General features: G+C 44.1%; 9 protein-coding genes and 2 long non-coding RNA genes across 31 annotated transcripts; 7 read left to right on the plus strand and 4 right to left on the minus strand.

Moving 5' to 3' along the window:
* Nucleotides 1-1,187: 1,187 nt before the first annotated feature.
* Nucleotides 1,188-91,804, minus strand: ATXN2 (ataxin 2). Of its 11 annotated transcripts, none has more exons than XM_050924349.1 (26): nucleotides 91,561-91,802; nucleotides 81,120-81,156; nucleotides 78,880-78,939; nucleotides 78,028-78,099; nucleotides 77,579-77,729; nucleotides 70,268-70,282; nucleotides 67,879-68,003; nucleotides 66,443-66,534; nucleotides 47,384-47,581; nucleotides 46,673-46,851; nucleotides 44,759-44,968; nucleotides 43,253-43,312; nucleotides 41,297-41,494; nucleotides 40,050-40,157; nucleotides 38,089-38,159; nucleotides 36,040-36,347; nucleotides 35,404-35,467; nucleotides 33,955-34,107; nucleotides 23,996-24,062; nucleotides 22,126-22,310; nucleotides 21,327-21,459; nucleotides 16,834-16,887; nucleotides 7,201-7,346; nucleotides 6,158-6,385; nucleotides 2,628-2,796; nucleotides 1,188-1,821 (listed from the first exon to the last, which is right to left on the minus strand). In XM_050924349.1, the coding sequence occupies exons 1-26, from the start codon at nucleotides 91,704-91,706 to the stop codon at nucleotides 1,793-1,795; spliced, it is 3,258 nt and encodes a 1,085-aa protein (XP_050780306.1). In that variant the 5' UTR covers nucleotides 91,707-91,802; the 3' UTR covers nucleotides 1,188-1,792. The 11 variants fall into 11 exon arrangements, with proteins under 11 accessions (XP_050780306.1, XP_050780301.1, XP_050780300.1 ...); XM_050924344.1 differs by having other exon boundaries at nucleotides 24,002-24,062; nucleotides 43,130-43,312; nucleotides 91,561-91,801; XM_050924343.1 differs by having other exon boundaries at nucleotides 43,130-43,312; nucleotides 91,561-91,801.
* A 42-nt stretch (nucleotides 91,805-91,846) lies between these two features.
* LOC127034933 (uncharacterized) lies at nucleotides 91,847-94,636 on the plus strand. The gene is made up of 2 exons (XR_007769532.1): nucleotides 91,847-92,090; nucleotides 94,310-94,636. It is a non-coding gene; the product is annotated as an uncharacterized LOC127034933 (long non-coding RNA).
* Nucleotides 94,637-94,717: 81 nt separating this feature from the next.
* Nucleotides 94,718-115,904, plus strand: LOC127035069 (uncharacterized). Its single transcript, XR_007769553.1, has 5 exons — nucleotides 94,718-95,025; nucleotides 108,894-109,026; nucleotides 112,782-112,945; nucleotides 114,361-114,423; nucleotides 115,704-115,904. It is a non-coding gene; the product is annotated as an uncharacterized LOC127035069 (long non-coding RNA).
* On the minus strand, nucleotides 107,755-127,269 carry BRAP (BRCA1 associated protein). Its single transcript, XM_050924567.1, has 12 exons — nucleotides 127,091-127,269; nucleotides 125,808-125,969; nucleotides 124,758-124,962; nucleotides 123,649-123,838; nucleotides 121,869-121,982; nucleotides 120,841-120,989; nucleotides 117,995-118,070; nucleotides 117,297-117,435; nucleotides 116,674-116,783; nucleotides 115,192-115,281; nucleotides 113,143-113,246; nucleotides 107,755-111,152 (listed from the first exon to the last, which is right to left on the minus strand). The coding sequence occupies exons 1-12, from the start codon at nucleotides 127,170-127,172 to the stop codon at nucleotides 110,792-110,794; spliced, it is 1,782 nt and encodes a 593-aa protein (XP_050780524.1). The 5' UTR covers nucleotides 127,173-127,269; the 3' UTR covers nucleotides 107,755-110,791.
* A 42-nt stretch (nucleotides 127,270-127,311) lies between these two features.
* Nucleotides 127,312-157,497, plus strand: ACAD10 (acyl-CoA dehydrogenase family member 10). Of its 5 annotated transcripts, none has more exons than XM_050924569.1 (21): nucleotides 127,312-127,408; nucleotides 128,387-128,584; nucleotides 129,677-129,825; nucleotides 130,879-131,073; nucleotides 133,638-133,796; nucleotides 134,575-134,734; nucleotides 137,561-137,702; nucleotides 138,965-139,033; nucleotides 140,441-140,622; nucleotides 141,522-141,672; nucleotides 143,542-143,687; nucleotides 145,719-145,892; nucleotides 147,606-147,997; nucleotides 149,204-149,344; nucleotides 150,726-150,863; nucleotides 151,537-151,627; nucleotides 152,699-152,857; nucleotides 154,080-154,252; nucleotides 156,081-156,224; nucleotides 156,600-156,677; nucleotides 157,140-157,497. In XM_050924569.1, exons 2-21 carry the CDS (start codon nucleotides 128,398-128,400, stop codon nucleotides 157,272-157,274), a joined length of 3,165 nt encoding a protein of 1,054 aa, XP_050780526.1. In that variant the 5' UTR covers nucleotides 127,312-127,408; nucleotides 128,387-128,397; the 3' UTR covers nucleotides 157,275-157,497. The 5 variants fall into 5 exon arrangements, with proteins under 5 accessions (XP_050780526.1, XP_050780528.1, XP_050780525.1 ...); XM_050924571.1 differs by lacking the exon at nucleotides 127,312-127,408 and adding an exon at nucleotides 127,895-128,104 and having other exon boundaries at nucleotides 156,081-156,267; nucleotides 157,140-157,238; XM_050924568.1 differs by lacking the exon at nucleotides 127,312-127,408 and adding an exon at nucleotides 127,897-128,104.
* Nucleotides 157,498-160,973: 3,476 nt separating this feature from the next.
* On the plus strand, nucleotides 160,974-180,620 carry ALDH2 (aldehyde dehydrogenase 2 family member). Its single transcript, XM_050924434.1, has 13 exons — nucleotides 160,974-161,120; nucleotides 166,948-167,052; nucleotides 169,319-169,459; nucleotides 170,546-170,625; nucleotides 171,963-172,074; nucleotides 173,555-173,683; nucleotides 174,264-174,377; nucleotides 175,582-175,684; nucleotides 176,496-176,680; nucleotides 177,076-177,240; nucleotides 177,762-177,919; nucleotides 178,861-178,975; nucleotides 179,936-180,620. Exons 1-13 carry the CDS (start codon nucleotides 160,989-160,991, stop codon nucleotides 179,966-179,968), a joined length of 1,572 nt encoding a protein of 523 aa, XP_050780391.1. The 5' UTR covers nucleotides 160,974-160,988; the 3' UTR covers nucleotides 179,969-180,620.
* Nucleotides 180,621-182,363: 1,743 nt separating this feature from the next.
* MAPKAPK5 (MAPK activated protein kinase 5) lies at nucleotides 182,364-214,859 on the plus strand. Of its 5 annotated transcripts, none has more exons than XM_050924260.1 (14): nucleotides 182,364-182,961; nucleotides 187,611-187,684; nucleotides 189,739-189,814; nucleotides 191,323-191,420; nucleotides 192,677-192,789; nucleotides 195,928-196,013; nucleotides 197,474-197,569; nucleotides 198,132-198,212; nucleotides 201,800-201,987; nucleotides 204,650-204,770; nucleotides 205,483-205,613; nucleotides 209,408-209,529; nucleotides 210,392-210,496; nucleotides 210,884-214,859. In XM_050924260.1, the coding sequence occupies exons 1-14, from the start codon at nucleotides 182,926-182,928 to the stop codon at nucleotides 210,976-210,978; spliced, it is 1,422 nt and encodes a 473-aa protein (XP_050780217.1). In that variant the 5' UTR covers nucleotides 182,364-182,925; the 3' UTR covers nucleotides 210,979-214,859. The 5 variants fall into 5 exon arrangements, with proteins under 5 accessions (XP_050780217.1, XP_050780220.1, XP_050780219.1 ...); XM_050924262.1 differs by having other exon boundaries at nucleotides 182,365-182,961; nucleotides 209,408-209,523; XM_050924263.1 differs by lacking the exons at nucleotides 191,323-191,420; nucleotides 192,677-192,789 and having other exon boundaries at nucleotides 195,924-196,013.
* A 2,517-nt stretch (nucleotides 214,860-217,376) lies between these two features.
* On the plus strand, nucleotides 217,377-219,655 carry LOC127034895 (disintegrin and metalloproteinase domain-containing protein 9-like). The gene has a single exon (XM_050924257.1). The coding sequence runs from the start codon at nucleotides 217,433-217,435 to the stop codon at nucleotides 219,653-219,655; it is 2,223 nt and encodes a 740-aa protein (XP_050780214.1). The 5' UTR covers nucleotides 217,377-217,432.
* Nucleotides 219,656-222,178: 2,523 nt separating this feature from the next.
* Nucleotides 222,179-224,558, plus strand: LOC127034893 (disintegrin and metalloproteinase domain-containing protein 20-like). The gene has a single exon (XM_050924256.1). It carries the CDS (start codon nucleotides 222,197-222,199, stop codon nucleotides 224,459-224,461), a length of 2,265 nt encoding a protein of 754 aa, XP_050780213.1. The 5' UTR covers nucleotides 222,179-222,196; the 3' UTR covers nucleotides 224,462-224,558.
* A 7,438-nt stretch (nucleotides 224,559-231,996) lies between these two features.
* TMEM116 (transmembrane protein 116) lies at nucleotides 231,997-263,928 on the minus strand. Of its 3 annotated transcripts, none has more exons than XM_050924267.1 (11): nucleotides 263,685-263,928; nucleotides 258,171-258,217; nucleotides 257,862-257,925; nucleotides 254,052-254,183; nucleotides 246,671-246,775; nucleotides 237,310-237,359; nucleotides 236,416-236,499; nucleotides 236,178-236,316; nucleotides 234,774-234,918; nucleotides 234,571-234,644; nucleotides 231,997-232,828 (listed from the first exon to the last, which is right to left on the minus strand). In XM_050924267.1, exons 2-11 carry the CDS (start codon nucleotides 258,182-258,184, stop codon nucleotides 232,628-232,630), a joined length of 1,008 nt encoding a protein of 335 aa, XP_050780224.1. In that variant the 5' UTR covers nucleotides 258,185-258,217; nucleotides 263,685-263,928; the 3' UTR covers nucleotides 231,997-232,627. The 3 variants fall into 3 exon arrangements, with proteins under 3 accessions (XP_050780224.1, XP_050780223.1, XP_050780225.1); XM_050924266.1 differs by lacking the exon at nucleotides 263,685-263,928 and adding an exon at nucleotides 258,819-258,919; XM_050924268.1 differs by lacking the exons at nucleotides 254,052-254,183; nucleotides 257,862-257,925; nucleotides 258,171-258,217; nucleotides 263,685-263,928 and adding an exon at nucleotides 250,554-250,943.
* Nucleotides 263,929-265,211: 1,283 nt separating this feature from the next.
* Nucleotides 265,212-270,554, minus strand: ERP29 (endoplasmic reticulum protein 29). Its single transcript, XM_050924269.1, has 3 exons — nucleotides 270,279-270,554; nucleotides 267,473-267,611; nucleotides 265,212-266,258 (listed from the first exon to the last, which is right to left on the minus strand). The coding sequence occupies exons 1-3, from the start codon at nucleotides 270,405-270,407 to the stop codon at nucleotides 265,756-265,758; spliced, it is 771 nt and encodes a 256-aa protein (XP_050780226.1). The 5' UTR covers nucleotides 270,408-270,554; the 3' UTR covers nucleotides 265,212-265,755.
* Nucleotides 270,555-270,878: the final 324 nt, after the last annotated feature.

The following is a 270,878-nucleotide window of genomic DNA, read 5'->3' on the forward strand; positions in this document are numbered from 1 at the left end:
AAGCTTGTCTCTCTTGCCAACAGAAGTTGGGCCAACAAAAGATATCATCTCCCCCGCCTTGTCTCCCAGTTACATGAATGTTTGATAACCTACTTCAACAAGCTATGCTGTGTTCTTTATTAAGAGTATTTGATGAACAGAAGTATAAGGCATATTTACTCATTTGGTTGGTTAAGATACACCATTAGTATTTAATGGTTTTATGCCCCCTACTGCCTGTCAGAATTACTTCTGTAGAGCAGTGACATTTTCATTGTACAGTGTCCATATAGTGGATTGACTTACAAGACTGGCTATACTATTTAGCCTCATCTTGCACTGAGCCATGGTATACTTTGCCAGCTATATTTAATATGTACATATTTACACAAACACATTATTAACCCACCTTTGAAATGCAACAACTGGTTTGTACCTTAATAGGTCACTGTTTTTCTTCTCCTGTCCATTAACTTTGGTTAGCAGATGTAAGTATGCTCCATAAGGAACAGCGGTGAAGACCACAGTACATTTTATGGACGTGGACTGAGGTAGCTCACGTTCACATGAAGTACTAAACACATGAAATTCATGCACTTTTCTTCTTGTCTTTTTCTATAATTCTGTCTCACATTTTGCCCATCACTACTGCAGCTTTTTCTTGCTCAGCCTGGCAAGTAGCTTCCCCAAACACCAACAAACACGACTGACCTTTGCATTGTCTCTTCTGCCTCAAGCATCAAGACTTCCCATTCTGCTTCTTTCAGAAGATGCTACATTGTGGACCGAAGCTACCGCAATTGAATCTAGAGAGCTAAGAACATAAGAACAGCCATACTGGGTCAGACCAAAGGTCCATCTAGCCCGGTATCCTGTCTTTCGACAGTGGCCAATGCCAGGTGCCCCAGAGGGAATGAACAGAACAGGGAATCATCAAGTGATCCATCCCCTGTTGCCCAGTCCCAGCTTCTGGAAAACAGAGGCATTTAAAGTAGGATACTTTGACTGAAATAATACGTATGGTAAATTGATAGTTATACCAAACCTCATGTCTTGCATAGAAAAACATGTCAAAGGTTTGACGTCAAAGACTATTTAAATTTCATAATGCCAAATCAATTTTACCTGACATTAAATTGGACAGAATCTTAAAGCTAGAGAAGCAAGTACGGCAAGAGTAACATACACACACACACACACCAGATTGATCAGTTTTTAAAACTTTTTTTATTTTTTAATTTTTTTTTTAAGTTTTTATTTTATATTATCTACAAAGTAAAAGTTTTCTTAACTTAAAAGTTACATCACTGTCTTGCAATAGTGATCACTTCATCAAACGTGATTTATAAATAATAATCCATCAGTTTGACGATTAGAATTTTTTTTTACTGAACCTGTTTCAAGTTTATTAGACGTAAAAGGGATCTCCGAGTCTTGATTTTTAGTGATAATAGCAGCAAGAATCACTTGTGTTACTTCTTTTGCTAGCTGATGAGTTCATAACTTTGAAGGGTCATTAAAAAATAAATAACTTCCAGTTTTCAGCAAGCAGAGTTTGGGCACCTGCAGGACTCTGATACAGTGTATGGAATTATGGAATAACCCACAAGTTCCCACATGCCTCTACTCAGTCCGAATCTCTCCCACTGCAAGATGAACTGTTAGCATTCCTATTGGATGTTACAAGAAATCAATTTTTTTTTAAACAAAATAAATGAAATTCTAGTTTTCTGTGCTTCCAGTTGGCAGAAGCAGTGGAAGGAAGGTATTTGGCCTACAAAAGGTATCCAGCCTTTGTTACTCCAGATCAGCCTTACAACTGCTGTTGGTGGTGGGCTTGTACTGCAAAAAAAAGAGTGCAGGTGTAAATAGCAGATTGAGAAGCCACACAACAATGTGCTAGTTAATCAAATCACAGGATAACTATTTGGCTCAAGTCTGTAAAAAAACCTGCATTGAGATGTCCTTTGGCTGTTTTTCTACCTAAACCCTACGAAAGCAACATTTATTTTCCCCACCTATTCCACACCACACAAAACCAGATATTAGTTCACGGTACAAATTCACACCCTGCTTTGGGGAAAAACAGTATTTGAGACACCTAGGTAAGAGTTACTTTTAAAGAGCAACAAAACAAGTAGGGCCTGGTTTTCCCAAGCAACAATACTGCAAAATGTCGCTCTTTGGATAAAATGTCAACTTCTGACTGCCATCAGCCATTAGTTACCAGGAATACTCGTATCCCTGGAACAATCTTTTTACAACTATCCTCAAGACACTTTATATATTTTACATGTATAAAACTTGGATCATTACACCATAAGCCACCTAGATATTCTATCCCCCAAGACAAGGGCAGGCGGATATTGTCCTACACACACTGAAGTCTGCATAATATGTTTCAGCCATACAGAAATAAGGTCTTTGCTAACTGAGTTCATCTTGTATGCATACCAAGTTCACATTTGGAGCACCAAAATATAAATATTAACTGCAGAAATACTGTCTGCCGCCTTCAGCAGTTTGCCTCTGTAAAAGGACATCTTACGGTTTTTTGTTTCTAACCCAAACCTGGCTCATAACTGTTTTGTTCACTAATTTGACCTGGCTCAGTTAAGGTGCAGGTCTCACACGCACACACTCCTCACCTGAAGGGTGCGTCATATAGGGGAAATGTGTTGTTGTCGAGACTGGAATGGGCTGTAGTGCACTTTGAGCGATGGCGGCTTGGGGACCACCAGGTGGCTGTGTCGTCATTAGCATCATTGGAGCATGGGCAGTTGGGTGAGAAGGAACCATTCCTGACTGTACATGAGCCTGAAACAAAGAGCTCTTTAGTATAATGGTCACAAGGAGGCAACACTCCTGGCCACATGCCTAGCAAAGATTCCTCCAACTGTAACAGTAAATCCTGAGATTTACTCCATTTTAAGTCGATTGGCTAGAATGTGCACATAGGCAGTAAGTTTGAGATTTTAAAACACAAGGTGTCAAATCCTTATTCTTGGCTTTGCTGACAACATCTCCTCAGTTTGGGCAGGAGCTCATTGCTGACTAAGAGCACTGGTAAAGGATACTTTTGGAATATTATTTTTAAAAACCTGTAGATGTTTTGTTAAGAATTGAGAAGCATTTCCTACGCACAGAATGAACTGCACACTGCACACAAATAATAGGCCCTTATATAGGCCTTTACATACATGAGAAGAGCCGCCATCCCCTTCTCAGTACCTCATATGAACGCATGGTTACAAAGAGGAAGGAAAAGCATGAAGCAAAGGCAAAGATTTCTACATTTTCCCCCAGCAAAAGTCTCCAACGTAAACGTCACACCTCAAGAACTGAACTTGGTTTCTCACCTGTCTACAATTCCCAATTTCATCACGTTCACCTGTCCTAGATGCCCATTGTCTCTCCAATGTCCAGTCTCTCTCTCTCTAGCTATATTTGCTCCCACATAAACAGCTGAAAATTAGTAATATCCCCTTTCATTCCACTATGTAATGCTGCTAGCTCAGATCTGTTCTATTTTCAGTTAAGCTCACAATATCACAGTTCTTGTGTACTGAAAGCATTCATAATTAATCCCCAAGGCAAAAGTGAGATGCATCTGTCTCACTGCTTATCTCCTCAGTTGGTGGGGAAATTCCTTTCACTTGTTAGTAATGCTTCCTGACAGGAGGCAGGCAGAGAGACTATCTGTATTTCCTAGGTGAAAGCCTGATCAATCTCAATCAGTAATTTCTCAAATTACAAGATGACCCTCAAAAACCAGACAGCATTTAACACTGTCCATGTTTAGATTCAAACAAGTTTTCAAAAGAAAATTGGTTTTGCCCATTTTAGTTGTGGATGTGTTTTAAGAGAACTGGCAGAGGAAACTCAGATGCCAGACACCACTCCAGACAGTAGCAGGCACTGGCTGACTTCAGACTCATTCAAGTTAGATGTGCAGAAAGGGCAAAGTTCCCATGGGGCTAAACCCTACAACTCTTTCCATAGGCACTACTTTTGCTGTATCACTGTCAGCCTTAAACAGACTGGCATTTGATTAATGGAACTCCTCAAGTTGTAATATAGCTTCCAAGAAGCCCCTGAAGGCATGAGAACTAACTCCCAAATCATACTAAGGACCCTGGTTGTGCTCAACAGCCATGCCTTCCAAACCTCATGCATTACATTCCTCATGAACACCACCATTGTTGCTTTGACCAAGCAACGCTATTATAACCATAGCAGCCATGCTCAATACAGACATGCATATATGATTTTTTTGCCATGGTAATGAAGCTTTGCAAAACATGATGCGTAGGTGCTGACTTTTGTAACATGCTCAGAGTTTCGTGAGTCAAGGATTCAATTAGCATCGAGTTACTGATTGTCTTTAAAATGAAATTAATTTAATCCCTTGGTGTGAGCACGTCTGGAATTCCCACCATAAAGTGATAATGAATTTCATGATAAAATTTAGCATTAGGAAATCCCTATCTCTGGTGCTTCGGGATTATTATTTGTTTTTCCTGTAAGCAGCTGAGGTAGCCATTTCATAAGAGATTTTTCGATAAATGAAGCTATCATTCCTTCACTAGAGGCTTACAGGGCACTGCCCCAGCCTGAGAAGCCATCTGGGACTTTGTCAATCTTTTGAGATGTCCATGCCTGTTGTTTTTATGTCTGTGAAACCAACAGCACAGATCAGAAATATAGAAGACTGATTGTGCTCATTAAAAATAGAGACTTTAACAGTCATTTAGTTAATTCTGCACTACAATAAGCTTCTTATTTACTCTAGTAGTTTTTTGTGAAGCCCACAAAGCAAAAAAGGAGCCAGTAAGAGTAGAGAATTAACTTCCATTTACCGAAAGTGTGCTGGCACACAGGTATGCAATTGTCAGTTACACTTCAGGACAGTTCACCTAGTCCTTTCCATCGTGGAAGTGAAATGATTACCTCTGCTTTTGAGGTTTGGTGCTCTATAGCAGTCACTTGCAATTAGGCACATCTGAGGGTCCAAATGCAGAACTTTACAAAGACCCCAAAGGAACTACAAAATCTAGTCAGATACAGAACTACCAAGCTAAAACAGATCAATATCCCACCTACACCAATATCCTGTTTGAGGCAATGGCCAGATGCTTTGGAGGAAGATAAAAGGTCTATAACAAGTTGGCTAAAAGTAAGTCAGTTGGGGGTTCCTTAACAAAACAAGAGCAAGGCAATGGGAGACTCTGAAATTAAAAAGTTATACATTTAGAATGGGTAAAAGGAAATTTGGTAGAAACTTTTTTTCCACATCTCCTAATTAACTTGAACAGAGATTGCGTGAAAGATTTTAGCAGAATTCAGAAAAGAATTTGTCTCCTTTTGGATTAACAAGATCTTGAGTTACGCTAGCCAGGGAAACATGCAAAGGGAGTATCAACCCATCTGATTTAAGGCATAAACCAACCACTAACTGCCTGGGGTTAGGAAGAAATATCCTCCACAGGAATGATCCTGCTTAACTGTCCATTCTTTGATGTACCCTTATGTTTCCACTAATCTCTGTTTTCTAAATTACATAGTGCCAATCTCTGTTGTAGTGCCTCCTGCAGTGGTCTCTCCACACCTCTAATCACATTCACTGCCCTTCCTGGACCTTTTTCTATTTTTTCCATACAGATTTTGAAGTGGGGTGATCAGAACTGAAAACAGTATTCAAGATCAGCCCACTGCAGACCACTGAGATGTCCCCCATATCCTCAATGGCAGTTTAACTGACAACCCATCAATGTACATGGTTACTCTCTTTCCTTCCCACCTCATTTTAACCTCTTCTGATGTTCTTCATAATCCTCTCAGGAGTTTCCAAGCACCCCTGAGTATTTCTCATTGAATAGACTTTTTATAAAGATTTGGCTTTGCATTCAAATGTGTTTTAACAAAATACCTTTTCCAAAGCTCTAAGTGGAGCCCCACAGTAGCTATTTTAGACAAAATGGATGTAGCAAGATTCTTGAGCACCTGTGGCGCCTCCAGACTGCTAAATTAACGGCACTGTGCAAACAGAAACCTAAGCAACACAGAAAATAGTTGGCCAAGAGAAATGATGTAGAAAGAGGCCACTACCCTATGCAAAGGCGAGATCTTTGAGGCAATAGGACATTCACTCTTTGGAAGGTTGTTAAAGTTTGTTTACCTGGGGTACATGGGCCATGTGTGGCGGATTGGTATATGCAGGCTGAACATGGGAAGGATGAATAGTGAAGACTGTTTGTTGTGCTGTGGGAAAACTATTTTGTGGAGACTGCGTATTGGAGCCTGGTGTCATGGAAGGTGGGGTTGGAGCAAGACCCGCATGGTACATTGCTGACTGCTGCTGTGGGTTTGCCAGGTGGAGTGCCTGAGCAGCCTGGTGCTGGTGATGCTGCAAAGCAAACAGAAGGAAGAATTAGTGAGTTTCAGGTTTTGGTTCCAGGGAAGAAATGATAGATGTTTATTCCATGGAACTAATAATGAATTATTAAAATTCCACTTAATATCAAAAATTTTAAAAGCATCTTCCTATATACACTGCACAAATAACACAAAATAAAGTGCCACATTCTGATCCCGTAGGTCTTATTATCCAAGTCTGTTGCACAGGGGGGGAAAAAGTCACTGGACCCTGCAGACCTGATGTGTTCTCCAGAATTGAGGTTATCATGTAAAAACCAAACGCCATCTTTCAGCACTTCTGTCTGTGACTAACTTCCATGCCATAAATCCACACATACTGAACCTGCAGCCAGATGCACCAGGGGAGTGACATTCCTTAATGAATTACAAATCATTCCTTATCAAAAAGGGTCAAATGAGTAACTCCCAAATACTGGACTTGTGTGTGCACAAAGGTGGGGGAAGAACCACCCCCTGCTGTTTACACAAAAGTTTTTTAAGTCATTGTTCACTATCCTTTACCCTTATTACTATCATCACATTCTGGTATAAAGGCAGGCCGACTGCACTTCACTTTGGATTCGCATGCAAATCATAAGGAAATGATATTTCCAAGCCACATTATTTCTGGAAGAAGGGAGTATGAACATGGCCACTATAAAAGATTATTTGTCGAGAAGAATACATCTGGAGCTGCATGAAGAGCAAACCGATGCCGAAGTAATAGATTGGTGCCGTGCCTTCTAAAACAATGAGCTACATGACATGTTCCAAAATGTTTGCTCTCTAGAGTTTTGCTGTTACCTGCACTGGACTGGGAGCAGGGTGGCTTCCAGCATGTTGACTTTGCTGCTGTCCTGTTGGCGTAGCAGAAGGCTGCGGATGAGGAGGGTGTGGATGCAGGGTAGCATTCGGATGGGCATATTGCTGAGCAAGTGAGCCAGTAGAAACTAGAAGGAAAAGGAAGAAATTGACAAGTGACAAAGCATATACATCTCACCAAATTCACACTGCATACGAGGATTTTACAGCACATCAGTGATACTGTGAATTGGTCTTTTTTTCCCCTACAAATAATTTATCTTGCAGTTACCTGCACATCTTACCTTGGATCTAAAAATCTATATTTGCTTTCATGTAGTTTACATGGTTTTGCAGGAAAGTCAATGAATAACCATAATAAAATAGTTCAGCTTTCCTAGCTTGATTTAATAAAAGACACCGTATAGATCAAAACACAAAAGCAGTATTTAATCTGCAATTTTAGTCAAACAGATAAGTCTACAAGTGATTTGTAATCAGTTTCTTAAATTTTATAGTTCTGGGAAAAGTAAATTCTCTATTGTACAGAGTTAAATAATTTACAAACATGAATATTTATTCTAATTCCACCATCCACAAAGTCTTTGGCCTTTTACCTGGCTAACCTCACCATGCTACTCTTCTGGAGATTATTCGCAGTACAGTCAGCACACGTATATACAGTGTTCTTGCATGTAAGTTAGTTACACAAAAACAGCATACAGAAGAGCTGGGAAACTGGCTCTCTGAGAGTCAACCAGCTTTTACTGAAGTTGGAGCCTTGCATACAGCACCCACTTCAAGATGCCCTCTTGTATTACCACCATTCCCACTGACTTTTTGATGTTGCTCTACAACCCTTCATTTCTGGAAATCATGGACTCTGAATTCCACAACAAGGAAACTGAACACACATGTCAAACAGCAGCATTCACTAACTGCAGCAACACAGGCTTAGGGAAATCCTTCTACAGCAAAGTGAAATGTAAGAAGTCGTCCCTGCTTGGTCATTCCTATCATATTGGGCTACAAAATGGGCCATGCAGAGTTTGCTCACTCCCTTTTGTGAACGGAACAGTAATTTTTAAAAGTAGGCAGCCTGAGAAGCCACACTAAATTGCTTCTAAAAGGTTTTTACTAGAGCACTAAGCCATGTGTTAAATGAAGCAATAGTCTCCAAAAAATAACATGCTTCCTCTATACTTGTAGCTTTTAGATCTTACATGTTTAAAATCATGCACAACCTATCAATCGCTTGTGTATGTGGCTTGCAAAGTCATTACTAATTCAAGCTCACATTCATCTTGGTCCAATACCACATTGCACTGAAGTGGAGACTAGCTTTGCTTCCCACAGTGCTAGAAATGGAATGTCTGAAGCAACCTATCACTTGGGTCCTGAACCCAGCTCCTGCCTGTATCCTAATTTAACAAGCAATTGTTCTGAGGAACAAACAGGACTGTAATTACCTGCTAAATCAGAGAGCTACACATGTAAAGTTCTGTACTTGAAGTGCTAAGAAAGCCAACATTAGGAGAATCTCAGGGCCACGTTACATGGACCACTGCTGCACCCTTCTAGATTTACAAAGCAGTTCATTGGGAAAAAAAAAAGGAGCTCCATCTGGGATATAATTTTAAGGTTAGTTACATTACAGTTAAGGCTACAACCACCCACATATTGATTGCCAGCAATTCTTTTTATACTAGGAAATTCCAGCTCCAAGCGCAAATAGATTTAATTGCTCTAACTTCTATATCTCAATATGTCAAAACTCGTTACCGTTTCTGAAAGGTAGAACTTCTCTGCACAACACACATAAAAGAATGGCCTTTGATCTATTCATCCTAAAAAGTAGGGGATTGAAGGAGAGAATGTACCAAACATACAGCCATTTGATAAAGTGCAGCACTGTCTGCCATAAGGCCTGCACAGAAACTTAACACTCCATCAAGTGCCTCAGACATACTCCAATTATTTCTGAGCAAACACCCACTGTCCCAATCTTTCCCAGTCCAATTTGCTATTACTTCTGTTGCTTTACATTTGGTCAATACTTTACAAAATCCTAAACACTGATTTTATTCAGGTAGCGGTGAGCTCACTTCAGTATAAATAATCCACCTACTGAAGCCCACTCAACCCTTCAAGAACTCCCCTCACATCCAATTGTCATTAACTCTTCATGGACCCTGTGTTTCCAGCACACACTACAACAGCATTTGCTGATCTCAATGGACAGATGAATTTTGTGAACTACACTGTAAGGCTTTCAATTTGCAAAGTACTCCAAAGGCTACTTTGACCATGACATACTTGTTACAATATTAAGTCTTTACATACCATTCATGTTTTTAGTTAGGAGTTGGGTTTTTGGAAGTTCTAAAGTTTCTATGCACCTAAACAGCAGTTAGTCTCCAGTGCCACAGTATCCTGTTATGCTTTCAAGCAGAAAAACAGTGACTCATTTGTAATGTTACCACTTAAATTCCATTTACAGCAGCAGCAAATTTCCGTCTAATTTTTTTTTTCACTGCCTGCAAGCTTGTACAAAAATTTACCTATTCACACATTAGAATTAAAACTCAACTTACTGTTACAATTTCAAGTTTCTCCATTTCATCTCCTTATGAAATTAGTCTTGAGCCAATATTTATATGGCCTATCTCTAGTCTGAGTAATCCCTACAAAAAAGGTACACAGTATCTCTACTTTAACAATAGGGGACTGAGGCACAGATGGATTAAATGGCTTCCAAATCTAACCTACCTCTCCCAAGTCTGATTCTAGTGCCTCAGCCCCAAGAACTTCTTTCCTCCCTCCTCATTCCATTCTTGAGGAGATTTGTTATAAGCATGTACTAGAAGTTAAAGGGTATTCAAGGTTTCCATCTATTCTTTATTCATTGGAGGCCCTGAAATAATATAATTATTATTCCCTAAAACGATTACTGTGCTTCATCTTTTATTTTTTTCATAGCTTGAGAGAAGACCCAAATACGAGGTATTCTGAAGCAGGTATCTATATTATGCAAATAAGGCTTCATGTTGAAAAGAACTTGTTATGCAAGTCCAGAACTTACTAAAACATTTTTACATGCAGAAGGAAGTGGGAGAAGAGCAAAACACCAGTTTTCAGTAACTTCTCCTAAAGCAATATGTCCACAGCTTGGCAGAGAATTGTGAGAGTTTTGTTTGTTTAAAATCTAGCATTTACATTTTCCCAGCTGTGTATTTGTTTTCAGAACCTATTCTAGTCAGTTTATACACAGTAAACTCCCCACTTAATAAGAACAGGAGTACTTGTGGCACCTTAGAGAGACTAACAAATTTATTTCAGCGTAGGCTTTCGTGGGCTACAGCTCACTTCTTCAGATGCACTTAATGTCCTCTCACTTAACATTGTTTCGATCTTACGTCCCTCCTCAATTACAGAACATGCTCCATTTAAAGTTGTGAAATGCTTTGCTCTAACATCATTTGGCTGCCTGCTTTGTCCACAGCTGGCAGCCCTCCCACACCCCCAGCGCCTCCCACCTGCCGGCAGACCCTGCGGATTAGCGCCTTCCCCTTCTCCCCCCGCCTCCTGCCCATGCCAATCAGCTGCCTCCTGAACACTGCAAATCAGCTGACTGCCACAGGCAGGAGGCAGGGGAGAGCCTGCGCACAGAGTCCTCACTCCTCCCCCTTGAATGTTGCAAACCAGATGACTGCTGCTGGCAGGAGGGAGGAGGAAGGAGCGACAACACAGCGCACCTCCTTCCTCCCTCCCCTGCCTCCTGCCCATGGCAATCAGCTGGCTTGTGGTGTTCAGGAGGCAGGAGGAGCCTGTGCGCCATGTCCTCACTCCTTCCCCCTGCCTCCTGAATGCTGCAAGCCAGCTGATTATGGTGGCAGGAGGCAGGGGAGGAGCGAGGACGTGGCATGCAGAGTAGACGGGGAGGGAAGAGGCGGGTTAAGGGTGGGGGACTGGGGGAAGGGATTGCATGGACAGGCCAAGGGTTCAGACCCCCCCCCCCCGGGCTTACAGAGTAGGGGAATCTGTAGCGGCTGCTGCGCAACGTGCTTCTCCTAGCCTACAAGACCTTCAGCCTCCTTGCCTGCCTCACTGTCTCCAATGCCAGTGGGTTGTGCCTGTGTGGGGTAAGACAGGGAAACCTCCCAACTATAGTACCGTACTGTATGGCAAGAAAAAATTTCCCTGGAACCTAACCTCCCCATTTACATTCATTCTTTTGGGGAAACTGGATTCACTTAACACTGTTGTATATTTCAGAAGCATAGCTACAACCTTAAGTGAAGAGTTACTGTACTATTGTGTACTAAAATGCTCATTCAACTGCTGCAAATATTTTAATAGTAACATTTAAGAAAAACACTCACCTTTGTTATTTTTCTTGAGGCTTTACCAGATTCCATAAACATCTTACTCAAGAAGGCTTCAGGAATAATGGAGCAGATCATTTAAAAACAAGTGTATCCACCTTTTCCAATTTATAGCCGAAGTTCAACTTGACCTCAGGAAAATTAACTTTAGGAGTTTTTTTCCCCCACTTATTTCTACAGAATCTCAGTTTCTACAGAGCTGCTGATACCTCATCACTTCACGAGAGATTCTGATACAGTGTTTCACTTTCAAAAGGCCTTTCCTTCCCTTTATTACTAGGGATGTGAGAGAGGAAAAGTCTGAGTTTTATGTGCTGTAACTGTGTGCTCTCACCTAAAGTCAGGTCTTTAACATCACAATCAGATTCCACAGAGATTTAAATTGTGGTGTCACAGGATTAATTCAGATGAGTAAGACCCATGAACCCATTAAAGAAGCCTTGCAAAAATAGGCATGAAAATTTACCAACCTGGATACAATCTATTCACCTTCATTACGATAACTTATTATAAACAATGTTTTACATGCTCATCTACAGAGTTAATCACCCTAGGTGACTATTTCCATGCTAAATTTCTATAATAAACATGGAAAGAAAAAAAATCATTGATAAGAGTAATCAGAAATAATATTACATTGTCCTTGACATGTCGTCAGTGCTATGGTTTTCCAGTTGTTGTACTAATACAGAATACAGTGATGAAAAAGCTCTATGGAAGCACATAACTAACGAAGTGTTGCAACCTCTGCTCATCTGAGGACGGCTGATAATTATGGTTTGCCTCCAGCAGAAGTCTACGGCTATGTCTACACTACCACAGTAAGTCGATCTACACTACGCAACTCCAGCTATGTGAATAACGTTGCTGGAGTCGACATACCTTAGGTCAAGTTACCGTGGGGTCTACAGGAGAAACTCTCCCATTGACCTACCTTACTCTTCTTGTTCAGAGTAGAGTACAGGGGTCAACTGGAGAACAATCTGCTGTTGATTTGCTGGGTCTTCACTAGACCCGCTAAATCAACCACCGGTGGATCGATCTTAGAGCCTCAATCCTAGCTGTAGTATAGACATAGCCTAAGAGCTCTGCAGTGCAAAAGCTTTCCTCTTTCACCACCAGAAGTTGGTACAATTAAAAAAAAAAAAAAATTACCTCACACACCTTGTCTCTCTTCTTTCCTAGGAGCACTTCACTTACATCACTTTTTAAACAGGTGGATTCTTGATATGGGCTACATTATTTATAACTAACCATTATTTTTATATTGATTCACAGTTAGGACAAGCAATTCCATATTGGATTGGACAAAGATACTATACCAGACAGGGTTTTAATTACTGAATTGAATTCCAACTAAAACAAGAAGGAAAGAGTAACAGTCAAGGTTGCTGACAAGAGCAAAGCAAGGAAGGCGAAAGGCAGCTATTGTAAACCCACAGAAATGGCCAACACTAAAAATCAAAGCAGCACAGATCAGAGAGAGCATTACCAACCACTAGCCTAGACTGAAGTCAATCCCTGAACTTCTGACGTTCAAATTTCCCTTGTGGGAAAACGGAATGCTGACAATGGACAGACTGGGAACTGTTAGAGGAGTAATGCACTGATACTCAGAACCTACGAGGTAGCTTCTAGGTGCTGACCAGTGAAGTGATTCCAGACTATTGCCAGACCCAGTAAGATGGTGAGGATAACTACATTTAAAGACCTCAGTTTGAATGGTAGGAAGCAGAGATATAGCATGTCTTTTTCATGTTATAAACACATACAAAATCATTTTACACATTTACAGTGGACTCCACTTAAAAGAGTATCTATTAAAGGAAGAAACTTGTTAAAGGATTTCAGTGCACCAAACCAAGATATGTAAACACCCTTAAGTGCTCAAAGTAAATTTTCAGTATACAGTCATAGGAAGTCATTCTATAAAACACATTTTCTGCATGCCAAAATGAAATCTACAAAGTCTTTTAAAACCAAAATTTGTTAGGGAATACAAATTACATGATTTATATTGTTCTTCATACCCTCTTGACTGAACTGATTCACAGGACAGAGGGTGTATGAAACAGATCACTACTATGAACAGGTATAGAGACACTAACAAGCTTGCTGCAATACAGGAGCAAGTTGAGAGGCCTAGCAATTGCACCTCACCTATCTGTGGAGGGCTAGAGTCTCTGGTGGGATTCATAGACTCTAGGACTGGAAGGGACCTGGAGAGGTCATCGAGTCCAGCCCCCTGCCCTCATGGCAGGACCAAATATGGTCTAAACATTTATCTAACCTACTTTTAAATATCTCCAAAGATGGAGATTCCACAACCCCCCTAGGCAATTTATTCCAGTGTTTAACCACCCTGACAGTTAGGAACTTTTTTCTAATGTAAACCTAAACCTCCCTGGCTGCAGTTTAAGCCCATTGCTTCTTGTTCTAGCCTTAGAGGCTAAGATGAACACGTTTTCTCCCTCCTCCTCATGACACCCTTTTAGATACCTGAAAACTGCTATCATGTCCCCTCTCAGTCTTCTCTTTTCCAAACTAAACAAACCCAATTCTTTCAGCCTTCCTTCATAGGTCATGTTCTCTAGACCTTTAATCATTCTTGTTGCTCTTCTCTGGACGCTCTCCAATTTCTCCACATCTTTCTTGAAATGCGGTGCCCAGAACTGGACACAATACTCCAGTTGAGGCCTAACCAGCACAGACTAGAGCAGAAGAATTACTTCTCGTGTCTTGCTCACAACACACCTGTTAATGCAGCCCAGAATCATGTTTGCTTTTTTTGCAACAGCATCACATTGACGACTCATATTTAGCTTGTGGTCCACTATAACCCCTAGATCCCTTTCAGCCGTACTCCTTCCTAGACAGTCTCTTCCCATTCAGTATGTGTGAAACTGATTGTTCCTTCCTAAGTGGAGCACATTGCATTTGTCTTTATTAAACTTCATTCTGTTTACCTCAGACCATTTCTCCAATTTGTCCAGATCATTTTGAATTATGACCCTATCCTCCAAAGCAGTTGCAATCCTTCCCAGTTTGGTATCATCTGAAAACTTAAGTGTACTTTCTATGCCAACATCTAAGTTGCTGATGAAGATATTGAACAGAGCCGGTCCCAGAACAGACCCCTGCGGAACCCCACTTGTTACACCTTTCCAGCAGAATTGGGAACCATTAATAACTACTCTCTGAGTACAGTTATCCAGCCAGTTACGCACCCACCTTATAGTAGCCCCATCTAAGTTGTATATGCCTAGTTTATTGATAAGAATATCATGCGAGACTGTATCAAATGCCTTACTATAGTCTAGGTATACCACATCCACTGCTTCTCCCTTATCCACAAGACTCGTTATCCTATCAAAGAAAGCTATCAGATTGGTTTGACATGATTTGTTCTTTACAAATCCATGCTGGTTGTTCCCTGTTACCTTACCACCTTGCAAGTGTTTGCAGATAATTTCCTTAATTACTTGCTCCATTATCTTCCCTGGCACAGAAGTTAAACTAACTGCTCTGTAATTTTCTGGGTTGTTTTTCCTTCCCTTTTTGTGGATGGGCACTATATTTGCCCTTTTCCAGTCTCCCGGAATCTCTCCTGTCTCCCATGATTTTCCAAAGACAACAGCTAGAGGCTCAGATACCTCCTCTGTTAGCTCCTCGAGTATTCCAGGATGCATTTCATCAGGCCCTGGTGACTTGCAGGCATCTAACTTTTCTAAGAGATTTTTAACTTGTTCTTTTTTTATTTTCTCTTCTAAACCTACCCCCTTCCCATTAGCATTCACTATGTTAGACGTTCCTTCAGATTTCTTGGTGAAGACCGAAACAAAGAAGTCATTAAGCATCTCCGCCATTTCCAAGTTTCCTGTTACTGTTTCTCCCTCCTCACTGAGCAGTGGGCCTACCCTGTCCTTGGTCTTCCTCTTGCTTCTAATGTATTGATAAAAAGTCTTCTTGTTTCCCTTTATTCCTGTAGCTAGTTTGAGCTCATTTTGTGCCTTTGACCAGAGATTATTCTATGGCCATTACACTAGGGACCCTACCCGAGCACACTAGGGGTTTCTTTCTGAAGCTTCTTCTTCAAGTTTTGTAAAGCCTTCAAATAGAAATGTAACCTCACTCAGCAGATTGTAATTTATTTCTAAGAGAATATAACACTCCATTTTGGAATGTGCTGTGTATGGTTACTAGGATCTATTATCAGGAGAGAAACACAGAGGCTATCTGACATATAATTAAGTTGTGAGTCCAATATTCTCCTCTTCAACTCGCTCTGCTTAAGCTCTGATGTCTTTGTTCAGTACCTGGACAATCTGGCACCTTTATTTGGCAGTTAGAGACTGCTGATGCAGCTTATCAGTTAATCACAATGACTGCTAGCCCTTTCCACTAAGTATACAGAACCAGGTTGTATCTGGCCATGCTCACACACACTGGAGAAAGAGGGTGCAGAGAAACTCCCCCACTCAGCACATTGCTGCAGGACCTTGTGGATGGCAGCACGCTGAAGCACAAGGACCAGTTAATGTAACTGGTAGTGCTTACCTGGCCAGTGGGAACCCATCCCCACCATATCCCATGAAAGGACACAGGGCTAAGACTAGGCTACACCATTACAGGAATGACAAGATGTGCTGCTTGCCATGCTCCTTCAGAGACCCCAGAATAAGAATTCTTGAGTGATCTCTCCAACGACTACTGCAGGGATGCAGAAGGTGCTCTCCCCCCAACAGGACTCAAAATAGAGTTTTATTGCTAGTAAAGTGCTGGGGTTTTTTCCCTTCAGGAATTTGACCAACCTTGAGAAAATTGGAAATGTCATTTTGGGCAGGAATGGGGAAGGAGTGGAGTTCCCGGAAATCCTAAGGAGGGTGATGCCTATTTTTTGGTGGTAGACGAGGAAGAAGCAGCTTTAAGTCTTCATCAGTTCAAGATACAGTAGAGGCTAGTTAGATGCAAGACTTCATTACACAAAATGGAACACAACTTGTCACACAGAAATGTATTTACACAAATCTATTCTATAGACAAGTCACACATACATTGTACTTTAGCTTTTGGTGCTCTGTAAGTTCATTCATTCAACAACTTTGTTGCTTGAAAAGAGTTCTCTTACATTTTCTATATTTTGACCTGGTGCAAAGAAAAAATGTTCCCTCAGCATGTCTATTCCTTTAACATCTACTCTTTAAAAATTATTTTCTGTACAATCAAAATTAGTACAAAAAACCCAACTCACTGGCAAAGTAGAAAGAAGGACCTGTCTCCTTGCTGTATGGTATTTTGGGACATGCTGAATTTGGGAAATAGAAAGATAAATTAGCCTCTTGCCATGTGTATACTTCCAATCTTCTGGAAAGGTCGACACTCATTTATTTCTGAAGATTGTACGTTCATGCAGATATCATTTTTATTTCTTTAGTTAATAGGGCTGGATATTTTTACTTAATTTTACAACTGAGTGAAGTTGAAATAAAATATGCCCCAATAAGCTCTCCTTCTGAACTGTAACACTGGGGGCTCCACTTCTTACTTTAATACAAAAATAAAGATGAACACATATTGAGCCTCTGTTACACTCCAACAATAACCTCAGAGGTAGAGTTAAAAGAGTTACAATAAAGTAAACAAATAATTAGGCTTTTGTTTTTTCAGCTGTATCACTGAGGTCTTAACAGTTCCAAAAGACACCTTTGGAGATGGTTCACTCTTAATCCCTGGAGACTCGTTGAAATTTATAACATACCCATCATTGAACTATTTAGGATATTAGAACTTATTGCTAGGACAGAAAAACAGATAAAGGTTAGAGAGAACACCAGACCAATAAAACATGTGCAGAAGAGAGAGGGAAAGGTCCAAGAACCAGCAAAAGAATAAATAATGTATCTGTGTAAAACAAAATTTTGATTTTACACAAGTCTTTCACACACACAAGGGAAGTTTTACAGAGGACACAATTACCTAAAACATATACAATTTATCCAAACAATAAACTAGTGGGAGTCAGTTGTTACAGGAATATATTTGTCCTCACAGCTTGAATTGTCAATAGAAAATCTGATAACTCATGATTACCTATCTCTGGATTCTGGAGATAACAAACAGCCAATACCTACCAGAAAACCATTATTCTTTAGAACCAATAAATGAATTAGTTCTGTAGGCGTGCCAATCATACATATATTGTTGCTTTGTTTTAGTGCTAAGTGCCTGTTTCAAACTTTTCATACTAAGAATTTATATACGATTTAAAGGAGCCAACATTTCAAACCTAGAGCCAGATCAAGTGAATATCAGAGTCTTTGTGTTAATGATGTCCAGTTTTAGTGTTTATTTGTAGGAGCAAGAGCAAGGAAAATTGCTTAACATTCTCTGAATGTTTTAAGAAAAAACATGGATTTGGGTGTTGCTCCATCATATGTTTAGAAGTAACATTAATTTATGGTGCCCATATAGTTTAGCTACTTTCCATCTGTTGAAGAACATTCAACTTCAGGAACTGAAGTGATGACAAAATTGTGGCACTCAAGAGCAGTGACAAAGACACCTACCGAATCTCCTGAATTGCCTGTTATTGTAGACATCTAGCAGAAACATTCAATTACACAGCATTAACTAAAAGGGATCTTGAAAACTGCATCATCCTAGCCTTCACTATTCAAAAGATTTAACAGGTATAGAATGTTACATTCATTTCAGGATTCAGATTCCTCTGCCATGAAGGAAGAAAAGTAACTTTCAGCAAATCTAATTCTCTTCACTGAACACTGCCTACTGTTTGCCATGATTTTTACTTGCCTCAAACTAATCAGGAAGGTGAAGTTTTCAGAGATTTTACTCACTGATTTAAAAAAAATGTTAGGAGAATGTTTTAAAAGCAATTAACCCCCTCCCCCCCAATGCTGTTACCTTTTCAGACTTCTTCATTTTGCAACACAAGTGCTCAGATAGAACAACAGTCTGATATTAAAAGGGAGTGATTCGTGCAGGGAGGCACTTGATATCACAAAGAAAGCACTCATTAGCTTCAAGGACACGGGGACCTTAACACAGTTCATCTTAATAGCAATGGGAAATCCAACGGTGTAAATGAAAGTAAATCTGGGAACTCACTTGGGCAAATTTATTCTAGAAATTATTTCTAAGTGAGAATGGCATAATCATATGGAAGTTATTCATCACTAAATATTCCTGAAGAATTAAGTAACATAGCCAAATCAAAAGTTTATTTCCAGGATATGTTGGTGTATTCACTATATGGATGCTATGCATACACTTGAGATTAATAAAATGTGGAGGAAAAAAACTGTACTCTAACGCAAGTGGTTCTAGCTACCTGCTTACAGTATAGTCCAAAGTGACTGGGGGAAGCTTCAAATATCTAGCATCTCCTAATGTAAGTGACTGTTAACCCATCCAGCAAGTTGCCCAATAGCAATTTACTCCACATGCCACACATCTATTAAATGCTACAAATAGATACTCAAGCAAACAGTCACATATTGATAAATGGAAGCAGAAGTTTTATTATCCAGAAACAAGGTTGTTATTTGTGGGAAAAGTAACTAAACTAAATGCCACATTCGATTTGAGAATATCCTATATTTGAGCTACAGCATTAAGAGTCATCTACTAAATATCTGATGGCAAGCCCAGAAGGCTAAAAGATACAGGTTAGCTGATTTATGTTAAGGCAGGCAAAAGATGACATGCCTGAAGATGGTAAGAACATGCTATCATCCAACAAGCCACCTATGATGTAGCACTGGCATCAGACTGGGCTGAGGCAGATTTCTGTGGCAAAAATTTCAAGCATTCAGATATAAAAAGAAGAGAGGGTCAGCAGTTCAGAAAAGCAAACCGATAACCACCCAGAAGAGTTCAGAAGAACATCTAGCTTCTGGTAAGACCAACTTCTGTAAGAGAAATGCTGCTTGGATTTAGGTAGAAGGACACACCACCACAAAAATCTAGCGTTTTCAGGTTTCTTGTCACACCACCAAAACAAGTGTCATTAGATTGTCTGAAATATATACCGACGATGGATTGAAGCTGAAAAACCAACAATATAAAAACTAGAGTTCTACGGTATGTTGGAACATCAGAGAAAAATAATTTGATATATCTGTTTTGCTCCTGTACCATGATTTCAAAGACCTGCCAAATTGTGACAGATAAGAATGATGTACAACGTAAAGTTGCTGGGGAAAGTTGCGATCAACAACCAAATTCCAGATACTATTTCATATCTAGTTTTATTTAAGATAGGATTTTTTGAGGACTGCCTTTTCACCAAGAAGTCTAAAAGCCTTCAAACAGTCACTCGATCAAGACAGTAATCCTATAAAAATCACAATAAAAGCTCCATTTACAGGAACGTCTCAGAAAACTAAAGATGGACATGAAAGAGCAGAATACTTTAACAAATGTCAACATGGGCCAGTGAGCACAAAAAGACCTATTACTTAAACTTTACAAGTTACTTTCTTTTCAATTCAGCTATATCACATGAAATTTCAGCTGAAATATACTTTTCCTCCAAATCCAGCATCAGAACTTTTTACTGTGATGTTGTCTGTATCTGCATCATTTTTTCCTGAATTAACACACACGAGCAAAGATCAGACTTCAGTATGATACTTCAAGACAGACATGATAGATTCTATTAGCAGAATCTTAACTTTGCATTAAGCTTTAGATTTTTGGGCTTGCAAGTTTTCATAACAGACCATATTCATCCATAAGGAGAAAAATGCAAAAAGCTTTGTCACAAAAAAAACGTACAAAGATGTCTAAAGTTACATGACATCCTTTAGCAGACCCTAGGTCAACATTATTTGATGAAGAAACTTTGTTAGGTCAATCATACTCCGCCAAAAACCGTCAAATAATCATATTTTCAAGAGATCCTTCTGATCTGATATCTGTGTCAAATCCTAAGCCCCCTTTAAGATCATGGACAGAGTCTTCAGTGGCAAGTTCTTGCAGCCATTTTTTCCTTTGGACGACATATTATTTTAGTGCAGGTTTATGTGGCTTTAGAGATTCTTTGCACTGTATTTTTCACTTCATGTTTTAACTTAAATATTTCAGTGAGGTTAGTGCTAGTGAAAAACGCCAGACTGACAACTCTGGAGACTTCTATTTGTCACTGAAATCATATAGCAAGCACTTATACATGAAATGTTCAGAACAGGATTTATATTCTTGGGTTTGCCAAGAAAAGGAGGATCGCCCACACAGAAATTATATTTTCCTCAGATGACAAATCTTTTTATACTGTTAATGTACATTACTAGCATTATTAAAGCAGTGGTTTTATCATGCTAATGTTGTGAGAACTAGAAGTCAAGTTTTGAAATGGAAGTCAGTTTTGTGACAACACTACAGTCCTTGTTATAATGAAGAAACAGTCAAGGATGTAGTGTTAGCAGCATCAAGAAAAGCCTGTGACAGACTTGCTTAAGATAGTATCCTTAGCAGCCTCTCATGCTGGCACATCATCTCCAACACTTGTGCCTTATTAAAAGTAGCATACTTGGATCTATTTTCACTCTAATCAAATAACTCAGGTTTGCAATACCTTGCTTATTAGTTTTATGAACCATATTCTGTGTTTACGGTTACAGCTTTCGCTGTGATGCCAATGGCTGAAGCTTGAGATAGTAAATACATCCCTGCACAATGTAACAACGTAAAAAATTACAAATAACACAAAACGTTTCCTACCATACATAGCATGCGTCTGCTCATGCGCACCATACTGTGTTGCTGAAGAAGATACTAAACCAGGCTGTGCATGTGTTGGTGGTGCCATCATTCTAGTGTTACCCTGTATTACAGGACTATAAACATGAGGATGCTGTGTCCAATAAAAATAAAAGACAAATCAATTAGTTAAAAAACATGTCTGTACAAAAGTTAAATACACCCTTTAATCAAGCTCGTACAGTGCATGCTTAAAGGCACTTAATGATAATTTGAAATGCTACAGCTTGCTTTGCACTAGCTACAAGAATTTTTTCAAAATATACCTGTCACCATTATCCAGATAATTCCTGCAAATTTAAAATGAGAAATACTTTCCACAAAAGGAAACTAACAAAAGGAACTACTCTGCTGATCGTACGTTGACAAAGGGTCTCTTTAAATTGAACAAAATAAGTTTTAAACTATACCATAGCCCATCCATCTTATCACACCAATTATTTTAGCAACTGCATCTTTTAAATCTACATCCAATTAATCATTTGAAAGAGATGTTCCACCAGGGGATGTAGTTAATGATGAGGTACGGATATTTTGTATTTAAGATTTGTATTTACTATTAAGTGGAGATTAATGTTTGTGGAGGGCTATGATGTGAAGTGCAAAGTATCAATATTTCTGCAGTATTTGAATACTAATTATAGCAATTACATGATGTAACAGAAGATACAGTACACAGAATTCCAGAATTAAGTCTTAATTATACATCTGTTCCAATATGAATGCAGCAAGAGGCAACCACACACTAAAGGAGTCTTACCTGAGACTGATAATGTGGCACGTGCTGCACAAGAGGCTGATTAGGGAACTGTTGAGGACTATAGGTAACATACTGTGTTGAATAGGCTGGTGGTGTAGCTACAATAGGGGGGCCTGCGGCTGAGGCAGGGTGCATCATGGTGCTCTGATGATGCTGGTCTTGGCGTTGTTGTGGCATATTTGGTACTACAAAGCAAGGAATATTTCACATTAGGAAGGAGGATCTAAAGTAGCCAGGTCTTTCCTGAAAGTTTTAAATTAAAATTACTGTGCCTAACTAGAATATCCTCGCTATCAACTTTAACCATGGTCTGTAGAAGTACATTACACAGGTATGATTCTGAAGAGGAAAGATGATAAGCTGAGTTTGTAAATTAATTTAATTATCTTTCTAAATGCAAAAAGGTAGCTTCATCAGCACAAAATGGAGCTTTCTGTACAGGGGATTTAAATACAAGCAGCTCTATATGAACCTGGTTGCTGAAGAGAAATGTGAACGCCTCCATGTTCACAAAACTGAAATTGCTACCAAAGGGATTCCAAAGGAAGCTGTTCAGAACAGAAGAACTGTTTTATAGAGGAAAGTAACACATACAAGCAAACACTTGCATATTATCAAGCGACCACCTCATCTGTCAACCAAGAGCAGGAAAGAAAATGGCTACACTAGTGGCCACTGAACCTTAGTGAAGGCATGTGCACAATTTTTCCTTAGTGGAGCTAAACTCTTACCTAGCACTGCAAAGAAGTCTTGACTGCGGCAAGCAGAGACTGCATCTAGTCTAAATATGCACTTTAAGAGCTTGAACATTAACACATTCTACATAGCCTTGGATCTCTTAGAAATAGGAGCATGGCTGACTAAAAAACTCTTAAATATACATTTGGTAAAATCAGTATTACCAACCCCAAGTGGTCAGAAATCATACTTAATAAACAAAACACATTTTGGGTTTTGATTAGCTTCTGGGGTTTTTTTTTTGTTTGTTTGTTTCATTTTCAGGCTTTTTTCCACAATCATTAGGGCAATAAAGTTGATTTTTTTAATTAAAGCAGAGATGCTCACGTGATCAACTGCCTCCAGGAGCTGGGACTTTAAGAGCACCACCAAATTTCCAAGAGTTGTCAACATTGTAGAATTAGAGTATTATCTAAAACATAGCTATAACAAGAAAGACAGTTCCTGCCTTCCGTTCATTTTATGTGCATTAAAAAATGCAGATAATGCACTTAGCCATACATGCACACCAGTTTCCAGTTTATCTAGCAACAGCTTTCACTCATTGGAGAACAGTATCTAGCCATAAAAGTATTATGTTAAACCACCTCCGTTATTTTGGTGTAAGAGGGATGAAAAGAGACAGTGAGATACAAGGACTAGCAGCAAACCATTCTAAATAGTTTTCCAGTAGAATAAGGAGGGAAGAAAATAAACCCTTTCCACTGGAGCAGTGTAGAACTTAGTGGAAAGAGTACCATATACAGAAAATATTCTACTAAGGTGTAGCTCAATGCTCTGCAGCAAATTGCTAGAAAGAATCCCTCTTTAACAACGTCAACTAACAACATTTAGGAAAACATTAGTGATTGAAACAGTCAGCTATTAAAGAATTCAAAATATTTGTAAACATTTTTAAATTTGATTTTCGTGTACTGAATTCAAAGACAAGCAATTCTCCAGTAATCAATCTTACAGCATTTTCTTTTTTACAAAGACAAAAGCAATGTATTTATCTTTTGCATTGTGATTTTCAAGTATTTGTACCAATTTAAAATACATAAATTAACATGAACTGGATAAAAATGTGCATGTCTGTTACTCTATTCATGCTACATGCAGTCTAAAACCAAACAGGCAGTATTATTCTCACCTTTACCTGCTCTATAGGTCTTGGCTTGGTTCACTGGCATGGGAGTCATGGGAATAGGATACAAAGGCTGAAACAAAAGAGAACTCAGTGAAGTTATGGTATGTTTTTGGACATGTTTTTAAATATATGAGCTTTAGAATTTTCACTCCTGAATCTAACAAAACTGTTCATAACCACCCTGAAATTAGAAATGTTCTTAGTTTTTTCCTAAGAGCAACTGTACAGTTTTTATTCCCATAATGGGATAAGACAAATGATTACATTAACAGCCTGGGAAGGACAGTGCTTCCCTACTATGTATGTCCCCGCTGCGATATTAACCCTGAAATAAAAGCTAGCGTACCCTAGTTTTCCAGCTCTATTTATAAACTTGTTAAGAGACTACTAGGTGATCACTGTTACCTATACTACACTCACCTACCCAACACAGAAGAGTATGAAGATGCCAAGGATGACTTATAAATAGCACCTTCTTACTCAGAACTAGTCCCTGCATGTAGCCAGGGTAACATCTGCTGATTTTAGTACATGCTTATTTTTCTCACTGTCTTTTACTTATTACTACAGCAGAGCCAACACAGGTGCTGAAGAGTGAGCTGGATCCTGTTCGGTCTCATTGATGACTCAAGTTGTAACAATTTCATATACAGAATCAGATTCTGCACTGTTACATGTCTGAGGTGGTTTAGCAATGGTGATGAGGCATGAGCCAGAATGGAAATGAAGCTGGATTCTTATTCCAGGTTGAGTTTGCAGGACAGACAATTGGAAAAATATCTTTATACTTGTGGACCAAGCACATTTCCTCTTGAGTCAAGGACACACAATATAGGCCCAAGTTTTGAAGTCTAGGAACCTAACTTTAGGCACCTAAGGGTTGCTTGATTTTTCAGAACTTCTTTTAGTGTAAGTGGGTGGTATTTTACACCTTTGAAAACCAATTGTTTTACTAGCTGCTTAAATGTATAAATTTTAAGGACAGAAGAGACCATTAGATCATCTAGTCTAATCTTCTATGTAACAAAGGCCAGAGAATTTCACATAGCCACCCTCTGCATTAAGCCCACTAATCTGCATGTAGCTAACGGATCTCTTCCAGAAAGGCATCTACCACTTTTGATTTGGAAATATCAAAGAGATGGAGAATCCACCACTTTGTTGGTAGTTTGTTCCAATGAATAAAAATGTCTGCCTTATTTTTAATTTGAATTTGTCTGGCTTTAGCTTCCAACCATTAGCTCTTGTTCTGCCTTTCTCTGATAGACTGAAGAGCCATTTAGTACCTGTTATTGTCTCCTTATGGAGATTCTTATACATTATAATCAAATCACTTCTCAATTATTTTTTTTAAAAAAGTTTAACAGATTGTGCTCTAAGTTTCTCACTGTAAAAGCATTTTCTCCATCACTCAAAAAGTTTGTGTGGCTCTTTTCTGCACCCTTGCTAATTTTTCAACATATTAAGGACCATATTAGCCCTTTTTGCCACATCACAACACTAGGAGCTCATGTTCAGTTGCTTGTCCATTATGACCTCTAAGTCCTTTTCAGAGTCACAGCTTTCCAGGATACAGTCCCCTATTCTGCAAGTAGGGCCTGCATTCTTTGTTCCTAGATGTATGACCATGCATTTGGCTGTATTAAAATGTGTTGTCTACATGGGCCCATCTTATCAATCAGTCCAAATTGCATCATATATGCCCTGGACTCATTCCTCACTTACCACTCTGCCAATCTGTGTTGTATGCAAGTTTTATCATCAGCACAGATTTTATATTTACTCCAATATTTTTATTAATGATCTGGAATAGCACCAGGCCCAGGCCTAGTACCGATCCCTGCAGAATCTCACTTGAATGCCTACATGTGATTTAAAGACAGAAAAGTTGGGTGAGGTAGTATCTTTTATTGGACCAACTTCTGTTGGTAAGAGACAAGATTTCCAGCTCCACAGAACTTCTCATCCACTCTGTCTCTCTCATATCCTGGGATCAACATTGCTACAACAACACTGCAAACAATACATGATTTGTAATGCAGCAGAGACCATATTCCCCAATCAGGCACGTGTTTCCAGACACATGGGAAACAATACACTATCCCTGCCCACAGTGGTTTACAATAGGTACCTAACTTTCAGCACTCAAGTTAGAAAGCTTTGTCCACGAAACCTCTCATTGCCCTTTCCTCGGTCACTGCAGACTACAACTGCAATTTTAGCTTATGCAGAATGAATATTAAAGAAGCTACTAGACTGAACTATGAAGTTATTAGATTTAGAGAGGCTTCCAATGACTATTTGGAGCCTTTTTTAAACTGTGCAAGTAAAAGACGGTTACTCACCTTTGTAACTGTTGTTCTTCGAGATGTGTTGCTCATATCCATTCCAGTAAGTGTGCGCGCGCAGCGTGCACGTTCGGAGACTTTTACCCTAGCAACACTCGGTGGGTCGGCTGGGCGCCCCCTGGAGTGGCGCCGCCATGGCGCCGGTTATATACCCCTGCCAGCCCACCGCTCCTCAGTTCCTTCTTGCCGGCTACTCCGACAGTGGGGAAGGAGGGCGGGTGTGGAATGGATATGAGCAACACATCTCGAAGAACAACAGTTACAAAGGTGAGTAACCGTCTTTTCTTCTTCAAAGTGCTTGCTCATATCCATTCCAGTAGGTGATTCCCAAGCCTTACCTAGGCGGTGGGGTCAGAGAAAGACGCTGCAGAGTGCAGAACCGCTGAGCCAAAGGCGGCATTGTCTCTTGATTGGGCCACGAGCGCATAGTGAGAAGTGAACGTATGCACTGACGACCAGGTAGCTGCGCGGCATATCTCCTGGATGGGAATGTGCGCCAGGAAGGCGGTTGACGAGGCTTGAGCCCGAGTAGAGTGGGCGGGACGTGGGCCAAGTCGTAGCACGTCCAGATACAGGACATTACCCATGATGAGAGCCTCTGAGCAGATATAGGCATACCTTTCATACGCTCCGCCACCGCTATAAATAACTGGCGCGAGCGCCTGAAGGGCTTTGTCCTCTGGATGTAAAAGGCGAGGGCTCGGCGGACATCCAGGGTGTGAAGCTGTTGGTCCCTGCTTGATGCATGCGGCTTAGGGAAGAAGACCATTAGGAAGATATCCTGATTAATGTGGAAGGCCGAGACCACCTTGGGGAGGAAAGCCGGGTGCGGGCGTAGCTGCACCTTATCTTTGTGGAAGACCGTGTACGGAGGGTCTGCCATTAAAGCACGGAGCTCCGAAACCCGCCTGGCCGATGTGATAGCTACCAGGAAGGCCGTCTTCCAGGACAGGTACAGCAACGAGCAAGTGGCTAAGGGCTCAAAGGGTGGGGCTGTGAGCCGAGTTAGAACAAGGTTGAGATCCCAAGTAGGGGAAGGAGGCTTAACCGGTAGGTAGAGGCGCTCCAAGCCCTTAAGGAATCTCAAAACCATCGGGTGAGAGAAGGTGGAACTGTTCGCCTCCCTTTGATGGAAGGTGGAGATGGCGGCTAAATGCACCCTTATTGACGAGAGTGCCAAACCTTGTTCCTTGAGGTACCACAAGTAGTCCAGGATAATAGGGATCGAAACGGCCTCTGGAACTAGGGAACGTTGTGTACACGAAAGAGAAAACCGCTTCCACTTGGCGAGGTATGTCGTCCTCATGGAGGGTTTCCTGCTTCCCAAAAGGACCTGCTGAACCTGGGCAGAGCAGCGGAGCTTGGATTGGTTCAACCAGACAGTAGCCACGATGTCAGGTGCAAGGACTGCAGGTCTGGATGGTGAAGCCTGCCGAAGTCCTGCGTTATAAGATTCGGGCAGAGTGGCAGTGGTATCGGGGTCGTTAGGGATAGGTCAAGCAGCATGGGATACCAGTGTTGCCTTGACCATGCCGGAGCTATCAGTATCAGTCTGGCCCTGTCCCTGCAGAGCTTGAGCAGGACTCTGTGCACTAGGGGAAAGGGTGGAAAGGCATAGAGAAGATGTCCCTTCCAGGGGATCAGGAACGCGTCCGAGAGAGAGCCCCAGGCCTGGCCCTGAAGGGAGAAGAACGCCTGGCATTTCCTGTTGTCCCTGGAGGCAAATAGGTCTATCTGGGGAAAGCCCCACTTCCGGAATACAGAAAGCAGGATGTCTGGACGGATGGACCATTCGTGGGACAGGAAGGATCTGCTCAGGCAATCTGCGAGAGAGTTCTGGACTCCCGGAAGGAAGGAGGCTACGAGGTCTATCGAGCGGGCTACACAGAAGTCCCACAGTTGCATCGCCTCTTGGCAAAGGGGGGAAGACCGTGTGCCCCCGTTTGTTTATATAATACATGGCCGTTGTGTTGTCCGTGAAAATCGCAACACAACGGCCCTGTAGACGGTGTTGGAAGGCCTGGTATGCCAAGCGGACCGCCCTCAGTTCGCGAACATTGATATGCAAAGCCAGCTCTTGCAAGGACCAAAGGCCCTGGGTGTGAGGGTGCCCTAAGTGTGCACCCCAGCCCAGGGATGAAGCGTCCGTGGTTAGCGACACCGAAGGCTGTGGTGGGTGGAACGAGCGACCGGCACACACCAGGGAAGGTGTCAGCCACCAGTTGAGAGAGTCCAGGGTTTTTGTTGAGACTGTGCCTACCATGTCCAGGGCATCCCTGCGTGGACGATAAACCGAGGCAAGCCAAGTCTGGAGACGGCGCATGCGTAGTCTTGCGTGCTTTGTCACGAAAGTGCACGCTGCCATGTGGCCGAGAAGGGTGAGGGTGGTACGGACAGAGGTCGTTGGGAAGGCTTGTAGCCTCTGGATGAGAGGGACTATAGCCTGGAACCTCTGTGGAGGTAGCTGGCCGTTGCAAGATTCGAGTCCAGCATGGCCCCGATGAATTCTATTCTCAGCGTAGGAAGCAGAATGGACTTGTCTAGGTTGAGGATCAGACCTAGATGGGAAAACAGGTCCTTGATGACGCTTATGTGTGCGGTAACCTGAGCCTCGGAGGTCCCTCGAATAAGCCAGTCGTCGAGATACGGGAAAACGTGAACTCGATGGCGGTGGAGGTAGGCGGCGACTACTGCCATACACTTTGTGAATACTCGAGGGGCCGAGGAGAGTCCAAAGGGAAGGACCGTAAATTGGTAGTGATGGCGGTTTACCACGAAGTGAAGGAACCTTCTGTGTGGGGGGTAAATCGCAATATGAAAATATGCATCCCTCATGTCGAGAGCAGCGTACCAATCTCCGGGATCCAAGGAGGGTATAACGTTTCCCAGGGATACCATGCGGAACTTGAACTTCGTGATGAACTTGTTCAGAGCTCGCAGGTCCAGGATGGGCCGGAGGCCCCCTTTCGCCTTGGGAATTAGGATGTATCTGGAATAGAACCCTCTTCCCCTTAGGTCCTCTGGAACCTCCTCTATAGCTCCCAACGCAAGGAGCTTCAAAACTTCCTGCAGAAGGAGTTGCTCGTGAGAGGGGTCCCTGAAGAGGGATGGGGAGGGAGGGTGGGAAGGAGGGGACGAAATAAACTGAAGACGGTAGCCACACTCCACCGTGCTGAGAACCCATCGGTCCGATGTTATCTGGGACCATGCAGGGAAGAATGCGGCAAGGCGGTTGGTGAACTGAAAAGGATCCTGGGAGGTAATTGGTACAGTGCTCCCGAGCGCACCCTCAAAAGTTTGGCTTCGGTCCCGCCAGTGGTTTGGCGGGGCCGGAGTTATTACCCCCTTGCGGGCCAGATTGGCGTCTGCAGGAGTTACGGCCTCTCCTCCTGGAGAAGTCCTGTCTTGGCCGAGGCGGGGGATAGTGGCGTTGAGGTTGAGGGCAGAAAGGTCGCTTCTGGGTCTGCGGCGTATGCATGCCGAGGGACCTCATGATCACGCGGTTGTCCTTCAAACTTTGGAGGCGCGGATCTGTCTTTTGGGAGAACAGGCTCTGACCATCAAATGGTAGGTCCTGTATAGTATATTGCAGCTCGGGTGGTAGACCGGACGCTTGCAACCATGATATGCGCCTCATAGCGATCCCTGAGGCGACCGTTCAAGCTGCCGAATCAGCGGCATCTAACGAGGCCTGGAGGAAGGTTCGTGCCACGTTTTTCCCCTCCTCCAGGAGAGCCGAGAACTCCTGGCGGGAATCCTGCGGGACTAGTTCGACAAACTTCCCAACCGACTCCCATGTGTTATAATTGTATCTACTCAGGAGGGCTTGCTGATTCGCCACTCTGAGCTGGAGGCCCCCCGCGGAATAGATCTTCCTTCCCAACAAGTCCATGCGTCTGGCTTCCCTCGATTTAGGCGCAGGGGCTTGTTGGCCATGGCGCTCTCGTTCGTTAACGGATTCGACCACTAACGAACAAGGGGGAGGGTGTACGTACAGATACTCGTACCCCTTGGATGGAACCATGTATTTGCGCTCTACCCCTTTGGCTATAGGTGGAACAGAAGCCGAGTTTGCCAGATTGTATCTGCTCGAGCCTGTATGGTACGAATAAGGGGGAGGGCCACCCTTGTCAGAGCCTCCACTGACAGGATGGTGACCACTGGGTCTTCCACCTCAGGAACTTCCTCCACGGGTAGATTTATATTAAGAGCGACCCGGCGGAGGAGGTCCTGGTACGACCGAAGGTCAATTGGTGGCGGTCCAGATGTGGACGTTCCCGCTACTGCCTCGTCTGGTGACGAAGAGGAAGAGACCCCGGGGACCACTGGGCCTTGGAGTGAGTCGTGGTCCTGTGGGACTTCCTGGAGTGGGTCTTGCACATCCGAGCCCAGCGCCGGGAGATGTTCCATATCTGCTGGAGGAGGTCTACTCACTGTGGCCTCTGGCGCCCTATGTTCGGAGGGCCTCGAGCGCGGCGGTAGATGTGGGGCACCTTGGCTCTGATGGTAGGCCCAAGGAGTCCAAAAGGATCACTGCTGAGGGTCCTGCTGGTTGTCCGAGTCCCCATACGATGCCGATCCGGCATGGGAGGAGACTGATGGTGGACGAGATGGCCAGGGAGGGGTGGAGACCGTGAAGTGATGGTCCCTGCGTCCACTGGAACCGTCCCTACACGGTGCCGGGGAGCGGTGCCGCGAGCCTCGACGGTGCCGAGATTGCAACCGGGACCTGCGACCAGCGCGGTGCCGGGAGGTCGACCAGTGCCGGGAGCCGTAGTGTCGAGATCGGCTGCGGGAAGCCCGGTGCCGTGAATGATGACGGGACCTGGAACAGTGCCGTTAGTGTCCGGACGGCGACCGGGACCTCAAGCAGTACCGCGAGTACGACCGGTACCGCGACAGGGAGCGGTACCAGGACTGCGAGCGGCCGCGGGATCGAGAACGATGGCGGGACCGAGAGTGGCGAAGTCCCATGGTACCGGGCGAGGAAGGTCTTACAAGGGCTGGCTTGCCTGTGGATTGGGGGACCCACACCGGCGGTGCCGGGGGTCAAGGCAGCTCAGGCTCCGTTAATGTGATCAGGTCCCGTGCCACGGAGAACGCCTCCGGAGTGGAGGGCACGACAAGCTCAACTGTGGCCTGCGCCGGGGAGCTGGTAGGCACCGGACTCGACGGCTTGTCCGAGGCCGGAGTCAATGGTGCGGCGGAAGTCGACGCCGCAGCAGACGGCGGTGCCGGGCGGTCCAGCCTGGCTAAGCGCTCTGACTGCGGTGCGGGCACGGCAGCCGCAGGAGGTTTGCGCTTCTTGCTCGGAGGTGACGTCGAGCGGTGCCGGGTAGAAGCCGGTGCCGGAGAAGGCCGGTGACTCGGAGTCTTCGCTGAGGTATGCTCCGATGCCGATGCCGCGGTTGATCTCAGTGCCGATGCCGGTGCCGAGGAGTGAGGAGTTAGTGCTGCCTCCATCAGCAACTGCTTGAGGCGAACGTCCCGCTCTTTTTTCGTTCGGGGCTTAAAGGCCTTACAAATCCGGCACTTATCTGTCATATGGGCCTTGCCCAAGCACTTAAGGCAGGCTTCGTGCGGGTCACCAGTGGGCATCGGCCGACGACAGACCGCGCACAGCTTGAAGCCCGGTGAGCCGGGCATGGGCCCGGTACCGGGGAAGGGGCTAACCCCCAATCCCGTTGAACTATCTACACTACACAAACTCAACTATTAAATACACTAACTACAATTAATCGAACTATATACAATAAGAGAAAGATGAGTGAATCACTAGGGAGGTGGAGAACAGCACGCTGCGCTCCACAGTTCCAACGACCGACACGGGTGGTAAGAAGGAACTGAGGAGCGGCGGGCCGGCAGGGGTATATAACCGGCGCCATGGCGGCGCCACTCCAGGGGGCGCCCTGCCAGCCCACTGAGTGTTGCTAGGGTAAAAGTCTCCGACGAACGTGCACGCGGCGCGCGCACACCTACTGGAATGGATATGAGCAAGCACTCGAAGAACTATTTTTCCTGAGATTAACTATTTAGGATTTGTCTGAGACCCTATTAATTTATTACTTGTGAATTTTAGGTTTTATATTTGCATACTTAACCAATAAATCACTGCAGACACTATGTAGGCAACTGATATAAAAAAGAAAAAAGACACAGAAAAGGAGGAGTGAAGTACATTTAATTTTAAGATGACACAGTAGAACACTGTTTTAGTGATTAGAATGTTGTACCTCACTTGAGTCTCAGTGAAAGAGATCTTAAAGACTGGTTGAAAAGCTATTGCATAATTAATTTGAATTTAAAACTTTATGCTGCTATATTTGCATTTTAATTTTCTTTTATGTGACATCACTGAAAAGCTATTACCATTCAAAGGGTAACAGTGTATATTATTTAGTAGTTACCAAAAATAACCCTATCACATTCTAGTTACATGAGGATGAGCAGCTATGCTAAGAGAAAATGTGCTACAGCAATTTGCATGTTTGATGGCTTTTTGTCCTAGACTAGAGTTTCATGGTATCAATATTTGAAAAGTTCAGTCGTAGCTACTACAGGCTATTTGTCAGCCAGGAATTTGTGCAGATTCAAAACAGTGGGATCTAACTTGCATTTGGGAAGCTACCAGATACGGTATAGGCACCTTCGTTTAACATTTCAGAAGGATCGCTTCAACATTACTGCAGTAATCCTTTTTTCTCTCTCATTCTCCCCAAAAAATATTTTATTGGAAAGACTATTAGTTGAGTCTTTACATTGTGACTAAAACCACTAAATTTTGGCAAGGGACCAGAAGATTAATAAATGTTCTAGGCTTGTAAGCACAGCTCAAGTTCCCAATTACTCAATACATAGCATTCTAGCATAGCTACTATTATTACGTTTGCACGTCCAAACATCTACAGACCACACGGTAGAAATCACAGAATTGCAGGACTGGAAGGGACCTCGAGAGGTCATCTAGTCCAGTCCCCTGCACTCATGCCAGGACTAAATATTATCTAGACCACCCATGACAGGTGTTGTCTAACCTGCTCTTACAAATTTCCAATAATCCACTCTTGAGGCTAATAGTGATTGCATGTGCTACTCTGAACAACATCTACAATAGAAAGTTCATGGATCGGATTTACGGCCAAATGCTGCACTTCAAGCTTTCTATCATATAGAATGTAGCCTCTACAATGACAGAGGCTGGAATTTAGAGTGCTAGACCACTATGTATTTGGTAGCCTGAGGCACAAAACTCAGTGCTATCTTCACTGGTATTTGGGCAAATGACAGCATGAGGGGAGGCCTGTATATATGAACTGAAGTCCCTTCAAAACCCACTTCTGCAATAACACCTATAAGAAATCAAGCGATGTATCAGTTACGCTGAGAGGCAATTGGGGAAGTTTTCTATTTTTTAGTTGCTTACATAAATATTAAACATACATCTGAATAATGGTGTAAATATTGATCACAGAGCACATCTATCCCTGTACAGCACTGGCACAACAGGGCACTAACAGCTTACTTCTGATTTTAAGTCCCACCTCCTATTAATCATCATCTTAAATGTGCCAAGATTATTATATTTAATTAAGCTGTTAGACAAATCTATTTTACCTGCACGCCTGGGCTCACTGGAACCGGGTACATCATATTTGGTGCAAAACAAACAGGCTGAGTATACACAGGAGTTGGCTGTTGATGACCCACCATAGAAGGGCTAGGCTGAGCTTGTGGACGAGGTGAGGTTGGTGTAGTAGAAGGCTTGGGCTACAAATAAATGAAACAGTTCACTCTGTGTCAGTGCACAGTTCACTCATGTATACCATGTATGGCAGTTTTACCTATGCTCAGAGTTTGCTCATGGCAGTCAGATAGGAATGGAACAGGTTGTACTTTAAAGACAGGCATTTAAAACATGTAAATTCTTTTCACCTGATTGCATGGTGAAGTTCAAAGACAAAAGAAAAGTTTATCAAGATTTTAAGACTCTGAAGGCTAGTCCTAGAGTTAGTATTTTCTCACTCCAAGTACTTCAAAGCAGAAAGGCTTGCTCCTTGAACAGAGGAGAGTACTACAGAAATGGCACACTGCCTGGGGGTGGAAGGGGGAGGGAAAGGCCAGGGCTAAGAGCACCTCATGCCTCCACATTTCCTAGCAGCATCAGTTTTCAAAGATGCCGCAGATCCTCCTTGTGATAGGCTGGATGTAACATTCACAGATGCTGTTTCCTCACTAGGAGGAGGAAACTTCTCAAGGGAAAGGTGGACTGGTTCTGGACCACCTGGCAACAGCTCCAGGTAGAATATTGTTGTCAGTCAAGACCATCGAAAGTCTTCCTAGAGGGCTTGTGACCATCTGTGAATAAGTTCCATTAAGTTAAATACGGTCATTAGATTTCAGAAGAATGTAATTAAGAACCAGTTTCGACAATGGGTGAGGGAGGGGATGACAGGATATGTGGTGAAGATCTGAAGGAAATAAATATAATCTGGCCTCCCAAATGGTCACTCAGATGTACTATTTTATTTAATAAAAAAGGTTACCACATCTGGTGTAGTCTGTTGTTTACTGAAATATAGTGAATCCCTTTCAAAATGTGTTATGGTTTGATGTACCAAACTGCTGCTCTTAAAAACCTTGAGAATTAATCTGGTACACCGTTAAATTATGAAGGAGAATTGGTCAGACACACAAAGGGCATGTCTACACTTCAAATGCTAGAGCAGCACTGCTTTAGCATTTCAGTGTAGACACTACTTACACCATTGGGAGGGGCTCTCCCATCGGCGTTGGTAATGCACCTCCCTGAGAGTCAGTAGCACTCTCTTCTGCACCAGGGGTTGGGTTAGCACAGCTACATCTCTCAGGTGTGTGGATTTTTTACAGCCCTGAAAAACGCAGCTATGACAATGTAAATTCAGAGTGTAGACCATCCCTCAGACTCAACTAGCAGAATACAGAGTACTTGACCCAAATGTACAAAGCAAAACAGTATTACTGTGCAATTACTTGAGAGGTTGTATGCACCGCATGCAGTATCGCTTAGTACAACTATCAACTTACTTGAGCAAAAGATCGAGGGTTGAACTCCTTTGCATTGGGATTAAGTGTTGATTTCCTAACTTGCCTATACACAAAAACACACAAAGGATTTAAAGTTCAGAAATATTCTTTCACAAACATTTCCCCTGAAGTCTTTCATAGTTCAACTGTTAGAGTTATTAAAATCCCATCACAACATAAAAATATTGTTGGATTAGGTTTATGACTGAGAAGATTTACAAGAAACTAAGGGGCACACGGTTAATCACACTGTGTGGAAAGAAAAAGGAAAAAGTAATCTACTACATTTATTTCTACAAAGCCCATTTTTGATGGTGCTTAGTCTGATTGACAAAGGGACAGCGTTTAGACAAATGAGTGCAGGATCAGGTATCAGGAGGATCAGAGTTCTAGCTTGGCCACCAACCTGCAGCATGGCTTTGGGCAAGTCATTTAACTCCTGCCTCAGTTTCTCCATTTGTAAAACACAGATATTTATCCACCTAACTCAGAGGCATTGTGAAGATTAATTCATTAATGTAAAGTCCTATATAAATACTAAGAATTAATTTTTTTCAGAACAGCAGCTCTCCCCTTTGCAGGGGATTCTAAACACAGAAGACACTCGATTTGCTTATTAAGAACACCATTACTTACTCAGAGGTATCTTTCTTCTCTTCTTTATCCTCTTTATCTTGTTTACTTCCAGGTCCAGATGTCTGTACACCCTGAGAGGTTACCTCTGGCCCTCGCTTCTGCTCAGAGCTACTACTAGTTGACGGAGAAATACTGGGACTATTTGATTTGCTACTGCCACTGTTAGAGTTCGCATTACTACTGGTTTCAACAACAGATTCTTTAGAGTTTGATTCTGTTTTCTCTTTAATCACATCTCTGGATTTTTCACCTTCTCGATTTTTGTTTAGCAGTTGATCCACAGTCTCTGGGGTGGAACTTGGCTGTAACTGAAAAGCACCAACAGTTAACATTTTCGATAAATATCATCCTTATGCAGGGATGCAGAAAACACATGAACTACTACTAACAATACTTATGCAATCAAAAAGGAAAATTTCCATAAACTGTTCAGCTGCAGGAGCCTGAAATTATTTTAATGGAAAATGCAGGTTTCATCACTAAAAACAGAAATAAGCGCACACGTGATGAGTCTATAAACTTAAGGAGGCTTAGATGAAAGAACGAATTTGATGGGATTGAAGAGGCTTCCTTTTCATTTTCTAATGAAGGTACAAATCACAACACCACCTAAGAAGTACTAGACACTATTCAATACAATGTAACAGTAACACTTAATGATGAGAGAGCAATTTAAGAAGCCATATTTGCCCCTAGATAGCTAAAAGGTTCAATTAAATATTCTAAGTTAGGTAAACTATTAGATATATTATGGCATAGCTGCTTTTGGGATTTAGAGGTTCTCTGGGAGGGAAGATGTGCAACATAGCTACATCACAGTTAATTATATGTGCCCCAAGTGCTCTAGCTATTTACATGAGACACAAAAGGGTTCCAACTAGTGTTCCAATAGACAGTATCTAAATTACCGCATATACTCATTCACAAGCTGAATTTTTTTAGTAAAAAAGGGAAGCACCAGAGACAGGGGTCGGCTTATGAACGGGTATAGAGAAGGAGAGGTAGGACACAGCCCCACCCCCTAAGAGAGGGAGCAAGAAGCAGCAGCACAGCCAGCAGAGACAGAAGGAAAGAGGCAGGGCCAGAGTCTCTCCACTTCTGGCCATGTTGCTCTCCCACCAGCCTCCAAAGCAGCTACCACTCCAGGGCTGGCAGGCTGCAGCCGTGCCGCTCAGCCCCGGCCCCCAGAGCATGCTGCGGCCACACTGCGCAGCCCAGCCCGCTGGAAGATGCTGCAGCCGCGCCACCTGGCCTGGCCCGTAGAGCAGGCTGTGGCCACGCCGCCTGGTCTGCCGGAGCAGCTCCAGTCAGGTCAGAGACATCCTCCCCTGGCCCCTCCCCAGATAAGGTGGGAAGGGATGGGATGGAGAGAATGTGGGGGTCCTGGGCTAGGGGTGGGGTCATTTGAGGGTGGTCACAGGAGTTATTCCCCTGACTCCCAGCTTCTACCCCCAAAAACAATTCCCCACCAGCTGCTGTCCCAGCCCATCAGGGTAAGCAGCTGGCACGCCGGGACACTTTGTTTATTTAGGTTTACCTCTGTGCCAGCAGACACTCAAGGTAAATAAACCATCTCAGACCTGATGGCTTATCCTGATGGCCTGGGAGCCAAAAAGTTTGCTGACCTCCGAATTATGGGGTCGGCTTATGAACGAGTTGTACAAATTTTTCCATTTCTAGTTATCCATCTTGAGGGACGGGGGGGGAGGGGGCTGAGTGCGTGTCAGGGGTCGGCTTATAAACTAAACAGTTTATGATCGAATATATACAGTATAATCTGCATTTTACATATGCTCAATAGCCTGAGACACCTAAGTACCACATACAGATTAAGCAGAGTCAGCACTGACTTTGTTTATATTGGCTTGTGTCACAATCTTATATGAATATGTTTGTTTGAATGACATTCTAATATGTACTCATTAATTTAAGGGCCTATTTTCCTATTGATAAATATGCTCAACTCCTTAACTGAAAATATAGATGCACATCAATGGAAAAGGCCGGTATAAAACTCTTTTAGTCAACACCCACATGAAAGACACTTACCCTAAAGTCGTTCTTAAATTTCTTTAAATCATCAATCTGTTTTCTGTGTTCTGAAACAACTGAAGATACACCTGCCAAACATAATATACACATGAAAAATCCAAACTCCTACTCCACATAAAACAAAACTTGTAATTAACTGGAGTTATGTCAGTAATACAAATATCATGTTTCCAAGAATGAAAGAAAGATAATGCCTTTGATTTGGAAAGTTGTTACTCCAACAGGAGAAAACGTTCAGTGGCAATTCTAATCCAAATCACTGCATAAGAGAAAATGAAAAGCCCCAAGGGCTGAACTGATTGACCAGTTATCTATGTGCTCCCTTAAATACATTACACTTTGGGGATTTTAAGTTAAATTTTGAGAGTTATCTGCAGAAATACTTAAATTTAGTTACAATGCAGCCTCCAAAATCTTGAGCTGTACTAAAGAGGAAAGATCCAGTAATATATCAACCTCCTACCCACGTTTCTAAACAAAGCAGAGAGAGAAATAGAAGCAGCTCTGTATCTCAAGAAATTGCAGCCACTCATTCTTGTTTCCCCAAACTGAAGCAGTCTTGTTCGATTCTGCTTTTCCCACTCTCAAATTAGTTGTGTGAGCACCATGGCTTTTAAACCATTTGAAGTACAGGGCTGTTGATATTTTTATGGAGACCATACCAAAAAAAACACCAGTTCTGTGCTTTATATTACTAGAACCCTACAACAGAATGACAGCAGGCCATAATTCACAATAAGGAACACACACACGTTAATACGTCAAGTTACAAATTTAAAATAAACAAGGAAATGCAAGTGTTAAAACTTTAATACAAAATAATTTGACCTAATTAGTAATTCAAAGTACAACCTGTGTGCAAATTAACTACAAAAACGAGAGCTGACTGAATAATTAACTAGGTCAATGCATTTTTCTGAATAACCATTAGTTGTTAATTTTTCCACTTACGATATTCTGCCATTTCTAAGAAACATAACTTCTGCATTTCATATTTTAAATTTGCAACGTTAATGTAGATCTTTGTGCTTATTTTCTTCTTAAAAAAAACAAAACACTCAGCTACTTCATTATAGCTCTACAGTTTTACACAACTCCACAAACTGCATTCTTAAACACACAAAAATCCTTACCACTGAAACCATGGTTATTTTTTGGCAGATCCATAGGTTTTTGCTACACCACATTCTAGATACAGGAAAACCTAGATGTAGAGCTAAGAAACTCTGCAGTGCACTCTGTTAGACGCCAATGCAATAATATAACCTTAAAGTTTACATTGCATATGGCCAGAAATGTTAAAATGTTAAACTGAAAAAATTTAATAATCATAGAATATCGTGGTTGGAAGGGACTTCAGGAGGTCATCTAGTCCAACCCCCTGCTCAAAGCAGGACTAATGCCCAGATAGATTTTTGCCCCAGATCCCTAAATGGGCTCCTCAAGGATTGAACTCACTACCCTAGGTTTAGCAGGCCAATGCTCGAACCACTGAGCTATCCCTCCCCACATAGAAGATTTTTTGAGACCTATGAGCAACTATGGAGCAGGTTATAAAGAAAGTTGAATCAAAACCATACATTTACTTTTTGTTACTATGAGAACTATAATATCCTAGAAGCAAAAATCTTATGTATCATGAACATAATACTTAAAAGGGAAACTCTGGTCCATTTAAGCTTGGTTAAAAACTAGTCTTTACAAAACTAGTCAATAGAAGTGTTCCCATATTTTATTTTAATGTTGATGGAATGGTTAAGGAATAATCCCTCTGCAAAGTTTGCAATGCTGTTCACTTTCACAGCTGCATGAACAAAAATTCTTACTTGTAGAAAGCTGAAGGAACTGCCTAAAAGTCACTCTAATAAGATGTTAACTTCACTAATTGATACTGAGATTTGTGCTTACAATTCCTTAAATTACGCTAAAAATATTTAAGAGAACTTTTAGATACAAACCTTTGTTTTCAGGTTTAGTAAAGCTAGGAGAAATCTCACTTGGCTTAGCATTTTCCTTGTTTCCAGTTGCAGAATTCTGCCTCTGGTCCTGAAGCCTGGAATCTTTAGCTAGAAATATAATTTCAATTCAAAGTTACTTTCAAATATATATATATTATAATAGAAACATACCTCAAAAGAAGATGGTAAGAACTGCAGGGGAAGAAATATTTGAGGGAAAACTTTAGGCCAAAAGAGAACTTAAGAGGAAGAAGAGGAAGCTAAGAACCATTTTACATTTACGAAAATTCTGTTAAAGGGGAGCTGCAAAGGAAAAAAATAGGCTTAATTTTTTAAAATGCTTTATGATGTCTAATGAGAAACGGGGGGGAAAAATTGCACTTTGTTCTACATTAGAAATTCAGGGTCTGCCTGGGTTGAAGGACTATGGTGACTTGAGAACTAGTGAAAAGAACTCACAACAATCAAGTAAAGATTTAAACAGTTTGGATAAAGAAAGCCACTGTTAGAAAAATGAACCACCTGGGCTCTTCAATTAAGGTTTTACAGGTGTTTGGGAGTTCTGAGACCTTCAAGCATTCTGCTAACAAAAATTAGATTTTATATTGCTAATATTTTGGACACAAGACAAGGCTGCAAATTCAGTTTAAAAAAAAAATCTTTTCAGGTCACCTTTAAGTATGACAATAACTGTATGCTACACATTCTGTTAAGAGAAGTACAGAGGAATGGGGAGAAGTTTATTAGGCTTTGTCTACATTTAAAATATGCATTAGCATAGCTATATCAGTCAGAGGCATGAAAAAAAAAACCCACAACTGTGACTGACGTAGCTATGCCAACAAACCCCCCCAGCACAGATGCAGACAGAAGAGTGCTTCTGCTGGCATAGCGAATGTTATCCAGATGTGATGTTCCTACACCAGCAGGAAAAATTCCTTCTGGCGGTGTATGCTGCATCTACAGTAGGGGCTATGCCACCATAGCTATGCGAACACAGGCTCTGTACTGTATACACAGCCTTAGCCTATCAATGTTTTTCAGCAGCGCTGCTGTGTAAGATACTCACCCCCACACTCGAATATCATGAAACTGGCTATATACAGTGGAACACAATGCAATAAAATGCACAAAACAGAAGAAAAATGTTGTTTCTAATAGGAAAGAAGTGTAGTGTTTGGGTCAGTATATCCTTTCCCTTCACTTAAGACTAAAACTGCAGAATTTGAAGTATCAGGACAGTTTACCTTCACTGGATGGGGTAACTGCTCTATTGGATGCAGGACTGGCAGGTGTGGGAGATGCAGCTGGGACAGGCATGGCAACTGATTCAGTGGGAATAGTACCAGCTTGCGGAGAGGACAGAGCTGGCCCAGCTGGAGTACTTCCAACATTGCTCTGTCTTGGCGACCTAGGCCTGTGTGTTTTAGGGGATAATCTTGGAACTAGAACAAACAGAAACAATAGTTATAGGATAGCTGAGCCCCTATAGCTGTTAAGTGCTTAAAAAAAATGAAGCCTAAGAACATGCTTTAAAAATAAGTTAGTGCAACATAATACAATTATTGAAAAACTGTTTACCTTTCAGGTACATTGCTTAGTTCTTTTTAATGCAGCATTTCAGATTACATGTAGGATTTGTCTGCAGAAAGATTCCCTCAATACACAATCACTGCCCTGCAGTCTACAACAAAGCTGCAATTCCAAATCGGTCCAACCACAACAGCTCAGATTAACACACAGTTTCAGGCACAGTAAAAGAGGTGGCCCGCTATACAACAAATGTAAAACACTTTTTAAAAAGTGACTGAAGGATAGGAGTATCTTACACATGACTTGCTTTACATGCTCCTCTTTAGAGACTGATGTCTACTGGAAAACTGAAGTATTCCACTGAGACAGATACTTACATATGAAATTTGCTGCCATGCCATAACCAAGAAGAAATATATGCATACAGAATAAATATTCTTTAGGAGATCATCTGCTCCTCCTGCCTACTCCTCGCCATATATTATAATCTGCTTTGACACTGATTATCTTGAAAGCAACTAGCTGCGATGCCAGAAGATGACTTCAAGTGAGACCAAAAAAAAAAAAAAAGGACTAAAAAAGATCCTGTTTTCATGTTAATAGCCCTATTGTATGTTGTTAAAAGAAAGAAGAAAAATTACCAAGGAGAGTGACAGAATTGCACTGAAATAGAAAGTTTAAGGCAGCAGGTCTAAGAAATAACCTTAGTCTATCAAAATGTGGCTATGCATTACAAAATGACAATCTATTCACATATTCTTTCTTTAAAACCGTGTCTCCATTGCACGGTCTTCTGGAGGTCTAGCAGTGCTAAGCTTCAAGCTCCAGACTGCATCTCACTTGTTGGGGGCTGACTGTTGCTAACCCACTAAGATACTCCACACTATAAAAGAGTTTAAAAGCCTCTAGAGTAGACATTCAGTGTTATAAAAATAAGCTTTAAATACTATGCCTTCAATTAAGAGGCTGTTAACTGAAAATTCTGATTGAAAGACTTCAGAGCTATAACAGAACGAGATAGACCTATTTGTACTGACTGTACACAGTAATCCTGATTTGTAAGATTGGAAAGGAAGCAAATTAAAACCTAGGACAGTTTTAAGAGAAACATGTAATTTTGAATTCCCTTATAACAGCTTCACCTTAAGCAGAATTCCAACTTTTCTTGGCCTATCACTCTTACTTTCCTCGCTACCCAAGGTTCTTGTTCATATACAACTGCACATGAATTTAGTCACACAGCAGTTACTAAGGTATAGTTGTGGGAGTGTGGCCTATACCCTGTTAGTCGCCTCTTCGAATAGCTTTCTTAGGACTACACTTCCTTTCAGCTAACTCCTAAGTATTTTCCTTTCTTTCAATTATGTTTAAATGCAGTAAATAGTTGACGGAACAACCCCTTTGAAGTTAAGGCAATACTCCAATCATTTAGCAGATCTGATGTTTATTCAAAGGCTGAACTGCCTGGAAGTTTAAGATTCTGCTTAACATTAATATTCTAAAAGCATCTCTGGAAAACCATCTGCAATAAGCCAAGCTATACCTACCCCCACTGACAACTGATGACCACGTCCCACCTGATGGGCTGCCTCGTGCCACTGCAGAAGTAGATGCTTCCCCTGGTGCATTATGAGATACAAATTCTAAGCCACTTGAAATTGTACCCCTACCAGTAGAGACTCTGTGACCTCGAGGGTGCCGTTGTGCCTTAGGAGACATCCGCGGTGGCCCTGGGAAGAAGAACACATCCCCACACTATGAATACCTAAAATCTTTCTTACTGTAAGTGTAGTTAAGTGTACTATCCATTTTTACAACTGGATCTAAGCTCCAATTCCCGTAAGCTCTAGGAGGACAATAAAGTCAAGCAAGTTAAATAGGTGTTGACCATAACCGGCGTGCCTTGGGTTCAGGGCAATTGGACACATGGGTGAATATTACCGGTCCAATCAATCTAGGAATCCTAACTTGCCAATCATCTTGATATCTGGGCATGAATTCACTAGCAGTTACAAGCTTCATTAGTGTTTAACAAAAAAATTTGCAGCACCAATTTACTTCTTGAGAAATTTTAAATTCAAGAATTATGTGCATTTTAATATTGCTTACTGTGACCTGAGCCAAACAAACTAGTCTACTAGCTTCCTCTGGAGGAGTGTTGAAACCTGAACCATGCTTCATTCCACACTTGTTGAACCAGAGCAGCTAAAAAACAGTGGAACTTGCAAGCTGGATTCTCAAGATTTTATTTAGTCAATAAGGCTAGCAATGATAGCCAAAAGCAATGAAGGAAACTGCTGCGGGTACATCTATTACCATCTTCTTTGAAAGAGATGATCTTGAGATTCTAGCAGGCAAGTCACGACATATTAGTAATTGATTCAGCTGATCGAAGATTGCTGTGTCCCTGACTGAAGTTTCTGTTGAAATATCTATTTTGAGGGGCCATCAACTTTCCAGTTAGTGCACTGGTACGCAATATTGTCTATTTCTTTACATGATTTGATTATGAATGACACATTCATGAGGTGTCCATCACCATAACACTGAAGTGCACCATATATAAATTTAGTTCAAACACTTCTCCACGTATAACTATGAGATTGAAGAATGTGATCCTTCATATGTACTGTTAGCCACCAAAGGTATACCATGTTGCTGCCCCACTGATGTAAGCATCAATTATGACAATATTTTCTATAGGTTCATTTTTAAAGTAACTCATTCTAATCTCTTTTCACGGTGCACTTTTATTAAAAACAGGATTTTGGGATCTGTGAGTAAGCAGTTGGAATGAGTCTGGTTTATTTAACTGTTGTATGTGGTACAACATGACAAAATGCTTGAAATTTTTACAGCGATCCTAAAAATAACATTCCTAAGAAAGCCTTCTAAAATAACTGCCAGGCCCTGTGTGTTGCCATTTGCTAGGTTAAGACACTGAGCAGCGTTACAAAGCTGAGTTTATTTCATACCAACTCGAGAAATTTCACAGCTTTATATTTTGTTTTTGTAAAGTTTCTTTAAATAAAAAGGTTAATAGAAATAGTCTGATAAACTAAAGTTAAACACAAATTATAGGTTAAGTAATGAAGAGGAAAAACAATTTTGTAATTAAACTCACAAAGGAGTTAAACAAAGACAAACAAAAACATGAACAAATTGTGGTATTGTACCTTCTGCAGACATGCGTTTAGGCATAGTAGAGACAGGAGCTGGAGAACCATGAGCAGAGGGGTGAGACGGGGGCCTGGACGGCCGCGAGGGGGGCCTGGAGGGCGGCCTTGTAGGGGTGGCTGCCCGAGGTGGAAGAGAGTTGGGACCTGACTGGTAGCGAGAAGGTGGGCGAGAGGAAGGAGATGGGCAAGGCGATGGCCAGGGAACACCTGACAGAACAAATGATATGAAGGAAAGTATAAAAACTAAAGAAAAATTATGGGGGGAAAAAAGATAAACAGAAAAAAAAAAGTAAAATATGACAAAAATGATTTTTCATATGATTAACCCTTTGGGGACAAATGCATTCATTTCTACAAGTGGTAGAATAATCCCTGTTAGGTTGTTTTCCCCTCTTCGAGACTGGTCAAATTTAACGTCTGAATGTCTCATGAGCTCTCCAAAGGGTTAATTTAGAATCTACAAATACTACTGAGGAATAGATAGTTAAAGCTTAATCTGTTAGCCTGTTTATATACATGTTTCTCAGTACACATTTCTCTAGATAAGATGCATAAATAGCTACTAAAGGATCTCATACAGTGATTCACATACAGTACTGACTATGCAAGCTATTACTTTTCAAACTTAATGACAATGAGCGATATCAACTATAGAAAGTATTTCTTTACAAAAAACAGCGGTGTTCAGTGTCTGAAGTCTGACATTTGTGCCCCTACCACTTCTGTGGAGGGCTTATTTAAAATTTGTTTTTGTAACAAAGCAACCAACTTCACAATTTAAGAACATAATGCATACACTTCTGACTGATGTGCATTCAATAAACTAATAAACTAACAGGCACGAAATGTAGATTTTAAACAAAATTTATATTGTTTGGGCAGAAGTTGAGCGCTGCAGATCAGAACGTTTAAAGGAAAAATATTTAAGTAGTAAACATCACTTACCTTTATCTAGGTATTGCCCAGGTCTCCTCCCCAGAGCGCCACACTTGAGTATTATGTGCTGTTTTATTTCTCCACATCTTTAAATGTTAGGGTTTTTTTAAAAAAATAAAAGTAATCCAACGAGGCTGGCGTATTATTGAACTCAATAAGCAACACATGCCAACAACTGAATGTCCAGTTCGCAGCATATAGGACTCAATTAGCTCTGTTAAAGGAAATAGTGCTGCACTTTGCTCAGTTACAGATATATATATAAGTACACAAACGTACACACAGCCGAAGATACTCAAGAGTATTTATCTGGAGAGAAAACTTCTGGAGAACTTCCCTCTCTATCCAGTTGTTTTTCCTTCCTATTGCATATCTTAATCACGCCACACTAAGTCACACTGAAATCAATGGGAGCCTTTACATTGCTTTCAGAGGAAGCTGGATTGGGTCCTCATACAAGTGCGCCAAGTGATATTTCTTCTTACACTGCTGCCTCTTTCCCAAGTTGCACCAGAGACTAGTCTGACATCTGGCGATCAGTACTTCAACTCCTCTCACACCCACCCACAACACAAAGCTGATCGTTACTAATTTAATATGTACAAGACTTCACATAACACTACAGAAACGTGTATCAGTCATCTAAAGATTCATCTTCCCCTTCAAGTTTAAGGTGTTTTAGCAAAAGGTAAACAAATGAAGTTCTCAGGTGCATGAAACTACTCACAATGTAGTTGAGTAAATATTTAAGTGTTCATTATCAGATAGCAATAAAAGGTTAAACCAAAGTGAAAACCATGAACTCTATATACTAGTCTGCCTTATCCTTGGAAAAAGGAACATCAGTTTTTGCTATTTTAGTTGCACAATTGTTTTGTTTTGTGATCAGTATTCCACATAACTTCATTAGTTGCCACATTTTTAGAAACAAGAAGTCACTCAATTAAGACTCATTGATTCAACTGAGATACTTGCCTCCATTAACTACTCTTTGGTCTGCTCCAGAATTAGGACTAAAGTCTGAAGTATGGGATCCAGATCTCGAAATTGAGGGGCCCGATCCAGATTGGCCCATCCTTGGTGAATTTTGTCTGCCTCCTCCCCAGGATAGAACATCTCTATTTCGTTGTCCAGTTGGAACATACTTGCTTTCCCTGGAACAGAAAATTCCTTTCAGTGTTATAGCCAGAGATGGAAAATAAGAGATTATCTGACCATTCAAAGAATGAATAAACTTTACTTGTATGAACCTTCCCCACTCCAATCAAAATGAAGGTAAATCCTACACTTCCAAGTTCATATTTTGTACTCTTTTAATGGTTCAATTTCAGAACAAAAAGAATACTTGCATGCAGTACATAGTTGATACTATTTGTAAGCCCTCACAGTTTGGTTTCTATAATCCTGCAGGACGCTGGATAATTTAATGCTGAATTTTCAAGGTTTTCTGGGGCATTTTAGATGCTTTGATATGTGACATGCAGAGCCTACATTGCTATTTCCTGAAGCCTGTGTGATTTCAATACACTGATTACACTGTTTCTTCCCCACCCTACAACAATTCGTCTTTTCTTTTTAAAAACAGCCATAAAAACTGGCAAAGACAAATAAGTCTCAATGCGCAAATTACTACTGTACTACGTTTATCTTTAACAAACCATGAGTAGTAGTTTTCCCTTTAAATACCTAGTGTTCACACCATGTCCTTCTCGTTCACTTGCATTTCTCTGAACAGCAGTATATTTTTCTTCTTCTGTCCGGTCATCGTTTTCCAAGGCAACCCGAGCTTTGTATTGGGCACTTGATTCAATTTCTTCTGCTAATTGAGCTGCTCTTGCTTCCCGTTTTAAAAATTCTTCTGAATTATCCCTCTCTAAGGGCACCCTAAAAGACACAATGGGAAGGCAGAGAAAAATATATTTGACGTTTATAAGTGTACAGATAATCCACAAAAAATACATTTACATAAAGCTTAGTTTAACAAACCCACAAGAACAAGAAAGCAGTTCAAGATGAAATGAAAGGATATTTTTTAACTTACACATTACTTCTAATTTTAGAAATTGACCAAATTCTAAGTTATTTCCTTGCCGACCAAAGTCCGAGCTCAAGGTGCAGCATTCCCCCCACGACTAAAGATGCCCATCATCACTAATGCCAAGTGAGACTCCAGTTTTCAACACTGTTAAAGGTATGAGAATTAGCTATCAAGATCTGAAGCGAAGGCTGTTTCTCCTTTCAGTTTAACTCTAAAGCTGAAGCTCTATAACTGGAATTTCTAGAGGAGCCCAAGGAAATAAGGTGTCCAAGTCCTTTTGAAATTCAGTGAAAGTAATCATCAGTAAGTAAGGATTGATCAGAAGCTTCCAAAAAGGGCGAGATATGATCAGTAGGGATATCAGACCCTTCTTAGCCACATTGGTGCAATCAGTGAGACTCTGGCTCAATCTTGTTTGATCTTGTTGAGAATCTTTAACGGTAGCAGTGTTAGCAGATATGCATATAGAAGTGCTTTCACCCATGAGATGAGGAACATGTCTCTAATGGATTGGGGATCAAGCCTCCCTCCAGAGCAATACCTGATGCATTTTGCACTGGCTGCCATAGCAAACAGATCAACCTCCAGGAACTCCTAGGCTATGAATATCATGTGGAGGACTCGTCATTTAGGAAGAAACATCTGGTGAGATTGTCTGCCATGGTGTTCTGAATACTTGGCCTGTATGAAGCTCAGATGATTATGTGGTTGGCTATGCACCAATTTCAGAGTTTTATCACTTTGGCACAGAGAGATGGGGGAACATGTGCCTCCCTGATGGTTGATATAATACATGCATACTACGGTTTCTGGCATTATCTTTACTGATTTCAATTTGATTAGTAGTAGACAGTGTAGACAAGCATTTTTGATGGTTCTCAATTCCAAAAGATGGATATGGAGAAGCTATTCTTGTCATGACCACTTTCCCTGTACCTTGTGAGGTCCTAGATGTGCCCCTCCAACCCAAAAGTGAAGCATCTGATGTTATCGCTATGGTAGGGGGAATCTGCAAGAATGGAACACCTGTGCAGGTTTTGGTCCTTACACCAGTGGAGTGATGGTAGAACCTACAGTGGAACAGACAGTGAGATGTCTAGACTGTGTTCACTTGGTTTGAAAATCATTCAAAGCCATGCCTGTAGATCTCAGGTGGTGTAGTCTGGCATGCTGCACTACAAAGATGCATAGCGACATGTCTCAGCACCTGAATACACTCTCTTACTGTTACCTAGCACTGCCCTGAATCTTTGAGATGAGATTGACAGGGAGAAAAATCTCCTGGATAGTAGGTAAGCTGAGAGCCGGCGCTAGACATAAGCAGACTAAGCAATTGCTGAGGGCCTCAAGCCACTCAAGGGAGCCCCTATTAATTATTAATATGTGTTTAGGAGGGCCCAAAAATATTCCTGTTTAGGGCCCTGTCATAAACAGATAGCTAAGGGTTAATGTCTCTTTCAGCTGAAGCACCTGACCAGAGGACCAATCAGGAAACCGGATTTTTTTTCAACTTTGGGTGGAGGGAATTGAGTGTCTAAGGTCTTTGTTTTCCTGGCTGCCTGCCTTCTCTGAGTTTTGGAGAAGTAGCTCTACTTTCTAGTCTTCTGTTTCTAAGTGTAAGGACAAAGAGATCAGATAGTAAGTTCTATGGTTTTCTTTTCTTTGGTATTTGCATGAATATAAGTGCTGGAGTGCTTTGATTTGTATTCTTTTGGAATAAGGCTGTTTATTCAATATTCTTTTAAGCAATTGCCCTGTGTTGTATCATCTTTATACAGAGAGAACATTTGTACTTATTTTTCTTTCTTTTTATATAAAGCTTTCTTTTAAGACCTGTTGGAGTTTTTCTTTACTTCAGGGAAATTGAGTCTGTACTCACCAGGGAATTGGTGGGAGGAAGGAATCGGGGAGATCTGTGTGTTGGATTGCTAGCCTGACCTTGCATTCCCTCTGGGGGAATAGGAAAGTACTTTTTGTTTCCAGGATTGGGAACAGAGAGGGAGATTCACTCTGTTTGGGTTCACAGAGCTTGTGTCTGTGTATCTCTCCAGGAGCACCTGGAGGGGGGAAGGGAAAAAGGATTATTTCCCTTTGTTGTGAGACTCAAGGGATTTGGGTCTTGGGGTCCCCAGGGAAGGTTTTTCAGGGGGACCAGAGTGCCCCAAAACACTCTAATTTTTTGGGTGGTGGCAGCAGGTACCAGGTCCAAGCTGGTAACTAAGCTTGGAGGTTTTCATGCTAACCCCCATATTTTGGACGCTAAGGTCCAAATCTGGGACTAAGGTTATTACATGGTGTGCAGCTGGTGGGACTAGAATCCAGAAGCCAGTAGAAATATTATATTTTTCTTTTCTCTGCTAAGGGCTTTTTAGCAGAGAGAAGCAGTTGGTTTTTTAAGGGAACCAGAGAGAATTTTTTTTTCTGCTCTCTCTGGCAGTTTGTGGCTTGCATGTTAAGGGTCTTTTGTCATGCAATAGCCCTCCCATTAGGAGTCAAGTACCAGCACTTATAGGCATGCAAATAAAGTGGTTTTTCTGGTTTCCCTTCATTGAACATTAGCTAGAGAGAGAAAGGGAAAAAAGCACTGTTGCTAGGCAGACTTCAGGAGGCAACAGAGAACCTGCAGTTCAGAAGATAAACACCGGAGGGCACCCCAACACAAGAAAACAGGAATCATGACTTCTAAGGCAAAAATTGAGGCCCAAGAGCAAGTCAGAGAAGCTGAACACAGGCGACAACTGGAAATAAAACAAACAGAGATGGAAATAAGAGAAAGAGAAAGAGAAAGAGAGGCGGCCCACCGCCGAGAAATGGAAAAGCACCAAAAAGAAATGGAAAAACAACAAAAAAAGAATGAAGAGAAGGAAAAACAGAGAAAACATGAACTGGAGTTGGCAAAAGCTGGGCTGCATGTGCCAGCCAACCCTAACAACCCGGCGCCAATTATTGCTCCACAGCACAGAAAATTTCCCACCTACAAGGCAGGTGATGACACCGAGGCCTTCTTGGAAAATTTTGAAAGAGCCTGTCTTGGGTACAGCATTCCCGAAGACCAGTACATGGTAGAATTGAGGTCACAGCTCAGTGGACCTTTAGCACAGGTGGCAGCTGAAATGCCTAAGCACCAAATGAATGACTATAAACTTTTTCTAACCAAGGCCAGATACAGGATGGGGATAACCCCAGATCATGCCCGTCGGCGTTTCAGAAACCAAAAGTGGAAACCAGAGGAGTCATTTCCCAAACACGCCTACTACATTGCAAAAAACTATGAGGCCTGGCTAACAGGAAACAACATTCAAACCTTGGAAGAACTGAACCTCCTCATACAAATGGAGCAGTTCTTGGATGGTGTTCCTGAAGACATCACACGGTACATACAAGATGGACACCCCAAGAATATCGCTGAGGCGGGGGAGATTGGAGCCAAATGGATGGAACTGGCAGAAAGCAAAAAAGCTACTGTCAAGGGGAACGATTACCCCAGGGGGCACACAGACCATAAACCCTACCACCGAGGACAGCCAAAGACCCCACATACCACCCAAGTAAAGCCACAGATACCCTACCCTTCAACCTCACCAGTCTCCAGTAACTCACCTCGGCCCAGTGACCCATCAGATGGAAGATGCTTTAAGTGTAATGAACTGGGACATATCAAGGCCAACTGTCCCAAGAACACCATGCGAGTGCAATTCATTACACCACCATCACACCAAAGATCCCCAGGCCCGGATGCCTCTCAAATACCCTTGGAGCGAAGGGAAAATTTGAGAGTGGGCGGAAAGAAGGTTACTGCGTGGAGAGACACGGGGGCACAAGTGTCAGCTATCCACCAATCCTTCGTTGACCCCAAATTCATCAACCCAAAGGCCAAAGTTACAATTTACCCCTTCATGTCACAAGCTGTAGACTTGCCTACAGCTCAACTGCCTGTCCAGTACAAAGGCTGGTCAGGAATGTGGACTTTTGCAGTCTATGACAATTATCCTATCCCCATGCTACTGGGGGAAGACTTGGCCAACCAGGTGAGGCGGGCCAAGAGAGTGGGAATGGTTACACGTAGCCAAACCAGGCAAGCTTCCAGACCCATTCCTGTTCCTGAACCGTCCACAGAGGCCCCGTCTGTGTTACCAGAGACCCAGACAGAGGTAGTGGACCCGGATTCCATGCCTACCACTGAAACAGCCACAGCATCTCCAGTCCCAGGCCCGGAACTGGAACAGCAACCAGCACCAGCAAGTGCAACTACATCTTCAAACTCAACGCCAGAGGGCGCCAGCGAGCCAAAACTGGCAGAAGCAACAGACAGCCATACCCAAAAGGCTCAGCCAGAGCCTGAAATACCCTCAGGTGCACCAGCGGAGAGCGGTTCACCAGCAGCGGAAACAACCCCATCACCTACATCGCTTCCAGAGGGACCAAGCCCAAGTCCACAGTCTGAGGAAGAACTGGTGACCCCAGCCTCAAGGGAACAGTTCCAGACTGAGCAGGAAGCAGATGACAGCCTTCAGAAAGCTTGGGCGGCGGCACGGAGCACCCCACCGCCTCTCAGCTCTTCTAATCGATCCCGGTTTGTTATAGACCAAGGACTTTTATACAAGGAAATTCTTTCTGGTGGACACCGGGAAGAATGGCAGCCGCAAAAACAGTTGGTGGTTCCAACTAAGTACCGGGGGAAGCTCTTAAGCTTAGCCCATGATCATCCCAGTGGCCATGCTGGGGTGAACAGAACCAAGGACCGGTTGGGGAAGTCCTTCCACTGGGAGGGGATGGGCAAGGACGTTGCCAAGTATGTCCGGTCTTGTGAGGTATGCCAAAGAGTGGGAAAGCCTCAAGACCAGGTCAAGGCCCCTCTCCAGCCACTCCCCATAATTGAGGTCCCATTTCAGCGAGTAGCTGTGGATATTCTGGGCCCTTTCCCAAAAAAGACGCCCAGAGGAAAGCAGTACGTACTGACTTTAGTGGACTTTGCTACCCGATGGCCAGAAGCAGTCGCTCTAGGCAACACCAGGGCTAACACTGTGTGCCTGGCCCTAACAGACATCTTTGCCAGGGTAGGTTGGCCCTCTGACATCCTTACAGATTCAGGGTCTAATTTCCTGGCAGGGACCATGGAAAAACTGTGGAAAACTCATGGGGTGAATCACTTGGTTGCCACCCCGTACCACCATCAAACCAATGGCCTGGTGGAAAGGTTCAATGGAACTTTGGGGGCCATGATACGAAAATTCATCAACGAATTCTCCAATAATTGGGACCTAGTGTTGCAGCAGTTGCTGTTTGCCTACAGGGCTGTACCACATCCCAGTTTAGGGTTTTCACCATTTGAACTTGTGTATGGTCACGAGGTTAAGGGGCCATTACAGTTGGTGAAGCAGCAATGGGAGGGGTTTACGCCTTCTCCAGGAACTAACATTCTGGACTTTGTAAGCAACCTACAAAGCACCCTCCGACACTCTTTAGCCCTTGCTAGAGAGAACCTAAAGGATGCTCAAGAAGAGCAAAAGGCCTGGTATGACAGACATGCCAGAGATCGGTCCTTCAAGGTAGGAGACCAGGTTATGGTCTTGAAGGCGCAACAGGCCCATAAGATGGAAGCATCATGGGAAGGGCCCTTCACGGTCCAAGAGCGCCTGGGAGCTGTAAACTACCTCATAGCATTTCCCAATTCCTCACTAAAGCCTAAAGTGTACCATGTTAATTCTCTCAAGCCTTTCTATTCCAGAGACTTACAGGTTTGTCAGTTTACAGTCCAGGGAGATGATGCTGAGTGGCCTGACGGTGTCTACTACGACGGGAAAAAAAGACGGTGGCGTGGAAGAGGTGAACCTCTCAACCACCCTGGAACGTCTGCAGCGGCAACAAATCAAGGAGCTGTGCACTAGCTTCGCCCCATTGTTCTCAGCCACCCCAGGACGGACTGAACGGGCATACCACTCCATTGATACAGGTAATGCTCACCCAATCAGAACCCCACCCTACCGAGTGTCTCCTCATGCCCAAGCTGCTATAGAACGGGAGATCCAGAACATGCTACAGATGGGTATAATCCGCTCATCTACCAGTGCATGGGCATCTCCAGTGGTTCTGGTACCCAAACCAGATGGGGAAATACGCTTTTGCGTGGACTACCGTAAGCTAAATGCTGTAACTCATCCGGACAACTATCCAATGCCACGTACCGATGAGCTATTGGAAAAGTTGGGACGTGCCCAGTTCATCTCTACAATAGACTTAACCAAGGGGTACTGGCAAGTACCGCTAGATGAACCTGCCAAGGAGAGGTCAGCATTCGTCACCCATGCGGGGGTGTATGAATTCAATGTCCTTCCTTTCGGCCTTCGAAATGCACCCGCCACCTTCCAGAGGCTGGTAGATGGTCTACTAGCGGGACTGGGAGAATTTGCAGTTGCCTACCTCGATGATGTGGCCATTTTTTCAGACTCCTGGCCCGAACACCTACTACACCTGGAAAAGGTCTTTGAGCGCATCAGGCAGGCCGGACTAACTGTTAAGGCCAAAAAGTGTCAAATAGGCCAAAACAGAGTGACTTACCTGGGGCACCAGGTGGGTCGAGGAACCATAAACCCCCTACAGGCCAAGGTGGATGCTATCCAAAAGTGGCCTGTCCCAAAGTCAAAGAAGCAGGTCCAATCCTTCTTAGGCTTGGCCGGATACTACAGGCGATTTGTACCACACTACAGCCAAATCGCTGCCCCATTGACCGACCTGACCAAAAAGACCCAGCCAAATGCCGTTAAGTGGACTGATGAGTGTCAAAAGGCCTTTACCCAACTTAAGGCAACGCTCATGTCTGACCCTGTGCTCAGGGCCCCGGACTTTGACAAGCCATTCCTAGTAACCACAGATGCATCTGAGCGTGGTATAGGAGCAGTGCTCATGCAGGAAGCAACAGATCACAACTTCCATCCTGTCGTGTTTCTCAGCAAGAAACTGTCTGAGAGGGAAAGTCACTGGTCAGTCAGTGAAAAGGAATGCTATGCCATTGTGTACGCCCTGGAAAAGCTACGCCCATATGTTTGGGGACGGCGGTTCCAACTACAAACTGACCATGCTGCACTAAAGTGGCTTCATACTGCCAAGGGGAACAACAAGAAACTTCTTCGTTGGAGTTTAGCTCTCCAAGATTTTGATTTTGAAATTCAACACATCACAGGAGCTTCTAACAAAGTAGCTGATGCACTCTCCCGTGAGAGTTTCCCAGGATTCAGTCGTTAAAAAGTGTTCTTAAAATGTAGAAGTCTGTTAGTTATATACTTAGGAGTATATGTAAAGGTGTATGTGTTGTATTAATCTGTTTATTTTCAAGTTCTAGAAGGAAATCGCCGCCAGTGAGCTTCCCCACTGTCTGCAATTTGGGGGGCATGTCATAAACAGATAGCTAAGGGTTAATGTCTCTTTCAGCTGAAGCACCTGACCAGAGGACCAATCAGGAAACCGGATTTTTTTTCAACTTTGGGTGGAGGGAATTGAGTGTCTAAGGTCTTTGTTTTCCTGGCTGCCTGCCTTCTCTGAGCTTTGGAGAAGTAGCTCTACTTTCTAGTCTTCTGTTTCTAAGTGTAAGGACAAAGAGATCAGATAGTAAGTTCTATGGTTTTCTTTTCTTTGGTATTTGCATGAATATAAGTGCTGGAGTGCTTTGATTTGTATTCTTTTGGAATAAGGCTGTTTATTCAATATTCTTTTAAGCAATTGCCCTGTGTTGTATCATCTTTATACAGAGAGAACATTTGTACTTATTTTTCTTTCTTTTTATATAAAGCTCTCTTTTAAGACCTGTTGGAGTTTTTCTTTACTTCAGGGAAATTGAGTCTGTACTCACCAGGGAATTGGTGGGAGGAAGGAATCGGGGAGATCTGTGTGTTGGATTGCTAGCCTGACCTTGCATTCCCTCTGGGGGAATAGGAAAGTACTTTTTGTTTCCAGGATTGGGAACAGAGAGGGAGATTCACTCTGTTTGGGTTCACAGAGCTTGTGTCTGTGTATCTCTCCAGGAGCACCTGGAGGGGGGAAGGGAAAAAGGATTATTTCCCTTTGTTGTGAGACTCAAGGGATTTGGGTCTTGGGGTCCCCAGGGAAGGTTTTTCAGGGGGACCAGAGTGCCCCAAAACACTCTAATTTTTTGGGTGGTGGCAGCAGGTACCAGGTCCAAGCTGGTAACTAAGCTTGGAGGTTTTCATGCTAACCCCCATATTTTGGACGCTAAGGTCCAAATCTGGGACTAAGGTTATTACAGGCCCCCAATGGGCTATTACTGGCAGTGGGTAAGCACTGCTTCTCACTGCATCCAGAGACGCTCCTACGAAATCTATACTCTGTAGTAGAGTCAAAACTGACTTTTCTAGGTTGATTTGAAGGTGCAGGCTGGGAACACATGATCTTTACTGATGCCAACACTTTCCAACACAATCTGCCCTGATCAACCAACCACCCATATATGGGAAAACAATTATACTCAAACAATGTAGGTGACTGGCAATCACTGCCAGAATGTTTGAAAATACCCTCAGTGCTGAAGATAGGCCCAAAGGGCGCATCATGTATTCACAGTTCTTGTTTTTTGGAAAACAAATCACTTGTGTGAAGGGTGATTAGTGACATGAAATATGCATCTTGTAGGTCCAGAGTTGCAAACCAATCTCCTACTTCTAAAGAAGGAATTATTGTTGCAATTTCTGTTGCTTTACATATTTGTTTAGAGACCTGAGGTCTACAGTTGGCCTCCACCCTCCATTCTCTTTTGGAATCAGGAAGTACTCTGAATTGAATACTCTTCCCGTGTTGCACAGGAACTGGTTATATGCGCTCCTAAATGTAGAAGAGAGGTTACCTGCGGCTCTAGCAATTGATCATGAGAGAAGTCCCTGAAGAGGGGAGAGAGAGATTTGAAACAGTTAGTGTAACCATATGTTATAAACTTCCAGGGCCCATTTGTCCAACATTATAGGCTCCCATGCACCCTGAAAAGGAGAAAAGAGGCATCTGAAAGGAGGGAGGGAGGCAAGATGCTGCAGCTATAAGAACTTATCAGTTGAATGGTTGAGATTTTCTACCACCCCACCAAAACTGTCGCTTGGAGGACACAGAAGGCTGAGAAGATGTAGCTGAAGGAGGTTTCTTGAGTATCTTAGCTTCTTTGCTGGGGGTTCAGAGGGTCTACAATACATTGAATTTGGGTCTGGGCATGTTCTTTGGGCTACCTGAGACCTACTAAATCTCTTCATTTACAGGAATGTAAATCCCTAGGGATCGCAGCATGGCTCTTGAGTCCTTTAAAGTGTGAAGAGATGTATTAGTCAAGTCCACAAAGAGCTTGCAAGCATCAAAGGGTAAGTCTTCAACAATACTTTGAACCTCTCTTGTAAAGCCTGGCAGCTGTACCCAAGACACTCTTCTCATGACCCCTGCAGTGGAGAGGGACCATGCTGCAGTATCTGCCGCATCCAAGGAGGCCTGGAGTGATATCTTTGCAGGAACTGACCTTGTATAATGGATTTAAACTGGTCCCGATTTTCTGGTAGATGCTAACTCATAACACATTCAATTATATTAGTGAAACAGTTCTATTTTTCCATGAGTGCCTGACGGTTTGCTATCCTGAAGTGTGGCTGAAGCATAAGATTTACATCGAAAAAGATCAAGCCTGTGGTGGGTCCCTACTGTACAGAGTGGGCTTCAAGTTATGCTGCCTGCCTTGTTCATTAACAGCCTCCACTACTACAGAATTCAGAGCTGGGTGAAAAAAACAAAGTCCAATTCTTTAGCCAGAACATATTTTTATCCTCCCTCTTGAAGATATGCAGTGTGTTAGCAGGGCTTTGCCAAACCATCTGAGCGGGCTCCACAAGAATGTCATTGACTGGAATGGCAATCTTCATAGATGTGGAAGTGTGTAAAATATCTAGGAGTTTATGGTGGGACTCCTGAATCTCCTCCAAGAGAGTCTGCATGTCAGCAATCCACATCATCAGGGTCTGAAACTGACTGAAGTTATCTGCCATAGGAGATGGGGGAGGCATGACAGCTTCATCAGAACAGCCTCAGGACAGGAGAGGCACCTTTTAAATCACAGGGAGCACAGCATTCCTGAGCAAAACTGGCAAAAATTTAACCCCTAAAAGGGGAAATCTCTTAACTATACAACTACTTCTATGAATAAAAAGGGGGTGGGGCACTATAAGGTAAGTAACTATCTGAGAAAAAGCTAACTATTACAGAACAGGCACACAGTAGACTCCATCTCAGACCAATGGTGGTTACGAAGGAACTGAGGGTGGTTGCCTGCACAGCCCCATATAGCCTTTGCACCTTCACAGGCCAGACAGGAACAGCAAACAAAAATTTCCATCAGAGGTGCAGGTGCCCCTGAAGTGGAGCACCCACAGGGACACTGCTCTAAGAAGAACTTGACACTTTTGCAGCAGACACTAAAAAAGACGGTTACTTACCTTTGTAACTGTTGTTCTTCGAGATGTGTTGCTCATATCCATTCCAGTTAGGTGTGCGCGCGCCGCGTGCACGTTCGGAGAAACTTTTTACCCTAGCAACCCAGGCGGGTCGGCTGGGCGCCCCCTGGAGTGGCGCCGCCATGGCGCCCAATATATATCCCAGCCGACCCAGCCACCCTTCAGTTCCTTCTTGCCGGCCACTCCGACAGTGGGGAAGGAGGGCGGGTTTGGAATGGATACGAGCAACACATCTCGAAGAACAACAGTTACAAAGGTAAGTAACCGTCTTTTCTTCTTCGAGTGATCGCTCATATGCATTCCAGTTAGGTGATTCCCAAGCCTTACCTAGGCGATGGGGTCGGAGCGAGATGTGACGGTATTTAAAACTGCTACGCCAAAGGCCACATCATCTCTAGATTGTCTGACTAACGCATAGTGATCGGTGAAAGTGTGTACCGATGACCAGGTTGCTGCACGACATATCTCCTGTATAGGCACGTGCGCCAGGAAGGCCGCCGATGTCGCCTGAGCTCTCGTGGAATGTGCTATGAGGTGGCCAGAGGGGACACGAGCTAAGTCGTAGCATGCGCGAATGCAAGCAGTTACCCAGGAGGAGATCCTCTGAGAGGATATAGGCTGCCCTCTCATGCGTTCTGCGATCGCCAGAAACAGCTGAGGGGACTTCCGAAACCCCTTTGTTCTCTCAATGTAGAAAGCAAGCGCTCTACGTACATCCAAGGAGTGTAGCTGTTGCTCCCGCCGAGAAGAGTGTGGTTTCGGGAAGAAGACGGGGAGGAAGATGTCCTGGTTGGTATGGAAGGTGGAAACCACCTTAGAGAGGAACGCCGGGTGGGGTCGCAGGTGCACTTTGTCTTTACGGAAGATGGTGTAGGGTGGGTCCACTGTGAGAGCTTTCAGCTCTGAGACCCGTCTGGCCGATGTAATGGCCACCAGAAAAGCCGTCTTCCATGACAGGTGCGTGAGCGAGCACGTCGCCAGTGGCTCGAATGGTGGGAGCGTGAGCCTGTTCAGGACTAAGTTAAGGTCCCAAGTAGGGGCAGGGCGGCGTACGGGGGGGGTATAGACGCTCCAGGCCTTTAAGAAATCTGGCGACTAAGGGATGAGAGAATATGGAGCGGCCACCTTCCCCCGGCTGGAAGGCGGAAATGGCCGCCAAGTGTACCTTTAAGGAGGAAGTTGCCAGGTCCTGCTGCTTAAGGTACCAGAGGTAGTCGAGGACTGTGGAAACTGGGGACTGCGTAGGGTTCACCCCTTGAGAAGCGCACCAGCAAGAGAAACGCTTCCACTTGGCCCTGTACGTAGAGCGAGTGGAGGGCTTCCTGCTGTTAAGGAGGATATGTTGGACCGGTGCGGAGCAGCTGAGCTCCGCCGTGCTCAGTCATGCAGGAGCCACGCCGTGAGGTGTAAGGCTCGCAGGTCCGGGTGGCGAAGCGTGCCATGATTCTGGGTAATCAGGTCTGGGTGGAGAGGAAGGTGAATTGGGGGGTCCACAGATAGGTCCAGCAAGGCGGTGAACCAGTGCTGTCTGGGCCACGCATGTGCGATCAGGATCAGATGCGCCTTGTCCCTGAGCAGCTTCAACAGGACCTTGTGTACCAGGGGGAATGGAGGGAAGGCATACAGGAGATGGCGGGTCCACGGCAGGAGAAATGCGTCCGTGATCGACCCCGGGGAGAGACCTTGAAAGGAGCAAAACTCCTGGCACTTCCTGTTGGACCTGGTTGCGAAGAGGTCTACACGGGGAAAACCCCACCTCTGGAAGATGGAATGGATGACGTCCAGTCTCATCGATCATTCGTGGCAGAGGAAGGATCGGCTGAGGTTGTCCGCCAGCGTGTTCTCGATCCCTGGGAGGAAGGATGCCACCAAGTCTATCGACTGGGCTATACACAAGTCCCAGAGTCGAATGGCCTCTTGACATAGGGGAGACGAACGGGTTCCCCCGTTTGTTGATATAATACATGGCCGTTGTGTTGTCCGTGAGTACGGAAACGCAACGGTCTTGCAGGTGTTGGTGAAACGCCTGGCAGGCAAGGCGGACTGCCCTTAGCTCCCGGACATTTATGTGGAGTGACAGCTCGTGGGACGACCATAGGCCCTGGGTGCGCAGGTCCCCTAAGTGAGCTCCCCACCCCAGGGATGACGCATCGGTTGTCAGAGTTACCGATGGCTGTTGCGGATGGAACGGCATCCCCGCGCATACAAGCGATGGGGTCAGCCACCAGTCGAGGAAGCGGAGAGGATCGGGGGGGACCGTCACCAACACATCCGGGTGGTCCCTGCTCGGTCGGTATACTGAATGAAGCCATGTTTGGAGGGGCCTCATTCTGAGTCTGGCATGCTTTGTCACGTAAGTGCAAGCGGCCATATGACCGAGGAGTGTGAGGCATGTTCGAGCCGAGGTGAGTGGGGATGCTTGCAAGCTCCGGATGATCACACCGATTGTCTGGAAGCGAGGTTGAGGTAAGAAGACCCTGGCCTGAATCGAGTCCAGGGTCGCGCCTATGAAGTCCAACCTCTGTGCTGGAACCAGGCTGGACTTCTCGGCATTGACGAGCAGGCCCAGCCGGGAAAAGAGGTCCGTGACGGCCTCTACATGCCGTCGCACCTGCGACTGGGAGGATCCTTTCAGGAGCCAGTCGTCTAGGTACGGGAAGACGTGGATTTTACGCCGACGGAGGTGGGCAGCCACGACGGCCATGCACTTGGTGAACACCCTCGGGGCTGTCGAGAGACCGAAGGGTAGAACTGCGAACTGGAAGTGCTGATGTGTGACCGTGAAGCGGAGGTACTTCCTGTGCGGTAGGAAGATGGCGATATGGAAGTACGCGTCCTTCATGTCGAGGGCGGCGTACCAGTCTCCAGGATCCAGGGATGGGACAGGAAATATCGGGAGTAGAATCCCTTGCCTCTCTCGGCTAGAGGCACTTCCTCTATAGCCCCTGCCGCCAGGAGGGAACGAACCTCCTGTAGGAGGGTTTGCTCGTGAGAGGGGTCCCTGAAGAGGGACTGGGAAGGGGGGGCGGGAAGGGGGTGAAGAAGCAAATTGGAGATGGTATCCATGCTTCACTGTGCGTAGTACCCAACGGTCTGACGTTAATTGAGACCACGCCAGGAGGAAGCGGGAGAGGCGGTTGGAGAAGGTAGGGGAAGGATCCTGAATTGAGACTGATAAGCTGTCCCCAGGCGCACCTTCAAAAACCGGACTTGGGGCCCGGCTGCGACTTGGAAGGCCCTTGGTTCTGGCCTCCCTGGGAGCTGGGTTGGCATCTGCGTCCCCCGCGGCCACGCCGTCTATTGAGGTCCTGCCTCTGACGGGGTGGGAAGTATGGGCGCCGTGCTTGGGGCCTGAAGGGTCTACGCTGGGTGGAAGGGGTATGCATCCCCAGCGAGCGAACAATGACCCGATTGTCTTTTAGATTTTGCAATTTGGAGTCCGTCTTATCCGAGAACAACCCTTTCCCGTCAAAGGGTAGGTCTTGGATAGTATATTGCAGTTCTGGAGGTAGTGTGGAGGCTTGAAGCCATGAGATGCGCCGCATGGTTATTCCGGACGCCATGGTTCTGGCTGCCGAATCAGCTGTATCGAGGGAGGCCTGGAGGGCGGTCCTGGCCACCTTCTTACCCTCCTCCAGGAATGCGTTAAATTCTGGGCGTGAGTCCTGGGGTAGCAGTTCGGCGAACTTACCCACCTCCACCCATATGTTGTGGTTATAACGCCCTAGAAGGGCCTGCTGGTTGGCCACACGGAGTTGTAAGGCCCCTGCTGAGTAGACCTTGCGACTCATGAGGTCCATGCGCTTAGCCTCTTTGGACTTGGGGGCCGGTGCCTGCTGTCCATGCCGTTCCCTGTCGTTGACCGACTGGGCCACTAGGGAGGAGGGTGTACATACAGCTACTCGTACCCCCGAGAGGGTACCATGTACTTCCTCTCCACTCCCTTAGCTGTCGGCGGGATGGAGGCTGGTGACTGCCACAGGTTCTCAGCGGTAGACTGAATAGTCTTTATAAACGGCAGGGCTACCCGGGTAGGGGCATCGGCCGAGAGGATGCTCACCACCGGGTCCTGAACCTCTGAGACCTCCGCCACCGGGAGGTTGATATTAAGGGACACCCTACGGAGGAGGTCCTGGTGGGCCCTGAGGTCTGTAGGTGGAGGTCCCGATGTTGATGTCCCTGCCACTGCCTCGTCCGGCGAGGAGGAGGAGACTCCGGGGATGAGGTCATCCTGTGCGGTGTCTCGTTCTTCCTCTGGTTCCTGCTCGTGACAGCCCGGTGAGTCTGGACGCGGCTGTTTGCCCGACTCAATCACGGGAGGGCGGGAAACAGTGGCCTCTGGCACCCGATGCTCTGCGGTAGTGGGACGTGGCTGAGGCAGGGGGGCACCCTGGGTCTGTTGGTAAGCCCAGGGTGTCCAGAAACCCCACTGTTGGGCACTCGTGTCCTGTGGGTGGGGGTCTTGAAACTCGCCCAGCGGTACTTCGGGTTCGTAATAGCTACCCACCTGGGAGGATGCTGACGTGCCTCTTGATGGCCACGGTGGTGCTGCAAAAGTCGGTGCCGAGGTACCGACCGACCTCACACCTCTGGATACTGGCGACCGGTGCTGGTATCGGTGCGGAGAGCAAGACCGGGACCTGCGACCGGCTCGGTGCCGGGAGGTCGACCGGGATCGCGAGTGCCGTTGTCTGGATCTGCTTCTGGAGGCGCGGTGCTCCCCGCGGTGCCGTGAGCTGGAGCAGTGCCGGGAGTACGAAGTTGACGCACGGGACGTCGACCGGTGCCGGGAGCCTGACCGGTGCCGGGAGCGTGAGCGGTACCGGGGTGATCGGTGCCGAGAGCTCGACCGGTGCCTAGGCGATCGCCGTTGAGGGGATCGGTGCCGGGAGTCCGATCGGTACCGGGATCGGGACCGACGCCGCGAGCCTGAGTGGCGTCTTGATGCCGAGTGTCTGCGGGACCGCGACCTGGAGCGGTGCCGGTCTGCTACACTGACCGAAGCTGGTCTGGTCAGGGTCGGCTTGCCCATAGAGCACAGGACCCGCACCGGCGGTGCCGGGGGTAAGGGCATCGGTGCCTCGGGGATGGTGATTAGCTCTCTCGCCGCGGCAAACGTCTCCGGGGTAGTAGGTGTGGTGAGCTCTACCACTGTGTGTACCGGGGAGCTGCCAGGTGCCGGACTCGACGGCCCTCGCAGGGCCGGAGTCAACGGTGCCGGTTTCGGCGGTGCCACGGTTGGTGTTGGTGCCGGGCAATCCACCTTCTGCGCAGGGTCTGACTGCGGGGCGGCTGATGGCGAGACGATTTGTGCCTTCGCCGCCTTCGGCCTCGGGGAGGTGGAGCGGCTCTGGCCCGGTTTCGGTGCCGCCGTGCCCTTGCTCACCGGCTGACTTGCGCTCTGAGCCGAGGGTGAAGGTGTCAGGGCCGCTTCCATTAGGAGCTGTCTCAATCTAATGTCCCGCTCCTTTTTGGTCCTCGGCTTAAAGGACTTGCAGATTGAGCACTTAGCAGTTAAGTGCGACTCCCCTAGGCATTTTAAGCAGGAGTCATGAGGGTCTCCCACAGGCATGGGTTTGTGACAAGCCGAACACGGCTTGAAACCGGATGAGCCGGGCATGGGCTCCGGCTCCCCGTGTGGGGGAGGAGGGGGGGGTACCCTGATCCCCTCGCTACCACTAAAAACTACACTAACAACACTAAATTACTGACTATTAACAACTATAATCTATATATGTACAATAACTAACTATATACAACGATAGCTAAATGAGCTGCTAGGGAGTGTGGAGGTCAGCGAAGCCGCGCTCCACAGTTCCAACGACCGACACGGGCGGTAAGAAGGAACTGAAGGGTGGCCGGGTCGGCTGGGATATATATTGGGCGCCATGGCGGCGCCACTCCAGGGGGCGCCCAGCCGACCCGCCTGGGTTGCTAGGGTAAAAAGTTTCTCCGACGAACGTGCACGCGGCGCGCGCACCCCTAACTGGAATGCATATGAGCAATCACTCGAAGAAGAACATTTAACATCTTTCTCCTTCCAGTCACTAAAATGCTGAGTGAAATCCTGCTTTCCAATTTCAAGCAAGGCTAAGATTGCTGTGTGAGCAGTCATGTTATTTAATCCAAAAACCATCAATGATAGAGCTCAAATGGAGCTGCTGCTACAAACAGAACACAAAATACTACCTTTAGGCCACAACTTTTTTTAAATTCTTGACAATGGAGTAAGACTTAAATACCTAGAGTTACAAGGGATTGGTCCTCCCATCAGATAATTTCAGCTTTCAAATATCTTGGCACTCTCTAGAGCAGGGGTTCCCAAACTATGGTACGCTTACCCATGGGGGTACACAAGACATCTCTCGGGGTACATGGGAGATAGTGAAATGCTGGATTTCATCTATTAATTATTTTATTTATTGCATTTTCTTAATAGGCTACTCAGACAGAGCTTTAAAGCTACAGGAATTTATTATATAAAATACGGTAGTTAACTTACATCAAGATGTACCACTGAGACACTGATGTACAGAGCCCTCACTTCCAATCACCGTACAGCATGGGTTCAGTTGCCCAGCAACTGTCCATTCTAACTGAGCTCAGAACTTAGTCAGTTGTATATGTCGCACTATACCAGGGGTCGGCAACCTTTCAGAAGCGGTGTGCCGAGTCTTCATTTATTCACTCTGATTTAAGGTTTTGCATGCTGGTAATACATTTTAACATTTTTAGAAGGTCTCTTTCTATAAGTCTATAATATAGAAGTAAACTATTGTTGTATGTAAAGTAAATAAGGTTTTTAAAATGCTTAAGAAGTGTCATTTAAAAATTACAATAAAATGCCGAGCCCCCCCAGATCGGTGGCCAGGACCCGGGCAGCGTGTCACTGAAAATCAGCTCGTGTGCCGCCTTTGGCACGTATGCCATAAATCGCCTACCCCTGCACTATTTCTGTTCATAACAGTGAAATATGGATAGATGGCTAAAGACAGGTAGTGTTAAGAACACACAACGTATCAGTGATTAGAAGGGATGGGGTACATGGTTAGCTGGTAGGTCTTGAAGGGGTACGCAATACAAAAAGTTTGAGAACCTCTCTGCTCTAGACAAAAGAAGCTTGTCAAATGGATGTGGAAGTCCAGAATACATTTAAAAATATGAACATAGGCATTTTTTCATATAAAAGTTATCCATGCAGCAGTATTGATGGCAAATTGAAAAGTGGTAGAGAAAGTGCTTTTTCACAGTCTGTATCAAGGAGAGGACGAGTAAAAGTGAAATGAAGGTGAGAGCCAATACACGACTGTCTACCTACGTTAAGCATTACCAAGATGCCTACCACCTTGATATACGACAGTTTATCAGCACAAGAATTAATCAGATATGCTTGTTGGCGTGTAAGTATCTAGTTTATGAAGTTGTTGAAGCACAGCTGCAAATGTAAAATAAGTATTGAAACTCAGGAACAACAGAATCAGATAATGAATTCTTTGCCAGAGACTTTTTTTTTTTTTTTAAAAACACATTCAAACAGGAATTTAGCATGTTCAAAGAAAGCCAGCCTTATTCCCCCTCCTCCAACTACAAACTCCCACAATTTAGTGGGAGAAATATAGAGCCAATTTTGCTTGTGTTGCTCTTGCAATGATTGGGAAACAGTGAATTTTTCCCTTGAGATTTAAAGTCATCTTTACATTTTTAGTCTGCTCCCACAGTTATCTATAGAGGAGACAGACGCAAGAGAGACATTTACAGTTCAAAAAAGTACAGAGGGGATACAGCAGCAGGGCCAAAGTTTTGGTAAGGAAAGCTAAGAAAGTTATGAGTTTTTTGGTTCAAAGATTGAGAGGACAGTTTCTTAAAAAGTTCCAGTCAGTTTAAGTACCATTAAAAAAGAAACCACACGCACAAATTTGAGTAGCACTGCAACCCTGGTGCCACATCACAACACCATTCATTAAAATTTGGCTCACCTAGCCCTCTGCCACGATGGAGGGGCAGCCAAGCCAAATCTGAGTGAGCGACACTGCGACCTGACAAATGGGGTTCACAATGCCACTGAAATTTGCCACAACAGTACAAAGTTGCAGTGTGTATCATTTGCATTTATCACACTAGAAAGTAGGTAAAAATTCTGCATCTAAATTTAGAACCTGAAGACGAGCTATGGAGAATATTAATACAAATCTAAGAACAAAATATTTTGGAACTTACGTATAAGATGATAAACTGCTGTCATAAGTTGACACTATGCCATAATTTTCTTCATTGTAACGAAACATGTCATTAGGATCCCATCCATTAGACTAAAAGAAAACGAGATTTATTTTTCAAAATGACACTGGAAACATTTCCCTAAAATTTATGGCTGTTACCAGAAAGTTTAAACTTTTGCCCTTACTCCTGGATTTACCAATCAGATAGTGAAATTACAAACCCCAAACAATATATTTTACCAGTATTGCTGCTAGTGTCTTCTCATTCCCATTTGGCACTATATGATGTACTGCCTTACATTAGCCAAAAGCTTCGATTCCTTTGCAGAAAGTGGCAATCAGATGCATCCATTTCTGAAATATGGAATAGTGTTCCTCCCTGTGGCAAGTACTGGAACTTTTCAAATGCACTACCAACACAAGTAACTAACAGGGGATCCTCCCTGATCTCTCACAAAAGCAACATGATCTCCTCATTTCTTAGTGAAGTGTTGTGTGCCACAGTAACAGCATTACTAAGATTGTTACTTTTACAAAACATACAGAATGTTTACTACAATACTTTTATAAATATTTAATAGTTGATGACCCAATAAGGTCGATATATAGAAAGAACATGATCTATCTGAATATTAGTATTCATAAAGTAAGTGATCTTCGCAACATTACAAAGATTTCTTGAACCATATTGTTAGTCTCCTCTAATCTACAATACTAATGTCTGCTTACATATTACAAACTTTGTGTCCTTGAGTAAAAGGCTGCATTGTAGCATAAAACTAGTGCTATATCATATACAGCAAATCAGGACAATGTAATAGATGTGGAAACTCATTCAAGACCAGTTGCCATCAAGTAATTCAGGACCCTCAGGGTACGTCTTCACTACCCGCCGTATCGGCGGGTAGCAATCGATTGCTCGGGGATCGATATATCGCGTCTCATCTAGATGCGATATATTGATCCCCGAATGCGCTTATATCGATTCCCTAACTCCACCAACCCGAACGGAGTTGCGAAATTGCCAGGGGGAGCCGCGTACTTCGATCCCACGCCTTGAGGACGGTGAGTAATTCGATCTTAGATACTTCGACTTCAGCTACGTTATTCACATAGCTGAAGTTGCGTATCTAAGATCGATTTCCCCCCGTAGTGTAGACCAGCCCTCAGAGACAGCGTTTTGGCACTTTAACTAAACACCATCACAGTGGTGTCTGAGATTCAGTTATTCCTTTTAAAAATGTAGGGGAAACTGTGATATCCGTTGGCAAATGACGAATTTTCATGACAATACATGTTTACACTACACAGCCATGTTACTTAAACAGTTTAGTTTCAACTAAAATTCCATTCTAGATTGAACTTAAGGGACACCATGGCAAAACAACTTGTTTTCTAGAAAGATTTCAATGTATGATAAATAAGTTTACTTACAACGTCTGTCTCTAAAGCTTCAAGTTCCTCAGTGGTAGTGGTCTCGCCTCCATCCCATGGTTCAAGGTCCTTCTCTTTGTGTTCACCATTTACTTTAACACCAATGGCTGAATCAGTAAAAGCATCTACAATGGAGATTCACATTTGGTTAAACAAAGAAAAACATAATACACACAAGTGTTGAGGAATAATCAAATGTAAATGCATTATAAGTAAAGAACACTAGCATGATCCAAAACCATCAGAGTTAATATACTAATTGAGAATAAATTCAAAACTAGGACGTGTTAATACTTCTGTTTTTGAATAGTGTACAAAGTGTATACAAAATATGTTTTAGTTATGATGCAATTACTTAGTTTCAGCTAAGTGCCAGCTAACACTGAAAACTGAAAGATAGGCATCAGGAAATAGTTGTCGTTGCCTTTGATTTAAGAAAAATCAAAGAGCATTAACATTAACTAGGACTATGCCTTTAATCATATACAGTATTGCTTCAAGAAAGTATCATCGTTCTGAGACAAAATATTCACTGATGTTTTTAACATACTACTTGAAACATAAATACTGTTGAATACAACTATACTTTAATATATTACAGACACCAAAAAACATTATGCCGATTTACTCACCCCATGCCCAGAATGTCTAAGCTGTGTCTTAAATTATACCTCCCCTCTTTGACTCAATCCCAGTTTCTTTCATTTCAATGATTCCTTGATACCCGTGTTCACACCTTTACAGTCTCTCCATAAAAGAGCCCTGCAATGCTTGGAATTCTCCATTAGCTTAATATACCAGTTTTACAGTGTGAAGTTGCTGAAAACACATTTTTCTAAAAGAAGCTTCTTTAAGTGGCAACTTACCCAAATTACATGAAATTCAAAAACCCTCTACTCACATTCAAGACAACTATAAAACTAGAGAACTAGAAACATATGAAACAGTATTATGAACATACCAATAGGCAGGTGTACTAAGCTACTCCAGTCAGTAACTGGATCATGAACTTTTATTTGCAGGCTCATTTATGTTCTATTCAAACCAGACTGTAAGAGTACAATTGAAGGCATACTAGACTATTTAAATACTTTATTAAAAATAATGATGCCATTCAGAATTAAGGAAGCTAAGCTTTAATATTTATCAACTAAACAAGCTCAAAGCTGCCTGCAGATTTTTAAATGCTTTTAAAAAAAGAGAATTACTTTATAAACCCATTTTTTCATTTTGTAAGTGGCTTTCAGTCTAGTTTTGAATCAGAACTATACACTTTTCATTACAAACATACAAATGGAAATAAGCAGCCATTTTGACAGTAAAATCAAGGTTTCTCCTAAGATTTTAGGAAAAGGTAGGGACCAAGCCAACACACTGTGCCAGAAGTGGAAGAATGCAGCTTTAATTTATTTTGGCAGTGTCTGAAATTGTACTGAAGAGGAACGCACACTGAAGCCATTGTGAGAAGAGTTTACATTTATATAAGAGATTTACTTGGCCACTAATCTGTTACATTTCATCTGCAATCACTGAAGACATGTTTTAATTAAGGCTGTCAACACAGCCTAACTATTATTTCTGCTTTATCCAGTTTCACAGTCAAATTCTGTGCTTATATCGCCACAGTTTACTGCAGAAATCATTCTGTAACAACATTCAGCATGTCTTATAAAATACATACTCAGCTCATATATGGCATAGCAAGACCAAATAGGATACTTGTGAAGGATTAAGCATTTAAGCATAAACAGCTTTGTTAATTAGCAAATACGGTATACAAATTAAGGAATGTGTATAAAGATAAGACAACTGAATTATATTAGCTTAATATGAAAGTTTCCCTGAACATGAAAGACCCATTAAAGAAAAGAAACCACATGAGAGGAAGATACCCTGATGGGGCCACGTCACTTTTAGGGCTTGTTGTGTGAAAAATTAATATCAAATCAGCTTGTAAAATGTTACTGCAGAGTCTGCCACTGAAAGCAGTGATAGCCCCTTCCTCCTTGAAGGTTGGCACTTTTTACTGAGGTTGTACTTTAACCTGTTACTGCCACATAGATTGTGCCTGCAAAGGCACTTGTGCTCCTTGTACGCTGTCCTGAAGCAGAGTAATTTATTTAGTACCATACCACGTTGTAGTTTTGGTATAATCACTTTGCATACTGCAAGCAATTAAAATGCAATAGCTAAAAATCAATGTTCTACAAGGCTCAGAACAAAAAAAGTAAAATTTTCTAAAAATGATTCTGTGAAATTATGCATGCATGTTTTATAGTGCCATAAATGTGCGAGCAGAGGTATTAAATTTCCATTACATATTATGGAAACAAGAGCATTATGAAAAGGCAAGATGCAGAAACACAGAGTGACCGCCAATAAAAGTTACCTGTTTCTGAAGGAACTACAACAGATATGGAAAGAGAAAAAAAAAATTGAAAATCAGATAAAAATACATGTTCAATTTTTCAGGTGTTTCACATTACATGGTTAAATTCAGACATGGTTAAACTTAATTTATTTTGACATCATGATCACAAATCTTTATGAATCCTTCATCTTTGAAAAAATATGACAGTCATACGTCTCATTCAAATTTTAATAAATATGTCCCTCCATTCACAGCTCCATCTATCCCCCCCATTCTGCATTCTAAAAGCATCTCAATCTATTCTACAAATCTTCAGGGTGAGGAATTCTTAAAAAGCATCTAAACAGCACCAAGAAAAAAAGATGCCTCGATTACTTCCTACTTGTAGAGTATGTAAAAAAATAACTTTCAATGTTTATTGCTATTAGTTAAATACAAAATAAAATGTAAGTGTTACATCACGCCAAAGTTACATAGTAACAAAAGAACACGTCTGTTTTTAAGAAGGAACAATATTCTCTTGGAATGTCTATATTTACCTATATGACATTTTTATAGGCACAGGAACAAAGCAGCAACCTAATGAACTCAATGGCCTACTCCTAAATTTGTATGAAGTACAAAATGTGTCCTCTCAGATCAAGACATTGAGTGGTCTCCAAACTCACTTTTAGAGTCATTGTTTATCCAAGAAGGAAAGCCAGTTTCAAACTGCACCATAGCAGCAACTGAGAAAGTCATTCCCAACAGAATATGGGAGTATCAGGTAAGACAGTATCCAGATAGAGAGGGATTTACAACTTTTTGCATGTTATTGAGACTTCTAGGTTCTATGAAGTGGCCTCAAGACACAAAGCTGAAGTATGCCACTTAGAGCGTGAATAAATACTATCTGAATGGTATTTTATCTATCTTGCCCACCCACTCCTTATCGTAGATATTGGGGGTGAAGGGAGACAAAAAACATTCAATAGAGCTCTATAAAAAGCTACAAAGGTTTGAGGGGAAAAATATGCTGTCTGATGAAGTTTACAGAACTAACAGCAGCGTCTATAATCTACAAAGCACATAATTTGTAAGTGTTTAAAAACAGTAACACGGGGTAGGCAACCTATGGCACATGTGCCAAAGGCGGCACAAAAGCTGATTTTCAGTGGCACTCATACTGGTCTTGGCCACTGGTCCAGGGGGCTCTGCATTTTAATTTAATTTTAAATGAAGCTTCTTGAACATTTTAAAAACCTTATTTACTTTACATACAACAATAGTTTAGTTATATATTATAGACTTACAAAAAGAGACCTTCTAAAAACGTTTAAATGTATTACTGGCACGCAAAACCTTAAATTACAGTGAATAAATGAAGACTCAGCACACCACTTCTGAAAGGTTGCCAACCCCTGCAGTAACATAGTTGTGTACAGTCATTCTTATCAAGATGATTAATATCAGAATCCAGTACTATTATGAAGCAATGCGGAGGCACTGTTGTTTTCACCTATGCCTCACGTTGGACATGTTTTCATAAAGTTATAGAGTATGGCTCCACAAGCTTAACCATCAGGATGGATCTCAAATGCGAAAAATACAGTTACCCTTAAGGCAAACATATAATCGGGGGAAAATGGACTTCTAGTCACGTGACTCCAATCTCATGTGCAGCCTCCGAACAAACTTTAAATGTATCAGGAGCATATACCTTTACGTTATGTTTTGAGAGAGAGAGACAGGAGATCAACTGATGCTCATGTGACTCCTTGCAGAAGAATCTCAATAATATGCCATGTTCCCTTACTTCACCGAAGGCGATCTGAAATCTTTGATAGCCTAAGTTAATTCAGAAAGCCACGTGGAGAAAATGGAGCAGTAATCTAAATGCTAAATAAGTATACACAGGGCATTGAGATAAATTTTAAAAAAATAAAAATAAAAAAATAAGAGGTAAAAACAAACAAGAAGTGAGTTAGCAAAGTTTATGAGCAACTGAACATTCTGGAAAACTACAGAAAAGCAAAGAAGTCCGTAACAGTTCCTAAAATAAAAAAAATGCTCTTATTTTTGATGAGTGTTAACATGGAAGACAGCTGAATACATGGCATGCTGCTACCATGCTGCCGATCAACATTTGTAACAGACAGGACTGTGAAACACGCTTCGCATCTATTGTACATGGCAATTCATATCACCAAAGCACCTCATGAACTAATTCCATGACATTTGGAGAGATAGTCAAGTCCACAGTCAGTCCCATTTTATACCTGGTAAAACTGAGGCAAGGAGATTAATGAGTGGACTTAGGAAAGGTGAAGCCAGTAACAGCTCCTGGCTAGTCCCATGCTGCCTCTCTGACCTGATTTGGACACAGAATCCACACCAGGAGGCTAGAGTTTTAGCATTCAAATCCTCTTCTTTCCTGTTTTGAATCCTGTAATTGAGCAGTGAAGAATCTCAATGGCATTTCTTTCTCTACATGGCAAAACTGCATGTTATGCAAAGATAAGAGATATATTTACACATGTTCTGAGAAGCTTCAGATTAATATGTTCTTGAACAAGTTAGAGACAAGCTTGTCAGAGCTGGAGTGTGACTAGGGAGATTAGCACGAAATGTTTCATTTGCTCTTGTTTTCATGAGTAAGTAGGTTCTAAGTTGTTAGATGCATATTCTAATTATTGCCCCATAAGCATGACTGGGAGGTTCAGATTTTACTAAACCAGTGTGCTTTATAGTCCAAGGATGTTCAAATTACTTGTAAAACTGAAACCAAGTTTACTTTCGCTTGAAGTAAATTGTGATTTTAGCTTAAATGTTTTAAGAGCAACAACTCTGATGTGTATTGTCCCTGCCTACTACTGACCTGAAAGCATTAAAACAAGCTACCACCACTGCACAGTTATATTTCTTTCCTTTATTCACATTATCCCAACTGCCATTCCCCTGCTGACACAGTTGGTCTGGAAGGATGCCACCTCCACCATTACAACCCCCCAAAAGAACTTGATAGCTATTTCCCTTTGCTTTTTTATATTTTAGACTGGTGGTACAAGCTCAGATTTACAGCACTGCCAAAGTACCGTGAACAAAACACTGCAGAATCCTGCGGTTGGACTGGCAGAACCCACCCTCTTGAATTACCTTCTCTTAAGAGGGAAGCCAATCAGCCACATCTGAGCCTTGTTCCAATTTAAACCACATAAGAGCTGGCATTGCTAACTGGCATTTCAAATCAAGACAGCTTTTAGGACTACAAGAAATACTGGGAGAGACTCACTCTGCTGAGCCATAAATGAAAGGTAGTGCGGCAGTTGCTGAAAAGTGTACATGAGCCTGGTCTGAATCTAAGTACTCTGAAGTCTGCTATCTTTAAGCATTTAGGAATAGAAAGTTGCTTAATGGTCACCTATTACAGAAGTTCTGTTTTGCATATTAAGGGCTGGATTTTCAGCCTTTTGATGCTACAAGCACAATTTGTATCCATACTTGGCAGGTACTTGTGACAAAGGCTATGAATAAGTACAAACAGCTTCATATTTATTTCCTAGTGCACGTTCATTTACAGAAGCTAAAAAGGGAAGCAGCCTGATTGTCTTGAACTGCTCAGTCAGCTTTATTCATCAAGCTACCCACACAGAGTAAGACCCTAATCCTGCAATAGGATGCCCTCACACCAGCCCTTTCACCTATAAAGTTCTACTGTAGCCAATGGGAGTCCACAGAAGCTCACACAGACACAGGTTAAGGCCCATACAGCCTTTTTAAAAATAAATTAGTAATGAGCCCACTGCAACCAACCTCTTGCCTTTCTTCCCCACTTCAAATTTCTGTAATCTGTGCAGTGGAGAGGAATGCCTACAATCTAAGACTCAATCATTTCCCCTAGCTGCCATGGTATATTGGAGGATGACAGATACTAGAATTATTGGGCACTAGCAGTATACTAGAAAAGAGTTATTTTAAAAGTGATCTATTGGCATCACAGGGAAAAGTCAGTAGGGAAAGGAAATTGTTATTTTCCAATGGAGCAGATGGGCTTTTACCAAATACATTGGAGAGAACTCTGTAGATGGATAAAGAGAATACGTAAAAGCATCAAAGAATCCTGTGGTACCTTATAGACTAACAGACGTTTTGGAGCATGAGCTTTCGTGGGTGAATACCCACTTCGTCAGATGCATGAGAATATGGTAAACCTACTCAGATTCTAGCTTTTGTTACTTGTCTAGGCCCTAAAGACTTCCCTTATCAAACACCACATCTGCCAATGGCAAAGCTTTCAGCCAAGGTGACAGTTTCAGTTGGCTTTTTCACTAAGGATTCCCCATTTCCAGGCAAGAAACCTGCACGGCTCCTGCAGAAAGCCTTGAACAGGACCGGAAATGAACTGAGCTGTCCCATTCTTCCACCTCCAATATCAGATTGGAGTTGAGATAGGATAGGACAGAAACTAACATCTTCTGTCGGACGACTGGTTTATGACACAGCAGATTTAAGGATAATAGCAAAAGTGTCTTCACCGTTCTCAGATCTGTGGACCATGGTCTTCCAGGCTACTCCAAGGCTCAAAACCACTGTTTAACTGCACTCCCAGATCACATAACTCCACATCAGCAGAACAGAATATGCATGTACAGAGAAACATCCACAGGATTGAAGAGGAGACTGGCTTTTACGAATCAGGATACGGCTACAGAATTTTAGAACTAATACCCCATGAAGGGAACATTTGTTTGAAGCACTCCCTAGAAAGCTATTAGACTCTGAACATTTTTTTAGACACTACTCTGCTACATGCACAGGCTTCCAGCTGAGCCTGTCCTGCACCATAGCTGAGATGTAACTTGAATGAAAGGGCCATTTCTTTAAAAACTGAGCTGCCTTTCACATACTACTCTGGCCAGACTGTCCACTGACTAATTACTTCACAGCAGAGAGCTCAAGAGCCACGCAAAACTTCACAAACTTTGTTGGCTTTTGGACATGTTCTTTTAAAATCTACAGAATTTAGTTGGCTGTGTTTTACTTCACACAGAGTTGTAAAAATTAACTAAGCACTACAATATATCCATTTCCAGTACAAATACTAAAGGAGAGCATAGCTCCATCAAGAAACTCTTATAACAAGAACCTTTAGCTTTCACTATGAACTGAGAGTGCCTGTCTGACACTACAAACCAAGAAAAACATTAAGTTATTTTTAAAAAATAGATGGCCCAAAACTCCTGTATGTCCATAAGCATGCATTACTCCCTGGGAGTCTATATTTATTATCCATATACTTATTTCTCAAAGGAGTCTCCTATTTCTTTCAAATTTTCAAGTGTGATCAGAAGGTTCACTTACTCCTACAAATACTGTCCTGGCACTATTCCTTTTGAGACACCATGGAGAGGATATGAATATTCCACTACAGATCATCATGCATTGCAGCCATCTCTGATCTACCCTGCCCCAAATCTCTATAGGTTCATCCAAGTTCTCAGAGGTAAACTTTGATCTCAAAGTAGTTGAATCTAGTATTTCCAAAGTTTCTTTATTCTCAAAGAGATTCTATCCAATAACCACATGTAGCAGGTAACCTTTTAGTCTGAGGCAGCTGCTCCTTCTAGAATACTTCCCATCAATGAAAGATACCTGGAAGGAGATCGGGTGGGAGAGAAGTAACAGAATCTACACCTCTCTCCTTGCTGCAAGGCTCTGGATTATTAGCCCAACTCTCATTTATGTTAAGGCTATTTTAAACTGATCTGGTTGAACATGCACTCAAGTTCTATATTTCACTGCCCCTTGTGCTTGGAATGTGTACCTTCCCCTAAAAAGATAGGGTCTTTCAAAAGCCTGGAATCAGCAAGGCTCTATTCTTAGGATTAACATTAAGATGGAGATATACCTATCTCATAGAACTAGAAGGGACCTTGAAAGGTCGAGTCCCGTCCCCTGCCTTCACAGCAGGACCAAGTACCATCCCTGACAGATTTTTACCCCAAATCCCTAAATGGATTGAACTCACAATCTTGGGTTTAGCAGGCCATGCTCAAACCACTGAGCTATCACTCTCCCCATGGCAGGTCAAAGGGCATTAAAGCAGATGCTCCTGTTATGTCTCTTCTACATCACAGATGTGTAGAAATCCCATGTCTGGATGGTCTCTTCAGCAATAAATCCCAGGCTGTTGTGGCACAAACATCTAACCTATCAGTGGTACTTGTTGAGGCCTGCCAATGTACAAGCTTCACAGGTGGTGCACTTGTGGTTTTGTTTCACTGTACAAAAAGGAATAGATTACCCTTCTTCTTTGGTGGTCCAGCAAAGTGGGGACTTGTTAAGCAAACAAAGGAGATCTTAGAAATTTGCTATAAACAGAGAAAAACCCTTCAAAAGAAGCAGAGCTGCCTGACCTGTGAACATGTTAGACACCAAAAAAATAACCAGAGTCTTGGAGGCTGCACAGTAGAAAGAGAAGAAAGAAAAAAAAAAACAAAAAGTCTATGTGACTGGCTGTCAGATGCCCGATATGCTAAAAAATTATTAACCCTTTCTGGCAGTTACAAACCAAACCCTGGCTTGAAATATTAAGGTCATTTTTGTCTCAGGTCCCACTGGATTCTTTTATATTTTTTAAAGTCTGAACTATAAAGCTGTATGCAGTTGATAAGAAATAAAAGTTAGTTATTTATATGCAGAGGTGGGTTCTTCCTACGAAAAAACTCCTAATTTGAGCTTTTTACTCTCCACTTTTTTGCAATAGTTTTTAGGATTTTGAAAAGAGACTTCCTTCTAAGCAAACATGTTCAGAGACAAATCCTAATTTTTGACTAAGACGACTTCATATACCACATTACTTCTTGAAGAACGCAATACATTTTAAAGTATTTATGAATTAATGGATTCTCATGGAACATTAAAGTGCCTAAAGCAAATGCAAACAAACCATCCACATTTTAAGAAAATTTAGCAATTTCTGTGAATAAATTACTTCATTTTCTAGGGAGTATTTGTTAATACTTCCGGAAGTTAACTTTTCAGACAATATAAAATTACAGGCAATGTTTAGCCAATTTTTTAAATCTGAGTGCCTAAAGTTAGGCTTCAACATATATATATTTAAGCACCTAAATAAACGTAGACTGATTTCAAAAAGGTGCAAAGCACCTGCACCTCCTATTGACTTCAATGAGCTCTACTGGTACTCAGCATTTCTGAAGAGTCTTATTCAGGTGCTTACATTTGCTTTTCAGAGCCTAACCCAAAGCATCAAGATTTAAAATGTTTACCTTTATGATGTAAAGCTATACCCAATTTTAAAAAGCCATTTAAAATGCAGAAACATACCTCTCCTTGCATAATTGGTGTCCATATCTTTAAACTGCACCATAACAAAGTCTGAAGATTTGAACAAGATACTCTCTAATATGTCTTCCCGTTTTGGCCCCAGACTGGATTCTGCAGGTTTTCGATGAGCAGCATCAAGCACTAAATCACACTAACATTAAAAATGCAAGTGAGTTTGATTCTAAATATTTAATTTAATAATAAATAGTGACTATAGATTAATTACTTGTTAACAACCTACACAACAAGATTTGCAACAAGTATTAGACATATTCAAATAGCGAATAACTTCATGAAAATGAAGCTGCTTGTGGGCAATTCCCAAACAGGACGAGGCTAGATCTGAATAAACTTATTAAGAATTATTTGCTTTACTCTACTAATGAGTAGTAAATCAGTGGAGCTTTGTAGAAAACTGATCAGAAAGAAAAAACAAGCAAAAAAGTTACCTTAGGACTGTAGGTTTTAAAAACTCCTTCATATACACCTCCGTTTTTCACTTGTACTTCACATTTGGATCCCTAAAATGCAAGACAAAAAAATCAAAGATGCTCTCTCACTGTGGCATAAAGACTGTCAAGTGACATTTGAATGCTTTCTTCTACACTTGCATCTTTATGTATTTAATCTGAAAGCTCAATTTTTAGCCAGGCCTCTACGCAATCACCATTTCCATACATTCACAAACATGTGCCCATGCTTTGCAGATGCAAACACCTGTGTGCACTCAAGAGTTTGTCTTGATGGGGTTTGAAGTTGTCAATTCAAACATTTATGGCACACAAGTGTTACAACTGTCCAAGTGCACATGCAAGTTTTTGCAAGAGCAAAGTGTGCGCACATATACATACATGCATGCAAGGGGAGGGTGGAGGCTGAAAGCTTACCCAAAGTATTTAGTAGCAGGAATGTGGGATTGCCTGGGTGATTCATTTCTTACTTTCACCATGTCAGCATTTTCCTTAAAACATAACTTTTTTGGTGTGCTATATTCAGACTTAATGATTTTTAAACTGCCATTTGTTTCACTCATTCAAAATCTATCCTAAGATGGCAAATGTCAAAAGAAGTAGGGTTGTGGGAAGAAACATACCATACCCATCACAAGCAACTTGCAACTTTCTAAACTAAGAAAAACAGAACAGTCACCACTGTGGTTTCTCGTGGTTAAATCCTGGCACAAGATATCCGTTGTTCTAATTTAAAGACTTCAATTAAGCTGTGGTTAGTTTAATGTTTTATAATTAATTCTGTATCAACATCGCTGGAGATGTTTACCCTCCTGTCATATGACAACTTACAACAACTGATGTAAGTATGTGAACCATTCTCATGTTTGCATAGATGCCATCAAAAGAAACCTGAAAGATAAAAAGCTTGTATCAGAAAGCAAAAAAGAAGAACTATTCACCACAACAATTTAAATGAGGTTATACCAGCTTCAAATATATTACAACATTGAACATACCAGTTTGTAAGAGCGTGTGGATCAAATACCTTGCTCAGGGCTTGCCAACAAATTTAGTTAGCATCAACCTGGAGTGTGAATCTACTAGCCTGCTGCACACTGCTGACATGCACTAATAGTTCCTCAGTGTGCTCTGATCTACTCCTGTTTCAAAGCAGGGCAAATCAAAGTGCGCTAATAAACAGTGTGTGGCAGGCTAGCATGGGGCAGATTTACACCCCAGCTTCATGTGAACTACATATTCCTGTGGACAAGGGTAAAACAGAAAATTCATTAATTCACAGGTCACTAGTTGACTCAATGCCATCAAAGGAATTAAACCATCCAAAAAACCTCAAACCCCTCCCAAACATGCTCTGCTATCATTGCCCTCCAGTTTAAGGCTACAGGCTGTTGGTGCAAATACCTCAACTGCCATCCAAGAAAGAGAGCTGCTTTAGCTAAAAGCCTGTTGATATACTTCTTTCCCCCCCTTCTCCTTTGCCCCCATTTCAGGGACTAGCTAACAGACCCAGGTTTAGGGTGACCAGATAGAAATTGTGAAAAATCAGGACAGGAGGGTGGGGCGTAATAAGTGCCTATATAAGTAAAAGCCCCGAATATCAGGACTGTCCCTATAAAATCAGGATATCTGGTCATCCTACCCCAATCATATTAGCAGCAGTTAAAAGTATCAAATTACAAATTGCCAAGACAACTACAGAACATATTCTAAATAAACCAAGACTAGATTTACAATCGTATCAAAATCTAAGATCCTAGGCTAGGCAACCTAACCAAGCATCAAGCATGATGCTGGATTTGTTGGATTTGCACTTGCATACATTAAGTGATGAGAATGTGCACATGGTGCGACATCTCTCCTCTCTCCCTGCCAGCTTCATTCTTGTGAGCCAACGGATGCTGAAACAGATGAATAACCCATCATATTTTGAGCATGTCAACTGACAGCATCTCTTTTAGGCTGTGTCAAACTGTTCAGCTTAATCTAGTTATGCCTATGTATTGAAGTACATGTTTTGTGACATCACCCATTGTTCTTAGAAACCATCTTTAGAGGTATATACTTCAACATTTGTTAGTGTGGGTGATTTAAAGACATCAAACACAAAGTATTTTGTTTAGCTTTAGCCTCTCAGATAAAGTATATGAAGTTTGAAGGGACAAGGGAAAATTGTGTGCTATACTGTTACCATAAAGACACTTTTCTATCCATAAAAATGATGCACCAGGTATAGCAATTTCAAGTCGCCCTCTCCCCCTACAAAAAAATTAAACAATTTAATTGCCCTTAAAAACTAGCACCATATCAAAGTTACACACATACATGCTTTTAGGGAAGGGCTTATCAAACGTGTCTGAAGCAAGGTTTAACATAATTTTTGTTTCGCTAGAACTCCAAATGTGTAAAAACTATATAACTATGCTAATTTGTAGAACATTTTTCAGAGCTGGAATTTGGAATAACCAAAACTAAACTAAACTGCCAGTTTAAGAGATAATTAGCCCAACCTTATCAATAGTGCTAAAACATTTGTTGCTTTTGTTCAACTGAGTGATGTCTTATACTAGCTTTAGACTTCTCTACTTAAAGGAGAGATTAATATTACAGGCCTCAAATAGGAACAAATATGCAACCATCGCCATGAGTAATAAATATGTATGTACTACTATACATGTGTATGGTACAGTTGCCAAGAACATATAGAAAATAGATTTACACAGCCACAGTTCTATAAGTTGTAGGTAAGTGCTTTGTTTGGAGACTACTAATATTAAATGAATGCAAGGCTGTGAATTTCAAGAGAGTCACAATGTTTGACCAAGTGTTTCCTAACAGTGTCTGCGAAAATGGCTAGACTATCCATAAAAGTATTAAAAACCAAGAGAGATTTGACAATTAAAGACAGTTTACTGTCTGCTATTCTCAAATTACCTATCTACACTGAACCGTAATATGAGAGATTTAAGTTTATTTCCCTGAAACAAGAGTTGAAATTTTCAAGTTATTAGATATTAAATTTCCATGCAAATCAAGATAGTACTATGAGAAACAATGAAATATGTACTTACTGCAGGCTGAGGCGGCCCTTTGGCACTGCTGCGACCTCTGAAATTATTAAATATGTATCAGATTCAATAAAAACAAGACAATAAGATTGCTGAAATTAGACGTCTCTTGAAATCAAGTATTCAGGGAAACTGGTTGAGTACAGAAAACCTACCCAGATTACTGGTGTTGAAGAGAAAAATCAATCTCAAAGAGCAAGAAGTGTTCTATCCCAATAAAGTTTCCCTTACATCTTTTTTAAAAAAAACAAAAGCAGAGATAAGTGTTAAAGCTCCTTAACATTTTCCTCTATCAAGAGAAAACCAAATTTAGAATCATTTTACTGATCTTAAAAAGATACCATTTCTACACCTATAATAGACCAAGAAACACAGCATGAAGGAACACTTCTAAAGCAATTTCACTTTAAAGATATGTTACCTCTTAAATACTAGCCCTTTTCCTACTAAAGTTGTCATGTATTTATAACCAAGTGCTATGTGTCACAAAGGTAATTACCTGATGTTTCAAGTTATAGAGTCAAGTACCACTGCAGAGTCATAACTGAGAACACTAATGTGTACGTCCAGAAAGAGAAGTGGCAAATTTATAAGCAAATAAGTGTGAATTATAGCATCTTTAGTCTACTAAAAGGTGCTGATACCATAGTACTTTAGAATAAAGGATATCAATATTACAGATATTATACATGTATCTAAAATTGTAAAAAAGTTTTCCTATTTAATAAATTTGATTTTGAAACAGTATGATCGCAAAATGCATGTGCACATGAGAATAGTGTTCTGGTTTCATGTTAAGCCATAACTTCCGCATTTCTGACTTCAGACTTCTAATTTCATAAACTTAATGTTACGTAATATAATATTTTTTGCATTTTAATTTGATCATCTTGTCTCCTCCCATCCCAAAGAAAAATTCTAGGGACTATTTAGATTAGAGGAATTTGAAAGGCATCTTCTTTCTGTGGTTCTTCATTCTAAAGTACACACAACTTTCAATCTTGAATGTGTTTCTGCACTGAAAACTGTATGAGGTGAGATATAAACTATGAAGACACTGTCAGTAGCAAAATAAACTGGAACGTGTAACATTAATAGTGCAAAATATGGGTTTCTAAAATCTTAGCATTTGGTTTTCCATAGATAAAAAAGGATCTGAATAGCCATTCTGAAAATCTGGTACTACAATATTGGGCAGTTCATTATCTAAAAAAGTCAGAAAGCAACTTGATATACTTAAAAATGAGAAAGACATTTTCACCCTTCCAAAAGTAAAACAAAATCCAGAACAGCTGACCATTTTTTCTTCAAACATTTACAAAAATAAAGGCCAACGTCAACTACAGAAAATTTCAGGCCCAAAACTAAAACTTAAGCAACCCAAAACAAGGGATTATGGAAGAGTCTCATATCTGTAGCAGACACTACCAGGCACTAGCGGTATGACAGAGTCTGTGTTGCATGAGACCAGCATAGCAGTAATAAGCATCTCTATAGTGCTTTTGAATTAACTCCAATTACTTTACAAAGTGATATAAAGCAAAAGATGTTCATATGTAGGAAAAGATCTACATTTCCAACATTAAGAAAATAGCTGACTGAATATTAGCACTTCTGAGTCCATGTGTTTACCTTTCATAGAGCTGCAAAAAAAAAAAAAAAGTGAAAGAATTTGCAACTATCTGAATAAGGACTTGTCTACATAGGGAATCTGGCTGGAATAGCTATTCTGCAATAACTCCTCATGTGGACACTTGTCTAAGGCTTGTCTAGGCTACAGGGCCTACAGTGGCCTATAGTACTGCTATTATGCCACCATAACCCCATAGTATAGATGCAGCCTACAGTGACACAAGTGGTGGTAGCAAGGCTGATGGAAGAATTCTTCTATCTATCTAGTTGCGTCTACACCAGTGGTTAGGTCACCATAGCTATAGCACTCAGGAGTATGAATTTTTCACATCTCTGAGTGATGTAGCTATGACAATCTAAATGTAACTGTAGACCAGGCCTTATTCAAGAATAAGGGTGTCCATACAGGGAGTTATTCCAGAATAGCTGTGGCACTTCAAAATTCACACCGTCTTCTTCCAGAATAACTTCTCCATGTAGACAAATCTTAAATTCCTAGTGCCAATTCAGAGGTATCAGCACACAAATAATTTTCCAACTGTCTTATGTATTCCATATTTGGCAAATTTTAACATTTGAAGAATGAGATGTTCTACATCGGAATATATTGTGTGAGTTGTATAAATATATCTTTCTGAATCATATTAATAGTCCCTTCTAACCTTGAAGTCTGTGTTAGACCAATTGCACATGTAACCACACAAAAAGCACAAATACTGGTGGTCCTACAAGTAAGTGGAATCACACATTTCCTGAAAAGTGATACTGAATGGAATGGTCACTGCTCACGAGTAGCCCTACAAGTTCCTCACTGTGATAAAAGGTCACAGATTCAGTGTTTTTTTCATCTGTCCAAGACTTCTCTTTGTATTAACAAGAAGAAGGGGAACAGGAAGATTCTGAACTGTCGGCTGTCCTGTTTAAAATATAAACTTCTTGAGCAGCAGTTCTCTACCCATGGCCTGCTATGGCCCAATCAGCACACAGCTGCAGCCCATGTGACATCCTCAGGCCTATACAGGTAGTATACCTATTGTGTGGATGCAGCCCACATAGCGAGCTGCATATGCAGTCCACAGTGGTAAATAGGTTGAGAACCACTGTTCTTGAAGCATGACTTCATCCACCTTTCTGTTTTACTCAGCCTCATGCATACTGATGATGCCCCATAATTAGTAATAAAATACAGGTCATTCAGAAGTCAAGCTGCCCAATTAGTTTTCAGAAGTCTAGTGAAACATAAACCAAGTAAATATAAGTTTATTTGCATGAGTTCTCTGTCTCTCTATTAGCATCACAGCTTTCTGCAAAATAGCACCACACACTCTATTTTGAGCTTTGGTTACAAGTAGCTGACTAGGTTAATTACTTGTCAAACTACATGCTATAGCATGGTGAGCCATCCATGTTCCTGTAACATAGCAACATGCATCTGAGCCACTCATGCAGAAGGCAAAGAAGTGATTTAATCAGAGGTGAGAGCTCCATGAAAGAAGCTGTAGTTGAGTTTTCATTGTGCTCTATTACACGAATGTTCAAAACATTTAACTTTTAAACATTATAGAAAAGTCAAGACAGCTGACTCAACCAGTCTCAAAGCAGGCTAGAAATTAGCTTGGAGATTCTTCACTGGACTCTCTTTTGTTGGTGTCAAAAGTCATTTCAGGAACCTACATGCCTCCAAGGTTAGATATAAAAGCGACCATCACAAATGAAAAGATTACGAAATCACAGTTTTATTCTAGTGAGAAGCGCTTCTTAGCCTATAAGTTTTTAGGATGCTGGACTGAGCAAAATGGTTGCAATTCTTCTTAACATTTTCAGCGTGTGCAAAGTTTTAAATTCCACATCTGCTGCAGCACTTCCATTAACAAAGTTACCGTTTTTTCCTTTGTTTCTGTAGCAATGGCCCTCAGCAACAATTCTCCTTGTCCTCACTAGCAATAATGTCTCAAATTCTAAATTGGCTCAAGCGTTAGGTTAACTTTGGGGTTTTCACCTTCTGCATTATGAGCTGCTAGAGATCTTTCTGAATTTCACTTCTTGTTTTCAAGCTACATCTTAAGCCCTACAGAATAGAGGGGGGAAATCACCAAGATTTTAATATCATTCTGTTTATATTCTGCAATGCAACCAGAGTGGTACATGCCTTCTGATAGAGGCCAATCAATTTGATGTTTCTATCCCAATAAGAAAAGGCTCAACCTCAAAACATCCTTGCAGAAGTACAATAAAGAAAATTCTGAGCCATTATAATTTATTATGTTCATAACACCCAAGAACATACTAGATTTTAACTAAACAGAGAGATATAGATTGATGGTAAACTCTTTGGGTCAGAGACTAAGACATAACCTAAATGAACGTAACCATCAGCAAGGACAGGAGGTGGTGAGAAGGGAAAGCAATCACAGCTATCACCATGCAGACTGTCTAAGCAGTGCACATCCTGACTGTTCAGCTAAGTTTCTAATGTAATAGATTATCTTGTGGGCACTGCAGATGTGAGGTTAAGGAGGGATTTGAATAAGAGGGTAGCAGCTGGCAGACCAAACTTAGAAACCATTCCATGCACGGTGGGGGAGCAAAATCACAGATAAAGGCACAGACATTGTCTGTTAGAGTACATGTCTCACAAAAGAAACAATTTAAGCCATTATTTTGTAGGAAGAGTGCCAAAATAGCAAACTTTTCATATCAGGCCGATATTTACATTATGGGTCTGTTGTGCTCAGAATTCACACTGAAAATTCAGTGTTACAAAAAGGTATCCCATGTGTGAAATGGTAAATAAGTTTTCTTGGTAAGTAAGTTTTCGAGGTTTATAAAAGCTAAATCGTACTATTTATAAATGCTACACAATTATAAGTCAGTTATTATCACCTAACCATCAAATACAGTATTAATATAAAAGACAAGCAGAAAGCCATTCCTTTAAACTATTTAAAGTGTCAACTTTTATATATTTTTCTAGTTAAAAAGACAAACGTACAAAGAACACATGAATATTTCAAGAAAGGGAACTTAATTTTCCAACGATGCACATAAAGTCTCATGATTCTTCTCTAAATGGAATATTTTTGTTGGTTGCATTAATTTTGCTATACAACACTGAACATAAGAAACAGCTCCACATATATGCTGCATTTAATGGAAACAGCTAGTGCAGAGAGTTTAAAACAAGCAACTGCAAACTACAATTGTTAAATTCAACAGAGCAAAGAGAAGACTTTTGGGGGCATCAATTAGTATTACTAAAGCTTCGAAGACGATATATGGGATGAGTTGGCTCCAGAACACTACAAAATAAATTGCCTAGAAACTGTAAACCAGTTTATTGTATTGGAGAAGTACCTTAACAGACAAGTATACTTTTTTTCAACAGATTCTCTCAGGCCCGGACTACACTCCAAAGTCAGGTCGATGGAGTCACCTTGTGTCAACCTATTCGTGCATGCGTAACCGCCTTCATCTTCTGAGAACCTCTACAAAAGTTTATCTACCTCATTTCACATAAGCATCTTGCAAAAGCAAACTGTCTTTATAAAAATGTTTGTGTACCACAGATGCAAAGTGAAAAATCCTACATGAAGTATTAAAACAAGATTTTCAGAAGATTTTCTACAATACTGTCTACTTCAGAGGTGGGCAAACTACAGCTGGTGGGATCGTCCTGCCCGGCCCCTGAGCTCTCAGCCGGGGAGGCTAGCCCGCAGCTTCTCCCCTGCTGTCCCCTCTGCCCCAAAGCCACAATGCGCTGCTCCTGCTGGGCTGCACAGCTTGCACCCACCCACCTCCCAGGCTTTCCAATAAGCCAGTCCTGCCACTCTGAGAGGCATGGTAAGGAGGCAGGGAGCAGTGGGGTTGGATAAGGGGTAGGTCTTGGGGGGCAGTCAGGAGACAGGAAGCAGGGGGCAATTGGATAGGGGAGGGGGGTCAGAGGACAGGGAGTGGTTGGATGGGGTGGAGGTTGGGGGGGGCAGTCAGGGGACAGGGGATTGGATAGGCGTGGAAGTCAGAGGATGGGGATCTGGGCAGTCAGCGGACAGGGGGGTTGGATAGGGGTTGGTCAGGGGACAAGGAGCAGGGAGGGGTTAGATGGGGGCAGTCAGGAGACAAGGAGCAGGGGGGGTTGGATAGGTTGGGGGCTCTGATGGGGCAGAAAGTGGGAGGGGGTGGACAGGGGGCAGGGGCCAGGCTGTTTGGAAAGGCATAGCCTTCCCTGCCCAGCCCTCCCTACAGCTTTGCAACCCCGATGTAGCCCTTGGGCCAAAAAGTTTGCCACCCCGGTCTACTTAATGCAAAACTCCTATCCTTTTAAAATACACTTAACTCCAACCTGTAAATATACAGTGAACATTAGGTCAAAGTTACAGCTCAGTAGCTTATATCAGTTTTTTATATACCTCTTATATAAAGTAGGACAGTTGATATAAGAGGCACTGAAGAGCCTTCTTCACATAATTGTTGCAAATCACAACCATTTATGTTGTCAATTGCACTTTCTAGAAAGTATGAAACAAACATCACACAGATAATTGTTTATGAACATTAGTAGTAATCTACAATTAAGAGTTACGTGTAGGTTACAAGTTAGCTATTCTGTTTGATAATTTAACAGTGTTACATTAAGGCAATATTGGGTTACTAACTAATTTGATGTAGATTTTATTATAAACTTGGACACCACAGAAGATTGTGTGTGTAAAATATTTTCCAGGATTACATAGTGCCCTCCATCCAAGGACCTCCAAGTGCATTAAAACGGTACGTTAAACCTTGAAGTAGCATTGAGAGATAAAATAGGAAAATATCCTAATTTTGCAGTTGAGAAAAGTGAGGAACAGAGAAATTTAGTAACTTACCCTAAATCACACAAATCAACGCCATCAGGCACCTTACACATACAACAGCCGACCTTTCCCTAAAACAGTTACTAACATGATGTACAAAAATGAAAAAGTTACAGGTATTCAATGACACCAAGGGAACGATTACTATATCATGAAATGGTTACTATGATGAGGTGAAGGCTTCTAGTCAACTGAGGTCACTACTAAAAGTGTGCATGCACACAAGCACAGAGGACAGTAAGTAAGCTTTTTAGGGTAGAGAAAGTGGAGGTTTAACTTTGACTCTGGCAAAACCACTATGCATTTCAAAAGAAGCCACCACAATAATATCTAGGAGTTAGCATACACTAATATTCCCAACTAGTTCTGTCCAGGTGTGACAACCATTCTTCCTCCTGTTCTTGATTTACACTTTTTGGTGAGACTACTGAAAAGTGAAAATGACTAACGTACTTCATTGCCTACAAGGAAATCTGATAGAGGGCAATTAGCATTAATGGTGAAAGGGGAGTTTTCAATCATTTCAGCTTTAATCTGTTCATAAGCAAGGAATTTTTAAAATACTTTAATTTGCATCCCTTTAAAACTGAATGTTCAACATAGTTAGGCAATTGATCAAGATGCTAAAGTACTGAAAAATAGTTTTTTACAAAAGTAGACTGCAAAAAGAATGAGAAGCACCTGTGGCACCTTAGAGACTAACAAATTAATTTGAGCATAAGCTTTTGTGGGCTAAAACCCACTTCAACATTTGCATGTAGTGGAGTATACAGTAGCCCACGAAAGCTTATGCCCAAATTAATTTGTTAGTCTCTAAGGTGTCACAAATACTCCTCATTCTGTTTGCTGATACAAACTAACACGGCTACCACTCTCAAAGTAGACTCTGATTTAAAAGATTGTTTTAAATAACTTTACCTGAGGACAACATATTTCCTCGCAACAACAACGTTTTCCTTTGGATGGTGCCTCCTGATGAGATTGATGCAACTGTTTATGATTACACGAGAGATGCAGAATATCTACATTTATATTTGGATAAAAGTGAACCGATCATCAAAATATAATTCGAGAATGTTTGGCTAGCATGGTGTGGAAGTAGTTTGTCAGGTCTGTACACAGTTTCTGTATTTTTTGTAATAGTTTTTTAAGCAGTTGGACGGAGGATACCAACAGCATGTTATGTCCGTATATGCCATATTCCACATATACAGACCCTAAATAAGTATGGTATTTAACACATTTGCCCATTTGTGAGACACATCTGCTTCTTTTAATGCACCTTTTTGAGGTTTTCTTTTTAAATATTCTTAGAGCAGCTGCTAATCCCCCACCCAAAACGCACACAAATCTTTATCTTATATATAAGGGTAGTTATAGCAATAATTAAGTAAGCAAAGCAAGGAAGCATTCCACCCCACTGTCAAAAGAGAAGCAGATGCTTGTCCTTACTAATTTCTACAGTTATAAATGTTATGCCTCCAATAGCTCAAATGAGCTTTATGGGCAAATTTCAACTCCTAAAGTATGACTACCCATGCAAAACAACAGCAACTCAAGAATGTATTATGCACATAAACATTATGGAGTGGTAAATAATAAAAGCGTTAAGAAACCAGCTTAGCACAAGGAAGAAAATTTAATTTTAAATTTAATACCAAGGCACAAAGATTGTAAAACATATTTTTAAAACACAAACTTGTTTTTAAACTCTGCACACAAACAAAGAGCATACATACAAATTTGCAGCATGAGGTAAATTTTTAAAAATCACTGATAATCCAAAATTAAGATTTCTCTCTTAAACTAGCAGTTGGAGTGTTTTAAAGGTGCTTCATTCAGACCTTGGCAAGACTTACAGTGAGAAAGAGTCTCATAATTTTACAGGACCCTTCATCTAGAAAGATCTCAAAGTGCTGTGCAGGTTACATAAACAAAACATCAGTTAACTGTACCCATAACAATTTATCCATTTGAAACCAAAAGGATAACATAGGTAGGAAAAATGTAATTGCTTTAGTTGGAATTTGACCAGGAAACATGGAAATATGAACTGACACCCTTTCTCTTGCACACTCACAAAAGGGTTCACACCTCCACTAAAATTTCAAGGGAGGAACGTCGAATGTAAGAAATCACTTCAGTAAACTGCTCAAAGTGTCAACACATTTTTAGTTTGCATTGTTCTTTTCACTCTAGATCTTTTCCCCCCGCTTTGTTCTGTTGACTGGTAATGAAATGAAATCCTCCTTTCAGATGTGTCCCACAACAGTTGTCTAGTATATTTTGTTTTACTGCTAGCACACAGAATTTGAACAAGAATAGAACTCCCAAAGTGGAGTAATGCAAGAAGGAAAACTTTAATAGCAAGTACCCTGAGAGACCAGGAACTCCAAACTGGAAACATTATGCATGGATCCCTCAGGATACCAGAAAGTCTGCATGGTGGGGCTGCGGAGGTGACAGGGGCAAGCACAACTAAAGAGTGGAACCCTTTTGAATGATGAAGAATTGGGAGCATATTTTTGCCCTGAGAACCACACCCAATCATCAAGCAAAGGATAGCAGCTCTGATATAGGGTCATGAGTAGGGAGCTTACTGCAGGGAGAGTCTCAGTACCATCAGTGGGAACTGAGAACACCTGACACCTCCCACCAGTGAGAAACGTCTTTACATTACGAACTTGGATGGCATTTCACCACATGAGCAAGCGCGCTCAAACCCCTCATCTCCTCTGCAGGAGCTAACGTTAATCATCTTCACCTCCATCTGCAGACTTGGAGACTTTAGGCAGTGCCCCTAGCAGGCCACCGGAGGGGACGTGCCGCCTCTTGCGGTGCCAGCCCCGGGGCTGAAGCAGACTCACTACGCGGGTCTCAATAAAACGCCTATTTCGAAAATAAAATGGTCACCTCTGTACCGGCGGCAGCAGCGCCGGCTGCGGGCAGGGCGCCCATTCGCTGGGCCGGGGCCTCCTTCCCCCACCCCCGCAGGTGGGGGTTAGTCCCCGCCTCCCGTCATCGGGGCCCGCCCGCCCGCCGGCAAAGCGAGATCCCCGAGCCCTCACCCGGCACCCAGGCCGCACGCCTGGAGCCCGCCCCCGGCACCACGAGCGTCCTTCGCGAGCCGGCCTCGGCTCTGCTGCAGCCTCGGCCTAGCAGCGGCCGCTCCACGGCCGAGCTACGAGCCCCCGAGTCGGCTGCCCGCACCGCGGTGCCAGGGCCGGGTGCCCCTTCACGGCCCCCCCGCGGTGCCAGGCCCAGCCCCCTACAGAGCCGGGTGACCCTTCACCCTCCCCCCCCGCGGTGCCAGGGCCGGGTGCCCCTTCACGGCCCCCCCGCGGTGCCAGGCCCAGCCCCCCACAGGACCGGGTGACCCTTCACCCTCCCCCGCAGTGCCAGGGCCGGGTGCCCCTTCACCCTCCCCCCCACGGTGCCAGGGCCGGGTGCCCCTTCACCCTCCCCTCCCCACGGTGCCAGGCCCAGCCCCCCACAGGAGCGGGTGCCTCTTCACCCTCCCCTCCGGCGGTGCCAGCGCCGGGTGCCCCTTCACCCCCGCGGTGCCAGGCCCAGCCCCCTACAGAGCCGGGTGCCCCTTCACCCTCCCCTCCCCACGGTGCCAGGGCCAGGTGCCCCTTCACGGCCCCCCCGCGGTGCCAGGGCCGGGTGCCCCTTCTCCCCCCCCCACCCCGCGGTGCCAGGCCCAGCCCCCCACAGGGCCGGGTGCCCCTTCACCCTGCCTGGCGTCTCCCGCGGACTAGACTCACCCACCCAGTCGCTCCGCTCCGCAGTCTGCCACAGGCCGGAGAGGCCTAGCCGGGAAAGGGAATCAGCGCCCGGCCCGCGCCGCGTCCTCTGTCGCCCCCCTCCCCTTCAGGCCCGGGGGCCGCTGCAGGCCCGCGCGGAAGCGCTGCTCTGAGCCCGGCCTCCCCTCGCCCAGCCCCGCGCCCCAGACCCACCTGCCCATGTTCTGCCGGCCGCCGCCTCCTCCCCCCGCTGCTGCCGGGATGCCGGGGCCGCCGCCGCCGCCGCCGCCGGGGGGTTTGCGGTTGTTGCCGGCGGTCTGGGCCGCCTGCTGCTGCTGCTGCTGCTGCTTGAGGGACATGGCGAAGGGGCCGGGCCGGGTGCGCGCCGGGACCTGCTGCGCTCGCTCGCTCGTTCGCTGCTCCGGAGCCGCCGCTGTCTCGGCCGGTTGCTCCCAAACAGTGTGAGCCGAGCCGAGCCGAGCCGGGCCGGGCAGGGAGGGGGAGCGCGCGGGCAGCGGGGCGCGGAGGGATCCGGCGGGGGGAGGGGAGGCGCGCTGCGTACCTGCCCGCCCAGCCCTGCCCGCCGCCTGACAGCGCCCCGCCGGGCGGCCGCGCCCAGCCGCGCGGCCCGCGGGACCCGGCCGGGGGTGTTCGGGAGCCCGGCTCCGCTCCGCTCCGCCGCCGGGAGCCTCTCCGCGGCCGGACTCTTTACGGGAAGTCGGAAGGGTCTGAGCGGGGAAGCGGTAGGTGAAGGGGCGGCCGGGGAGCGAGCGCCGGCCGGGACACGTGAGGCGGCCGGGGACGGGCCCAGGGACACCGGCCTTCCCCCACCCTCTGCGGGGAGGTGGCTCCGCACGGCCGCGGCGGGGGGCGGGCTCCCGGCCTGGGAGACGCTCCGTCCTGCCTGGCCGCGCTGGCTCGTTCCCTGCCGGGCTGTGCGGCCCGGCCCCGGCCCCAGCCCCAGCGCCCTTCAGCGCCGCCGGAGGGGAGCTCCCCGCCGCCCCCGGGAGGGACCGCTGCTCCCTCGGCCCGGCCAAACCTCCCGCAGCGCCGGGGAGGTGGAGGCAGCTGCGCGGGCACCTCCCTTACCATGGGCTCCCCCCCGCCCCAGGCCCAAACCCTGCTTCAGGGCCGCTGAGTGCTCAGTGGAGCCCCCTGGGAGGTACCCGCCGGGCTGGTCCTACAAAGCTCCCCGCTCCGCCAAGTTACCTCCCGCTGCTGCCCAGCTTACTTTCCACTCATCTCCACTGCTGTCTGCTGCCGCTCAGGTTAAGTTTGTGGGTTGTAGCTGTTTAGGGCCCAGTCCTACGATAGGATCGGCTAGTGGAGACTTCCGCGCTCCTGTGACCTGACAGACTTCACCGAAGTAGAGCAGACCCCTGATTGCAGGCTTAGGACACTAGATTTGTAAAAAAAAGTTTGGGGGCGCAGACCTCTGGGTCTTCCTCCAGGGGTGTAATGCACAATGTTCAGAGGGTGCTGTGTATTGTTTCAAGTTTATGAAAACGATATGCTCCCTCTTCTCATCAATTAACAAACTTTAAAGGACTGCTAATAGATCAAAAATTATGGGAATTGGTAGTTAACAATTCTTGTGCATTACATCTTCAAATCACTTTGCAAACATTCTTAACACTCCCATGAGGAAGATAAATATTCCTGTTTTATCCAAGGAAAACTGAGATGGATGTTAAGCCTTTTACTAGTTCTAGATACAGAATTGGCTTCAGTTAACATTTTTTACATTTGAAATTTAAAATCTTTGCTTCCCTCTTTGTTGGAGCACATAGGCATGCAGCTGACCCCAGAGTTGTAACATTCCCTAATCTCTCTGCTTTTCGGAAACTTTCCTTCATCTGGAGGAGGAAGTGAGGCAGCTCAGTTGTGTATGACATCACTGTTCAGATCCTCCACCAGAGAAGGAAATAAGGATCTAACATTTATATAAAAGACTTTTAAAAAAATGTCAAGCCTATCTGCATCAGAGAAAAGTAGTAAAAGGACAAATTGGATTTTTGTCTTTGCATTTCACCTTTAAAAAGACTTATCCAAGGCTACACTAAGTTTATTAATTTCAGTCTGCTTAACCAAATTGCCCTAGTCACCAAACAAGAAAACCAACCTCAAATCATATATGCAAACTTCTAAACAAGTAGTTTAGAATTTTCTGAGGAATCAGTGGCCCTTTAAATGTAGATTTATTACATAAAATCAGTAACTCATTATAGCATTAGTATTGTATTTAAAAGCTGAAATAGATTCCACAGGGTTATCACATTGTTTTCCCAACTCCCTCAGTACTTAAGATTCCTTATTTCTTAAAAATGCAGTTGAAGACATTCAAAGAAAACTACACAGTTAATGTTCGATTGCCATAATTGGCAGAAGCTGGAACATACTGTAAGTGCTGAAATGCCAACTAACCCTGGTAGCAAGACATTTTATTAATGTAGGATATTGAATATCATCCAGTTTTAACCATGGAGTTTTAACTTTAGAACTCTTTGAGGTGTTCCTTGTACCTGTTACTTTATTCTACTTGTCATTTCCAGAGGCACTGATGTGCAGCCAATTCATTCTAATATGTAAAAATAAAATCTCGACTGGCCTGCTAAAAGTCTGTCATGTACATAATTAGCATGAGCAGATGGAATTTCAAAACCAGGAGAATAAATTGATTTATAACCATGGTTACTCAAAATTCTTGAGGCTAATTTATTCATAGAAACTCTCTAGGAATCCCAGAGAATGTAAATGTAATAAAAAGAAATGATGCTGCTAGGCAGGCATTATTTATACACCTTGCTTGTAATGCAAGTTTTCCCATAGGTTTGGCAGAGTTGTGGGTGGTAAGACACAATGGTAAGAAACACAGCAATATTTAACAGTTTCTTAAATTAGCATTTCCCCCACATTTGTGCACTTTTGGCTGCTAAGTTTCTTGTTTTGTTTTATCTTACAGGCCTGAATAATGATGTGGTGACACATTATTGGCTGGGTGACAGTAGATGCCAACTGAAGTGAACACAGAAGAAATAATTCTTTATATTTAATTGGAAATGCTTGCACTGCGTGGAGCCAGAAATTTAAAGCTCTCTTTTTTCTCCCCTTTTTAGTAAATTTTGTGGCCAACTAATGATTTCATAACCACAGGAATTGAAAGCCGTGGACATCAAGTATTCATGCAGTTCATGGAAGGAACTTGTGTGTGCAGAGTTGGAGATCGCTAAAGTTACTCCTGGCACAGGTTTCAATGATATTTGCAGTAAAATTAGTCTGATGCCAAAATGCTGTAACCCACCTGGTTGCTGCTACTAGAGATGATCTTGAGCCTTAAATAATGCAAAAAAAAAAAAAAAAAAAAAAAGTCCTTTAACGGCAACCTGCTTATTTTTATAAGATGAAGCAAGTATCTTGAACACCTAAGTTGGACTAAGCTCTTCAGGCCATTGCCTGAAGAGATCATATGTCTGGTTCCTAGTAATATGGTGATTTAATCACGACACGGGCCTCCACATGCTACTACAATACAAATAATGTAGCAGTTAAAAGACTTTCAAGCTTGTTTCAAGGCATATTTTGGATCTTTCAAAAGAGTTGGAGCAGAAAAGGATTGTGTCTAGTGACTTGTAACAATGTGCCTCAAATTTAAAGGAAATGACACAAGATACAATTAAAGTAAGTAAAATTAACATACAATGATTAAATAGTTTTTTGCATATTAAATTTTAATTCTAGAAAATTTTTAAGTAAGAGCATACTATCAGTTTGATATGCAGGTACTAGACAGTTACATGATCTGGCATGCATAAGATTGACAGAATAACAGTCCTTGCAGTTCAGACATGCTGGAATGAGTACACTTGAGATGCACTGCCAGGGCCAGCTCTGGCTTTTTTGCTGCCCCAAGCAAAGAAAAAAACAAAAAACCCCCCACTACACACAACACTGCAGACTGGCTGGAGCAGCGAGGGGGAGGGACACAAACCTGCGGGCCAGCCCTGAGCAGCGAAGGGGGAATGGGGGACAAACCTGCAGGCCAGCCGGAGCAGCGGGGAGTAGGGGGAACCTGCCGGGCTTGCTACAGTACTGGCACCACTCCCAGCAGGGTGCTCCCCTCCTCTGCGCTGCTGTCCCCTACAGGGCCGCCAGAGTGGCAAAGGGGGGTGGGGGAACCTGCAGGAATACCACCCCTTGGAATCTGCCGCCCCAAGCACCAGCTTGCTCAGCTGGTGCCTGGAGCCAGCCCTGTGCATTGCTATAGGCTACTTGCAAGAGATCTAGAATGAACATAGATATTTAAACAAGTTTTCTTTAACATTTGTATAAAAACAGTCTCTTGTTAATGCCTGGTATAGCAACCTGGATGTTAAGTGGTTGATGTCTACTAGAGTTCCTCGGTGACTGCCTTGAAGGACATTGGGCCCATAATAGAAAAGCTGAAAACCGCTTAGGGGAAAGAGACTTCTTCAATCCCTCACCTTTCAGCCAACTTCTAGTGCTTAGTACATTATTTGTTTTTATTCTGCCTATCCTGCTTCTGTGATGTTCATTTCCTCTCCCTTGCATACTCATCTCTCTAGTCATTTTGCAGTTTGGCTCTGTTGATCTAGGAGTTTTGCCTCTACTCTTTCTGGTGACATCTGCAAGTTTGATCACAAGTAAATGTGTGCCAAAAAAGTATTTACATCAAGTGAGAAGAGACAGCCAATTGGTTTAATCAAAAAAGTTTCTATAAATCCCCATGGCCAAATTGAGACCTCAACTAGGATTAAAAAAAGGCTCATGCTACACAGCATCTGTAATGTTTATCACCTGGATGTTTTCTAGAGAATGCAGTGTAAGAACCACTGTTTACAGGGCATACTGCAAATCCCTTTTATTTTTGTTGGCCTTCCGTGACTTGTTTTTCCCCTTTCCACGGTAATCTTTGCACCAGCAAAAGAAGTGTTCTCTTTTGTTGGTGGGGTGGTCTGCTGATGGTTATTGGGTTTGCCTTTGTGCCAGATGCAGTTGGCATTGTCCCAACTGTGTAGTTCAGTTGTTTGTATTTAGGTGGGTTTTTAATACTTTGCCTTTGGATACCTTCAGCAGGCACCTTATAAACTAGACTATCCAGCATGACTGATTTATCTACAGGTTTAGTAAGGAGAAGGATCAGGAATCAAGAAGTTTTCAAAGAACGCAACTATTTTTGATAAAGAATTCTTATTTTACAGCAATTGATGGGTCTGAGGCTCTCATTAATTCAATCTCTGATCATTCTTTACATGGAATTGTTCTCGTGCTGGAACCATTAAGGATGGGGACCATATTTAACAAGGTGATGCACACGTGCCTGTGATGACACAGCTGACAGTAACACTCTGCTTTTATATAAACAAATACTAACAGCTTAAATCCCTAATTATAATAGAAGTTGAGCTTTAACAAAAATATTCAGAAAAAGACTAATTTCTTTCCCAAATTCATAGTCCTACTTTTGGACACAAACATTTTAGTTCTCTGTTCAAGCACATTAAAGTCCCTCTATCAAAGGAAGAGAAAAATACATCCAGCAAAGAGACTAGCCAGTGAAGCTAGTGTTTATTTTACATGAGGAACACGATACCTGCCAAACCTGAATAAAATGCCTACACAACAATGAACAAAAACAAAGCTATGTTTTAGAACTAGCAGGTTGAGAGAAACTTCTTATCCCTGACTCCTGTTGGTGAGAGAGAAAAAGCTTTCCAGCCACACACAGCTCATCTCTCTAATATCCTGGGACTGAGCAAACTACAGTTGCACTGCATACATATGACTCCTTCATTCTCTTTCCTCCCCCTTCCACCCTCCTCCCATTACCATATAGTATCTCCTCATTGCTGGAATTCCGTAAGTGGCTTACTAACTCCCACAGTGTACATTTCTTGAGGTATGTCTACACTATCATTTTTATAGTTCTTGTGGTTGAACTACCATCAGTGCAGTTCCACTGATCTTTGGAAATGGTGGAAGTACTCGTGGACCAGCCACCAGCATTTAAAACCACCATTATGTCATCCAGCTCAAAGATGATGTAGGTGACAGATTAAAATGCTGGTGCCTAGTCTAAACTAGCATTTGAACTGTTGTTGCCACCAGTGGGTGATTTTAAGAAAAACGTTAAGGTAGATAAGGCCTTGGACAAAAGCTGCAAAGATGTGACAAGCTTATGTTGCCAGCTACAACTTCCCCACCCCATTTTTTTTTTAAATTAAGGTTCATCTCAGGAATGGACCGTTTAAACAAGAGCATGTTTTCTACGGGAGGATTGTGGTTCGGCAGGAAGATCACTAGGAGTCTGATCCGATTGTCATTGGGAAAAAAAAATGTGGAAAGACTTCCATTAAATGTAGTGCACGTTGAATTGGGCATAGGACTACAGATGAGGAGATCTTGGTTCTACTCCCAACTCTGCCAAGCAATTTACTGTTCATCCTTGGGCATGTCACTTCACCATCATTACTAACCCTTCTTCATAAAAGCATTTTGATTAGCTATAGATTAAAAAAATCTCAAGTATTATTACTAGAAGGTAACAGTAGGTAAAGCAACAATTATCTCAAAGCTTATCTCCAGTATAGTTCTATAGGCATCATGGTCTCAAACACTTCTACAGAGCATGTGTGCATCTCAATGTAGATGACAGAGCCTCCTAACCTAGTCATGACTGCAATCCCACACCCCCAACAGTGGTTACATAGTCCCTATATTGTAGATGTACACTATACCCTATTCATCCTCATAGCTACGCTGGTGTGAGCCTGCAGCATATGGAAGCAGCCTACACTGACTGAAGGAGTTTTTCTGTTGGTGTAGGAACTCCACCTTCCTGAGCAACAGTAGCTAGGTTGATAGAAGCATTCTTCTGTTGACACAGCTGCCTCTGTCCTGGGGGTTAGGTTGTCATAGTTACAGCTTTCAAGGAGGTGTATTTTTCACACCCCTGACTGACATAGCTATGTCAACCTAAATTTTAAGTGTAGGCCAGGCCATAGATACTTCAGTATACCCCTCTTCCATCCCTCAGTTTATCAGTGTCAGAACCAAATTACTGCCTTAGAAACAAGGAGTTCACTCAATGGAGAAAAAGGTTGCATTTAAACAGGTGATAGGTCAAACCCCTCATACCAGCAATGCAGGGGGAGGACGTTCAGGACAGGATATTCACTTAGCAGGTGGATTGCAATCTGGTTTTCTTTGATACTCTTTCTGGGTCTGTTGGTTACATCTCAGTTTCATCTCACAGTTCCCCTGGTTTCCCTATTAAAGTTTCCTTGCTAACTGTTCCTCTCTGGTCCTGAAAGGGGTTTCCTGCTGGCCCTTCTTCCAACCCATGCTCCAGCTGCCACAGATGTTTAGGTTCCCACATTCCATCCCTTGACATGCTGCTCTCTGTTTGAAGTGGAGATGAGAAAGGATATGGTGGTGTCTGTAGCTATGAACTGTGTGGTGCCTTGTTTTCTTTGTTCCACCCCTTTACATTCTGAAAGTTGGGTGGGAGGCACTGGGAGCTGGTGGGGACCTTACTGTGGCTCTTTGGCAATGTACATTGGTAAATTCTGACTCCTCAGGCTCAGGTTGGCCACCCCTGCTCTATAGAGTACCACAATTTAAGTTTACCTTGAATACCCAGAGGGGAATATACTAAATACTTCATATTTATCTAGTGCTTTACCTCTTCAGGGCACTGTTCAATATCAATCCATCATCATAACTTCAAGGCAGGTAAATGCTGTACCCCTGTACAGCTAGGTTATGCTTTGCCCAAGAAATCAAGATTAGAAGGCAGGAATTTCTGCTTCCAGAATTGTATTCAGTTCACCAGATCATGCTGCTTCACTGAACAGCATAGGTCCATTTTGGATTTCTCAGAATGACCTAATTAAGTGGTGGTAAACTAAAGTGCTTTTGACAGGGAAGCAGTCAAAGTCATTTGGAGGTCTCCTGGTTACAGACAATCCTATACTGTTTAATTCCATTTGCAGAGTGAAAACCCTTGGTGAGATTAGACTTCTCTTTAACAATCAGTCAGTTCAGCCAACAGGAAGGCTGTTCACAGTAGTTTGTTAGCATGTCAACAGTCATACTTGTAAGAGTAGTAATAGTCCAGCTGAGATGTAACAAGTGACCTCCTCAATAGGGAGTCCACACTGAAACTCCTCAGTAGGGACTCCATACTGGCAACAGGTGACACACACACTCTCCCTCCCTCTCTCTCCCCCAGACTGCAATATTCTTGGGTTTCACCTGTACTAAAACATCAAATAACATATGCCATGTCATTCTAAAAATTGGTCTGATCACATTTAATGCACTAGGCATATTTGCCACATTTTGTCTTACATTTATGGAACTCTACATTCTTTGCCATGCTGTCTTAAAGAGCATCCTCAAGTCCTGTTTAAGATTCCTTTGCCTAGGTTACTACTACGGGAAGGATTGAATTAGTTACTTTTTACTCATCTTGGCAAAAGAATCCAAACTGACCAGTTTTATTTTCTAGCCACCATCAGTTAGTCAATTGTTACAGGATGAATATCTCCTTATTGGATTCCTTTCTGTTATTACAAGCTTGTTGCATCTCATCTTAAATTAATCCCCAATCCTGCAGACACTTATCCACATGCTTAAGTGAGATTGTACATATTCCCCCATGGATTCAATGGAACTCCTCATGTGCTTAAAGTTAAGCATGTACCTAAGTGTTTGCAGTGTCAGGGCCTCAGACTGTAAGCTCTTTGGGGGCAGGTACTTTTTAAACCTATGTTCATCCAGCACCTAGCACAGCAGCATCCTGATCCAGACTGGACCCTTTGAGGATTGCTGTAAAAAATATTTGTCTCTCTTCTTCACCAAAACATGAGGATTCTACTGGCACTTGACAATCCCAGGTTGTACGGCTTCTCAGATGCCTTTAGTCAGCACCACAGTCTATCTATCCCCCTTAGCCAGTGCAGATTTGTACCCACAACATATTCTTGTGAGGGTGAATTATGGGTTTTGTTGTATTTTACCCTCACTGTAAAGATTCTGTGGCAGATTAGATACATCTGCAGATTTCTATTTTACATTGGTTTGGGAGTGGGAATGGAAGGAAGAACAGACTGTGAACAGTGTGCAGAAATCCCACATTTAGTCCAAGACTCTCAGGTGTCCTTTTTCCAATGTCTCAGACTAGATGATTTTTCAGACACACATGGGTTTATCTTGATTCTACAAGCCTGTCATTTCACTGCGTGATAGATCATGTTTGGTGGTTTGGTAGCCTCACAGACAAACAGCACAGGGTTGTGTGGAGATTGCCAAGGACTATTCAGAAATACAAAGCATTGCCTATGTGTGTAGAGGTGTCAACAGCAAGGGAGCCCAGTTGCTAGGCTGGATACTTTCCAAAGCAGTAACACAATGAACATGCAGGGACAGCCCTTCCACTGGACATTATGGATCCAGACAGTTCATGTGCAGGAGACATGGACATATGTCTCTAGTGAGAAATCCAGGACACATTTAGTAGGGAAAGCCACTTATTTAGGAAGATTCTTAAGGAAGCAATTTAAGCCCAATATTAGCAATGACTGATGTTTAACAGGGATGTTAATTCTGCTTAATAGGGACAGCTTCAGAGGATTTATAGAGTTGTAAAAATGTCAGGCTGAAAGGGACCTTGAGAGGTCATCTAGTCCAGCTCCCTGTTCTGAGGCAGGGCCAAGTATACTTAGACCATCCCTGACAAGTGTTTGTCCAGCCTGTTCTTAAAAACCTCCAGTGATAGGGATTCCACAACCTCCCTTAAAAGCCTGCTCCAGTGCTTAACTATTCTTATCATCAGAAAGTTTTCCTGAATATCTAACCTAAACCTCCCTCACTGCAGATTAAGCCAATTATTTTTTGGCCTACCTTCAGTGGACACAGAACAACTGATCACCATCCTCTTTATAACAGACTTTGATATTTTTGAAGGCTGATCATGTTCTCCCTCAATTTTTTTCTCAAGATTAAGTTTGTTTAACTTTTCCTCATAAGTCAGGGTTTCTAAACCTCTGATATTTTTGTTGCTCTCCTCTGGACTCTCTCCAATTTGTCCACATCTTTCCTAAAGTGTAGCCCCCAAAATTGGATACTGCACTCCAGTGGAGGCCCCACCAGTGCCAAGCAGCATGGGACAACTATATCTCATGTCTCACAATAGGCCTATTAATACACTCCAGAAAATAAGCTTTTGGGTTGGTTTGTTTTTTGCAACAGCATCACATTGTTGGCTCACTTCCATATAGTGATTGAGCAGACTACTTCCCTAGCACTGGTCTCCAGTATTAGATCGCTCCCTCCACATCATCTCCATGTACTGGGCTCCTATGCTAGGCATCTCCTAACTACCCCTTCCACAAATAGTAGAGTCAAACCCTTTCCTTGGGCAGACTATACCACCTCTCAGCATCACGGGTCTAGCCATTAACATAACAGGGTTGGTAGCATTCCAGAGGAACATGTTACTATTAAAATAGCATCTTTAGTCAGTCAGGAATTCCACTTACTAAGGCCTGAAAAGTCAGCTAAAAGAGATGATCCAATGAAGTGAACTCAGCAGTACTAGAAGTAGTAACCAGCACTAAAAAAGAGATTAATATTGCATTCAAGATCCCCAGATAAAGAACAAGAGGTACATGATTTAACACAAACAGTTACAAATAAATAAAGTACTCCTCATCACTCACCTACCCCATTCTGGAGTCAAGAATCCATACAATCTCTAGTACAGTAGTGACCCATAACAGTAACAAAACCATTACACCACTGAACCTATGCAAGATGCCCAAACAAACCCTCAAATTACTCAACACATGCAAGTCTGCCCACTTGCAAAATAACCACATTCCAAGACACAAATACAAGTAAAATCATTACTGTACACTAATCCTACCACAGGTAGGAAAAACCACCAGCTCACAAGAACAAACCTTTACCTGCTCCACATCAAACACCACCTCTACTTCATTAAGGCAACAATTCAGTCACCTGTTGCTGTTTTATAGTAACTATGGTCCCTGGGACAAGTTCAACAAGAATTAACTTCCCGATGGGGAAATCAACATTCTTGTCCTTCATGAGTTTGGCTATTTTAATTGACTGGCAGTGGAAGAAATCCCATTGTCCCATGAATTGCCCAAAAGATAGTGGTAATACTCCCTGGTGACAATAAATGCTTTTGGTGTTTGTTTTCTAATTACATTATCAATCAATCACTTCCAGGTCAGCAAGGAACAAAGCTATAAAAGCTTCCCTATTCTGTCAGTAGAAATGCAGGTGCAGCTGTGCTTAACTGAAAGCAGATGGTGCCTGGGAAGGGTGTCTGAAATGTAAAACTATAGCTTGATTTGCCTGGAGAGGAAAATAGGGATGTTTTAGCAAAACCACAATCACTTAGAGTTTAACTGTTGTCACCATACTCAACACCAGGGCTGCTCAGAACTTCATGGTGAGAGGGACTCAGAACCTCTTCCTCTGCAAACACAAGCCCCTTCCCTTTGAGCTAAAGGAGAACCTCTGTAATTTATCAGCAATGTAGACTTATGGTATACAGTTAAAGAGTAGAGGACAATGATATTCTGCCCAGAAGTTAAGTACAATAAGAATACAGAAAACATATTTTATCTGTAGCCCTTTAAGCCAAACTTGAGTATAGTTAGAGAAGCACATTATTTTAAATTACAATATACTAGATGTGTTCTCAAGCCAAGTGTCAGATTAGAAAATTGGGATAGCTACTCCAGATCTACCTGTGTCTCCAGCTCTGTCCATATCAACTGTATGTTAATACTAAAAATGATCAGTAGTGAAATAGTTAAGGATGTTTAATTTTTATCATTAGGTTTCAGAGTTAACCCAGATTGATCTGTGCAGTGGCAATTCATGCTATTGTTTGTCCTTCTGCAGGCTCAGGAATGTAGCACTGCATTGGGTCACGTTTGGAAGGTTTCTTCACAATCTCTGGGCTGGAATGTTTTATAAATCTCAAAGTTTAAATTCTGCAGAAACTAACTGATCCATTGGAGCAGTGTTCTTATTGCGACTGCCCCATCCACTGTTTTTTTGAGGCTGCAGATGCTGTTCAATATCGTCTGGTGAACAGAGGCGGTCCCATCTGGCTGGCAAAAAGGCATTAATTTACCACTTTGGAAAGGCAAAGGCAGCAAATGAGACTGTTCTAACTATTGCAACAGTTCTCTTCTGTCTGTCATGGGGAAAGTTTTTGCTTCTACCTTATAGGCCCAAACTGCTGATATCTTAAGGATCAAGAGAAGACAACAACAAGCTGGCTTCACTCCCACAGTGGAGCAAAACTTGACAGTGCACCAGCTTATTGAGAAGGCATGAGAATCCGGTTCACATTGCACTGGTGGATCTCAGGACTGCATTTGACTCCCTTGACAGGGAATTGCTTTGGCTGATCTTGAAATTTACAGCATCTCCAACAAGCTTTGTAGAATGCTCCATCTCTGGTGACTCCTCAAGCTGTGTTCTTGTATATGGGGAAAGAGCCACCTTCTTATAAATTAAGTCAGGCATTCAACCAGGATGAGCTGTCACCCCAGAACTCTTCAATGGCATCAGATTATGTGCTTGGCCCGACACTAAGTAAATGCATTTTAGACATAGGCCTTAATGATAAGAACCTCACCATTGTCCATTTTGCTGCTGACATACCGCTAGTGATTGAATCAGTGGATGAGCTAGTTGCAGCATTTAAAGCCCTGCAAAGCTCAGCAGCAAAAGTTGGCTTGAAAATTAATTGAGGTAAAACCAAAATTCTTCCGGTCAGTGATTTTGAACATTTTTCAGGCTCTAGCAGCTTAGTGGGCAACGACCCAGTTGAGGGAGTCAGGTATTTCACCTTCCTTTGCTCTGTTGATGACAACATAGGCAGCACTGAGAGAGAAATTGAAGCCCAGCCTAGTAATGGGGCACCACCTCAAGAGCATCTTTCGCAATCAGTAAAGATAGAGATTAAGCAGAGGATATACACTGCTTCAGTAGTCAGTAAGCTGGTCTTTGGGACTGAAACATGGCCGCTCACTGTCAAAATTGAAAAGAAGATGGACACCATTCCGCTGAAGAACCTCTGAATGATCAAAAACATCAAATAGTATGAAGTCAAGTTGAATTAAGAGCTCCATTGTCTTATTAAACAGGTCCTGGTCTCTCAAACAATTGGCCAGCACTCTTTGGCTCATGATGTATTTAGTGGTCTCTACTCTGTCCTTGTGCCAGCATAAAAACTAACCAACCTAACCTGTCTACTTGTTCAGCGTGGCCCTGACCTCAGCTGTGTTGAATAGGTTAAGGGGAGAGGCATAGTGGCAGAACTTTCTTTTCAAAGAGGCTCCAAGCTAGGGTGACTAGATAGCAAGGGTGAAAAATCGGGACAGGGGGTGGGGGTGGGGGGTAATAGGAGCCTATATAAGAAAAAGCCCGATATTGGGACTGTCCCTATAAAATCAGGACATCTGGTCACCCTACTCCAAGCCCATTTTGAAGATGGCAGAGCATTCGACCTTGCTAGGAAATAGCAAGCTCTGAAGCCCACTCAGTTATTGATGGAAAAAGTGTCTGCCATCCGTGCTCTTTGTTTGCTTAATGATTCCTCCAGCTTGCATGTTTCCAGAGAGGATACAAATTGGATGACTATTCTGACTGCTAAGGAAATATTTTACTGAGATACTGGAAATTGAATCAACACTAAAGGAGCAAGAACAGATTACGATGCAACTATTAATGAGCATCAAAAAGTTTTCAAGAAAATGGGGACACTTTTGGAAGCCCTTTGAGGATGATGTTAATTGTTGAATATGACCCATCAGGACCAAAACAAACATGATACCGAGAAATCTCATCTTTTGGATTTTCTACCTTAAAAACCATTAGATCCTCTTTTCTTTCTCTGTCTCTCACTGATGTTGGAAGGCACAAATTGAAACACAAGGTCTGTCGGGGGAAATATTAATTTTATTAGGAACAAGGGAAATCTGCTAGGTCTCTTTTCCCTCCCCAGCATGATGTCAGATGAACAGTTAAGTTTTGGGGAACTGGCTGGCAAAGGGGATTGCTAGTGAGCTACAGAACCTTTCACATGTAGAACATCACTTCAAATCACAGCCACATTCATAGTGACTAATAGTTGTGCCAATCTGCTGGCTCTTTGGTGAAATCCAGTGTTGGACTTAATCCCTTGCTAGGCTAGGCCAAGAGCTGAACAGACCTGGAGACTAAACTCAGCTTCCCACCTGCTCCAGTTTAAGGGGGTACAGGGGAATGCTGGTGCTGTCACAGCTTGTGCAATTCAATATCCAGGGCAGTCAGACTAGCATGACGTTTACAAAAAGAACCAGAAGTTGGGTTTTGCTCCTTTCTTGGTGCAGCATGTCCCTGCTCAGTAACCAGCGCTATCCACCCATAGGAAACAAAACTCAATGTAAAAATACATGAACAGTTATGGACAACACCCCGATAGCCTCCCAAAGAGTTGTGGTGTTGAAGGTAGGTCTACTCAGGTTTCTTTTGCTGGGAAATGACTTTGAGCCTTTGTGGCCATTTAATGTATAAAGCACACGAAGTCTGAGAATGCTGAATGAACAGCTTGCACGAAGCACTTTGAGATGAAAAATACGTTGGTACAACAAAGGCTACAGGACAAGTGCAACTGATGAGCCAACTTTTGTCCTCAACTGTGTACCCAGCTTTGACCGACCCCAGTGCCATAAGGGGCCCAACAAATCATCAGCGGAGGGGTCATAACAATGATCTGTAAACGGGGTGGGGGAGTTTTACTTCATGATGCAGACAGGAGGCATGAAAAGTTAGGAGTTCTGATTTTTTTTTACCTTAGCAAGAACAGGGCTCTCCACTCTCATCTTCCCAATTTTTCTGGGAGAGTTTATGTCCATGAGTGCTGCCTTAGCCCTTAATAGAAGGGGGAGAGGGGTTGGATGTTTAGCTACAGATCTCTATCTATAGGGCTTTTAAGTGGGTTGATATCAACCACCACCCAGGGGTTTGGGCAGTCTGAATGAGAGTCACTTCCTCTCTGTCATTCTCTATGTATGTAATATCTATGATGTAATGCTCCTGGTGGTTGACCACATCTTCCAGGAAAGACAATGTAGAGAAGGGATAAAATTTCCCAGGAGGCACCTAGATGACTTAGGAGCATAAATACCCTTTGAAAAAGCACCTAAGACAATTTTTATTGGGGGAAAAAAAAATGACCCCAGTTCTGACCTTCCTTATACATCAGCACACACAGCATAAAACTGTTCATTTTCTCTGTTTCAGATTATGTTAAAGAAAATTGATTAGAGGAAAAAGAGTTTAAATTCTTTAAGGCAAAGAACATTATCCGTCCACAGTTTTGTAGTTCTGCATTGTGACAAAATGTGGCAGATGTGGAGCAGATAAGACTAGTGATGTGTAATAGTTTTATGAATACTATATGGGACTGCTCAGTGAGATGAGGTGTATATGATGGGTTATTACATTTTCCTACATGAATATCCTGATCTAGCTTAACAGGGAGGCTGCTGGAAAAACACGCAGGAAAGCAACACATGGGCTATAGATAAGTAACTTTCCAACAAACTCTTGGGGGGCAATTACAGGACAGAGGCCTAGGGCCAGGTGTTTTGGCAAGGATAGGAGCCTAGAGGCCAAAGGGACACAACAGCTGAAGGGACTCTGGAGGGAGAGTTAGGAGTGTGCTTTTTTCTGGGGAGAACCAGACACACAGGCCTTGCAAAAATGTCTGAAGCAGTTTCCAGGGGCTGGTAAGCTTTGAGGCAGTTACACATGGTTCTAGTTTTAAGACCTATTTCCACTGAATTTCTTTGGTTCTAAATAAATAATACTTTGCTTTAAAGAGAGTTTCTGGTTACAAGATACTAGTCATAGGTCCCAGCAGGAAATGAACTGCAGGCCTGCTGAGGTAATCACCCCTAGTAGCTGCGGACTGCAGCCTGGGGCTCAGTCTGAGAGTGGGAAGATAGCATGATTCCACCCCAAGAGATTATGGGCCAAGATAGGCCTCGGTGGTCAGTGTGCAGCACTATAAGAGGCCAGGAAGGGACAGTTAGGCCAGTAACTGTGACAAACAATTATCCTAGTGAGTAACATTGCCTCCGGCTACAACAAACAATTCTTATAAAGACAGAGAAAGTTGAACAGGATAAATCTGGACTCTTCTTCCAGGTTAAATAAACTGATTAGAAGATACTCTTCCCCTCTGAAATTCATTCATCTCCTTTAGGCAGCATTAAAGATCTTGACTAGTACATTAGCTAAACACCCCCATGCAGTTACATTTCACACAAATGCAGAGAGACCATTCACTCAAGTTTCAGCATGTTTAATATCCTTTCTTTCAGATGTTACTGGACGGTGTCAGTCAGTAAGAACTACATCAAGGGCTGTCTCACACAACTGTTAAAATGTAAATAAGAGAGATTCTAATCTACCCATTTACAAATGCTGATCTCATTCTGTGCAAACACTTGGCAAACTACCTTAAAATGACTGAGTACCTGTGAAAGGTGCTGCTGTGACAGCTCAGGGCGGAAGTCCCTGTTAGCTACAGCAGAGGTATAGAGTGAACAGTAACATGTAAGCTCCCCTGCTCCCACTGCCCTGCCAGCATGCATGTGGCTGGATGGAACATGGTTAGGACAGAGAGTAGTTAACACCTCCCTATTCGATATGGGGGCTAAATTCAGCTGCTAGCCTTGCAGCTTAGACTTGCAGAGAGGTGATTGTCTGAAATAGATCCCTAACCAGTAATATCAACTAATGTCAGATAGGCCCCTGAATAGCTCTCAGACAGGCTAGAATTAAGCTGACTCTCTTATCTTTTACTTTACTAATGCCATTTCTTTGACAGCTTTACCTCCAACACCATTCCGTTTCACAGTTCTCCTTTTGCTCCGGTTTTAGTCTCTTCCCCCTCCCACAAGCCAGTCTTCCTTGATTAGAGATTTCCCCCGTCAATAGTGTGATCAGCTACAAAACAAAAATACTGTACACTTATAGGTCTCATTTTCTGAAAAGAAATTCTAGGGTACAGTGTTCTACACACAGCAAGCTTTCAGCAAAAGGTAAGAGGATCCCAGCTGGTGTAAAAATATATTTTAAATAAAATAGAGTTTCTATAGGAGAGCAAGCTATGTTGTACATTTCTAATTCTTTAGAATATTTTACAGCAGCCAGAGGCCTGGTTGTACAGTCTACACCCTAAAACAAAGTTCATGTACAGTCATGCTTCAGCAGATGAGGGCAAGTCTACAAAGCAAAGAATTGGATGCATTCAGTGCATGAACAAAAGTCATGTACGTGAGAAAACGTAACCTTCCTAAAATGAAGCTAGCCAATTGGTTATGACAAGAAGCAGATTTAATGCAATGCAATGCAATTCTAGCTGGCTCCTGTAACTCACCCATAAAAAACTAATGCTACTTTCACTTGTTGATTCTGCTTAGCAACTGGATAAGTCACAGCTTTGGTGGCATTGGTTTTGGCCTAAATTGAGGAAACCGCTGCAGTTGACTGTTGAACAGCTTATCCAATGGAGAGGACAGAGGCATAAGATCTCCCACACATTTGTAAGAAAGGGTAGGTCTGCATCCTTCAAACACTGAGCACATGTCATCTGACACATTCAGGCCTTCACTTAAGGGAGACACTGTAACATATCAAGTTTAACATGGGTTCTAGGATGAAGAGCCAGATTTGAACCAGAGTTTTCGCCCTGAGAAGGTCGCATGCCTGCAGATAGCTGTAGGGCAAACTGAATGGGTGGCTTCAGCCTCTACTTCTCAACTGGAAAAACGAGAGGGGTTAAAGGAAAAATAAGGGACCCCTGAGGTCCAGATCCTGAAAGCTATTTGGGCTCCTAATAACATTCAGGACCTGGGCTTGCAGTGTGTGTTCAGCTACCACAGGAACTGGGGACAGCAAATACATTCAGCTAGTCACTGCACCCAGTCTGAAGATGTTACATTATCCTGGCAGCCGGCTGTGCTGCCTGCACACAGAGAGTGTGAGCAGTTCCTCAAGCGTATGGCAGCCTGGAATGGTAGCAAGCTAGTGACTTGTGTGAAAGCCAAGAGTATTTGGGCCATATCTGAAAGATGACCGATTCAGAGAGGGGAAGTGAACGTGTGGTTTCCACACTACACGCATCATTCCCACCTCACTCTGAGGACAGCACTCAAGAGTATGCAGATACCTTGCACTGGCACAATTTAAATACGCAGAAGACAAATGTATAATGCATCTTATTCCAAGAAGTATACTTCAGAGAGCACAACAGTGTAACAATGTTAGTCTGCAACAGGTACCAGTCTTGGTATATATGGTTCCTATTTAATTAGTAGGAATGCTTATAAATAATTATGGAGACAAGGTGGGTGAAGTAATGTCTTTAATTGGATTAACTTCTGTTGGTGAGACAAGCTTTCAAGCTTACCAAGACCTGAGGAAAAGCTCCACGTAAGCTCAAAAGCTTGTCTCTCTCACCAACAGAAGTTGGTCCAATAAGAGATATTACCTCCCCCACATTGTCTCTCTAATAACCTGGGACCAACACAGCTACAACACTGCATATAAATAACTATGTTCAATTATTTCCATCGCATACTCATTTCACAATCCCTTGTACTTTAAAGCAGTTAGCACTGCACCAGACCACCTTCAAAGGGGACAGCTGGTTAATTGTTTAACACGGACTCCCTTACAGCAGGGAGTATCACATTAATTCTCAACACCATTACCATGGTTTATTATTTTTAAACACGTCACTCCATTTCATTGTCCATGCTAACTCATTTATTCCTATCCTAATTCTGCATTAGCACAATGCTGCAGTGTTTAGGTTGCACACACTAACTGGGATGGGGAAAGTTTTTATTTATATGAGCATTTCTGATCTTGGTTAGTAGGAAGAGGCTTTTTTAAAAAAACAAAAAGTCAAAAAACAAAAAAAAACTTTAAAACTTTGGGCTGAACCTACCCTGTTGTGTCCTTTTAAGGGGATCCAAGATTTGTTTTGTGTTTCAGACACATCTAAAACTGAACACAATCTCCAAGGAGAAAATAATGTATGAAGTGGGACTTAGATAAGACAGGAAGGCAAAATGGTGATTAAAATCTGCCTATGATTAGCTAGCTAATGCAGTGAGATGCTTTTAAATACTGTAGATTCCCCATTAGCTGACAGCCAGCTTTATGAAAAGCTCTAAAAACAACTTCTAGCTGAGCCTTATTTGGACGTGGTATTTAGTGTTGAACGTAACATTCAGGTTGGGTCCCGACACTTGGGTCTGGTCATTCAGAAGTGGGGCCAGTTCCACTGAGGTCGATTCGCTTGTCCCAATCCTCACTTGCCCCTTTTGCTACGGCCTCTCCTAGAAGGCGGCTTTCCCATGCCTCCCGCTGGCGAGCTTGCAGAAGATGCCACTGCAATGTTGATCTGTCCTTCCTGGATTTCCTGCCTGGTCTCAGCTGGGAGGTGGTTGATTTTCTGTTGTGTTTCTAAGTAGAACATGACATCCCGCAGCTGCTCCTGTATCTCTGTGATCTGCAGGTCCTTCTGCTCACAAGTTTCCTTTAGAACCTTCTCTTCTTCCTTTAGTTTGTTCTGCAGTAAGACCTGATTTGCTCGCAAACATTTGTTCATTTCCTGTTCCTCCTTTAGCTCATTGGAGAGTTTGGCCACCTTGTTATTCAGCTGAATGCACCTTACACACAACAGACAAGGAGGAAAAAGCAAGTGAGACATTGCAGCCACAGTGACCTAATTATCAGAGGAGTTAAGCTATCAGGGGTGTTAAGTCAGACAAAGTTTATAGAATCACAGAAGTGTAAGGCTGGAAGAGACCCCAAGAGATCAAGTCCAGCCCCTTGTGCTGAGGCAGGACCAAATAAATCTAAACCATCCCCGACAAGTGTTTGTCCAACCTGTTCTTACAAAGCTCCAATGACGGGGTTTCCACAATGTCCCTTGGAAGCTTGTTCCAGAGCTTAATTACCCTTAGAGTTAGAAAGTTTCTTCCTACTATCTAACTGAAATCTCCCTTGCTACAAATAAAGCCCATTACTTCTTGTCCTACACTCAGCGGACACAGAAAACAAATTGATCACTGTCCTCTTTATAACAGCCCTTAACAGATACGAAGACACTGTAACCAGGTCCCCCTTTCAGTCTTTTCTCAAGACTAAACATGCTGTTTGTTTAACCTTTCCTCACAGGTCGGGCTTTCTAAACTTTTCTCATTTTTGTTGCTCTCCTCCGAGTGCCTTCCAATTTGTCCACATCTTTCCTAAAGTGCGGTGTCCAAAACTGGACCCAGTACCAGCTTAGCGTCCCTCACGAGTGCTGAGTGGAACAGGGCAATTGTCTTCCATGTCTTACATATGGCACTCTTGTTAATACACTCCAGAATGATATCTGCCTTTTTCACAGCTGCATCACCTTATTGACTCTCATTCCATCTGTGATCCACTATAACCTGCACATCCTGTTCAGCAGTGCTACTGCCTAGCCAGTTATTCCCCATTTTGCAGTTGTGGATTTGATTCTTCCTTCCTAAGTGAAGGACTTTGCACTCGTTTTTATTGTATTTCATCTTGTTGATTTCAGACCAATTCTCCAATTTATCAAGATAATTTTGAATTCTAATCCTGTCCGTTGAAGTGCTTGCAACCCCTCCCAGCTTGATGTCATCTGCAAATTTTATAAGCGTACTCTCCATGCCATTATCTAAGTCATTAATGACAATATTGAACAGTAATGCAGCAGGAAGATTAATGTGTCAGGATTCCTTGCCCTTGATTTCTGAATGGCAGGAAAATACTCTTTTTGGTGAAAACTGAGATCTAGGTATTGGCTAGATGTTAGAATCAACTGGTAACACCAAGATGCGAGGACAAGAAGCTACAGTGCAGAAGGACAATAGAACTGTCACATGTTAACAGTGATCCCTTATCACACAGGTTTTCCAATCCAGCCTATAGTTTACTGGCAATTTTGTGTCATCCGTTTGCCTACAAACACATGTTCCACACGCAGTATGGTACACTGGCTTGAGCAGACTCCAGCTTTACTACTGACATTCTGGATGATCATGGGATAGTCACCACCTTTGTGTCCCAATTTAATCAGTGTGTATGACAGGGATAATGCTTGCTGAATTTCCAGGGAAGTGTGTAAAGCACTAGGGATGACAGGTACTGTACCAGAGTGCTAGGGATTGTTACAAAGACAGACACTATGTGAGGCATCTTTAATTTAGATGCTTCAAAGTTTGTTTCAATAATGCATTATTCGTAGAGAATGCCTCCTTCCAGCTGCTTTCCTTCTTTTGCAGGTTGTATTCCTTCTGACTACACAGCTGACTGGCTTCCACTTCTGAGTGGACATGGAAGGAGAAAGATTTAATGAATGCTAACCAAGCAAACTATGAGGAAAGAGCATAAGCTCCAAAGCTGCATTCCATGCTACAGCCACCTTAAATACATGACACTCACAGAGGTAGGACATCGGATTTTTAAAGTCAGGGTCCTTACCACACAGTTGAGGGTACTGAATATTCATATTCAAGAAATACTGAGAACCTGATGAAGAGACTTTTAAAAAAAGTCAGATCCAATTTGAGTCTTAAAAGTAGCGTGTATAAAAACCAGAGCTAGACACTTGTTAAAAATCTACTTTTAGAGACAGAAACATACTTCCTTTCCACAGATTGTTTCTCTTTAAGTAAGTTGTTCAGCCTGTGCTCCAAATTATCACATTTCTCAATGGTCTCTTTAAATTTAGTCTTCATGTTGTTAATCTGTAAAAACAAACAGACATTTCAAACAGGACAAAGTCCTGTGCACTTTCATTATGACAGTCACGTTTTTGGGAGCATTTTCTAGACTTTGACCAATTACTGACTCAGGCGAGCAAGTGTTCAGAAAAAAATCCCCTCCCCCACCTTTTTTCAAGAAATCCCTATAAATGCTGGTTGCCAAAAAAGAATAAGAATTAACAGAAACACTGACAAGAGGCTAATTGTTATGGAATCTGCTTCTAGAGAACCACACCTAAGCTTGTAAAAATGGTGTGGGGAAGACCTTGGTGGACACTAAATAAGCCTACAGCAAATCCCTAAATTGCTGCTGTCTTTTTCTGAAGTTTAAATTTAAAGAGAGAGTTAGTTTAGCAATGCACACTCAGATGCTGGTTTCACTTCAGTGTTTACTAAGCAGCAGCAACAGACCTCTGTCATATGACAGTGACCTATTGACATTATCTCTCAGTCATGCATAATGCAAACCAAAAAGATTGCATATGTCCACATATGCGTCCTGTTCCACTGTAATATACAACCAGGCACCCTTGCTTAAAGAGACCACACTCCAATACGTGAGCCGTGGACCTACAATGATGTATGAAAAAACAAAAAAACAAACAAACAAGGAATGTCTTTGTATCCTAACCCAGTGAACGGAATGATGGCTCAAAATGGGGAAAGAGAGATGTCATTCAATAGCTAATAAAAAAACCTTTCACATACTCGCAACATGGACTCAAATGGACACTGCTTTTTTGAAGCAGCAGCCTTGACAAGTTTAACAGCCACCACACACACTGATTTCAATGGAGCCACGTGAAAGCAGGTCAGGTTTTATGCTTTCCAGACTCATAGTTTAATGTTTATACAACTTCTGGTTAATTTTGGGATGCACACTTGCCAAGGGATAGTGGAATATTTTGTACAGTTAATTCAAAAGGCCTTTCTAAGGACAGAGTTCCATGAACAACTACAGGGATCTTTAGAATAAGGAGGAGTCTTCAGAATATATGGCCTAGTTATTTTAGTTTAAAACTAGAGTTGTATCTACTGTGTTTTCAGCTATTTCAAAGAGGATTTTAACTTTTTTTTTTTTTTTTTTTTTAAACAGACACACAGATAAGGGTCTTCAGCCATTTCTTATTGAAAATGAAGTTTTCTGGACCCACTACATGTAGCTAATTTTAAATGAATTATTTATATGTTTATGGAGTGGCTTAACTGCAGATACAGTGCATGATTAGTTGGAAGCCACAAAGTTTATGTAATCTTATACAGCATGCAGACAAGGGTCAGTTGAGGATTTAGCCAAGAGCTTTTACTCACTTAAAGCACAAACACCAATTGGATCAGCAGATTATGGATATTTTTTATATTCTCCAATTTCACTAAAGCTTCTCTGTACCTTTCTGCCCAAGACATTTTGGATCCGTCCTGCCCATAAAATGCTCCACAAATCATAGAACTCTAAACCAATACATCTTTTGGGGGATGTGCAGAGCAGAGATTATTTCTGCTTTCTTCAGTGGAGCAAGTTAAAGTCACAAAAGACTAGTGAGGGCTAGTATAGCATAGAGTGACATTTCCCAGATTTTCATTTCAGGGCTTCCTAACATTTCCACTAGTTCCATAGGTTTCAGAGCCACCAAATTTAAGTCAGGCTTCAATTTGGGCAGTGATTTGCCGCCTCCTGCACAGCTCATCAGTAATTTTCTGAGTCTGTGCACAAGACGGAAAGGATCTCCAAACTAATTCCCCTCTAAAGAAGAAAAAGAGCTCTCCTTCATATGGCAGCCTAATTCCCTGACACTAAAACTGCACAGTAATGGCCTGAACAACCACAACTCCCATTAGAGCCAATGGGATCTGAGGGTGTTCAACACATTGAGAATCAGGCCAAGTGTCCCATTAACAAGATTAGGGAAGAAAAAAAAAATCTTACTTCTTCTGCTGTATCCTTTTCTATTCGGACTATCTTGTTTTCCCAGTAGATGCGCTGAGATTCCAGCTGGCTTGTAAGCAAATAGGAGTACTACAATCATACAAGACATTTGAAAATACATAGTCAGGGCAGGTTACCACCGTTTCACAGATGCCAATAAATCCAAAGGGCTCCAGAAATCTAATACAATTAAACTGTGCAGAAGCAGCCCTCTAAACTTTTCACAAGCAGGTACAAACTGCAGATGCAGTGCACAGACAACAAAAATTAATTGCAAAATCTTTACTGCATGCTCGTGGGTTCCCCCTGTGAGTTTTAAATGGGCCATTGCTAGCATCACAATAGTAAGTGCTTTATAATGAGGGGAAAGGACAATAAAAGCACCCTAGAAAAAGTGGTAAGTCCCCTTAGGTTTTACCTTCAACAAGAACATGAAGTTACCAGTCACACCTGCTATCTGCATTTGATCTACTGAAGGATCTCCGAGTCAGCACTTTGTTTTCCATTTTCAGGTGGTTTTACTCTACAACTGAACAGGCTTCTAAAATCCTTAAGAAGAGGGGTTAGGTGCAAATCTCATGTGATCTGCACCTGGAGAGAAATAACTGATCTTCAGCTGTGAATAAGTATCCTCAGTATTTTGTGCTTTTTTCTGGCTAGGAATGCTCATTACCAATGCTATTTTTGTGTTTAAACAAGGACTTCTTGCTTTACATCTCATCTTTTCCTGTTTGATCTTCCAGTAAATTTATAATGAGGATTTGGAAAACATGATCATTTGCTTAGCTGCACACTAACACCCACCAGATTAGGACTTCAATGCAGGTTTAAGCAGGAAGACAAAGCCCTTAAACATATTCAGTAGAGACTCCAAATAGCTACTAAATGTTTCTTTCTACCAATGTTTGATCTAGTTTGCTCTACCAGTGAAGTATCTATTTAAAAATCCTACATTAAGTTCTGTTGATGGTTTCTATGCTGAATTTGAACCCACGGCCAATTAAGATGGCAGAATTCAAGTTCTCAGAAAAAATAAGGTTATAGTGATTTAGCAATCAAGTAAGGTTCCACACTGAAAAGTATAATTGTAAAAAATGCCACCAGGGGGTCCTAGAGCTTAGATTCTAGATCAAGCATGCTCAGTTTACTTCTGTCTGCCCCACAAACTCACCCTGGGTTCCTAAAGTCAAACTAGGAGTCTTCCCTTCTCACGTATCACCACCACTGGCCAGATCTGGCCATCAGTAACACCTCTGCAACTCCACTGACTTTGCACAGGTGTAACTGACTGAAATTTATGAACGTTTGGTTGATGATGCACAGGAAGGAACAGAATCCTGCTAACTCTTCGCTGTGTTGGCTCTGCAGAGCCAAAAGAAGTAAAAAGCAGTAAAACATATGCCATTTTTGGTCACATTTAGCGTTGATGCACATTTACATATAGCAGCACAAAGTCGTATCTGAAGAAAGCTAAATATTTACCTCTAACTGTAAGGAATCGATTTTTTCCTCCTGACACAAATCTCCCTCACACTCATACTGAACTATCTTCCCATCAGTTTTACTTGCAACCAGCCGATGGACATAATTATCTAAAGAGAGAAAAGCAACCAAACCAAAGGTAGTTTCAATTTGAGAAAACCCAGGTGTTACAAGTTGGCTGGAACTATGGGAAGTACTTGACACAGCACAGTTAATCATGCAGCTTGATGCCACAGAGTAATACGGAGGCAAAGAGGTTAGTAATTACATAACGTATTCCACATTTAACAGAATCTGCACTGACACTAGCTAAGACAGTTACAAAAGCTCGGTCATGCTTCAGGGCAAATTGATCAGCAGCCAGGCCTCTTCATTCCACCAATCCTACAGGGTTGCCCTATGGCATTATGGGTTTATGGCCTCCCTCTGAAGCATCTGGAATGGCTTTATCAGAGAAAACAGATGGTCCCAGAAGATGGGATATTAACACTGCAAAAACTCCCTTCAAATCTTCATGTTAACTTTATTACTAGGACTGTCTTAAAAATGCCACTGCAGAAAGATTCTGAGAACTATGTGTAAGCGAGCAAGGTTACCGTTAAGAGCAGAAGGGAGAGGTTTACCTCCAGCATAGTCCCAAACTCTGTGATTGGTTAACTGCATTGCATAAGTGTGCTGAGTCTCCTCAAAGTGTTTGTAAGCGTGCCGGCTCACGTAACGGCCGCATCCAATGTGCCCACATATCAAACAAATCCAAAGGTTCTGTAAACAGAAGGAGACAGATTTTGCACATAAATAAGAGTAACACTGGTTAATGTGAAAAAGGTGCTTGTGTGGTTTTAGAGGTTTGAGAAAGCATCCAGCAAGTACAACTGCTAGCATCCTCCATCAACAGCATGCACTGCTGCTCGAATGTCCAATCACCTTCCCAGGCAAGGCACAGGGTTTGGCTGTTGTGAACCACCGTGAAGACTAAAGGCAGGACAGCAGCAGTACAGTACAAGTCCACTGAAAGAGGTCTCCGTGTACCAGATGCACGGGCAGCCCAAAGAGTGATCTTCCCAAAGTGAGGCATCCCAAAAGATCTGCTATGCTTCTCAAAGGCCCTGGGAAGATTTCACACAGCAGGACATCTTTTTTTCTGGGAAACCATCCCCCCCCAGTGGACCGACCCCAATGGAAAACGGGTGCTTTAATCTAGCCAGAAGGAAGATGGGCCAATAGCAGCCTCGTGCATTAGGGATTTAGGAAACTAAAATGACAAAGTACCAGTGGGATCAAATCTAGTAAGTCTCACTCATCTCCCACCCCACCTACTTACTTCTTGAACGCCACATTCAAAGCATTTATTCTCTTCCACTGGCTCAGGTGTTTGGCAGTACCTGCAGACAGGACACCTATAACCATAACAATCAAGCAGATACAGTTAGATACATGGAACCCGATGGTTACTGCTGAGATGGGGAGAAACTGACCTTATCCAGGAAGCTTAAGGCAGATGTTGCATCCTGGGGTTTTGTGGGACACTCCCTGCCCCTGCCTGTCTTTCAGCTTTTTCCTCACTAGTTTGACCCAAAGTTTGCCTCCCTCCTACACAAACCAGCTGTTCTCTCACTATTTATTCCTGTAAAACTGATGAATGCTATTTTTTTACACCAGATGAAGTATCTTGCAATAATCTTAGTTTTAACTGTGATCCAGGAGTTGAACAGCTGGGATAAAGCCGGGAGATGAGACTGGCAATGCACCCAGCCTTTTCCATGGAGAACGCAATGCAAATCAACTGATGTCACGAAACATTACTTGTCCTCAACATTAAAAGAAAAAGCACCCAGCAAAACTCTTCTGGATAGTGAACAATCTGATTATTTTGGACCGCCTCAGTACTTCCTTCAATTGATCACCATGATGATTTTGAGCTTAGAAGGAGAGAGCTGGAAAAACAAAGCTAGCCCCTTTGCTCACCATGAGTGGGGCTAGCCCCCTACATCATTATCCATCTCACATTTCATGTTTAATTTTTAATGCATCTTGGTTTGGGTCTGTGTCATGCATTTGGCTCTTGTGAGAAGTAAGAGCTGTGTAGATACAGAGTGAGGAGCATCTCCTGGTTGGTGGGCTGTGTCAGAATTACCTGGTTGGTTAGATGTAGAGTTTTTATTCAAAGGAAAGAAAAAGCCACCCTTCTCTCTACAGCCACTTCCTTGTTACTTAGATGTTCTCAATTTGAGACGACAGAACCCAGATTTCCTTACTATCTGTGTAATGCTCCTCCGGATCCTCTTGCATTCTTGTGGGAGGATGCTGCAAATACGCACTATTGAAAATATTCTAGTCTAGCAAAACAACATTAATTAGAAAAAAATTGTCATGCAAGAGATTTAATTTTAGTGAGGAGATGTAGCCTTGCGCAACACACATGTTTTAAGCTTTGATATTGTGCCAGTTTTTGGTTAAAAATGAGTCAGGAGGGATCTGGATTAGTCAGTCACTGGCAAAATCTCATTTCTTTAAATTTAAACTGTTTTTGATTTATGAGGCACCAAGCTATTTTTACGGAGAAGTTATTAATTCAATCCTGCTGACATTTTGTAAGGAGTATACTTTGGGACAAGACCAATTAGCTCTGCTGAAACATGGCATGCAAAAGAGGGTATATAGTGAAATGTTAACTGTAACAACAAAGGAATGATGCCATTATAGACAGGAAAGCAATAAAAAATTTGAGATGGGTTCTGATATTTAGTTTTCTGTAACATCGGGCAATCCAAGTTACTGCAACAAATGGCAACTAATTACCAGGAGGAATGCAAAATATGAATGATAGATAAAAGGACTCTGTTCTCATTGGGAGATTCTGTGAAGGACTCAGACATGTTCAAATCTGACTGCACTATCTAAATGGAATGCGTAAAACTAATAAGAGCAAAAATACTCTAAAGGATTAAGGTTAAGTAATTAAAGGCAAGAATGCACAAGTTTTAAGGATAAGATCTCTCAAATCCTTCAGCAACACACATTTGTAATGGTAAATGGCAGTTACACACTACTTCACTCTTTAGTGGAAATTTATATTGGACTTTCCATGTAGCTTTTGGTGCAAGATTCCCTGCAAAGCCCAGCTAATGCTACTCCAGAAGAGGTCACTGTAAAGCAGTACAAGGCTGACTCCCCTGAGATTACTGCCTGGGAATATCACAGCTTCAGCACACTTAGCCTCCACTGGATTGAGGAGAAAGGGAGAGGCCAAGACTCAGACCAGGATTTTGTGCTTCTATACGCAAGTCCTACTCTCCTCCTCCCACCCACCCCCCACTTTTGTTTCTAAAAACTTTGGAGTAAGGGGTCAGGTACAGGCAGCTGGGTACAACTTTAGTTAAAATACAATGCCTCTGGAAAAACCCAGCGGTTGTTGTAATGAAACGGAGATGGCAGCTAGCAGAACTGTGTGCAAGGGGTCACTCGGAGTCTGACGCTTGGTCCTGTGCTCCCTGGCTAGAAACATGAGTGCATATCGCCTTAGTCTCAGCCTAGGCCATGCTTTTTCCTGCTGCGCTCTATGACTGAAGCAACCTCCCATTTCCCAAGTAACCTTGTTGGCTTTTGATCCCTTCCCTTCTGCTTTGCATTGCTGCTAAGATCTCCCCTTGGACACAGTCTGCTCTAGCTATCAGGCCCAATTCTTTGTCGTTATTGTAATGTCAAATTAAATTGAAAATGCCTCAGAGCAGAGACTTTGTGTAGCTTTGGAAACATCTAAGACAGACACCTATTGCACTACACTTCCCATACAGCCTCAGTTATCCACATGTCACTGGAGAGGACACTGACCAAACGTAGATAAGGAGAAGCTGAGCCGTGCAAGACTGGACATAGACAATGAGGGTCTCTGTGTCGAACAGTGACAACTGACATCTCTCTCCTACAGCATTGTGTTGCTCTGCAAATAGCTCATGGCTGAGAAGAGACGGAGGGAGCTTTGTCCAACTATCCTTTCTAGGAGATTTATCTTCTGTGCCTCCGAACAGGGAAGGCAAAGATCACTAGGGCTTGGAGCAGCTCCCATCCCCGCATTAGGGACGAAGAGCTGGTCCTGTCAATGTAGACAAGGAAAAGCTCCACCACACCTTAAGCCGCTTTGAATCAGGAGAATAAAAAGCCTCTTACGTGGTGTCTTCCCAGCGCTGCAGACACTGGCTATGAAAGCTGTGGTTACACACCGTGGTAAGGATCCCGTTCACAGACTCATCCATTCTCTCCAAGCACACTGTGCACTTTGGCAGCTCCGTCAGATCCATTACGGGAAGGCTGGCTCCCTTCACAAGAAAAGGAGCACAAGCTTATTGCTGCACACACCATATGCTATGGTAAGTTATGTACGTTTAGCTACACAACAACTTCTTACCCTACTGCTTCGTACCTGCGGGGGCTAGGGAGTAAAAGGATTGTTGAACATTCCAGTAAGTTTAAATGCAGACAAAAAATTCAACCACAACAGTGGCTGACCTCGTTAGCTATTTTGATTATTGGTCTAACCATCGACAGTGCACAACTAATACTCAACTGTATGCATGGCAAAACATTCAGTGATTTTTCCTAAACATCTGAGAGGAGCTATGCCAGAGACATGAGTAGGAGCCAGGCCTCAGGTTCTATTCCCAGCTCCTCTACATTCTCTGTGACCATGCGCAAGTCACTTAATTGTTCTGCTTTATCTTCCCCAGAGGGGTCACTTACTCCACCACACCGAGGTGTTGCGAGGGTGAAGAATTACTGTGTGTTAAAATACCAGTGGATAAATCTGAAAGGAAAATAACTCATTTGTTTGGGGGGAATACTTTGCTTCACTATCCTAGCCCCAGCATTACTGATTCAGAACAAACAACCGCCTCTCAAAAGCACAGACATGACATGGTAAGTTTATCTGCACCATGCCCAATTCAGATTTCGGGAATCTCTAAGATCTACTGCAGGAGGAAGAAATTTGGACCTGGAGAATTTTCAGTGATCACGTATTAGGGCTGAGCTCAGTTCGTCGAGTAAGTCATTCTCCCCTTTGAGAGTACTGCAACAATGAAAAGCTGAGTTGGGCTTGCTGCAGTTAAGTGTCCTCCAGCCCCACAGCCAGGCCTGCCCTACCCACTCCCAGATAATCCTATTAAACCACTCGTAAAATATCGGAAAAAGAAACTTACATCTTCCGATTTGAAGACTTCAGCCCTCTCCACATACACCAGCTGGCACACATCTTCTTCTATGGAGTTGAACTGTCGACCGTTGCATGCCATATAAAAGCTATCAGCATCAGCCTGTGCACAAACCAAAGGGAGCCAGTTGAAGAGGAGTAAGGCAAATGAGACATTTTCCAAGTGCCATGATATTACCAAAAATAAAGGTATTTCACAGGTTAATCTCTTAAGCGCTCCTGCTAGTCAGGATCCCTTCATTTCCACGCTGGTTTCAGCAGAGTAGTTTTCTACTTGAATTGGCAGGAAGAACTGAAGTGCACAGTGAGGAGAGCTATTATGATCTTAATATTCAAGAACAATAGCCAATCTCTCTCTTTAGCATCAGTTTTGTCCCTAGTCAGCAATTTCAGCATGGGTGGAAAGCAAATATTGTCTCTTTGCAAAAACTTGGAGTAAAGAGGCTGCTGCAAAGGGCCCTATTCAAAAACTCTGACATTCATGTCGGTGAAAAGGATGGCATATAACTTAACTACAGGAGAGAATCCATTTCATTTAAAAGCATCTCAGATATTTGTTGAGCCACCAATAGCAGAGTATGACTTAGGAAGGGGGCATTCACAGACATCATTTTACCTGCCTCAGAATGACTAGCCAAGCCACAGACTCAGTGGCAACATCACTTGGTGGCAACATTTTAATATGCTGGGATATTCCAGTACGTGATCCCACCATCATGTGAAGAGAGCTAGATTTCAGGGCATTACCTCTTCTTTGCCACCCCATGTTTTATAAGTAAAATATGAAGTGATTCCAGTCTGTCCATGTCATTGTTTCAAGTCGCTTCATATATACACAAGCCCTACAGCTTCACAAAACAAATAATGATGAAATGTAATTCAAATGGTCTTTTGCTGCATGCAGCAATTGCCTTTGAGGGCCTACTGGAGCAGAAATCAGCAATTTTTGACAGACAAATGAGAAGCTGCCAAGTCAATTAACTCTGGACAGTTCTGCTGAATTAGTGCAAGATTGCTCGGAAAATGTCTAGTGCAAACAAAGCAAGTTGATATCGAATGGGTTTTTCGGCATTTTTGGGTGCACATACATGTACACAACACATATAGGAATTTTAGCCTTGTGACAGCCATGGATGAGAACTACAGTACTCAGTCATCTAGTCCACCTTACCAATTTTGAGAGAAAGGAAGCTTATTACACAGTGTATGTTCCGTGGTCCTGCTGATCTTGACAAATGCCCTACTCTCCTCAGAGCAGTGGACTAGATGGGTAACGGCTCTTCTCAGCCTTTCATTCCTATTGAAACTAATGCTGCCACACTGATCAGGCTCTTTCTGCTCTGCGCTCTGCACCCCGCACTCATGAAGATATCGGAGTATGTTTATTGGCATGCTGTACTTTTATTCCATCCTTGTCTGCTTACTAGAAGCAGAGTCATTTCCGAAGCACCCGAAAGCAGGATTTTCTAGATTTCAACACAACCATCTGCTATGACAAAGTATGAAGTAGGATAGAGAGGCACTTGCTTTCACAGCAGCCATTCAAGATGAAGGCCTAATTCCAGGCCTACCAGGCTCACTGTTGCTTTAAGGAAAGCGTGAGAAAGACACTTCGCTTTACACAGCAAGAGGATAAGGTGTGTGATCTCAGGTAACACAGCAGGTCGCTGAAGTTGGAAAGCACCTTCAAATAGTATCTATAGAGCAATATACAAGCCATTTCTAAAACAGTTCCTACGGCAAAGGAGTCTAATATCTTTAGGTTTTACCTGTGTACTAAATTTTATCAGCACCATATACTGGTTTGGAGTGGAATCTCTGATGATTTTCATATGTTCAATTACTTCATAGAATGAGGCGACAAACTTCATAAGGTCATGACTGGTCATTGTAGCAGGGACTGTGAGAATACACAGCATGGCACTGCGCCTTACATCTTCTTTTAAGGAGGTCATCTTACTAATAAGACAATAATTAGACTGTCTTAAACTGAGGTCAAGTTAGACATCCTATAATAAGACAATGGCATTTTACATAGAAGACGAAAAGAAAACTTGATGCTTCATAGTTCAAATGGTCAGCTATTAACATTATTTTAAACATCAACCTCAAAGCTCTTTACCTATTTGCAAGCATTTAAGATTTAACAAGAGGTTGTGGTAACAAGTCTAAATGCGCACACAAATTTTGTCAGGAACTGTTTGCTGAAGATATGTGCAGCACTGGAAGAGACAGATCCTCCCCTTCAAACTGACATCTGTAGTTCTAGAAAAGTAGTTAGAACTTGCAAATCACAAATGCTCAAAATATTCCTAGAACAAATGAGTTAACGATTATCACTAAAAATGGAGTATGGATACAACATGTCATTGTGTCCTGGTAACTTTCACGATGAATATTGGAGATTGAAATTCTCGTTCAGCTCCCCAACATATACAATTGTGCTATCATAAAAATAATAATAAAAAAAAAACCCAACACATTTCAAAAGTGAAGGTTCTCACCCTATTTCTGCTGTAGGAATTTGAATGCAGGGATATCCTTCAACAGAGTCCTCTCAAAACCAGTTTGTCTGAAGCCACTATTTTTACTTATCTCGTCACTTCTAACCTTGGCACTAGCACACACTACCAGAAGTGACCTTACCCATGGCTGGAAGGCCCGGACCTGCTTCAGGTTCTACCATTACTATAGCTATACAATTCAGATGGCACTGTAATCCTTTCTGGATGCCAATATATCACACTACCAGTGTGTCACTGCTCTGCCAGTCCAATGAGCAGCAGCCCCGATGTTTACTGACTCACCCTTCTGGATGGGAGCATAATTCTATGGCACTGTTCCCACTAAGTCTATAATTAGTTAAGCGTGTTCTTACTTTGTTTTGTACAGGTGCATAATGCCATGAACTATTTCAACTGATGGATTCCCACTGAAGAAGGAAATCTGGTCAGGAAGTTGCTTAGATGGCGAGTCTGGAGCAGCCTCAACACATTCTTTAGTTTGACCATCACGTTTACTTTTATCGTCAACAGATGAAGCCTCTGAAGATTTTCTTCCTTCCACTGCAGCTTTTGTCTCATCTTTTACAAATCAAAAGCTTTCTGATTACACGCCACACATTAGAAACTTCAATTGCACTTTAATTGTCATCTTAATGTACAACAGAGCCAGATGTTAAGTCAAATAATTCCCTTTGAAAACAGAATTACAGACAGTTCTAATCTATGGGGTCTGGACATACAATAACCATCAACATAACTACTAAGCATCTTTTGTCACCAGTATTTGAGAGCTATTGGCAAGGCCCTGGGGTGCTGTGAAGCCAGCTAGACAAGCCCTGAAGGGTGCCATGCTAAGTTCTGCAGCACACTGACTTTTCTACAGTTAAAAAACAGATTTTATTGAATTAAATATGAAAGCAAACAATGTCAAGACAATTTTCCTTGGGATTTGTTTGGCTATAGAATTTAATATCATCTAGTTTTGATTTTTTTTCTCCATTCTGAAGTAAGTTTTCCACAAGTTATAGAATTTTACTTTAAACAACTGAGCATTTCGAAACCTGCCTGCTAATCACAAGGATAGGGTACTCTAATGTGCACGCACACATAAACCAGTATACTCTTTGCGATTACTGGCAAGATGCTGTCCCTGCTGGGCAGTGCTTTGCCTGGCCAAATGGATTCTCCTACTCGGTCCCAAAAAATAATTCTTAAAAAAGCCTGGCATTTTCATGCCCTTACATTTCTAACACAATAGATTTTGGTCGATGGGCACTCCTGCATGCCCAGCACTTCGGAAAATCAGCCCAATTTTAATACTTCTAAGAGACAACTTATGCAACAAATTGTAGCATAGCCATACAAATGTACCAGAGAAATTAACAGGACCAAACCCACCCTTTTCAAACTTTTGGAATGGGTACCTGGATTGGACTTTATGGTCTCTATGATCATATCTGTCATCTCTCTGCGACCAATATGCTGGTGAATAATTGCTGCTTTTTCCATAGGTGCCTTTCCTTCTAGACAGGCTGTAGCTGAAGCTAATGACTTTTCTTTGATTTCCTCATCAGACATTTCAGTGGCTAAGTAGAAACAATGATTAATGTCATTGCAATAGCTACCCAGAAGCAGAAACAAACAACTCTACTCAATCCAGGACAGCGCAGACCTGTGTAAACAGCAATTAGGCCATTACTAGCTCATTAAATTAATTCTTGAAACTGCTTTTACTCCTTCTTCCGGCCAGCAAAAACATGAATCAGAAGAGCGCAGTCCTGAGAATATATTTTATTTCCGCTACAACAAACGCGGTCTGTCACTCTTTAAAATAATTTCTCTCTCTATTTTATATTCAACAGCTGTGAAGCTACAAAAAAGGACAAAATGTAGTTAGATATTAGGATGAGTTAATCATCCCTCCAAACAGTGCACTTAACCAACTCTGAGGAGTCATATAAGCACCATTACTGCATATATACGGGTGGCAGCTATAGCCTGGTCAGATTTCATAGGGTTTTTATCTGATAACAAAGGGAGTCTTGATTTATTATCCTTTATACAGGAGAGTGGTCCCTTTTTAGTCACTTCCGTCAAATTTGACTGCATTTATCTGCCTACACCTCAATACACTTTAATAACTTTACGAGATGTTTAGTCTAAGAGCTGTTGATGAGGGGACCCCCTCCACCACCATCACACCCATTTGCTGCTGCCACAAGTTTTAGTTTGCCCTGAGCAAGGCTGTTTTCTTTTAAAAACTGCAAAACAAAAGAAATAAAAACAAATTTAAAAAAAACCACCAACAAAACACGTTAACCCTCCCCCTTCAAAGGGCAGGGGGGGGCACCTGCTTCCAAACCCCAACCCCCTTCAGAGATCTGCAGACAGACACGCTGCTTCCCCAGCACCCCCACCCCCAGAGAGCGACAAACATCAGTCCCCTTGCACTGCACAGAACGAGGAACAGAAAACTCCGCTCTCACACATACACACTAGCCCCCCACCCCTGCTCGGGGGGGGAAGACACCTTGCTCCCCCTCCCCCACCAGCCCCGTCCCCCTGCACTGGGGGGAGGATACCCTGCTCCCCCAGTTCCATCGGGGGGCACCTTCCCGCTACCCCCCTCAGATCAGACCTTCTGGGGGGAGGGGCGAGCGACTCGCCGGCCCCACCGCCCGGCCCGGCTCGGCTCCCCGGGTCTCACCGGCCGCACTGTAGGGGAAGCCGGCGGGCAGCGGGGAGTGCTCGGCCAGCTCCAGTCGGATCACAACGAGTGACACGCTCATAGGGGCCGGGGATCCCGGGCCGGCGGGGCCCGAGCGGGAACGGCCCGGACACAGCACAACGCCGGGGATTGTGAGCCGCCTGCTTCCGCCCCCGAGACCTTTGCCCTCTGACCCGCCGGGGTCACGCAGGCGCTGCGCGGGGGCCCTGGTCACGTGAGATTCATTTACCTATACTACGAGTGTTGTTGCTAGGAGAGGGCTCCCCCCTCGAGGGCCACAGCCTCGTTCCGCTGAAGGTCAGAGGTCACGGCGGGCTGGAGATGGGCCTGGGGTTGCTGGGGGCAGATGGCGGTGGGCCGAGGAGGTAGGGGGGAGGCTGGGGGCAGATGGGGTTGGACCTGGGGGGAGGCTGGGGGCAGATGGGGGTGGGCCTTGTGGGGGAGGCTGGGGGCAGATGGGGGTGGGCCTGGGGAGAGGTAAGGGGCAGATGGGGGTAGGGGATAGGCTGGGGGCAGATGGGGTTGGACCTGGGGGGAGGTTGGGGGCAGATGGAAGTGGGCCTTGTGGCGGAGGCTGGGGACAGATGGGGGTAGGGGATAGGCTGAGGGCAGATGGGGTTGGACCTGGGGGGAGGCTGGGGGCAGATGGGGGTGGGCCTGGGGAGAGGTAAGGGACAGATGGGGGTAGGGGATAGGCTGGGGGCAGATGGGGGTGGGCCTTGTGGGGGAGGCTGGGGGCAGATGGGAGTGGGCTTTGTTGGGGGAGGCTGGATGTGAGGTGGGGAAGGGACGGGGCAATAGAGTGGGGCCTTGCTTAAGGAAGGTGCCCAAGGTAAATTTCCTCCCCAGGCTAAGGGGTGGTGAGGGTAGAATTGAGCAGTATGAACAAGGTTTTGTGGGATCTGGGAAGGCACAGCATAGGGGAAATTGTGTAATTGTATCTGCTGCCGTGCTAAGTTGCTGTATCACGTTGACACGGGGCCACCCGCTTGGGTGAGATTCCTTCACGCTGTCTCCCTTATCTTTCCCACGGACAATGGGCAACATGATCACCTATCCAGAGCCTGTATGTTATACATGCTCAGATAGTGTCCTGATGGGCACCTTAGAACTGTGCATAATAAAACTGTAATACTAATAAAATTGATACTACACTTGAACTCAGTCCAAGGTGTAAGTGGTGTTATATAAAGACCTAAGTGCAAATACTTATAATCTAAAGAAGAAGCCAGAGAATCCTAAATATATACTTCTAAAACATTCCCTTCTCCACAGAGTTTTGCAGAATGGGCCTTAGGAGATTTATCCAAGCCTCTTATTTCCAATGTGCCAGAACATCAGGAATCCTAAAGCATGTACGATACAAACCTCCAAGTTTGGTACAGTGGAGGTATTCTGGATCAAGTCTCTATAAAGCTGTAATCTTTGACATGGGGGGAGTTCTTCTCCCTTCCCCTTACCGGGTGGCTGTAGGTGAGTGTTTTTGACTGGACATGTTGACTGGAGTAGCTGACTAGTGACCTTTTTGTGCATTTAATACAAGTATATTTCACATTTATTTATAACTCTCATTGCTATTTCCAGTACAGTGATGGTCAACTTGACTTCCTCTTTGGGGACTTACATGACATGGTGATGGTGATTCCAATTTCCAGTGAACACATACACATCATCAAAACTATTAGAATTGACATAGCTGGCAATCTTGTTGGCATTTGCAGGTGGGAGGTCAAGGGTTGAATGGGAGGGGGTGAAGATTAAACTGTCCTGTAGTACTTCTGACTACTATATGAACATGAACTAATCCTTTCACTCTCCCTAGTATAGGTTTGAGGCACATTGGCAGGATGACTTGGGGGAAACTGTTACTGTATTTCTTCTGTGGGTGCACAGAGGATATCAGTCACCTGGGCTGTCAGTTCAACGCCTTTCATGAATGCTAATATTGTCTTTTCTGTGCTAGACTTCATTGTAATGCCAACTAGTGTTGAGGGATTTCAGTTCCATTAGTAAAGCTAAGATTTAGTCACGTGGTATTTTTAGTAAAAGTCATGGTCACGGGACATAAATAAAAATTGACAATCCGTGACCTGTCCATGACTTTTACTATATAAATACCTCTGACTAAAACATAGCAGCCCTTGGGGCCCCAGGTTGCCACTGCTTTGGGAGGCCCCAGGGTCCGATGGCTAGCCCCTGCATTGGCTGTGGGGGCTAATTACCCCCAGCCACCCGCTGCTCCGGGGACCGCTGCCCTGGCACTCCCTGGGGCCAGCTGCCCCGGGGCCACCTGAGCAGCAGCTGGTGCAGCTGGTCCTGGGGCATTCCCTGGGACTGCTGCTAGGGCACTCCCTGGGGCCAGCCGCCCAGGGCCGTCTGAGCAGTAGCTGGTGCAGCTTGCCTTGGTACCACGGCTTCGGTGCTCCCCAGGGCCAGTCTGAGGTCACGGAATCCGTGACTTCTGCAACCTCCGTGACAGAATCACAGCCTTATCCATTAGGGCTTTCCCACTCCTGACAATGTTATAAGTGCTGTCTCCTCACTCTGCTACCTTCCTTTATTTAGAATGGGAGGTGCGGAATCATATTCCTCCTGGCACTATCAAACAAGCCTTAATATCTGGAGGGGAGAACAGGCCCTGGATGAGGTACATGAGAGGAGAGCTGACATCAGCGGAGTTTTTGCAAGAATTTGGACATCAGTGCTCTGAGATTGTAAGCCAAGCTCCCAGCTTTCCTGCTTGATTCTTGCTGACTCCTCACAGGAGAATGGGGTTTCATGCAGATTCATCAAACTGCATAGAAATCATAGAGCTAACAAAAGAGCAATTTTTAAAAGAGTCCTGTCTGTAGAAGGTTCTGCTGCTGCTTCTACTGTTGCTTCATGTGTAGCACTGGGGCAGGTGTGGACTTTCCTGTCTGCAGTGCAATTTTCTCAAGCATTTTCTCATGCATTTAAGAGACACAGCTGTCTACTCTATCTGCCTATCTAGATGTTTACACTGCAGTCATTATTTTGGTACTTTAGTAGAGGCTGCCTTAATCTGGTCCCTTCCCTTCTGCCTTCCTTGCTACATAGCTTTTTTTCTTAGTTTTTCCACTTCCAGTGCCAAGAGAGCCAGTGTAGATGTGTGATATCCACCTCTGATGAAGGGTTAGCAGGGAGAGAGAAGAAGCAGAGGTTCCTCAGCAAAGAGATCACCTCCTTCCTTAGGCATCATGCAGGAGGCAGAAACTGAATTTTGGCAACAGTTCCTAGGTGGACTAGAAGCTAGAAGCAACATGCTTGGTGAGCGTCTGTAGTTTCAGTGGAACTTGCACCATGCTCCAGAAGCCAACATACTCAATCTGTAGTGGAGCAAGGCTCAGCTTTTCAATCAAGCCTTTGTCAAAAAGATCAGTCTACAAGGAAGGTTCCTTTTTTGATTGCTGAGTTGTAATGAATGGTTTTATTTGCAATCCGCCCTGTTGCCGTGGTGGAAGTGCACTGTAAATTAAATAAGGGTCTCTAGTTGTGTCTCTTCCCCAGCGTCATCCCTTTAACGCTTAACTCTTCAGCTCCTTTCTTCCTAGAATTAGGAACCTAAGGAACTTTTATGTATTGTGTTTGAGCAGTTTAGCTGGAGAGCTAGGCTGAGTGCCTCCTGTTACAGGAGGAAGTGGGGCAATACGCTAAAATGATCAGCCAATCTCAGGCTATGCACAAAGTTTGACATTTTCTTCCATTTGCTGCTGATGATCATTGTTGGGGTTTCTCTTGTTTCTTAGGCAAACTTGTCTGTTCCAGTGGACTCCTTTCTCTCTGATCTAACCAGTAGTCAGATGTCAAAACAGCTCCCCATTATGACTGAAGCCTTAGAGTGTATCCGGGCAGAAGGTCTTAAGACAGCTGTTCTAAGCAACAACTTCTACCTTCACAGTGGGGTGAGCTTTTTGCCCCTAGACCGAAACCAGTTTGACGTGGTAAGCCTGAACAGATTAAAACATGCATTTATGTAGCTAGATTTATAAAAAGCATTCAGCAGAATTCTCTAAGTGCAGGTCCAAGTTAAAGACAGTAGAACAGTAATAAATATACTGTGTGTTAGTATAACACATGGTGTGTCTTCAGCTGCATCTCCCCCTAGTGACTAGCCCATAGCAAGGGTTAGAGTGAGTTCCAGCCACCTGTGCATTTGGTGGATTCATTACAAAGTGGCCCACAATTAACTAGCATATTACATGTCTATTAATGCCTGTAAAAGGTTTAGAAGATGGAATGTTCTATATAAGTTATTAACAGTTCCAAAGCTCCATTCATCTCAAAGGGTCCTAGAGAGCACTTCACACACTGCATACACACGGCCCCACTGAAATGTTGTCATATCTGGGAGAGTGGACAGCAGCCAGGCAGATAGCCATCTCAACAGTTGGAGAGACGAGGGGAAATTTTGGCCAGGGACATAGGGACACGTCTTTGGTCTTATCAGAGGTTGAAATAAGCAAGCTGATGCTGATTCAGCAAGCTATTTATATATTTACTTATTGTCTTTAGTTAGTTAGTTATTTTGGAATGCTGCCATCTTGTGCTCCAGAATCTAAGCTTAAATCTAGTCGGGGGAGCTTCTCATTCCGCCATGGACTTCTCAAGAGGGATGGAGTTTAAAGTAAAGTATTTTGGCTGTCTTCTGTGAACGTTCTCTCTCCTGTGCTGTAAACGAGCACAGATGCTAAGTGTGAGCAAGGAATGTGGACAGCATTGTGAAGTCTGAAACCTTTGATGTTCTGATGTTAAGTCTGTTCTAGATGAAATGATTAACCTTTCCTCTGCTGTTCAGTGGGTGGTAGAATATTCAGTCATTGAATGCTCCAGATACAGCAGCTTCATCTTCAACTCTCAAATAGCCAGTTGTATACATGTTCACGTAATAGATGCGTTTTAAGAGAAAAAGCCCCAAAGTAAATATACATTATATCTAAGTTAATAATCTTTTTTTTTTTTTTTTTTCTGATCGGTTATCTTAAATCTGGCTGAGTTTTCAGCACATTCGAAACTAAACAGGATACTCTATACTTCCAATTTCCTTGCATTTGCTCTAGTCACCAGGTGTCCGTTCGTTTTGCATAGTAAGTGTGGAACAGTCAGTGCTGCACCTAGATTTAGAGACAATATCAGTGTATAGTCTGGACACAGTTTAAGTTTTATTTTACAAGATTTCACAAAATCTACCATGAGTCGAACTCTTTCTGTGTATGTGTTGAATCCCAACTACAGAATGTAAGGACACCCAAACTGAAACTGCCTTCATAAACAGGTGAGTATAGTGTCCCGGGCCTGGCTGAGTGACGCGCAACACTGAAGCAAATAGCACAGGGGAAAAGGAAATCAAAACTGTACAATTCTGTGGATTTCAGTCCTCTAGGATGTTGTTTTGTAAGGAAGGAATTTCTTTTTTTAAACCTTTTTTTTAACAATGCACTTTTCCTGTATATGCCAACTCACATTTTTGCACTGACTGAACTCCGGAAGTTCACTCATAATTTAGGCTTGTTTTATAGCCCTCACTGAAGGAAAAACAATTCATACATGAAAGAAATCAGATCTTTGTTTTTAAAAGTTATGACTGTTTAAAGTCATCTTGTTAGATCAATTTCTATTCACCTTTCCTTGTATGTGTTTTACTAGAAAAAACAGTATCTATTAAGATAATATACTGTTATAATAGGAAGGTATGTTTCTAAAGTGCCTTTCATCTCAAAGCATTCTCAGAGCACTTTAATAGCTACATACCCTGTATATAGGACACGCCTAGCAGTGAAATATCATCCCCTCTGGAATGTGGTTGCCATTTAACAATGCACAGCAAGATTACGCAATAATTTAGGACAGGAAGTGAAGGAAAATGTCTATATCTTAGATATTTGTCTTTAAAGTGCCCATCAGTGTGGCATCTAAGCTAATTTTGTATCCCGTTGTAAGTGTAGTATTTGTGGAGACAGTATGTACTTCCTGAAATTGGAATTTGGACAGGACATTGGAGTTAACGTCTCTACTACTGTGAAAATTGATTAGGGATTGCTGATGAGCATAACAGTTCAAGACCTCAGTTTTGCATTTCAACTGCAAGATGACAACCCCAGCAGTTCAGCCCGCCTTTAGCACGATATCAAACTATTAGTTTAGTACTGACTGGTGAAAGAGTGCCGCCTATGGAACCACCTGCACCCTGAATATTCATTGAAGGCCTCCCATCCAAGTACTGACTTGACCCTGCTTAGCTTGGTTGATCCGACAGGATCACAGCTGAGGCAATATGTCTGCAGAACAATGATTCATCAGATTAGGTCATAGCCTCACTACCAGGGCAGCTCTACCCCTGTTTAGGTGTGTGCAGCAGTCTCATGGTCCTTTGTTTCATTTATTGCACTGTGTGTCAGTCACACGCTCTTTCATACTTGTATCCTCCATGTCCAGAGCAGTCCTGATATTCAGGAACGAGAATTACAATGGCCTTGTGCATACCTGTCTTGATCGTATGTTGTTGTAGGTAATTGAATCTTGCCGGGAAGGGATATGCAAACCAGACCCTCGTATCTATACGTTATGCTTGGAGCGCTTGGGTGTTCAGCCAAAGGAATCCATCTTCCTTGATGATATTGGGCAGAACTTGAAAGCAGCCGCCCAGCTTGGCATTAAGACAGTGAAGGTACAAAGTAGCACCCTCAGGGCTGCATGGGGACAGTTGTTGGTATTTATTGTCTTAAATATTTTGGTTTGGTTTCTAAATCCAAATTCTGCATTTGATGTGAATGTGCTTAGTATTTTCACACAACGGCATTAGATACAGATTGCCTTGCTTCACACATTGAACATGTCCATTGTACTGTATGACACCAGTAAGCCAAATAACTACAGGGTTAACTGTGGATGCCAAGACTGCAGGGTTCCGTGTCCAGCTCTGCCACCAACTCCCTGTGGGCCTTGGGCAAATCACTCCTCCCTCCCTGTGCACCTCAGTTCTCCATCTGTTAAACAGCAGTAATGACATCTGCCAAACATGGGGTTGTGAGGCTTAATTAACTAGCCCTGTGGGAGCTAGATAAGCTTCATGTATATTACACCTGGGGGTTAGCTAACTTCCAAACCGTGGGGAGGAGGTGGAAGGGTAAGGATAGGACTCATGGATGGACTGAGTTCTGACCTCCCTCTGCCTGTCCCACTGGGAACTCCCACTGTTATCACAGCCTGAGCTTGCAGTACGATCATCCTCTCCCCACTGGAATTGCTTCCCCTTTCTTTAGGTCAGAAGCCAGGCAAAATGTAGGTGCTTAGATCAGGAGAGGGAAGGCCGTGTTGGGGCTACCTTTGATGTAGTGTCATGGCAGATGCTACAGAGCAGTCACAGGAATGCAGAACCCTGGCTCTGCCAAGAGATCAGAATCTTCTTAGCTATTTATTGTACAACGTTTTCTTGCCGGGATCAGGTTGATGACCCAGAAGCAGCTCTCAAAGAGTTAGAAACCTGCTTGGGCTTCCCTTTGCGGGGATTTGTTCCACACACTTGCCTAGTGAGACCAACAATGGAAATTCCAAAAGATCCCCTACAGAAGTACCTTGAAGAGGTCCTAGGTGGCCAGACAACAGGTATTTTAGCTCTTTAATACTTTACAACTTTAAAGGTCACATATTCTGGGTCTGCTGGCTCTTTCCAGCATAAGGCAAATAGATTTAAAAAAATATTAATAGTATCAACTACTGCAAAGCCACTCTCATGGTTTAGGTACCTTTCCAAGCTCGTTGTGAAATGCTAGGCTGTTTAAAACATTGTTATTGGTATTTACCTGGATAGTTAGAAGGAAAACCTGCTCTGTGACTATACTGCATTTGATGTCTGTTCATTTGCCTGTACAGTGAGTATCTGTATTGTGTAGCATTGTGCTCCCTGACCTAAAGCTTCTAGATATTGCATCTTTCTTAAAAGGCATTTGTTGTTCCTAGTGGTTCTTCTCCAACACTTGTAAAATTGGTAATAGCCACTGAATGATACTCCCTGGCAGGAGGGCACTTCTTTGCCAGGGGATTCCAGCTGCTGCCTCAGGCACACAGATATTACATTGCCATTTAGGACCACAATGTAAACATCTCATCATCTAGGAAATCTGTAGTTTAATTTGGATTAGATCAAGTTGTAAAGCAACAGTGTCAGATTTCAAAGTCCTGTTTCAATACAAGCAAGTATGTTAGCTGGACTATTAATAACTACTAAGATTATTTAAAGAGAGAGAATTCAACACATCTAATTTCCTTTTCATTATTCATGCTATTTGTTTACTTGCATACTTCATTCTGCTTGGGTAATGAAAACAGATCAGTTAACTTTGCTTTGGTTTCTAGTCAGTTTCATTTCTGTGTTTTCTTGCATTAGCACAGTTGTGCAACTTTTGGAAGGCAAGCATTGCATGGGCAATATTTAACTAAATTTAAAAAAATCTTTACATTTAAATTAAAATCAGATCATGAAAATGTTTCTTTTGACATTAGGCTTGAAGAACTTGAGATGTTGAATTTCTGCTGCTTGACAATATCCTTTTGAGTAGGACTTGGAGGATCAGGTTACAGAAATCCTGAATCCCTATCATTTGCATGTCTGAACCAAACCTGACTGTTTTTTATGCTCTGTATTGGTTTGGATTTTAAAAAGCAGTATTTTTAAAACCATAACATAGTCCCAGTTCCTTGGCTCTAGTTGTAACTGGTGCAAAACCAAGATTCAGCTTTGCTGCTTCTTTCTGCCATTAGATTTCCAGAATCTCACCTCTATTTCAAGCCAGGAGAGGGGCTGTATTATTAAAGAAATTGCACCATTGACTTAGAAGCTATGCCCTTGTGGGTCACACTATGTATAATATGTAATATGCTGTATTAGTCAAACAAAGGCGCCAGTGTTATGTAAATGATATTGAAGTGCATTTATATGGTATTCTGAAACATGACTGTCAAAGACTGCAGATCATATGTGCACAGTTTACAAGCAAAAAGGATGATTTTCTAACTGCAATCAGACCCTGTGATCAAACTGAGGTCTTTTCAGTTCATATATTATCACCCCTGTAATAAAGATTTGGAAAATAGCCATTAGTGAACAATTCTGTTGATGAAGGAGATAGAATAGAATCCATCTTATGTGTCTGCTCTGCAGGAATAACATTCAGTAAAAAATGATTTTCATCATTAAAATCAGCAACTCTGACTCTGAATATGCACAGGGAGCAGATCTGCTGAGCCAAAAGGGACCATTTTTACACAGTCACTTTTCTAGCTGACTGCACTTTAAATTGGAGAAGCCATGCTGTCAGCAATTACTGCAGATTACCAGTTCAGATTGATCAGATGACTTACTAATTAATAGTTGAAATACTAGTGGGGTATGTTAGTGAATTAAGGCTCTGAGTCAAATGTGCTGCCAAGTGAGAGGATAAACGTTCACAGGCAAGCTCACACCTCTGTGCTGAGGCACTGACCCTGTCTGTGCTGGGACAGGAGGAGTGCAGAGCTATGTGGTCCTCACTCTCATATCGCTAAAGACTGGGTCTGGAGTACCCATGGAAATGTCTGATTGTCCCTTTTGGTGTCGGAATAGTGCTGGTACTACTATAGATGACTAGAGAGGAAGGGATGGCTGAGACTGTAAGGGGAATATGGCTAAATGGAATGACAAAATATGGAAATCCCTGAACAAGGGAACCTGTAAGGTGCAGAGCACTCGGTCCCCAATCCAGTAAGCTTGTGCTTAACTTTGAGCACGTGAGAAATCCTACTGCCTTCATTGAAACTCTGCACCTATTCAAAGTTATTTATATGGGTGAGTGTTTTGCTGGATCAGGGCCAGTGTGCTCAATACTTTTGAGGATAAAGCCCTTAGAGCAGGAAGGGCACATGAAAGGAGCCTCTAGCTTGCTTTGCTGGGTACAAGGTAGAGGGCTTTAAGCATCAAGCAAACAGCTGCATTCTATACTAGCTGCAGTTTCCAAATGGTCTTCAGATGTCGTTGTCCCCATTCAGAACTCATTGCAGTGATCCAGTGTCCAGTGACAAGGGCCCAAATGACTGTAGTAAGTGCTACATTTTGCAGCCTTCAGCTCTTGTTAAGGCAGAGTAATAGCTCCTTTCCCTTTCTCTGGGAAACAACCTGTGCATAGAACTTCGTGATTGGAAGGAGCACTGGGCAAAAATACAGAGCAAAGGTCAAGCAGATTTCTGGCCCACTGCCATCCGAGAGTGATCATGGTCACTCAAAAGAGGCCCATACTGATTCCATAACAATGGGGCAGTGCTCAGTCTTCTGCTGATGCAAGCGGCAGTCTCTAGCTTTGTCCATTTTAGACTAAAATAAAACATGGAAAAGAGAGGGGAAATAATTTCAGTTCTTGTACTTTTCTCTTCATTGATCATCCCTTTTCAAACTTTCAGGTCCTCTGATATTACGACAGTTCAGTCATGGACAGTCTAACCCCACTTACTATATCAAGTTTGGGGATCGTCACTTAGTCCTGAGGAAGAAACCTCCTGGCAACCTACTTCCGACTGCTCATGCTGTGGAGAGGGAGTACAGGTGAAAAGGCACAGTGCGCTACAGAGCTGTTCCCAATTCTGGCTGGCCAACATAGGCGCTCTCGGATTACTGGAACGCAATTCCAGATGTGCACATCCTGTAGACAGTGCTGCTTTCCAGTCTCACCTTTTCTATTCCAAGCCCTGCTCCATGAGAGTAGTTGTCAGTAGGAAACTGGCAGACTTAGGAAAGAGACCCTTTGTTGTAGTATAAGTGACAGGCATATTCCTCTTAGCACATTTAAGGAAGTGCTGCGTGTGATTCAAGAGGTGACCTGGTTCAATCTGCATTAATACTGCGCCAGTGACTCAGCATGGCATTACGAGGCACTGTGCTGTCCGTGTTGCCTCCTTTAGGATGATACATAAAACTGAGCTCCTGCTGATTAGAGCTCTCAGAGTGCATATTGCAAGCACTGGAGGGTGGTAGCCTCTTTGACTTAGAATGTAATTACTCTTGGTGGAAGTAGACTGTCCTGTTAAACTCACTCTGCAGCTTCAGTAGGACACAAGCTGCCTCCACTTTAGGATGATTCTGTGGATGTCATCATCAGGAATAGGCCACAGGTCTCTCCTCACCCCTACTTGATGTGAAGGAGAATCTTCTTTAGCCATAGTAGTATTAAGGCTTATAGCCTCTGGCCTCTAAAAGGTGACATACCTGGCAAGTCTGACATTCTGTCCAGCAGTGGCACATGTATACACGTAACAATTTAGACAGGGAATTGTAATGTACGGGTTAGTAATGTTGTGTGCTTTTAAACAGTCCAGAGGTGGCTGCATTTCAGTGGGGGATGAAGTGATTCTTCTGTGTGTGTATGTTAAAGTGCTTTGAGTTGCTGCTAGGTGAAAGGTGCTGTATACATGTAAGCCAGTAATAAAGTGGGTATGAATGCTAAATATTAAATTAATAGCATGATTCCATTTCTATATGTCCATCTAGCGCTGGGGTTTTCAAACTGGGGGTCGTGACCCCTCAGGCGGTCACAAGGTTATTATGTGGGAGGTCGCGAGTTGTCAGCCTCCACCCCCAAGCCCCGCTTCACCTCCAGCATTTAATAGTGTTAAATATAAAAAAAGTCCCACTCAGAGGCTTGCTGTGTGAAAGGGGTCACCAGTACAAAAGTTTGAGAACCACTGATCTAGCATATTACAGTCGTGTTTAAAAGAGAGCACCTTTTTTAACATCACCAGTACGGCAGGCAAAAAACGATCAATTCTTTCTCTCCTGACAAAGTCTCTCTGGGTTGCTTGTCCTGGCAGGGTACTGAAGGCTCTTGCTGAGGCTGGAGTTCCTGTTCCTAAAGTGCTTGTGCTCTGTGAAGATTCAAGGTGATTTTTTTCCCAATTTTCATCAAAAGTAAGTGACAGTTGTTGCCAGAAACTTCCACTCCCAGTTTATAGCAGAGCAGAGGAGGCGGCAGCTGTCACACTCAATGCTGGCAGAAGCTGTAGAAAACCTAGTTAGACAGATAGAACTGTTCATGCGGAAAGCAGCAGCAAAGGTGCAGTAATTTCAGTGACTGTGTCATACCTGTGAAGAAGTGTTGAAATCAACTCAGGAGGAAGGAGCCCTGCCTTGGCTGTTTGTGGAGGAGATGTGTAAAAGGCACAGTGTGTGTGGCCAGTGGAGACTGTTTGGTTTTACAGCAGATATGCTGAAATATTGGGCTTTTGTGTTTTGGATGGTCCTGCCTGTTTCTGGCCTCTAATGATCCCTTGGCACTTTTTGCAAAAATAATGGTGTTAACCTGGGTGTTCTGACCAAATTTCCACTCTGATAATTCCATTCTGCCTCCCAGCTGGGTATATGAATTTTGTTTCCCGCTCTAAACTATTCTGTAGCATTGCTAGGTGCTGTTAAGCAGCTGCCATGATCTGCCCCAGAAGTTGCTGTAATTCAGGGTGGATGACGCTTCACCTATGTATCCCTTGTCCATACCTCACACAGGGCTTTTGTGGCTTAACTAATAACTATTGTGAAGCACTTTGAATTCTCCAGATGAAAGAGGCTATAGAAGTGCAAAGCACCGTAACATATTATTATTCAGCTTGTGTTGGGTGTGTCTTCAGTATTTTATTTTTGCAATTAATTAAAATTGCTCTTACACTCTCAAAAGAGACTGCAAAAATGGCACTCCCTGTATGGTTCCAGATCAAATATGCTCAGGTTCCAAGTAACAAGATGATTTTTCTACCTGCCAGCCCTGCAAACTCGCCCTGAAAGCTAAAGCTGAGTTCTTTCTGACTTTTGCATCATTATCATCAACAAAAAATATTCTGCAACTGGAACTTGGTTACCAATTCTTACAGGCCCTTGCATGAGAAGGAACAGAATCCATCTCCCTCTCCCATTGCTATGCTGATTTTACAAGACCAATAGGTATAAACGGTGGCACAAAGTGGCTCCTGATCCTAAAGTCAGCCCTTCTGTTGAGAAAGGCGTTATTTTTACATAATCATGTTTCTAACCTTAACTGCACTTTTGTTTTGTACGGATATTTACATCAGATGGTTATAATGGTTAACTGGGTTCTGTCGTTATTTATTATTATAACTGTTCTGATTTTTGTTCGTTAGGCATAAACACTGCGCTCAGCACAGAACAAATCCTAGAATTAAAGAGCATGTTCAGACTTGGCAATAACTTCTCTACCCTGATGCAATAGATGCAGGACTATTCTACTCATCTCTGAGGCCTGTCACTGAAATACCATTGTTTCAATTCTGTCATTCTAGTATCATTGGCACCCCATTCTACCTGATGGAATACTGCTCTGGCCGCATCTACAAGGACCTCTCCCTTCCTGGCCTGGACCCTGGCCAGCGGAGGGCTATTTACATGGCTATGAACAAAGTCCTCTGTAAAATCCATAGAGTAGACCTCAAAGCGGCTGGACTGGAGGATTATGGGAAGCATGGTGAGAAGAAAATCTGCTGTCATGCTCTTCCTGTGTGTCAGTTTTTAAAGGGGTATGGTCACATAAGGCCAAATCCTTAGGGCAGTGGTGGGGAAGGGGAGCTGTCCAGCAGCATGACGGATCCTCAGGCCAGTCAAGGGTGCATGGGATCCTCCAGGAGTCAGTGTTTTTGGAAATAGTCTCCAGAGTTTCCTCCCATTGGCTCTTCCTGCCAATAATTTGTTTGCCATTAGCATGACTGGGCTCCCTCAGATGCTGCCCCCAGAGGTTCAACAGTCCCCCCCCCATAGAGCCGCCTCCGGGGGCAAAGGACTCCTGCTGAGCAGCAGCGCCAGGATTTGGCCTTTGCTGGAATTATATTTTTTGTTTTAAGACTCCAGTTATTTGTAACCAGTTGCAATATCTAATCCACTCCCCTGCCAAGAACCAATACAGTGCCCAGATAGAGAACATACTGGGTTCTTAACTCAAACCATGGGAGTGGCAGCATTACAGGAGGAGACTCCCTTCTTGAGACAGCAACAAAACGTGACTTGAGTGACTATCTTGCTGTAAGCCGCTATGCATGATGTTCTGTCCTGCTCCTTAAAGCTGCCAGGTGTAAAACAGGTGACGGATGCTTCTGCTTCACCAGACTTACAGAACCAAAGGCAGCCTGAGCAGAAGCAGGCAAATCTCCTGGGCTGCTGGGAGTTCTGCCCAATTATTCTCGGGCTGATTGTGGCCCATGGCTGCAGCAAAACGCTCTCTTGGAGAAGTGTACATTTGTCTGGTTGGATGGAGACTGGCTTTATTTTTGGCTGTTAGACCGTTTCCAGATGCAGTTCTTTTGTGGTTATTTTCAAAGGCCTCCTTGTATTTGGAACTACACCCCAGAGACTTAATTCCCTTGGCTTTAGGTAACTATGTTCAACGGCAAGTTCAAACCTGGACAAAGCAGTATCGAGCCACAGAAACCCACACAATTCCTGCCATGGAGAGACTCATTGAGTGGCTCCCGTTGCATCTCCCAGGGAACCAGAAGACCACAGTTGTGCATGGAGATTTCAGGTACTAGCTGTCTGCCAGCGCCCGTTTGGAAACGGCCCCTGTGTGTTACCTAGGGAGGAAGAGAGGAGGATCTCAGAGAAACTCCCAGCACTATGGTCCAATGCTATTTGAAAAGGAAGCTGCATCACTGCTTTGTTCAGTACCCTGAGCGCTCACAAGAGCTACCTGCAGCATTTCACTCCCCATTTCATCTGCCTAGTGCATTTGTAGCCATTTAAACCAGTGGCATTTGGGTGCAGAGGAGTTAAATCTAGTAGTTAGCGTAGGAAACTAGAAGTCAGGACACCTGGGTTCTAGTCTCAGCTTTGCTTTTGGATCAGCAGTTTGGATTCTCTTTCAGGCACAGCCCCTGCAAAGCAGCACCATTGCTGATCTCAGCGTAATTGAGACATAACACAGGGGATTATATGGTATTTTCTGCCTCACTCTTAGCAGTCAGAGAAGGAACCTTGCGATGTGAAGTTTAAAGTAGTGAGAGTTTAACTAGACCCGTGGTTTTGATGGAGCCTTGCCTGACGGTGGCATTAGCTCACCCGCTGCCAGTATTACAAAGGAGGTCACCCTTCAGTAATCCGATGGCTGCACATGGGGAGGTTCTCACATTCTGACTGGTGAGAACTACTTTTATCATGAGCTAAAAAATTTGCCTGGAGCAAGAACTGCATTTGTCTCTTTAAAAGGTTATAGGTGGTAGGCAGACTTGCAGATCTGTGCACCGCTGCCGTCTGCTGGAGCATGACACAGCTTCTGCTCTGTAACACTTCAGTCTGCTGGCTGAACGATTATTATTGTTGTATTACCATAGTGCCTAGGAGAACCCCATTGTGCTCAGCACTGTTCAAACTCAGAACAAGGTGTGGGTCCCTGCCCCAAAGACCTTACAATCCAAACATAGGAGCTGGTCCTCTAACTTGTAGAAATCAGAGCTGGAAAGGATCTGTTATCTCCCATGTAGTCTGTGCCCTGGGAGCCAGGGCAGGATCGGCCCCTATAAATCATTTCTAGTTCTCAGTGCCTGGGGAGTGGCATGCACTTTATAAATAAATAATAAGCAATGACCTGACTGCTCTGCTCCCACCTTTCCCCTCAAGGAGAGTATCCCAGTCTAATCTGTCTCACTCTCCCCCGTCTTAATATCATCCCATTGTGCATAATTATACCTCTTGGATGTTCCCATCCCGCCTTGCAGACAGCTCTCATTCGCTTGCCTTGCAAGGGCCTGGCTCTTCCTTTGCATTTCTGATGCTGCATGGTGGAGCCGTATGGTGGATCACTAACTCATCCAGACGTGAAGCATTACAGTTTCCTTCACCAATAAAACTCCTAGTTGTGAGTGGAGTGAGTGGGTTATTTGCATCTCAGCAGGAGCCTTTCACACCCCATTATCCCAGCCAACCTCTGTGCAAACTCTTGGAAGTCTCTAGTCTACACCACACAAAATGTCAGTGGAAAACAGTTTGGAATCTTGAATCACTAACAAATTATAAGTGTTGGCTTAAAATGACCAATAAATCCCTTCTGAAATTGACTTGAAGTCTGTCATCTTCGAGTTGGCACATGCCATAGTTTCTGTTAGTGATCTGAGATCCTAAACTGTCTTGTTTATCTCTTTAAACCATGTCAGTTCACAATTAACCAGCCAGAAGGTTGAACAATTTAAGCCTCTTCTGTCCATCACTTCCCAGAGCTGAGCTCTCTGCTTCCACAGCCCTCCCAAAAGAGCTAGTGATATAGAATCAATCCCCCAGCTAGCACAGAGTTCCAGGTCACTTGTTTAACTGAGACTAAACAACTGTCAGGAATGCTGCTCCCTCCGATGAGTGTTTTTTCTCTCAGAACTTATCTAAACCCTTCTCCTTTCTCATCCAGGCTGGATAACCTGATTTTTCATCCAGAGGGTCCAGAAGTCCTTGCTGTCCTCGACTGGGAACTTTCTACCTTAGGAGATCCCATCTCTGACGTGGCGTACAACTGCATGGCCCACTATATGCCTTCTGACTTGGATATATTGAAAGGTACAGTGTGTCCTCCTGGGGAAGGCACAGATTGCTTCCTATTTTGAACGTTTTACAAATAAAGAGCTGGGAAACATTGTTTAGAAAGTGCCAGGACTGTTGTGAAGGGTGCTCAGCTGGAAATGTGAGTCAGTGCTTCAGACAAGGGCTCCCTTTCTTATCTCATCCCATCACCACCTCTACCTTTTCTCTCCTCCCTAAAGAATCCTCTTCTCTCCTTGGTGTTGACATCTTCAGATATACATAGCCAGGGCCAGCGCAACCCATTAGGCGACCTAGGGGGTTGCCTAGGACACTAACATTTGGGGGGCGGTGACCGCAGCGGCCAGATCTTCGGCCGCCCCGGTTGTTGGCGGTATTTCAAGGGCGGAACCTTCTGCTGCCTCTGTCGGGGTGGCATTTTGGAGGCGTGACCTTCTGCCGCCTCTGTCGGGGGTGACATTTTGGGGGCGGGACCTTCCGTTGCTTCTGTCAGGGGCCGTATTTTGGGGGTGGGACCTTCCACCGCCTAGGGCGCCAAAAAAGCTGGCGGCGCTCCTGTATGTAGCTGATTCTTGTGTCCAATTGCTTAGCCTCCCTGAAAATATTTAGCCCTTCTAATCTTCTCAGGACTCAATCCCTCCAGCCCCCTACCATTTTTTGTTACTGTCCTTTGAACTTCCTCCTGTTTGCCAGTATCCTTTTGGTATGAAGATGCCCAGAAGTGAACACAGCGTTCCTGTCATTGTTCTGGTTGCAGAACCATTGAGAGAGTAATTATCACCACTCAGCTTTGTGATGAGATGTCTCTGTGTATTTAGCCCCAAAGCAATATAGGACTAGAAAATACAGGTGTTGGGGCCAGTAGTATGGAGGGTTTGAGGAAAACCTTGGTTTGCAGATTGTAAATGCCACTTAAAATAAAAAAGGGTTTTGATTCCCCCTCCGTCCCCCATCCTCACTGCCCTGTCTTTATCAAAAACAAAGTAATTTTAAAACTCTGGAAGTCATTTTCTGCAAAAATGTATTGAAGCAAATATCTTTTCTTTCAGGCTGAAATTCTGTGAGCCATGCTTCAGATCGAAAGGATTTTTGTCCCATTTATAAACTCCATGAAATTAGAGGCTTATAAAAAATAGTGGCACCAGTAGTGGTATTGCAAAGCCAGAGATTAGAAAGATGATAAATTTACTACTGCATCAAGCAGGAAGAAGATTAACAGAGGAAAAATGGCCCTTTTAAATTCAAAACTGCCCAGGACACATTCAGAATAGTTAGTGATTAGTGCAGGAAGTTCTGTTTGTACTCGGATTCAGTAGAAACCACTATGACTGGCAGTGGTTTTGTTCTTTTATAACAGTGTTTCCCAAACTTGGGAGGCTGCTTGTGTAAGGAAAGTCCCTGGTGGGCCAGCCAGTTTGTTTACCTGCCACATCTGCAGGTTTGGCCTATCGCAGCTCCCACTGGCCGTGGTTCGCTGCTCCAGGCCAATGAGAGCTGCTGGAAGTGGCAGCCAGTACGTCCCTCAGCCCACGCCGCTTCCCGCAGCTCCCATTGGCCTGAAGCAGCAAACCACGGCCAGTGGGATCCGCGATCGGCCGAACCTGCAGACAGGGCAGGTACACAAACCGGCCGGGCCCGCCAAGGGTTTTCTAAGCGGCGTCCCAAGTTTGGGAAACACTGTTTTATAAGAAGGGTAGTTTGGGATAAAGATACTGCAATCACATGCTGCCTGCCTTGGTAAAGGCCAAATTCCTACAGAGACTTGTCAGTCTTCTTCTGCCGATGTCAATTCAAGTATCTGTTAGAGGCAGAGGGTAATTTCACCTCATTTTAGCTTGGTCCTGAGCCTCTCCAGAGCTAATTTGTCCCTGGTTATAGGTGGGCTTACGATTCAGACACACCAAAGTTTGGAACCTGAGAGCAGAAAGGCCATTGCTTTATCCACCGAGCATGTGTGCCAGCCCTGAAACTAACAGAATCCGTAGAACTATCTGACTGTCTTTGAGAACACCACCTGCCTAGTCATTGTTATGCCGGATTCTCTTTCAGGTTTGAAGGACTGTGATGTAACACAGTTGGGAATTCCCACAGCAGAGGAGTATTTTCAGATGTATTGTGAGCACATGGTAATTCCACCCATTGAGAACTGGAATTTCTACATGGCCTTTTCCTTTTTCAGAGTGGCCGCCATCTTGCAGGGTGTGTACAAACGCTCGCTCACAGGTGAGAAAATGAAGCCAGCCCCTGAATGTTCAATTGATGCCACATGTATTAGGATGGAGGCTTATCTATCCTCTATATGCTGCACACACACGCTGTCCCCCCACAGCCACACTGAAGAGATGTCCATGCTGTACCAGTGTAGTAGTGTTTAACCACTGGCCGGGAGGTGACTTCAGTTACCGATGTCTGTACAGTAGCTTGTGTAGCAGTATTGAACCTCTAGAGGGCATCATGATACATTTTGAGCGGCTCTGAAATTCCGGCCGGTAGAAGGCAATAGTGACTTATACAGTGTGGCATGATTGAGGGACAAATGTTGCAAGTTTTACTAGAAGGGCTAAGGTGGCTTGTGGCTGCAGCTGGACATTAGGAGATCTGGGTTCACGTCCCAGCTCGGTCTCTGAATCTCTTTGTGATGATGGGCAGGTCACCCGGGGTACGTACAGTCAGACTGAGCACTGCCCCCACTTTTTATAGACAAAGTCCGTGCCCATAGAGCCTACACCTGTAAAAAGAATATAACTGGAGGGGCACACACTCGGATTTGGCACTCAGTCTGTGAGGCTGGGTTCCTTTGGGATTTGCCTTGATGATGATACTCTGATTGGCACTTGCATTTCAGTTTCAGGCCCAAAAGGTGCCATCCTGAAAATGAACTCTTCCCCTTTCTCAGAGGAGTGATGGGGGACTTAATTCCTTAATGTTCGTGAGGTGTGGGAGGGGGCCAAGGGTTATTTTCAAAGAGAAATAGTTAAGAGCCCACAACTACTACAGAATGAATCCTGCCTTGGAAGGCTTTGGCCTGGAGGCTAGTTGGAATGCCACGCAGCGAGCTGTGTTTGCTCAGATAGCCATCTGTAATAGAGGAGTGGTTTCTGCAGACAAGCACAAAGATGAAGAGAACAGTGTGTTTTACTAGCTGTTGCATTTTGCTGCATTGCAAGGTCTGATGTGGTTACTGGGCGGGGCGGCTGTAGGTGAGCACTAGTATCTGCCTGATTGCTGCCCTCTACCTCAGAGCTGGCCACTTTTCAGCGAGGCTGCATGTATATTGTGAAGGGCTTTGGGAGCAATATTAACCATACCCAACACCTGGCCTGCTGTCATCACATGCCGAGTCAAAGACCAGGAAACACAGCTCAAAGCTTGCCTGACCCTTGTGCCTCGGAGGAACGGAAGTGGGGTGACTGCTATTGCAGATGATGAATCTGCGAACAAGAGGAGAAATGTTGGATGGCTTTGCATGAGATCACAGAAGCAAAGCCCAGGCCTTTGGTACATGTGCAAAAAGCTTGGTACCACTACTTGGTGCTCTTGGTGGTTCACTAGCACAAGGAAACCATGGAAAGGGATGGACGTTAGTCTGTTAAGCTGAGAGAGGAATCCGTAATCACCCTGGGTCCTGCATAGTGTCCTATCCCCCTTCACTGCAGCACAGTGCGTCCCTCCTTGCTTTGCTCATTGCAGACTCATCCACTGGGTTATTCAGGGCTGACTCTAGGCACTGTGTCCTCCCAGGCTAGGGCGGCTCAGACGTTACCCTACTAGGGACTCTCTTGGTGTTTAATCAGAGAAACTGTGACATCGTTGTCACGTCCCTTATACAATAATCCTGCAGCGCCAGCGCTGAGTGCTAGTGTGTGCTGGTGGTTTGGAGCTTTGTCATGTGGACTCTCTAAGCAGACGGGGATTATTAACCACTTTCATTTCAAGCAGGTCAAGCAAGCTCAGCTGCAGCTGAAGGCAGCGGAAAGCAGGTGGAGCTCATGGCCAACTTAGCATGGGACTTTGCTACAAAAGAAGGATTTCGAGTGTTTAAAGAATGTTCAGCTGCAAAACCTTTAGCAAGACCTTACAGTACCTGGACCAGGAATGGGGCATTCTCCAGGAGAAACTATGTCACCATGGCACCTTCCTCACCAGCTCATACTTCCAAAGCTCATCTTATTCTTTCTCCTGACGGCCTTCCCAGGAGAGCCCAGGATCTTTACCACAAGCTGAGGAGATTCATGGAAATCCATGTCTATCCTGCTGAGCAGGTTCTGAGAGATCATCAGGTTTCACAGTCTAGATGGACTCCACATCCTCTTATAGAAGAGCTGAAGGTAAGTCATACTTCTGCTTAAAGTAACAATGCCTCCAAGCCTGGGTCTGTAAGATGGCACATTGACTGTAAAGCTCAGCTCCCAGGATGCCTCTGAGCCAGAGCTGTGCACTTTCCTGATCAAATAATGTATCTGCTCCTGTCAGTCCACAGATCCAATACAGTAAGAGAGGGGGAGCTGGAGTCTCATCTGGCTTGTACACCATCAGCTCAATTCTAACTGCAGAATTTGTATTATGGGTGGCAGTGACTTAAGTGGGGAACCAGCTTGACTCCCAGAGCCTAGGGAAAGTTTACAGGGCTGGGAATGAAGTCATGGAGAGAGGCAGTAAATACAGAGCCCACATCATCATGTAAACTGACTGACTACAGTTGCATTTTTCAGGGAAACATTTGTCCTGGGCATCTTCTGGTAGGTGTAGCCCCTCTATCGTGTCTCCCATCTCGTGGATATGAGCCAGCCCCTACTTCTGACCAAGTTGTCTGGGCTGCATTGGCTCAGTGACTTGCTCACTCAAAATCCTGTCTTGTGTATTAACCTGCCCATATCCCAACACAGTTCCTGACCTAATGGGCGCTGTCTTCCATTACACGTCATACTGGCTATCTCCTGAATTTGATCTCTGGAGCTGTGGAAGAAGGATTGAGGGAGGGACTTCTACAAGTACAGTGTAACTGTGATCTTCATTTTTATACAAGAGGGCCTGGGCATTAGGAGATTTGTCCTTGGGGCCTGAGTCTGAACCCACACCACATATCCCCACTGACTTTAAAGGACTTACTCCTGATTTACGCTGCTGTAATTGGGCAGAATCAAGCTCTTCAGGTCCAAATCATTCTCCAGTCCAAAGCCATCTCTCTACTATCACGCTAGTGTTTGTCCCTCTTATAGGCTGCACGTGATGTTTCCATAGACCCATAGGACTAAACTCACCCCTGGTGTAACGCCGTTGACTTCAATAGGCCAATACCAAGCTGACTCTGACGCACTATCTTTAGCTTGTCTCTTCCCCACCGCTTTGGGTGTTTGTCTGTGATGAGTGGGAAAAGCAGAATTCAGGCCTCAGCTCTTCTCAGCAGATCCCAGCATTGTTGGGTTGTCCTTCCTGCATCCATGCCCGTCGGGGGTCTCGATGGGCAGAAAGATGGCCCCTTACACCTGAGAGCAGAATTGTGCCCAAAGTGTCATGCTGTTCCATTCTTTAAGGACAAGGCAAAGTCTGAAGGACTGTGGAACCTTTTCTTACCCGTGGAGAGTGATCCAGAAGTGAAATATGGAGCAGGCCTCACAAACCAAGAGTTTTCCCATTTGTGTGAGCTCATGGGAACATCACTGTTTGCGCCCGAGGTACCTGCTTTAAGCTTCACCAAGTCATCTGGGGTGGTGGAGGGGAAAGACGCGGTCTGGGTGAGGGATTCTTAGCTAGCCCTCTGTTGCTGGAATATTTACAGGTCTATCCACTGCACTACTGCCCCCTGCACACATTTCCTCCCTCCTCTCCCAATTGCTCCTACCCTGGCACCTGGCTGCTTTGAATCTGAATGATAATGCTGCCTTTGCAGTGTTTATTTGTGCTATTTGGGAGGGTCTGTGCTGGCCAGAATGTGGCCCATTGTGCGCTATGCTAGTCAGCCCAGCACCAGCCCGATGGAATCACGTGTGCGGGTTTCCAGTATAGCATGGAGCCATTCTAGCCAGGCTCCTACAAAGGGTTTCACCCTGGCCTACATTGCCTGGGGTGTGGGGTAGGAGCCTCTTTCCTGCTCCAGTGCTCCCAGGCAGTAACAGGGCAGGATCTCACCACATACTTAAGGGACAGCTGGCTGCAGCACACACACCACCCAAGGGGGTTGCCAGTAAGGGGACTTGGCCAGCTGCTCCATAGTGTGCAGTCCCTCAATCTGTGTGTTCCCACTTAGTAGTTTAAAAGATAAGAAATAAAACCAAGCTGAATGTTAAGGTTCGAGCCTCCAGGCAGTTGCAGATCATTTAATTGAGTGAAGGAGTGTGAATGACACAATGGGTGATTTAAAATTAAAAACTTTATTTATAGTTAGTTAAAGCCAACAGGCCTTTCACTTAACCACGCTCTGCACTGACCCTCGCATTCTAGGATGGAATGATGCAGTGAGGAGGTTCTCGGGCCGCAGGTGGCCTGCTTGCCGGAACTCTGAGACCTCTGCTATAATAGAGAGTGCATTTTTCAAAATATTAACGTGATTTAAAACACTTGTGGAAACCAGTTAGGATCAAACTGTTTAAAACATGACCTGGGGTTCTGCCATAACTCATCTCTAACTGGCTTCTGAATTGGCTCACGTCACTTTACTCATATTGTACCTGGCCTTGCTTGATTATTGTCAAGCCATTTTCAGGAAATAGATTTTTGGGTCCACTTACATTTCTATGTATTATAAGAAAACATCATCTGTCTAGGCTACAGTGTGCGCTACTCCCGGGTGCATGCTGCTCCCCCTCAGCATTCTGCTGTGTGCTGGCTCGGGGACCTGTCTCTGCAATGCAGCTTCCACCCCAAGGGCAAAATCTTTGCCCTTAGCTCTGGCCTTTAGAAACCAGCGTGAGCTTGTGTCGTCTCCATTTCCTGATGCTTTGGAATGGGCTTTTGGCAGTCAGAAGTAGCTGTGCAGTTTGAGGTTGACCCACAAACTCCCTTTCTCAACAAACATGCCTCTGCTGTGCTACTGGTGCTTGGCTTCCCCCCCTCCAGATATTCAACTGCTCTGCCCCTGACACTGGGAACATGGAGGTGCTGGTTCGATATGGGACGGAAGAGCAGAAGGAACACTGGCTGCAGCCTCTGTTGGACGGGAAGATACGCTCGTGCTTTGCTATGACTGAGCCGCAGGTCAGTATCGCTGTCCAGTCAACCACACAGTGGAGTACAGTAGAACCTTGCTGATCCACGCCATATAACGGCGCTCCCCGTTCTCAGTGCTGGCAGTTGTTATACTCCCTGGCCAAGGTTTTCAAAAGTGGCTCATGATTTTGGGAGCCCAACCTGAGACCCTTCAAAGGGACCTGCTTTTTGCTCAGCAATTTCAGAAAATCACATTCGTTTAAAGTGTCTGTTGGAGGCACTCAAAATCACCAGTCACTTTCCAGTAATCTTGGCCACCACGTTTCTTAAGCTGTGCTCTTGTGCAGTTAGTGGTAATTATGAAGTGTAACAAAGTGTTTTCATTAAACTACTGTCTAGCTGTCAGACTCAACCAGCTGACTACTCGATTGGCAGAGGGGCTGGGCACCCCTTTCCAGGGAAGCTGCAGGTGCTCAGCACCACCAGGAGTCAGGCCTGGAGTCCATTGTGTGACTACCCAGCTTTGCTTTTAGAGGTGTTTGCTCACTCGGTTGTTCAGCTGAGCTGGGGTTCCCAGCCTTTGCTGTGCTGAGCTCTGCCAGCTTCAGGCAATGACTTCTTGCCTGCCAAGCCACCTGATTAGAATGTCTGAAACTTCTCTCCGGCCCCTCTGAGGCTGAGAGAAGCTAGCGGATTCGGAACTGAAAGTGTTTCTGCTTAGGTTGCTTCATCTGATGCCACCAACATCGAATCTTCAGTCATAGAAGAAAAGGGTTTCTACATTCTAAATGGGCATAAATGGTGGATTTCAGGTACATTCCAATACACACACGGTCTCCGTCACAGAGCCGTGTGATCCCTTGGCTGCCTGCTGTGGCGTGAAGCTGTCCTCTTGCATCTTGTCTCCAGGGTGCTGATCTAAAACAGCTCTTGAAAGGGACCCTGGGCCCTGACTTGCACTCAGCCCTCGCTTACGAAGGGTCAGATTCTGAACTCAGTTAAACCAGTGTAAATCCAGCGTAATTCCACTGTCTTGAATGGAGATACTGTGGGTTTACGCCAGAGTAATGGAGAGCAGAATTGCTATATGCTAAGCCAAGAGTTCAAACAGCACTGTTCTGTTTCACGTACAGTTGTGACTGTTACAGGCATTTGTGCAATAGACGCTGCCGTGACCCCCCCAATGGCCCTCTGGGAAATGCTTTTGCTGCAGCCTTCAGCTTTATGTTAAATCATTAGGAAAACATCCTCTTTTCGAATGATAAAATACAGGGCGTCTGGTGGCACATGGGGTTGCTAATGGGACAGTGAGGCTTTCACCTGTAGGCAGCCGTTCTAATCCCACCTGGGTCAGTAATGACTGCAAGCTGTTACCATCCACTGGTTGCCGGCTGTCAGATGAGTCGGGTGGTCTCGGTTCAGTTCCCAGTAGGCAGTAATGAACACCTATGTTGGCAGTTCCAGCAGAGAGGCCAAGGTCTGAATGAGCCTTGAAGAGCCTTCTCCCCTCCAGGTGGTCCCTCCGTCACAGGGATGGGTGGGGTGATGTGGGAAAGCTTGAATTTGCCTAGTAATTCCACAGTAATTGTGGATAAAGGACTTCAGAGCCTTTATCAGAGCCCGGAGTTCTCACGCCAGCTCTCATCTCTTCTGTTAACTCTTGAAACAAACTATCAAACCAAATAACCAGGTCCTGAATTAGCTACAGCTAAAATGGCTGGATTTGCTCTGCTCTCTTAAATGGCTAAGTCAGAATTGGACACAGGCACCAAATTCACCCCAATGTGCCTTCGCTGCAATCAGTGATGTTTCCCTGCGGATTGATTGGGTCTGAGGTTTACAGCACCAGTCAGTCTAGTTCTCATTGTGTCTTTTCCTGGCAGGGGCTCTGGATCCTCGTTGCCAGCTCTGTGTGTTTATGGGGAAGACCAACCCTGAAGCCCAGCGCCACAAACAACAGTCAATGCTCTTAGTTCCCATGGACACTCCAGGCATAACAGTCACCAGGCCTCTCAGTGTGTTTGGTGAAGAAGATCCCCCAGGTGAGGCAAGGAGCTAGCTCAGTTTGTAACTGACATGCCTTGACAGCTCTGCTTTGTCCACTGAATTATTCTGGTTTTGAAAGGGCTCATGTTGTGGGCACCTCTGATACACTGGCCCTAGCTTCTGTGGGACCACACTGTGCCTTGCCTCTCCATATCATATGGGCATTACTGTCCTGTGGATCAGGGACCTGGGGCCCAGAACAGGGAAATAACTTGCCTGAGGTCACATGGGGTGGTGGCAGAGCTGGGACTAGAACCTAGGTCTCCTGACTCCATTCTTTACGTCACTCACGCACTCTTCCGTTGTCCCTGGTACATAGTCGAGCAGGGTTGTCTATTATCCAGAGCAGGGGACTGGGAGTCAGGACTCCTGGGTCCTCTTCCCAGTTCTGCCACTGACTCACAGTGGGCAAATCACATGACCTCTTTGTGCCTCAGTTCAATAACACCTGCCTCCCAAGGCGTCAGTGCAGGTTACTGACCGTGTAAGGCTCGGGAGTGAAAGGTGTAGTAGAAACAGGCAGCCCAGTGGTATGAGAAATAATCATTCATGGAGTATGTTATGATGCTACTTCCTTTTAAAGCAAACACTGGAATCCTGGGGCTACATTCCCTGCTACAGCCTGTAGCACATTGTTAAAACATCCCAGTGACATTAACATCACATTGTATTTAATTACTTAATTAGTTTTTTCAGCCAAAAAACCCTATAGAGGATCTTTTGAGCTGTTGAGTCTTTAAGTGACGTTTCCTGGCTCTTTGACAAAGAGAAACCACAGCAAACCCTGTATTTCAGTCAATTTAGCATTGGACATGCTTTCTAGTGCACAGTCTGTGCATGCGGAATTACAGAAAGTGGCTGTGGTTGGGGGAGCTGGGAATAACAAGGAATTGGCTGGCTCTGATGATGGGAGCTGGAAAGTGCTGATAACAGAACGGGGAGAAGCCTCCCATCAACCTTTCTGCCTTGGCTTTGACTTTTTTTTTGTTCAAGCTCTGGAAAGAAACCAGCAGACCTCAACGTTTGTTAATCCTGATGAGAATCCGAGTTAGTAGCTCACTTGCCTGCTCCTGGCGGGTGAGAGACCATTTCGGAGCTGCATGGGCTCTGGAAGAGCCAGGAACAGAGGAATGGGAAGAAATTCAAACTTCCTGCATGCGGGGATGTATCCAGTGAGTGACGCTGCTGAGCTTGTGCATTCTGTCCCTCCCTTTGCAGCTGGCCATGGGGAGATCTTATTTGAAAATGTGCGAGTGCCCAAAGAAAATATACTGCTGGGACCTGGCCGAGGCTTTGAAATTGCACAAGGGAGACTAGGGCCCGGACGGATCCACCACTGCATGAGGCTCGTTGGCTATTCCGAAAGGGCGCTGGCGCTCATGAAGGAGCGAGTGAGTATTGCTGCAGGTTCGACGGGGTTCCTGTCTCCTCAGTTATCTTATGCAACTGCATTCCAAGTGCTGCCTTATCTGCATTTCAGTCTGATTGGCTCTAGCATCATATTTCTCAGCAGACTGTCACTGTAGTGTATAAACACCTTTAATCCATTTTAGCAGCATATCTTCCTGACACCCACAGCGCCATGGGTAGCAGGAAACAGTCCACTTATCCAGCCTGGCATACAGAATCAAATCCCCACCCTTGTGAATTCAGCCCGTAGCACTGTATGTTAGAAGCCAAACTACAGTGAGTTATTTGTGGAGTCCTTAGATCTCTAGCAGGGGTGAGAGTTCAGATCAATAAAATATTTCACAAGAACAGCCTCACGAGAGCAAGACACCTGACCAAATGGGTTTCCCCGCCTGACTGAGTACTCCATGGACAAAGGGCTGTTTCACTCCATTGCTTCCCTTTTTCTCATGGGTGGGGAGTTTCTCTCGTGATTAGAGAAATCGCCTGCCCCTGTTTGCAGCTCTGTTCAGCCAAATAAGGCCCCCAGTACAGTCTGAATCTTCCTCCTTCCATTTCCTCCTAAGGGTCGAACTCTTCTGCTTTCCCTAGCGGATTCCCTCCTTAGTTGTCTCCAACATCTGGGCCCTTTCCATGTCAGTTCAGAGTGTGCTCAGAACAGCAACTAACCAGGCAATTCATATCCCTGGGATGAAGCCCAGCAACATCCTCGGATACTCCCTGGCCAATAGGCAATCGGATCCTGACGCTGGCACCAGAACCATTGTGGTCACCCAAATCTTCCTTTTTAAACACATTCTCAGGCTCTCCACTATTCCATCCCTCTGTTACACCCCATGCTGCTTCAGTATAGCACAGGGAGGAGAGGTAGCTGAGCCAGGTGGATCCTGAGAGTCTGGGAATCAGCAGGACAGTTAAAATCTAATTGCAGGCTTTTGTGAGATGTCTTAATGCACGTAGTTTGAAGGCAGCTTTCAGTACCACTCCTGAGTGCTTCACTACCGATCCTACCTTCCAAGCATATCTGCCTGTGTTAAGCGGACACTGAGAAGGAAGGGGATATACTTTCAAAGTCTCTCTGTTTCTAGAAGGGTGGGGTTCCCTGAGCACTCAAAACTCTCCTCTTTCCACTTTTGTACGAGGGACATTACTTGCTTCTTCCCCTTTTTCCTTCCCTTGCTCAGAATCTGCCTGAATTTCTCCCCCACCTTTATTAGCTTGGAGCGGTAATGGCAGAGGTCAGTTTGTCCCTCTGCATTTTCTCTCCTGTGCAGGCAAAGGGAGTGTTACACAGTGGACCTGCAGCTGTACCACCCTGGCCTATGATCACATTGGTGCTCACGAGCTAAATAGAGTAGGACCTAGTCAATACTTGGATGGCAGAGCAGCCAGGAACGTTGCAGGGAATGGGGCTGGGCCCTCTGTCAGCAAGGAATCAACACTAGGGGGTGCTGTGCTGCTTTTTGGGGATCTGGAAACGTGAGATTCTGACTGCTATTGCACTCTTGGAAGGACTTGAATCCTGAGTCCTGGTTAATTCCATTTTAGGCAGGGTGTCAGTTACCCTTCTAAACAATTCCCCAGGCAATCTGATACAGCATTCTTCACTTCCTGTTCCACCTGCCATGTAGTGTCACTGTGCCCTGTCAGACAGCAGCCACATAGCACCCCAGCAATGGATGAAGTGGGTCCCCGTCTAGTTTGCAGGGGCAGTCAGGATGAAAGCTTCTCTGCAGATGTAAAATATTATCACAAGCAAAAATAGCTCTCTAAGCTCAAGGCCCTTAGCCTTCTGTGTGCCTATTGCAGGTGACGTCTCGTGTGGCCTTTGGGAAACCCCTAGCTGAACAGGGCACTATCCTGGAAGACATTGCCAAGTCCCGCGCTGAGATTGAGCAGGCCCGGCTTCTTGTCCTGAAGGCTGCCCTCCTCATGGATACAGCTGGCAACAAGGTGTGTGGCTGGGGCCCTCCGGGGGCTAACAGTACCAGCCTGAGTAAGTGCACAGTGAGGACTGCAGCGCTCGGCCCAGTGTGCTTAGCTTGTCTGGTCCCTGTGGGGGAGTTCTAATGCTTAATCTTTTCCTCCCCAGAGGCCTCAGCAAAAATATAGCTTAAAAAGTGAGCTTGGATGTTGGTGCCCATCAGCATTATGAGCAGTCTGTGTTCGAGAGAGGCCCAGGACTGGGATAGCAGGGGGGCTGCAGGCCTAGCCCAGGACCATTGTTTTGGGGAGACCAGAATGGGAATAGCAGGGGCTGCAAGCCAGGACTGAGGAGGGTTCACCAAGCTAGATGGATCTGATGTGTTTGATCCTGTTTCTATACAGGCAGCTGCTCTAGAGATCGCCATGATCAAAATGGTGGCTCCATTGATGGCTCTGCGGGTTATTGATCGTGCTATCCAGGTGAGCGGGGAATGGTGCACTTGTCATTCATTTCTCTCCCATTCCAGAAGGTTAGAGTTTAGCCCAAACAAAGCGAGCAGTTGCTTGGAGCCCCAAGGTTCTTCTGCTTTCAGTCAACTCCTGCAACTTACGAGTTAGTCCTATCCTCGCCTCCTGGGATGAGGAAACTGCTGCCAGACCTCTTCCTCCTAGACATGATCCCTCTAGGTCAGGACTTAGGCACATTAGCAGGGGCTGGTGTGGGGCAAACTTGTCCTGCTGTTGCCTGTGCACTGTTCCTATTCTATGGAGAACCTTCTTCTAGCACTAAATTCACGTGAAACCATGTGATAGGAAGCAAGCTCCTCAGACCCGTGGAGTTTGCCTTCCTGCTTCTACAGTTCGAAGCATCCCTGCTTTGCTCTGCTGCTGCCATCATGGCATTGTCCTGCCCTTTTCACACCTCCCATGGGTTTGTTGCAGGCCTTTGGAGCAGCAGGTCTCAGTAACGATTACCCACTGGCACAGTTCTTTGCCTGGGCGCGAGCCCTGCGTCTCGCCGACGGACCCGATGAAGTTCACAGGACAGCAGTCGCTAAATTGGAGCTGAAACGCTAGCCCTGGCCCGCTGTGAAAAAGAACCACTAGGAGGCAGAAGAGGAATCTCCCAGCTGCCGCCTTGGGATGTGTAAATGTGAGGGGGGGTCCTCTGATTAACACAGGGTGTTTGTGGGTGGCAATAGCTTTCATTTCAATGTCCTTGCAGATTGCCAGAGGCCGTGGGGCAGAGGCAATGTGCTCCCCAGTTGGCTTTAATGCTGGGCTCATTTGGTGCAGAAAATGTGTCCTAGAGCCACACAGTGGCCTTGCTCCAGGCTGCGATGAGGCTGGCTGCACACCCCTGTGAGTCCCAGCCCTGCTCTCAGGCTTCTGGGCTAGCAAGTGGTCAGCTTTCAGGGCTGGAGAGGAAAGTCTTGTCACCCAGCAGCAGCCCCTCCAGGGGCCTGCTCTGGAAAGACTTATTGACTTCAGTGGGCATTAGCTCAGGCCCCGGTTGGCTGAGGTGCTGACTGGTTCGAAGGGAATCCTGCTCCTCGGAAGGGACAGATGCCCAGGCTGGGGTGAAGTGAGGAGGGGAATTGGGTGGCTCTTGAGGACCCTGCCAAGGAAGTTGAGCTCTAGTTCTGTGATTTGTTATGTTTGGGGCGTGGGGGTTGCCCTTTGCCACCTGAATACACTTGTTCACACTTCTGTAATTCATATCACTCTGCAGAGAGAAAAGAATCATGGAAGGAATTGCGCTGATTTCTGTGCCACTCATTAGTAACATCGGATCAAATCAGAATAAAAATAATGGACCCACTTCCTTGTGTGTGCCTCACCTGATGCTGCAATTGTTTAATCATTTTTCCAGAATGTTTTATACCTTCTCCCCTCCCCAGGAATGATCAGTTCTGACAAATGGAGAGATGCTCGTAAGCACGGTTGGTTTCCCTTTTGGGTGGTCTTGAGTGATCCTGAAGAGACAAAGCGTCTGTGCACGCTGCAGCTGGGCGAGCGCGTTGCAGCAGTATGGATGTTGCAGTGTGGTGGCAACTTGGGTTTCGACTTGGGTGGCTAGCCAGAGACTCGCTCCCAGCTGCAGGGCCCATTGCAGCTCACATACAGCTCTGGTCTGAAATGTGCTGACCAGGATCCCAGAGTATCATGTGAACACGAACGCCCCCATCTGGTCACTGAGGAGTATAAAGGAAACCTGGTCAGAGCTGCTTCTAACCAGGGTTTCTGAAAGGGTGCTGAACTTGCAGCCAACGCGTGCTTGGCACCAGGGCATTTCAGTATGCGGGAGGAGCTCTGAGGGGGCGTGTGGGACGGAGGCAGGAGCTCAGTGACAGGCCTCATGGAGGGGGCAGGGAGGCTGCAGTATTGCAGGAGTCTTGCGGGGCAGCCCCTGATGTGCATACCTACTCCTCCAGCCTGCTGTGCAGTTCTTGTCCCCAGCTCTGCAGGCCGGTAGCTCCTGCAAGGGGCCATTCTGCTGGGTTTGTAAGAACGGGCTATTCTGTAAAACAAACAGTGACAGGCCGTGAGAACAAGGCCCCACGGTTCCCTGGCTAGAAACACGGAGGTGGAATGGGATGAGTGTGGGAGACGAGCCCCTCTGTTGGGAGGTGCAGGAGCATAGCCTGTTTTGCACAGGGACGCAAAATACACTCCAGGGGCCATTGTAACTCCAGAGTGACTCCACCGACTAGAGCGGATTCACTGTGGTGTCTTTGGAAGCAGAGTGCAGCTGGTATGGATGAGCAGATGAGCACTCAGGCTGCATGTCTGATGTCGGTGGATGTGTGCAGAACGAGCATGTTCCCTGCTGCTAGTGGGGCCAAAAAAAGCAGAGCCCCAGGCAGCTGTATTGGGACACCCAGCATGACTACGGGGTTCAGGGTAGTTACCCTGTATTAAACTAATATGGCACACAGAGATACAGTTCTAGCTGTGGATTGTGGGGCTGGCAGCAAAATTGCTCTGCCTTGGCTCAGCTCATATTTCTCGTGGACTCCGGGGATGGAATTCCACCTGTCTTACATGCAGTTGGCTTTATATTCTCCACTTGACAGAACGGCATCTCTTGGCCCATAGCCCATGTGCACAGCCAACTTGGACGACTGCTCTGGAGAATGCTAGACTCTGCAGCAACCCTGCGAGCCTCATGCTGAACTCATCCCTTCCCTGACCCTACCATCTTTCCTGGGACGTCGGAGGGGTTAGATCCCGAATGGCCAGCTGTGATTTACCGGGGTACAGTGTAGACCAGCAAATTATGAGTTTTTAAATACCTCACAAGGCAAACCTTGTCCAAACATTATTACAGTGGGTGTGAACACAGGTATATTCTGCAACACAGCCACATTCCCTGAGGGAGAATGCTTTGGCCAGAGTCAGGCTCCCAACAATGGGTGTGTGTGTGAATTTAGTGCTGCTGAGAGAGACGTTATGAATCCTCAGGGAAAGGGAACGGAGAAAGCCCCCAAACAGGCCCTGGCTAAGAGGAACAAAGAATCCCAGTTCCACCCCCAAAGACGCCAGGCTGACACCACCTCTTGCTGCATTTACAAAAGCAGCAGAATGGCACCATATGCTGGCTAGGCACAGCCCACAGACAGTGCCTTCCCACATATCACATACCTCCACCTCCAGTGATCAGCAGATAAGGGAAACATGCAGAACAGAACTCAGGACTCAGTGCCCTAGCGTAGTGCAGTCATCTGAATACTCTGGTGCACAGACATGCGTAACCTGCCCTGTCCTGTCCAGGACGCACACAAGGCAGTTCAGCATGTGCTTCCCATAGCTAAGGGGGAGCTTGGGTTTGACTAGCACATACTGAAATCAGGGAGCAGTGTCATGGGGCTTGGCTTAAACCTGCAGGCTTTGAAGAGTAAGTCTGTGCAGTTTAGAATGAGTTTCCCAGTCCATGTTCCACAGACCTGGGTTAGTGCGGCTGAGCCAGACCAGTGCTCCAAAAATAGCTGTGCAGACACTGCTTTGAAGCTGAGGCTTGGGCTCTGAAGCCTGGGCAGGGGTTCCAGGGGTGGAGCTGTTTGTCATGGGCAGACCCCTGGGCATGGATCCTTGTTGTCATCAATAGGGCTCAGGGGAGGGGTCAAATCCTTCTGTGTGGCACGACTAGCAGGATCAGGTCCTACATATTAATATTGTGCAGGAGACGCCCATGAGGCAGGATGGTCCAGTGGGAAGGGCACTAGCCTGAGACTTGGGAGATGTAGGTTAAATTCCCTGCTCCATCCCAGCCTCCCTGTGTGACCCTGGGCAAACTAGGCAGTTGGCCGCTCTGTGCCTCAGTTTCCCCATCTGTAGGACAGTAAGAGCACTGCCCTACTCAGAAGGGTGTTAACACATTAAAGGATGTGTGGTGCCCAGATGCTACAGGGACGAGGACCATACAAGTATCTAACATAGAGACAAGCCGGGGACCCTGAGGGGATGCATTAGATGAAGCCCTGGTTCCTGCCACAGCCCCCTGGACTTAGGGGGTCCAGCTGTCCTGATTTAAAGGGGCAGCAGTCCCAATATTCGGGGATTTGTCATATAGGTGCCTAACGCCCCCGATTTTTCACACTTGCTCTCTTGTCACTTAGTACATGGACGGAGCCCGCTGGCCCGAGCCCGCTCCCCGCGCACACGTGCTCCGCGGCCCGGACCCTCCCCCTTCCCGGGGCCGCTGGGAGGGGCTCGGCCCCGCCCCGCCCCGCCCCGCCCGTGGCTGCATCCGCGGTTCCGCTCAGGGCCCCGCGTCTTCCCAGCGCCGCGATGCTGCGAGCGGCCGCGCTGAGCTCTCGCCTGTGGGGCCGCGCGGCTCCGGCCCAGCTCCGCAGCCCCTTCTCGGCCGCGGCCCCCGCCATCCCCGCCCCCAACCCCCGCCCGGAGATCGCCTACAACAAGGTAGGGGGCGGCCGGGCTGGGGGTTCGATCCCCTCCCGCGGGCGCTGCGGTGCCCGGCTTCTCTACAGCCCACGGGCGGGCGGGCGGCCGGCCGGGCTGGGGGTTCGATCCCGGTCCGCGGGCGCTGCGGTGCCCGGCTTCTCTACAGCCCACGGGCGGGCGGGCGGGCGGGCTGGGGGTTCGATCCCGGCCCGCGGGCGCTGCGGTGCCCGGCTTCTCTACAGCCCACGGGCGGGCGGCCGGCCGGGCTGGGGGTTCGATCCCGGCCCGCGGGCGCTGCGGTGCCCGGCTTCTCTGCAGCCCACGGGCGGGCGGCCGGCCGGCCGGCCGGGCTGGGGGTTCGATTTCCTCCCGCGGGCGCTGCGGTGCCCGGCTTCTCTGCAGCCCACGGGCGGGCGGGCGGGCGGGCTGGGGGTTCGATCCCGGCCCGCGGGCGCTGCGGAGCCTGGCTTCTTTACAGCCCGCGGGCGGGGGCTGCCACCGACCGACCCTCCCTCCCTCCCGCTCTCGGCCTGGGAGCAGCCGGGCTGACCCGCCTCCTCCGGCCCCGCTCGGCTCGGGCTGCAGCCAGCGACCCCTCCCAGAGGCCGCAGCTGATCGGAGCGAGCTTGGCACGGGCAGGGCCCCGGGGGATCAATCCCCGCTGCTCCCCTTTGCCCTGGGGCGGGATCTGAGCTGCGCCCCTGCGCTTCGCTTCGCTGCCGGAGGTCGGGCTGGGGGCTGGCCGAGCAGCTGGGCCTCGCCGGAATCCCAGCCTGAGCCGGGGCAGGGGCATTTCCAGCCCCTGTGACAGCCCCTGTCTCCCATGGGAGACCTGGCACCAGCACCCGCTGCCCCCAACGCCCCCGGGGGCCTTTCTCTCTAGCCAGCCCTCCCAGGGCCCCTAGGACCATGCTGAGCGCGGACAGCGCTGGGGCTCCTGCTCAGAGCACTGCCCCTAAAGGAGCATCAGACTGTCTTCAGAGGTGTTTGCCTCCTTGTGACTGGGGCCTTGTGGCAAACCAGATTTACCTAGCTCCCTTGGTAGCACATCAGACATTTAATCTGAAGGTCCAGGGCTCATGTCCTTGGTCAGGCAGCATCGGCCTCTCCAGTTGTGTCATGCACCTGCAGCTAAGAAAGTTGTCTCTGCAGAATCCTCTGTTGCAGCAGTAGATGGTGTACTCCAAGGTGGCTAGTAAATTGAGTGACTATATGACCAACCCTCTAATAAAAAGAATCCTCAGAAATGTTCCCACTTCACAGTCAGGCTGGCTGTCCGCTCTGCAAGCAATGGACTTGCTGCGTTTTGTCCTGCGCTGCAATGAGCCTGCTGTTGTTGCTGCTTTATTCCAGGGGTTGTTTTTAAAGTAAAAACAATACCATGGTACTGGCCTGGCATTTGCAACCTCCATCGTGGTGTGCGGAGGGTGGAATCAATTTGCAAGTCCCTAAGTGCTGCAAGTGGAGGGTTACATCACACTTTGCTTGTCTCTGTAAGCTATCCTCTACAAAAGGTTGTGCCAATACCACCTGCAGAGCAAACTGAAACCTGCCTCCTATAGCGGAGACAAACTCCAAAATAATCTCTCTTTGCATAGTGCTGGAAAGACTCTGCCCCACAAAGCACACGGAACTGTGCACTAACCGCCCTCCGAAACTGCTTATTCTTCATGGATTAATGTTATTTACCAAGGCACCTGTATTTGGACACACAAACGGGCGCTGCCAAACCTCATTTTAAAAGCTTCCTTACCTGCTTTCTTAACACCTGAGATTAGGTTAAACCACATTAATGCTGAAGTTTGACTTTTTTTTCCATGTAAATGCTACAAGGTGAATATAATACAGTCCTAATAATACCATCTTCTTATTGGTGGTGAGCAGGAAGCTGAACAGAACAGCCCTGCAGAGTATTTAAATGCTGTCTTTCATTGCAAGACATTCTTTTAAAAAACAAAAAGAGCCCTTCCAACTGTTCTTAATACAAGTAATTCAGAGTCCATGGGCCTTCGCAAGCAATGCAGTCAGTTCCTGAATCTGGCCAATAAAGCAAGCTGTCCGTTGTGTGTGTAAATTCAAGCTGAGTCATGACTGTCACTGGGTTCTACACTTAGATCAATTGCTGTCACCAGTGCAAATGAATGGAGAGAAAACAAGTTGATCCATTGGCTAGGATTTAGCATGCACCCTGGGTATGTTGTTTTGCCTAGACTATCTTCTGTTCTTCCTTCACTGTTACCTCAGGGAATGCTGTTTAGTCAGCTCTAATGATGGAAAATGAAATGTGACGAGGTCCTGGACAAGTTCACTCTTCCAACTGCTGCATCTCTGCTTTTGAGTAACAACTGTATATGAATCAGTTGCTTCTATAGGGGAAACTGCTTGTTTTCACTTGTTGTGCAACACTGCTCTGATAAAAGTGCTGTGGTCTTTGCACTGAGACTTTGCTTTGGGTGTCTGCATTTGGCTTCTGAAAGACCGCTCACCTCAGTTAATGTGACAGCTATGCTAGCCTTGAGTATTTCATGCAAACTATATCCCATGTTGCTCTGACAAAGCTACAGTAACAGCAGAGAGAAACCAGACTTATTTTTGTCCTTTTTAAAAAAATGTTTACAGCTCCTCAGCTCAGGGACTGTCTGGAATAGTTTGTGGTCCCGGTGCCTAGCACAGTGCAGCCAGGCTCCTGAGTGGGACTTTTGTGTAATGCTCCCCTCAGAATAGCAAAACAGTGTCCAGAAAAGACCTGGACGAGGCAGAAACTGAGCACAGTGGGTCCTTAGCGATACTTGGTTGTTCCAGAAGGCAGGAGCTGCAGAGCAAAATCTTGTCCTAGTGGTGAGGAGATTGTGTGAAGGGACAGCAGGACCCACTGCTAACTGAGCAGTGAGGGTGGATTGAGAGACTTCAGTGATGTGCACTAGTAAACACATCCTGAAACCTTCCTGAGTGAAGGCTGTAATTCCTCAATCTGGCACCCTACTGAAGTGCCCCGGTGCCAGTTTGCTTTATAATGTCATTAGGAGTTGAATGAATCCATCCTCACTGGCTAAATGCAAACTTAATCTGTGTTTAAGACTGCTTCTTCTCTAGTGCTGATGGGAATTGGGGGATGGGGGCACTTTGTATGGAAAAATTGTTTATAAAACTTCGGTGGCATTTCGGCGGTGGGGGACCCTTCAGTTGCTCTGTGTCTTTGGCAGCGCTGAAGGGCCCCCTGCCACCGAAGACCCGGACTGCTGCTGGGCTGGGGCTCATGAGGCCCCTGCAGGGCCTGGGGCAAATTGCCCCATTTGCCCTCTCACTCCCCCCGGGCAGCCCTGAGGAGGAGTGTTGTATCCTTGCTTAAAACAGCATAGGCTGCCAAACTCTGATGTTAAGCATCTAAACAAACTAGACAGCTGTGGCTAGAGCATGTATTGCAGTCACCCCATGTAAAAAGCCCTGATAAGGAGCGGAGTTCTATTGTGTTACCTGTGTTTATTGTACTTCCTGTACGGGCAGCTGGGTGGATGTGATTTAAATCACTAGTCGGGAAGACTCGATTTAATCATCGTTTTCTACGTAAAAGTGCATTCTTGGTTGTTATAACCTTAATACATATTTTTCACAACTCAGAGATAGATGTAGTTTCATTTTTCGAAGGTACACACTATACATTTTTAAACAGTGATTTATTTTGAAAACTTTTCAGATTAGTTTTACAGCTATATCAGAAAATGAATGATTGTTTGGTTATTTCATTTACCAAAGGTAATTGAAGCAGATATTTGTGAAGTCATTGGGAGGTGAACTATCTCCAGTTCAACAAGTTAATCATTAATATTTAGTGGATTTTCTTGCCATGCTGTATTAGGAGGAGAACAGCACCAGACAGACATTTAAATTGTTCTATTTAACTAAAACAACAGGGTTATGGAGTCTGGATTTTTTTTCTTCAACAGCAAACATATAATATTTTAACAAAACAAGCATATGTCCCTCGCTTCTCACATTTATCTCCGGACTTCTTCTCCGTGTCCAGGTCTGTTCCACCCCCAACAATCTTCTGTTGAACTTTTTGAAACTTGCACTTTTAGAGAGAAGTAAGGGATTGACTCTGTACACAAATTTGCAGAGGCAGAATGGAGTTGAGGTCTGTTATTTCTCATCTCTCTTATTTATTTATTTAAAAACATGTTTTCTATTAACAAGCACGTTACCTCTGGAGACACAAATCCACAGTTTGAGAACTGCAAAACTAAGCATCTCTGATGGTATCTTCTAGACTGAGCACTGAGTGCCATTGAGTAGATAGAAAGATTAACCTAAATAATCTATACAGAAGCCTGCGGAACCCCATAAGATTGGGTCCCTAATCCATGAACTATTGGAACTCATTTACAAAACTTTTCTCAAACATGACATGAATATCTTGTCTCATACTATAGAATTAGAATTTATAATCCCTATTCCATGATGAGATCTTTGAGCTGTAATTTATCTTAATTAAAATGATCTTTAGACAGGGTTTTTCCTCAAAAAGCACTTTATCAAAAAAATCCAATTTTAAATAAAAAAATCCAACTTTTTTTAAATTTGATTTTTATCCACCCTGACGAGCAGAGTAGACACAATTCTCGCCCTCTGGAGCTTAGTCTAATTTGAGACAAGATAGAACGAGTGAGTTTGGCAAACAGGAGGGGGAAGGAGTTGTCTCTTGCTTGTTACTCAACATACATAATATGAAGAATCCACGTGTCTGCTCACTGTACGCAATGTGCAAGCTATGTGTAAATGCTGCAGCTCTGGCAGAGGGCTGGCGGTTTCTGAAACACTGAGGAAAGTAAGCAGGAAACTGAGGGTGCACTCCCTACTGAAAGGGTTACAGCCCTATTCCTATACAGTTCGCAGGGCGAGAGGAAGATCATGCCGTTGGATAGGGAGCTGTTGCAAAACTTGGTAGCTGCGTTTTGGACTGGAGGTGTTGGTCTGAATGTCACAGTGGCCAGGATGAGGGAGGACTCGCACAACCTAAGGCGCTGCCTTGTATATATCGTGGAGCCCTAAGCTGGGCATAGAATTGGAGGACTGTGACACAAGCACAACAAAATATTTAGAACTAGGGGGAGGGAAGGAAGACGCCTTTTTTCACTAGGCAGAAGGTCTTTCCGGTGGGTGCTGTTCCCTCTGCTCGCTAGCTTGTCTTGGCAGGAGGAATGGCTAAGCTTGCCCTGGGGTCTCTGGCAGAGGTGGCTGGGTGAGGTCTGTCCATTGATCTAGTATGGATACCAGGGGCCTGGAGGGGTTCTCTGCCTCACTCCCAAGGGTATATGTGTGGGCTGGGATGTCTGCAAAATGGGACAGTTGCACAAATGGATACCCTACCACAGCAGAGTCTAGCACGGGGGAGTCTGTTGTTCAGGGGTCCTAGCGGCTGCAGCTGTCTCTCTTGTGGATCATGCACTGGTCAGTTTATCTCCCTAGAATGAGGGGTTTTGATGCTGTCCTGACTCAACGCTGCACTATGGATTCCTTCCTTCCCGTGCAATTTTGCCTGATCCAAAATGCTGTGAGATTAGCTGCGTACAGCTTAATGACTGCTCCTCAGAAACCTTCCGCACGTGGCACATGTCTGAGGGGTTTTCTTTTTAAAAGCCCTGGCGGGAAGTAGCTTTTCTATGACTCTCTCGTATTTTGCATGTTAAAAACGATGTGCAGAGGCACACACATTTAATTTGAACTGCTTAAGGTGCAGAGCTGTGCTTCCACCTTCCTCTTAAACCCAGCACCAAACAATAGAGCTTCCAGATTAGATGACCCTTGGGCCTGAATATTTACGTTTCTCTCTTTTTTTGAATTACAGATTTTCATAAACAATGAATGGCATGATGCAGTCAGCAAGAAAACCTTCCCTTCTATCAACCCAGCAACGGGGGAAGTTATCTGCCAGGTTGCTGAGGGAGACAAGGTAAACGCTGTCCTTATAAGATCTCGGAGACTGATAGGCATTGACTTACAAAATCATGGCATAAAAAGAGATCATGTACATGGCTCTTTATAACCCCTGTCCTGAAACATGTTTGCTCTCTATCCTTTGTCCTACATGTGCCTGAACTCCATGTTATGGGAAACTGTTACATTTACTGTATAGAAAGCAGTGTGAATGTTGCTTTCTTACCTCTGCTCCTAATCAAAGGTAGGAAACCAAACAGGCAGTGAGGATACTTAGCTGTTATATGGTGCTTTGCTATTCTCTGCCCTATCCCAGAAAGATGCCTGTTTAACCCCATTTTGAACCTTGGGAGACTGAGGCAGAAAGGAAGTAACTCAAGGCCACGAATGAGTAAGCATCGGAGCCTGGATTAGAACTGCAGAGGGGTGGTGAAGAAGAGGCTGAGCTCCCAGTGTTGGGATCAGTCTTTGCAGAATGTTCCTACCCCAGGAAAGGCCAGAAGGCAGCCTTGGTGCGTGCCAGAGGGCTGTGTACGTGACTTAGGTGCTGTAAAACAGGACTGGAGGCTTGGGGGGGTCCCAGTGAAATGGAAGGGATGGATGTTTTATCAGCAGAACAAAAGGGACCCGAGCGCCTCGTATTGCAGTAGTACCCTCATGTACTACGTGCTCCACATACGCATACGGGAACAGAGACTCTTCCAAAGAGCTTATAGTCCAGAAAGACACGAGAAGAATTGTCTCGATTTTTACAAGCGGGGAATTGAGGCACAGACAGATGAAGTGACTCACCCAAGGTTGCTTGGAGTCCAGGCAGTGCCAAGGATTGAACTCAGATCTCCTGAGTCCCTATTCAGTGCCTTAACTACAAGACCAACCTTCCTCTCTCAACTGGTCGATTTATGGTGTTGTCGGAGGAGGGGGAGGAAATCACTTGGATTTCTGCATGCCCTGGTAATCAGCTTCATTAGGTTGGTGCATATGCCAAAAATGGGAACTGACTAGAGACAATAAACACCATAAAATAGAGAGATGCTGGATTCTAAATTGAATCAACCATGCTAAACCTAAACAAATCCAACTAGAGACTTCAGAAGTCACCCCCCCACCCCTGCTCTTGTCCTGTGTTGCCAGAGGATCTAAAGTATTAACCCAGCAGATACTGCTGCTGAAATATGCCTAGTGTAAACATGCTTGGCTTTACCCAGAACAGCCTTTATGTGGTGATGTTTGCTCAGCCCGTTACACCCATTCTTTTCAAACATAATTTCATAATATTATCTCTGGATGTAGCATGCAGTGCTGGGCGGGCTACAACTGGGTCGACAAACAGTGACTCTGCAAAACCCTCACAAGCTGGAATCAGCCTGCGGAGGATCAGCTGCCAGCAGGGCTGGGTTTTCCATGTATGAAAGATGCCACCTGGTCTTATTAAGGAGATAACAGGAGCTCTGTGGTGTCACTTGGATGGATGGTTCTGTTCCCTCCCACAATCCAGAGCCCTTCTCAGCCAGTGGCTGGCAGCTGTATTTTGAAGGGGGAGGGTTTCTTTTAGTTGCATGAAGTTCATGAATAAATCATTGGCTTTGACTTAGCCACTGCAACGCCAGTGTTTGGCAGTGCTGACGTGCGATTATCCAGCTCCTGGGGATGGGACTTTTGTAGCCTCTCCACCATTCCCTTCAACTGAGTCAAAGGGGGGAAAATCAGGACAGGCTGGCACCTGTCGTCCTGTAGTCCAGGACATTGACGTAGGAGGCCGTCTCTTCTTCCAGCGAGGGCAAAGGTGGCCAGACTGCATGGCTGCAGACTCCTGAGCGTCAGCCCTTCCACCAACGAGGCCTTGCCCAGCATCTCTCTGCATTAGGGCAGAGGAAGGATCACATTTTCCTGTCTAATATACATATGTGATGAGACACAGTGTTTTGTCCCCCTGCCTGTGCCATGGTATGAAGTACGGCACTGCTACATGCAGTACTCAGCCTCCCACAGCCCTGGGACACAGGTCAGTATTAACCCGAAGGTGAACATTAAGGGACTAACCTGGCACAGGGACCTAGTGTAGAAACTAAGTGTACAGTTATAGCATGCGCCGGGGACCCAGAAAGTCCTCTTAGTTCAGGCTGTATTTCAGTCTCCTCTGTCTTTCTCCTGGGCCACTTCTCGCCAGCCTCTCTAATTTCTTTTTCCCTCTGAGTGCGGCCTCTTCCATTCAACCTCAGATAGGCGGTGGAGGAGGGGAGTGCTGTCCACTCAGCCTCTCTATCTGGTTTCCTCCTCAGGCGGATGTGGACAAGGCCGTGCAGGCGGCCAAGGCGGCCTTCCAGCTGGGCTCGCCTTGGAGACGGATGGACGCCTCTCACCGGGGGAAGCTGCTGTATCGGCTCGCCGACCTGATTGAGAGAGATCGGGCTTACCTGGCTGTGCGTATTGCACTCCCTGGATGTTCTGTCTGTCCTCCCCAGGGTGGCACAGTCTAATAAAACTGTCTGCTGGGCTCTGCCGGTCTGGTTCAGCTGGGTAGGGGAGGGATTCTGGCAGTGTCGCCAGAGGTGGATACGGCCATCTCGGGGAGGGGAGCTCACCTGTGTGCTTGGCTGCATGTGTAAAAGGAAGCTGCCATGTTGAGTGGAAGGAGCTGTCTGTTGTAGCTCCTGCGCTAATGGCAGCTCTGTGGGGTACGAAGGGTAAACAAGCCACTCCTTGTGTCCGGTAAGCCGTTCCTGCAGTCAGAGCAAAGGAAGGACTGCTCGCTCCTGTCTGCAGCGGCTATGGCCCAGGCTTGGAACCCTCTGAACTGGTGGCCCCCGGAGGCTCTTTCTCCACCTGGACTGAGTGGTCTGAGCATGAAGCAGGTGTGACCTCTGCTAGAAGGGCCTTGCAGCCTATCGGCCAGTCCTGCTCTTGCACGGCTCTGAATCTTGCACTGTCAAAGACGAGGGAGCTAGCCTGGTTTCACTGAGAGCAGATGTTCACCCTAAGTCTCACTGACTGAAGCCTCGCTGCACACTACCGTTAGTGTGATACACACTGAGACAAACCCATCTAGCCCAGCCAAGGGTCCGCAGCCCCATTGCTTCCCCTACCGCTCACAGGCACGATGACAGTGATCATGACTACACCGCGCTGTCTCATTAGTGGGGAAAGGAATAACTGACTGTCCTTTGGGGTGTCTGACGGTCTGAAAGCTCTGTGTGCTGCAGCATGGGGTGATCCAAGCTCTGGTCTTTAGCCTGGAGTTTGGAATAGCTGTGGGGTCAGTATACTCTGCCCTAGGAGAGGGGAGAAGAGGACTTTGGATCAGTCCCTTCTACCCTTCAAAAGAGCCATAGCCTATGCAAGGAAGGAGGTGAGGGGAGTCTTCACAGTGTTGGGCATTTGGGGCTAGGTAGGAAGAGCTAAATGCGGAACCTGTCCAAAGAGCAAACCCAGAGTCAGGCTCACTTTGGGCTGTGGCTGGGAGTCAGGGCTGGGACTATCCAAATATGAGTTTGTAACTCTCTTTGTAGGAGCTGGAAACTCTGGATAATGGCAAACCGTACTCCATCGCCTACTTAGTGGATCTGGACATGGTAACCAAATGCATCAGGTAGGAGTTTGTTTTCGTCATGCAATGACGAGAGCAAGTCCATGTGAAGTGCCATGAAGTCTAGCATTCAGCTGATCTGTATGGTAGCTGGAGATCTGCAAATGTTGCTGTGTGGTGGGAATTACTGTCTGGGTGCTGCTGTAATTTGAGCATGCTAGCTGGTTAGACTTGATCTGACCTGATGACATCCTGTGTCCCGTCCTGTTGGCCTAGGCAGGGCAAAAGGCACCCCGAGCCAGTGACTCTCACTTTTAATCAGTTCAGCCAGATTAGTGCAGTCAGCTGCTTCCTCAGTATGGCCCTGGAACACGCATCTCCAAATCCTGCCTTCCTAAAGCCACATACTAACCCTGAAAGATGCTATTGGCAAATCTGAGACCTCTGAACTTGTTAAACCCATCGTAAAGGGTAATGGGCCGCTGCAAGTCCTGGCTGGACCCAAACAATCTGTTTCTACTGTTTGTATTCAACTTGCTGTCTATAAAGCAAGGAAAATACCAACCTGTGCGTCTGGTGTCTGAAGACGTGCCAGTGTTCAGGTGCTGGCTAGAGGCTGGGTGGAGGCTTCCTGTGATGAGTATTTGACACTGGCAGAATTGTGTCCTTGGGGCTTGTCCAGTTTTGAGCTGAACTTAGCTCAGTGGCATAGCTCAGCGGAATGCATGTTGCTGAAAGTTGGCTTGCCAGATGCTCATGAAATCATTAGCTGAGGAACACACAACCTGCTCTGCCAAGTGATAAGGAACCAAGTGACAACCAAGGAATGCAAGTGATATTTTACTTGCCTATCAAAAAAAAATCATGCTGGACTCGTGGGTTTACATAGTCACATAGGTGGGCCTGCCACCCTGGGAGCTAAAAAAGGCCTGTACCCTTTGAAGCTTGCAATGAGTATTGAGCTTAGACTGCTTTGAAGGAGCTCTCACTCAACCCTAATGCACTGTATATTTAAAAGAAAAGTGATTTTCAGGTGACTTGAGCCTCTTAGCAATGTTGTGGCTTTCCATTCAGGTCCCTTTTAAAATCAGCATTTGAGAAACATTCTTCTTTGAGTCATAGTCCGTATATGTATTCCTGTCCCCCATCATGGGCGCCACATGCTGGAGCCAGGAGATTTTTTGTAGCAGAGTCTGTTGACCCACATGTGCGTCACCTCGTGTCTCAGGCAAGGTTATAGTAGGTCATGCGGGGCGACGCCTCTGTAGTTCCCTCTTACTGCCGCAGGAACAGAGTCTGAATCCCTGCCCGAGATGTCAAAAAAAAAAAAAAGTTCACTCTTATTCCTAAGTGGGATACTTGTTGTCCTAAACCAATGATTAAAACAATGTGATTGTCAGGCACTACGCTGGCTGGGCTGACAAATGTGATGGAAAAACCATTCCCTTAGACGGAGACTTCTTCAGTTACACAAGACATGAGCCAGTAGGGATCTGTGGACAGATCATCCCGGTAAGTAAAATGTATCATGAGCCTACAGAAATGCACCTTGGCATAGAGAGTAACGTTAGGATGCAAGTTTCTGGCCTCTGCTTGGCATGATTTCCCTTTAATACTGAGGGAAATAACGCTTAGTAGCCCTTTGCGTTGCTCTGGCAGTGATGAAGCAGACTTGATGTAATTGTCAATCCGACTCTGTGCATCCAGCTGTGAATGACAGAATTCTAACCCTCTTTACTGCAAGTACCTCATTTACACTTATAGCTCAGATCTGATGCAACTTCATTTGTATCTATGAGTATTTCTATGAATTGCTGTGGACATAAGATAGTGTGTAAATATTACCTTGTTAGAGATCAGACATGGTTGTGATGAACTGTGCTTGTGTGTCTACTAATGAGCAGGAATTGGATGTAAACCTTTTAATTCTGGAATCTTAATCTGTTAGCGAGTTTAGCATGAACTTTTTCCTAAGCAAGCTCTTGCAGACACTCCGCTATCAACATTTCAAACCAACTCGTGCGCAATTAGAAGAGGCCTGGTTTCCAAGAGTTAAGATTAAAACTTTCAAGTTAGACGTAATTTTTGTAAATAGACATCCTCCAAAATACGTCATTCATTTAAAAATAGCAGCATCTTGAGAGGCAGAGACCCAGCTCTTTACTCTATCTACTAGTCTCTTCTGTTTTTGTTCCTAACTATTTGATAGACTCCAGAAGTGAGTGAACAGCTCTCCTGTTCAGTCAACTCTAGCTGTGAGAAATTAATAAAATCTTCTACTTCCTGTCCCCCATCAGATGAGCCGTGCAGGTACTTGCAGTTAATGCTGCATGCATGTCTAGTATATCCCAGGAAGGACGGCCTTGAGGTTTCTGCACTTGACTGGGATGTGGAGTTTTGGGTTTGGTTCTTAGCTCTGCTACAGACAGTGTGACCTGGAACAACTTGCTTAATCTCTCTGGCTCCATTCCACATCTGTAACATGGGAATAATGATCTTCTGCCTCACTGGGGTGTTGAGACTAAACTCATCCATTTGTGAGATGCTTGGATCCTGTGGTGGGATGTGTGATTACATATTAATAAGTAATGAAATGATTAAAAACTTCTAAGAGACAAGGTCAGAGGTCAGGCCCATAATGTTGAATCATTTAAATAAGTTTTCAGGAAATTGTTTTAAGTGTCAATGAAAAGGCTTTAACTTTTTTTGTATCAGAATTTAAACTTTTGCAGTTCCCTCTTACCAGCGCATGATCCAAGGGCCGGGATAGCGAAAGGAACCACACATTTATAATCCAGGGTGTTAGTGAGGGAAGGATAGAAAGGGAGCCAAATACAGGGTTGGATCCACAGCTGGTGAAAGTGACTTCAGTGGAGACAAGCCAACTACAGAAGCTGGGGATCTGTCAGGCCCTTATTCATCTCTCTAATTAATTCAAATGGAGAGTCAGTGTTTTCAAATATAGTCAAGAAGGTTTTCTTGTGTCTTGCAGTGGAATTTCCCACTCCTGATGCAGGCATGGAAAATCGGGCCCGCCTTGGCCACTGGGAATGTGGTTGTCATGAAAGTGGCTGAGCAAACACCCCTGACAGCTCTTTATGTGGCCAGTCTGATCAAAGAGGTGAGAGAAGAAGCTGGTTCTGACTCAACTTCCCACTTATACTTCCGTCTGTGGTTGTGCAATGTGCTGTGACCACATAGCAACACAGAGTGGGTTACAGGGACCTATATGAGGCGGGGGCTGTGGTGGTGGAGGAACAGCCAGAGCAAAAAGTTGCCATGACCGAAGAGGAAAGAAATGTTTGTTTGTTTTTAAACATATCCCATCACCTAGATGTCATTCCTGTCCCTGCCCTTCTCCCCGGCAGATACAGGAGATGCTGCTTTAGGATGGGGATGGAGTTTTCAATGAACTTCAGTGGGCTAACTAACTAAAACGAACTTAAATGAATGCTGTCCTTTTAAATTAGTCAAGGGTCACCCAAGCTGGCAATCTGGCTTTAAGCTACTGGAGGTAGGTGTCTGTGATCTAGCAAAGTCCGTAAAAGGCTGCAGCCTGGAGGATGAGAGTGAAGTGGAAAGGAGCTCTGTTTTTTGGGGGGCAGGGTATTGGAGGTTGGTGTGACTGATAGGGCTATGGACCCTCTTGATTTGTAAAGGGCATAATTAACATCAGTTTTCTTTGGCTGGTGAATTTACAGGCTGGCTTCCCACCAGGGGTGGTTAATATTGTTCCTGGCTATGGGCCCACTGCGGGGGCTGCCATTGCGTCCCACATGGAGGTAGATAAAGTGGCCTTCACTGGCTCCACTGAGGTAAGACACGGCGTGTCTGCATCCCCATCAACAGTCTCGTGTAGGTGGCCTGGTGGCCTGTGTAAAATGTATGTTCTGTATCAAACGCTGAAAAACTGTTTTGCCTTTTTTTAAAAAAATGCAGCTGTCTTTAAGCCAGGACTGATTTGTAACCAAACTAAGCCTTGCTGTTCAGATGGTTTTTTTGGAATGCCTTTGGGCTGCTTTTATGTAGGTGGAGTTTAATCTCTGTGCAGACTTCAATGATTCAGCTAAAATGCAGACAATGAAGGGATTATAAGGAAACCGTTGACAGATACCTGACACTGGTAACTCAGCCAGGTGACGCAATAAGGTCTAGCAGGTGCTGAAATATCTAGGATGCTTGGAGATGCACAACACACAGATTTCAAATTCTGTATGTCTCTCTCAAAATCAAATCCACACAAGCTGTACATCTGTGTCCAGCTCTGCTTGGTCAAAGGTTCTGATGTCTGTCATTACTGCTGATTTTTGTTACTGCCTAGACTTCCTGAATGAAATCAGAGTGGAGTACAACAACATGGCTTCCTTTTCTACGTGGTGTATGTCCTTGCACTAGTTGCTTGAAAAGCATTAGGACAAAATCGGACCCTTCACTGCAATGCCCAAGAGCATCAGAGTAACACAGAGCAGCTATAAGAGTTGCTTAGTACAGTGGTTCATAAACTTTTTAGTAAGGTGACCCACGAACTGTATTTTTTTTTGTGTGTGACCCCTCCCACCAAGGTCCAAATTTTGGGGGGAATCATAGGCCAACATCCTTCGCCACTGCCTCCTCCTTGCCCCACCAAGGAGGCTCCAATCTCCCACAGCAGTACCTTCTGTCCTGGCACCACAACCCTAATCTCAGGCCGGAGGGAAGGCCCTGAGGCGGGTGGGTGGAGGGGGTGGGCGTTTGGTTGGGAGAGTGAGCTGGCCCCGCACTTAACCCTGTGGGGCTGGGCCCAGCTCCTCGCTGTGGGCGTTGTGATGCACAAGTTGAAGTGCCATTCACTCAGATTTGGCCCAGCCACCCTCTCCATCGTGATGGGGTTGCTGCTGTGGGGTGAGTGAGGAGCAGGCTTGCTCTCTAACTCCCAGGGCCTCCACAACCCACATGGAACCTTCCACCCACTAAGCATTTGGTAAACACTAGCTGAGAGGTGTTTATTTCCTAAACTTGATTCCGCTCCTTCTGATACAGGTTGGGCATCTGATCCAGAAGGCTGCAGCAGAGAGTAACCTGAAGAGAGTGACGCTGGAGCTTGGCGGGAAGAGCCCAAATATCATCATGTCTGATGCCGACAGTAAGCACCAACTCAGTGCAGTGTTTGAATTGTAGCTCTCGGAATGGCTCTTTGCAGCCAGGATTTGTGAAGGGCTGGAAGGTTCTCACAGCTATTCCCACATAAGCTCCTATTCTGAGAGACTCTCTGGACTCCTGTTGACAGCGCCACCTGGTTATTGTCCTACAGAGGACACGGTGCATCTTGGGAGGAGTATCTTACACCATTTTGGCTGCCTCATTGTGTGTATCAGCATTTCCTCACAAAACAATAGAGGGCATGGGTGGGGATGCGGGAACTAATTTACCCACGAATTACACTTCTTTGTTGTTTTCCTGCAGACCTCTCACATCTTTTACTCATTCTTTTGGGCTCTATTTCATTATCTTCTGTATTTAGTAGTGTTTCCTCCCATTCTTTCCTCCATTAGGTTTTGCTTCACTGCTGTGCCTGCCTCTTTCTAACCTCTTGCATTTTCTTAGTTCTCTCTCCTATTTCTCTTCCATGTGGATTTGTGTGTGCGCGTGCACCTCTCACTTGAGCCAAGAAACTGGCACGCTCTGTAAGTGGTGGTCGGGGAAGGAAATTGGATCCGAAACAACTTTTCAGATTTGTTAATTTTAATGGACACTGCAGTTTGGGTAGAATTTGATCTAAATAAAGAGTTATTCAGCATGTAGATCCACACGTATACCCTTGCGATAGGAGCAGTAGAACCTTCCATATGAAGTGACTGAGTGGACAGGAATTCATAATCCTGACGTTCCTGCTGTTAGCATGAGGAAGGTTCTCCCCTAAGCCATCTATTGAGTTTTTGCCCTCTCTTTCCTAGTGGACTGGGCTGTTGAGCAAGCCCACTTTGCCCTATTCTTCAACCAAGGCCAGTGCTGCTGTGCTGGATCCCGGACGTACGTCCAAGAGGATGTATATCATGAGTTCGTAGAAAGAAGCATTGAGAGAGCCAAGTCCAGGGTGGTTGGAAACCCGTTTGACTCTCAAACTGAACAGGGACCTCAGGTGAGAACATGAAGCTTCAGTTTTCCTTCTCTTGAGATGCTACTTGATTGTGCATTGAAACCTGGGACTGTATCCATGAACCAGTAGGCTAGAAGGTACTTGGCACTCATATGCCTAACTTGCGTTAACCTTTGCCTGTTATCTAAATAAATGGGGATGAATGAACTGGCTTAGATAATCACTTTGACCTCAGAATACTCCCTCTGAAACTTAGATTCAGCAATTTCTGCCCTTGCAGACTGGCTTAGGAATCTGTCTAAACACAGCATTGTTGTTCTATTAACGCCTTCCTAACTCCATGTAAAGACCTGGTGTATATAGATCAGAATGTGGTGGAATCCTTTTCTCTCTCCATAAGGATCAAACTGACCTATTGCTGTTCTTTTTGATCTTAGGTAAATGAAGAGCAATTTAAGAAGATCCTTGGCTACATCAGCACTGGGAAGCAGGAAGGAGCCAAACTGCTCTGTGGTGGCAATCCTGCTGCAGACAGAGGCTATTTCATCCAGCCGACTGTCTTTGGAGATGTGCAGGACAACATGACCATTGCTAGAGAGGAGGTCAGAACAACTGATTTGTAAATGTCTCTTTTCTCTAACTTTCTGCCAAGTGTCTAGCCTCCACCTCCTATCTGCCTCTCCTGTTCCCTTATGGCGTCCCCGGGACCCTTGCCCCAGCCAACCCCTCCTCTCATTCCTGATGGCCCCCCGACTCCCTGCCTCCTTACTGTGCTGCCTGGAGATACCAGGTATCTGCCATCTAGCTGGAGCTGGGCCATGCCGCTGCCACCATGCAGCTCAGAGCACCAAGCCAGGCCTGGCACTGCAGCTGCGCTGCCCTACCCCAGGAGCTCGCAGCCCCGCCACCCAGAGCATTGCGCTGGTGGCAGAGTGAGCGAATTGAGGCTGTGGGGGAGGGGGGACAGGAGGGGCCAGAGGTGAGCCTCCCCGGCCAGGAGCTCAGGGGCCACGCAGGATGGTCCCGTGGGCAGGATGTGGCCTGTGGGCCGTAGTTTGCCCACCTTAGGGCTAGACCATGGTGGATTTTTTTTTTTTTAATATGCTTTGTTTTGATTTCACAGATATTTGGGCCAGTTATGCAGATCTTGAAGTTCAAAACCGTTGAGGAAGTCATTGAGAGGGCAAATAATTCCAAGTATGGTCTGGCAGCAGCAGTCTTCACAAAGGATATTGACAAAGCAAACTATGTGTCCCAGGCATTGCGAGCTGGAACTGTCTGGTAAGAGTCTACACACAGGATCTCTGTTGCCCAATCCTTCTAGAGTTTTTAAAAGCTGTGGCTTTCTCATTCAAGCTGCCTCCTTCATTAAATGTATAAACTGTGTTTATTACACACCTTGGTGCAGGTACAAAACTAAAACCAAACCAAATGTCAAAAATCTCAAACTCTTAATAAAATCTCCAACCTTCCTCTGGCAAAATCTGTGCAAACAGATGAGCCTTGAAGAGTAAACAGAAGCTTGGTGGGTGGGATGGAAGAACAGGCTCCAGCATTAGGTCAGAAGATACAAGGGGGGGGGGGCCCTTGCCAACTCCCAGCCCTGTGAATTTAGAAGCTGTTAGGTCAGCAGAAGTTTGTGCTGTCTTGGCTGCTGCAGCACAATGCAAAAAGAGAGGTGTGTCTAAGTAGTCAGGGCTTTTAGTATATAGGTCAAAAACATCTTGAACTGTACTGTAGAAACAAACTGGAATCTAGTGAAAATTCTGGAACACCAGCATCTCACTTTCCCTTCCAGAAATGGCATGGAGTAAGCAGGTGATCAGTACTTAAAGTTGGCCAGATAGGGGCAGCCTCAGTGCTTGGTGTGCTGACAGGTGGGAGACCTGAATTGGATTCCTGACCCTGTCTTACTCCCTAGGTCAGTAGGGATGAGGTTAGTACTCAACCAGCAGAGGAGTGATCATTGTACCTTATTTCCACCCTCCCACACACATCCTTCCTGCTTGACTCTCTGGTGGATGCTGAATTGTGCCGCCTCTGGATCTGCTTGGCCAAAAGGGTGGCGTGTGGGAGAGAATCCTTGTAGATGTGGACTACTTCCTGTAACTGAATCTGAGGAAATGTTCATTTCTTAATCATGGAGACTTTCATGGAAAGTCTTTGGTACTGTAGATGCTCTGGAGCAACAAACTGCTTCTAAGGCTTGATTTCTATTCCAGGATAAACTGTTACAATGTGTTTGGAGCTCAGGCACCATTTGGTGGGTACAAAGCATCTGGGAATGGGCGAGAGTTGGGGGAATATGGCCTACAGGCATATACAGAAGTGAAAACTGTGAGTATCAATGTGTGCGCGCCAGGGGAAAACACTAGAGGTATGGGCTTTGTACCTTTTGACATAAGATTGCCAGCAGAAGGAAGTTGGCCCTCAGTATTCAGTGTCACAAACAGCCTCTTCTCATTTATCACTTAATTCTTGTAGCTCTGAATTTTATGCTTCTAAAATAACAAAACTTGTGGCACTTGCTTAGCATGTTTCATTAGAGAATGCTAGAGTACTTCACAAATGGTAAATAAACTTCACATACCTATGTGAGGTGGGACAGCTAACCTCTGCATCAGGTTTCCTCACCTGTAAAATGAGGATGCATGACTTGCTCAGAATCTGAGTGAGGCAATGGTAGAACTGAGGCATCTTGGGTTCTATTCTAACTTCCATCCAGTTTATTGCCCCAGGAACACTATCTTCACGAAACCTCTTAGAATCCCCGTTTTAAGTGCATTTGATTGTAAAGAATGAGTGGGCTACTAATGAACTTATTTGGGAAAGGAATTAAGCCTGCATTTCTGAAGAACATGTGCTGCTTAGAAGCTTGAGTATCAGTAGTGCATTTATAAATCAGCCCCTTAATAGTTGGAGTGTAGTTTGTTACTGGAATGGGAGGCCTCCAAGCAGTGCTGACTATTTAAGTGCCACTCTTCCATCCAAATCAAGATTGAATCCAGGCCTTCGCATGTGTGATGATACTAGAAGAAAGGAAACTACTATACTGAAAGTCCAGAAAAGTGAGCTCTGTTGGACTGTAAAATTGTGGTTAAAAACCCACCACATGGTGCACTTAAAACTAGAGTATAGAGGATGAGTGAGCCACAGGGAATAATCAGTAACAGCAATGACCTAATGTGTCTTCCAGTTCTAATTTCTGTGGTATTTATACTTGAGCAATGGGAAGGGAACAAAGTGAATCTTGTAACACTTCAAATATAGGAAACTAACCCACATTATTCTTTCTAGGTAACAATAAAAGTTCCACAGAAGAACTCTTAAGGAACATGCTAGTTGGTCCATGCATCTGAACTCTTCTACGGAATTGAAGTTTAATGGGATAAGAACATGGGGAAACCCTTCTTAAAGCAAGCAAAACCTGAAGTCCATAAGTGCAAAGTACATGTAACTTTTTTTCTAATGTTTCTAAAGATTTTTTTTCAAGTGCCTGAGGCAATTTCTTGTTCTCTGCTTGTCTGAAACTTCACTTAGCTTTAACTTTTTTTTATATCAAACATAATTCTCTGTGCACTAGTGTTGCACATATTTGGGTAACATTGTTTGCATTTGTCCAAAGAATCTAATGTGCTCTTTTGAAATAATTTGAGTGCTTTATGAAAATACTGCTACTAGAGACTGTCCATTAATTGCTTATAGTTGGCTTGCTACATAGATTTATTCCTCACAAAAAAAAATATTTGCTTGACTTTGAGAGTACTCTCCATTGACATGCATGAGCAGAATTTGGCCCTCTAACCTAGTAGCAGAGATTAGGAAGATATGGTGTTACATTCAGAGTAGCTATAGTTTGTGTATGACTTTTTTGGTAATCTGAATTACTCTGAATCAAGGTAGAGATTTTTCTCCTATCTGTGAAATATCTTCTTGTACTATTTGCCCTTTCATAATAAACATACCTGTGTTTAACCTGCCAGACTATGGGAAAGTTAATCTTATATTTTGGTTGAGTCTAGGGATTGTTATATTCTAAAACTGTTAACCTAAATTAAAGTGGATGCAGAAGCTAATGTTTTCATGCACAGATACTCAACATGTACTACCAATTTTAGGAACTATGCCTTGGATAAAGTCTGAAAAACAAAGCTAACTTCAGAAAAACCTCACTTTACCATCTTTTAATGTTCAGCTTTAGTTTAGTTTTGAGCAAAAAGAAAGCTGAAAGAATTCAGGGTTCCCTAGCAGAAATATTACCTTTACTTTGTATGGGGAACATAGCTCTACCCTTGCATTAATCAGTGCTCTAAAGAGGAAAAACTTCAGAATTTCATTACCTAGATAAGCTTTTTCCAGTGGCAGAGGAAGATTGATACTTCAAACTGGATGTAACAGTATAACCTTTGTGATGCAGCTTCTTGCCTGAGCCAAATGGATATTTTTTCCCCCTTTTAAAATGGCTAGGGGGGTGGGGGAGGAGACACTTGCAGGTGAATGGGATTAGGTTGCCACCTATAGGACACTAAGGCCTTGGCTATACTGGCACTTTACAGAGCTGCAACTTTCTCACTCGGGTGTGAAAAACACACACCCCTGAGCACAGCAAGTTACAGCGCTGTAAAGCACCAGTGTAAACCGTGCCCCAGTGCAGCAAGCTAATCCCCACGGGGAGGTGGAGTACCGGCAGCGCTGGGAGAGCTCTCTGCCAGTGCTGGCGCAGTGACCACACTCGCACTTCAAAGCACTGCCGCAGGAGCACTTTGGAGTGTCGAGCGTCGCCAAGCCCTAAGCTTTTCCATTATCGTGGAAGTTTTCACCTATGACTGTCACTCCAACAGCTGGTGCTGTTTAACTGAAGCTTAGTCTCAGCAGATTCTATACACCTTGTTTCCCCTCCGCGCCAATTATGCGCTGTCAGTGACTGCTGACACGTGCTGCAGGGTGGGCCCAGCCCGAGGCCCCTGCAGCGAGCTCAGGTTTGTCAGCGGCTGCCATGGCGCGGACCCCCTGTCACGAGCAGAAGGGGGCAGGGCACAAATCACGTCACTGCTGCCGGGCGTTGGCCTGGCTCAGGGGCTCCTGGCTCAGCTGCCGCAGACCTGGCAGGGCCCCCGTTAGCCCAGGCGCCGAGCGCCTCACTCCGCCGCAGCGAGGGAGGCACTTTCCTCCCGGGCACAGGGCGGCCCCGGGGCCCTGCCTCAGCGCGGTACTTCCCTGAGTAAGGCCCCGTGCCCGCCAGTCCCCCCGCCACGACCCAGGCTTGGGGGGTCTCGCCTCCGCCCCTCCGGCCTCACATGGAGCGAGACGAGCCGGCACGGCGGCTACAGCTGCCCCCCGTTAGCGGCCCCGCAGCCTGACACCTCCTCTCAGCGCAAAATGGCGCTTCAGGCGCGGTGCTTAGGTTTTCATTGGAATGAAACCTCGCGAGATTGCTTAGGTTTTCATTGGAATGAAACCTCGCGAGATCTCGGGCGGGACTGTCCCGCCATGACCCATCTCGCTGGTGCAGTCTCTTTCGGGACATTTTCGCGCAGTGGGCGGGTCCTAGCTGGCTCTTGGGCGGAGTTACGGGGGGGTCCTGGTTTCTCGCTCCGCCTCTTCCCCCTATTGTTTGGCCTAAGCCTCCCCGTATCTCTTACGTAATCAGTGAGCGCCTACAGGTCGAAGGCCCTCTAAGGGGTCCTTGGTGGCGGCGTCGCCTTCTTAGACGGGGAATGCGGGCGCCTGTTGATTATATAATCGCCGCAGAGGTGGCTTCTAAAATCCTCCTAGTGGTGTGGGGAGTTAGCGGCGGGTGCGGGCCCCCGAGCTGCGTTAGCGTGGGTAGCGCACCGGGTGACTCCGTGCGGCGCGCAGCCTGGCGGGGCTGTCCCTCACCAGGACCCCGGCAATGTCTGGCTCCCAGGCAGCGCTGGCCGTAGCGGAGTGTCGGCTGCGGCGATTACCGGGTTAAGCGCCAGCTTCCGGGGCCCCCTGTGCCCGCTCAGAGACGCCTCCCGAGCCACTGACCCGGCCGCGCGGGGATGAGGCGGCGCAGCGGCACAAAGGCTCCTCGGGGGCTGCCCGTTGCCTAGTGCGGGCGCGGCCCGGCTCCCCCTCCCCTCATCCAGCTGGCCGGCCTCCGTCCGGCTCCCCCCCTTCCCGTGTCCTCCAAGCTCCCCCGCCGCGCAGCGGCCCCGGGTCCCTGCCCTGCTCCCACGGCCTCCTTTCCTCTCTCCCTGGGGACCGGCAGGCGGGATCCCCCGCCTCCCCTCCCCGCTCAGCTCGGGGCCCCGTGGGGGAGGATGTCGGAGGATCACGAAATGGATAAAATGATTAAGGTAGGAAGGAGGCGCCGGAGCTCGGGGACCCCCCAGCAAATCCCTCTTCTCCTCCCCCCGCCTTTCCGCTCGAGGTCTTCAGCCCCCTAAAACAGCTCACCCCTTTCGCTTTGGGGGCTTGGACCCCATCCCCAAACATCTCTTGGGATATGTGGGGAGGGAGGGGAGCGCAAGTCACCCATAGTGCTGGCTGCAGTCTCTACAGGGGCCACAAATTCTTGTTCAGTATATTTTTTTGGGAGGAGTGGAGAACCTGGCTGATCTTGTTTCACTCAGATGTCTCACATATCTTGGGGATGATAAATCTGAGCTCCCTCTTACAAATCTTATTCCTTCCACCAACATATTCTTTCACACATGTTGTCTCTCTGAAAACAAACTTCCGCCATCTGTGTCCTTTGATGCTGGGAATAAAGAGCTAAAATATTTGAATATTAGTTACTTTAATTACAGTGCTGTTAAATTTGGCAATGTAAATTTAACCAGCTGGCAGAATAGCTCTGTCCTATGGTTATTGGCTGATCAAAGTGCTGTTAGGGTAATAAATATGTAGGCACTCTGATACTAGATTGAGTATAAAAACTTGCACCCGCATCCCACTGATTGCAGGAGCAACACCCTGAAGTCTTTTGCCTTGTAGTGGACCAAATTTACCCATACAATTTTGTATTTTCACTCCTCAAATTGATATGCAGGTAGTTTGTCCACTTTAAAAGAAAATGCTGCACTTTATGAAAACGAACTTGGCATGTGTGACATCTGGTTTTTGGGAGAAAGGGGAGGGCACAAAACAGACATAGCTTTGCACAGCGAGAATTATTATAGGAACTTAGGATTCAATAGGAAGTTGTCACTGCCTGAGTTGATTTCCTGAAGAAAATAGTGAAAGTCAGTGAGAGAAAAGAACAATAAAAATGTACTAGAAAATTTCTGCAATGTTTTAGTCTTGCATCAAAAGTTCACTACTGCCAGCTGTAAGGCCTTCATAAATATGTTAGAATCCCTTCCTGACTCATATCATTAGATAGCACTTCATAATCCTAGATAAGTACTACTTTTGCTAATGAAACCACAAGGATAAAACAGACAAATTCCAGAAAGGCACCAGAATTAAATACAAGTTGTACCTGGGGAAAAAAGCATTTCAAGTCTCCTCGCCTCAACCTCCCACCATCCTTTCAAGCCCTGAAGGGTTTCTTATAAGGCACATATACGAAAATGTGAGCTATTTAAGTTTCTGTATAATCTTGTAACATTGGAGTCTAGATTTATTTGAAAATGTGATGATGGATCTTGCTTTTTAACAATGCTAGCATGGCACTTTGGTCTGAGCATCAGGTTGGGAATACCCATCCACCTCTGAAACAACACAGTCAAATACTAACAGGATACATCATTCCTGAGGTAATAGACTGAGTACAGTGCTGTAGTTGTCCAAAAGTGAGCATCCATCTGTCTGACTTGCATAGGCACTACAATCCCGTGGCACAGTTTGTAAGAGTTAGTGTTTGCCTAGATGTCCTTGGTTTAAAAATCCACAACCCCATGGTGTGTACTGTGGTGCCAGCCAGCCAGCTACTGGCTGCTTTTCTCAGGATAGCTAGTTAGCAGTGGATACTGTGTGATCCTTTGGGATAAAAGGCATATCAATTCAAAATATAATTCAATCCTTCATTAAAGCCTGAGGTTGAACTTCCCATTTATCATCGATCAGACGTGATTATTAAAGTTTATAGTTTTCATGCCCATGGGTGCAAGTTCTGCAGTAGGAGTTGGGAGAGCATAGATCACTGTGCCAGCATGAACTAGCAGAAGTTGGAAAGTACATTTGAGCAATGCAAATCCACTAATGTTTTGAAGATCAGGCATTAATTACTCCAAATAAAATGTTTGATTGATTTTGATGTTGAATATGAATGGTTCTTTTAAAAATCCCTCTCTACAATTTTTCACTGGGTCTAGGTGGAAAGTGTTGGGAAAACAAACTTGCAAGACTTTCCCCCAAAGGGTTGATACATACCTTCACCTTGTGCCCAAGAAGAGCTTAGTTGGTTAGCTGAAACCCTGCCACTTACTTGCTGGGCTGTTGGAGCCTGGATAGGAGATGTGCGGCATGAGTGCCCACACTACTGTTTTTAAGTGCCGTCTGCTTATTGAATGGAAGTTGAACTCTTTACCAGTGGAACTGTAACTGATGGAGGGAGGTTGTGGGAAATACATGGCAATGAGAGTGAACCCCAGGAAGCAGGCTTAGTTCATCCTTAAGCCCAAAACAATAAAAGGCATAAAAATCCCACAGATATAGGTGAGAACTTCAGCATAATGCTCCAGGCACCCTCTTTGCATAACAGGCAGGAATGTTTGAAGCAATGTTAAGGTACAATTTAGCACATTTAAAATCCCTTCACTAGTAGTAGCTGAAGCACTTACATTCTGAGCATCGGCAAATAGTTCCAGCTGACCTGCCAGTCACTTTACAAGTTCACTGCTTCGCTACACTGCTACTCCCAAGTTGCCAGGCCTTTCCAGCTGGAGAGCTAGCTCTCTTTGCTACCTGCATCTATAGGTGCTGTCTCAGCCCTTCAGAAGCTATTTCCTCCATCCCTCCCACTCCCCCCAAAAGACTTCCTTCATTTTCTCTAGAGAATCTATAAGTTCATTTCAGAAGCTTTAAAAAGCATTGCTTTAGCCTGTACCTTTCTCCTCTCATGGTCTCTTTGTCCTATATAAGGCAGGAAGAGACAGTTGTCTTGCTGGGCTTCTTTGAGGGAGGGTTTTGAATTCCTCCTTGCATCAAGGAAATTCCAAGTTATTCCTTGGATGGTCTTATAGACGCCATGAATATTGTTTGCCATTCTGTTTGGGCAGGGGAGGTGTAGAGTGATGTGTGAGCCATTGTTCAAAGAGACCCTGTCTATACTTGAATATCTTTTTAGACTGCAACGGCAATTTTTTCCAACAGCCTGCACTCTTCATTATACAAATAACTGATCAAAGAATAAAATACTGGGATAAATCTGTTCCTTTATATGACTTTCTAAGATCACTTAAATTGATAAGGGAACTACACTTTGTCAGTATTATTACTTGAAAACAGTAAGCCAAGTAGTAGGCACTGCTCTAATTTTCTCCTATTTCCTCTAAGGGGGTATAACTGGGACATGTGAAAGATGCTTAAAATTTTGCCTTTGTACCTTTGTTCATGCCACTCATTTATTATTAGCACGCAACTTTACTAAGCACTCTGCAGGTCATATAGAGAGGCAAGCTTCCTGTCGTAGACAGCTTACAATAGAATTTTAAATTCATGTCTCCCCTTTACCCTGGGACCTGTTCCCTTATCCTTACATGGGATTCAGTCCTTTTCAAATCCTGCTTAAAATACCACATTTTCTTGGAGGCTGTTCAACATTAACCCACCAACTGCAGTGTATACTGGGGGTCTTTTAAATTAATTTAATTTTAAACGGCTGACCATTTGAGTGTTGCTGCTTCAGCCTGTCAGTAATATATCTGAACATCTGTATTTTACTTTGATGATCCACTCCTTTATCTAGAGGATGACTTTCTCTGTATACAGCTCTGAGCACACTAGTGCTTAAATATACAATTAGTTGTCACACATTCCAGAAAATGACCAGTACAGATCTTGCAGGGTGAGGGAAGGATGAGGAGCAGAAAGAGAGCTCAGACCCCAGCTTTGGTCACTATTGTACTGCTTAGTCTGACAGAAAATATATAGGAAAGACTAGTCAAAATAGTCACTTGGCAAACAGTTTATTCTGTTCACTATATCCTCTTAACTTTTTTCTCCTGTTTAATCTTTCCCCTGCCCTGTCGATCCCTACTTCCTGTATTCCTTACAGCAAGCCAGAAAACAAACTTATATAAATTGCTTCCTGGGAGGAACAGCATCAATATGGAATATATATTTCCCTGGAACTATATTAACAGCTAGCATGTATATATCTATACTCTTCTCTGGTGGTATTGTCTTTAACAGCAGTGGTAGAAGTTTTAGCCAAAACTCTGTTATGCTAAGGCCCCCTACATATACAACAAATGATGTAATGTTGAAGGAAGATGTTTAAGTACAATAGTTCCTGAGGCATATAGTACAGTTTGGTCTTGTTTGTGCAAATCGGAGGAAAAAATGGTTATCATGAGTATGGTTCCTTAACAAACAAGATCAAAGTTTTTAGCACTGGCCTCTGCTGTGCTTAATTTGCAATGTAAAGATCCAAAGACTGGAAACCTCAGTTCTTTAGCAAGATGCTAATGTGGACAGGACCAAAGAGTAAATTCAAATTAAAAAATATTATTCATCCACAGTTTATTTTTTGGGAGGGAGAAGGGGTAAGGCAGAACTCAGAAGGAAGATAGCCTTTGCATATTATTATTTCCCAGGCCCCTTCTATCAATTGATGGTTACCCCTTCCAGAATGCTAGCAAGACCAGCTTTAGCAAACTGCCATAGAAGCACAGAAGATATTTTACACTATAGCACCATGTTATGCTAGTATTTGTATGGGTGTGTAACTTTCCTTGGTAAAGTGAAATAAAAGCATATTTTTTCCATTGATGTGTCTCTTTCAAATCTGGTCTGCAGATTCAGAAAAGTTGTAGTAATTTTTTTCCTTTTTGCATAGGAAACCTCAATTTTAGAGGAGTACAGCATTAACTGGACTCAGAAGCTGGGAGCTGGAATCAGTGGTCCAGTTAGGTAAGACAGTTTACCTGCTGATTTGTGTATGCCATCAAATTGTTATGTTAGCAGCAAAGTAAAGTAGTGAGTATATATTTTAACTGCATTAATAGTAGAAAGATGTGTAAATCTTGAAAAGTTCCTCTCATTTAGTTATAAGGAAATAGGAATAGTTTGTGTGTAGTAACAAGTTCTTGACTCGGATGTAAGGTACCGTGTACATGGAGCGTGTATGTGACTCGGGTACTCTGCCACTATTGGAAATGTTTGAAATTAAAGTGAAAATCCTTCATCTCATCTCTCTCATTTTGCCCCATCACCCACCATTCTATTTGTAAAGCAAACTAGGAATAGTTATGTGCTTGGGCAAGATGCTTATAGAAAACCCTGTTCCAGCATCTATTTCTCTTTATAAAAACACTGTCTATACAATGCAGAGGACACCACGCCCATCAATAGTATTGTCAGTTGGTTAGTGAAAAGGCATCTAGTGCTGAATAATTTTACCAGCTCTTTTTTCAGCTTGTTATGTGAAGCCAATTCAGATACTGTAACTAGTCCAGTATCTGTTACCAGAATTAACTGGGTCATTAATAGTCTTATCACTGACATGCAAGAATTGGTGCTGCCTGTGAAGCACCATGAAGAGTCTCTGTCTGCCTGAAACCCCAGAACAGATGTTTGTGCTTCTGTCCTCTTGACTCACCGCTGCAGTGCCCCCTCAGGGCTGGGTCTCATCTACTGCCCCCCCGCTGACAGCCATTCTTGTCCTGAGGGGCCTTGCTTCTTCTCATGGCTCAGCCGCATGGCAGGGTTACATTTAGTCCCCTCCTCCCAAGTCCAGTAAACCAAACTCAGACATAACTCCTTGCCCCTAGCCTGACTCCCTCCTCTATAGATTCTTTAACCTGAAGGTCTAGCTCCAAATGCAGCAGTTCTCCCTGCATTGTGTCAGGGTGTTCCCGTACCACCTTTCCCAGTGGTGGGTAGGGGAACCCAGGGCCTCCCTCTCCTCTAGGTGCCAATTTAGAGACTCCATGATGAGTAGCTAAGGTTTGTTCCCTTTGACTCTTGCTGCTTCCTGGAATTCTCTCTACCTTGGCTTTTCTTCAGGCCCTTTCCCCTAGGGTTCCCTCTGCCTCTCTCTAGGCCCTTCTTCACTCTCTAACAACCAGAGATGGACTGACAAATCACCCTTCCTACCTGGGCTTCCTCCCTTTATACTCACCACCCAGCTGGGCTTCATCTTGTTGGACCTAGCCCCGCCTCCAGGTGCAACCAGGTTTCTTAACTGAGCTGTTCTAGCTTCAGTTAACCTGTTTAGTGCCAGTATGGAGAATATACCTCATTACAATCCTGGAAAACAAACTTCACTGCCTCCATCACTGGGAGACTGAGAGGGAGACAACCAGCTGGGCTATCTCATCTATTTCCCTGTCCAGGAAGGATGATTTTCTATCACTCTGTCCCATCTAGTTTGAAATGTCCCTTTGTTCTTTGTTTATATTTGATGGCTGCCAAATAGGCCTAAGATCCTTCCCTCTGAAGCAGTCCAATCATTAATATTAAATATACATTGCACAAGTGCTTGTTTTCAACATTGTCAGGGGCCTTGTCAGAACAATGGCTTTGCATTGGAAACATTGTATGTATTATTGCTGATTAGACTCTACATTCCAGATGTTTAATTTGTCACTGAGTTTTTAATCAAAAACTACTCACTTAATAATTAACATGTGTGATATATTGTTTCTAATCTGCAAAGCTATTTACCAGTTTCAGTCCTTGCTTTCTCTTGAATCAAGATGTGCTGTGTATTGTTGGGAGAATAAGTTCTGTGTAAAATGTCCATATTTCAAGTATGTCTTGTGATTGTTTTGGAATATGGTGATGACTTGTAATTCCTTTGAGGCTTTCTAGTCTAGTTTCTCAACAAGCACCCTGTATATTACAAATAGCTCATGAAATGTGAGCTAAGATTAACATAGGCTAATACCAGTAATTATAAATCGGTTAATTAAAATATTTTTCACAATCCTGCTGACTGAATGATTTTATTGCTGTAATACCAGAGTCTGCATGAAAAAATCTACTCAAGAACGGTTTGCACTGAAAATTCTTCTTGATCGTCCAAAAGCTAGAAATGAGGTATAGTTCATTTTTTAAAAACCTGTATAATTATTGAAATGTACAAGATCTCTCCCGTTTTGCAAATTATTCCACTTGTATTAAAAAGAATTAGCTAAGGTAGAAAGTCAGTCAGCCATTGACAGATTCCATTAAGATATGTTAAGAAGGGTTTGCTTTTTGCAATACGCTTGCTAGGCAGTGCTCTGTGCTTTTGACCCTTTGAACTCCCTATGTTTGGTTTCTACTGGGCACACTTTTGTGGTTTTGCTAGACATGCTGTATTCACAATGGATACCTGCTGTTTATGCACAGAAAGTTCCATTCAGAAAGGTGCATGAATCTACAGTGCCTTCCTCACCCTCCATTATGTAACATAATATGAATAGTTAGAGGTAATTTAGCTTCCATACATCGGACTCCCAGCATTACTAAAGTAAGAACTGGCAGACATGCTTCAAGTTGCACTCTAAATGATTTAGGGTTGATATGGTGTAGGAGATCTTAGATGAGCACACTAGCTTAATTTGTGATTACATTAGTGTGAGTGACAATAACATGGGAATAGGCATGTGGAATGTATGATCTTTAAGATGGCTGTTGCAGGTTTATATGATTTTTGCATACTGTTTGTTCTTTTGAATTTTTGTTGTTGAATGAAAGATGTGATGTTTCAGGCAACATTTCATCAGTGTACATTAAAATGTCATTTATTCTTAAACTAAAGAAATATATATATCACACGTTCTTTACACATCTAGCATCGGTTTCCTTCTCCTCACATTGAAAAGTGTATCAATCGATATAAAATTACAAGCAATAGTTTAAAATGTTAACGTTTCCCACTCTAAAAAAAAAAAAAAAGAGAGAGAAAGACATTGTGCCTAAGATTTATACAAATTCCATTTTCTGCTGCAAAGCAAATTCTCATTAAATTGCCTGGAAAAGCTATATGAAAATAACATCAAGGACCTGACCTGATCCTCCAAACTAAGAGGTTTAAAACTGGTTGAAACTTGCCATCTTCCAGTATTGCAGAATATTTGAATAGAAGGTGACTTTATGTATCATGATTACTATTCCATCTGGTCATAAAAGGAGGCAGAGTATAAAGTTTCAACTTTTATTGGTGAACTTCCAGATTTTTGTCACTATAAGCCATATCCTTATTGTTACAATAAGATCATTTCTGTAAAAAAAAATTCTTCTAAAGCTTGAACTTTGAGTGGTTTGTTAGCGTTGATGTCATAAGCTGTAACAATTCTTGACAGGTAAATAAATTGATAATATTGTCTTTTTGTCTTGTTTATTTGAGTGTAATGTCTGCTTGGTTGATTATATAAATTCTTATAGGCATTGTTTTGAAATAAGTGAGTGGGCTGTGTAATTTTTAGCCTGTGTGTAATTTACATTGAAGCAATTAAATCATTTTGATTGATTGGCTCCTGTAATCTTGGGGATATTGGGAGGGATGGAGCTGTTTGATGCATATCATTGTGTACAGTAACGTTTCTTACCTTCTCTTTAAGGTACGTCTGCACATGATGTGTGCAACACATCCAAATATTGTTCAAATTATTGATGTTTATGCTAACAGTGTGCAGTTCCCTCATGAATCCAGTCCAAGGTAAGATTACATAGGGTGATTGATTCCCACAGCTTGCTTTCCATATTTAGGCCCAGGTATAGTGGAGACTTTTTTTAATAATAATTAATAAACCTGAAAGGAGCCTCCAGCTGGGGTTTCCAGGCAAGATACTACACTTCACAGTAAGCTGCACCCATTTTTCTCATCAGAGTGCCCTGGCTTTATAGACAGATACTGTATACATTGAACTTCATTTTTTGATTAAAGTTTGATTTCTTTGCTGCATATTTCCAGCTATCATCTTGTTGAAAACTACCATAGTTTGGGACACATACATTGTCTGAGAGTAAACAGGCTTCTGTCCTGTTTTAATACTAGTTTGGCACATAAGACCTTCAGAGTCAGCATTCTTTGAGGAGCTTTCCATTTTCAAGCCTGTATTAAAACAGGGTAGGAGTTGTTTTTATCTCTCCGACACTGATACTTTCCCTTTACATGCAGGCTCACAAATGAGATCCCTTGCAAGAGATTGGTGACTTCTGGCCAGCAGCAGGTTCAGAAATGCCGGTGTTAATAATAATAAATAATAATAATAATAAAAATAATAATAAATCTGTATATTGAATTGCATTTGAAAAATAACATTTCTGGCCTTGCAAACAGTCAAAATGTTGCCAAGCTTAAAATAGACGCAGAAAAAACATGAACCCGGGCTTTTGTCAACTATTGATATGACATAGGGAAAAATAGTGATATTAGCTTCTAATTGGGTGTTAAGTGTAAAGAATTTAAGAGTGAGTAGAGATTTGTTTTAATATAAAATAAAGGAATGACATCCTCTGTCTTTTTGTTCTCAGTGGGGGTTGACGGTAAAACTTTAATTAAAACCGGGAGGCACAATATGGTATCCTGCCTCTAAAACTTTAAAGATGGCTGTCAGCTTCACATTTGTAAATTGCTGTGAATATCTACAGCTCTACATAAATAATCCCTAAATGCATTCGCTTCGGTTGGAAAGCACGAGAGCCTAATGTGAAGTGCAAACTGTAGTCTCCCTTATGATAGTACAGTGCATTATTCAGTGAGTCAGACTATGCAAGAGACCAGAAGATACTGTATTTGACACTGTAAAAGCCAAAATTATTAAACTAATGTAGACAGAATAACAGTATGAGACGATTACACTCTTTCTTTTGGCCTGCATCACCAGCTGTGAAATGTGCATTACTAGATTAGCAATTTTGTTATATTTTGACAATTTTTTTAATATAATGAAATGAAATGCTTTTAAACAGGGCTCGGCTTCTAATTGTAATGGAGATGATGGAAGGGGGAGAGCTATTTCACAGAATCAGCCAGCACCGGCACTTTACTGAGAAGCAAGCAAGCCAAGTAACAAAGCAGGCAAGTTAACTCCCATGTATAACCAAAACCATGAACAATAATGGTTAAAATAGTTACAATTTCATGGGGGCGGGGAAGGAAAAAGGAAGCTAAAATAACCCTCAGTTCTGATCCAATGATCATTGCCTGCTTTGTTATAATCTGACAATACCAATGTTTTGATAGAACTGAAGAATTGAATTTTTTTGCTAATCTTCCTGGGCTGAGATCTTTATACCTTTGAAGTCCTTCTTATTAGTGGTTCTCCAACTTTGTCATTCTGCTGAGCACTTAACAAGAGAGAGATCCCCTCCTGGATAGTATCCCTGCCCTGTCCCTAGCATTGCAGTTCTCAAAGTATTACATTCAGGAGACCACCAGGAAGGGTCTTCATGGGGAACAGATGGTTGCAGGACTACTGGTTGGGAACCACTGCTAAATATCAGCTATAATTACTAATTAGTAGTGTTTCTCTTGGCCCATGGGAGACAGCAAATATACCATACCGTGTATATATGCCCCACGCATTCATTTTTCTCAAAGTCTAGAAGATACCAGTGTTCTCTCTAAGTGTTAAGGATCTGCTAAATGTCTCATGGAAGACCTAAAAATCCACTGAATTCCAAGATAAGTCTACCAGTATGGATAGCACATGTCGTCTGTGTTTCTTTTCTCTCTCTAGCCAACGATAACTCACTCAGCACTGTGGTATCTTGGCATCTCCCCAGCTTGTATTACTAAGGACTTTTGCACCCATCAAATGCTTTGTTGCTTATCAGTTCATCTGCTCATCTCCCATCAGAGGGGCCAGATGTGGTCAAGCTTGAAGAAGGGGCTCAGTGGGATGGCATTTCTGCAAGGATCCCCTTGGGGAATTCCCCACATCATTCCTTGGGGATGGAGGGGAAAAGGGGAATTGTTCCTTCTGGGTGAGCTGTGGGGGCCATCCGGAAAGGCCTAGATTCACGAGAGGGCTGCAGAAAAAATAATATAGCCTTAGGCTGTGGTTCCTCCAGAGAACCACTGTGGGACAGGAAAGACCTCTACCAGGAGCCACAGAAGGAGATTATTGCTACAAAAATGTTTGAGCCCTTCCACGTGCTGAAGGGCCCCTCTGCGTGTGGATATAGGGAACACAGTCCTCCTCACTTAGTTCTTGCAGAGAGGATTATGACATCCCAAAATGAAGATGCATGAATTGAGATGGGAGATAAACAGAGCAAGATTCAATGAAAACTCTAAGCTACAAATATCCTGGTCCCCTGAAAATGACCATAGTGGATTTAAAAAGAGAGAGCAGACAGGGATACAACATCATTGTTTCTAAATAGAATTCTTTTTAAGGTTTCCATAGTGTGTTGGCTCTTTAAACTGTTGATATGGTTGCATAGTGATATCTCGATGTCATGATTGTGCTTCCAGTGTATTAGGCAGACTATGCTGGCTGCTATTTTTTGAGGGGGAGGCAGAGGGGAGATTTGGAGGGGATGGAGCAAATTCTGTTCTTTCCAATTTAATTTTCTATAAAATACTTTATGTCAGTGGCTTTCAACCTTTTTTCATTTGCGGACCCCTAAAACATTTCAAATGGAGGTGTTGAACCCCTTTGGAAATCTTAGACATAGGCTGCAGACCCCCAGGGATCCACAGACCATGGGTTGAAAACCACTGTCTTATGTTTTGTAAGTTGTTTCTCATGAAGTTTCTCATTAATTGCAATGACCTTTCTGGCCTTCCATTCTGTGCAATTGCCCAGCATAGAAATTAGATGAGAAGTGCAGGATTGTTCTCCGCAGTAAATTTACTAGTGTTTTATGAAGTTTGATTTTAAAAGACAGCACACTTTCTGAACAAGAGAGTCTCCAGGAAGAACTGGTCAAAAGTATCTTTGTTTATTTAATTCCTTTTTTTTTTTTAAACACATGGACAGAATCCAGCTCATTCAGGTCCCAGTCTTACAACCATGCATGTATGAAATCCACTGATTTCAATGAGACCACACACATGCATAAAGTTACTTAGGAGTGCATTAGTGTTTGCAAGACTGAGGTTTTAGAAAACTACTTTAAAATGTTATTCTTGTGTCTGGTGTTTCCTGAATAATATCTGCAGTTAGAGAATTTTAACCCTGTGTGCCCAGTTAATGAAGCCTTGACACGCAGCTTACCTGAGAACACACATTTAAGCTTTTGTATTTGCTTCTGGGTTAAGTTAGCATTAAAGCTCTCATTGCACTATTTTTTTTAAGCATTCATCACCCTATCCTGAGACCCTGCTTGGGCTGAAGTCCCACTGAAATCAATGAATTCTCCCCAAATAAGGACTGCTTGACTGGGCCTTAATTTTGTTTTGTTTCAATGATATTATGTAAATGTTTTATTTCTTTTCATTGTTTAAATGAATTACACCTTCACATGTACAATCTGTGGAATCTTAAGACTAGGTAACAAGTTTCTAAACAATTGCAGCAGTGTAAAACTATCATCCCCTTACCTTGGAAGGACTAGTAGTAGTTTTCTGTGTCACATGGATCAGGTGAAATGTAGACAGTCCATTAATGTGTTAAAGAATAAAGTTACCTGAATATTAGCTCTTAAGTAATGAAAGAAAGAAAATGTTGGCTGAAATCAACCTTCATAGCTGAAGTCCTGAAATAAGAACTTCAGTGTTGAAAGTTAAGCAGAATGGAATCGCTTGAGTACCTGCAAACATGTTAGTGACACTGCTGACCAAGTACAGAAAAGAAAGGGACACTGTCATGGTAAAACCTCAGTACTGAAAATGCATTACATACCTGGGTTAGTAATACTGTACTGCTCTGGCTTATTAACGTAATGAAAAGAAAATCAGAATTTATGCTGTTTGTTTTCCTTTTGTCTAAGCTTAATGAAATGTAAATTGAATAGACTGGTCAGTGTGTCTACTTCTAGGCAGTTCCACTTCCTGATTTCCATGCATTAGTGCAGTGTGCTGTTTGGGTTTCCAGCGCTGTACAGGAATGTCTGAATCTGAAATTGGCTTTTGTTAAATATTTAACTTCTCTCCAAAAACATTTGAGGCCTAAACAATGTTACAGTGTCTCTGCAAAAGTGCAAAAATACTGTCAAGGCAAAGGGAGAAGTTCTATAACCGTAGTTGATTTCTTGTGCCCTTTTTCAGATAGCTTTGGCTTTGCAGCACTGTCACACATTAAACATTGCACACAGAGACCTCAAGCCTGAGAATCTCCTCTTCAAGGATAACTCTTTGGTAAGATGGGGACTTAGTTTTCTCTCTTTCTTGGTGAATTTTGTAACACGATCAAAGATGATGCTCAGAAAAGTGGAAAATAATAATAATACTAGTTCCTATATAGTGCGTTTCATCAGTAGTTCTCACCGTGCTTTACAAAGAGAGGTCACTGTGCAATGAGATCAGCTCAATCTTTTGGTGATAGGAATCCAAAGGAGTCAGTCATGTGCTCCTTCTCACTGCCCCCAGTGAAATCAGATTGTTATTTCCTCAGAACAGAACCTGTCCACACCAGTGAAATCTTACTTAGGGCCAAATCCTGTGCCTAGCACGAAAACACGATAAATGGACTTTACATAAGGGATCTTTTTAAGGGTTTAGATGGAACAGATCCTTCCTACTCTGTTTTTATTACCTTAGTCACTGCATCTCAACCCTCCCATCCCCAACACACACTTGCAAACATACACAGTACGGGTGTTTTAACTAGAGCAGGGGTGGCCAAACTGTGGCTCGCGAGTCACACGCGGCTCTTTTACAGTTAAAGTGCGGCTCCCGGAGGCCCCCACCCCCAATCCCCCTTCTCCCCCTCACAGATCGGCAGGGAGGGGAGATCGGGGCTTCTGGCCCGCGGGGCATGCCTGCTGGGGCCCTGAGCCTTGTCAGACACCTCCCATGGGGCAGAAGCCTCAAGTCCCACCATCCTGCTGCAGGACGAAGCCCCGAGCCCCAACAGGTGAGCCACACAGGGAAGGAGCCCCGAGCCCTGACAGGTGAGCCACACAGGGAAGGAGCCCCGAGCCCTGACAGTTGAGCCCCACCGGGCAGAAACCCTGACAGGTGAGCCCCACCGGACAGGAGCCCCAAGCCCCGACAGGTGAGCCCCACCGGGCAGGAGCCCCAAGCCCCAACAGGTGAGCCCCACCGGGTAGGAGCCCCGAGCCCCGACAGGTGAGCCCCACAAGGCTGAATCCCCGAGCCGAGACTGGTGAGCCCCACAGGGCTGAATCCCCAAGTCCCAGCAGGCGTTCCCGGCTCTCAAGGTTATGAAGATTATTGTATGTGGCTCAGAGGGCCAGTAAGTTTGGCCACCCCTGGACTAGAGGATCCATATAGTGTGGAACCACTGTTGATGGCCCATCACATCTCTTCCTACACCCCACCCACTCTGCATATACAAAGGAACCACCACAGTTTGCAGGTAGGACCTTGCAGACAAGGGGTTGGGATATACTTTGAGTTTCTGAGAGCAGCCTGGAGCACAAAGGGTATTCATTGCTCAAGTAAATCAGTTTATGACACCAGAATAACAGCCATGTGGCAGTGGGAAGGAAATAGCTGAAAAAGAGGAGTAAGCCACGGCAGGAGTGAGATGAGAGTCGAATGCAAGAGGGAAGGAAGAACGCTATACTGTAAACTAAAAGAAATTCAAGTACAACAAGATTCCATAATAAAATCCCTCCTGCTTCTTGTTTCAGGACGCTCCAGTTAAGTTGTGTGACTTTGGATTTGCCAAGATAGACCAAGGTGACTTGATGACACCCCAGTTCACTCCATACTATGTAGCACCTCAGGTAATGAATGATTGTCCTTTCAGTTATAGAGAAATAATGCATGCAGTATTTATTGGCCACGCCTCTGTACACATGCCAGTCTAATACCCCTTTCTAGAGACTACTAAGGGACTCTTGGGTGGGAGTCATGAATAAATGGATAGCATGGATAGCCTTTCAAAACAGACTGTTTATTGCTTTACACCACTGCAATCTACTGGTTACCGCAGGGGACTATGAGATAAGGGTGGAGGTACTAGAGCTTGCCAACAAAGAGTTGGAAGGATTTTTTTTGTAACATTAGCTAAACATCTAACCTTCATTCTCTAACTTCATTGTTTTGCTAACCTCATTCTCAGAAGTGGTCAAACCATTTTAACTGAAACTTTCCCAAAAAATTCAGCCTCAGGCAGATACGTGGTAGGGAAAATTTCAGCCTGAACTGTTTGTTTGGCAAAGTTTTAAGCAGCTGAAAATAGGGTCATACAATGGAAAGTGTCAGGCAGCTTTAACTATAGGCATGTGATTTAGATTTGTACTGTAATTTCTAATGTGGATTCTTGTTTTTATCTCCCTGCAACAGGTACTGGAGGCACAAAGACGACATCAGAAAGAGAAATCTGGTATTATCCCTACCTCACCAACACCCTACACTTACAACAAGGTAAACTTTTCAAAGAATCTGAGTGTTGACATCTTTTAAGGAAAGTGCTTTTTCTTTCTGCGGGTAGATGAAACCATAGAAGTAACTGTAGTAGCTGTAATATCACACTACCATGAAGTGGGGCATTTGTGACCAGGAACAGTAAAAAGGTTCAGACTCTAGGCTTTCTAATACATAAAACTAACTAGATTATACCACACAGTTTCCCAGTGAAAAGTAGGAAGTATAACGAACCTTAGGGAAATGTCACTTTGCCAAATTACCCTTTCTTTAGCCGGAATGAAGTAACCTCAGGGATAGAGTTTTTAATTTGGCTACTTTACAACGTAGCAAGTGTTGGAAAATAAAAATTTAAAAAACGAGCAGGTGGTGCATTGGCACTACTGTCAGTACTCTTTCCTGGGTATATGGTTGGTCTGGTTTCATTAAGTGGGCTTGGAGAATTGTGTGCAGGTGATATGGAGGAAGGTAAAATATTGCCACAAAAATGCATTTAATTGCAACTTAGCTTAATAGTTCAAAATACATATGTCCCTGTTGTTCATAGTTGCTTTTTTCAATAATCAGTTATTATTTTAGGGTTAATCGATTTCAGAGGTACTCTGATTAGTTTCTGCTTGTTAATTGGGCTGCACAGATTAGCTGTCCCAGGTCTAGAGATCCATGACATGCTTAACTGTGCTTCTGGCTTTGAGTTCTTCTTTCTGATGGAAGTGATCTGTTGGTCTGAAGTATGAACTCCTTCATAATAGCACGATCAAACGAGAAATATGCCAGCGCTGTTAGCAATAGCACAGTATTAGTAACAGTAATGGTATTAAAAACTGCAAGGAAAAATGATTCCATTTTTGTAACATTAGCTAAACATCTAACCTTCATTCTCTAACTTCATTGTTTTGCTAACCTCATTCTCAGAAGTGGCCAAACCATTTTAACTGAAACTTTCCCAAAAAATTCAGCCTCAGGCAAATATGTGGCAGGGAAAATTTCAGCCTGAACTGTTTGTTTGGCAAAGTTTTAAGCAGCTGATACCTGCCTGGGAAGAAATTATTTCACCACTGTCAAAGGCTCTTCCAAAAGAATCCTCTCTTCTGTTGATATTAGGGGCTCTTGATAGTAGAGCCTGCTAACTTGAGCTCTCTCTTATTCATACTGTTGTCTTTTTTTAAGATGAGAAATAGTTTTATTATACAATGAGAAACTACTTTAATATCTGTACCAGTAAAGTCATAGGTATCACAGCTGATGCTGGGATTGTCTTGACAAACGTTGTGATAGAATTTGTCCTGAGATTTCTTTTATGAGCACTCTCAAGGCCAACCAGGAAGGTCGCATTCCTTTCTGACTTCTCCTAACAACTGATTCTGCTTATCAGCATCTTTCCCTCCATAGTTAGTGGTATTTTGGCCACTTAGGGTTTTCCTGTGATGTTTTCAGCTTTGATTGAAGAAAGCCTAGAGTTCTCTGGTTGCAAAGGGAAATCTTTGCACTGACATCACTCTCAAGGGTAATTCTTCAGCTCAGCGTACACTGAGTCTTTGGTGTACGGAGGTACATTTGAGTAGACTATATCAGAAATCCAAATGGCAGTACACAGAGGTGAACTCTACTGCATTACCCCATATGTCTTGCTTACTTCTTCCTTTTTAGGAGGAATCCCTGAAAAGTAGCTTGGGTAGAGCTGAGCAGGAAGAAACCAGTACTTTCCAGACACTTACATAAATAATGGAACAGACAGAGCAAGTCTCCGACACGAGTTTCTTCCAGTATAGTGATTCACATGCCCTGGCACTCTCTCACCCTCTCATCTATTTGCCATTGAGCCTCAGAGATGGGGAAAGTGGTCCCAAGTGCTTTTTGATAAGCTTTTAAAAGTCACAATCAGAAGACATGGGATGCACTTTTGTGGACTGCAGTGAGTAGATTATGCAATAGCAGATAAGTAATTTCTCTCCCTTTCAGTACAGAAGTGTCAAATGCAACTCTTGCGAGTCCTAAAAAGAAAATATTTTTTCACTGTCACATTGATACATAGCTTGAAGGCAGTTTTGTTCCTTCAGTGGATTAAATCTGTACGTTATCAAAGTACGAATCATATTTTAGCATAAAGAAAAGAGTCAGAAGAATAGGAATAAACTCCACAGTGCATACCTGTATTGACAGGGTTAACCAGTTCGTTGCCAATGTGTTATCCCTTTTCACCCTGTTTAGTTGTCGTCTTGTCCTGTGGAATTATACTGTGATAAGCAGCCTTGTTTGCATGTGACAGAGATCACTTAATGAACTGTTCCAGCTCATTCTTGAACAGCTTTCAGTCATGGCTTCATTAACTAGCTAGGAGTGGTGTATAAAATGTTCTTACCAGTATCCTCCTGCCAAATATGACTCACTGTAAAAACAGCACCTAGCATATGCCCAGCTCTCTGAAATAGACTGTGATAAACTCCCACGTAAACTGTCTTTACATAATAATTCTTGGCCACTCTAATTGCAAATGTTTAATGGTCCACCTTCATGAGTAATAAATGCTGTTTATGTCATTTTGCTACAGAGTTAAATTGGAGCCTTCCCTTGAGCCTTTGAATGTTTTTTTTTTTTTTAATTTTTGTGTACTGGATCAAAGTTGTGTGTGTGTGTGTGTGTGTGTGTAATATTTGGGGGAGTTTTGTACGTACAGAATTGGCTGTTAAAATGTAGACTCTGAAGGTGGAATGCTCAAAAGAAGTTAAGCTCGTATCCATTGAAATCACTGGAAGCCTGGGGAAAATTTTGACCGTGAAAGGTATCTGGTGAAACCACACAGGAGTTTGTTTAAAAAAAAAAATTTCAAACAACTGACTTTTTGTAGAAGTAAAACACATTGGGTATCTACTTTCAAAATCCAAAGGAATTTGGATGGGAGGGATAGCTCAGTGGTTTGAGCATTGGCCTGCTAAACCCAGGGTTGTGAATTCAATCCTTGAGGGGGCCACTTAGGGATCTGGGGCAAAAATTGGTCTTGCTAGTGAAGGCGGGGGCTGGACTCAATGACCTTTCGAGGTCCCTTCCAGTTCTAGGAGATTGGTATATCTCCAATTATTACCCTGAGGATCTGGGTGTCGGAAGGCCCTTCAGTATGTCAGGGGCACATGCAGGTATACTGGGCAAACTTGTGAAGTGTTGTAGTTTGTTTTTGACTGATCTATATACAAGGATACTTGAATCTTAGCATGTGACTATCAGAACATTACTAAGTACACTGCGAAATTACTCATTTTAAAAAAGTAAACATTTTTTAAAAAAATACACAACCAATTTAGCTGGCAAAAATACTTAAAATTTAATCTTTCTGTTTAAGAAAAAGATAAAGTCTTAAGCAGCTAATGGGAGGAGGAAAAAAACTTTTGAAATCTAAATTCTTCCAGAGTTTGGACACTTTTCATTGATTTTGTTTTTCCCTCTCCAATAAACTAATTCAGACTAGACCACTAGAGAGAGACCAAAAGGTATTTCAGCATTTCATAAGAAGTCGTGTAGATCTTTTAACATGGCTACACAGTGCTTTGCCGTAAGTTGTGCCCCAAAAGTGATAATTTCCTTGCTTTCAGAGCTGTGACTTGTGGTCCCTGGGTGTCATTATTTATGTGATGCTGTGCGGATACCCTCCTTTTTACTCCAAACACCACAGTCGGACAATTCCAAAGGACATGCGGAAAAAGATCATGACAGGAAGTTTTGAATTTCCAGAGGAAGAATGGAGCCAGATCTCAGAAATGGCAAAAGACATTGTGAGAAAGTGAGTCAGTTGAGGAAAATGTTATATTACTCTTTATTATTTATATCAAGACATTGGAAAATCACTAAATATTTTGTCACTAAAGGCTCCATTTTCAAAAGAAAAAAAATTGTCTGTGTATAAAGCTGGAACATTGTATTTCATATTCAGCATGAACAAAGGTTGGTAAATGTTTTCCCTTGTTTCTCTTTTTCCAAACCACTGTCTTCAAATTTTATCGGCTCCTATCACTAAAATATTTAGAGTTGCATGGAGATTTAGCCTTTAACGGGAGCGGTACGGTTATATCGTCATGCAGCACTTCTGGAAAAGTACGAGTGTTTAGTGCGTAGTGCATGTGTACCCAGTCTAAAACAAGCAGCTGATCAGAAAAGGTTTTTGAGCACAGTGCAAAAGTTTTTCTGGTATGTATTTTATCAAAGGGACACTGTCAGGTCATCTTTGGCCTAAAATTTGAGCATTAAAATCTGTTAAATCCTAAGACCCCAAAATAAGTATTTCTGTACATTTTTTTAAAAGCAAATCAATATTCCCTGAAGTATTTGCAGCTCAAACATTGCAGCCCTCTGCTATTGCATGATAACTAGAAAATGGAACTGATCAGAAGCCAACCACATTTTTAAAACTGAAATTGACTAGTTGTATTTTCACTGTTCAGTCAGAGAAATGAAAAAAAGTTAAAAGCAGCATAAATAGTGAAAATCAAATCCATTTAATTATTTTAACCTGACACTGTCCCCTTTAAGGCACTGTAAAAACTCCAGGAACTAAACCAATGGCATACTTTTGTAAATATTGGAGGAACCTGTTTTTAGTGGTATAAAGTCGAGAAGGGCTTTGACATACAAATTGCAGTTAAGGTTTCACTGAAACCTTCACTTTGAGTGAAATCAGCTTTTTTAATACAGCAGCTTCACTCTAAGAAGGTTCCACTGCATTTCAAAATGGCCACGATATTGGATTCCACAGACTGTCAATGATTTCGATAAAGTCAGTTTTCTTTCATTCTCTTGAATAAACTGTCAAAATTACTTTTCCTCTTTGTCCTTCTCCACCAAATGTGTCAGAACCTGTGTCTATGGCTTGATGTGCAGTAAGGTATTTAAGTCTTTATAGGGGATCCTCTTGTTTTAGAGAGGTTCTTAGCCTGTATGTGTGCTATTTTCTGTTTATTTTGCGTTTTAAAAAAAATAAGGTTGTTATTCACATGAGCCTTAGCTCTGGAGGTCACATTCTGCCTTCAAGTGGCTGCTTGCTTTGGAGCATGTTTAGCTGATATGTGGCCTTGATCTTTACTTAAGAATAAGAATATAAATTATCCCTTTTAAATCTAAAGGAAAAAATCCATATGGCTTGGGTTCTTGAATCAAAACTGAAATGGAGGCCTGTTTGCCACCTGTGCCTTGTACCTAAATCTATGGACTAGCCTGGGGCACTGCTGACACTTCTGTAAAAGTCACCTACTTTTTCTTTCTATATTGAACAATTCTGCTATACAATCAGATAATCAGTTTTTGGTATAGTTGTGCAAGAAAGTTAATTATGGCTTAATTTGACCGTATTGTTTTGTCTATTTCCAACTTGACCTTTATCTTTGACCATCAGCAATACCAATAATATATCAGCCATAATACTGACAACTTATTTTATATTAAACAGTGGTGCTTAATAGTGGGAGCTTTAATTTACCTGCCAAATCTTTTCCAGGCTGCTCTTTTTAGTCAGTGTCTAGTGATTTATCTTTCTCTCCATAACAATCCATAAGGTTTCACAGAATCTCATAATGCAACTCTTATTTACAATCCTATCTTGGACTCTACAGTTGTTACGTTATAGTAAAATTGTGCTTTGAGTGTTGGTATAAGTAAAAAGCAAAGAATAAGCAGATATCTGGCAGTATAGAAACTTAAGTGGAAACGGCTAATTTATACTGTTAACATGGGAGAGCTGAATATTCTGGAGGCTGTTCAATCAGTGTCGGGGCGGAAGGGAAAGGAGGCCATCCATCTGTTGCAAGCACAGCCATTAAATAGTTGCCTAAATCAGTAGGTCACTGGAGAGTTCTTTATATTAAGTGCTGCGAATTCACCAGAGATAGAAGTTGTCTCAATTGTAGAGGTGTCCACTTGTCCATCCTTCTGCTGAGGAAACAGTGCAAAGAAGTTGCATTATAGGAGCAGAGTCTGTTCAGTAAACAAATACCTAGCTTTGAAATTCTGCCTTACTCTGCATGCACAAAATCCTTGATTAAGTAAGTCCCACTAGCTGGCAAATCTGTAGAAGCGCATTTCCAGAGAATAATGGTCCATTTTGCGTTGGGTATTTCTTAAAGGAGGAGAACTTTTTCTATCACAGGATCTGAAGATACAAGTTAGCTGAGTACATTCATTACAGGATCCCTTTCTTACTTTGTGTCACTGAAGATACGCACGGTAACTCTGCAGTGCTTAAACAGATCTCCAGAAAGGGTCATTGGAATAAAATGACTGATGAGGAGCAGATCGTTTGTGAGAGGTTTTGTTGGCATTCTAGTCAAAGAAGAACTCTCATCTCGGGGGATGGTAACTGCAAAATTAAAAGCACTATGATTCTAGGCAGAACAGCAGGTTGTTGCATAGAAAGAACAGAGCATCTCTAAGGACCGATTTGTTTTCTCTCTCAGGCTGCTGAAGGTAAAGCCCGAGGAACGGCTGACTATAGAAGGAGTCCTGGACCATCCCTGGCTAAACTCCACCGAAGCTCTCGATAACATTTTGCCCTCTTCCCAAATGATGATGGACAAGGTTTAGATAACGTTTTATTATTTCAAAAAGGTCAAGTCTGGAATCGGGCCACATTGATGTTTGTTAAGCATTTTGTCTTAAAACTATGTCCTGCAGATTAAGAGCTCAGAGGTTGATGACCTTCAGAAAGAGAAGGAGAATCTTTGTTCCTGAAACCAAAAAGTTTCATTTAAAACGGGGCTAGAAAGAAAATTCTTGAAGATCAGCTGTAAAGAGCAACCCTGACCTAGTGAGACGCAGGAGGAGATGGCCAGTTATAGTAAATGTGACCTATTAGAGCTCTTCTGTCTCTAGGTGCTTTGCTCACTTCAGTTTTGCATCCTTTTTCTCCTTCGTTTACCTTGGTTCTGCAGCTATGAGTCCATTGGTTGGCAGTCAGGGGTTCAGCTGTGTGGTCTGTATCCCCACCTTTAAATGACTAAGTGGAATACTCATTTGTACAAAAGTGGTCGCACACTCAGGTCTCTAAGATCATGGAAGTTAGACATGGAGAAGACCCATTAGACTGAGTCCAGGCCCTTGCAAGGTCAGGATATTATCCCGCATGGTCATTGCTCAGTACTGAGCTGGTCTTGTGTAGCACAAGCATGATTTTATTGTGCATCCCTGAAATGTGCGCTGGATTTTTATGAACGGTTTTTGTACTGGCTTATATTGGCCTTTTATACACAAAGGAACTAATTAAAACACTGTGCTACTTTTTCCATTCCAGGCAATGGTTGCTGGGATACAACAGGCTCACGCAGAACAGCTTGCTAACATGAGAATCCAAGACCTCAAAGTTAGCCTCAAACCCCTCCACTCTGTCAACAATCCAATTCTACGCAAGAGAAAATTGCTAGGGTAACTTTCTAAAAAATTAATGTTTTAAAATCTAATAATTCCTAAATGTCAGAAGCCAGGGTACTTCAATTGTTGTTTAACACTTAAACCTCTGTTAAGGTTTGTTTGACTGAAATTCCTAGAAGGTCTAGTTGGTTGGTTGGCTAGTTCCTACTTCCTGTGCTGAAGCAGCTGGAGTCAAACCTAGTACCAATAATACATATATAGCATGCTGTATCTTCACAGCTCCAGCCAACACCTCTGTGAGGTATGAAAATAGTGGTGTTATCCTCATCTTACATATAAGTATATTGTATTAGGAATTTATGGACAGGGCTTAAGAGGCACGTCACAATCTACCTACCAAAGAGTTTAAATTTAAGCTTATCAAGAAAAAAAATTCTTTTGACACATCTGATACCACTTAAAATGACAAAGGTTCAAATTAAGGCTAACAATCAAATGGTATGTGAACTTCAGAGCAGGTAATACACATAAAATTCAAAAATTGGAAGCAACAGACCAACTATAACTTGTAATGGTATTTTGGATAGAGTAGCTTTCCATTTGAGTAATGAGCAGATGGAGTGTGAGTATCTAATTCTTAAAAGTACAGTAAATTGAGTATAATTTTTTTTCTTCTGCTGTGGTTAGAAGCAGAGTAGCTACTCTTCTTGGGTTTTTCCCAAATAGTGTTTGTATTCAGGTAGTTGGAATATTTTATTACATTGTATTATGGCATTTTGTTTGGAAAAATAGTTGAAATTTTTTTTTAAATCTCTAGTTTTAAATGTATGAAAGGGCATATCAAGTGGGGTCCGAAGGGATCAGTTACAGATCCAGTTCTGTTCAATATCTTCATCAATTATATGGATAATAGCATAGAGAGTACACTTATAAAGTTTGCAGACAATACCAAGCTGGGAGGGGTTGCAAGTACTTTGGAAGATAGAATTAAAATTCAGAATTATCTGGACAAACTGGAGAAATGGTCTGAAGTAAATAGGATGAAATTCATTAAGGACAAATGCAAAGTACTCCACTTAGGAAGGACCAGTCAGTTGCACGCATACAAAATGGAAAATGACTGCCAAGGAAGGAGTATTACAGAAAGGGATCTGACGGTCATAGTGGATCACAAGTAAATATGAATCAGCAGTGTAACACTGTTGCAAAAAAAAGCAAACATCCTTCTGGGATGTCTAAGCAAGACACAAGAAGTCATTCTTCCGCTCTACTTCTCGCTGATTAAGCCTCAACTGGAGTATTGTGATAAAAATGCTGCCTGGCCCGGCCCGCTCTTCTCTGCCCCTCCCACCAGCATTTCCATATGCTTTCCTGGCCTCTGTCACTTCCGGCGGCAGGTTGTGTTTCCAAGTTAGTGTGTCCATACCGCTGCCTGGTGTCCGCAGAGCCTGAGCCGCCCGGAAGCGGCTCTGCCGGCGGGGGCAGGAAGAGGGACCCGGCCCCACAGGAGTTGCAGCACCCGCAAGGCCTGTAAGTGGGGAAGGGTCCTGGGTTCCAGCTGCGCCGTGCACTCCCTGGACTCAGGCAGGCTGCCCCGGGGTTGGAGCCCCGGTGTTAGGATGAACTCGGCTCTGTACTGGGGCAGGCCGCGTCCCACAGCCCAAACCCGAGCCCGGGAGCTGCGGCTCGCCACCTGCTGGACCCTGGGAACAGCTGGGTTGCACCTTTTTCCCCACCCCAGGTCACTGGACCCGCTCCCCTCTGTCATTGAGGGCAGAACCCAGGAGTCCGGAGCCCTAGTCTCCGTCTGCCCCCCACCCCCTCGAACAACTAGAGTCCAGCTGGAAACCTAGGAATCCAGAGTCCTCGCTCCCAGCTCTCGTGCCCCGTGCGTCAGACACCAGCCCCTTCCCGGAGCTCAGGAGTCCCAACTCCCACCCCGCTCCCCACCCTTCCTCCCCAGACCCTCCAAGCCCTTGCCCTGACCTCTGCACCCCCCCATAGCCCCAGGTCCCTGCCCTGACCCCTGCACCCCCCTCACATACACCCAGCCTTCTGCCCTGACCCCTGCACTCCCCCTCACATACACGCAGCCCGCTGCCCTGACCTCTGCACGCCCCCAACCCCAGCCACGACTCCAGTCCCCCACACACATTCCCAGCCCCCCATACCCTATGTCATGACTCCTGTACCCCCCTCAGATGCCCCCAGCCCTGACTCCTGCACCTTCCTCACATGCCCCCAGCCTTCTGCCCTGACTCCTGCACCCTCCTCACACATCCCCAACCCCCTTCCTTGACTCCACCCCCCACATATACCCAGCCCCCACACACCCCATGCCCTGCCTTTTGCACCCCCCACATCCCACCCCAACCCTGAGCACCAAATGGGAGCTCCTGCACCGCCCCCCCCCCCCATTCCCACCTGCACCCCTCGCACCAAATGGGAGCTGCCCAGGTAAGCACTCCACACCCAAACCTTCTGCCCCAACCCTGAGCCTCCTCCCTCATTCTAGCTCCTGGCCAGATCCTACACCGCAACCCCCAGCCTGCTCCTTCACCCCCAGCCCTGTGCTCAGTGCACTCCCACCCTCAGCTCAGTGCAGAGAGAGAGGAGGAGATTGGGCTCGAACCAGGGAGAAGGTAGGTACTCACTGTATGTGGGCAGGGCTGGGACCCCAGGCTGGCAGCAGGCTGAGCAGCAGCAGGCTGAGCTGCTCAGCCCACCACCGGTCTGGGGTTCTGGCTGCCGGCCCCTTGCCAGTCGGGGTCCCAGCCACCAGTCCCACTCAGCCTGCTGCCGGCCTAGGTGAATGGAACCCTAGGCCAGCAGTGGACTGAGCGGGCCGGTGGTGTAAGGTCAGCATTTTAATTTAATTTTAAATGAAGCTTCTTAAACATTTTGAAAACCTTGTTTACTTTACATACGACAATAGTTTAGTTATATACTATAGACAGAGAGAGGCCTTCTAAAAATGTATTACTGGCACGCGAAACCTTTAAATTAGAGTGAATAAATGAAGACTTTGCTCACCACTTCTGAAAGGTTGCTGACCCCTGGTCTAGATAATACTTAGTCCTGCCATGAGTACAGGGAACTGGACTAGACGACCTCTCAGGGTTCCTTCCAGTCCTATGATTCTATATCATTTATAGTTAGAATGGAGCAGACCTAGCTATAAGGAAGTGGTTAGAGCAGGACAGCTTGGGAATCAGAACTTCAAGATTTGTTCCAGGTTCTGCCACTGATTCACTGGGCAAACCACTTAATCTCGCTGTGCTGCAGTTTACTCATCTGACAATTGGGATGTTAACCTACCTTCTAGGAGTATTGAGCATGTTACTAGATTCATGGAGGATAGGTCCATTAGTGGCTATTAGCCAGGATGGGCAGGAATGGTGTCCCTAGCCTCTGTTTGCTAGAAGCTGGGATGGGGTGACAGGGCATGGATCACTTGATGATTACCTGTCTGTTCATGCCCTTTGGGGTACCTGCCATTGGCCACTGTCCAAGGACAGGATACTGAGCTTGATGGACCTTTGGTCTGACCCAGTATGGCCGTTCTTATGATATAAGTAAAAGTCTTAATCTTCTGATCTAAGGTGCCATAATAAGGCAGAATACTACGTCAGAACTTTTAATAAATCTACTTTCTTTTACAGGTTTCCAGATCCTATAAGAGAAATATACGTGGGTTCAGAATTATGTATTGAGTAATGGATATGATCAGACTTCTTTCAAACTTCTGCTATTAGCAGTTATTTTCTTCTTAGATTTGGCTTTTGGTTACATGGCTGTGTTGTGCTCAGACTGTAATAGTGTTTCCTTCTCACTCCCATCTGTTTCAGCACTAAACCAAAGGATGGTGTCTATATCCACGATCCTGAGAATGGAAGTGATGATTCCAATGTGGCTCTGGAAAAACTCAGAGATGTCATTGCACAGTGTATTCTACCACAGGCTGGTAAAGGTCACCGCTTTTAAGAAAGCTAATGCGTGTTTACTGTTGTGCCCCTGTGTCAGCAGTGAAGGAATATGCCCAGCATTCCTATTGCTATAGTCAGGCTCAGGAGATAGGGAGCTGATTGTCTGACACGGAGTCCTAAAGGGGTTTGTTTTATAGCTATAGGACAATAGTTTCCTTGCAGGAAAGCCCAGCATTTTTGGAATTGTCCCTTTTTACTAGCCCTGAAGGCAAAAGTAACACACACGTGAATCAATGCCCTTTTGCCCTAGAATGTGTATCTCTGACACCTTATACAGGAAACTTCATTGCAGAAGATTGATTCATATGCATAACTTTGGTGCAACCCTTTGCTGATTTATGTGTGATGGGATATCTAGCTAGAAGAGCCTTCCAGTGCTTGGGAGTCACACATGCCACTGTAGGGGATCTGTGGAGGTGCATATTGTCAGTTGTGCAGCCATTGGAAGGAAATCAGCACCCTGTTGGTCAAGAGGCAGGAGAGGATAGAAGGCAGCACTACAGAGCCCGGGGAATGAGTTGCTGTTTAGAGCAGTTACATGGATTCTTTTTGGTATTGCTCAATGGAGACCTGGTAGAAGGAGGGATTGAGATGTGGGAAAGATCACTGCAAAACTTTCCAATTACAAGAATAGGTTTGCTCTTTGTAACGGCATGTGGATTGTAAATTACCTGTGTATTAAAGTGTTAACACCTTGCTTTAACAGTGGCATATGGTGCTATTAAACTGGCTTTCTAAACAAAACTTCTGCTCTCAAAACCAGTATGCAGCAGAGAAAGAAGGGTGCATCCTTTGCTGAGAATTTATATGACAAATCTCTGTTTTATCTTGCTTTCTTTTAAATAGGAGAGAATGAAGATGAGAAACTGAATGAAGTGATGCAGGAAGCATGGAAATATAATAGAGAGTGTAAGTTATTGCGAGACACTCTACAGAGCTTCAGCTGGAATGGTAAGTGACGCCTTCTCCTAAGGCAGAGACTGCTCTTACATGCAGCGTATATTTTGAAACCATTTTAACGAACCCGTTTTAAATCCATTCAGGCTTAAATGGCCCCAGATGGTATCAGTTTTGCCAGCACAGAACATTAATTAAATGGCTTTTTAAAACCCGTTTAAATTTTATGTTTGAGGCTCAGGTAACATTTTAAAAAAGCACCTAAGTCCCACTGATTTCTGAATGTGGGTTAGGCCTCTGAGTCACTTGGGGACTTTTCAGAATTTTACCCTACGCTTTACTGTCTGGGATCAAAGCATCAGTTTGTATTCAGCCAGTTACGACTGTTTGCTTTCCTCCCTGCAGCACACTGAGGCTGACTTGCTTTTTCTTTAATTTCAGGCAGAGGATTCACAGATAAGGTGGACCGGCTAAAGCTGGCAGAAATAGTGAAACAAGTTATTGAAGAGCAGACAAACTCCCATGATTCACAATAGCTAGAGCTTGTTACTATATATTTTTTTTACCGTTTGAAAGCTATTCTTTAACTGTAAAATATTTTTATGTAAATTAATAAATCATAATTATTTCATTAAATTTCCACACTGCTTGAAAATCCTGTATAGTTGTAGATACAAAAATCATTGGTACTGTAATATTTTTTTAAAAACTCAGTTCCTCAAGGTATATATGATCACTCATGTACTGTTAATTCATGAGTCCCTTAAATGGGACAAATTATATTGTTAAAGACCGTTTGTTTCTTAATAACCAGATGCAGAAGCAGCCTTCCATCTGCTATACAGACAGCTGCAATGGCTAAGTATATGAATGAGACAACCACAGTTTCTTAGCATTTTGCTCAGTAAATATTTGAAGCAAATGCCATGGAACAAACTTCACAGGCACCCTTTTTACCTAAAATCTGCAGCATTGTAGTGACAGCAGAATAACTTTCTCCTCTGCCAGATAACTCAAGAGCCACTCTTAGCATTGCTAAGGAGACATGTACTCAAGTCCATATTCTTGCTATAATTTTCAGTTCTGATTGGTAATTCTGTACCTCTCTTCTCCAGCTCCATATCTTGCTCCTGGCTTCACCAGAACTTGAGTGGCTGTTCAGCATCAGACTCCTCGTCTTCATTTTAAAACAGTAGGGGGGGGAACTTCATTAACTTGTGCTTATTGTTTTTATTTTAATGGTGATCTTTCCCTCAGGCAGCAACACGTGGGTGGATTTGTTTGCCTTTTTCCCACATAAATAGTTGAGCCTGAGTTTTGTTTTTTTCCACCACTCCACCATTTTCCTTCTGGAATATATAACCCTGTAGAAGCACAGAACCAAGCTTGTTCTCCTGACTGGAAGGGATCATCCTGTGTATAATCACAGTGCTGCTGTGCAAGATGGCTAGTGGTCATCCATCTGTGTCCCTCATTGGAGTCCAAGCACATCCGCTCTATGATTTTCTTGAGCTTCATCTGCCTGGGGAGGGATTGACCCAGAGCTGCCCCCAACTCAAGTCCCTATGCTGCAGCATACTGTGAAGGGCCACCAAGGGCAAATCCTTACACTAGTCTGAAACTTTGGCTCAAAAAAAAAAAAAAAAAAAAGAAATCTGCTTTATTTTTTAAAAAAATCTGTAAATATTTCTAGTTTTCTATTTTCTGATACTTTCCTTTCTTTTGAGACTTGTTGAAGGCTTTTTATAGAGATATTTTGGTACCATACCTGTGCAGACACAGAGAAAGTATGCTCTGCAGACTGAAGTGCCAATTCAGGGCTATTAGGAGTAATTACTCTTGAACTTTGTTACACTTCGTAGCTCAATTACTCTTGGGTTTACATTTAACAACCTGAGCCATAAATCTCCCAGTGTACTCAGTATGGCAGTTGGGCCACATTCTGTCTTTTTCTAAATCAGACTTCCTCTTACCTGTTTGCTTTGGCTAGCAAAGCTGCGTCTGATACTTTTTGCAGGATTTTGTAAACGATAACTCGGTTTTTCCTACATAAAGGAGATGTTTCAGTTTGCATTCTTTTCCAATGCATACATCATCTGTGTGTCGGCTGTTTTCATCCCTTCCAGCAGGACCCGCACTGCTTAAAGCTTTAAACTGCCTGATTATTGCAATTTTAGGACACAGTGCTTACTTAGCTAGCACCTTTCCTGACTACAATGGGAGATTTTTGCGTAAGTAAGATTTGCACCCTTAAACACTACATGGAATACTTGTGCACTGATACATACTAATGAGAAAGGTAGTGAACGACCAGGCAGTGAATAATGGTTTTATATTTCCTTGCTGGAAGCCTAATTTTTTGGGAAAGTGAACTTGATCTCTGGCTAGTTCTGGTCAGTAACTGTCCTGCCCCATAAAACTATATGAGATGGGAATAACTTCCAAGGCTGTGGTCCATAGGACAAATGGAACATGGATACTTTAACTGTCCTCCTCCATAAAAGAGATGACCTCTCCAGATTAAGGCATAGGTACAATACATTAGCAGAAATGAGCATTCTTCACTTCTCTGTAGTAGCAGTTGCAAGGCTTCAGGCTGGTACACTTTTCCTTTGCACTAATCTCTCGCTCATGTCAACATCCATAAAGTCTTTAAATATTCTAGATTGTTTTAAACTTTCACATGACATCTGTTTTTCCTGGGACATCTTAATTGTCAACTTTTAAGCATGGTGTATGGAGAATTAAACAAGGCAGTCACATTTTAATAGGAATTGTGTAGCTAATTCCCCACAAACTGCTTTGAAGCTTTATCCTGTGAGCCAGGAGGCAAACTTTGCCCAACTGAGCACCACACTGGCATCTTCCCAGGAGCATAAAGCCACATGTAGCTCGCATATAAAATGGATCAGATTGTAGTTATCCTCATCTTTAATATGGAATGTTGGGCAACAAAAAATACCGGTCCCAGAATGCCATGCTGTCATGATCCAACCAATTTCAGCTTGTGAGCAAGGTGGTGTATAGTATGCAGGAACCTGTTCACTCATGCAAGTTGATCATCAGGTTGTCATCATCTCTCATTAAAGGTGACCGTGACAAGGCTTGCCTTGTGGAATTCCACTGGCCAAACTTTGGGCACACTGCCTTAACCAGGTGACCTGGTATTTCCATATTGCTTTGCTTTGGAAGCAAAGCCAAGATGGGATTCCCAAAAACCCCTTCGGTGCTGCTATTATGTAATCCCCTGTAAGAACTAGCTTCAAACTGTTTCCACAATACAAAATATCCATTTTGTAGAAAACCTTAGAGTATTGTGGCAACTACTTCTAGGAGAAATCCAAACCAGGGCTAGAAAATGGCAAGGAAGACCTACAACTGGCTGGCTAGTTACTGAGCATTGTGACTGAGTCCCTCCTCCATTTATCGGTTTTAATTTATTTAAATGACAGGATGACTTCATGCCGTTAGTAATTGCAAGATGGGTAAGTTCAGGCCTGACTTAGAACGGTTTCAGTATTTTAACGGTGCAGGTTTGGAGGGGGAGATGTCAAATTTCCAAGTCTCTGGTGGAAAAACTGCCTCTTGTAAGTTTACTTTGATATTGTCCATATACTAACTGAGAATAGATTAACCTGAAATGCATGTGGGAAAGAAGGGATTATGGTGACACTAGTTGAAACTGAAGGTCAAATGGTTTAATAAAATGATAAAACTGATTTATTTTATTTTAAAAATTAAGTTAAATTTTTGAATTCAAAATTCAATACACTAAATGGATTCATTTAAATATTTTTAAAGTAAATTTTATTTTTTCTGCCCTACATTTTTATTTTTCAGTGGATGAAATTGCCAGGTATTTTGTCTTGATTGTGCATATTTTTGTTTGGTAATAAACTCCACCAGTCCTCCTTAGCAGACCGTAATATTTTAAATATCTTGAATTGAAAGGGTCTGATGGATGGTACCCCATAAAAGAACCTCTCTTTATAAAAACACAAAGGATAAAGGAAGCTACTATGTGAGGGGTTCTTTTGGTTTTAAATAAAACTCTAAATAAATCTTTGCCTGAAATCATTTGACCTTTTATTTTTTTTTAACTATATATCTGGCTTATCTTGTGATTTGACTGTTTGGGGCCATTTAAAAAAGAAAAGATTAGAAGAATTTGTCTAGAAGGAGAATGTGTTGGCTTGGAAACAGGAAGTTGTTAAAGTTTTGATATCATTGCCACGTGTTTTTTCTTTGGAAATCTCTCTTGGAACCCTTCATATGCCATGTTTAACTTCTGTGTATTAAGAATATTTTCATTTCTCTTTTTCGGTGTTATCTGTAATATTAGTTTATTTTGGATCAGTATTAGATTGTAAATATTATTCATCAGTGTACATAAAAAATGATTTTACTAAACTTAAAAGGTATCTGGCTTTTTTGTTTGGATCAAGGCTGAATTTAAATCTTTGTAGCCCAAAAGAGAGAAAGGGACAGTCCTGTGGTCAGCACCAAGGACAGCTGGGCTCTATTTCTCTCACTATAAGTCATCTGACCTTTCTGCTTCAGTTTTACCTGCCTGTAGTAGAATGGAATAGTCCCATTCCTTTGCCCCTCACAAGAGTGCTGGGAAGCCGAACTTACTCATATTTGTAAAGTGCTTAGAGATAGAATGTGCTGTGTTTAAGGGCAAACTACAAAACTGGGCTAGACAAAGCACCAGAAAATAAAGGTAGGTGACACTCTCACACTGATAATAGGTGGGGCAAGATAACCTGTCATCTCTTCTTTCGTAATTATGATGCCTCCTTGTAGATGGCAGCATTATACACTCGATAAGAATACAGCTTAGCCCCATTCTGTCAGAGTACATACAGTAGAACCCCAGAGCTAAACACATCAGGAATGGAGGTTGTTGGTAACTCTGTTCAGGGTTACAGACATTTCAAAGAGTTATGGTTGTTCTTTCAAAAGAGAACATTGACTTAATACAGCTTTGGAACTTCACGATGTAGTAGAAAGAGGCTACTTTCCCTTTATTTTTTTTTCATAGTTTACATTGTATTGTATTGTATTGTATTTGCTTTTTTTTCTTTTTTGTCTCTGCTGCTGCCTGATTGTATACTTCCGGTTCCAAAGGAGGTGCGTGGTTGACTGGTCAATTCGTAACTCATGTTTGTAACTCTGAGGTCCTACTGTATAACTCACTGTAGCTGTAATTTTTGAGTTGGGGAAATAAAGTTGATGTGTTTCTACTGTGGTAGCTAACACTCAATTTAATGTTTTAAATCTGATGTCTCCTTTTACATTTGGTGACCTCACACTGTCTGTAATGTTGCTTTTATAAGAACTTAACACAAATGGGAACTGTCCCAAGATTTCCTGTAGAATTTTGTCCAACCTTTCAGTAAAGAACACCCTCTACTAGGAGACTGATGGTTTTTCTTGCTTCTTGGGTAATTACTTAACTCATACTTCACTGTATTACAGTCTGCGTTTGATATCAGTCTGATATCTTCAGAGCCCTGTTAGAATATGTCAGGAAGACAGGGAAGGAGTGACTATCCAAAGGCACATTCTAATTGGCCTTGATGCTACACCATGACACCAACCCAACGAGGACCTCATCAGTGAAAAATGCTTAAGAAATCTCTGCACTCCTAAAGTTGACAGGGAATGGAAGGGAGACGTGTGCTGAAGATAGGTAGGCTGGGGATGGAGGGAGATGAGGAAGACACAGTAACAGCAATTTTGGGGCATTGCTGCCTCTCCAACCCACTTTCAATTGTAAATAACCTAACTGTTCAGTAAAACTATTTTTAATCATTAGCATAATAGAAAGTAAGTGGCTATTTGATCTATGAAGCATTGCTGTGACATAGCATCCATGTTGCTGGAGAAAGGAGGAAAGAACAGGGCTAAAAAGTCCTGGTAACTTAAGAGAGATTACAAGAACACAAGCAAGCTGTACATATGTAAAATTGTAGCGGGCAGGAAGCTTACAAGCCTCTTAATTTTCTCACCCTACTGTGAGAATATCTTTCAAAGCAGAAGGCTGCATTGCTCAATGCATACAACCCACTTTGCAAAAACCAATTTAAAAAAAAATGTCAGCTTATGAGCAGCAATAGGGTGTTTAGAAAAGGGCAATATGCTAGCCAGTGCGCCAAAAAGCATTAATTAATAACCCAAGGTGTGTCTTGTTGCTATATTAGGTCCCAATGAGTGACTGAGGCATTGTTCACCACTCTTTATCTTTCTATTGCCTTATTCATTCCAAATTTATATTGAGTAGAATCCCAGGGATCCAAATCTCCATTTCATGCCCATCCCTGCATGGGGGAACATATGGCTGCATTCTGAGCTTCATGCCATAGAATGTTCACATTCAAAGAGGCACGAAGAGAAACAGACACAATCTGGGCCATTCCATTGCAGCAGAAGTTTCGGGAGTAACATTTTATAAGTGTTATCCTCTTCCCAGTTTAGGAGCCTAAATTTCCTTTCGCAGCCAGACTTGTTAGCATTTCTGTGCTGTATAATATAGCAGGGTTGGGCTCTCTGGCTGGCCTGCTGCTTTGTTGGATGTAGTATTGCCCTGCCAGAAAGAGAGGGAGCACCCCTGAAAATACAAAAGACACAGATGGGGAGGGTGCCCATAAAAATGTGTGTGAAAGGCGGCAGGCAGCTTTGATACTCCAGGCGGATCTAGCTGGTGATATGTAAGGAGAGTGTGGGAAATATAACGGTCATTAAAATGTTCAGAGTCAGAGAGGGGGGCAATTAGTTGGGGGTATGGGCAGCAGCTAGCAATGGAGAGAGGAGCATTACCTGTGTCTTTAAGATGTTGGGCTGTACTGGGTGAAGGAGCTGCTCTGTGATTGAATTAAGGGCAGTACTGCTGCATTAACACACCCCAAGATTTCCCTTCTCTGCTCCAGTTTGGGCATCAGCAACCATAAATCAGATCCAGAGAGCATTCAGTTCAATCCAGCGTTAATGCCGAGGAGTCTGATGGCAAGGGACAGAGTACTGGGACAAGGGCTGCTCCTCAGACTGGGCATCTCCATGATGCTGCTGGGGCCTCTCCTTCCCAGCACAGACTCTAGTCCTCATCCACCTCCACAGTTTGCTTCCTATGAAGTGATAGTTCCGAGGAAGCTAGCACCCAAGGAAGGCAAAGCCACCAATGATGAGGTGTCCTATGTCATCAAGGCGGAAGGAAAGAACCACATTGTTCACCTAAAGCAGAAGAACGGATTCCTAGTAAAAAATTTCCCAGTCTTCACTTACGATGCTAGAGGTCAACTGAGAGTAGATCTGCCCCATATTCCAGATGATTGTTACTATCATGGGTATGTGGAAAATATCCCAGAGTCTCACGTGGCCCTCAGCACCTGCTCTGGACTCAGAGGGTTTCTCCAGATTGGGAGCTTAAACTATGGTATTGAACCTGTGGAGACTTCCTTTACATTCCAGCACCGTCTTTATCGAACAGAGGAGATGGAACCCAAGGCTGTGACATGTGGATTAACTGCCAAAGAGATCAAATATCAAGCTTCTGAAATGGAGAGGAGGCAGGTTCCCAAAGCGGAGGCATTTCATCTCTGGACGCACACTAAGTATATGGAGCTTCTTATAGTGGTGGACAAACTGCGGTTTGAATATTCAGGCAGAAATATAACTAATGTTTCAATGCAAGTTGTTGATGTAGTCAGTATGGTGGATGAGCTTTTTTATCCTCTTCGTCTTCGCATACTACTAACTGGACTAGAAATTTGGACAGAAAGCAACCCCATCAAAATTACACACAATATAAGTGAGGTTCTTTTCAATTTTAACCTTTGGAGAAAACGTCACATTTATCCACGGGCGCCACATGATGTAGGACACCTGTTTGTGTATATGAATTTTGGAGCAAACATTGGAAAAGCGTACCTGAGAAGTGTCTGTGATAAGAAACGTGCATCGGGTGTCGAAGCATTCATGCATGGCCCTTCAAGGGAGTTTGCTGTGCTTTTTGCTCATGAGTTGGGACATAATATTGGCATGAAACACGATGGAAAAGAGTGCGTATGTGCCAATGACAGTACCTGCATCATGAATGCGCATCATACACAAGTCCATCAATTCAGTAACTGCAGTTCTAGAGACTATTTTGACCTAACAGTGTCAGGGCAAGGACACTGTCTGAATAACATCCCAGAAATTGAAAAACTATTTCATGTGCAGTATTGTGGCAACTTCATAGTTGACCCAGGAGAACAGTGCGATTGTGGCTCCAAAACGCAATGTAAAAAGGACCCTTGCTGTGATCACACTTGCCAGTTGAAGCCAGGGGCTATTTGTGCTTTCGGACAGTGCTGTCACAAATGTCAGTTTCTTCCAGAAGGAAGAACATGCAGAAAGAAGACAAGTGAATGTGACCTGCCTGAGTATTGCAATGGGACTTCTCCATGGTGCCAAGAGAATGTGTATATGCAAGACGGGACTTTATGCAGTGACAACGGCTACTGTTTTCATGGGTTTTGCTCTACTCACAATTTACAGTGTCAACACCTCTTTGGCAAAGCAGCAAAGGCAGCTCCAGAAAGTTGCTTCAAAGAAGTGAACCTAAAAGGGGATCGGTTTGGCAACTGTGGAGGGGATGGGGGAGATGGAAAGTTTGAACAATGTAAATTGGAAAACATCTTGTGCGGAAGGGTGCAGTGTGTGAATGTAAAAAGAATACCTTGGGGAGAGGATCATACGACCCTAATTCAAACTCCGGTGGATAATATGTGGTGCTGGGGTACAGACTTTCACGTGGGGATGGAGCTCTCCGATACTGGTATAGTAGAAGATGGTGCAAAGTGTGGAACAAACAAGATTTGTATTAACCATACATGTGTCAATGAGACAACAGTGCTGACATCCGACTGTACTGTAAAGAAATGCGGCGGTAGAGGGGTTTGCAACAGTAACGGGAACTGCCATTGTAATGATGGTTGGGCCCCTCCGAACTGTCAGTTCGCTGGCTTTGGAGGAAGCATTGACAGTGGGCCCCCCCCACTTTCCAAAGTTGGACTCTCTAGTTTTGTTGGGACTATTGTGGGCATAACCCTTGCTGCCGCTGTAGTCACTGCAGCGATTGCTCTCTTACTTAAAAAGCCTGTAGCAACAGTGATTCATAAAGCATCTGAAAGCATTGGGCAAATACATCCATCTCTCAGGAGTGTGTGAAAATAAGGCAGCGTTAGCTTCAAAAAGCCAGTGCAGAGTGGCAAGTCCATGGTTTAGGGTTTCTCAGAGCAGTTGCGGGAGTGCCTGGGGAACCCTGCTGGAGAATCGATGGATCCGGATGACTAGTTTCAGTAGGACTCGTGTAAATATACTTTATACATATGCACACACACTTTTGGCAGTTTGTTCCATTTTTAAAAAATATTTAAATAAATTTGGTCTTGGAGTCAAATAGCAAAACGATCAGCGAATTAAAAAACTGATGGATTTAAATCTATTTATCATCCCCCTGGCCCCCTCAGGCCCTAAGCACTTCACAGCTTGTCTGTGCCAGGGTTTGTAACTGGGGTCTGATTGGAATCCGGCAGCCCCGCTTTCCCATTCATCCCCAATGTGGTTTTTTAGGATACTGGTGAAGTGGCACACAAGCGGGCAGAGGAGAGGAGAGACCCAACTGAGAGTTTCAAAAACTTAATATTGAGGGCTAAGGTTCCTATTTTTTGCCATTTTTGCTTCACAACCCACAGGTTTTTCCCTCAGCAGAGACTGGCACCTAGGGTGACCAGACAGCAAACGTGAAAAATTGGGACAGTGGTGGGCGGGTAATAGGAGCCTATATAAGCAAAATACCCAAAAATTGGGACTGTCCCTATAAAATTGGGATGTCTGGTCACCCTACTGGCACCTAATATCGTCCCCTTCAGCAAAAGTCGGCTTTCCAAATGGCCGCCACCTCACCTTGTTCTCAGTGAGACAGAAGCCAGGGGCAGCCCCCAGTTAAGATGGCTGCCACTTCCCTACAGCCTGTGGAGAAGCAGCTCTTAAAAGAAATTGACACTGTCCGTGTCCTCCATTGTCACCATGCCGCCCTGAGGGAGGAGGGCAGCCCCATATTCTGTGAGGAGGCAGAGAGGGGCACTGTGAAAGGGTCATTGACCCCAAGGCAAGAACGCTGATGTGGGCAAATAGAGGTGAGTGAAGGAAGACGCCATGGAGGCTTCCCAGAGAGGGTCAGGAGGGAGGTGGGTTATTGATAAGGGCAAAGGCTGGAGTGGGATCAATGGCAGCCACTCCTGCCCTACCCCACCCCAGGGCGTAGGAGAGGGCAAGTGGAATCCCTTAAAAGCAGCGAGCCGGGGGGGCTCACCCCTTTTTGTGGCTTGTAGCAGTTCAAGTTGAATTTTGAAGCCCACAGAAAATCAGGGTCAGGCAGCCTCACCCTGTAGGCTCAAAGGTCAGAATGCAGACCAGAAGAAAGAAAAAAAAAAAAAAAGTCCTTCGCTGTTTAAAATCATCTCCCACTATGTGGGGAGCTGAGTCATGATTTTTAAATGCTTGTTTTTGGCAACACAGCCTATGGCCCGCCTGCATTTTCCCTCTTCACAAGCCCCTATTTCAAGCTTCCTGCCCCCTCCCCCACCCTCAAGCCTCAGCATAGTAGCTGCTGACAGCCATCCAGCACCCCAATCACCAAATTGTCCCCTTTCAGCACATCAAAAGATTTCTCCAAGCACACACACCTCATTATCTTAAGACGGGGAGGTGTTGGAAAAGGAGGTAGTGGAAGACGGGATGGGTGCTCTGTGGTGTACAGGAATGGGGGCAGTGCCAAATGCTAGATACCATTTCATTTCTGTCTTGCAGTCGTGGCACAGGTGCCACGTGCAGCAATATTTTAATTGCATCACAACAAGGACTTTTGTGAATTGTAGCTTGAATAGCTGCACCAGCTCTTGTGAGAGCTGACTCAAGGAACAGGGCATAGCTGGGCTTTCATAGCGCTGGGCTCTGGCATAGCTTGGAAAAGTGCTAGTTTTACACACACACTCACTCTCGCTCTCTCTAATTGACATCCTACATAATTGGAAAGCCCTAAAGTCTGGCTCTGCACAAGCCACACATGGCTATGTCCCAAGCCCCTCTCTACCCCAAGGCACATGCCATAGAATGTTCACGTTTAAAGAGGCACCAAAACAATCAACCGCCATCCCGGCCATTCCACAGCTGCAGGAAATTCAGGGGTTAAACAGAACCCACTTTTTTTTTTTGTTGGTTCTGCCCATTTAGAAGCCTGGATTTCCTTGCATAAAGCGTTTTGTTAGTGGGGCTGTGCTTTATTATATAGCGAGGAAGTCCGTTGCATTGTGGTACTTGGTATCCCACAAATGGTGAGCCTGAGCCCTTGATGTTACAAAGGAGAGATGGGTGAGGAAGGAGCCCACAGAAATGGAGTTGTGAAAGGGGGCTGGCCCCTTTGTGCATTACTTGATGCTGATCTGGAGCATGAAATGTAAGGGGAGAAGTTTACTGTGTCTACTCACTAAAGCTCAGAGAGGCAGTTGGCAGCCGGCATGGGCAGCAGTTGGGAGTGGAGAGAGAGAGAGAGAGAGGCATTACCTGCTGCTTTTTAAGATGAGAAGGAGCCACTCGGTGACTGAATTAACGACCGTGCTGCTGAGTTAACACACCCCACAATTTCCCTTCTCTGCTCCAGTTTGGAAAGCAGCGACCATAAACCAGACCCAGAGAGGATTCGCGTTAATGCCGAGGAGTCTGATGGCAAGGGACAGAGTGCTGGGACAAGGGCTGCTCCTCAGACTGGGCATCTCCATGATGCTGCTGGGGCCTCTCCTTCCCAGCACAGACTCTAGTCCTCATCCACCTCCACGGTTTGCTTCCTATGAAGTGATAGTTCCGAGGAAGCTAGCACCCAAGGAAGGCAAAGCCACCAAGGATGAGATGTCCTATGCCATCAAGGTGGAAGGTGAGATCCATGTAGTTCACCTAAAGCAGAAGAAAGGATTCCTAGTAAAAAATTTCCCAGTCTTCACATATGATGCTAGAGGTCAACTGAGAGTAGCTCAGCCCCACATTCCAGACGATTGCTACTATCATGGGTATGTGGAAAATATCCCAGAGTCTCACGTGGCCCTCAGCACCTGCTCTGGACTTAAAGGATTTCTCCAGATTGGGAGCTTAAACTATGGTATTGAACCTGTGGAGACTTCCTTTACATTCCAGCACCGTCTTTATCGAACAGAGGAGATGGAACCCAAGGCTGTGAAGTGTGAAGTAACTGATGGAGAAAGAAAACGTCCAGCAACAGTAATGGAGACTAGGAAGAACTTAATAGGTAAAGACCTGTCTGTAAGATTCAGACACACCAGGTATCTCGAGCTCTTTATAGTGGCAGACAAAAAACTGTTTGACTATCATGGGAAAAATGAAACCAATGTGACATATCTCATTGTTGACACAGTCAATATGGCAGATTTTCATTTTCAGTCTCTAAAGTTACGAATACTTCTGGTTGGGCTATTGATTTGGACGCAAAACAACCCCATTAACATTCCTGAAGACATTAGGTTGCTTCTTCAGAGTTTTAATGACTGGAGAAGACTTAATATTTCTCCACGGGTGAAACATGATGCTGCACACCTATTTGTTTATAAAAATTTTGGAACACTAGTTGGGCGGGCATATGTAAGTGGGATCTGTGAAGGCTATTATGGAGCAGGAGTTGAAGCATACATTTTTAATTCTGCAATACTCTTTTCAAAGGTTCTTGCTCATGAACTGGGTCATAATCTTGGCATGGAGCATGATCACACAGGCTGTATGTGTGGCAAACACACAAGCTGCATCATGAGTGAAGCAAGTTCAAGAACCAGTCTATTCAGTAACTGCAGTAAAAATTATTTTTTAGACCTAATGGATAAAGGAAAAGGAAACTGTTTGTTTAACATCCCTGAACCTCATGCACTTTTTACCATTCAGCGCTGTGGTAACAAAGTAGTGGACCATGGAGAAGACTGTGATTGTGGGAACCTACGAGAATGTAGAAGAGATCCTTGTTGCCATCACAATTGCACACTGAAGCCAGGAGCTGTTTGTTCTGTTGGACAGTGCTGTAGAAAATGTAAGTTTCTTCCAGCAGGAAGAACATGCAGAGCAATTGCAGATGAGTGTGACCTGCCCGAGTATTGTGATGGGATTTCCGAGTGGTGTCCTGAAGATGTGTATGAGCAGGATGGAAATGCATGTAGTGACAATGGCTACTGTTATAAGGGGAAATGCGCCACCCATAATTTACAGTGTGAAAGTATCTTTGGAAAAGGAGCTAGAGCTGCTCCAGAAATTTGCTTCAATGAACTGAATGTAAAAGCTGATCGGTTTGGCAACTGTGGGGGTGACGGGAAAGAAACGGCATTTGAGAAATGCAACGAGAGCAACAGCTTGTGTGGGAGAGTGCAGTGTGTGAATGTAAAAGACATACCTGTCTTGGAGGAATACGCAACCATAATTCAAACGCCGATAGGCAATGGGTGGTGCTGGGGAACAGACTATCATCCAGGGGTAGATATTGTTGACATCGGAGTAGTGGCAGATGGCACAATGTGTGGCAACACAAAGGTTTGTATGAACCGGACATGTATGGCTGCTTCAGTGATTAAAAGAGCATGTGATGAGGACAAAAAGTGCAGCAGGAGAGGAGTTTGCAACAATAATAAAAACTGTCACTGTGTCGAGGGTTGGGCACCTCCAAACTGTCAGTTCCATGGCTTTGGAGGAAGCATTGACAGTGGCCCTCCCCCACAGAGAGTGAGTGCCAAAATCTGGTGGGGTTTTTGGGCAATAATTGGTCTTGCTCTCCTCATCCTCATTGCTCTTATTCTTGCTGTAAGAAGATTTAAAAAATCTATCCTATCATGTCTGCGTCGTACATTCCTCAAGAAGGCGCAACCAAAAGGTCAGCCAGCAGCGAAGGATTCAAAGAAGTCTGAAGGAAGGAAACAACATAAGTGAAACGCACAATGGAAAATCCATCATTTAGGGTTTCCCATTGCTGCCTTAGGAAGGCTGGTGGTCCTGGCTGGAGCATCAGTGAATCCAATTTACTAGTTCAGGGGGTTTGTTTAAAGTTATAAATTCTTAGTATTAGCATAATATCTTCTGTTAAGGAAGACAGAAACTTCAATACGTTTGGTTTGGGTATAAATAAAGAAAAGTAAAACTTACCAAATAAAGATGAAAGTTTTACAATTTTCAGCTCAACACTGAATTTGAAAAAATAATAAAATAGGTTCTTACAAATTAAACTGAGTGGCTGGAAGATCACATTGCAAATTACTTATTTAAATTCATTAAAGGTTTTGAAGAGACCCAGCTGAGGCTCTGGACTCTGACATAAATTACAAGATAGCAGACTCCATGAGAGCCAAAAAAACTCCCTAACTCTACAAAATGATAGCCCTATTAGTTTGCAAGCGCCTGCTAGAGCGACGCACCATTTAGCATGCCATGATGCTCAGCTAACACAGGACCTATTTAGGACTAGAGCTAGTGCCACAGTTTTAGGTACCTTCATGGAGAATGTAAATTAGTGAGTAAGCAAACAAACATTGCTAACAGTCACAGCTGCTCCCTCACAGAGAGTACTGTGCTTTGGCAGCCTCTGATGTTATGGATCTGGACACGTCAAGGCTGATCTCAGCATCTGTGACAAGAGAAAGGACTAGAAACCTTTTTCTTTTAAAATCAGCCTGGTGGCTGTAACTGATGTAACCCAATCATAAAAGCTTCCTTCCAGCCATGTGCCACCATCCTGCAGATGAGCCAACTTCTCTGGCAAGTAACTAGAGTGGCTTCCGGGTACCCGAGGGGGCAGCTGAATAGGATGAGAGGCAATTTTTTCTAGTGGACTAAACATGCTAGGTTTGTTGACAGGGGGAAAATCAGTAGTGTTATTAGCAAGTTTTAAACACCTGCTTTCCCAGTGTAGATAAATCTCCTGAGAGTGAAGTACTCCTGCAGTCTAGTCCTTCCTCTGATGCCTTCTGTGGCTTTGGAAAGTCACTGACCATCTCTACCTCACTTTCTTTCAGTATCTCTGTCTGTAAAATGGTAACAATAATATTGATGTACCTACAACACAAGAGTGGAGGGGCTGGTGATAAAATTAGTTAGTTGATTTTAAGGCCACTGTAATCATATAGTCTGACCTGTTGCAAACACAGGCCAGTGAATTTCTCCAAATGATTCTGCATGAAGTCCTAGCTTGTTTGAGCTACAAAGTGCCTTTTAAAAAGACATTCAGTTATGATTTGTAGATGTCAAGTGATGTGGAAATAGTGACATCCCTAGATAAGTTATTCCAGTGGTTAATTAAGGTGTAAAATCTAATAGTGCAGTTATTTCTCTGCACGTCTCTATCTTCTTTTACCATTGTCTGCTCAAGTACTTTCTACTCATACAAACCTTCTCCCTTTGCAATTTCTTCTAGATCATGATCAAGTCACCTATTAACCTTCTCTTGGATAAACTAAATAAACTGAACTGCTTTTGTCTCACCACATGGCAGGTTTTTCGGACCTCTTATCACTCTTGGTAAAGAGCTCTACTATATAAGTAGTAAAATTCACCCCCACATACAGAAACTCTTCTATGGCTGCTGCCCTCAGGCCCTTATTTGGAGAAGTAGCCTTGAAATCCCTTTTAAATTTTGTCATCTACCCATTTCCTCCAGCCTTAGCAGCTGCGCTGTGTATCTCCTTCAGTGGGAGGCTGGTCACGGCATGAAGGTACCCTCAACCCCTTTTCATATATAAGGGAACCTATGTTCTGGGACTACCCTCAAAGAATCATCATGCTCTTCCTCACCGAAGTCCTAGGGCTAGCACCATGCATAACAATGTGATCACAGTGGGAATGATTCATTTCTGATTGGAGAGGTGGGGGGAGGAAAACCCCTCACACAAGCCCACCCACAAAAGGATGCATCAGCTCTGAATACTAAATGTTTGCTAGCAATGAAATCTGAGCCATCAGTAGCATTTGACAGGAGTTGGGAACTGTCATCTCCTTGTACAGGGCAGATTGCTGCGATTGTTACATACCGCGCCACCTAGTGGCTGAACGTAGTAGAATTGTAGCATTCCTCCCCAGACACCTAACCTGTTCAGCATATCTCATTAGGCATCTATATGCAGCTTTAGGCTCCTAAATACCTTTGAAAATCTTGCCCTCAGTGACTGAAGCTTTGAAACCATTCAAAGAGAGTCACTTAACTAGCGTGCAGGGAACAATGGTGTAAATATTACAGTAGTGCTCAAACCCAAAGTAACTCCACTGAATAAAGAGTAATCATATGTTAGCAATAAATTACCCAATTAAATTTAAGACCTTTTTGATGTGTGGAAGGTATTATATTCAGAATGATTCTTGACTACCCTGTGACTGATGGTGTGATACATTTCTAACACAGAACGTGGGGGTGCCAAAAATACTTTTTTTTTAACTATTAATTATCAATGTGTTGTAGAATACTCTTTTAGTATTAATTAACAATGATGTGTTGTAGAATGTGCACTTCACAACATACAGCTCTGTGGTGAAGATGGTATTAAAACACGTTTTAATACAAAACAGCCATCCAGCCCACAAGCCTAGAGCATGAAATGAATGAACCAGCAAAATCAGAAGAGGTCCAAAATGATTATCAGAGAAACATAGAAGTTAATGACAGAAAAGCCATCACTCATCTCTCCAGTTAGATGTAAGCCAGTCACTAGAATTTGTTTTGTCCATCAGTTAGATTATAAACTCCTTGGGGCAGGGGTCTGACTTTCTGGGAAGCACCCTTTATACTGGTGGGTGCCATAAAATAATTTCTAACAATAAAATCCATCTGATATCCCATCTTGGCCAATCTCAATCAGTACATGATTGCATCCTACAGTATATTTCTCCACTGCCTAGTTTATTTCAGTTTCAACAACTCAAGGTGATGCTGCCATCTCTTTAAGGGAGACCAGTCTCTGTTTATACACTGCAACTGATAAAACTTCTGTAGATACATGAAAGAGTCTGCAAACCCTACAGGGGACTCATGCAGCTATATTCTCAGGCCCTCTTTATCCTCAGTCACATCTTGTAGGCTGTTCACCTTCAACCAGACATGGAAGAAGACAACAAAATGATGTTTGAAACATTCCACTGCAGCAGGTGTTTCAGAGGCTATGGCCAAAACACTTTTCTTCTTCCCAGTTTAGGAGCCTGAATTTCCTATCATACTACAGAAGTCTGTCAGTATTTCAGTGCTCCAGAATCGAGCAAAGCAGGGCCTTTAGCTGGCCCCTGGCTTTGTGCTATGTGATAGCACCCTTCAAAACCTCATCCAATAGCTATCCCAGGTGTTTTACAAGCATTAGCAAAAAGACAAGGCCTATAGCTGAAGTCTAGGCTGAAATAGTAAATCAGCAATATGGTCATTCAAGTGCTACAGCTGCATGTGTTCAGCTGATCCTAACTCTATCCCACAATGCAATGCTTTGATTTTGGAGGTTGCTCCAAAGCCTCTGCTCTCACCAAATATACTAGGCGAGCAGTCGGATTTTTTTCCGCTTTCTCCAGCTGGCAACTAAGGCTCCAGTGCTGCAGTTGAATAACCTGTGGATGTGCAGCGGCCTGCCATTTTGCACCCAGTTGCTGGATAGGGGTCTTGGTTTTGGGGCTACTTGCCCTTTGACTGTAACCAGCAGAAACCAGCTGAAAGATTCTAATGGAATTTCCTCTGGCGGAGGAAGAGTAGCTGGAGTGACTGCCAAAGAACAGTGGATTCTGGGTATAGTGAAAAAGCCAAGAAAGTTTACTCAAGGTTGTTTGGATCTGACAAGTCAGGCATTTGCTTTAACTAAAAACATGTTTTCTCTGCCATAATTTGTGGAAATTTGGCTTGGAACCAAGCATTGTCTGTCTATTTGCATCTTTATGAATTACCAGTGCCAGTTAACTACCACATAGTTAAAAGAAAGTCAGAAACCTTCCACCCCTAGACTAACCCTTGGAGCTGGTATGGTCTAGTGCATAGAGCACAGACCTGGAGCCAAGAGTGCCTGTGCTCTAATCCTGACATTGACGTGCGGCATTGCCTTGGACATGTCTCTTAGCTACTCTGTGCCTGGGTTTCCACACCTATAAAGTGGAGACTAGACTTCCCTACCTTTCAGGATGTTGTGAGGATACATTAGTTTGTACAGTGTTTTGAATGTAAAAAGTCCTGATACTATATAAATAAGATAGCAATGACATAGCTTGTGTGTGTGTGTTTGTGCTGCACTGCCCCATGCTGGATAGAATCAGAACTGCTCACCTGTGTGTCACTGGTGCTATATTGCTGCCAGTGAACGGTGAGTCTCCTTTAGCCCAAACAGAAGGGGCCTTTGATTGTGGAAGTGAAATGTGTAGGAAAAAGAGGTGCTAAGGTAACAATGATGGGACAGCATAAGAACCTAGCTACGTATCCCACAGCTGCAGTAAAGTTCAGCATATGGATAACAGTGAAGTTATAGTTAACTCTGGATTTACTACAGGTTTTGGGGGGGAAAAACAAGAAATTCACAGTTCTCGAAAGTCTTTTCTCCCTCTTAAGGGATAGTACGAATTAGAGATGAAATGTTATCCTTATATGTGTATTTACTTATTCCTATTAGCTTGTATCCACTCTTTTAATGCACTTCCCACTAAACATTTATTAGGATGGTAACGTGGCAAATGCCAGCAATCTAGTGGTTAGCATTACTACATGCAGGAAGGTTTGGAGTTTCTTGGTCTAGAAATGGTCCAGTTCAATGATGGCTTTTCTCCTGTGGTTAAAATGAGTCAGAGTCTGACGCCCAGCTCCAGGCCCGAGCACAGATGCTGAGAAGGACAGACAGTGAGTGCCAATGATGGCTTTTGGGGGAGCATGAAGACCTGTCAGCACTGGCACTGACAACCGGCCTTACTCCAGTGGTGAATACTGCAAACAGAATTGAACCTGGCTCAGACTTTTCTGAGAATCTACATCCTAGGTAACCTGGGGCCAAATCCTGAGGTCCTTACTTGGGAAAAACTCCCATGGAATAGAATTCCCACCACCTCAGTGGGAACCCAAGAATTTAGCTTTTAGACTAAGAGCTCCTGAAAGCAGGGGCTAACTCAGGGATTCTCAGACTTTTGTACTGGTGACCCGTTTCTCATAGCAAGCCTCTGAGTGTGACCCCCCCCTTATACATTAAAAACACTTTTTTATATATTTAACACCTTTATAAATGCTGGAGGCAAAGCGAGGTTTGGGGTGGATGCTGACAGCTCATGACCCCCCACCCCAAGTAATAACCTCACAACCCCGAGAGGTCCCGACCTCCAGGTTGAGAACCCCTGGGCTAACTTATCCGTCTGTAAAGCACCATGTGCAGCCCTGGGGCTGTATAATGAATGATCACATTACAGTCATCAGAGGAACCAGACTCTACATCAATGTATTTGTTATAGAACTTAGTGAGACAACACATGGGATACAACAGCAAGAGACAACACAGGCCAGGGGCATGCATGATTTTGGAGGTTTGCCCTTTGTAGCTGCCCAGATGTGTTTAACCTCACTGCTAATGAAAACAGAGAAATCAGCTTTCATCCCCAGGGCATCTGCAGCTTGGTCACTGTAAGGCGATGTGGCAGTTTTGTTTGCTAAGTCTCTCTAGCCTGCATCTCCAGGCTGAGAGTACTTAGTTTGTGGTGGAGCTTACATGTGTTCTTTCTCTCTCATGTTCCTGAATAAAGTCATCAGGATTGAAAGTACAGGTTTGATCTTGGTTTATGAAAGACAGAGCAGCTACTATAGAGCAGTAGCAGCCCTGGACACGTTCTGTTTGTGCCATAACGTGCTCCCATTCCTCTTAGTTGTGAGCACCTTGGCAGAAGGTAGCCTCAACTCAACCAGTGTTTTGGTGGAAAGGTTTCTGTGAAACTCCTACTGTTACCTGTGTAACTTAGTCTTAAATTTCTCTCTCCCTTTGGTTCAAAGTCTGTCTCCCTGCAGGACTGATCCATAACTAATGAAGCCTGTTCCCACCTCTACATGCACCCTGTAAGAACTAATATAACAGCTCTGCGAATACATGGATTTAAAATATCTAATCTAAAAAAAGGATTTGGATTTTTTTTTTTAATCCATGAACTTTTTTTTTTTAATTTTCCCTGCAGCATTCTAAGCCTCAACACTGGAGTTCTGTGTTAATGCAAGTCCCTTAAATGTCTCTGTGACCATCTATAAAATGTGAACAATAGTACTGTCGGGAGAGAAGTTCCCACAGTTGGGGAAGGCGGTGCTGGGTACCCGTCCACATACCTCTGCACAAGTACCAACCCTTTTCCCTAGAGGATTGTTAGACCTCTGGACCAAGTACTCCACTTAACCACAGAACAATCCCTGTATCTAGCTCAGATAGTGCTAGGAGTAACCCCAGGGAAGGATCTCCAGCAGGGGTTACACAAGCTCCTTTTCCCCTTGGTACAGCGTATATCATACAGCCCCCTATGCCCTCCTAGGTAAGCACTTGCTCTCTATTTTGAACTGATCCATGGCCCCCTACCTGCCTGGCACTCTGGAGCCACGGTGCGCTGTACACTCAGATGGTGGGGTCTTGACAACTGGTCTCAGCTGTCCTGTTGGCTCCAGGCTGTGCGGCCTACATTGCTCCCTCTCTGCAGTGGCCATGGCAGGTCTTGATTTCTCTCTCCAAAACCAAAATCCCCTCCAGCTGCATGCAGTCCTGCTTTCCAGCCCTGCCCTGTCTGCTCATTCGTCCAGAGTCTCCCAGGTGGTCTGTAGCCAAGCCCTTGGCCTTGGTTGGGAGTGATGGTGCTTCCCCCAGCCAATGAGGCTTGAGACTTCTATGGCCAATAGTCTGTTCCTGTTCCAGAGTGGGGTTTGCCTACTGCAGTAGGAGTTGGGCATTTGATAGCCAATCACTCACAGCCACCTCACTCCCACAATTGTCCATGCCAGTTTTCCCTGGAAGAGAGGGTCTCTACCCAGTCCCACACTCCCATCCCCTAAACATGCTTGTCCTCAGGTCACCATCTGTAAAATGGAGATAACAGAACTTACGTCACAGGTACAGGAACTAGGAGTGTTGGGAGTGCAGTATCCCCTGGCTTGAAGAGGTGTCCATCATATCCAGGGTTTACAGTTTGGGTCAATGGCTCCCAGCTCCCCCACTATACAAATTGTTCCAGCAGCCCTGCTCACGGGGTGTTTTGGGGATAATTAGCTAATGTCTGTAAGCTGTTTGAAGACATGATGCTCTGTAGAAGTGCTACATGTCACTATTACAAATGGATTACAGGCCAAAGCCTGTTCACCTGCCTCATGCGAAGAGCCCTCTTGACTTAAATGGGGTTACTCATTTAAGTACTGTCAGCTGAACATGATTTGGTCTTTGGAGCAGAAATTAAACAATTTAGTCTGTTCATTCTCAAAGCCGAGTGAAACACAAAAAGTAAACAAACAGCATCAATGATGAAAATTAAATTATGTTTTCAGAGTAATTTCGGTGTTAATTTAAAGCAAAGAAATATAGTTTATAAAAACATGATGTAACTTCAATGGGTTTACAGGGCACAGTGATTTTTAACCTGAAAGTGTGATTGGCATTTAGCTGCCAGAGTTGGACTTCTTTGCATTATTGCATGGAGGTAGAAGGGCATGATTTATAAATAGTCACCTTGGCTTTATTGTTCAATTGTAATTACAAATAGCTGATAATCACTGAGGTAAGAAAAACATCCTCTAGTCATCTACCCTTATGAGAACTGTCTTTAAGGAGCTGTAAAGGATCTTCGATATACAATTCCCATCAAATCCTGGAGATGTTTCATAAGGAAAAGACTGCACTAAATGGCTTACAAAGGTAAAATAATCCATTACAAATTCATAAAAAACTATAAAATAAATAATGATCTTCAGTGAAAACAGCTGATCTCCAGCTAGATGTGCTCAGGCTTTTCCAGCCTAACTCTGCATGTGTTACTGACAAAACAGTTCAGAACAAGAAAATCAGCAGAATAGCTCTGGCTGATGTCTTACAGACATGACCAAGCCAGGGCTGCAGGGCAACATGCTGCCCACTCCTTCTGGGCAGGGAATTGTCACAATGCCGTGGATGTAGCTACAGCTGCTGCCTGGGTGCTGGTGGGGAACGTGCTGGCATAATACTTCTTCTGGGAACGTAAGAGAGGTGTCTGTGTGTCGATGTCACGGCAAGCATTGCGTTTCATGCAGCGGAACGTGTGCTGGGTCCACCCATAAACGAGGCAGTTTAGGAGCCCCTGGGAAGCTGCTGTTAGAGCCTAGGAGAGAACTCAGAGCATAAATGTCTCTTTCCACATAGCATAGGATATAACCCTGCCCTACATAGCTTCCTGCACATTGGGTTTTGTTAACTTCTAATCCCTAGGTTTCACCATGGCCACTAGGTCAGGGTCTGTACTAGACTCAGAGCTGCAGTTCTGTTACTGGATTCAGTTAACCCATAGAAGGATACATTTCCAAGGAAAAGCAGCATTTCCCTGAAACTGGAATGAATCAAGAGCCCTATCAGGGCTTAATCACAGAGATTCTGATCCAAAGCCCATTGAAGTCAGTGGGAGAAGTCCCACTGACTTGAGCAGGCTTCGGATCATGCTTCAAATTGCTTCAGCACACGGACACAGACCTTTTGGAATCTGTGCAGGATCCTTCCACCTGTCCTGTTTTCAAAGTGCCCTCAAAGACTGTGACCACAACCTGGGTGGGCACAAACAGGTAGGTAGAAGCTCCATTCCACAGCACATGCTTATTGGCAACCACCCTGGAGTTTATGTGCCACTGTCGAGGCCAGTTTCAAAATCTGCCTGTAGCCGTTCCACTTTGAGCACGCACCAAACTCAGTGGAATCGAGTTTGTTCGGTGCTTATATGAGGAAACCACAGGCTGCTGCAGGAAATGATATTTATGATTCAGTAGCTGGCCCTCTTCCCTCTGAGGCAGTATTGTCCCCTGTGTGGTGCAAGGGGAATGTGGTGCTGCTGGAGTTGCTATCTTCTGAGTGAGATGCCAAACCAAGGCCCTGACCACTCATGGTTATAAACCCCCCCACTGGTTCTTTTCACAAAAGGATGATTATTAACCCTGATGTCCTGGCCAAATGTCAGGGTAATCATTTTGTCTCCTTTCATTTTCTCTGCTCTTTCAGTTGGAGACAGGATTCTTCATGTCTTCCTGGCCTCAACTGCAGTGTGGTGATGTTCTGAGCTAGGAAACAGCTACTGGGAAGCTGCCATTCAGTGGGAGGGGAAATGATCCCTGGGTATAGTTTGTATATCAGAGTGACGTTTGCAAAATGCTTTGGGGAATCCTAAGGGGAAGAAAAGCACTACAGAAATGTAAGCTAATTAATATCTGACCCTAAGAGATTCAACAGTTTGCACATTTGTCTGTTTATAAAACTGTGCCTCCATTTTTCTTTGAATTTTTGATCTGTCTACATCCCAGTGTGACAGATGAATTTTGGAATTTTTTAGTGCCCAGTGCTAACTGCAGCTTCAGTGGCATCCAGAGATGGCCTTCCAAGAAAACTCCTGGCTAACAGTGTCACAAACCAAGGTTATGCATTCAGGTCCTGTAGAAACCCAAACAGCAGTATTCAAGGGGACCCAAATAAAGTTCTTTATCTCAGAGTCTGCATTTGACCTATTCCACCAGGGTTTTTAATGCCTTAGGATTCCATTTATGGTCCAGAATAACATAAGATCTGATCTTCTCACAGTGTTTCCAGCACCTAGAAGCCCTAATAGGGTGAGGAGACTAGCTCTTACTTATTTTCATTCTTGTGACCTTAAAAAGCATGTAAAAAACAAACATAAGGACAACTACAAAGAGCCTTCCTCTATTCCATCCATAAATCAGACGCAAGCTCATCTAGGCACTGTTTGTGTGGGTGGAAGCAGGCTGTACGTTTCCAGTTGGAGTACAGAACCAAAACAAAGCTCACATGACTGACAAAGGAGAGAAAACAAGTTCTAATAAGCAATTTCAGCCTGCAGGGTTTTACCTGTAGAATATAAAGAGCCATGCAGATTCTGCTGTTCACTGAAACAGTCAACTTCACTGTTCCGAGGAGGACGGCTGTGAAAAGGGATTGATAAAATGATATTGATTTAGCTTTCATTCTTTCCAGTTACTATTACTACCTCTTTCCCTATACCAGAATATGAGGTTTAGAACCTGGCAGAAGTAACCTAGCTCTCTACTAACCTGGGCCCCAACAACAGAAGAAAGCGATAGGGTAGAAAACCACTCGTTGTTCCACTATCTTTATCATTGCCCACTGTTGATCACCCAGGAATCCTGTTGAGTTTATGAACCTTTTGTATAAAGCTCGGGCTTGGATGAGAAGAACCTAGAAAAGAAAATGCATTTCTTAATATACATGACTACTTAAATGCAACTGTTATGATTCAGTGTGTCTCACGTACTGGCTGATTTAAGAAGTATTAATCTAGAGCTTCAAAGCACTAGTGTACTGTTAATTGGTTGTTCTTCATGTGGTACTTATTTAATCTAAGAAATATCTGGAAAATAGAATCAGAGCCAGATCAGAGCAAAGGTCCATTTAGTCTGGTATCCTGCCTTCTGTAGTGGCCAGTAACACACTTCTGAAGACAGTATAATGGACAATTAATGTCATAACTCATCTATGAGAGAAGTTGTGGTTGATTTATGTTTTAATGCATGAAAGCTGATTCCAGTTATGATTTTTATTCTAGCTAGTGTGGCAGCAGATAATATAGCTGGACTCCAGGAAACAATCAATCACCCTTAACATGTTTTAAAACAAATTACCACTCTTTTGTATGAGATTCAAGATTGAAGTCCTAACCACTTGCAGTCATTAAATATCCTCTGGGGCAAGTGGTAACCCTGGCATCCTGACCCAATTCTAAATCATAAATTCTGCCTGTATTATCAGTTGGATTCAATATTCTTCTTCACTTCCTGCCTTATACTGTTGTATAATGTTGTGTGCTGTTAAAGAGTTGCTACCTTCCACCTCAGAGAAAGGGGCATTTCAGAGGTGGGTGGAAAAATTCCTGTGCCCACAAAGGGCTATGTTTTTTGGATGGAACTTCTACAGATATTCAGTGGGAAAGGGACAGTCATACACAAACTAAATAAAATATGCATTTATTTTAATAATTTATATTCTTCCCCTCACCCTGGCATCCAGGTACATCACACACAAAAACCAACATCTATTTGTAGCTACCCACAGAGGGAAGCAATACCACCCAGCCTTAGAGGAGAATAGGAGAAAGGAAGGAAAATGCCTTTATAATTCTGACCTGGTCAAGCAAAGGCCTGGCCCAAAATAATAAAAACAATGATGCCTAGTTCTTATATAGAGCCTTTCATCAGTAGATCTCAAAGAGCTTTACAAAGGACATCAGTATCACTATCCCATTTTATAGATGGAGAAACTGAGGCATGGAGAGGAAAAGTGGCAGTGCCCAGGTTCCTCTATTCAAGGGGATGAATCTAGGGACTGCTGAGATGATCCATCAGTGATTTTGAAGTGGCTTAGGGATCATCTCTGTATAAATGTCTATTACTATCATCCTTGCAACTCACTGTTTGATGGACAAGGACAATATTTCTTACCATAATGGCTATGAAGCTGATCAGAAAGGAGACCAGGAAGACTCCAACACCATAGAAATATATCACAGAACAAACAGAGCCACCATGGGTTTGCAGTTGGTCAGTGAGCATGGTTGTTTCCATGTGCATCAGGAGACACCTGCAGTCAGAAAGGGGACAGCCTGAGTGTTTACTTTTGTGACTCCTTTCATTAGTCCCAGAGGAAGCCGGGTGCTCTCAGAGGTGGCTTGCAGCTTACCCGTTTTTCTGGCTGAAGTTCTGGTAGCAATCACTGCTGTTGCCCAGACAAAACACAGGAACCATTAATAGGAAAGGGATGACACTGAGGGGAGAAAATGGCAATAGCTCAGTTACTATACTTGCCCTCTCTTCTGTCACTATGGAGAGGTCGTTTTGCTTTTTACGGAGAACAGCCTGAAACAGTATTTTTCTAGCACTCAAGTGTTATAGCCTACAGCTTCTGTGTGGCAAAAAGAATAGGCCAAGGGTAATGGAAGGAATTGTACCTGGTTAGCTGTTTTCAGAGTCTATTACTGATCATCTCAAAGGAACATTATCATCTCAACATACTACTGTTAGTATAAATAATGCTTTATGGTCTCAAAGAACTTTAGAACCACTAATTAATCCTTGTCAGATAGCTAAGGGACAACAGTAACAAATTCGTGGCAACCCAAGGTTTAGTGGCTGTCACCATGTTGCGTATCATGGCCACTTGAATTTCACGGTGACAGTGAAAATTCAACTTTGATCCTCTGAAGGGAGAATCTCCAGTAGCTGCTGGTAGCATGAGGCCAATGACACACAGGTTAGCAAAGTCCTGATTCCATGCACTGGAGGAAAGATGTGTGTATATATATATATACACACAAGCGCACACAATCTCATGTGTTTGTAAAAATTGGCTCATTGCAGTCTGAGTTATTATAGCTAACTTGAATGGAGATCAAACAATTTACAGCTGAGGATCTGGCTCTTTGAGTTTGGTAAGCCCAGAATACCATGATTACCAAGTTACAGGAAACACAGCCAAGTCTGAATAAGATTTGTTTCTAAATAAAGAATGGTTTGGGTCTAAAACACTCGAGTTTATTATAAACATCTAACACTGTCAGAGAGAACTAAAGCCTACCTGGACAAAATTGTTGCTATTCGGCCAATGCAATTTGCATGATCTAAAGCCTGTAAAGATGAAAAAGCTTAGTTAAACTATCATTCCTTATATTTCAGTGCAACCATCATTCAGTTACATTTCAGCCAGGCTCATCAAAACAGGAACTCTGAATAGCTCAGTGCACAAATTCTCAGTCGGGATACAATGCCAGCCTTGAGTAAGGTTGCCAATTTTTGTTCGGGCATATTCCTGGATGTTTCATTACATGACATAATCTTTAATTAAAGATTAATCTATAATTCTTGGAGACTCCAGGACAATCCTGGAGGGTTGGCAACCCTAGTCTTGAGGGATTACTGGAGGGAAAGTACCCAGATTACTAGTGTAAATGCAAAGGTCAACATTTTGGCTTGCTGAGAGCACTAGTCCCTCACAGCAACTCCTGCACTCCTCTCCAGGAATGAGTTCCACATAGCCATTTTCCTCCAGGAAAGCCACCCGAGGAGGGGGATACGACTGTGTGGCTGTCAGAGAAATCTGACTGCTCTGAAAAATGTTACAGAGAAAATGGGCCAAATTCAGAGGTCAGTGACATAAATAATGGGTTAAATTACACATAAATGGGCATCAATTGTACCAGTGAGTGTAAACTGAAGGGGAGAAATGGAAGGCAGGAGTGCACCAGGAAAAACCACAATCAGATGCAGGTATGATAGAGCTGAAGGGTGCTTTATTTTAAAGCTTCCTACATCTCCTGCCTTAGTTGTTTTCTCCTGCTACAGGCCCAGCCTTGCATCCTGCTGGCATGTAAACCACACCATCAAATACTCATTCCCTGAACTACATCATGGCCCCAGTGAAATCAAGGGGAATTTTGCTCGATCAACTGACTTACCAACACATGACTTTCCTGGCCCCTGAAGATTTGTCCCTCATGTGTCAGTTTCTCATGTTACATTAAGGAAAGGACAAGAAACATGGATGCATGTTTAGTCTTGATGCTCTCCTCCCTGGAAAGACTATGTGAATATGAGACTCTGGTGTTCCAGAGACAGCTATGGGTAAATGTTTACCAGATGCTGTAATAAATATTAGTGTGAGAACCCATGAAAAGAGCCAGAAAACAAATGAGAGCTGCTCATTGTATGTGGACTAACATTTTCCTCCTTTGGGGAATGAGTCAGTTTTTAATACTCAACATACTCTGAACCAAATTCCCCTTTATTCCCATGACTGGATACTTGCACAAAACAGAAGGGAGTTATAAATACTAAGACTCAGAGAACTTTATAAGATCAAAATACTTTAAACATTCATTAATCTCCATATCAGACCATACCAGATGCAGGTAAATATTTGAAATTAGACACTCCTGGCTCTCAGAACTGTGTTCAGATCACTAGGTCACACCTTTCTTTGGCCACGCTTACAAGATGTGGAGGGATTTTCCCAATGTGGGCTCCTGGCAAAGAACATTTTATTGAGTCAAACTGAAGGGTGCACAATGCACTGGGAGTGCATGATGCAATGGAAATTAACCTTGTGCAGCTGCTTCTTCCACCAATGTATTGAATGGCTTCTCCTCCAAAGCTAGAGGATTCCAGTTTTCAGAAGCTGGAAAAGTAACAGACTTCTGATGAGATCTTTGCATGTAGCTTATTTACTTTGTCCAGCATAACCTGTCACAGTCCTGCAGAAGTGTAATGAAGCTCTGAAGAGAAGCACGAACAATTGTGACTGTTGGAGACTCTGTGCACTGAGAGATGTATTGTGGGCGCTGGCACCAATTTGCCTTTAGGAAAGGGTAGAATTATCCCACTCTGCAAAAATATAACACAATCCTGTGCTGCAGTCATGGATCATCATTCCCATTTTATAGTTGAGAAAACTGAGGCACATAGCCATGAATACATTAGCACAGAGTGTGCTTTCCCCTTTAAGATCAGGAATTTAACTGGTATCACTACTTCCTCTTCCCCCATGACAGTCTGTGTCTCTGTATTCACTCCTTGCACACTATTATAATAATCTTTGTGCAAGTATGCCTTGTGCGCTATCATTGGAAAACTCATAACTCACTGGTCTGTAACATCCTTATAAAATATGTGTGGCAACACTGTATGTAAAGTTATAAGTTTTCACGGTATGGTGTTACTAAGGCTTTGTCTACACTAGCAGTGTACAAGGCACCCCAGGTCAGATTGCTGAGGTGACTCAGCTGTTCATCAGTCCAGAATGTGCCTTGGGAATGTCACATCCCCTGAGTCTGTCTTTTCCAGAAGCATGTAGGCAGGGAAAAAGGGACAAGATGGAGCTGTTGGGGTCAGTGGGCAAAAGAGGCCCTCAGGTTATCTCACCACTTTTGAGATGCTATGCGAGGTTCATAATATTCCTGAGGACAAGAAAGTCCCCACACTGATTGCAAAACTGTCTGGTAAAGCTTTAAATGTATTTAATGAAATGCCAAGTCAGCAAGCTTTGAAATATTCTGAATTTAGGAAAGCTGTTTTACATAGATTTCAAATTACTCCTGAAGTGGATAGGTTGAATTTTAGAAATCTGAAAAAGGGTACTGACACAAGTCATAGTGAATATGCTTATAAGATGTGTGGCCTACTGAGAAAATGAGAAAAGGGAAAAGGGGCTGAGGATTATGGCCAATTAGTTGATTTCTTTGCTCAAGAACATTTCTTAAGTATATGCAATGAAGATTTAAGGAATTGCCAGTAGGACAAACCTTTAAAATCTTTTTAGAAATGGCTAATGTGGCTGATGCATTTGTACAAACCCAGATTTCCAATGAGCACAAGCCACAGAAGGAATGGCCCAAATCCAGTGTAAAGGGGGATCCTGTTTTATCCCTGCGAAGGAGGAGGGTGGTTGGAAGCCTACGCCCTCAGCCTCCCTCCCTCCCACTCTCCCTAGAATTGTTCCCCTCCTGAAAATCCCCATCACAAAACTCCTGTGAAGTGGGAGGGTCCAAAAAGGTGTTTCCAGTGTAACTCCACTGAGCACCTGAGAAATCGGTGCCCTGACACTAAGCCCCATCCAACCCATGTTAATGCAGCTGTTCTTAACACAGGAGCGCCAGAGGCACTCCCAGGTCATACAATGAATTTTGTGAGGGCTGACTCAGAGGGGTAGATATGGAATTTATCAAGGTTGACAGGGTGAATAACATAGAGTGCATAGGGTGGAGAGACACTGGTGCACAGATTGCTCTGGCCAAGGAAAGCATGCTCCAGAAGATGGACATGTTACATAACCAAAAGGTGGAGCTTCTGGCAGTGGGTGGACATAAGATTCCTGTACCGTTAGCTAACGTGCATGTGGAATGGGAAGGTTTATAGAGGGTGATCTGACTGTAGGAGTGCTGGGTAGTATCCCTGTTGACTGTGCCCACCTAGTACCATGGGGAATTAATGTTGTTAGCACATTACTATCCTTTTTCTGGTCACTTTGGGGCACAGAGAACCTATGACAGGTTAAAGAAAAAATTGTTCTGGCCAGGAATACAGAATGATGTGAGGAATTATTAAAGGTCTTGTGGATTATGTGAGAAAAGGTAAAGACCTGCAGGACCCCAGAAATTTCCTTTATACACCTTGCCTGTAATACAAGAGGCATTTATGAGGGTAGCAATGGATGCTGTGGGCCCTATGTAGGGTTGCCAACTTTGGTTGGATGAATTCCTGGAGATTATAATCTTTAATTTAAAAATAATCTTTAAATCCGGGAGACTCCAGGACAATCCTGGTGGGATAGCTACCCTAGCCCTATGCAGAGGGAACACATATATCTTGGTGATGGTGGATTTTTCCACTAGTTATCCTGGAGCAGTAGCTCTGTCTAACATTGAGGCAGAATCTGTGGCAACTGTCCTTTTCACTATCCTTAGCAGAGTGGGTTTCCCTAAAGAGATTTTATCTGACCATGGGACATATTTCATGTCTCAGCTATTCAGTGAACTATGGAAATTATGTGGGGTGAAACAACAAAAAGCTGCCTCATATTACCCAGAAACCAGTGGGACCCTAAAATCCATGCTGGGAATGTATGCAAATAAAAGGATTCAAAATTAGGATGAATTATTACCATTTTTCCTGTTTGCTTATAGGGAGGTACCTCAAGAATCAAAGGGGTTCTCCCTATTTGATCTCCGATATGGAAGGAAGGTGAGGGGACCCCTAGATCTCATTAGAGACTCCTGGGAAGGGGACAGTGAGGTAAAGGAAGAGACAGTAACTGAATATGTACAAAAGCTCAGAAAGGAGTTAAAAGACATGATGGATATTGTTCAAACTAACCTTAAGGACAGGAAATCCAAACAAAAAGTGTGTTATGATAAAAATACTTGTAAACACTTCTTTGATATAGGAGACTTGGTGTTGGTATTAAGTCTCATGAAAAAGTACAAAATGCAAAATTCTTGAGAAGGACCTTTTGAGGTGACAGAAGTGGTAAATGAAGATTCATATGTTAAAAAGCCTCATGGTGATGCTGTCCTACAACTAGTACATGTAAACAGACCTAAAGCCTATCACAATATGGAAGTCATAGTAAACATGATCTGCTGCATGGTAGGGAAAACTGAGGCACACAACCTCATTAATCTGATGGCTGAATGCCAAACTGACTCAGCTCTGGAAAGCATTGATATCTGCAGTCCATTAACATCAGTTGAAAGGGCAGAGGTGTTGGCAGTGCTGCAAAAACAAAAAGGAGTGTTTTCTAACAAGCCTGGGAAGACACACTTACTAACTCACAAGATCATCACAGAAGGACCACAGCCACCTCACAGCAGACCCTACAGGGCCACTGGCAAGGTGCAAGAACAAAGCTGTGCAGAAATACAAAGCATGTTAGACCTAAGAGTAATTAAAGAGTCTGACAGCTCTTGAGCATCACCTGTGATCTTGCTCCCTAAGAAAGACAGCACTGTAACAATGTGGTCATAGTACTAGATGTATATCCCATGCCTAGAACTGATGATATGCTGGACATTTTAAACAAAGCTAAATAGCTCATTCATGATTATTGGCAGATTCCTTTAGATACGGATGCACAGAAAAAAAAATCTGCTTTCATCGCTGATACAGGAGTCTATGAGTTCACAATATTACCATTTGGTTCAATTAATGCTGGAACCACCTTTCTGAGGCTGATCAACCACGTGTTAAACGGTTTACAGAACTTTGTAAGGGCATAGGTGGATGACACCGCAGTGTTTAGCAACCCTTGCGCTGATCACAAAAAACATTTGGAAATTGTGCTGTCAAAACTCAAAGAGGCAGACCTACCCATAAAAGCCTTCACATGTAAAACTGGAGCAGCCAAAGTCCCTTTTTTGGGACACTGGGAAGAGGGAGGTCAAATATCCCGATCCCTTAAAAGCTGAAGCCATTGTAAATAGACCTATGCCTCTACCAAGAAACATGGCCAATCTTTCATAGGCCTAGTAAACTATTACAGAAGGTTTGTGTGTGGGCTCAGTGACTTTGTATCTGCAATCACTGATCTATGTAAAAAGACTAAACCCAACAAGGTCATTTGGATGAAGGCATGCCAGGAAGGATTTGATAAGGTAAAGAAAAGCTTGTCTGAAAAGTCTGTTCTAGCTAGTCCAGGTTTTGACAAAATGTTTGAACCATGTGCAGATGCATCAGGCGTTGGTCTAGCTCCGTGGTCTCCAACTTTTTTACGCCCAAGATCACTTTTTGAATCTAAGGACAACTCAAGATCTTCCCTACCGTGTCCCCGAGGCCCCGCCCTTTCCCCAAAGCCATGCCCCGCTCGCTCTCCCCTACCCTTATTCACTTTCACTGGGCTGGGGCAAGGGGTTGGGGTTCAGGAGGGGGTACAGGCTCCGGGCTGGGGCTGAGGGGTTCGCAGTGTGAGAGGGGGCTCTGGGCTGAGCCTGGGGCGGAGGGTTGGGGTACAGAAGGGGGTGAGGGGTACGAGCTCTAGAAGGGAATTTAGGTGCAGGAGGGGGCTCTGGGCTGGGGCAGAGTGTTGGGGTGTAGGAGGGGGCATGGGGTGCTGACTCTGAGAGGGGAGTCAGGACTGGGGGCTTGGGGTCCACGAGGAGGTTTTGGGGTGCAGAAGGGGGTATGGGGTGCTGGCTCCGTAAGGGGGCTCAGGGTGGGGCTTGAAGTGCAGGAGGGGGCATGGGTACTGGCTCTGGGAGGGGGCTCAAGGATGGGGGTTGGGGTGTGGCCTCCTGCCGGGCAGCACTTACCTCCGGTGGTTCCCAGTTGGCAGCGGGTACAGCGAGGCTAAGGCAGGCTCCCTGCCTACCCGGCTCCCACTCTGCTCTTGGAATGGGCCAAGATGCCCTTGAGGCCTCTGGGGTGGGGATAGTGAGGGGCATGTGGCTCTCCTGGCCAATGGGAGCTGCGGGGGCAGTGCTTGTAGGCAGGAGCAGCACATGCGGAGGGAGACCCCTTTCCCCCTGCACCCCCAGGACCACGGGGCTGCAGTGGCCGCTTCTGGGAGCGGTGTGGATGCGGGGTAACATTAGGCAGCCACACTGCACTGCCACTGGAGATAGCGATCGACCGGTTGGTGACCACTGGTCTAGGTGCTGTGCTGATGCAAACGAGAGAATAAGAAGCAGCACCCAGTTGCTTTCTTAAGCAAAAAATTGACATCCACTGAAAAGAATTATTCTGTCTTAGAAAAGGAATGCTGTGCCACAGTGTGGGCAGTCAAGCAATTAAGGCCCTATCTTTTTTAATAGAAAGTTCAGGGTCCTAACAGATCATTCACTATTAATCTGGTTAAACAAAACTAAAGGCTCAAATTCCAAGAATCTACGCTGGAGCCTTATACACCAAGAATTTGATATGGAAATTGTGCATATAAAGGTTAAGGAAAACATGGTGGCAGATGCCCTGTCCAGGAAAGAGGCCCCTGACCTGCTGCCTGCAGGTCACCAGGGTCTAACCCTCTTGCAGCTTTGTTAGGGGGGAGCTGTGACTGTCTGTACCCCTGTATTCACCCCTTGCACACTATTATAATTATCTTTGTGCAAGTATGCCTTGTGAGGTATCACTGGTAAACTAGTAACTTGCTGGCCAATATTGTCCTGATAAAGTATGTGTGGCACATTGTATGTAAAGTTATAAGATTTCACTGTATGGTGTTACTAAGACAGGTACCAAGCCTGTGGAGCGGCCAAACCAGTTCCCCAGAGACAAAGGACAAGATGACGCCTCAGCCAGGTGTGAAAAGGTCAAATGGTGTCTCCCTTTATCTCTGCCCATGGCATCCACAACAGCCGAAGAACAAAGGAAGCAGCGTTGGACTAGGGGAGGGATCCTGACTGAAAGAACTTCAGTCAGTAGGACTGCTGAAACATGTGCTGAGGGAGACTTTGCTTTGAATTCATTATTTGTTAAGTTAAGCATTAGCTGCATTTCACTTTTATTTTTCCTGTAACCAGTTCTGACTTTTATGCCTCATTACTTGTATTCACTTAAAATCTCTCTTTTTGCAGTTAATAAACTTGTTTCATTGTTTTATTTAAACAAGTGTGTTTGAACTGAAGTGTTTGGGAAACTCCATTTGAGATCATAGGGTTTGTGCATATCATTTTCTATTAATAATGTCCAGGAGCGAGGTGGGCACTAGAAGACGTTCATTTCTGGGAAAAGCCTGGGACTGGGAGTTCACTTGCATCACTCTGCACTGTAAATCAAGAGTGGTTGGCTGCAGCACTCACAATATAACTGGGAATAATTTACATGATGGAGGCTGTGTGAGCAGACCAGGAGTGGTAGCTATCACAGCAAAGTCGTGTAAAAGGCACCCCAGGTTCATCAGTCCAGATTGTGCCTTGGATATGTCACATCCTCTGAGTCTGTCTTTTCCAGACGCATGTAGAGAGGGAAGAAGGGACAAGATGGAGCTCTTGGGGTTTCTAGGCAAAAGAGGCCCTTAGGTTAAGATGATTTATTAGTATTAGTGAGACCAGAGTTGTCCAGGTGGATTAAGCCCTAAATCTGAAATAAAGAGAGAAGTGCCAGCTAAGCACAGAAGGACTAGAGATGGTCTCAAGTCACAACACTCAGAACTAAGTTTCACACATCCCAGAGTTTGGGTGGCTCATTATGAGAAATAAAAAGTCTGAAAAGAAATTTGGATCTGAATGTAGGGACTAGTGAAGAAAGGAAAATGTCTCCCTCGTGAGTTGATCCAAAATCTAAGAATGGAAACTCTCAAAAGTGCATTTTCATCTGCCAAGTCTCCTGCTCCCCAACAGCCATGCAGAACGGGAGCCATCTGAGGAATTTATCTCTATGATGTGCAGGGTGACGTCTATGCGACTTCTCGATTGGGAAGAGGAATGATATGCAGAAACGTAGCCAGTGTGTTCATTGGGAGGAGTCGTATAAGTATAAAAAGCCAGTTGTTCTGCAGCAATACATCAAGAGGAATTCTCAGAGAGACAGAAGCTGCTCAGAGTTTAGTCAGGTACGAACAACAAGGAAACTGCTCTGAAAAGATTGAGTTTGGTCACAGGGTGTGTGAAGTGTTTGTTTAGCCTGTACTCAAAGTGTGTTTTTCTGAGGACTGTGTCCTTGTTCCTTTGCTCCCAAAGATTACACTTGATCTTGAAGAGCCATTTTTAAAGGCTAATGACGATAGTAGGGACCCCTTCTCTGCAGAGCTAATCTGTCCTGCTCCAAGTATGAATAGTACTTTAAATGCCAGCTCACTTCCATCGCACCGCTCACCTCATGCTCTTAAAGCACTTCACAGACATTCATGAATGGAGCTTTACCACACTCCTATGAGATACTCAGTAGTATTATCCCCATTTTACAGCTGTGGAAACTGAAACACAAGGACATTAAGGTCCGTCGTTAAGCCTTTTGCCATGCTGCTCATGCCTGGACAGCCTCTCCACAATTCTGACTTGTCAAGCCACATCCCTTTCCTGCAAATACCTCCTTGAGATTTGTTTCTTCTGCAATGCCCATCAGAAGTGGGTTAGTGACAATAATAAACCACTTGGGGCCAGATGCTCAGCTGATGTCAAGAGTGTAGTTCCACTGACTTTAAGAGATCTGGCCCTCCCAGTTATTATTTCCTCCTGAGACCTACTGTGCAACTTGTCTTCTCTGTTTTTGACTTTCAGGCCTAGTCTTGCAATCAGAACACAAAAGCAGATCCACGAGTAGCCCCTGTTGACTTCAATGGCTCTGCATGGGCACAGGCACCAACCCACACAGAATCAGCTGCAGGATCAGGGCCTTAGACTGTAAGCTCCGTATGGCGAGAATTGCCGTTATGTTTATGCTTGTACAGCACCGAGCACAGTGTTAGTTCTTAACATATAATAAACAATATGAAAAACTGCCAAAGTGGCACTCACCAGAGCGGACATGCTGTACAGGTTCTGATTGTATTTCACCTTTAAATCCATGTACAGATGCCAGGTATAGTTGACAGTGTACAGAAAAGAGGCTACATAAAATATCTGAAAAATAAAAACAGGCCTTATTTTATGCCATCCGTAATCATTTGTACTTTCTATAGGACCTTAGCTCCTTTCATCTCCAACAAACCCAGAGCACTTGACAAAACGACACTGTATAAGCTATAAAAACGAGCCCCGAGAGAGTGTTAAAGGTGAAATATAAAGCACCCAGTAGGTGGTCAGCTGTCATCGTCCTGAGTATGGCAGAAATGCCTGGCGAGCTAGATACAGAAATCAGGACACGCCAAAAATTAAGAGGCTGATTCTGGTCCATCTCCTGAGCTCGTATGCTGCTCCAGCAGCAGTAAAGGAGACACAAAGGGCTGGGGGAGAATTTCCTGGAGCAGCATAGGGCTGAAGTAGGCAACCCAGCACTGCCTCCTTCACAGGCCCCAGCGAAGGGACTAACCTGTGGGCATAGGCACCGACTTCCTCTTTTCCCAGGGGGTGAGTGACCCCCACTTTTTCCCAGGCCTCGCCTCTTCCCACCATGGCCCCACTCCATCCCTTCCACCAAGCCCTCACTCTGCCTCTTCCTGCTCCTGCTCCTCTCCCTCCCCCAGCACTTTCTGAACACAGCTGAACAGCTGATCATGCTGAACACCCACTATATTTTTTCTGTGGGTGCTCCAGCCCATGGAGTCGGCAAATATGGCTGGGGATGGAGCTGGGATCAGAAGGGAGCGTGCCCATAGCATCCAGCACCATGGCACAGCTCATAGGCAACTTTGGGAACGCTGCCTTAAATTAGAGAAGCCCCCAGTGGTTACGTCAGGGACCAGTCTGACTCCCCACAGCAGTCCAAAATCAAGATGGTCCAAAGATGGCTTAAAGCTATCTTGGTCCTCATGCCCATAGGCTGTTCACTCTGTGCTGTCTCTCTCAGGAGACAACACAGACTCTGCAGCTAAATTTGCTTCCATTATGATGATCTGGCCACACTGTCGGCTTCCCTTGAATTGGTGAGAATAACAAACCATAGTGCATTTAAGGAAGACAGCAGCAATGAGAACGCGTGAGAGAGAAATAAGAAATCTAGAGCTATTTGGTCTGAGGTGTTTTCCAGCCCTGCCAGCTCTGAGAACCATCTTTGGACTAAGACCAAGCATAGAAAATCTGAACACAAAAAGAATTTGTTTGAGGAAGTTCTGGGCAACTGAAAAAAGAAATTTCTCATACATTGTTTGCTGTGACATGGCAATGTCTGGATGGGTGCCCATCCAGTACACCCCAGTGGCAACCAAGTTCAGACAAGTGACTGGGTGTCTGACTAGTGTAGGTGAACCACCATTTTTTTTCCTGGAAATTCTCAACTAGGGAAGCATGAGCATGCATGGTAGAGTGGGAGGAGGAACTGGGTGAGAAAATCCTTCATCTGGATTGGCTACCTCTTGCTTGACTGAAGTGAAGAGGACTCAGTGTCAATCCTGGTGTCACCCATTGGCAATCCTCATGTCACCTCATCATGGGAGACTACTGATGAGGTAAGAGACACTGCATTTCTTGCTTCACTGGATATGTCTACACAGCAACTAGTCACTCACAACTGGCCCAATCGACTCAGGTGTGTGGGGCTCTGGATTTAAGGCTGTTTCATTGCTGTGTAGATGTCTAAGCTTGAACTGTGGAACAGGTTCTAGGACCCTGTGGGGTGGCAGTCAGACCCTGAACCTGGAAGTCTACACCACAATAAAACAGCTCCGCAGCCTTAGCCCCGCGAGCCAGAGTCAGCTGGCATGGGCCAGCCATGTTTTTTTCCTTTGCTGTGCAGACATACCCACTGAGACCACAGACGTTCTTAGCCATTGCTAAGAAGGTCAAGAGAAGTGACGATTGCTTTGCAGTAAGGTATGTTGCAATGACTCTCCGGCTCATTATAGGATTTTTAATAAGGAACCATTGCCCTTCCATGAGAGGCTCTCAAAGCACTCTACAAACATAACCCATTTTACTTCTTACCAGCCCCCGAGAGCTAGGTCAATGTTATTACCCCATCATACAGATGAGGGCACTAAGGCACACACACTTAGCCAAGGCTTCTCATAGAGTCACTGGTAGAACCAGGAAACAGCCCTGCTCTCCTAGCTCCCTATCCTCAGCTTCTGGCATTGGGGATAATCCTGCAGGCCAGAGGCCATGGTCCCCATCAGAACCTGGCATACAGGAATAAAGCTGGAGCGTAGGAGAAAGCAGGAGCCCTTTGTTTATCCCTCTCCAGTCGCTACTTATAATAATTTTGCGATTTTCCATTGTGCGAGCCAAACAGAGTGGAATCTACCAGGATGTTATTAGGTCATTAGAATTTAATTGGGGAAACTGTGGATGAAGTGCGTAATTATAGCATGTCATCCTCTCTGTTTTGTAGCATGAAATCAAGGGTTATGACCGGAAAGGGCCAGCAGAGGAGAAAATATGTTACTTTTTAATGTCATTTGTTCAGCTAAGTGCTAGGGACTGAAGTGGAGGAAATTGTCAAGGAAGAGACAAGAAAAGCTTGGGCCAAACTCATCTCTGGTGAATCACCCATTGATCCCAATTGTAACTCCAAGGACTGCAGTGGAGTTATGGCAGGGATGAACAAATCATAGTTTTGTCTTCCACTGAAGAAAGTAGTAGAAATTCTATGAGCCCCATTGATAAAGCAGAGTGGAATTATGATGCTTGTCTTTGTCAGAAAACATAAACAGGGACAATGGGGGATAATACTTTTTTATCTCACGGAAAGTTGGGAGGGAAAACTATTAATGTTTGAGGAGCTCAGGCCTAAAACCTCAAAGGTACTTAAGTACCTATCTCCCATTGAAATCCATGGGAGTTAAGTGGCAAAACATTTGAGGGCCAGGGCCTCAGAGTGATGAGCACCACTGAAAAATGAAGAATCCAGTACAGGTTAGTCATGACTGAAAATGTTGTCACCATCTGACAACTGTTCAGTGGTTGATATGATGAAGTGTGTGCAGTCTCAGTCTGGCGTTAGTGTCCACACAGCACAAACCACCACCACAACTGGCACTAACTGAGCTCCTGGTTCTCAGCAGAGATGCCAAAGACTGAATGCACCAGGCAGTCTAAACTGCCTTCTTTCCTCTTGAGGTCATCCCTCCATATCACATGGTGGGGCAGCAGAAGGGACCTTGCACTGCTTTCCCTTTGAACTTAATCTAAGAACAGTAATAAATAACAGGCTTGTGCCCACCTCCAGCCCCTCGTGGCACTTTACAAACATTAATCAGTGCCCGAAGGAACATTCCGACAGAAGGAATGTCATTGTTATTTGCTGCACGTCTATGAAATGCAGCATCTGTGAGATTCTTGAGCCCAGGACACGGAAGGTGGGGATGGGAAGAGGTTTATTCATTTAACTAGTTTACAGCTCACATGTGGCTTGCTGAGGTGCTGCTCAACCTGTCTCAACCTGTGCCTGAGTTCTCACCCCGCCTCCTCCCCGCCCTGTATCTTATCACAAGTCCCACGTGAGGCCGGCGTTGCTATGGTAAGCACTCAAGTTATTTTAATTCTGTCCTAGAGCAAATAACAGAAAAGGATCTTGCCAGAGTGCAAGTTGGATCTGCCAGACCTAGCACCCTTACATCAGAGAGGGACTGCCTTTGTCCTTACCTGGGAACAGTCTGGGGGGCTAGTGAGTCCCCTGTGGCCCACTTCACTGGCTATATGTGTTTGTGTAACCATGAGAGATCAGGGTAAGGGATTCACTCACACACACTGCATTCAGGAGCCGGCAGCGGTAGCATAAACATCTCAACAGGAGCTCACTTACTGCTGTCTCTAGGTTGGGACAAAGGCAGGTGCTGATGGGTCTCTCCCATAGGGACACAGGACACGCTGTACCTTGCAGGTCCGTGTAGTCCAGTGTCCTGCCTCCAGCAGCAGCCAAGACTTTATGCACCAAAGGAAAGACAAGTTCCCTCATTTTGCAGCTACCCTTTTAGGCTCCGTTTCCTCCAGCCTCTTGCAGATGCCCCCAAGCTGCTTTGCCATAAACCGGGGAAGCAGAGTGTGCTGTCCCCTGAATTCAGTGGTGACAGAGCATTGCCTCGAGCACACAGTCTCCTTCACTGCACTTCGGTCAAGAAGGGCGGCATCTCTGAAGTCATTGCCAAACCCACATCTCCTGTGACACACTACAGCGCTCTGACACCAGGCCAACATGCATTCCAACCTTTCCCAAAGTAGTCTGGAGTAAACAGAACCAGACAAATGGCAGATATTGTCACTCCCCAGAGAAGTATGTGCCACGACAACCAAATCTAGGGTGACCAGACATCCCGATTTTATCAGGACTGTCCTGATATTTGCTTATTTGTCCTGCGTACCGACCTACCTTCGGTTGGGATGCAAATTGTCCCAATATTTTTGCCTCCGCTCACAGACGGAGCGGAGCCCGGAGGGGCTTGCGCCCCCCCAACTCCGCCTCCTCCTTCCCCCATTGGATCCTTCCCCAAATCCAGCCACTCTGGCCCAGCCTCTTCCCCAAGCAGACCGCATTCCTCCTCCTCCCTACTCCCTCCCAGGCTTGCGCTGATCAGCTGTATGGGGGCGCAAGTGCTGGAGGGAGGTGGGAGGTGGAGACGGAGCGGAGGCAAGCTGGTGCAGCGGGCACGAGGCGTGGAGCTCCAGCAGCTGTTTTTTTCTTTTTTTTTTGCTCTGCGTCTCCCCCGCTATCCCGATATTTCACCTGAGTGATCTGGTCACCCTAATAATCCCCTGACCTCCTTGAGCCATGTCTGACCAATAAGAACCATGGCCTCATGATAGTATTCCAATGGCAAACTTGCATATGTGGCCTGTGAAGTGACTTCTGTCCTGCAAGCTCCCTGCAGCCACACGCCTCGTGAATCTTCCCATATATTCACTTCTCTTCCCCAGCTCATTCTCCTTGTATAACCCCCAAATAGACTTCCCCTCATTGCCAAGGGATCATTGCCATGTCTTCCCTAATGGCTGAATTACATACAAACCGTTTGTTTCGTACCTCGAGGCTTAAGGGGTATGTGTATCATTGTTTTTATAGCAGCATAAGAAGAGCTAGAGAGATCAGAGATAAGCTCCAAATGGAATAGCTGCTACCTAAGTACAGTACTTGGTGTCATGAGTAATAGGAATTACCCATGTGTACTGATGTTTAAAAAAACCCAACACAAAACTACGCCACAGTAACCCGACGACCAAACACAAAACAATCTGAGCGCTCTCACATGTTGTACATTAAGTTACCTTCCTGCCCTCTCTACAACATGCAAAAAGCCATTTCCAGCTCCCACCAGCTTGGCTTGACAGAGTGGGGTGGGAGGTTTCCTGGTAGCCTGCATGGAAATGTGTGGCCTACACACCAGAACAAACCTGATTCAAGTCTGGACTGCAATATAGGAATTAAAGAAGAGAAAACCTCCACCACCCCAGGGGCCAATGTCACACTGCACCCTACAGTGTGCTCCTCAGTACGTTGTCTTGTCCTGTTCAAGGGTGCACACCCAGAGGGGGACCTCACTCTAATGGACACTACTGGGGATGATGACCAAACAGTAGCTTTAGAGTTTTCAGCCTTCGTAGGTTGTTTTTTTAAAGCCGACTACTTGAGATAATATTCCAAATTAGACATAAAACTGAGCTCCTGGCTGCTTGTAGCCAGAGAGCCCATGGCATTACCTGTAAGAGTGGTGGTGGTAATAGTTCAAGTAATTAAAAGCTGCCTCTCTAAATTCTCCCTGTAGTTTCAATGGGATATCAGTTCTCTTCACTTCTCACCTTACTTCTATGGCCATGCATTGCTATGTGCTGTGAACCAGCTACCATATTCCACCACATTGGAGTGATGGGTAAATTGATTTCCATCAATTACTGATGGAATCTGCACACAGTGTAGAGATTTCTGGACCAGTGTGAGACTTAGTTATTGTATGTGAAATTCTTTGGATTAATGCTGACATAAGCCAGGCTGAGAACTGGGAGCTCCTCAGGGGGCAGAGAGGAAGAATTTATCAATCCCAGGCAGTGAAGCAACTTCATGACCACCACTCCTGCCTCTCGAGTACAGTGGCCTTCACAGCCAGCATGCTCCCTCTCCACTGGGTGAATGGCCTGGATCTATGAAGTGACAGATCAACCAGTCCTTCCCCTTCTCCAGTCCCAAATCCAGTGTGCTGGTGGCTCCCATAGAATGGGGTCTCTGGCACATAGGTGTGAGCACCCCATGTGCAGCTACCCAAATCTTTGCATCCCCTCCACTCCATGGAGTGGAAGCACATCAGCTCCTCTGCATCTGGGGACTTCCCTGGCCATGAAGGCAGAGGCAGGGTTTGTCATGCTAAGAGGCTTCACTTTATTTCCCAGCTAAGCTCCTTCGGCCCAGAATACAGTTCATTTTTAATTTGGCCTGCTTTAAATAGCCCCAAAGTCCTAAATGCAAATAGCTTCCGAAATATTCTCCCTTCCTTACAGTACAAGCCATTCCAAAGCCCTATAGCCATTGTAGGGTAATGGGTTTCTGCACTGAGCCATTCCTACTGCCACAGTGTCCCGTTTGCAACCCCTCACACATTTCCTCTCCCTGCAGTCATTACCTAGCATGCTTCAGACATCTACAAATCGACTTTGACAGGAGGAAACCCTAATGATGCAGCGGCAACCCAATGAGACAAAAAGAAATGTCAGGAAAATTATTCCACTTCACTGAGGCCCCTGCACATGAATTCAGCACAGAACAGGACACACAGCTGACCTTCAGGGCATCAGGCTGATCTTACCACGAGCACAGCAGCCCACAGAGTAATCCAATGGGACTGCTTGGAAGACTATTGGTATAAGGGTAACAGGAGCAGATCCCATGGGGACTACTCATGGGAGTAAGATTTACAGGGGTGGGCCCAAGGGGAATATCAGAGTTTGTTTGTTCTTTTACAGGAAGGAGTGTGGAAATACAGCAGTACATTAGTCACAGAGATAGCCTTGGGTACCTGCTCAACAAGAGATGAGACCAACTCATTTAATGAACACTCCCCATAGCAACCCTAAAGTTACTCTCTGTCTCTAACAGACTTTACCTTGCTAAGGTAGGTCTGTACAATTATCCTCATTTTACAGATAAGACACAGAGATCTTACCTATTAAGGTCAATCAGCAAGTCAGTGTCAGAGCCAGGATCAGAGCCCAGGGCTGCCTAACTCCCAGTCCTGTGTTCTGACCGCTAGACCACTTCATGACATAATTCTGTGCAAAGCAACATCACATCACAAACTGATAACCCAGAGTTACTCACCTGACCAGTTGTTTGAAGATTATAGCAGACAACATCTTGATTTGTGGTTGGCGTGGTATAGAGAAGCACCCCAATGAGCCAGCACATCCCCAGAAACAGGTCGGAGAGGCTCAGGTAGAACAGAGGGCGCACCTAGAAAAGTTGAAGCGATCATTTGGCTTGGTGAATATTGTACACAGTCCCACAATGGTCAGCTAAAACAAGGGTTTCATTTTCACCCTCCTTTTCCTGATATACTTTCATGCCAAGCCAGCCTAAGAATGCTGCTATCCCCACACAAGGAAACTGGACTGATCTGTGCACTCAGGAGATGTTTACACAAGGAACACCAAGATTTAATGATCATTGGCCAAGGCCACATTAGCAACTGCCCAAGAACCTGACAGCTGCACCAAATCTGGCTCTGAAGATTCAAAATCCTATGATTTAATAAAATAGATTTCCTTCGCTGCATTATTAGTAACATCCATGGTGGCAAACGCTCAAGTATTTTGAAAAATCCTACATTTTTCTGTCTATGGGTGTATTTGTTTCCCGCCTACATAGCACAGCTTGGAAAATGGAATACCACTTTAATTAGCTTGTGGTCAGTTTCTAGCCAATTTCAAGTTCTCAAGCACTGGCACAAGACCACTGCATTTGAGTTGTAAACACTGCAGGGAAATATTTACTTGTTTAAAAATGATGACCACGTTTTCATTGACTGTGGGAGCTATGGGTGGTAAGCCACCCTGAAAACCAGGCCAGTTATCTAGGTGCCTAAATGTGGATTTCAGTGCCTAACTTTCAGCATCCAGGAGTGAAAAATTTAGCCTTTTTTCTATAGAAATTTTTAAAACTAAACAAAACATGCAAACATTTATATAGGTCTTTGCTTTGGGAAACATTATTTATTTTATAGAACCTACATTGTGGGCTGAATTTAACCATTGTCCTTTAATTAAAAATAAATGTGCATTATCACAATATTTGCTTGAACTTTTCTCTTTCCTGATAGATGAAGAGTAATGGCTTGTTGATGTAGTTAGTTCAACAACAATAAAAATTTGCCAGCAGGTTGTTTTGTCCTTATTCTGTAGTTACAGATAGAGAGTGGGAATGGATTCTGTTTCAGCTCTTTCTAGGGCATATTTTTCCTTCAGTGGGCACTCTAAGCACCTCCATTTTATACAGTGTCTGAGAAACCAAATGTCTGTCTCAAGATCTTTATTTTTATTAGCACCATACATTACCTGTCACCCAAGTAAATCAGTGAATCAAACCTTTTATTGCTAACTTGCATATCTTGAGCTAGTTTCCGTCATCGGGTTCATTGTATTTATTAATCCCTTTTAAAACATTTTTTAAAACACTTGCACACATTTCTCCATGCAGAACCAAGCAGTGGGTATACAGCAGACTAGAATTTTCTGCATGGTTGTCACTATGAGTATATTCAAAACAAACAACCCTGGAAGAAGGTGGATGATCAGTTGTAACGAGTGAACAGGTGATGCAGGTCTGTGCAAGCATAGTGAAACCCAACTGTTTATCTAGTGGGTTATTTAGGTACAGGCATATATAAGGAAGTTGGAGGACTAGGTGACGCTGTTGTTAAAGTGGAAGGCAAGCCAGTTCTTTCAGGAAGAAAAGCCAAATTATTTATAAACTGGAGGAAGGAAATGTAAAGAAATTTAATGGTTTAAAACTGCTGGTTAGCTGGACAAAATGCGTAGCCATTATTATGTATGTTCAGATTGGGCTGGGGACTCTTTGAAGCACATCTGCTTGCATAAGAAATCCTTGTATCTTCTATGGCGCATTCACAAGTGCTCCAGGGTTAGACCCTGTTTATATTTTTTAGTCACTCTGTTTTTTCTTTATCACAAACTGGGAAATTCTTTCATTAACATGTCATGCCTTAAACATGGTTTAGTTAATGCTGAGAGTTTTCTGGATTCTGTAGATCCAGAAAATACGTTTCAACAATTAGGCATTCAGCTGCAAGTTCTAGTGTGGAAAGACAAGTACCTATGATTCCCGTACTTCTCAATAACTGGGAAATAAACCTTTCTTTTAAAAATGTTACTCTTTAAATATCATGCGTCAGGGAATAATCTGATCATAGCAAGCATCAGGAAGCATTTAGCCTATGCCCTTCATTTACAGAGTTGCATAACTGGTCAGGTGCATGGTGGGTGTGACTAGGAGTGGGAGCGTATTGAGGTACTCAGCTTCCTCTGAAGCATCAGAATCAACTACCATTCTAGGCAGAATACAAGTCTCAAAGCCTACCAGTGCTGTGTTCTTATGTAACCAAACTAGCTCCCTCGCAGTTCTTGAAATAAGACACTTTCTGACACAGATGGGATGGTCTAATCACCTCTAGACATCCAGGTTGAAATACCTGGGCTACCTAGAGCCACTTCCTCAAATCCTAGCAGGGGTGACCCAGCCCTCATTCTTCCAAGGTAAATCAATGGAGTTCCAGGAAGTTTACTCTGTGTATTGGGTGGGCTCTTTCTAGGAGATCTTAAACACTGAGGCCCTGTCTTCTCTCTGTGGACAAAAGTCCCCCATTTTGTCAGAATAAGTCCTGTCAGTTTGCAATGGACTCCTTGGCCCACACACACTGTGTTCCATGGGAGTTTTGGGTGTGTGGGACCCATAACATGTGACATGCTTTGGAGATAAGGAAGATACAGAAATAGAAAAGTTTGATATTATTATAACAGAATACAAGTTTAGAAGTACTGCTCACCTAATTTATGATAGAAAATTACTATTCAGCCTCCCTCACCTTTCCATAAACATTGAAGTTCTTGAGTCTTATTAGCGCAGTCTTGTGAAAAGCAAATGTTATTCACACATTTTGATTGAAAGTGATTTTTAAATTATTTCTGATTGGAACATTTGCTATTTACATTTTATTGGTTAGCTCTACAGGTCATCCAGTCAGGGAAAAGAGACACCATGTGACATACGTAATCAACTAAACCATGTGAATCTCAAATATTTGCAGCAAATATTTGGGGGCCATTCATATTTGGGAGAAATGCTAAGCGTAAATTAATGCATCTTTTGGAATCATGAATAAATCTAAGGGTGTCTGCTAATCACCAGAAATACAGATGAAATTCAATGAAAACATTATTTGTTGTGAATCATTCATTCAGCTGCAGTTAGGATAATGCTTATAGCTTTATATGTAATTATATTTGGTCAATTTGTGCTCTCAAACAGAGCACGAACAGAGGTGCACAGTCCCCACTAAAGTCAATGGGAGTTGAATGTGGGTATCTGAATGCAGAATATGACTCAATAATACTCAGCCCTTGTAACCTTTGCAGTGCATCTATAAATTATTAATCCTCACAACCTCTTCTCTTCCATCTCCTGAAATTTTATTCTTGTTTCCATTTAACAGACTGGAACACTCAGTCTGAGAGATGAAGTGACTGTCCCAAGGCCCAGAAAGAGTCAGTGTCAGAGCAAGAATTGGAACTAAGGAGTTCTTGACTTAGACCACACGGGCACAATTTAACTTATACACATGTAATGGGGAAGGATTAAAAAAACACTGATGGCATATGAACTTCATGAAGCAGTATATAAATACAGCAAAATATGCCCATGGTTTGTTGATTCATCTGCCCGGTAGCATTAAACCGTTGGTTTACTCTGTTAATAATAAAAAGAGAATGTGCCTAAAAATTTGAAGCCTTCCTAGTGGAAAACTTATGCCAACACATCTGTTTTGTTACATAAAATATGATTTATCCTCAGGGTAACAAACATTCAAACTTAAAAACTGAAAGGCAGAATCCTTACCTCTGGGGATCTCACTACATTTTGAAAGACAGCATAGGCAATGATTGAGCTGGAACCTATAACACTGAGAAAATAAAGAGCAGGTTGGTTGGAAAACGTTACTTTGGATCTTGTTTCACTTGACCTGTTTATAGTGGGCTGCTATTCGCTTTTTATAATCTTACTAATAATAAAACAATAATTAATAATAAATTACTTTCTTGAGTTCCAATTAAAGAGATTTAAAGGGAGCAGTAAACCTCCAGGAAAGGTGCAGGGAAGGCTGCCATTCCTGACATTTGCTTACTAGTTTAAAACAATAGACTGTACCTTAAAGTGGCCATGACAAACTGTATCCATTTTATAGCAGAGTAAACCTGGGGGAAATATAAAAATGCAGATGGGTAAGTGCAGCTGTAAACATGCTCTGCAACCTCATTTTTTATCCGTAATAAAAAACGGCTAAATAGTTGTCTAAACTCGATCACAGTTGCGTACAGCGAGCAGTGCAAACGCTGAGATGCCTAGGAGAAAACTCAAAGCCATGTTTGCACCTTAAAGCTGAGAGAGCCAGGCAGCATTTACCCAAGATTTCGCTCTAGCAGGTTTCCTGCACTGAGAGTTTGGGTTATGCACGGTGCCCTGGCATCACGGAGAGGCGAGCTTAGCTGAACTGATAGAGACAGGAGCGCAGGGGGAAGCCTGGAGAAGATGGAGAGAGACTCGGGGAGGAGAAAGAAGGGTGATAGCAGAGAGGTGAAGCCAGAGAGGGAGCTAAGAGGTGACCGAGGGGAAGGCGGATTGGATCGCGGCGGCTAGGTCACTCAGAGGGGCGCCTGGAAGGATGGGGGCAGAGACGGGCTGGGCAGATGGTGAGATCCAGGGAACGCACTGGGCGGGCTGGGCCGCGGGAGCTGGCCCTGCTCCCGGGGGGCTCCCGATCTGCAGTCCCCGGCCAGGACTCGCCCGCTCACTCACCTGCCAGTCCCCGTCCAGCCGGGTGACATTGAGCCCGGCCGCCTGCGCTGCGAGGGCCATCGGGCGCCGGCAGCCCCTTCCCCGGGACACTGAGCTCTGCGCTCCTGCCGGGAGCCGCTGCCCGGCTCCTCCTCCCGGCCCGGCTGTTCCTGCCCCCGCCCCGGGGCCGCTGGGCACGGCCACCCCCCGCCAGCGGGGGCACCCGGCCGGGGCTAGGGACGGGGGATGCGAAAGGGAGGGAGGGCGGAGAAGAGACGGGGCAGAAGCAGGATCGGCTCCGACTTTACCCTGCTCCCGTCTGCCTCGCAGGGACCCTGCACCTCGCTCCTGCCTCTGGCAAAACTCCCCCTGAGCTGCAACCAGCGCCCCTGGAAACTCCGCGTCACCTGGCGGGTCTGGCCGAGCGGTGTGCGCAGCCCGGGGGCTCGCTCGCCCCGGGGAGCGGGTTTGCTGACTGAGCAGCGAGGGGAATCGCCCTTTAACATATGCGACCCCCTGTTGTATTTCTCATGCAGCTGTCACTGCAGTAGCCAGGTCACTGGTGTGTCTGGAGAAACTTCCCCCTTCTCCTTTCCTCTGCCCTTCCCTTGCATCCTATTGTGTCCATTTCCCTCCCCGCCCTCAACTCCCCGGGGGCACTGATGACGCCCGTTGTTCCGCAGCCTGTGTTATTCAAGGAAGGCTTTGTGAAAAGGTGGCCTCCTGCACCTTGCTCTGAAAATGGGCAGGATCAGGCCCATCACGTCACAAAGGCACAGAAGTTACTCAGCAAACTGGGCCCTTCAGTGCAGTTCAAGTTGAGGGGAAGTCAGGAGATGTCATTGGCAGGCTCTAGCAACTGCACTAGGGGAGAAACCAAAACAGAGCAGACTGGAGTGTGGAAAAATGCTCCTGGAATTGAATCTACCCAGGGATGTTGAGAGCTCTGGGGAGAAGAAGAGGTTAAAATCCAAGCAGGCTGCTTTACTCAGCTGAGGAAAAGGAATGATGATAATGGAGTAGAAAGTTCCCCATAAGGAAATGGAAATGATGCGAGCTTCAACATGTGGAAATTCCTCTGAACTGGGAGATGAGGGGGATTGCTAGAAATACATCTAATGGGGCTCCTTAAATTGTAAGCGCCGTGTTTTCCAATGTGTCCAGCCTGACTGGAATCTCCTGGCATTCCTGAGATATAAATAGTAAATAATGGTGATAACTCGGGACATCAGGACACCCTTGGTCATTGGTGTGGTGGCATAGGCCCAACTCAGGATAACTGCCACTGGGAATAAGACCTTTGAGGATCTGGCCCTCAGTACTTCCACAGCTCCCAATTTCCTTTATGGCAGCCTGGGTCAATCTGAAGCAAGGCTGACCTGGCCAGCACTTCCCCCAAAACATGAATTATATTTTGTCTCGCTTGGTTTAAATCCTACTTCTACCACAGGACAAGTGGCATTTATGACCATTTCCAGGGCTGTTTAGATTTTACACCTTCTTTATAGGACTGTTGTGCTCACAAGTCAGCACTGCAAGAGAGCTGGGCGGTAGTTACTAAGGGCTAGTCTACCAGAAGTGGTACATCGGCACAGTTGCGCCACTGTAGTGCATTTATTCTGTTCTCCCATCGGCATGATAAATCCATCTCCATGAGAGGTGGTAGCTAGGCTGGCGGGAGAAGCTCTCCCCCCAATATAGCACTTGGGTGTAACTTACGTGGGTCGAGGGTGGCTTATTTACACCCTTGAGCGACAGAAGTTATACCAAGGTGAGTGGTAGTGTAGACCAGGCCTATTTTGTGTTTACAGAATATGTATATAGGATGTACAGAGTCACTCAGTGGACTCTTAGCTTTGCCTGCCATTGGTCAGCTGTCAGGCTTGTTTAATTAGTAGGAATCTGGATCAAAAGCACCTAAGATAGGGAAGAGCAGAGCATTATCACGTGGATTTAGGTGGATGCTTTAATGGGATAGAGAAGAGGTACAAAACAGCTCATCCATAACTGAAATTCCCACAAGTGTCCTCACCTAATCTGTATAATGGAAGAATAAAGGTACAAGGCACAACAAACAGAATGATTTTTCATAATGAATATGGAGCTATGGAAAACACCGAGAGTGACATTCACTCTGGGCAGAAGGCCAGCACAAGGCCCTGTGCCCCATTTAAATCCTTTAGTGGTTCCATGGGATATAAACAGTTAGGGTGACCAGATAGTAAGTATGAAAAATCGGGACAGGGAGTGGGGGGTAATTGGCACCTATATAAGAAAAAGCCCCAAATATCGGGACTGTCCCTATAAAATCAGGACATCTGGTCACTCAATAAAGAGTGCACAGGCCTTGTGCTGTTTCTCTGCACAGGAGTGAGTTTCACCTAGTGAGAATAGGACGGAACAGTCAGCCCAACCATAGTAAACATGATGAATGAGGATGGAGGGTGACCAGAAAATTACCAATAGAAAGATTCCAGATCCCATTACCAATATTCTGAGTCATCTTTCCTCTACATTTAGCAATCTGAGTTTACCAGATTCTATCATACAATGATAACATAGTCAATAACATCAGATCATATTTATTGGACCAGTTTTCCTTTCCCAAGCTGGAACATGCATAATTTATACTAAAGAGGGAATGGGTTACTAGCCAGGCAAAGAAAATTCCAGCGATTAAAAAGAAAAGAAAAGTAACTGAGACTTGTAGTTGCAGATATCACAGCTAAAAAGAAAGCTTTTGTTGACCATGCAGTGTTTATATAAGTCAGAACTCAAGAATGATAATGCTTTATTGTGCTTGTGGAAAGTTATGATTAATGTTCCACAAGTGAGTCACCACAAAACTTTTAAACAAATCATGATCTATGTTCCCAGTCACGTTGAAGTTTACTAATGCTGAAGTAACATTTAAAATACCATTTACTTTTCACTGTTTATGCTGTTTGATCAATTTTTGTATTTCACTCAGTAGTCAGTTTTAGTTAGTGGCTTTCATGCCCTAACACAGTGCTGCAGTGTTTGGGCTGCAAACACTGCAAGAGGATGTTGAAATCCAAAACAAATACTTTTAAAATTTCATATCCTTTTTATAGAGAAAAATGAGGACTCTCCAGTAAGGTAAGGATAGTTATGGAGGGGAGATTTACTAGAAGTCTTTGGAATTTGCAAATACCACTGACAAACACATTTAAACACACCTAAAAGCAGCAAAGAGTCCTGTGGCACCTTATAGACTAACAGATGTTTTGGAGCATGAGCTTTCGTAGGTGAATACCGACTTTGTCAGATGCATGTGAATACCCACTTTGTGACATGCATCTGACAAGTGGGTATTCACCCACGAAAGCTCATGCTCCAAAACATCTGTTAGTCTATAAGGTGCCACAGGACTCTTTGCTGCTTTTACAGATCCAGACTAACACGGCTAGCCCTCTGATACTTAAACACACCTAGAGGCAGATACACACCGACATTCACACACTCAATCATTGGCTATGATACCATGGTGATGAGTGCACAGAGATAGGCAGATAGATATGCTCCTCTTGAGAGTAGTGAAATTCAGACTCAGATCACCAATGCAATAATCCATTTTATTTAAATAATGCACAAACTATCGGGGCAGTACTTCTGGCAATATTGTTTATAAAAGGTAATAGAAAGGATGATGTCTGGGCTTAATGCATTACCAGAGTGTTCACTATACACCTGATGGTCACTGTGGGTTTATGCTGGAGACCAGCTACAGTTGGCTTATAGAGATGAATACATGTCTTGTGGGACTCACAGGAAATGAATGAACCAGTGTCTGCCCTATCATTAGAGGCAGAAAAGCCGCTAGAGGGAAACAAGGCTATCTGTCATTTGTACTCATGCACTTTGAGCTCTGGGACAATTTAAACAGCTAATAAAACCTTTTACTTTATTCCTTTGGTGAAAGTTCAAGTGACTCATTTTTGTTGGCCCCTTGTATTATGAAGAGTTGCTAGACAGGAGTGTCCTTTGTCTCCATTATTGTTCATTACATAAGTAGAGTTTTTGGGGGTGATACCATGGAATCAAAATAATATTAAAAGAATGCAAATTGGACAGGTGGCCAGAAGATTCTGCTATATGCTGAGGGATCATCCAATGAGATAAAATTATCAGACACTACAGGTTTTTGGGGTACGATTTAGGATCACTGAACATAGGTACAGGTGAGGCATGAAAGTAAAGACTGGAAAGTTTCATCATCTTACATGCAATTATACGAAACAGTGTTAACACACAACATCCTGTCTTTCTGGTAATATGAAAAGTGAGTGAACTTTTCTCCATTATGTTGTTTCTTTCTGCCTTGCACTGTAAACTCTTCAAGGCAGGACACCTCTTTTTAACATGATTTGTAAAGTACACTGCGAACAGCTAGGACTCCGTATGATGTCAGTAATCATTGTCCTCTCGCCTCCAGGCATGGTCACGCTGCAATGGCGCTGCAGCATTGAGGGGGAAGTTTGCACTACAACTCCCAAGAAGTGGAGGCCAGGTTGGGGTCCCCTTGAAAGAAGTGTTTTTTGTAATGGAGTTTTATTCATCAGAGGAAGAGATTTAAAAAAAAGAGATGGGCTGGCTGTTTTTACAGGACAAACTATGGACCAGATTCTGATCTCATTCATGCCACTGAGGATCTGGAGTAACGCCATTGATTTGTGGTTACTCTAGATCAATCTTAAATCCCTGAGCACTTACAGCCGCGGGCTGCACAACACAGGCCTGATTTCCAACCTCCTTGAGCCCCACGGCCGGGTCACCCATTACTTGGCTACACCCAACAGCCCCTGCTTAGCTTCCCCATGCGTTACTGCGCCCCTAGGCAAGCCCCTCCCCTCCAGTTGACGTTACCTCCTCGTTGCTCGCTGACGTCACGCGCTGGGCGGGTCTCGCACACGCGCGTGCACCCGGCAGCCCCAGGGTGGGCGGGGTCCGACTGGCGCGCGCGGGGCCGTTGGTGCCGGCGCCTCAGGCTGCGCGGTCCGAGGCGCGTCGTTGGGGGCGGCTCAGCGGCCGTGGGCCCGGGCGAGTCTCCCCGGAGCCCGGCAGGGGCCCCTCCCCGCGGCTTGGGCAGTGCTAGGTGGGGGCTCCCGGGCCCTGAGGGAGCCCTGTCCCCCGGAGGGAGGTGGCTGGCCGGGGCCGACGTTCGGATGAGGCGCTGGGCAGAGCCCGGGACGGGGTTACTCCCCCCCCCGGCTCGCGACCCCCAGGCGTTTGCTGCGTCGCGCGCCTGCTCTCGGCGGTTCTACGGGTGCCGCGCAGGGACTGGGAGGCGGCGGCGGGCGCCAGCGGACGGAGACAGGTTTCAGGTAGCAGTAGTAATGCACAGGCTTTATTTCCAGCAACGCTCACTCTTTGCCCCCACCCCTGCACGCCAAAGGCAGCAAAGCCTCCACTGCAATTAGCCCGCTGCGTAGCGTGCCTAGGCCTCTGCAGACCCCGTGTTAAACCCTTCGTACAAATGCATTTAGTGTCGTAGAGCAGCTGCCTGAGCTTCCCACGGGAACAGCACATGCAGTAGTAACACTTGCTAGGGCAGCAGAATGCATACACTTATAATTCTGCCAAATGTTCACCGTTTGGGCTGAACTTTTCCACAGTGGGCATCTCCTCCAGGCTGACTTCTGGAAAATTTCAGACAAAACCGTGTCATTTTTCGGAACAAGGCTTGCAAAACAATGTTGTTTAGCCCATGTTAAGTTTCTGAGATCATTTATGTGAAATGCTCCAAGAGTCTGCCACCAGGATGGGATTGGGAATTAGAGGAGGAGCGTAGGTTGAGATTGAGAGCTGGTGAGTAGAAGTCAGTTGGCTGGGGATGGGAGTGAGGGAGCAGAGCGATACAGAAACCAGACAAGGTGCTTGTGGAAACTGGATCTAGGAACCAGTGTAGAGGAGGTGGGGGAAAATGGAGAAGAAACAGATCTGAGGAAAAAGCTAGGGTGCAGGAGAAAACTAGGACTTACTGGGGAAGGACTGAGATGGGGATGAGATGCCTGAAGAGCAGAGACTGTAACAAAAAAATGGGTGGGGCAGAAAGAGAGAAATTTGGGGAGAAAAGTTCTGTGCCCACTTACCGTACTTCCCTCCAGAGCCTAGGATAGAACCTAAGATTTCTGAATCTCACTCAGCATGCTTTGCTGTCAACAAATATCTATGAAACTCACTGGCAAAGTGTATCTTCCACCTCTAGTGCTGGTCATATAGAAGATGACAACCCATAAATTGCTATCACTTACTAGGTCTGTGTGGTGGTTTTAGTGGTTTCAACCCTGCTGCTGAACCATGTGTATGACAATATAACACTACATGGTAGGATTTCTGCTTGTTCAGTTTGCTTTTTAAAAAAAAAATCTAGGAAATTACATACACAAAAACTACATTAAAAGATTATTAAGATTGCAAAGCCAAATACTCAAAAGTTAGGAAATACCTTTTTTACAGATCCAGAGTAACACAGCTACCCCTCTGATACTGTACAACCTCCGTTCAGCCCTATTGTACATGTGCATTAGGACAGTCTTTAATCATGTGATCACATTTTTTCCACATGACTCCTACCCCCATTCAGTGCAGTGGAGGGATAGTTCTGCAGAGGCAACCTTAATTATATTATTTCCAAAATTTCTGAGTGTTTGACTTTGCAACCTGAAATCTGTTTTTAATGTATTTCTGTGCGTAATAGTATTTATCAACTAATACAAATCAGTTTCACTTTAAGAGGTGATTGTTTGAATCCATACTACAGAATACTGTCATTTTTCAAAGACAACAGGCCTTCCTCTGAGTTTTCTAAAGCACCAAGCACACTAGAAGGAATTTTGCTGCTCCCTGGAGGTCAAAGGGAAGTTTGCTTGCATAAGGAGAACTGGATGGGACCTTGTGCCAGTATTTCACAGCTTGTACAAAGTTCTCCAGCCAGTTAAAGCTCTTCTTTTTCACTATTCTTCTTTTGAAAAGAGGCAAGGATGTTTAGGCTTTTCTGGAGCTCCTCCTTCTTCCCATCACTCATTTTGTTCTTCTCTAGCAGTTTTGTGATCCGGACAACTTCATTAGCAGCAAACTCCTCTCCTTGCTCCAGGATTTTACTCATGATTTTCAAGTACTGCTCAGCCTGTTTCTTCTCCGTTTCCTTGGCTTTTGCTAAACTGTCCTGCCCCTGTTTGAGAAGAGCTTGACGCTCTAACTCTTTAGTGGTGCTCACAAATTTGCCTGCCAGGATGTCATATTCTTGTAGGCAACCTGGCATTCCCAGATAGATGCCTTTACTCTTCAGCCAGCGCTGAATAGCACTGGCTTTTATTTGGCCACTGTAAGGTAAGGGATTGTCAAAGTCCCCATCCTGGAACAAGTAAAAAATAGGATAGCTGTCCTTATCCAGCTTGTATTTCTCACCCAACTCTGTGTTCAGTTTATCACCATAATCTGGGAACAGAAACAAAACAGGAAAAGGATCAGTGCATTAATCAGAGCAAAATCAGTAAGTAGGATCCTTTCTTCTCCAAAGCAATTCATGTTTGTTTGTAATTACAACTCTGCTAGCACTCTCTCTCTACTAGGAATTGCCATAGGATGGAACAACCAAAATGTCCAGCAAGTCCACTTGCAAGAGTAACCATTATTGACTGCTTCAGAGGAAGGTGCAAATCCCCCATAATGTATGTGTTTAACCTTGCTTTACTCTGTCACTGATTTTGTCTCTTGAATGTGGTGTGGGATGGAATGATTCCTTCCTGATCCCCATCAGATTAGCTTGTAGCCTGAAGCATATAGACTGATAATACTCATTATAATTTCTAGCTGATGTCCCTGCAGACACTTATTGAGAATATGCTGTATGCCAAGCAAATCTGTAAAATGACATCTGAAGAAACAGAAACCCCATGTGAATTCCTGAAGCTGGAATATGACTATATGGATTTCAGATATTCTACTAAGGTATAAAGAGTTTGTGTTTAGGTAGACTTCAATGCCTTGTGATGTATGCCACCTGGGCAGTCTGTAGAGGTCTAAATCCTTTGTTTACAGAACAGGCAGCAGCAGGGGTGATGGCAATTCAGTCTTCATTGCTTATATAAGCCTTGGCTCTTCTCTTGAGATTACCATAGCGACGTCAATTGGTGCCAGTTATGATGCCGACACCTCTATCATAACCTCAGCAATGAATAGCAATGCTCCCTAGAGTGAATCAACAATGTAACGCTTGTTTCTTGTGACCATAATTATGCCTCATAAGGCATATTCCATAGAAGTGGGCCAAGAGGAACTGCAAATCAACTTTAATTCCATAGCTGTGCTGAGAGGCTTCACAAACTGGCCCACGGGCGTTGGGGATATCCAGCACTCCTGCTCCCACTTCACATGAGGCTGCGAGGGCAGCAAGCTCCACTACCAACCAGGCTAAGGGGGCATTCAATATATCAGTAACTAAAAATGAACTTTTCAATCATTTATTCTTAGGTTCCCAATGTCATGCTGGGCCATCCTAATTCCTCTATGACCTCTCAGCATACCAGCTACACCCAAAACCCAGCTAACGCAGAGAGCTGGGTGACATTTCACAGTAGGTAAGAGGTCGAGTTGTGCCGTTTCGTTCTTCCCCCCACAGATGATATTATATTAGTCTGTTTACAGCTCACCTGATATTCCCACTTCAGCTATAAGCAGATCTTCGCTGGAAGCTGAGCTTTCTGCTAGCTTTTTGTATTCATCTTGCTTCTCACCATAAGGATACTGGGTGTCAAATTTCACCAGGACAAACTTATTCTTTGGAATCACCTAGTACAAGAAAAACAAAGATTAATGGAGGAATTATTGAATACTTCATAAACATGCAATATACAATTACAGGAATTCTAAATTGTATACTTCAGTATTTTGTTAAAATGGCTTGTAATTATACTCTGAAAGATTTTACTTTCATTTTGCTTATCTGAAGTCAAATTCTGATTGACATAATGGGCCAAATTCTGCTCACCTTACTGGTAGGGAGCTCCACTGACCTAGAGAGTAGAATCGGCCCCAGCTGATCTCAGGGGGACATCTCAAGTGAGTAATACAAGTAGGATTTTAGGCCAAATAAAATGTGACTGCTGAATTCAGCAGTAGGACTAACATTATTTTAAATAAGTGAAAAATTTGGAAGTGAAGTAAAAAGTGTTGCTCAGCAAACAGAAGCACCTTAGATTGCTAAAGTGAAAGTTTTTGAAAAGAATCTTATTAACATGCCATCATTTGCGCTATTGGCTTTTAGTTTCACTGCTTGGACAGTGAAACTGGCCTTGTCAGGCTGGCACCAAACACACTGGCTCTTTGAGGTCAGCTTGGAAATAGACTTGTTTGCTTTCCGTCAAAACTTGGTTTGTGTCTACACCTGACACGTCTTGGCCCTTTCTATGCTAAGTGGGAAGATAGTGCAGCAAATTCTTGCCAGGAATGTTTTGAGATTCCAGTAATTGCTCCCCACCAATGCCATCCCAGGCATTTTATAAGCATTCGTAGTAACATATGCAATACCTGGAACAAAGTCTTTAATTCTGGTCCTAATAACTAGTGTAGTTGGCAGTTACTTTCCTCCCCCTCCTCAGTATGTCTGAAAATCGCAAATACTGTAGGTCCACCAGTCAGCCAGTCTTTTTAGTTCCATCCCATAATGTAGTGCTTCACATTTGGAAATTACCCCAAAGTCCTTGCTCCTAGCAAAAGATGCTATGGAACAAGTGCTTAAGGAGTCCCAGAATGCAAATACACCAAAACTGGTCTATCAAAGTGGAGATTAATTTCAAGTGGATGAGATGAACTGTAATAAGAAAAGGTTTCAGAGTGGCAGCCGTGTTAGTCTGTATCAGCAAAAACAATGAGGTGTCCTTGTGGCACCTTACAAACTATATGCCAAAAAAATGTGTTAGTCTCTAAGGTGCCACAAGGCCACCTCATTATTTTTGTCATAAGAAAAGAGAACCTCCAGCCATGTGCAGTCACTGCCCCTACCACAGTACTTGCTTAGGGTGAATGCTTCCTTACATACTTTGAGAAACAAGTTAAATAAGCTGATATTGATTCAGTGTTATGACTGCATGGACTGAAGTAGGTGCCTAGTACCCCTTCTCCGGTGTGGATTAGGAGCCTGACCCATGACAGCTGACTCGATCTAGCTGGTGTTCTTCACTCCCACTTCTCACTCCGATTTCTTCTATTTCTGACCAATTTTCCTTCCTATTTCTAAAACCTGGCTCTTGTGCTTAAACATCATCTTGCAGTGCTAGAAACCTAAATCTTTACATAACAAAAGTACACTCTGTTAATGAAATGGAAAAAAAATCAGGAAGGTATTTCCATTTCTACTTGGTTTAAATTTGGTGTGTAAACTACTTGCCTTTCCTTACTTGGAAAAAAATAATCTGTACTGATTTGTCTAGGGAACTCAGGGGCAGATTGCATAGCCCATCTGCAGGCTGCTAAGAAGCATCAGTAAGAGTGAGAGGCTCACAGACAGGAGAAAATACCATCTAGTGTGGCTGTTGTATATGGGTATAGAAGAGGGTGTTTCTGGATTTTCTCTCTTGTGGGAATGTCGCCCATGCCCATGAAATGCTAGGAGCCCGGCTGGGGCTGGACACCGACTGCTCTGGCTGTTCAGAAGTGCTTAGTGTAGGCTAGGCGGAGGTGCCCTGCACTGCCTTTGTGGAAGGGCATGTGCTGCCCCAGCAGGAGTGTGAGAGGGCAGTAGCCTGTGGCTGGAAGGAAACCTGACGGATGCGGCAATCGAACACCTGCTGCAGACAGAGAAAGGAAATGCTACAGTAGTAGAGCTCCGAGGTGCGCAGGACACCGCCTGCCCTGCCAGGAGCGATGCCCCTTCTCCCACAGGTGATCACACTGCACCGCAGCCTTGGCGAAAACCTTCACCTCCGTTCGCGGTGCAGCTGAGACACTTGGACTCCTGTGATTGGCCAGCTGCTGAGACCGCCTCTCCTCTGCCCCTTCCCCATTGGCCACCGTGGTCCAGGGGCCAACGCTCGAGCCATTCCCCAGCGCCAGGCAGCCTGCGGCTTCTGAAAATGGCCCTTGCGCCATATTTGTTCCTGCCGTGAGCTGAGCCCGGCAGCGCTGAGCGCGCCGCCGTGCTATCGCACCCGCGAAGTGCCCGAGGCTGACCCATATCAGAGCCGGGGGGGGGGGAGGAGACACTCTCTCTCTTCTACCTACCCACCAACCCTTTCCAAAAATCCCCTTGAAAAGCCCGGCGCTCACGGCCCGTTCCTGTTGCAGCCGCCCGGGACCTGCGCTGGAGCTGAAATGTATTTTCGATCCAGCGAGCTCAAAAGGCCCGTAGCTTTCTGGTCCTTCCCCGCCCCAACAGCCAGTGTCTCCGAGCCGCAGCGTGCAGGCGGGGGGAGAAGGGACGGCCAGACAGGTACATGCAATCAGCAGCCCCCCCCTTACCTTGTAGAAGGTGATGACATCCAGGGGCAGGGAGCCCTTGGTGTGCAAGGCGCTGCTGCTCTCCCAGGCGAGGGAAAGCCAGCAGAGCAGCAGGGAGGAGACCGGCACAGCGCTGCTAACAAAAGCCATGTTGAGAAGGATCTAGATGGAGAGGACTTGCTTTGCGTGGGTCACGTGACCCGACCCGTTGTCACTGGCTCCCCCCGCAGGAAGAGCTGCAGCTCTAGAGCCCAATGCTAACACAGCCCCCGGGGAACGGAGCAACCGAGAAAAGGGGCGGGCTGGGGCTGCCCGTGGGCCACAGAGCAAACTCCTCACTCCACGCTGTTCCGAAAAGCCAGCGCCTCCGTTGCACAACCCCCTTAGTAGCTGTCCTTCCCCTCTCTGCTTTGCTCCACTGGTCGTTGGCTCTTTCTGGCTGGCCAAGGGCACAAGCAGCTGCATGAAGCCCCCACGTCCCCCTTGTTAAAAATTAATTCGTAAGCCTAGTCTGTGTCGTCCAGCTGGGCATGTGTGAGGACATGCTCAGTCCCAGAGCAGGGGCTATTCAAAGGTAGCCTCGGTTTAGCCAGCTGCAAAATCTCTTCACTACATTTGTGG

The sequence above is a fragment of the Gopherus flavomarginatus genome, chromosome 15, assembly GCF_025201925.1.
Source record: "Gopherus flavomarginatus isolate rGopFla2 chromosome 15, rGopFla2.mat.asm, whole genome shotgun sequence".
NCBI classification, from domain to species: domain Eukaryota; kingdom Metazoa; phylum Chordata; order Testudines; family Testudinidae; genus Gopherus; species Gopherus flavomarginatus.

What these genes read in the sequence shown, in the direction of transcription:
- MAPKAPK5 (XM_050924260.1), top strand. Translation starts at nt 182,926, where the DNA reads ATGTCGGAGGATCACGAAATGGATAAAATGATTAAG. An exon ending in AAATGGATAAAATGATTAAG is followed by an intron (nt 182,962 to 187,610) that starts GTAGGAAGGAGG and finishes CTTTTTGCATAG; the next exon opens with GAAACCTCAATTTTAGAGGA. An exon ending in CACCCTACACTTACAACAAG is followed by an intron (nt 198,213 to 201,799) that starts GTAAACTTTTCA and finishes CCTTGCTTTCAG; the next exon opens with AGCTGTGACTTGTGGTCCCT.
- ACAD10 (XM_050924569.1), top strand. Translation starts at nt 128,398, where the DNA reads ATGGGCCTTAGGAGATTTATCCAAGCCTCTTATTTCCAATGTGCCAGA. An exon ending in GACATCAGTGCTCTGAGATT is followed by an intron (nt 129,826 to 130,878) that starts GTAAGCCAAGCT and finishes CTTGTTTCTTAG; the next exon opens with GCAAACTTGTCTGTTCCAGT. An exon ending in GCTGTGGAGAGGGAGTACAG is followed by an intron (nt 137,703 to 138,964) that starts GTGAAAAGGCAC and finishes TTGTCCTGGCAG; the next exon opens with GGTACTGAAGGCTCTTGCTG.
- BRAP (XM_050924567.1), bottom strand. Translation starts at nt 127,172, where the DNA reads ATGAGCGTGTCACTCGTTGTGATCCGACTGGAGCTGGCCGAGCACTCC. An exon ending in TTGAATGTGGCGTTCAAGAA is followed by an intron (nt 117,436 to 117,994) that starts GTAAGTAGGTGG and finishes TTCTGTTTACAG; the next exon opens with AACCTTTGGATTTGTTTGAT. An exon ending in AGTTTGGGACTATGCTGGAG is followed by an intron (nt 116,784 to 117,296) that starts GTAAACCTCTCC and finishes TTCTCTCTTTAG; the next exon opens with ATAATTATGTCCATCGGCTG.
- ALDH2 (XM_050924434.1), top strand. Translation starts at nt 160,989, where the DNA reads ATGCTGCGAGCGGCCGCGCTGAGCTCTCGCCTGTGGGGCCGCGCGGCT. An exon ending in CATCATGTCTGATGCCGACA is followed by an intron (nt 175,685 to 176,495) that starts GTAAGCACCAAC and finishes TCTCTTTCCTAG; the next exon opens with TGGACTGGGCTGTTGAGCAA. An exon ending in TGACCATTGCTAGAGAGGAG is followed by an intron (nt 177,241 to 177,761) that starts GTCAGAACAACT and finishes TTGATTTCACAG; the next exon opens with ATATTTGGGCCAGTTATGCA.
- LOC127034895 (XM_050924257.1), top strand. Translation starts at nt 217,433, where the DNA reads ATGCCGAGGAGTCTGATGGCAAGGGACAGAGTACTGGGACAAGGGCTG.
- LOC127034893 (XM_050924256.1), top strand. Translation starts at nt 222,197, where the DNA reads ATGCCGAGGAGTCTGATGGCAAGGGACAGAGTGCTGGGACAAGGGCTG.
- TMEM116 (XM_050924266.1), bottom strand. Translation starts at nt 258,878, where the DNA reads ATGGCCCTCGCAGCGCAGGCGGCCGGGCTCAATGTCACCCGGCTGGAC. An exon ending in GGCTGGACGGGGACTGGCAG is followed by an intron (nt 258,218 to 258,818) that starts GTGAGTGAGCGG and finishes TATTTCCCCCAG; the next exon opens with GTTTACTCTGCTATAAAATG. An exon ending in AACTTCAGCCAGAAAAACGG is followed by an intron (nt 236,317 to 236,415) that starts GTAAGCTGCAAG and finishes TTCTGACTGCAG; the next exon opens with GTGTCTCCTGATGCACATGG.
- ATXN2 (XM_050924343.1), bottom strand. Translation starts at nt 91,706, where the DNA reads ATGTCCCTCAAGCAGCAGCAGCAGCAGCAGCAGGCGGCCCAGACCGCC. An exon ending in TACTAAACCTGAAAACAAAG is followed by an intron (nt 38,160 to 40,049) that starts GTTTGTATCTAA and finishes TATGTTTGGCAG; the next exon opens with GTGTATCTTCAGTTGTTTCA. An exon ending in TGCCACATTATCAGTCTCAG is followed by an intron (nt 21,460 to 22,125) that starts GTAAGACTCCTT and finishes TATTGGACACAG; the next exon opens with CATCCTCATGTTTATAGTCC.
- ERP29 (XM_050924269.1), bottom strand. Translation starts at nt 270,407, where the DNA reads ATGGCTTTTGTTAGCAGCGCTGTGCCGGTCTCCTCCCTGCTGCTCTGC. An exon ending in ATGTCATCACCTTCTACAAG is followed by an intron (nt 267,612 to 270,278) that starts GTAAGGGGGGGG and finishes TTCTTGTACTAG; the next exon opens with GTGATTCCAAAGAATAAGTT. An exon ending in AGCTGAAGTGGGAATATCAG is followed by an intron (nt 266,259 to 267,472) that starts GTGAGCTGTAAA and finishes TTCTGTTCCCAG; the next exon opens with ATTATGGTGATAAACTGAAC.